This window comes from Ammospiza caudacuta, chromosome Z (assembly GCF_027887145.1).
Source record: "Ammospiza caudacuta isolate bAmmCau1 chromosome Z, bAmmCau1.pri, whole genome shotgun sequence".
Classification (NCBI taxonomy): domain Eukaryota; kingdom Metazoa; phylum Chordata; class Aves; order Passeriformes; family Passerellidae; genus Ammospiza; species Ammospiza caudacuta.
Window position 1 is genome coordinate 47,948,041 of NC_080632.1, and position 243,793 is coordinate 48,191,833.

Consider the following 243,793-nt stretch of genomic DNA (forward strand, 5'->3'; position numbering starts at 1 on the left):
ATTTCCCTCCATAATACAGTAGTGTCACTGAATATGTCAATATGGAAAATTTGTTATTTAAAATCTTTTAAATATAAGAAAAACTCATGTAAATACATTATCCTCAAGCTTATGCAAATGGGCAAATGGTTCTTAGAAGTTATTCTGTTGTTTACAGTTAAGTTAGGATACTTCATGTGATTTGAGTAATTAATTCTTTTCTACTGAAGACAGTGTTCATTAAGATTTCCTAACTGACAGGGGGCAACCATTTCTTGACATGGAAGGCAACCTCTCTGCCCCTCCTGCCTTCTGACCAGCCTGCAGCCTTTGATAGCCACACTCCTGTCATCAGACTCATCCCACCAACTTTCAGTAATGGTAACTGTCTTCAAGGTGTACTTCCAAATTAAAATAGCATATTTTCAAACATTAAGTGCAAACAAAATGCTTTTTTCTGATTTTGACCATTCAAAATTTCTATGAAATCCCTAGTATATTTTTGGCCTGATAATTGCTACCAATTATCAAGCAAAGAATGAAAGAAAGCCACAAGATCTCTTTTGTCTTTGGTCTGATAGTTGTGGACATCATTCTCTGCTCTGCATTTTTCCAATACTTCCTCTGTGCTTTAACAAGGATAAATTACTTGTCCTCATGTTCAAGGGCCCTCTTGGACAATCACAATCCTATTTCCATTCTGTGTTAAAAAGCTAACTTCTGTCACCAAAGGGCCGTATTGTTCTGCAAGTCATTAAATGTTTTATTCCTTCCTTTTTATTTCCTTGTACTTGATAGGAATTCACTAAATATGCTGCAGAAATGTCACTGCCATACTGATTCCTTCTTCCAACTTTAGCCTCTTCACCTGACTCTATCCATGCAGACCTGTGTTTATCTGTAGGCCACCTGGGATAGTCCTGTCTTTTTTTCTTTGCTTGGGCAATACAGAAGAGAATAAAGTGCAAATCCCTGTAGCGGACCTCATGTACGATTTGTAAAGTCAAAATGAAAGGAACTATAACTGTATTCCAGCAGCCTGCACTTTGTGGAGTATTTGAAGTCTCAGATATACTGCTTAATTACTCTGGTATGTCTATTAATTTTCTCTGGATTTCTAAAGGATTTTCCCTGATGCATTAGAAAGAAATGTGCTTGGATTGACAACAACTAACTGTTCATAATAATTTTTTTATTCTTTATTTTTGCCTGGTGGACATTGTAAACAATTTGTATCATGAAGGTTAAAATTTTGTAACTAAACAATTTGAAAGAGATACCTGCTTAACTATGAGATTTTTTAGCCAGGGAAACAAATTATATTCTAGTCCACATCCTCTTGTAAAATAGATGTCATTTAGGAGAAGCCCTTAAAAAGAGATTTCTTAATTGGAAAAACATCATTTTCAGTCACAAGTGGCTGATCTGAAGTGTGTCCTCGGAATATCAATATGAGCTGAAGCTATTAAAATGACATGGTTAACCTTTTTTTAAAAACCTAATTTAATTAGAAAAATAACAATTAGAGTATTCTTGACAGTTAGAAACATCTGCCACAAATGAGCAACATGTAAACTCTCAATTTCAATGGCAACACTCTACTGGAAAAGCAACACATGAACAATGAGATTGAGTTAGAAAATTCTGTGATTAACTTACTGGTTTTGCTATTGGGAGGATTTGCTGGTCTGTGCTGGAGGGCAGACACAATTTATTTCCTCATCACACCTAGTAAAATGTTTTTGCACATGTCAGCAGCTCTTATGCATAATACAAAAAAAAGAAAACAACAGACTTATCAATGTTCCTACACAGTGTAAGTTTCCTTGCTTTTTCTCAAATCATGAGAGCAGAGACCCCACAAACTGAGGGAAAGCAGCAGCATGGCATCCTACAGGGTATTTTTTCATTAAACCTGCATGAGTTAGAGCCTTGCTCTACCTAGTATTTTGCAGGTACACTTTCACTCAGACAAAAATAATTATATCTCATGTCAGACGTGGAGACAAGTTTCCTTTCAGTGCAGGGGCTGCTGGAATAAAAGCAGTCCTATTAAATGGAACTGGATTACCTGAGACAAACTGTGGCCCTAGGATCAAACTATGCAGGCATCCTAACATGAGAGATATGTGGAGGTCAGGGGATGAAATATCTTGGAAAGCTTGTTTGATGGCTTATACTTGGAAATTAATATCCAAATAATCTCCTACCAGATGTGGGACTGGAGAATCACTGTTCTTCAGACAACAGAGGAGTCTTGCAGCAGAATATTTAGGACCAACAATTTTAGGAAGACACTTTAATACTTTGGAAAACAATTCTGTTTACAGGCCAGTGGGATCGCCAAATTCAGTGTGCATGGGATGGTGCAGGCTACAGTAGCAGTTAATTTACTTGAAAAGTGTCCTTTGACATCATTCATGTTCTTTTAATTGGATTGATGTTACATTTTGGAGTTCTCCTGGCTGGATGTCATACATCTGGTCATGGGGCCCTCTACAGTAATGACTTTTTGGCGCCCCGTATTCCTGACAGAAGACCAGGCCTTTGTTGTGTTCTTCATACTCATGGGAAAATAAATCTCAACCCTTTTTCTCCACAATTACCATTTTCCAGTTCAAATGTTTAATGGGATTTCACCAGGAGGGGAATCACTGGAAGAACCAGCAAATTTACATTGAAGAGATTTGGATCCTTGTCTAAACCCTATGAAAACATCCACCCCAGCTCTGCTTGGGGGACAGTGTCACTCATTCAATTATAAAACAAGGAGGGGCATAGGCTGGGTTGGACTAATCTAGGTATAGCAGAGCTAAGAGTTTTTCTCAACCTCTGTGTCACTGACTTCCCTTCATACAACTCAGCTGGTGCAGGAATTTCTTCACTGTATTTCTGTGTACTGTAAAATCTCATAGGCATTGCCTGTTGCCTGTTCTTGTTGACCACCTCCTTCCTATTCTTTTTCACTTCAGCAGGCTCCAAACAATTACAAAATGCTGGCACCAGGTGAGTTAAAAAAATAAAATATGATGAGATTTTTATATCTCTGCACAGAGATATGTACTGTGCATTTTGTCTTCAGGTAGAGAAGGACTAATAAAAAGGACTAATAGAAAAGATATGCTAACCTACAGATTTGAGAGTGCACTCAGCCTTCCCTGAAGTCGAGATTTCAAGGAATAAATTTGACTCAAATCAGGCTATGGAGACATGTCAGGAAATCATAGCTCTTTCAAGGCATGATTGCATACTCACCTCTGTAACAATTGCTACAGATTGTGACTAATTTTTCAGCTATCTTTATACTGATTTATAAGTGTTATATGAAAGAAATTGGAGTAAAAGAGGCTTTTAATTCTAGCCTCCTGTTACATAGCAAAACAATATACTCAGGACTGCCAGCATTTCCTTCAATTCCAAGGCCTCTTTGGAAAAGCTTGAATAGCAGTGCTGCCGATTTCCCTGGTTCACACTGTGACTTTTTGAACAGGTCACTTTTGCAGGTCAGTGGCCATTTACAACCTGTCCAGGTGTGCAGGCACTACCCTGGCGTCTTCTGCTCTCTGCTGGCCTCCCAGCAGTGCCAGCAGGGCTCCCTCACCCAGCCAGCTTGTGGGAACAGTGGTTCCTCGTTGGATCAAGCTGGGTGGAGCCAAGGGTTGACTAGTGAACCTGACTGGCACTTGTTCATGTTGTTGCACATCTGAAGTAGCCTACAGGAACTATAAGCTGCTCTGTGCTGTTAATTGCTCCATATTGTTCATAAAATCATGGAATGGCTTGGGTTGGAAGCAAAATTGAAGATCATCTAGTTCCAAGGCCACCACCAACGTCAGGAATGTCACCCACCAGACCATGTTGCTCTGTCCTGAAATTCATTTTATAGTGGCATTTTTAATATCCTGACTTTTAAAGCAGATTCTGATCACACTTACATATATCTTTAGTGTTTCATAATCTTAATTCTGTTGCCTTGACAGCCGTTGCTATATCTAGCCCTAGTCCAGGCTGGATCTCATCACTGAGTTGTATGAAATGGTTGTGTAAAACACAAGCACATTAGAATCTTCCAAAATCAGCCACCACTCAACAGTAAAAAGAAAATGTGATTTCAAAATACAGCCTTTGCTAGGGGACATCTGTGCTAGGGATGACTGAAGGCAAGGAGCAAGTTTGAAAAGGAGCAGAGAAGAGTGGAGCTGAAAGGTGGGGAGAGAACACATGGAGGTGCAGCACACTTCTATCAGAATAACCCATGTAGCTGATCTTGCAGCCAAAAAATTGTGAGCAGCACTTGACTGCTCTAGGGCATCACATGTTCCCAAGGAGTAGCTGCAGCTAGAGAAGCGGAGCTCTCATGTCAGTGATAATTGCTGTAGCTCAGTGAAGATTTTTAGAAGGATTTCCTCTGTCTTCTCTCAGCTGACCTGCCGTTTCCAGTTATCACGCTCCTCCTGCTGGTTGTGTGCTGGGATGTGTGGTCAGACTGCTAAATAGTTCTCTCAAACAAGGGCAAAGCATGACATTATTAACCATAAACTGGCATAGCAGAGTGATATGAACTACACATCAATTCAAGACAAATGAAGTGTGGCTCTTGGAGCAGATAAATGCGTCAATGCCTTCTCAGAATACAAACTCAGCCTGAGAGGAGGAACAATTTCTCAGGTGCATCTGTTTAAAGAGATTCTCTAAGCAACACTATTTTGAATAACTCTACAGTTACTACCACATTGCTAGTTATATCTGAATCAGTTTTATAGCAGGTAATTCAGGTTCTATATCAGAGAGCTCAATGAAGGATTTCAAACCTATCCATGAAATCAGAGTACTTGTATGATTAACAATATTGCTAGCATTTCCCGAAGCCATTAATTTAAAGCTGTTTTGGTTATGTCTGTGTTGTATACAGTCACAGAAGCAATGATAGAACTTGCATCTGAATATGCAACGTCTGGTCCTGGTCTTGTGCAGATATGTAGTGGTTAAATCCTGCATCCTGTCCTTGCTAGATTACAAACACTGAGGTTGTATTCCCTGAAACACTTGTGCAATTTTACACGTTTATGCCTCTGCTTAAGAAAAGAGAATTCTGTACAATATTGTTTAATGCCCTGCTTTAACTTACTGGGACAAAACAAGGCTTCCAAATTCAGGAGCTGCGTCTGCCCTGCTCAATACTTGACAGCTGGGCACTGATTTAATAAATTTTCCCCATTGTCCTAGCACTTGACAATAACAGCCCTCAAAAGGTTTCTAGTTCTGTGGGAAATGCAATCCCAAAAACTTCATAACATTCAATGCTGAAATGGGGAGGTAGCAACTTGCTCTTCTGTCTATGGCCCTCTGCCTTGAGAATACGAAGGTGTTCTACCAAATTTATCTATGAAAACTTATTTTTCTTCCTTTGCATTCTGAAATTCACCTTCTCTCTGTATGCCTCTTTGGGCAAGTTGCAAAATGCAGTCCTTAGCTCTTCCTAAGTTTTTTTCTGAGATTGTGGTACTACCATAATATTTCCATATTTCCAGATACCATGGACTCTCTGGGGATTGCAATATTTTCAAGTCTGTCTGCATATTTTATTCAGTAAACAGGATAAAAGATATTCACTGTTGACTCAGTTATCAGTCTCGGAATCTCTTAGTCACCTCCAGATCTGGGTGCAGACATTCCATGATATTAATGTTGCAGAAGACAGATTTAGTAGAAAATGTACTAAGCCCTCCCCACGCAATTAATTTCAGCAATAGCAGTTCTTGTTGTCCCAGTTATGCATATGCTTAAACTCCTTTGTTCACCTGATGCCTCTGTGCAGCAGATCCCTCTCCATCTGATGTTGCTTCCCTAATCCTCTCAAGACTATACTTTCATCTTTCTTTATTGCAAAATGCAAGGCTTCAAAAGCCCTGTAGATCCCTTGAATACCTTGTGTCAGTGACTGCATATGGATAAAGGATACTGACAAATTACCAGAGTAGGAAATGTAGTTGTGAGACTATGGTACACAGCCTAAAGCAAGATGCAACGTGGCATTGTTCATAAAGGAAAGATCTATTTTACTTGGAGATAATGTCTCTTGTGCTTCTACCCTGGAGATAGCTTGCATCACTTGGCCAACATTTGCTTTGTTTAGTGGCGTTTACATTCCTTACTCCTGGGATTATGAAAATCTGTACATTGAAATCTGCTCTGAACACAAAATGCTGCTCACAGAAGTTGTGATGCACAAACACAGTTCATGAGCACTTCATGCAGTTATTTACACTGTACACTGATTCAGATAGAGAACAGGTTTTTGAACAGGAATATCCTGAAACAGGATCTATTTTTTTTCTTAGAAGAGTGTTAGATAGAGTGTTAGATAGCTAATTGCCAGGTGAATGATTTCTTTTCAATCATATGGGGAGAACGCAGGTATCTTGTTATCCTTGCCTAGTCATGGAAATGTGGCTGTAGCAAGTCTTGGCAAGAGCACAAAGCTCCACTCCTTGGAAAGGAAATATAGAATTGGAGTCAGTGGATTTGAAGAAGCAGCATAGACCTACAAAACTCCTACAACTGCTGCTTTGGTGTCACATTGGAAATTACTAAAATGGCAGCAGCACAGAGGAGCCCAAGAAGAGGACTAGACCCTACCATCAGGAGGGCCATGGAAATAGTGAACAAAAGCAGCTACTACTTTATTTCCACCCTTGTGAAAAGTAAAGATCACAGTAAAAACAGGGAATGCTGTGCAGAGAAATAACTTTTGCAGTGATAGGGTGTTTTTAAAATAGATCTGAGAGGCATGTGGATTCCTTTATTAAAAAGAACTAAATCCAAACAATTTTTTTTTAATGTTTCGTTGAAAATATATGAACACCTGCTTGTTACAATGGGTTGGGTTTTTCCACATTGTGAGTCATATACAAGATATTTTTTCTCCTTGTTACTTGATTTCCTACTTCAATCTACTTTTTAAATTAGCTAATATAACAAGCTGCAGGATAAGTACTTGAACACAAGGGGTTTTTTTTGCAGCTGAAGATTAATTCATAATAATACATATAGAATCTGCACCAGTTCACACTGCAGGGCCCTGGAAAATAGCATCTTCCAGAAATGCTAGCATAGTGCAGCTCTCAATATCTAGTAAATTTCATTGTGATTTTAAGTGGGAAATTCCCCATAGCTTTCTGAAAGAATATATATAATGAATACAACACATTATTTACATAAAAATTTATTCTGCTCCTAGACAACATGGGTTTCAAAATTAGATTTACCTATATAACTCCTTTCCTTCATTGATAATCAGAGAGTATCACAACCATTCCCTTCAATTTATTTAGCACAATGGTGGAGGAGGAAAGTTCTCTGCTCCACAGGATCAGTTAGGGAAATTCATTCAAAGGAAAGAAAGAAAGAAAAAGGGATTATGCCATATGCACATAAATTAGAGATAAGACAAATACTACTTACACTTGAGAATTTGCTAAACAGAATATGGACCCTGCTGATTTTTTTTTTTTTTTTTGAGATGTAAGCTAAGCATGACACTGAAAGAATCTTCTTAGTTCATTAAGTACAAGTACCCAAGAATTATAAAATATAATTTTATTTACTGCATTATTCATCTTGGGACCCATACAGTTTAATACCTTCATCAATGACATAATGCATCAAAAGAAACATGACCAGCAGGTAAAAGGGGGTGATTCTGTCCCCCTTTTCTTTTGTCCCCCTCTGCTCTGGTGAGACCACTCCCGGAGTTCTGAATCCAGCTCTGGGACTCCAGAACAGGAAACATGCGGAGCTGTTGTAGCAGGTCTGCTGAAGGGCTACAGAAATGATCAGAGGCCTGAAGCATCTTTCCTTTGAGGAGAGGCTGAGAGAGCTGGGCTTGTTCAGCCGGACGAAGAAAAGACTCTGGCAACACCTTCTGTGGCCTTCTGTATTTAGCAGGGTGCTTACAAGAAAGACGGGGACGGGTTTTTTAGTACAGCCTGTTGCAATAGGTCAAGGGGTAATGGTTTTAAATTTGAAGAGTACAGATTCAGACTAGATGTAAGAAAAAACATTTTTATGATGAGGACAATGAAACACTGGACCAGGTTGTCCAGTAAGATAGTGGATGCTCCATTCCTGGAAACATTCTAGGTTGCATTGGACAGGGCTGTGAGCAATCTGACCTAGTTGAAGACACGCCAGCTCCCTTCCAACCCAGCCCATTCTATGATTCTGTGGTTATGAATCTGGTTTTTTGAAGTCAAAGATGAGATTTTGCTTCAGGTACCAAAAGCAAAGATTTTGCTTCAGGTACTAAAATCAGCTGACCTGCGGTTCCATGGAGCTCAGCTGTAGTGCCATATGGAACATTAGCTGAGTCATCCCAATCCAAGTTATGCGGTCAAGGGTACCTCAGCTTCCACTTATGTAAATAATCTGCTTGCAGAAGCTCTTTTCAATAATTCAGTAATGAACTTCTAAGTTCAGAACCAATTCCATGCCTCTTCTACAAAGCACTTTGGCATCATTGGTACTCTATTAACTTCTGAAGGACCTGGGCACATGTGTTTATGTCTCCTGAGCTGTGTCCAGCCTTTCTGCTTTGATCACATGAAGTCACGAGAATATGACTCAGGGTTGTTAGCAGTGTGAATCCTCCGAAGGCAGAGTATGGCACAACAATGATAGCAAGCCCAGCCAGTGTTGCCTGTTTCTCTGAGCAAGTCTCAGTTGTGAGATACTGCAGTGAGGTCTGAGCCCACCAGACTGTCGGTCCCTGGAGGAGTGGCTCAGCAAGATAAATCTTTTCTAAGGTGGCAAATGTGGTATGCTTCACTCTTCCTAAAATAGGCAGTACACAGGAAGGATTTCAAATTATCAGCATTTCTGGTGCACTCATTTGGTCATGCAACATATGTAATCAAAATTCATGTTTTAAAACTAGACTGCAGGTTTACTGAAATTTTACAGAAATTTGATTTTTCCCCCCCTAGGTAGCAATTAGGAATTAATGACTGAAGCCTACCTGTTACATACTTTATGATGTTTTTCTAGTGTGTGTCTCTGAACTAATATTGCAGTGGTTTCTTATTACAAATATATTTACTCTCTTACCAAGTATCCTATGAAAGGTACATGAATGAGCTACAGCAGATCAAAAATACATTTTTGAATTTCCAGAGCAGGTGTAGAAGTTTAACAGAGTAATGTATTGTATAGTAGACATGGGGTTTTTTTTAAAAGCAAACACCCTAATATTTTTTATCTATTTAGGTAGTACTGCAAATTTCATTTAAGTTACATCAAAAGTTATGGAGAGAAAAGTGACCCTCTATGGATGTTTGCACTAAAAAATAATTATGATCTTCACAGAATGTAGAGCAAGTCATTCATCAGAGTCATCTGATTAATCTGATTCAAATTAAGACTGCTCTGGCTGGAGGAAAGTCAGGCAAAAATCTATGACCTCAGAGAATTAAGATGAAGACACTTGTTCATCTTCCACAAAAGAAGTCAAATTGTTCTGTACCATGAGATTTGCATTAGCTTAAGCATCACTCAGGTAACCATCACTGCATGCACACAAGGGACTTACTCATTCCCTGTCTTAGCTATTATTTCTGAGCAAGCTGTTGATTTAATACTACATGAAGAAGGCAAGACTAATATTCAGTAACTGTGATGTAAATTAGCTGAATCTTTCTGAAAGTCTAATGATTGCAGAATTTCTTTTGTTTTATTCAAGCAATTGAGGATAACCTGGCTGCATCACAAAGCTGTGTTTTCAGTGCATTTGTGTGTGTTAGCAGGAGGAGGCTGCAGGAACAAGCAGAACTGCAAATAATTGTGTCAGGGTGCTTCCTTGACAGTGTTTTTCTGAATTAATAACTAAGTACACTGAATAAAACTGTATCAATAGCAGTAATACATTAAGTAATACATGAAGGCTCCTTTACTTGTTTGCATTACCTTGTTTTCAGCTGTATTTGTTAAGATTCAAATATGCAATTTGTTAAGGCATGCAAATATGCAAAATTACAGAAGACACTGGCCACATCCACAGCAGTAATCCACAGGCAGCAATATGCCTACACATGTTAAATATTCCCTCTATTTTGTACGAGTGAAAGAGTCATTGAGCACAGAAATGTGCACAGGCTTAGTGCTGTTTTGAGATCACATCACTCTGAGCTGTGTGTTCTCTTTGCTGCTCTGCTGATGGCCTGTGAACTGCCACCCTCCTGAAGCAGGTCAGGATGCACAGCTGCAAATGTTGTTTAGGAAAAAAGCCCAAAGCATACACATTCTCATACAGTTAGCTGTTTTCAGCTGTCTGCTGGTAAACAATAGGAAGAACCAATTCTCAAATTCTGTCAGTACCTCACCAAGATGCTTGCAATTAAAATAATGAAATCATTATATTTGCAATTAAAATAACAAAATCATTATGTTCTTGCAAATAGCATCCTTCCACTTCCCTTTTTTTTGCAGTTACTTAACTCTTGCTTCTTTTTCTTCTACCAAATGCAACACAAGATAGTCTGTGAGGGCTGGGGTATTTACACAGAAAACATCTCCTTTTAGCAGAACAAATCAAGGGCAGACATTCCACTCTTTCACTGGTACACAGAAACCCTGTCCGTCCTGCAATATGCTGTGTTGCTCAGGAAGGTAGCATGTATGTGGGTAGCATGTATGCAGGAGAAAGAGGACAAACATCTGAGGCATAAAGAGGTAGAGGGACTTAAAGCAGAAAGAACACAATAATTTGCATTTCTTAGAATAAATTAAGATCTTAACATATATCTTACCTAGCCTTGGAATTTGCACAGTTCAGGCATACAGAAGTTTGATGGGCCAGGTCCTTTGTGCAGATGTGTCACCTGTCAGGAATGGAGTGCCACAGCAGACATCTTTGTTGTACAGCAGGAAGGTACCGTGTGATTCCCAAAAGGCATCAATGCTGATGTGGACTATTCCTCTGGATAAAGAAGGGATAAATCACACACAGAAGCAAAAACACGTGTCAGTCTGAGACAACTCCTCTGGTCACTGGGATGTGCTAACATCAATGGGAGAAGTTTCTCAGATGTTCTAACTGTGAAGCAGAAGGTCATATTTTGCTCTGAGGGCAACTTCAAAAGGAACAAAAATGCTGGTCTTTTTTTGTTCTTTCAGTAAAAGAAATGGGTTTAAACAGAAAAAAAGATGAGTTTTTCACTGGAGAAATAACAGTGACAGGCAAGTGAATCTTAGAAAGACAAAGAATTCTCTTGGACACCTGTGTTTCTCTGGGACACCTGTGTTTCTCTGGGTTTACAAAATACAACTCTGTATGTGGCTCTGCAAGCAGGAGCAGAGGCTGCTCCCTTCAAACTAAGTGGGGCAGGTAGTGGTAGACAGAGGGGAGTTATTCCTTCTGAAATAAATTCCACAGCTAGCAAGTCAGCTCAAGCTCTTTCTGTGACTGATTTTAGATTTAGCTTCAAAGTGTAAAACAATTTTTTTAGCATAATCCAACAGATGTATGCATCATTTAAGTAAAACAAACAGGCAATTATTTTTTTCAGTATCACACTGTTCTGGCCCCTTGCAACCTGTAAGACAGGATTAATCAAGCTGTAATTGATGGACTGGCATAGCCTACAAAGCATCACAAAGTTTTTAAATGAAAAGCAAAAAACTAAGAAGAAGCACATGTATTCCCATGTAGCAGGTATGGCTACATGCCTACTGCAAGTATAGTCAATGTTCAGCTCTCTCCCAGAATCTGAGGATTTCACTGTGGTTCACTCACCACTAAGTATTCAAAAGCAGTCTTCAATTTTCCCACCAAAATTTACAATTGACGGACAAAGGTATTTTCAAAGTTAATAATCTACAAAGCAAAAATATTGAAGACAACTAAAAGCTCACTTATCTTGCCTGAAAGGAAGGTGACATTTCAAGAGACCTATACAGTAACACAACAATCCTATTGGCTTGCACTTTTCACTGTAACACAGTTTGGTACCAACATGTGCGGACACATTACATTATATTTATATTTGTTCTCTCACTCTCTCCGCAGACCACCTAGCCTTTGTTGCAAACCACAGAAGAATAAATAGCATTTTACTCAAATTAATGCAAGTAAATACTCAAATCCTTTTGTAACCAAATAACAAAAATAAACCAATCATCTTGATTTACATTACGTTTCCCCTGTTTTTTTATTCACAAGTATAAATGTAAAATTATTTTAAGTAACATAATTTAAAAACTCTCTTTTGTGTCTTTATCTTAGGTTCTGGGGAAAATATAAAATTGTGAATCTGTTTATTTAATATATTTTTATATATGAGAGATAAAAATTAGAATATATATTTGGATAAGGATAAAAATCTTCACAAACATATTTGCCAATTTCACCACAGTAGGTAAAGATGAGCTTCATATTAAAGATTTGCCTCTTATCTGAAAGTCATCATTTTGGTGAGGCTGACCTTGTTATTCTTTTCTTTGTGAAATTTTGCTTCTTAAAACAATAGCCGTCCTTCTGAGATGTTTGTGTATTATTACCCTGGTAATCTTGCTTTGAGATTTCACACCATTCATTTGAATACTAATTCCAATCCACCTTTTGATATTCTTCTTTTCCACTATTCAAACCAGGTTTTGATTGCCCCAGCTCAACACTGAGGGGACTTTTGCTGAAGAGAAAACCAGCTGATCTCCCACCATGTCATGCAGCAAACCACATGCTCCTCTCTACCAGCAGCAGCTTCTACTGGGGAGGTTAGGAAATGGTCATAACAACTCATTGTTAAAATCTTCTAGCCGTTATCTACGTACTATTTTTAATCTGAACTTTGTGTCAAAGCACAGCTTTCACAGTTTTTAGAAAGGGAAGCTGCAAATCTGTTCAGATCTCAGCGCCCTGTGAACAAATACTGTTTGGAAACAGAAGATAATGCCTTTTTGTTTCCCTATTTGTAGCTTCTGGTTGCTGCCTTTATAATGCAAAATGTTCTTCTCCGAGCATGATTAGTTTTTTTTCTCTTTTAACAGCTGATTATATGTTTCATTGCTGTGTCTTTGATTTCACGAATTCTTTGTGATTTGGCTTAATAGGAGGTACTGTAGTTTCACAATGAACTTTCAATAAACCTGTCGGAATGCTGCTCAAAAATGTATTTTCTATTTTGCTTCTTGCCTATTGTCAAAAACTTTGTTGATAACAACACATGCTCAGGAGCTCCTTTGTAGTTTTTAAGGAAATTTTATTCTCTTTATAGAAGTGCTGCATACTGGGAACATGATATGCTTACGGTTGACTCCTTAAACCATAGAAAGGGAAGAGGTAGAAAGTAATCTAGCAGAGATTTAAGCAGTATCAGCTTCCTTGTGCTCTTCTTTTGTTCCGGTTAGGATTCAGTCTCAGCAGGAGCTTATATACAAAGAGATGATGCACTTGACACAAAAATTTTCCATACTAGTATTGCTGTGTAGGGGTGAACAGCTCCTTCACTCTCTCCTGTCCCATTGTAACTCCCTCTGCCATTAGAAATTCCTTCACAGACTTTCAACAGCATGTGAAAAGTCACTCACAATAAAAACAAGGAGTAAATTAATCTGCTTTCCACATTTCTTGATTACTTTCCCTTGCCAAAGGAGTGTCACGGTGAGAGCTTACTTTAGGCTGCACTATGCACAGGTTCTTGCTTCACACCTGTGAGCAGCGCTGCCACACAGCAGGATGGGCTGGCGTGGGCACGGCTGCTCACCACAACATCAAGTCCTCACCTTTTGTGCTGGAGGACATCGCGGACTTTTTGCAGCAATCTGTCCGTAGCAGTCATTCATGACACCCCAACATGTTATTTGTGGTATCCTTGTTTAAGTTAGCCTTCCCGAAAAAGAAAAATTGTTAGGCATCAGAACAAAGAGAAGAACCTGTTACAGAGTACTTGGTAATGAACCTGGTTGTAATGTAAGCTATTTATGGGGTTAGAATTTGCTTGTCTCTTTTTCTTTATGTAAAATGTTAAAATAATTTTCTTCCCCTTTTAAAAGATGCATTAAGGTACTACTTCTAGTCCATAGTGTAGGGCTCAAATCTGCAAGTGTTCCTTGCCATAGAAGCCCATTCCAGGTGCAGGGGATCTCATTCTATCAGTGCTTATGTGCAGGACAGGCCCACAAAGCTAACTAACACAGCATGTAACAAAAGTTAGGTAAAGGCAGTCAATCAGCATCCAAAGAGCTATTTTGCTTTTAGCATATCTGCTGAGAAAATTCCACATCAATCCTTACACAGATATTTGATTTGTAGCATCAAATCAGCACCTCAACCCTCATCAGCAAAGGAATGTGAAGGGGGAAAAAAAGCCAACAGAAACAAGAGAAAGAAAAATAAACATGTACATCCACAGAAATATAGAGGGTGTTTATATCCTTTACATGTAGGACTCAAGGAAGCAGAATTTCAGCACTTCCTTTCTATTACAGACTTTCGATTTAGAACACATTCCTGTGAATTTATCATTCAGAGTTGCTATGGAAAATCTTTGATGCTTATCCAGGGTAAGGAGCAGATGAAAATGAGAGTGTCACAACTCAAGTAATTTGATAGGAAGTTCACTGGGCCAGTGCTTTTTTTCCCCTGTCTACCTGAAGACTATCTGTAATGCTTATGAGCACTGTGAAAATATTAACAAATCAGCTGAGGATTTCTGAGCTGGCTGGAAAATGACGAACAATGCAAATAAGCAGCAGGAGAGGTGGAAAATGCATGCAAATCAACCTGTACTTTCTGGTCTATAGGTCCCAAGCCTCATTACCTTTGAAACTTCTGCTTGCACATAAGCAGCACTTCAGCTTCTTTCTCAAATACGGAAGCAGAGTCTGCCACCCACAGTTTAATGAGCCTCAAGGAGATCAAAAGAATCCAGTGAGAGAGATTTCAATTGTCATCTTAAAATAATTTATTTCTGTATTTGTTTATTTATAAAGCTTTATCTTATAATTATTTTTCTTCCTCTCATATACATATATTTTTATGGATGTCTAGGAAGGAATAGAACTGCTGTTTATTTGGGGGATGAGGAAAAGCACTAATGCACCTCTTATAGTCAAAGTAGAATGTACTACTGCTTAAAATATCCTGCTATTCGTCTTCTGGACACTCTTCAAAACATGTGTATTAAACCTTAAAATATTAAGTACATGAGATAAAGTCATTTTCCTTTTCTATGTGGAAAAAACTGTGGACAGAATTTTACTGCTCTGTGTAAGATAAGGCTACATTGAAGTTCAAAATTAATATGTCCAAGTGGGGATACGAAGCACAGTCAAACTAAATGATCAGAGCAATGAGAGGCTTACTCTCATTACTCCCTGTCAGAGAAAACTGTAATTATAAAATATGGGATTCTAGAGGGAGACTTTCTTCCTAAGAGGAGAAGAGGGGGAACTATGGAATATATATATATTTTTTTAATTACTCTTGGCAAAAGAAAAGCTCCGAAAATATTTCTATCATGTGACAAATAACAAAAAAATGAGCAGGTAATCTCAGTACAATTTCCTAGAATTGTAGAATTTAAGGATCAGTCATTACCGTAGACACAAACACTACTTTTTCTTCTGCAGAGCTTTTGTTCCTTCAGTAGAGGGAATGGTTATTCACTTTTCATTTTGTTATTTCCTTTTCCAGCACACACTTTCATCCTGCCTTTGGCACCAAATATTTGATTGAAGAAACACAAAAAACCTCAGAGTTTTCCCAGGAGATCAGCAGCACTGCCAGTTTAAGGAAGCTCTGCCTTACAGAGCTCTGCCCTGGGCCATGTGTCAGAACCCAGCATCAGCAGCTCCAGCAGAGATCCCTGTTACTGAGACACTTCACAGTTGCTAAAGACAGAGGTAGTTACATACTGTGTGCTGGTTAATCCTCTTTTCGGTTGCTCACAATTACATCCTGACTCCACATCCTTCCTTCCTGAAGGAAGACCAGACAATCGCTGATGTAGGGAACTGAGCAGAGTTGGCAGTAGGATGTTGCTGGAAGAGCTCTGGTACACCTCTCAAAATCAGTTAGGCCACTGTACTCAAAATCTGCTTTCTCTGTGTCCTCCCACACTGCTTAAGGAAATCACAACTCAATCTGAGAGGAAACTAGACTTTAAAAAATGTTGATTTCCCCCCTCATGTTTGCTGGTAAATTCACAGGATGGTAGGACAAAGCTGTGCTTGCAGCTTCATTGGCAGCCTTAGCTCTAACACTTCTGTATGTGTTGTATGTGCACATACAAAAGTATTCTAAAAGCAAATACTGCTGGGTTGGCTTTTCCTTTGACTGTGAGTTGTTGATGAGAATTCCACTGAGTACAACTTCTCTGAGTACAGATGGCAGGAAAACCAGATAAAACACCATCATTATTTCAATCCTGAGGCTAAAGTAGCTCCTCTCAAGTGTAAACATGTAGAATTTCAAAGCTTATACAGGACCAAGATTATTTCACCCATGCTGTACAAAAAAAAGTATATCCAATTAAAATTGGAAAATTGAAGGATTATTTGTTCAATTTGGAAGAGAGGTATTTCCCAAAACAAATGCAAATCTTGCTAAAAGCTAAAATGACCTCACACTGTGGTCGTTGCAAAAAGGCGTAGTAATAAAGCAGCGTATATATGAAATATGCACAGTGTTTTCCCTTTGATCTGAGTCTTGGGACCAGTACTGACAATCCCTGGCATTCAGTGACACCTAGTGGTGTTTTCTTGAGTGGGAGAAAGCCATTCATTCTTTGTTTAGTGTTACACAGCTACAGAAGAATAGCTTCTCTGAATGCCCAGTGGCAGATTTCCTCCCTACCTTCCTTTTGCTTTCGGAATCTCTCGGGAAGCTGAGACAGTACAGAAAGACTTCCAAGTGAGGATTATGCCTTTTATAAATGAAAGAACAGTTTCCTAAAATATGGGAATGGGGGAAAAAAAGATGTTCCATACATTTATTAAACTCCACGAGATGGAAGAGGGCTTCAGCATCCTAGGAAATCATTGTGCAAAGAAGCAGCACATTCCTCTGAAGTCTGCACTGGGAGTCAAATGGTGCTGGACCTTGGGTGAAAACTTCGGGTGGTCAGTTAGTACCTGTCTTCAGGAAATTGCAACAGGCTTCTTTAAAGATTCCAGTGTTCTCAGGAAGTTTTTTCACTTGTGCTAGTCTTTTCTGTGATCTTTGCCTCACATAATGTCCTGTTCCTGGCACCCAGGGAATGTTTAATTAATTCATAGCAAAAATAAATCTTTCTTGCCTGAATGAAGCTCCTTTTCCAGCAGGTGTCACTGTGAGGTAATAAACACAAAATCCAGGCCTCTCACGGAGATGTGGGGAGCTGGATGGGACGCAGGACACCCCTACCCGGGCTGGGTGGAGAATCCATGGCTCAGTGCCCTCAGAGCAAGGAACACTGGCACACACTCCACAGTGTTTGAAGATGCAGCCACGGGCCTTTTCCAGTGCCTGGCTGGGGGATGCTTGTTGGATTTGCCACATCTGGGCCCTGGCCTCGGCCCCCAGCAGCTCCATGAGGATCGTGGGTGGAGGGGGCTACTCAAAACACATGGTTTCTTTTGGCATCGTTGTATATACCTGGAGTTGTACGCAGGACGAATCCTTGCAGGCTTCAGTAGCCAAGCCTAATTTTTCAATCTTGGGCTTTTGCTGTGTCATGAAATCCTTAATTTGACAGCTGTGGGACTGATTTTCCAGAGCAATAAAGACACTCAAGCCATGACTGTGTAGCTGTCCCTCTAAGGACTGTGTGCCAGGCATCAGGAAGCCAGATTTGAAAATGTCAGCATAATTTAATGTTTTGTTGCAGCCAAATTGAAAAATTCCATTGGCTGCACAATTCCAGTTCAGGTTTGATAGCTTTATTAATCTCCATAGTGGTTTTATGTTTTTATTGTTGAAGAAATTCAGTATATATATGTCTGAGAAATTCAGTTATAAAAGCCTTTTTGAGCAATTCAATTATGTAAATTATTACATTCTTGTTATACAATATAAACCACAAGTAGACTTAGAGATAGAGACGGATGAGGAATTTTTGACAGCGCTCTTTCTCTGAATAATGTTAACACATAAGAACATTTTGCAGAAGTGTACCAGCCTTGCCTAACCTTCCTTAAAAGGGACATGAAGGAGGACAGGAGCACAAAAAACTAACAGTATCCAAAAGCTGAAGAGGAAGGCACCCTGCTGGCTCTCTATCACCTACCCTCTACTTTGACTCTTGGCTGTCACTTTTCAGAGTGCCAGGACTGTCAGCCTCCTCTGAGCTGGAGTGCTCTTTCATTTTAAGTTTTTCATAAGAACTTTCAAATATATCCTTTTTTTTCTGTATTGGTTTTGAAAAAACAGAGGACATTTCTGTGGATATAAATAATATTCTATTTGTGTCTACTTAGAGAATGAATATAGTTTTATCTAAGGAAATATGTAGTAGAAAAGTACAGGAGTTTGTATTTTTCTATTTCAAAATAATTGTTTTCTAGTAGATGTTATGGGAGGAGAAGTTAATGAAATAGTTTTTCATCAAAAAAGGAACTACTGTCAAGCTCTTCAACCCATAGTATATGGACACAGGGTTACATAAAATAGGCTGCTGCAGATAAGAAATTTCAGATCAGCACAAAGTATTTAAACTATAATTTGACTATAATATTCAAAACACTGCTGTTTCCTATAATTATAAGATAAGGAATCATAGCCTGCTACATGCAAGCATAGTCAAGTGCATTTATTTACCAGCAGCTATTGGAATCCTACAGCTTCATTGTGCAGTGGTGTCTGAAAAGCCATTCTCAAACAAAAAAAGTTCTGGCACTTGTAAGTAACTTAGAAATGTCTCATTATATTTTTCCCTTTTGAAATGGGTAAATAACAATCAGGAAAATGTTGTTGATTTGCACATTTGAACCTACAGCAAATATCAAATCTTCTGTCTTATACCTCTACTTTCACAAAGAAAACAATCCATCAAACTCCCTAGAGCCTCTGAAAGGATATTTCAACAAGAGTATGAGAATCTCCTTCAACTTTGAGATTTGCTCTTTAAAGCTTTGAAGGTGATGTGAGAGAAAATATTTCTGAGTCTTTTGATCTCTGAAGATAAACTTCCTTGAGGTAAACAGACTAACTAGTACAGGAGGCCCATTAATTGCTTCTGGGCTTCACTAAAATTTTCATTTTTTAAATTACTTAAATTGAAAAACCCCTCTCCTTTAAATAAGTTGTAAGAAAGTAATGTGAAGAAATGTGACCTTTCTTGGATTTTTTCCCTCTATTAACTGCTTCTTTTTTTGTGATAAGCTTATCCAGTACCATAAGTAAGAACTTGATGTACAAAGATCTACAAAGCCTACTCAACACTACTCAGAAGCTTATCAGAGTTTCAGATCTGTGATGTGTGTGTTATTTTTTTTCTTACTCTTCATGATTCAGAAACTCAGTTAAGCAAAAAGGCATTACTGGATTTGTGTCATCATGAGGCACAGCCAAGTTTAAGCAGCCTTCACAGAACTCAGGTTTTGAATGGAAAAATCAGTTAAGGGGAAGACAGAGGGACAAGATCTACTTTCCACCCAAAGTAGTATCACTAGAGAAGGGCTGATAACTGTAGAATTGCATGAACTTGGGCAACAACTGGCCCAGCTTCACTGCTAACTGGTGTGCAGTGCCAGGACCGTGGCATTTTAGACCAAGCTGACAACACTCCCTTCCATTCACTGTGTCTTACCTGGGCCTTCAACATGGACAGAGTCAGTTTACATTGGGCACTAGGGAGAAACTCTTCACTGTGAGGATGGTGAGGCACTTGAATAGGTTGCCCAGAGAAGATGTGGATGCTCCATTGCAGGAAGCATTTAAGGCTTTGAGAACCTGGACTAGTGGAAGGTGCCCATGGTAGAGGGGTTGGAACCAGATGGTCTTCAAGGTCCATTCGAATCCAAACCTCTCTATGATTCTATGACCATATGATTCTGATTCTATGACCATGGACATTACTTAAGTCATGTTTGCTGTCAATGCTGATGATTTCCTACTCAAGGAAAAATTCTAGATACCTCAATAACCACAGAATGGAAGGCACTGAGGAAAACAGTGGCAGAGAGCCATCAAGACCTGTTACAAAACATTGGACATATGTTGGATTTTGCATTTCACTACCTATCCATGCTTATTAAAAGATAGCATTAAAGGCCATTACACCCAGCAAAAATCATTGAGTTGTGCTTAGCACTTCTTGTGCTAAGCACTTGTGATGTCGCTTGTCATGCAGTATAATAAAAATAAAGAAATCCAAATTTTCTTTACTGAGCTGTGTGATGGAATGATTGCCTGAAAGGATGCTTCAAATTCTTTTTGTCATCTAGAGGGTCTGCTGTGTTTTAAGAGAACATTGCTGATCTCTGAGCTGTCATTAAACATGGAGCAAGGGCCATTGCCACAATGACTCCAAAGACAAGAGATTAAACATAAAGATGTCTTGCAAAATTGTTTCCCACTGTAATGAAAGGAACTTCCTTTTCTACTAGATAAGAAGAGCAAAAATTCCTTTGTGGGTATTCCTTTGAAATTCTGCCTCCAAATTATTACAAAATATAGACCAAACTAGACTCTCCAATACTTTCTCACAAATAGCTATCAGAGATGCACAGTTATGGAAAAAATATTTCCCTCAGGAGTACTGCCAATCAAAACCAATACATTTTAAGTTGGAGCCTGACCAGTTTACAAACAGGCTGACTGCAAATCCCTTCAGCAGTTCTGGAACTGGCAACTCAGAATCTCTCTTCCTTCATTTAAGAGCCTGAGGCAGAAGGGGTAAATGAAATAAAATTGTTCTCTGTTTATTGCAATATTGTTTCTTCCTGTATGAAAAATTCCTTCACTTTGTTTCACTTCTAGAAAACTGAATTTACACCGAACAATGGAATTAATTCTCCTATTGCTTTTACCACCAAGGTGATGCTCACAGTAAATTGGGTCAAATAAAGCAGCTTTTCTCTTCTGCATAGCTTCTGCAAAACAAAGTCTTGTCAAAACAAGCCATCTCTATCTTTCCTCCATTAAGAGTCAGTGTGTCTCCTTCCCACGGCAGAGCAAGCTCCTGTGGTAGGTGGGGCATGACACCACAAGGCTGTTTACATGACACAACACTTACAGACCGCCAGCTGCAGCTTTTCCCAGATGTCAGGAGCACTACCCTGTTCAAGGCCCTGCTTTGGTGAAAGACAGGGTGGGAGGCAGAGAGAGCAAACTGCATTCTCATTCCTCTAATAATCCCAAAGCCAAAGCAAACCTCTCAAATAAATGTATCTCAAATATGAATGGCCCTTGTCCTGAATCACTGCAAAGTATATGACCCAAGAGGCAGCATTTGCTTTGCCTTGCCTGTATATACACATGCTGTGTGTACAGCCATGTGTGACAGAGAATAAGATCCTTTAGGACTTGCATTATTTTACTGGGAAAAGGTGTCTCTTTTCTGTGCTTACTTTATGTTTTATATCAGTCTACCTCTAAGCATTCAGAGAGAATGAAAAGGTCAGACAAGACATGCACAGACAGCCCAGCTCACTGCTTGCTCTTGCTTTGCCAATAGCCCAAGTCTGGGAGTTCAAAATTAAACATTTTCTCTTGACTGCAGTAGCACACCATCTTGCAGCAATCCTTTCTGTAAACTGGAAGGTCTTTACATATTTCTGTCCTTTACATTTTCTGTTCTTTACATATTCTGTCCTTTACATATTTCTCAGATCCTCCTCACCTGAGTGCTGAAGTCAACATAATTGATCAGCGACTTTTCATTGCCAAGCGCCAGTGCCTGAGGAGGAAACTGAGCTCTAAACCATTGATCTCTATTCATTTTGTAAATGAGGAAAAGACCACAAAGATTAGATACAAACTTCCCAAATTTCAGAGTTGCTTATATCCTCCTCAGTTCAGAGTACTCTTTGGCATGTCATTTCATTCTAAATGTGATTCCTGTTTTTCTGCCATGCTCCCTCCACAAACTTTCTCTGTCTTCATGAAAGAAGGGAACTTACATTATGGTAATTATGCAGACTTTTGCTTTCGTGCAGCCACTTTTACCATGTCCTCTACCACATTGTTTTAAGTCTCTCATGTTGAGAACCCATTAGGTACATCTGTCACCAACAGATTTAAGTTAATTTCTTTTCCTCAGAAAACAGAAGAAAATGTTTTAATTAGACATTCTTAACTGGAGAGACCTAAGTAAGTTTCGCATTTTTCAAAACATGAGAGGAAAATGTGCAGAGATCATTTTGGCATTACAACATCATAAGGAATCATCAGTAGCTTTGCTTGAAATGTTTCCTTTTTCTGTCAAAGACATCCCTTAGGATCTTTATATTTTTTAAATCACAACTCGTAGTGGTTAAACAGCAGGGCCAGGCCTGCACCTCTTTTTTAGGGTTCTGCATCTGCACCACAGAGATGCATCGTGCTGCTGCATGCTACAGAATCCCCCACGCCAGCCCTCCTCCCTCTCCAAGTCTCTGTGGCACACCAGCAAATTTAGAATTCTCAGTGCCTCTCTACTCCTCAGCATCCAATTCAGCCTCTATGACAGGAAGTCCTAAAACTGTTAAAATTGAAAACATCTGCCATTTTGGACTCAGGCTTTCACACTCCATGGCTAACCACTGAAACACACTTCAACAACTCAGAAATAAAAGCATGACTATTTGTGGTCAGTGGGAGGGCTTCACCTTGGCAGCACCCTCGGCCGAAGAGACACAAAATAGGGGCAACAGGAGCAACAGCCTAAGCAGGTGTTTCTCTTTCCATTAGCAGCAAAATCTCAGAGAATCAAACTGTACAGAGAAAGACTAATGAGATAAGAGGGGAAATGGAACCTTTCCTGTGTAGTAATAGACTGGAAAATAATGATTTGTTTAAATCTAGCAAAATGCAGGCTGATAATCACTACAGGAGATGAAAGAAAATACTTTAGAGTAAAGAAGGAACTCTCAATAGTGATGGCTAAATTCAAGAGCAGGCTCTTGTATAAGATATGAAGTTAAAAAAAACTACTCTTAAGATGGAACGTATTCAGTTCACATAAGAAATTGCAAGAAGAATGCTAGCAGAGAAGAAACTTCAGGCAACCATGAAATTCCTGGCATTTCTGTGTTCCTAGCAGCAAACTTCAGCTGGGAGCTAAGAGTCAATGGGGATATTCACACTGCATTATGAATAAACTAGGAAATCTACAAGTTGACAGAGTTTATGGAGAGACGGGCCACAGTTAAAATAATCCATAATCACAGTTGTGCAAGTAATCCACAGGCAGGCAAATGAAAATTTGCAGCTGCAAAGATGTTTAGCTCAGATCTTATGCAGGCAAACCATAAATCAGAATTTCTCAGCTGTTAAAAGTGTACCTTCACTACTAGGATAGTTACATGTTTTGCCTAGGAGCGCTCTTTGGAGGCTCTTGCTGTGATGTGATACTTCAGATTAATAGTTAAAAAAGCTTAAACAAGATGTGGCTCACAAGATATAAATCCTCATTCAAGGGACTTTTGTATATCAATTGTTGTTGATATAAAGCAAGAATAATCTTAATGGGGGGTTCAAAACAGGCCATGCCAGGATGTCCTAAAGAACAGTGGTCAGTCTCATGAGCAAGGTCCCCCTTGTCAAACCAAGGTCCTCCTAATCAAACCAAGTTTAAGGCATCCCACATTCTGAGGAATCATTGGAATCACAGAACTCTAGGAGATACAGAGGTTAATGAGAATCATGACACTGTTATTTCAGCTTGGCAAATCTAGCCCCTCTCTGCCTTTCTATTCTACACATAAACAACTAATAGCTATTTGTGAATTATTTTAAGATGACTGAAACAATTTTTGATAGATAATGGAATGATGCCTCAAAAAAATTTTCCCCTGGGTTATCTAATGCATAATAATAGCTGAAGAAAAAAATAAAATGGTCAAGAGCAGTAAAGTCAAAAGTGGGTATACATGCAGACTCTCAGAACTCAGTTAACCATAATTACTATTTATAAATCACTTTTTTCTAAGCCAGGAAATATGCTTGAAAACATTTAAAATAAGACAAGCTAATGACTTGGCAGAACAGTTATGCTGGATAGAATTCTGAGACAAAATTTATAATGCAGAAAATCTGAAACTAGCAGTGCAAATACATTCATTGTTACTAAGGTGGAAATGGTAGGATAAAATACCATGAACACAGAACACTACCCTTAAAAAATCACATTTTGCCTTGTGCTAAGTGAGCTTCTCCATACTGCTTTCCTGGACTTTCTTCAAACATGCTTTTGACAATAGTTGTGTTTCACTGGCAAGCATTCCTTTGTCCAGGAGTAATCCCAGGGGGAAAATGAAAAAGAAAGATAACAAAGATATATATCTCCTTGCCTCAGAGATTAAAACACAGGCATCTTAAAAAAAAAAAAAAGCCAAACAAAACACATAAAAACAAACAATCCAGCCTTCCCTGTAGACTTCAAAAAGATAAAGACTGCTCCCAAAACTGTGTATAGGAAGAGCACAGACAAGCTTTTATGAAATTCCCTTTGGTTCCACATCACATATACCAAAGTAACTCCCTGTAGCAGTTGCAAGCCCACTAGGTAAACCAAACAGGATAGTAGAAAAGACTAGGAAAGATATTCTTTGTCATCCACTTGTGCACTTAAAGTACTTATAAAGCATTTAATAAAGTCATAAATGTGATGGAGACAGTAAAGGATGATCCTTGTTTCTCCTCTTGGCTGCCTAGGAAGAGATAATGAATGTAAATTGAAGCAGACTCTCACACTGTATTCTCACAGCAGTCAGAGACTGACTAAAACTGATGAATAAGATGTGCTCCAAGGTGGGCTAGCAGAAGCAAAGATCTTCCTTGCAAGTCAAACCCTTATACTTATGACTCTGGTTCCGCACACAGCTCAGCCACCATGCAAGTGAACTCTGTTTTCAAAGCACTAGTCTGAGCTACCACAGTGATAGTTTTGTCCATCCCACAAGCAAGCCTGTAGCACTGACTGTGATGCTGTAGTAAGGAGAAGTTGCCACTCTCATCCCAACACACCACCCTGACTCTCATAAATACTCTAGCTGATGCACTGGGCAAAACCCTGCACCACATCACTGTCAATGATGTGGTATTGGTGAGACTCCAGACCTAGTCTAGTACAAGCAGAATTTAGCTTACATTTGTCTTAATTTTTTTTTGTTTCTTCAAAGGAATCCTCACTCCAGTATATAATATATAATATCCCAAAGGAATCTTCACCCCAATATATATCTCTGTGATCTTTTTGCATTCTATGTTGGGTGTCTAGTCTATTCAGGCTATTTATACTTCATCTGTAATTGGAAGTTTTTAAATCTCCAAGGCAGATCTCTCATTGGCACTTTTTTATGGCCTCTGCCTAGCTGATGTGTTAGAGTAAAATAATGTGGTTTTCATTGAGATAATACATAATTGTTTGAAAGGTAAGCTGTTTCATACTGTAACTTGAACTCAGACAAGATGAAAATGTTCATGGTGGAGACTCTCCCTAATACAACAAATTTCCCCCAGGAGCTATAGCTGAGGGCTGAGTGGAATTTTTCTTTCCCCAAAGATATATGAGATTTGCTCACTGAATTCAGATATTTATGTATTTCTCTGGAAAACAAAGCTAATCTGTAAAAATCTGTCAGATATTTAGAGACATGAAGGTCTGCCTATTGGATGCAGGTATATGAGAAGTAACTTGTTAAAATTGTGTGACTCTAGATCCATTAAAGAAAGACACACAATCTCAGCATGTACTATTAAGCAGCAAAAACTGCATTTGAAATTGCTACAATATTGAATTTACTACAACATGCCTGAAAGAGATCATCTCTAATCAATTGGAGCTGCTTATCAAAGAAACAGCAAGCTACCAAAACCACATTCTGATTCAACCAGGAGACCTCACCAGTTTGTACTTCAGACAAGGTGAGAGTTCAAGTAGAAATGCAGTATGTCTTTCCTGGCGTGGTATCTCTGCAGTCTGCATTCTGCTTCGGCTGCCAACTAGGACCTGAATGCGCTTCAACGAGGTTGCGGCCTACACATAGCACAAACTGTCTTGGGACGTGCTTAAAACTCCCAACAAACAAGATTTCAGACTCTTTCTGGTTCATTAGCATCCCCGGGCACATGGCTGACCTGCAAAACAAGCACTCAGAAGTTCATGGCGTGACCAGTCCTGCCATGATGTGCTACAGGAGCTGTAGCTCCACGGGAGCAGAGCAGGAGGAAGGGGCCCGTGGCATTTTCCTGGCTGAGCCTACCTGTCTTCATAGATTGTTTTCCCTTTAAAGAGCAAGAGTTAACAGATCATGTTCAGGAAGGGAACAGAGAAGGACGTGGAGTTTGGATTAACTAACATGGTCTACTCCAGTCTAGATGGAAAGGTTCATTGATTTCAAGTCTACATTCTGGGGAGAACAAGAGCCTGCCCTGTCTTCTACTGCAGAACTTATATAAGGAAATGACAAGGGAAGTGCTCATGGAGAACCTCATCTAGAATGATGCACACACCTAGGTCTGAAAAAACAGTGAGGTGAAAGTGATGTAAAGCTGGAAGTATCCTACAGTCATTCTGCACTTCAAAACATATCACAGATGATGGTGTAATTTATCCTCATCTGAATTAACAGGAAAACTTCAGGCATTTACCATTCTGACAGAATTTCATAGTAGCGAAAAAGCTGATATATTAAACATTTCAAAAAGTGGTTCTATGCAAATTTTACCTCAAATAATATAATTTATCTTTTGCTATAATTTAGACATATAGTAACTCAATAGCTAAGCTACAGCAAAAAATTTGGCCTCACCCAAATGTGAAATTCCAGTTTTCAAGATTGTATCTCCTCTGCTATTTGGACAAGTAATGTAATTTCTGTGCTTGTCAGAATTAACTTTTTTCTTCAAATGAGAGTGGCATTTATACTGAGACCTAGACCTCCAGCAAAGATGATATGGATTTGTTTCATTTGGTTTATTTCTCTCCAATATGCTCTGTCCTAATTCCGCTCTTGCATTGAGTTAGTTACATGGTTTTCATTTAGGATAGGTTGTTTTGAATGTGATTATGCTGAGAACATCAAACCAATACAGATATCTGTTAAAGTTTTCTCAATCTCTTGACTTTTACACTATTCTGAGTCTCTAGATCTTCAATCCCACTGTCAAAATCTGTCACATATAACTTGCATTTTTACTTTATCAATTTCTCCTTATGATCATCAATTGATGCTCAAATGATGATTATCAGTAGGAAGTATTGCTAAGGCCAATTTTTGGATCTCTCAGATAACAGGGGCTGTGATCCTGCAGACATACATTGTATCTGCTACCCCTCAGCATTTTGGAGCTTACACTCAAGACCAATGAATTTGTGACAGGAAGCCCCCTGTAGCACTCAGAATTCCTTGATCACTTGCCTTTCATGACTGTGCCCTTCATAAAATCTGATAAGACATGATTGTTGCATTAGTCACCTGCTCCTACTGCAGACCATGCTGAGAAGCATGCCTCTCTCTTAGGAAAGTGATTAATTTTAAACTGCTACTTTTTTCTATTCAATACTCAACCTGAAATTTACCATGGTTGCCAAGATAAGTTAATAATTTGCCTATCTCCAGGTAAGTCTGGATCCAATCTCTGATAGCAGCTGTCTAAGCCCAGAAGGGAAATTTTCCACAGTAGAAAAATTTTCTGAGAATTTCCCTTTGCTGCTGTAAGAGTAACAGCTGTTGCGTCTCTGCTGGCTTCAGTGTTCAGAATGTTCTCTGAATTAATGGTGTGGAGCAAACATCTGATTTACAGCTATGGTGACTTTTGTCTGTATTAGGGCCCTGGTGTAGGTACCAGCAATGTAGATACAGCATCTTTGAGGCAGGGAAATTACATTGAAAGATAAGAGAAGTCAGAAAGTGAAGACAAGCTGAGGTCTTCTGCTGCTATTATTTCTACAGTATATAAGAATTCATATTAGACTCAGTCAAACACCTTGACTTCCTTTTTACTGATATGAATATCTCTAATTTGCAGTGACAGTTGGTGTTTTCAAAGAGTTAGAAGTACCTAAGCTTAATTCAGTTTGCTTTGCTGATACTGCAGACACCATCAAGAATCTTGCTGTGAGTGCTTACAAAAACCAGGGTGGAGAGTTCCTGTTTCCCAGAAGGATTTTTAGGCTCTTGTAAGTATAATTAATAACACAGAACTCAAGTGTTCTTCCCATTGTCATCGATAAACTTGCTACTTGTGTTTAGCCTGTAGCAGGATAGGTGTTAGAATGAATAGGAAGTTTGAAAAGGAAGTGTGAAAATAGACTAAAGACAGCGTAATGTTGATAGTAATCATTATGCTTCTTTACAGAGAAGATGAAGAACTCTCTGCTGGCAGCTATCTTTTTACTTGTTAGAGGTGAGTTTTCATATACCATACAGCTTACTGCCGCTTATGAACCGTAAAAATCCTTAATGCTACTCAAGGATGAGGACATACGAACAAAATCATGACCAAATTAAATTCTGTGAGTGGGAGAAGCAACCACCTCCAACATTTTTCCTATTTCTTTTGCGGTTGTCTTGACCAACTGTTTTTTTTTTTTTTTCTTTTTCTTTTTTCATTCTTCCCCCCGCAACCTGCTCCTTGCGCTCCCCAGGCTCCTGCCGCTGCTCAGCCCGGGACTCTCCGTTCTGCCGGCAGCTGCCAGGTGGGTGGAACGCCGCGGGCGCTCGGGAGCGGCGCCGCTGGAAGCATTCCCGCCTGTGCCAGGGAAAGCCCGGGCGCAGCAGCACGGGCAGACGCGTCTGTGAGCGCAGGGCGAGCCCGCAGGCTGAGGGCGAAAGCCCAGCCTGAGCATCACAGATAGCCGCCGTTCCGAAGTACCACGGATCCTCTAATGTTTGTGTGTGATGGATATCTCTGCTTTCCATTTAACTGGGGAATTACTGATGATGGCGGGAAGGAACAGTACAGCACATTTTGATAGAGAGTATTGCGGAGCAGTGGGTGGTCATCTGATGTACTTTGTGCTGGATTTATTGTGGGCAGGAGCATCCTACTTGCTAACAGACCCAGCAGAGATGACAGGTTCCTGAGTACGCAGTGACACTGGGCAAGACATCTGCAGGAGGACTATGTTCTTCTGAAATTAGCCATGGATAATTTTCCAGTCCTTGCAATTAACTTGCCAGATTAAGCTCTACTAAATCATTAGGGAGAAAACCAGATGTTCAGGAAGAAAAAACAGAAAGTTCTAGAGTGAAAAAAATTAAAGGTAGGTGGTTTGGCATTTGTTTGTTGGTTTGAGTTTTTTTTAAGTGGAGAAACTGAACTGCGTTTTCTTTAGAGCAAAGAAATTTTTTTCTTTCTTTGCATAGCTCTTGGAGCACAGTCATGATACATTTCTGGTACTATGGTAGATCTGGGAAGAATTAATAATATACCTATTAAGGTGGAGCATTACAGTGGAACAAAGAAAGCACTAGAATAAAAATTAATGTGCATGTGCATAATATTCACAAACAGGAAAAGTGAAAATAAAAGTGTGCATTCATTATATTCATCTGGACAAAGCAATGTAGAACTTCTGTATATTGGTAGTAGGAGGATGCTTTGGGGTGTTAGCCAAGCTAATACACTGTTTCCACACACGAAATCTACTGTTTTTCCTTTGTCTGCTTTAGTACCATAATCTCATGGAGAAAGACATGGGCGATTTCGCAAACATTAGCGCATGAGGAACAACCACTGTTCCTGTGTAAGCAGAGACAGGTCTGCAATATGGTAGACACCATGTGGATCTGAGTTAATAGAACTCTTATTTCAAATAGTGTCAGGAGCAGAATGTTACCAATGTATTGACATGAAGTATTACAGCAATTCCAAAAAGATTTTGTTTTAGGTGTTTCTTCAAAACACCAAGTAATTTTAAGGTTTAATTCAGAGTAAAACAGGAGAAGAATGTGAGAGCTGTTGCTGTTTCCCCTGCTGTTGACAGACACTATGTTCATGGGTGAGGAGGCCAAGATGTGGTTTGGTGGCCAGACTAGAAAAGCAAAGAATTCTGTAATGTTTCACATTGCTATGAAAATAAGGAAGATGTGATCTCCACCTTCCTGAAAGGCACCTCTACACACCTGAGCTGATGCAGCAAAGTTTATTAGAAGAGCATTATTCATTTAGTATGATAAGTGTCATAAGGTGAGGGTATTAAAGTCAGCACTATACTTATTTGACTCACTTCTTTTTCCAAAACACCTTTTAACTTCAATATGCATTTGTCATCTCAATGATTAAAAGAATACCAAGGATACTTTGTAACTCAGGTTGCAGGAAGAAATGAGGAAAAGAGAACTGATCTTTTAACTCACAACCTAGGTTGTGAGATACCATAACTATGCTACAACACCAGCTCCAGACATATTCATATTTACTTATCACATAGCAAAACATTTTTTATTCAAGATTGATAGGCCTATTGGCAACTTGTTAGACCTAACAGGTAGGAAGGACATGTGGCTCTACTCATCAGGAAAAACTTACCTTAAACATCCCATTCCTGTTGAGATTACTTTTCTTAACAACAACAACAACAACAACAAAATCTGAGTCCTTTTCCGTCCTTTTCCAAGGACTTTGAGACACCATGACTTATTCTGCTAAATTAATAGTTCAGACAGTAAGACACAGAGCAAAAGAAGAACAGCAGTCATATTTTGTCATTAGTATTTTTGTTAAGAGATTTTTGAAATACTGACATAAATTTAATTGCTAAAGACAAAAATTTAGTTCCTTTAATAATGCCATCAGTGCTTATTTTCACATCAACTGAAAAAGGGGTATGTTCAGTTGCAAAAAATCCCCATATAAAAAATTAATAACAGACAATTTTATACATAAACTTTTGCTCCTTCTGTTTTACAATGCATTCTTTATAATGCTGGCAGTTTAAAAGTAATATTGTTTTTATCCAGCAACAGTGTGTAGTTCTGAACGTCAGATAGAGATTGATGGTTTTGAAGCAATTCTGGGGTCTAGTCAACTAACTCTAGCCTGGTTTGTATTTGGTTTCATTACTCATAGTCCCTTTGAGTCAGTTAATGGTTGCCTGTGATGGGTCTTTTCCAGTGCACATGTTTTCATCTTTCAGATTGGGACAATGAATTGGTGTGTTACAAAGAGTTAAGTGAGGATCTAACCTGCACCTGGCTGCCAGTACCTAGTGCTGCAAATACAGTTAATTATACTGTATACCTAAAATGGTAAGTCTGAAAAGTTATCTCAGAAAACCAAAAGCTCTTATTGTTGTTAGATGTGGTTCCCATTTGCCAGAGTTTTGTTCCAGTGTATTTCATCACTTTAGAGGTTGTTACACAAGGCTGGTCAATACCATTCATCACTACTCATCAATACCTACTGATTTGTAAGGGCTTCGTAAAAGAGTGGTAGGTAGATTCTGGCTAGACATCGCAAAAACTGTTCTATTCCTCCCCTCCTCAGCCCAACAGGGCAGAGAAAATATGGTAAAGGATCATGGGCTGAGATAAGAACAGAGAGATCTCAGCAATTACTGTCATGGGCAAAACAGACCTGACCTGGAAAAATGAATTAAATTTATTAACATTCAAATCAGAGTAGAGTAATGAGAAATATAGCTAGAACTTGGAACACCCTCCCCTTCTCTGCCCCCCCCCCCCCCCCCCCATTCTTTTCTTCTTACTGGGCTTAATTGAATTTTCTGCCTCCTCCACTCCAGCATTGTGGGGGGATGGGAAATGGGATTGTGGACAGTCCATCACACGTTGTGTCCGTCACTTCTTTTCTCTTCTGACTCTTCCTCTGGTGCAGCATGGGAATCCTCCCTCAGGAGACATGAACTCCCACAGTCCATCATTAACTCCTCCAACACGAGTGCTTCCCATGGGGCTGCATTTCTGCATTAACTGCTCCAGTGAAGGTTCCTTCCATGGGGTGCCAGCCCTTCAAGAGCAGCCTGCTCCAAAGCAGCTCCCTCCCTCATGGGTTCACAAGCCCTGCAAACCTGCTGCAGTGTGGGCTGCTCTCTGCTGCTCCCACTTGCCCTCATTCCTCTCTGCCAGCTGCTGTTGTGCAGCCGTTTTTTCCCTCTTTTAAATGCGTTATCCCAGAGGCACTACCACCATGGATGATGGGCTCAGCCTTGGCCAGCAGCAGCTCTGTCCTGAAGTCAGCTAGAACTGGCTTCATTATTCATGGGAAAGGCTTATTGCAGCTACTCATGGAGGCCATCTCTGTAGCAATCTGCTCCCCTGCTCCCAAAACCTTGTCATGCAAACCCAATACAAAGTCATTATACATCTTACCATGCCTCCAACACACTCTTTAAATTATTATTGCCAAAGATCAGCTTACTTAATTACCTTTATTTGCAGCTATTGACTTTTACTGACTATTCAACCACAAATAGTGGTATTTCAGGTTAAAAAAAAAACAACAAAATATTTAAACATAAACACACACTAAACTTTTATTTTATGTATTACATATTTTGATATAGCATGTACCCAAGGAGATACTTTCTGGTGATTCTGAATTATCAAGTAGTTGTTTAACAGATGGAATGAACTTGTAGGGTTAATTTTGAACTGATTACCTCAAATACAGTATCTTCAGTTGCAGCTGCATTACAAAACTGAATTTCCTCATTTTATATCTAGATATTTGGAATCTCCCATGAGATTAGGGGTGTGTTTAGAAATAGAAATGTGAGATCAGAAGACATGATCTTTGCCATGAGACCATATCATGGGGTACATGGAGTACAACACTGTATGCCATAGGCAAATTATGATATTCATTGCTGATTGTTTGGCCGCATAACCACCCCTTGTCATTCAAAATGAGCTGTGGTTACAAACATCTCCTAAAGCTAAGAAAATGTCACCACACTGGGAAATTCCCCAGAATGATCATCTTCACATTGCACAGGAGCAAAGCAATCACCTCAAGGCTGAGATTACTCCCCCCATCACCTTCAATATTTTCTCACTGGAGGTAACTGCAGGCACCAATTTGCAATAAGCCCCTAATTCTACTGCATGGCTGTCTTGCCTCTTGTAACTTCAAGGAATACCAAATTTTTGGAAGGACAGAAACATTTATGAAACAGCTCTGTTTCTGAAGAGATGTTATCAGTTGAAATATTTTTACACTACTTGCTCTCAAAGTCATAAGCCAAAACCAGACTGTGCTGTTCCCAGACTGCAGGGTTGATGTCATGAACAGACAAGGCAGATAAAATAATGAAAGAAGATGTCAGTGGGGGAAGAGGGAAACAATTCCCTGGCAGAGGTGGTGATGTTTTCAAGTCAGAGTCAGGACTTTAACCTCAGTCTCCTAAGTTTCCACCTGGTGGTCTTGAAGACAAACTTACTATCTCCTCCTCTACTGGTTTAAAAGGAAAGAAAAAAAACCCCACATGTAAAAGGCTTTTACTTTGCCTAGAAGAGGGTATCACCTCTTCCTGCATGTAACATCAGTTTGATGCTGTAATAGTTCCTTGTCCTTACTCCTTGTGATTAAGTTGTCAGGAAGAAAAAGATTAAAGATAAACACTCCCACAGAAAAGTTCCAACCAAGAATTCAAAATCATGCTTTGAAATTTTAATGGCTGATTCACAACTAGCTTGAAGCAGAAGACAGGAAAACCTTCAAGTAGTTTTTCTCAGGTACTAAATATTCAATCATGATGTGTGTAATTTAATACTTGAAATGCATAGCTAGGCAATTAGTATGCTAGTCCCTCTCTTTAAGAACACTGAACTTGCACAATTTCAACCTTGGAAAAATCTTCCCTGTGTGTGGCAGAGACTAAATGAGAGAGACAAGAAAAATGTAAGCAGCAAAATTGTATGCAAGGCATTAAAACTCTTGGACTTCCTGTGCTGTGTATGTTAGGTATACTAGGAGGAATCTACAGGGCTGAGGACTCAGCGGACATTTAAATATCTCCATCAAACTCTGACAATTTGTAGGAACAGAAGTCAGAAGACAGGCACATAACTCATAAGAAGCTTTTCATAACTTTATGGCAATTTATATTCATGTAACTGGGAAATTTTGCTGTTCAAAAGGAATTTGAGTTTCCCTTTTATGAAGTGAGGCTTTACGAAGTCATTTCTAACCTAATTTTATACCTTCAAAATGCTCTCTATATCCCACTGTAAGTACAAAAGAAGGTCATACAGATCTGGTTGTATCATACTATGCCTTAAAAGATTAAGGGATTCAACAGTTCTCCACCACACAAGGATTTGCACATTTGAATTCGCTAGGGTTACTGAGGTGCATGAATTAATCTTGCTGTTTCAAGCTGCTCAATGTGAATATTTGAGATTTCCAGATACACAGAAGTATCTGGAAAGCTATCAATCACTATAATTTTGCTTTCTTGGGCATGGAGGAAATAATAACTGTAATCCAATAAAATGCTTTTCATTGTGCTTCCTTTTCTCTGAAGGAACAAAATACGAAAACTTTTTCAGCGAAACACATCATCACCTTCCATCACAATAGAACGAAAGAATCTCTACATTGAGAGATTTGCAACCATTTGGATAGCAGTGAATTACGACAATGACACCTGTGCCAAAGGAAAGAACATCTCAGTTTTACCAAGCAAAGCAGGTACAGTGTCTTCACAAGCTGTGTTACTGCAGTGCCCAGCTAAAGCTGTATTCTGTAAAGATTATTTCCAAAATTTCAGCTCCCAAAACACTCCTGTTATTTTTACTGACTCAGAGAGCTAAGATGCAGTTTGACTTCCTTGAATTAAGTTAGTAACAGAAGCCTATGATGTTTTAATGGAAGAGGGTTTTACTTTAAATATTTTGCTGGAATATTTAATATCCATATACAGAAAAATTTATAGTAGTATTTGTGTACCATACTTAACCAACTTTCTATATTCTCCTTGATGGTTTTCTGGATTTCTTTGTATTGGTTTACAAAGAGCAGATTGACTCAACGCTGTGTACCTAAGGAATCCTTGATATAGGGCATTAGAATTTTGAGAAACCTTTTCAAAATTCAACTCTTTTCTAAGGCCTCTTACCCATTACACAATGCTGAAAGATATGAAAAAAACCAGCCCTATTTATTAGGCTCTTTAAATGTTTATTTAAAGATTCCCTACCTATCTGGTCACTGAAGTGATGTTAAGAGCTTCTCAAAACTTCACATGCTCAGACTAATCATGGTCCAAGAAAAACCAATGCTTCTCTGCTGGGAGTTACTACCAGTACAACCCAAATTATCAATAGTGTAACCTTTACTGAAGACTTTTGGACACATTGTGTTTATTTGCACTTACTGAAATTTGAAGATATTCTGGATATTTTTTATACAACTCATGATTACAGGTACTCTTGACATGTTGATTTTGCCTTTCAGCCTCACTCAGAATAGTTACTGCTTAGAAAAAGAGTGTTCTTGAAATCAGTAGAAGCATTCACAAAAGAAAGGCAAGAAGAACAATTACATTTTGTTGATGTCATAGAGATTTAGTAATTCATTTCCATGGTGTTTTGAAGTCTCACAGCATTCACTATTGTGTGCCAAGTCTTTTAACTTTTATAGACCACACTCAACAGATGTAATTACCAAAGCTTTCCTGCTTCTCTTGTGTTTTAAACAATTGTATCTCCCCCATTTTAGGAAAGTGTTTGTCACCATCTAACATAAATGCTTATCAGATCACAAACCAATTGATAATGAAGTGGGACCTGCCCACAGCTCATACACCATATGAGCTGAGATACAGAGAGGCACTCACAGAATCTGATCCATGGACAGTGGTGAGTACTTCCAGATGACAATCTCATGAGAATATAGGGTGCTCCAATATCAGGTCAGCTGCACATATTATATGCAGCACAAGGATTGCAAGGTGGCATAGCAAGGAGTCATTTTGTAGGCAGACCCCACTAAGGCACCTTCATTTGATTCTAACAAATCATGAAATGTTTGGGAAAGAAGGAATAGTAGCTTTAACCAAAGTAAAATAGAATAGCATATTATCTGGTTCATTAACCTACCAGTGAGACACTACAACTTCCAGTGATGCAAAAGCTGAATATCAGAAATGCCATGTAAACACAGACCCAAATCACACTTTCAGTGATTTACAATATTGCTCTTTTAGCTGGTATCATTACCTTTTCAAACAGATTAGAGATCAGGTTGCTTTGTTTTTTAAGGTAATAATTCATACTTTACATACTTTTAGTTAGTTTAAGTATTCCAGATTTTCTTCTTTGAAAAGAAGTGAAATAATTTCCCTGTAATACAGCCATAGAATGGTTGGGGTTGGGAGGTTCCAACCAGCCCTGCCATGTGCACGGCCACACTCTAGTAGACCAGGATGCCCCATGCAAACTGGCCTTGAACACTTCCAGAGATGGAACATCCACAACTTCCCTGTTCCAGTGCCTCACCACCCTCACAGTGAAGAACTTCGTCCTAATAGCTAATCCAGACCTACTCTCTTTCTGTCTACACCCATTGCCCCTTGTCTTGTCACTACATGCTTGTGTGAATAGTCTTGTCCCATCTTTCCTGGAAGTTCTCTTGAGGTACTGGAAGGCAACAATACCATTGCCACAAAGCCTTCTCTTTTCTAGACTGAACAATCCCAATTCTCTCAGCCTTTCCTCACAGGAGAGGTACTCCATCCCACTGATTTGGTGGCCCTCCCCTGAATTCATTCCAACCGGTCCATGTCCTGCCTGTGCTGGGGACCCTGTCCCTGAAAATTGGGAAATAAACTCTCCATCCTATCTGTTAGACTTGGAAGCCAACATTATTTCATTAGCAGTGCTGAATGCATGGCTAATTCTCTTCAAAGCATACATGCCCAGTAACCTCAGAGACCAGGTTATATTCCTAAAACTATTGTATTTTCATGTTTCCTGAAAACATGCATTTATGCTGATTATTTCCATTTGTTTGGATACGGTTCCAGATCTTCTGACGAATCTTTTCTCCTTGGGATTATCTCAAATATGTCATCAGGTCATAATGTACTTCTCTTATGATTCTTTGCTCTGATAAACAATTCTTGTTATCAAAACTGAGATATTAGTTAGTACATATTAAATCACTGATAGAAGTAAACAAGAAAGAATTAACTGGAACAAGTTTATTAGTCACAGATGTAGGGAGCTAGCACAAGGCCACATTAATCTCTGGTATTTGTACTAAGCACTGTGTGTACAAAATTAAGCACTAACAATAAATATAGAGGTCATGCTCTATTGTGCTAAATTTAAAAGAATTTCCAGCACCTTCCTCCATTGCTGCATAGATGTCATCTTGCAGGACTGTTCAGTAACAGCCCCAGAGCTGACGCAGCCCTGCAGGTGGGGTCTCAGCAGAGCAGAGCAGAGGGGCAGAATCCCCTCCCTGCCCTGCTGCCCACCCTGCTCTGGATGCAGCCCAGGACACGTGTGGCTCTCTGGGCTGGCAGTGCCATGGCTGGGGCATGTCCAGCCTCTCAGCCACCACAGCCCCAAGCCCTTCTGGGCAGGGCTGCTGGGTTCTGCCCATCCCCACGCTGACCCTGGGTTGCTCTGACCCTGGTTCAGAGGTTCAGGTTGAGGTTCCTGTGGTCCACCTCTGGAGCCTGTCCAGGTCTCTCAGGATGGCCTTCCACCCTGCAGGCACTGCTCAGCCTGGGGTCATCTGCAAATTCACAGAGGATCCACTTGACACCTCTAAGTCATTACTGAAGATACTAAATAACATTGAACACACCCACTATGGACCCCTGATGGACACATCTTGTCACTGATGTCCACTGGAGTTCTGAACCGCTGTCTACTACTCTCTGGATGCAACCATGCAACCACTTCCCAGTCCACATCATGGTTTACCCACCAAATCCATCACTATCCTATTTGGAGAAAAGGATGTTGTGGGATACAACATCAATTGCAGTTGCATTTTAGGACATGCACTATGGTACACTAACAGGCAGAACAAAACGAAAGGGAATACGCAGGAGGTGGAAAATGAGTCATAATTTCAATAATGTCTGCGTGTAGCAGCAATGGCTGCTTATCCTGCCCCTTCCCATCAGACAGGCATGTATGCATGATATGTATCACTAAGTCCCTGAAATGGTCTGTTTTTCAAGCTCTGTTATTTTTAGATGTGTTAATCAGGTTATAAATATGCATTTATCAAGGAAAATAAGAAAACTGTTTAAATAGCAACAGTCTCCACTTCTTGGGAAATTCTGCTCACCCAGGAGCCTCTTTGCTTCCTTTTCACTACAAAAATCTCCCTTGTTCCTACTTTTGTCTCAGAAGACCACTCCCATTTCTCTTGTAGCTGACTGCTGGTTCATTTAGCTACTTCAGAAGAGGTACTTTGAGAGGCCCATGAAAGAAATGTTTCATCTCAGTACAAAGAACATTCAGGTCTTGGAAAGGTCCCCTCGTTCATTTGTGTACAAGTCCTAGACCATCCTAGGGCAGCCAGTTACCCATGCAGAGCCCACCCAGCAGCACAATAGGCAGACAACCAGGTGCAGACAGTCTGGCACATGGCACATGGAAGGGCAGAAGGTTCGGAGCAGTACAAATGCATGTCCTGCAGGTTTTGGAGACAGGGGAGATGGAAGATTCACAGGAGTACTGTGGGGGACTAGTACAGACATCCACACTGGGTGACACAAATGAGTCAAGACTACAGGTCATGAACACTCATGATGTCCCAGGTCCCAGCTGATGCTATGGATTTAGGCTGTAATCTCTTCCTAATAATATAAACATAGGCTAAGCTTGAAGATTAGTAAATGAGTATGACCACATACTGTATTCCCTTAGCTGGGAATTCCCCAACTAAGGCAGGAATAATGCATCTGACTCCACGTTCTCAGAAGGCTAATTTATTACTTTACAATACTACGTTATATTAAAGAGACTATACTAAACGATACTAAAGAATATAGAGAGAATACTTACTGAATGCTAAAAAGATAATAATGAAAAACTCGAGACTCTTTCCAGAGTTCCAACACAGCTTGGCACCAATTGGCCGAAGAGTCAAAACAACTCACCCCAGAATCGAATGAAACAATCACCTGTGGGTAAACAAACTCCAAACACATTCTACCCAGGAGAAGCAAATGAGATAATTATTGTTTTTCTTTCCTCTGAGGCTTCTCAGCTTCCCAGGAGAAAAATCCTGGACAAAGGGATTTTTTCAGAGAATGTGAATGCCACAGCCATGCATGCATAGAGGATGTAAAAAGCTAGTGCTTATCAAGAGTAGGATGTACATGTAATGTAATTTAACATTTGGGTTTTAAATCCATTCCTCTTCCCTCTTGTTTGGAGTCTTTCTGTAATATTGTGGGTAGTGGGATTCTTTTGCAACTAGCAAAAAATTATATCAAGTTGTCATGGACAACATTATTTAAAAGTAATATCCTTCACTCATAAGAAAGTAGTTATGTTTATTAACATAAAACAGAAATCTAGCAAAGTTTGATAATAAATGTGAAAGGGGTTTAACAGGAGTAGACGGCAATGAGCACTTGATTACTTCACAGAGAACAGAGTCAGACAGAACTGTGAGGAAGACATTTTAATTGGGTCATGATAGTTAAAAAAGGCTCCCCTTGCATTCTAAAATTATTCTCAGAGCCCCTGCAAGTCTAATTGCTTCTGGATTCAGACTTAGTCCCAGACCTGGTCAACAGTTTGTATCTAAAGGATTGTATGTGCACAATCAATCCTTTGTATCATTTAATTGAGATTTAAAATTTTCAGTGAATAATTTCCAATTCACTTATCAAGTATCTGGTGAGATGAATACTCTCTCATCCTTGAGGAGTAATCTTCAGAAGTTAAGATTACTGTCCTTACTCGAGAGATCCCATTGAATAGCCCATTGCTGTGCAGGAGAGCTCAACAGGCTGTGGGCTATCCACTATTTAAAGGGAAAGATGTGACACTTAAAGACATAAATGCATGCTCTCTTCAAATATTAGCTTCAACCAATGTTGACTTGAGTTGAATCTTAACCAGCACTATAAGTAGGTGGATGAACTGTTAAAATCAGTCTTTCATATTGTCTTGTCTTTCATGTTGTTATCTGTCTGCTCCGAATCGACCTTGAGTCAGATGCTGGTCAAGACACATCTAATATGACTGCTGATAGTGGTTATCACTTAATCAGGATTACAAGAAGTAAAGGTCAGGATGGAGGGGAAGTGGAGGAGAGGGAGGTGAGCACACTCCCACAGAAGTTAATTAATTAACTTATTAAAATATAAAGTACTGCAGAAATTCAAAAAGAAGAGCTGCTCACCTTACAGCGCGGCTCTGTTGGTTTTGGGGAGCTTTAGGGAAGAGTTTAAGTGATAACAACAGTTTCCTATCATATTTTCCCTTATTTTCTCTGTATTTTTCAGCTCAGGGTTTTCCTTAGACAGGGATGGTGTCTTTGTTTCAAGCAAAATTCCATTTCCTGAACAGTTACTGGGGCCCCAGTGCCATCATCAGTTGCAGATGCAAATCTCTTCTGCAGCACCAAGGCATACAGGCAGCCACACATTCACTCCAGTCATGCTGTTTAAGACAACAGCCATGTGGATCTATTCAGACACAATGACACTTCTAAAAATAAGGGCTTTTTTTTTTAATTGTTTAGTTTTCCCTTGACTTCTTGTTCTTGAGGATGCTAACAAGGCTGAGTTAAATAAATTTTTATTTTTCAGTATATGTAATGTCTAATTGATTTTAAAAGTAATATTTAGACCAGGTTACTTAGTGTCTTGAGTGAGCAGAACAAGCTCATGAAAAAGAGGGTGTTGCCTTGAAAGAATGAAAATAGCTTGACTAAAATGTGCAATAATTCCTATTTGATGACAGGAACCTCTACTTTTGAGTCAGAAGGCTGGTCTTAGGCTGAGAAGACAATTAATATAAGATAATGTTTTATTGTTGTTACATAAATGGTTTTTTTTTAGGTGCCTGTAGGAAGTAATGTGTCCAATGTCACCATTTCAAATTTAAATGCTATGTCTTCATACATTGTTCAGCTCAGATGCATGACCAAGGATGATCTCAACTGTGTTTGCATTTGGGGCAAGGAGATTTTGGTCCCTCACAGTAAGTGAAATATAGTTTCATCCTACTGCTTGTAAGTATGAATGTAAAGGCTTTTCCAAATTTTGTGTCATATGGAATAGGATATTCAGATACTCTTGAAAATATGAACATCAGAATTACTCATTTGAGTGCATGTCTCCATCTTTTTCCATATTTACCAGAACTCATGAACAAGCCAAGAATATCATATAATGTAACTACACAAGTCTCTCCAGGAAGAAGAAGTGTTCTCTTGAAGTGGGAGGTAAGGTTCACTTCCAGTCTGGGTACCTTCTGTTATGTATATGCTATTCTTGCATTGCAGGGAAAAACAGACTTTCTCATTGTATTGAGTCTACACTTGATAGGCAAAAGGCATTGGATATTGTATACTTGCTGCAGAATTCATTGCATCTGTATGCTGATGATTTACGAGCTAGAAACTAACAGGGGAAAATTATATCAATTTATATTCTTGAAAAATTACTAAAACTTCCCTTCTTTTTCAGGGAAAAAAACATGCTTTTATTTTAAGAGCTTCCATCTTCCTCTGAAATTCCTCATAAGATACGTGTACCTGCCTTTTAAAATAGTAAATGTCTTCCTGTCTCTCTTACTCCAAAAGTATCCAGTTATTTCATTCAGATAACCCAGCCTCACAGCTTCATGGTATCTACACACTATTAATTTTGTGCCAGAAATAACAGACAATCTTGATGTTAGAAATAATCCTTGAAGTATTCACAGGCTTTCATGTATTAAGTTTCTGTCTATATTGCAGTAATTTCCATTTCTGTGCACACATTTTCCAATCTCTTATTAAGATTAGTACAGTAAAATAATGAGTGAACCACCACCAAGAATTGCTACCAATGGATATTTAACACATTCCAAATTTGCAGCATAATTTCTAGCATTTGTCTTTAAAGATACTACATACCTAATCAAGCCCTAGAAGATGAGGATATCCAGAGGCATAAATCTGAATTAAACACCTCTCATTAACTTTCAAGTTCCTGAAAATGAGGGATATGTTCCACTGAAATGTAGAGAATGTTACAGCTGCTTCACTGCTGTTATTACTAATTGCATACACATAACTAGGATCTCAATTAAGGAAAATTCTTCATCATGTACTTAACCCCTCTCAATTTAAGCATGCTTTTAATTTTAAGGAAATGCTTTGCTTTATTGATTCCTAATGACTTAATTAAAACAGTATGATTTTATCCCCATCATTAAAGGCTACATTTTGTTTATAAAATTAAATTCCTCTTGATTTTCTGCACAGGACATAACAGCATTTATAGAATAATAATGTTTTTCCTCTTGCTAGGTAGCACAAAGTGAGAATATCCTTGGATATTTTGTTAATGTGGAAAGAATACCCAACAGTTGCAGCCAACCACCAAATCACATCTCTCTCAAAGACAGAAAAATTCTTGTTAATGTCTCCATGGCTTACTACAGACTTAATATTTCTGCCTATAATGAAGCAGGAGAATCTCCACGAGCTATCTACATTGTCCCAGAATTCCCTGTAACAGGTATTTACCTTATTCACCACAGTGGTGGGGAAGTTTTATGACCAATCTCTAAGGATACGTTTTCACAGACTTTGGGATAGGTGAAACTGTTCTCTTGAATATATGTTAAGGTAATATTTTTACATACTAGGAGTCAGAATTGTTTCTTAAGATACTTCAGTAGAAGTTAACAGACTAGCAATTTAATATTCAATTTAGCACTCTTTTGTTGGTCAAGCTAGAGTGTTGGATCTAAGGAAAATGGTGGATTTTACGTGGAAAAATGTATTATGGATTGTCCTCACTATCAAGTAGGTGCCAGTGGTTTAAAAAAGTTCACAGAACTATGTGCAAGTCTAAGTTCTTTAGCTAAATAACTATTAAGAGACCTGCTACTGTCCTTTATTTCAGTATTACTCTAACTGGCACATAGGAAAAGAATAGATAGAATGTACATGTCACATTGGGATGTACATGTCACATTCTAATGAAGATGTAAGTTTTATGAGGCCTTAATAGACAGTCTTTTCATTTAAAGAATAAAACTTACTGTATAATGTCTTCCTTATAATATAAACTAATTTCATATGTTACAGTCTTGAGGTGTATTTATTGCAGTATAAGAACCTCTCTTACGAAGTAAGATCTTTTAAATTCAGCTATAGCATTCACAATAAAGAAGTGTGCAAGTACCCTTATTGATCTTCTGATAGCTGCAAATGATTGCTTATCCAGAATTTTCTAACACTCTCCTCATGCTGTTCTCCTTTTCCTTGCAAAGAGGTAACAACTTGATTTTGCCCTTACATTTCAGTCCCTTAGCTCTCTTCTGATAAAATATATCCTATCAATTCGAGCCTGACAATTAGTTGTCTAGTGAACCTCTGAGCCTGTATTTCATGGCACTCTCCAGATGCCTGTTCTGTTTGCATGTTAGCGCAGCTTCTCTGTATCTATCACTAATTCCTGAGAGGATACTTGCATTAAGTGCATTCTTAAGATAAATTCCTTCTCAGCATACACAACTTTTTGTCAGCTAGTACAGTAATTTTCTTTACAGAATGACAGAATGAACTATTTTGGAAAAGGCCTCTGAAATCATTGAGTCCAACTTACAGCCTAACATTACCCTGTTGACTCTACTATGGCACTAAAGTGACACATCATCCACTCTTTCCTTAAACATCTCCAGGGACAGTGACTCTACCACGACCCTGCACAGCCCATTCCAGTGCCCAAACTCTCTTTCTGTGAAGAAAATCCTTCTAATGTTGAGCCTATACCTCCCCCAGCACAGCTTAAGACTATGTCTCTTGTCCCATGGCTTATTGCTTGGGAGAAGAGATTGACCCTGCTGGATTCTCCTTTCAGACAGTTGTAGAGAGTCGTAAGGTCGCCCCTGAGCCTCCTTTTCTCCAGGATAAACAATCCCAGCCATCTCAGACAGCCCTAGCTCCGTCAAACAACCACAGCTCCCTCACAATTAATGAAATTTGCCTTTCTTGTATTCATTTCCAGACAGGAGACAGAATGGAGAATGTTTATGTCTCTCACAAGGCCCACTTCTTACATCAAAATGGCAGGTTGCCCTTTTCCCTCCTTAGTGTCAGTCAGAAGGTCCTTCCTAGTTTCGTGGCCTGTCTTTAAAAATGTCAACATCTTCAAGACCCTTTCAGAAAATTCAAAACATATGAAATATGAAATCATTTAGCTATGATCTATCATTAGCCCCTTCTCCTCCACCCCTGCTCAGGCAAGCACTATCTCAGAGTTACTCCATGTGTAGCAGCTGCTAGTGGCTCACCGGAGGTTATTTAGCAGCACCTGACATCTTTCTCCTGAGCCTTGGAACAACCACTTAATTTCAAGCAATCAGAAATCAGGAAAACTCTCGTACAGCAATCCACACTGTAATTCCCAGCTACCACTGTAAAGTAGTAAATGCTAAGTTACTTCTATTGAAATACTATTGTAAACCTTACTGTGATAAGTGAGTCATTTGCTATGTTGCTATATTTGCTTAGTGAATAATCTTTAAAAAACAGAGAAAAAGGGAGAAAGAAAAAACAATAGGGGAGAAAACTGCTTTCCTGTTTATTGACCTTTAATTGTGTATTTGTTCACAGACTTGCCTGGTCAAATCCATGTCAAAAGCCAGGGAACAAATGCAGTTGTCACATGGACTCCAGAATACAAACCAAAATGTTTTGTGGTTGACTGGGGCACTAGTAAAGAGAATATGCACATGAAAATAATAACTACGGCTACTGGAAATTTCACATTAGGTAACAGCAACCACCACATCTCCTATGGAAGCACCCTTTCATTTCTTGGTTATTTTTGGTTGGGCAGAGTAGAATTTTTGTTCTGTTTTTAAGGGCAAACTAAAGTTTCATCCAGATAAGTACTGCTCTTAATAATTGTCCAGTACTAAGTCATCAGTTAATGCCTAGCAACATTAAGGCGGATAAAAAGATGTATTAATTAGTGTTCTTCTGGATACTGTTGGGCAAGAAATGCAGCTAAGCTACTGGTACAATGTCTCTCCTTGCCCACATTCCAGACAGACCTATACATTACTGGCTTTAAAAAAAACTTTCATCTTGTACCTAGGTAAGCTTATCTTTCAATATAAACTGCTCTGTTACAGACTCCGTAAGGTTAATTTCTGGTTTTATACCAGTGCCTATACTTGTCAAAGCCTAAATTCTCAACTCCAGTATTCTGCTTACCATGCTACACACGATGGGCGTCAGTCAGGGATTTCTATATGGAACAAACATTGAAAATGTTGATTGAAATCACGTAGGTAACTCTTGCAAAGGCCATTCAGCACTGTTTTTATGTGCAATGGAGAACATTTAGCTTTAGAGTTCTACAAAGTCTTCTAGAGAGCACTGTTTACCTTTGTCCTTCTGCAATATCAGTAGTGCCACATTACATCTGGGTTTTTTCTTTGGGTTTATGTATTCTAGCTGAGTGGGAAATACCTATCCCTGAAATAACTACAGCCATTTTAGTTCCTAATCTCTCCTTCAGCAGCTAAAGTCTCCTGTAGGGAGATTATAAACACAGCTGTGATCTTCTAAAAGAAAACCCAAGTTTTGTCTGTACTGGCTTTGAAATAGTTTACATAAAGCATCTAGAGGCACTGAAGAAGGATGTACATATTTTGTACTCAGTGGAAAGCGCTATATTCTTATGCTATGCTATGAGTCTCAGAAAGCAAGAAATATACAGAAAATCTATGAAGCTGTTGATTTTCCTCTTATTCTTTGTAATTTATAACTTTTCAGTAGACCTTGACATATCTTTATTTGTTTTCCAGACAATTTTCAGCCATATAAGTTGTACAAAATAATGGTACATGCATCTGATGTGTGTCAGTGTGAAAGTTTCATAAAACATGAAAAGACTTTTGGAGTGACTCACTTTTACTTCATTGAAGGAGGTATTCTTCCCCTTTGTGTAACCCACCCCTCTATATTTCTTCTTGTTTCCTATTTGTAGCAGTAAAAAAAGGACTACACAAGATTTCTTTTCCAGACGACTGAACAACTTTCTCCAGATAGCATTGCCTTTATTCTTAGCAGTCATGTCCTAGCAGTGAGCAACTTGAATGCTATTCCTTACTGACACATCCACAGAAATATTTTTATTATATGTGACATTACCAAAAATAACAGAAAGATGGTCTCAGACCCATGTGGCTCAAATACAATTTCAATCAGATTTTCCAATCCCAATTTCATAGTGTCTCATATTGCAAGTTGAAATGAAAGTTGTTGCTATTGGAGTAAAATATTCATAATGAGAGAGTCACAATTTCTACCTACTTTGGTATTGTTTAAGGTGAGAGGTTTTTACTATGTGGCACTTTGCCTTTCTCGTGGACCCTTTACATTGCATTTATAGCATCTAGAATTTGACAAGAACTCTCTTGGGAACAGCTGGGATTCAGTCTTGTATGTCCATTGCACAGGTATTGATGCAGAACTCAAATATCTGTTTTTTTCAAGTTCCTAGGACTGGTCCCGCTAATGTGACAATTCTGAATATCACAAAGCATTCTGCACTTGTGAAGTGGACTGAAATACCTGCAGAAGACCGTCTGGGCTTTCTCCAGGGATACAGGATCAGTTACACAGATTCATCAAGGAAGAAGTCTCCAGGTAAGTCACCACTGCCAGAACAAAGCAGCAGCTCAGGGTTATGAAAGAAGAGCTTCATTCAGACCATGTATTCTACTGAGTTATTTATGATTTCTGCACAAATTGAGTGCTCTGCTCTCAAAGGTCAGCTCCTGGTTAGACTCTTAATGCTCTAGATGCTCCCATGAACACTTAGAATTTTCTAATTTTTATCTCAAATTAAATATTGCTATTTCCATAAAAATTAAATTTCTGAGACTACAACAGAATTCTCTAGGAGCACTTAAAGGAAGACACACATTTTCACTATTACGATTTCAGTCACAAATTAATATTATGTTATGTAAGCATGACTTATGTTTCATAGCACCTCATCCAAGCTTGATTCAGAGCCTTTCTATAAGATGCAAGACATTCTGTATTTCATTTTTTAACTCACTTAGCAGTTTGCATTTCTTATGTTTCTAAATACACCGTTATAAATTTAATTTTGGAAACATTTTATTAAATTGGTAGTTTTTATTACTAAGTTTGGATAACCTTAGAGATCTTTTCCAACCTTAAACTACAAATGACGAAACTTCTACAAATAGGAATAAATTAATAGCTGTGAATTCAGACCACTTGAGTTTTCAATTTTAAAAAATCCCCATATTCTTTCGATAAACATTTTCTTTCTGGTCTAGAGTGGAAATCTCTTTGCCATAAGTAATTATACATTAACTTTGTATGTACTGGCTTTCAAATAAAATTGAAGACATTCTAAGGAAGTAAAATATCAAGTAAGACCTGACAAAGGGAGATAATAAAAGTTCTATAATGCATGTTGACCTATGCCTTTAGAGAATCATAAAAGGTCTTCTGGAGATTCTATTCCACTTCAAATACCTATCTGAAATCACAAGAGCAGGCAGAATGGGAACATCCAGGGCTGAACTTAATTTTTTTTTTCTCTATCTTAACCAGTTAAGACAGCAGTGACATGGCATCCAAGAGCCATTTTTTCCAGGCAGGAAGTATAATTTTACTGGAGAATTTGGGGGAAGGAAGTCCATAGGCTGCAGCATCACATCCCCTTCTGTGAAGATTTTAAATCCACAGTGGCAAACTTGAGGAGTAATTTCTGTCCCGAAGGCATCCTTACAACATGGCAGTTTGTACATTATTCTGGCCAAGGGAAAAGTCACTGCACTATCAGAAAAGGCAGGTTTAGCTGAAAGCTCCACAAAGCAGGTAAAGCGGAAAGCACAGCCCTGTTTCTGTACTGAATGATGAGTAATAGCACTGGCATAAATCAAGCTAAACCACTACTAACAACTGGATTGAGACTAAAGTATGTGAAGAGGGCTAGTCCTAACGTTAACTCCTACATTCAGCCTAAGAACAACTGTTCAGCATGTTAGATGTATTTTCCTCTCATGAAGTATAAGCAGCCTTCTGTGTTCATCACCTGCGATGGTTTGACCCTGGCTGGATGCCAGAGCCACTGGAAGCCAGAGCCACTCTGGCTCTGCAGGTGGACAGGGGAGAGAAAATGTAACAAAACATTCACGGGTTGAGATAATGACTAGGAGAGATCACACATTACCACATGAGAAAAACAAACTTGACTTGGGGAAATTGATGGAATTTATTGCTGACAAAATTCAGAGTAGGATAATGATAAGTAAAACAAATCTTTAAAACACCTTTCTCCACCACTCCCTCCTTCCCACCTCCAGCTCTTCCCCACCAGGGAGACACAGAGAGAGTTACAGTCAGTCCATCACAGATTGTTTCTGCCATTGCTCAGGGAGAAGAGTCCTTCTCCTGCTCTGGCATGGATTGCCTCCCATGGGAGACAGCTCTCCCATGAACTTCTCCAGCATGAGTACAGCCCATGGGTTACCATTCTTCACTAACTGCTCCAGCATCCACGCTATTTATTTCCTACAGGATTAAGTCCTTCAGGCCCAGCCTGCTCCAGTGTGGGTTCCCCACAGGGTCACGAGTCCTACCAGGACCTGCTCCAGCATGGGCTCCTCTCTCCATGGGTCTGGAGGTCCCTGTCAGGACCCTGCTCCAGCCCAGGCCTCCCACAGGGTGACAGCCTTGTCTCAGACATCCACCTGCTCTGGCCTGGGTCCCCTCCAGGGGCTGCACATGGATCTCTGCATCCCCTGGGGCCTCCATGGCTGCAGGGCCACAGCTGCCTCACCACGGTCCCACCACGGCTGCAGGGGAAGCTCAGCTCTGGTGCCTGGAGCACCTCCTGCCCCTCCTTCACCAGCCTTGGTGTCTGCAGGGCTGTGCCTCTCACATATTGTCACTCTGCTCTTCTCTGGCTGCAATTACATTTGCAGAGTAACTTTTTTTTCCTTCTTAGATCTGTTATCGCAGAGCCATTTCTAATGGGCTCAGCCCTGGCCAGGGGCACCTCCATCCTGAGCCAGCTGGGATTGGCTCTGCTGGACATGGGAAGCAGCTTCTCACAGAAGCCACTCCTGCAGCACCCCTGCCACCAAAACTTGGCCATACAAACCCAATACAGCCTTGGAGTGTCAAAAGCTCATGCTTTTAACCGCTGGATTTAAAATATACATAAATATTTTGGGGAAAAATGTATCCATCCAAAGAGCATCTGTACAGTCTGGTTTGCTCCAGATGAGGATCAGGGTACTGAAATTTTGCTGTTTGCCCAGTCAGCTGCACTGATACCTGCTCAGCCATGAGAGCTCATCTAATCATCTCCTCCTAAAACCTTTTGTGTTTCAGCTGTTACTCTCAACACTTCTATCACAAGTTACCATCTTACCGGACTGAAGGAAAAGACCACCTATCGTGTGCAGATTTCAGGATTCACTAGTGCTGGAGAAGGACCTCAGACTCTTTCACAGCCTTTCAGCACTCCAAAATATGGTACTGTGGAACCCCTATGCATCTTTATTATCCAGCATGAATCTTTGCTTTATGTCCTCTCAATAATAAACCTCACAAGGTTTATTAGTCAATCCTCAGTTACTGAGAACAAACACAAAAAATTGGTCCTCTGCAAGATGTAAACTTTGTATCACAGAACAAAGTATTTAATTATCTGTATATTACCTGTATTTTATTACCTAATATACAGGGAACTAGGGTTCTTCATCTCTGAAACTTTTTCTGACCTTTTTGTCCTAACTATGTGCACATATATTTATTTATTGACAATTACTCTTTAGATTTCATCAGATGAAATTTCTGTCTGTGACTAGTAATGTTCAATCATCTGCTTTTGGCAAAATCCTGAGCAGTTATGTAAAATTGGCTTCCTGAGCCATTAACTGCAAAAATAAAAGATTAAGTACCTTTCAATTGCTCCTAGTGTGGGTGAACACTAACTAAAATATATTTTGCTTTCTGATAATTTAAGTACATTCTAAGTAACAAGTCCTTTAGGTCACTGACAAAAGTTTACTTTTCTCAGAAGTGCCTGGATAGGCTAAGACCAATACAGTAACATTTTAAAAGTCTAAAAATCTTCAAATCATATAAGGTTGGCTAAACTTAGTCTTTGAAACATTTTTAACACCTTCTCAGTTAAACTAAAACTAACGCTGCAACAGACTTTTTTTGTTTGACCACAGCTTCCCTTAATGGAGATTTCTAAATAGAAAAATAAAAGAACATGCTAAGATGGTATCAGGAACCTGTGATATTCAGAAACAGAAGTATGCAAATGGTTTCTCCCCAGAGTAGATTTTTTGTGTTAAGTGAAAGAGATATAAAACCATACAAATAAATAGTCAAAAATGTAAAGAGATAAAAAGAAAGAAATTTAAAATCTTCCTTGAAATCAACAGGATTTGCACCCCTCCTCACCCCACTGAAAACTTCCTCCTGTCAACACAAAACATTAAAGCCTCTCCCTAGAACTTTCTTCAAGGCTCTATTTCATTCATCCTACCAAGTATGTATTTGAAAAGTATTCAATTTTTCAGTGAAGTAAAAAAATGCAGAGTGAAATTAACACAACATTTTTTAAAAATCAAGTAATTACACTGAATTTAAATATTACATTTACTATTTTTGCTCTTCCCAAACATTTCACAGGTTTAATCCATTAGAAGTATCTAAGGTTTCTTTGCTATAGAGAACAAATTTCAGCAACAGAGCAATTTGCAGTTTTCCAAATTAGTTTTGAATGTTAGGTAGCTGTTTGGTAAAAAAAAACCTACTATTGTTGGGGGATGGGTAGGAAAAGAAAAAGCAAGGGTTTTTTTTTTTTGCAAGTATGATTTGTCAATATCAGTAACACAATCATGAACTGGCCACACTATACACGCACTATTTTTAAACTTTTGATGTCTCCTATAATGAAGGAGACATCAAAAATCTATAACAAAGACATCTACACTGACTCCCTCTTAACATCACAGTCAGCTTTGGTCCTTGTGTTAGCCTGAGCATTTTATCAACATTCATTAACCTCTCAAACACTTTCTCCTCTGTAGGTAGGTGGGATCTTGATAGAAAATATCTCAAGCAAGTATTAAGAGGCAATAAGAGACATAGGTTTGCTTCAAGGCTTGACAAATGACTGATTACAGATAAAGTGGTCTTAATGATCTTAAAAGTTAAAGCACGGACACTATCTAAATACACAAGCTGTGTTATTGCTATCAGGACCAGGCATGACCTCTCAAAACAACCCTAAAACAAAATAAAGCCCAATCAAATAAAAAACCCACAAACAAACAAACAAACAAACAAGCAAAATCCCCAGAAAACAAAAACGAAAACCAACCAACCAAAAAAACCCCCAAACACTACCAGTAAATCCTGAAATCAATAAAAAGCTACTTTCATTTAAATAGTTTCTTATAATGTCAGATGTGCATGAGGGTCCTGACCTGTTAAAGAAGTTAGAGCTCACATAACAGCTTGGGGAGGAAATAAACCACTTGGCAGGTTGGAGATGGAAAAAGAACCATCTGAAGTTCAGCAAGGGCAAGTGCAGGGTCCTGCAGCTGGGGAGGAATAACCCCAGGCACCAGCACAGGCTGGGGCTGCCCTGCTGGGGAGCAGCTCTGTGGAGAAGGACCTGGGGGTCCTGGTGGACAAGAAGCTCTCCATGAGCCAGCAGTGTGTCCCGGTGGCCAAGAAGGCCAATGGTATCCTGGGGGCATTGGGAAGAGCATTGCCAGCAGGTGGAGGGAGGTGATCCTGCCCCTCTAGTCAGCCCTGCTGAGGCCTCACCTGGAGTGCTGTGTCCAGTTCTGGGCTCCTCAGGACAACAGAGACATGGAGCTGCTGGAGTGGGTCCAGTGGAGAGCTGCAAAGGTGTTTAGGGAGCTGGAGCACCTTACTAGCGAGGAAAGGCAGGGAGAGCTGGGCCTTTTTACCATGGAGAAGAGGCAACAAAGAAGGGACCTCAACAATATATACAAATACCCTAAGGGCAAGTGTCAGGAAAATGGGGCCAGACCCTTTTCTGGGGTGCCAAACGACACAAAAAGAGGCAATGAGCATAAACTGAGACACAGGAATTTCCACCTGAACACGATGAACTTCTTTACCGTGAGGGTGATATTGACCAGAGAGGCTGCAGAGTCTTCTTCCATACAGATACTCAAAACCTGCCTGGAAGCAATCCTGTCTCACCTGCTTTAGGTGAACCTGCTAGTAGGGGATTAGAATACATGAGCTTCAGAGATCCCTTCCAATCCCAACCATTCTGTGATTCTATGATACCCATATAGCTTAAAAATACAAACCTGAAAAGCCCACACTCCCCTGAGAACACCAGCTTTAGTTTTAACTAAATTTTACTTAAATTCCAGAACAATGTGTAAAGTTGGCTTTGACTTCTCTTTGAAATATTTCTCTCATGAAGTTAATAAGGTCTTTCTGTACTTAACACCATAAATCTGATTCAAGCTTTCTGTTTCCCATCAGATAAAGGAGAACTTGAAGGTTTTGTGATTGGTCTTTGTTTCAGCATGGTACTCATTCTGGTTTTTGCACCTCTCACTTGTTCTCTGGTGATTAAAAGGTAAGAACAGAATATTGGCTGGAGTTGCTAGCAGCACTCTTGTTTTGCTTAGCTCTGAGTTTCATGACCCCAGGCCTTTCTTGTCATTAAAGGCAACACAACTCAAAAAATGCGCAACACCAAAAGCACCACAGTAACCTCACAGTGAGAGCAATTACAAGCCACTATAAGCTAATTTAAATGGTAAAACAAATTTGTAAAAAATCTTACTCTTTAGATTTTGGTTCCTTTATGTGACTACCTCCTGTCACAAACACTCTTAGAAAGAGACAGGACCATTTCTCACACTGGGACATATGCAACATATATATAGATAAAGCATGCATTTGATAAATTTTATCTAAGATGTTTCTTGTAAACACATTTGGATATTAAATTTATAAAGTATGCATATAAGCACATAATGACAAGGAGCAATACATGCATAGGAACAAGAGAGAATAATAAGGGTGACTGTAAGTTCTGGCAATGGTCCTTTTATTTTATGAAAAATTGGTTTCTGCAATAATAAAGTATTCACCCCCACATAATAATCTGAAGTACAATATCAGGAGCATACACTATGACTAGACAGTTTGCATAGTAATGGGTTCCAATAATAATTTTCTGACAAACCTAATTGCATACAACCACTCATGTTACTATTTGGTGTCCTAGAACACTACCTTCCCTTTTACTCTTCTTCACAAAGCACCAGCCTCAGAAGATGAAAGCACAACTGCTGAAGGACAGTTGGCACAATCAGTGGCTTGAGAGCCACACAGCATGACACAGCCTGCTTTAGCTTTTAACACTTGTCCTTGCCACTGGGAAACAGACTCTGCCTTTTCAGATTGTATTCTAAGTTGCACTGTGTCTGATACAACAGTTTTGGCAGGAACTTCTGAGACTTACCTAGTTTTGACCTAGAGTAAACTTTATTGTGTTCAGTATAAGACTACACCTCTTTGTCTGGGCTCAGTAGGAAAGAAGAAAGGGGAAAAAAGTAAAACAAAACACAAAACAACCAGGCAGCACCCAGAAGCCCAGTGTAGCACTACAAAATAGTGCTTAAATTTGTACATTTGTAGTAATATTGAACATTTGAACTGAGATAAAGGGTCCCAGTGATACCCTCGTCTCAATTGCCTTCTTGATTTTTAAGAAAAGGGTCACCAGCCAGCCAAACACCCATCTTCACAGGATCAGCAGGAGATTCAGTAACTTTACAGCCACAGTTTTCACCTCCAACCACAGCCTAAGCAGAGGCAAAGTACCCTAAGTCTAGCTTTACTTTCAAAACAGGAAAATACTGAAACCAACACTAATGCAGAGTGTTGGACTACTTAAAGTCTCAGCCTCTCTTACAGCTTTGTTGAGGCTTTTTTTATGGAGGTGAGATACTGTATGTGATAGCTGCCAGAAAGAGCCAAACTCAAAACAATCAGGAAAGAGCAGGAGTTGTGTTGTCTCCTTAGAGCTTCTTCCAGGCTACCGGTGCCATTGCACAGGGGCTGAATGCAGAAGCATTTGTTTTCAGGGGAAAGGAAACTTTTAAATCAAAGCCCAGGAGCAAATACTTACTAAAACAAGCTTTGTTTTTTATATCCCAAAGACCTCAAGGAAGATGGAGGATTTGTGGAAATGATAACAAATTAGATGTATAGAAATATTAGATATATAGATTAAAAGTACAGAAAGAGACAACATTGCCGGTACTTTCACAGCTCCTTTGTCATTAAATAAGGATGTTAATCATCATTAACTCAGTATTTCAGTATAGACAACCAAGTTTGTTCTTCAGCTTTTAATTAGCATTATGCTTAAATGTCCCTGTAGAACACCTTTTTTATGGTTACAAAAATGTCAATATGTTATGTATGAACAATAATTAATTTAGATGCATAGGAAATGTCAGTCATCTAACCTGATGTTAAATGTAAAGTACTTCTTTACAGGCTGAAAATATCATATTGGCACAGTGTGCCCACCCCAGGAAACAGCACTGCACTCCAGGATGTGGTGAGTACTCTTCTGACAGCATGAAAAAAATACACAGGGGAGATCTTTGATTAAGCTATAGTGCTAGTTATCTGTCCTTTGACACTTTACTCAAGAGAATGTCTAACATCAACTGCTTGGAAGCCAGAGTAATATTCAAAATATAGGATGGGGATAGTTTCTATTTAGGCATAGGCTGTATACACTGTAAAATCTAATAAAGGTCTCAGACTGTTTTTGAGTACATTGTAAAGCATTTTTAAAGACATGATCCTTAAAAGAACAAATCAAAGCTGAATGGAGGTAGATGGAGTCTAAAGAGAGAAATTCAGAGGTTTTTTGTCCATCTGGACCAAATTTCATGGGACAAGCCAATTAAACCTGAAGCATCTTCATTATTTTCCTTACCATAAAATGAAGTGCCATGAAGTCTGACCATTAACCAGTCAGTTTTCACCAACTCAAACTGATTATTAAGTACAAGTTGTTCAAAATACAAAGTAGTGGATTGTGACCTAATTCCAGAGAAGTCTAATGAGAGAGGCCATGTAACATGGTATTTTCTGAAGACTGCTCCTCAGCTTGCCTCCAAAGCAATCCAGGGGTTCTGTCTGGCAGCTGGTGGCTGTCTGAGGAGCACCTACCTACCTATAGGCCCCAAGGTTCAGCAGCATGCTCACATCTTGCCCACAGCTTTCCCCTTTATTTTGCTAAGTATACCAGAATTTCAGTACTAAATAAGCAGGAAAATCAGCTGTTAGGAAAAAATACAGCTATTAGAATCAACTGCTGGAGACCACATTATCCACTTTTGCCTATTAGTGGACTTATTTGTATCTTCACCTCCTTGCCTTCCCACTTTTAGCAAGATTTCTGCTGCAGTTTTTGTGACATCTGATACTAAAAGTCCTCCTTTTAGAACACATAAATTCATCTCGTAAGTCTCAGACCACCTATGATTGTGGTTTTGTATCAGGAATTCCTACTGCTTTCCTTTATAAATCTCTTTTTCTGGAAGACTTGAACTTAAGTTGGCCCTTCACAATCTAGCAGTTCCTCTCACAAGCTTTAACAAGCAGACTTCTATCTCATCAAATTTTGGGCATTGGCTAGGTAGGTATCTAGTGTCCAGAACTGGGATACAGAGTGAACTAATCAGAAACAGTATTTCAGAAGACCCTGATAGTCTGCTGATAATCAGAAGTTTTGCTGAACATCAACATTGCTTCCTGCAACAGAGCAAGTAGGAATTTTCATATTCCAGATCAGGACTTTCTCACTTGCTTTCTTCCACCTAAATGCAGCTAAAGAAGTCATGAGTTCAGAGCTAGTCATTAGATAGCCATTTTGCAATGAAGAAATGCAAGTGAAACATGCTGAGACTGCATGCTACAGAAAGGATAAGTAGGTTTTACGAACCACAGTGCCATTTTGACATAAAATGCATAAAAGCAAAATATATGAATTAAAAATGCCTTTAACTTTTCTTGCAGAAGCAAAGAAACTGTCAAAGAAAATGAAGTTTGTATTAACCATGCCTGGTAGATAATATTGCAATGTTCATAACATGTTAGACACAGAAATACCAGACACCAGATAATCGTTTGGAAGAAAGCAGAAAAAGCACTATGTCAGGAGACAGTACAGTAAACAGTTTAGCAGATACATTGTCTAGAATTAATTTGGTAATCTGAACAATTAATGAACTGTGGAGAAAGGTATTCCCCAAATAGGTAAGGCAAAACAGAGGCAGGGAGCAAATCTTGCTATATTCTGTACATACATTTGATTTCTAGTTGTTCCAAGACTGAACTACATCAGTTTAGTTGAGCAACTTAGCAACTCATGACAAAAAATACAAAAATAATCCAAAAAAGACAGCAAGACAACTTGTTGTCCAGTAATCCAGGGGATTACTTAACAAAATATAAATCATACATCCCATGGTACAGAGCAGCAGGAGGAACTGAAGATATTGTCATTACCGAGATGAGGAAAATGAACTGTGGGGAACTAAAATGTCAGTCAGTCACTCAAACCAGTCTCCTGGTCTTCATATATAGCCAAAATTCTTCAAAGATGCTTCTTCTTCTTTGCCTATTGCCTCTTTCAGACAGAATCCTAGCATTGCTATGTTGTTTAGAAAAGACCTCCATGATCATCAAGTCTAACCATTAACCAGTTCACCAATGATCCATGTCTCCAACTGACACAGGAAGACCTTTCCCAAACACTTTCAGGGATGGTGAATCCACCACATCCCTGGACAGCCTGACCACACTTTTTGAGAAGAAATTCTTCCTAATATCCAATCTAAACCTTTCCTAGTACAACCTGAGGCCATTTCCTGTCATCCTGTCACTTGTTACCTAGGCAAAGAGGCCAACCCCCACCTGGCTACATCCTCCTTTCAGGCAATTGCAGGGAGTATAAGGTCCCCCCGGAGCCTCCTTTTTTCCAGGCTGAACACCTCCAGCTCCCCATTAGACTTGTGCTCCAGACCCTTCCACCTCTCTGTTGCCCTTCTCTGGACACACTCTAGCACCTCAAAGTCCTTCCTAAACTGAGAGCTCAGCACTGGACAGGATTCCAGGTGTGGCCTCAGCAGGGCCCAGCACAGGGGGACAATCCCTGCCCTGGCCCTGCTGGCCACAGCATTGCTGATCCAGGCCAGGATGCCATTGGCCTTCTTGGCCCCCTGGGCACAGCCTGGCTCATGTTCAGCTGCTGTCACCAGCACCCCCAGCTCCTTTCCAGCCACTCTGCCCCAGCCTGTGGAGCTGCCTGGGGTTGCTGTGACCCAAGGGCAGGACCCAGCACTGGGCCTTGTTGAACCTCTCACCATTGGCCTCAGCCATGATCCAGCCTGCCCAGATCCCTCTGCAGAGCCTCCCTGCCCTCCAGCAGATCAGCACTCCCACCCAGCTTGGTGTCACCTGTGAACTGATTGAGGGTGCCCTCCATGAGATCACTGGTGAAGATGTTAAACAGGACTGGCCCCAGTACTGAGCCCTGGGGAGCAGCACTGGTGGCTGAACACCAGCTGGATGTAACTCCACTCACCACCACTCTCTGGGCCTGGCCATCCAGGCAGTTTTTTACCCAGTGAAGAGTATAACTGCCTAAGCCAGGAGCAGCCCATTTATCCAGGAGAACTCCGTGGGAAATGGTATCATGTGCTTTACTAAAGTCCAGGTAGACATAAAACCTATTTCAGATTTGTTAGCTTTTGAATTTGGGCTGCTCAAAATTAAAAAAAATACGATAATGAACATACATATCATACAGATCTTTATTAAAAAAAGGAAGAAGTTAACCATGTAGTGATGTCTACTTATCCCATTACAAGTAAAAAAGAGAGAGATTTTATTTGGTATTCCTGAGGCTTCGAAGAACAACATTCTCATTTCTCAGTCAGATCACAACTTGTAAGAAGAAAGAAAATAAAAAACAATGCACACTTGCAAAAAAGCCCATTGTAAACAAGTTTAGAGCAGGTGGAGACAGGGAGGTAGGGGGGGAAGGAAAGAAGAATATCTAATAGCTATACCAGCCTGCTCATAATTTAAAAACCATTATGGCAAACACAGAAGAATCTAGAAGGAAAATAAGGAAGCTTAGTTTTACCAACAGTTCTCCATTTAACCATCCAGAATTTGCAAAAAAATTATTACCCCAGGTATACCCAGATCACAGCATGGCATGAAGTTTAATAACAAACTGTTCATAGCAGCTGACAGCTTAATGTTTTCTGGCTGCTGTTCAAATTTCTGCCTTTTCACAGTAATATATTTGCTAAATTTTTTGAAAGCTGTGTTCTCAGAACAGCACATTATGAGGCTTACATTTTATCATCACTAATTTTGGTGTAGAGTAAACACAAAAGCAAGGAAAACTGATTAAATACTATGGGACCAGAGATGATGGTCCTTTAAATTAGGTACTTTAAGTTATATTTCTAAAACCAAAGATGTGCTAAAATGGATTAATTAGCATGTTATTCTTTTTTCTTGCTTTCTCCCACAGGCTAATTGGAAATGCGTTTCAGGATCACTGCTTCAGGCCCTATCAGACAATGATACCACCAGCCTTTTTGTCATAGAGCATGAATCAAAGGTTCCTCTGACCCTAGATCTCTCCGTAGATGGTGGAGAAGACAACAAGCATAACACCTGCCAGTCAGAAAAACCTAGCAATAGCATAGACATGAGTCCAAGGCATGAAGAAATCCCTGCAGAAGCAGTGACAAGTGAAGAAGACACCATTTCCACGAAAGTACCACTCTTGAGTGACTATGCCAGCATGGAGTTTAGTCAGAAAGCCCTGATGGGTCTGGCAATGAGCACACCTGAAAGAACTGCTCATCCTCATCTGAAAATGGAACTAAGCAGTAAGCCAGCACAAACTGTGCAGAAGGTTTTGTTTGCTTCCCAGGACTACCTCAAACAAAGCCAGGTGGTACTTCTGCCATCTGGACCAAATTTCATGGGACAAGCCAATTAAACCTGAAGCATCTTCATTATTTTCTTTACCATAAAATGAAGTTCCAAATCTTGTTGTACTTCAGTGGAGCCACTAGGACCATATGGGACAGTGAGCTTGTGACAATAGCTATCTCCACTATAGTAACTTTCCTTGGTGAAATAGATTGATTGTATCATAAGATTAGCTATTTCAACACAGTCATCCAGTGGAAAAGTTCATCTTCACACAGCCAAAACCTTTAGGGACTTACATGAAAAATCTTTCAGTAAAGTACCTCTTGCTTGGTATTTTGTTCCAGGGCATTCAGGAGCCATTCAAGGTTTCCACTCTAAGCACAATGTCATTGTAGACATCAGAAAAATTTTCTACTCACTTTGACCAGCTTCAGATCTGATTTTCAGATCCAGTAAGTTCTTCACCAAAAAAAATTACAGCAAAAGTGTCCACCGCTTCAAAGAAGATCTCCAGTTGGTCAAAGCCAGTCACAGAAATTAGTGCAAATCTTTCAAATTAGGAATCTAAAGTTTGCTTATTGATCCATGAAAAACCCCATTAATGCTTTAATTCCAGAACTTTACACCTTTAGTCATTGTAGATAAATAGTGCTGTGTAAGGGAAGATGATAATAAGTTTCATTAACAGTATTGGAGTTGTTACTTGTATGAAATTAAGGCTATTTCCTCCTACAATTGCCCACACATTCAGAAAAACCCATCCAAAATTTGTGATGAGGTGTAACTGCAGATATATTTTCACACTGCAATGACAATAACTATTAAACAGACTTCAGGAGCTGAAACATGTATTTCAAGTACCCATACCTCCCAAGATTGCCTGGAAGAGGAGCCACTAGAATACAGGGGATAAAAGGGTCTTCCTCAATATGCTGTCTATGCAACTCCATCATGTATCTCCACAATGCAAGGAGTCTCGACCATTTTCAGGCTTACAAGAGTTTCTCAGTCATGAACTCTCCAAGCATTAACAGTCTGCACTTATTGTAGAAGACCCAGTTTATTGTTGTTGCCTCAAGTTTAAGGAGTATTTTATAAAAATTGCTTTGTGGAGAAAGAAATTGATCAACTGTATCATAAGCACCAGAGAATCCATAGAAGGATATTTTTAAAAAATTTCTCATTAAAAATGAAGGATGATTGGCATTCACACAAATATTTCCACTCATACCAGGCAGCATGAATGATAGAATTATAGAATAGCCATGGTCACAAAAACTCAGAGAAATTCCACATCCCCACTTCATTGATTCAGTGAGAATCCAAAACAAAACCTAGTTTATTCATTTTCCTTATTTATATTCACTGTCTCTTTACCTGTATCTCTCTATGTCTGTTAAGACCGCCAGGAACAAACCTGTGTTTCACTGTGGGTTATGCATGTACTTTTTCTTAGCACTTAAAATTCCTTCTTGTCCCACAAAGCAATGTGCATTCATAGCTGTTAAATCTTGCAATTGAAACAAGGGGTAAGAGAAGCGCACACTAGAGACTGCACAACTTTGGACAGTCTTTTAAATATCTTTCTTCTTTTTCTGAACTTTAATCTGGTGACTTTGCCTAATTGAATTTAAGAGAATGCAAATGATCCTGCTGTTAGTGGAGCTATTTTTACTGATAATATCAAGTAGTGCTATTGAAATGCTGTTACAGACAATGAAGTCCTGATATATAATCTTTATCAAGTAGTAATAATTTGCCCTTTTCCAGAATAAAATAATTATCCATGCTCATTACTTACAGTATTTCTTTCATTTCTGGCCAAAGAAACTTATTTTTCTGGTGCATACCTTCAATAGTTTTACTCATCCCTGTAAACACCAAATTCTTCTTTTTGTACTCTGAACCTAACAAACCAATACGTATTATTCTGTTATGGAAAAAATATGTATAAAGTAAGCAAGTAGAACCAAACCAAAACCTTGTAAGCAGTTCCAGTACATGAAACATGAAACTCAAGAGACAGATTGGGCTTTTAACCTGGTGATTATCAACTCCACTCTACTAGCCATTGTCTGATATCTTATTACAGACAATTCATATAGCAGAACAGGAGAGTTCTACCCATGGACATTAAATAGAAGGCATAGATGCATTCTACTTTCAGTTATAAAGTTCAAAATATATGTAATTCTTAATTGATCTCATTAGAGCAATATTTGCACAATGGCCATAAACAGTACATTTGGGAGAGTAAGAGATACATATAAAATCCTGGTGTGGAGATTGGAAACAAATTCAAACCTCATCCCATTATGATGTATACTTTGGGAGCAAAGAAAGAACCTTTTATGTGGAGAGAAATAGCAAAGCACATTTACTAAATAGTTTTATGGAGCCAAAAAAGGAGGTTTAGTTGGAATAATGTACCTACTCTGTGATACAAGAGACATACCATGTTCAGGTCTTCAGGTTAGGGAAATATAGATGTCTGTGGTATGTGGTTTTGGTTGGCTCTCCTGTGGAGATTTTTATTTCAGTTAGAATGGTCCTACAACAATTATCTAGCTGTACTCTCTGACCTCTTCAAGCAGTTTAAAAAACAGTGACTGCAGAAGCCTTCTTACACAAATAAACATGTAAGATACTTGATTCCATGTGTTATAGTACTGTTCAAGTGGTTAGTGTAGTGTTCTTAGCATCAATATTCTTAGCTTCAATATAGGTTATATGGAGTGAAATTGCAGATGTGAAAGCTCAGGACCACAAAAGACAAGGTATTTTATAATTAAATTTTTGCTGCTTTTTCACTGTCAGCATCGCTCTGGATGATCACTGTCAGCATTAGTGAGAATTTAGACATGGTGAAAGCTTAGACAACTGTAGACCTGGAAGCACGTCATCACCATGATTTATAGCATGGGATATTATACTGCAAGGTTACAGTACTTTATCATTCTATATTTACATAAAAAGGAAAGTAATACTCAGTCTCTAATACAGCACAAAGCTAGGTTAGTATACATGTATTTTTCTGGTATCCAGAGTAGATGTTTCTTCTTGCATGAGGAGTTTTTATTATTTTTAATTTTTCATATTTTTAATTTAGTGCTTAAAGTCAGACTACACTGCAGTAGTTAGCTCTGAAAATTAATACTGTATCAGACACAAAACAAACAAGGACTCACCCTGGAACAGGAGATTGCAGCAACAACAATACTGTAGAGGCTTATTCTGCATAAGTGAATAATAATGTCTACCAAATATCTACAAATTCCCCCAGAATCTAAGCCTTTAAGCTCAGAGCCTTAACCCTTTTAGCCACTTTTATGGCACAATAGTATCTGCATTTGAGCAGAACTGTCTGGAAAGCAGAGAACACAGGGGCATCCTGTCAACTCAAGTCAACTACAGTTATTGCTACAAAAATTGTCAAATAATGAAGCCCTTCATGAAAGACCTCTGGTTACAGAAGATACTCTTGGCCGAGTGTCACAGGTTCTTGGCTTGCCTGTTTCTCTCACTCAGTGGCACTATGTGTCTGCTGCCTGAATGAGGTTAAATGTGTTCTGGTACAATGTTGATGGAATTTGTATGAACCTGGATAATGAAAATAGTGACACCTTACACCACTCACTTTGAGCACTGTTAGTAGAAGACTGCTAAGACAAATCACTCCATGCCAGTGGTGTTGGGATGGGAATAATCTTATCCTCATACCTATTTCAATTCTACAGCAGAAGCACCAGCTTGATAATAAAACTAAAAACAACCTGCTGTGCTAGAAATGGTCATTTCCATCACCCATCCTCAGAGACCCCTCCAGTGCTTCACAGAATCACAGATCAGTGAGGCTGGAAACGACCTTTAGGATTGAGACCAACTGCAAACTTAATATCGCCAAGCCCACCACTAAACCACATCCTTAAGTGCCTCCTGGGATGGTGGCTTAACCAGTTCCCTGGGTAGTGTGTTCCAAGGCTTGACCACCCTTCCTGTGAAGAAATGTTTCCAGATATTCAATCTAAACCTCCCTTGGTGCAACTTGGGGCCAATCCTCTCATCCTGTCACTTGTTACCTGTGAGAATATGTAGCATCCCATGAACTCTCTCTCCTTAGTCAATCCCCAAGCCCTCAACCCTGGAAACATTAACTACTTACCATAGTCATCCCTCCCAAAGGGAAAAACAGACTCCCCCATGGTCTTGGCGTCACAACTTCCTCTGGTTTCTCATTCCCCTGCCACTGCCTTGGTACCCCTGGTGGCCACTCCCGTTCCCCTGGAGGCCAGGCCCCTCTGCCCAGCCCTCAGCTCTGCCCCCCACCCCTTCCCCTTTATAAACTAACTGCTCCACAGGGTTCATCCTCTTTCCCTGGGTTTGCCTTCAGATACTGTGTTATTCTGCTGGAATAAAACCTTGCAAAAGAGCCTTTCTTGCTTCTGTTGCTGAGCCAGATGCAGTGAGTGTTGAGTGGAGGTTAGACTGCATTGCCTGAATGTTAACTCAGCTTGCCTTTTGACAGGAGAGCCTTGCTGGGGACAAGAGATAGGCAGCAGCGCCTACCACTTTAACACCCAAATTTTAAAGAATATACTGACCCTCATCTCACAGCAACATCCTCTCAGACAGCTGTAGAGAGTGACAAGATCCCTTCTCTGAGCCTCCTTCTCTCCAGCTAAACATCCTCAGCTCCCTAAGCCACCTCTTGTAAGACCTATGCTCTAACTTCCTTCCACAAAGCTTTCCCCAAGCAAATTGGTGGGTTTATTATTTTACCAGAATGAGCCCACTAAGGAACTACTCTAGACTTGTTGAAGTGGCAGACACAGGAAGGACAAAGAAAACTTCTGAAGAATGACGGGCAAAGCTACAACCATCACTGTCAGGAAAACAGATTAAATGGGTCCAGGTCCTTACTGGAGACACTGGAGCCTAGGTAAGCTGGAGTAAACATGCTATTTTACCTGAAAATTTACAGGCTGCAGACAGTTTATCATAGATTTATAGTTTTTCATAGATTGCTAGCACAGAAGTGGATTAGAGAACAATAAAAAAAAACCAGAACAATATGTATTCTCTGGCCTTTCCCAAATAGTAATTTGGGGATGGGCCCAGAGAGTGGTGGCAAATGGTGCTGCATCCAGCTGGGATTCAGTCACCAGCGGTGTCCTCCAGGGATCTGTGTTGGGCTCAGTCCTGTTTACTTTCTTTTCTGATGATTCAAATGAAGGGATTGAGTCTACCACAGCAAATTAGCAGATGACACCAAGCTGGGTGTGAGTGTTGATCCGCTGGAGGGTAGGAGGGCTCTGCAGGGAGACCTGGACAGGCTGGATAGATGGGCTGAGCCCAACAATCTGAGGTTTAACAAGACCAAGTGCCAGGTCCTGCACTTTGGCCACAGCAATTCCCTGCAGAGTTACAGGCTGGGGACAGAGTGACTGGACAGGGGCCAGGCAGAAAGGGACCTGGGGGTGCTGATGACAGCAGCTGAACAGGAGCCAAGGTGTGCCCAGGTGGCCAAGAAGGCCAATGGCATCCTGGCCTGGATCAGCAATGCTGTGGCCAGCAGGGCCAGGGCAGGGATTGTCCCCTTGTGCTGGGCACTGGTGAGGCCACACCTGGAATCCTGTGTCCAGGGCTGGGACCCTCAGTTTAGAGAGGATGTTGAGATACTCAGACATGTCCAGAGAAGGGCAACAGAGCTGTGGAAGGGTGTGGAGCACAAGTCTGAGGAGGAGCAGCTGAGGGAGCTGGGGGTGTTTGGCCTGGAAAAAAAGGAGGCTTAGGGGAGACCTCAGCGCTCCCAACAACTGCCTGCAACGAGGGTGCCATCAGGTGGGGGGTTGGTATCATTCCCAGACAACCACAGCCAGGACACAGCCTCAAGCTCTGCCAGAGGAGTTTATGCCTAGAAAAAATTTCTTCACAGAGTGATTGGGCCATGGAATAGGCTGCTCAGCAAGGTGGTGAAGTCACTGTCCCTCAAGATGTTTAAAAAAAGGCTGGATGTGGCACTCAGTGCCACGGTTTATTTCATAAGATGATGTTAGGTCATAGGTTGATTTCCAAGGTCCTCTTCAACTTACTTGATTCTGCGATTCTGTAATTTTTACCGTTAAACTTTGCTGGTAGTGAGTGGTTCAAGCCAAGGTACTCAGCAATCATTGGCTTTCTTCCAAGTCCTAATTAAATAACCATTCTGGCATTCATTTCACATGTGTGGCTACTGGGTACCATCAGAATTAGAATCCATAGGATGCAATAATGCCTTTTGGCATTACAGCTGTGGTTGCATGTTTAGTATCCGGTGGTTTAGTGGGTTACAGAGTCTTGAAATTATCTTGGCTACTGTGACTTCTGTGTATTATTTTCAAGTGCTACCTACTCACTTTTAGAACGGAAGCTACATGTGTTTCTGCAACTTTTAATTATCACAGCTGTGTCAAAAAAGGTATAATTTCCAATGCCCACACATACTAGGCAAAGACTGCATTGTAGCTTTTCAATATAACAAGGGTGAGAACCTCATTGTTTAAAAAGAAATAGCATTTAGTCACATTGACATTCTAACTACTTGTGCTGGGTCATATGAATGTTCTTCCAATGCTGCAAAGCATTTATTAAAAAATTTAAATGAAATTTACATTGAATGCACTGGCTCAATGAAAACTAACATTACTTTTAAGGATCCCACTATGAAAAAGAATATAAATGTTTCCACTAATAACTAAGAGATTTTGTGAATGTTGAGGAAGTCTCTAGCTCCAAAACCAGTGAAAATAATCCAGTAGACAGATCAGGAATGAGGCTTGACTGCTTTTATGTAGCTCTTGAAAATTATGATCTGGAAGGCTGACACAGCTTCTAATAATTCTTGCCTTTATGATCTTCAGAGATCTCTAGTTGTCTTTCTTGATTACACTCTCCATTTGAAGTTATAAGCTGCTGTTGGAATAGTTACAGATCTGACAGAAGAAAACTATTTTAAAAAGTAGTAGGATTTATATGTTTTATTATCACCTACTGAATTACAACAGTTCTTACAACTATAAATAATTTCCCATGGTAAAAATGATCAAAGGAATCTGATTTACTAGAATGAATTAACTTACCCAATATTGGCTACATTTTTCATTCAGCCATCAAAGCACCACAAATGCCCATTTCTAACACACTCACTGCAATGCAATGACCCAGGTCTAACACTTTCCTCATCAAAAGATTCTGAAGTCCACTTCCAGGTAATTAATTCAGTATTGACACACTGACTGAACAGAGTAGAGTACTCCAAGTTCTGACATAAAATTAGTAGAGTGAATCTTAGGCATTGAGAAGTAAATTTTAGCAGGAAATCATCCAATAAACTGATAGGTAGTTAGTGTCAGAAGCTCTGCTTGAACTCCTGATTTCCACTTTGATATAGTCTTCTATAGATTCACATTTACTAACTTACTGTTTGCAAGTGAAACACTCTCTGGTGAAACTAGTAGTTTCTTGTTCAAAGAAAATCCCCTTGTTAAGAGACGGGATTCAGAAGGCTCTTCTGTAACTAAAGAGTGATGATATATTCAGTTATTTAACCCCTAATCACCTGTCCTGTAACACTCTTGTCAATATCAGTACAACAGACTTAGTTTCAAAGCACTTGACTCTGAAGAAGATAAAGCCTATTACAGAAAAGAAAAAAAAAATAGAGAAAAATTGTCCAGCTATGTGTTGTATCTCATCTAAATTTAGTGGAAGTGAGTTTATGACACCATTAGAACTTTGATTTATGAAAAGAACTATGTATTAGCATTTCACATTTCGTTATGTATACCACTTTCATAGTTGCTTCATTAATGCAAAAATATACTCTACCAACATAGCACAAGTTTGGTTACCTATCAATTAAACTTAGAATACCTACATTATTAACAGAAATATCAAGCTTCGAGAAGGGAAATAGTACCTTTTGCTGCTGTGGTGCTTAGGTTCCTCAGGTATACCTGAATCCAGAGGGTGACGGGTGTGATATGTGTAACAAATTAGACACAGCTGCCGTGTCAGTCCGGAAAATACCAGAAAGGACCTACGGATAGGCTACATAAACTGTGAATGTTAAATTCCTCCCTTGATCTTTCTGGGCCAAATCAATCATTCCTTTGATTGTTATGTAAATGACGGCTTTTCAAAGTAGCAATTTCTAAATGGCCCATGATTTACTCATCAGTGCAGCAGCGCTTCTAAATCGTTGCACTAAGGAAAAAGAACAGAGTAATGATTTCCAAGAAAGCCAGTTAACTGGAAGCCTCATTAAGGCTACCAAGAACTCCATGAAAGGGAGATGAAATTATTCTTTTACCATTGCTGACAAACCCTTCAGGCCAAAAAAGACATTTATAGCCTTTTCAATGGAAAAAGAATAATTCCATTAGCAACTACTACAGAATACACTTCATACACCAAAAATTTCTGATCTCACATCAGATTTAGCACTAGATGAACATAAAAAATGTAACAAAAAATTTTAAAAAGGTGTAAGCTAAAACTCTCCAGAATAGTACAAATAGCTAAAATCTAATTTTTGCTGTCCATGTTCTCCTGTATTAAGCCCGACAATCTTAAAACTGACTTGTCATGACAAAAAAAAAAAATTGCCCTCTTGGATAGTAAGAGTTCACATGTTCAGAAAACAAGTTTAAGGAGGGACATAGCTTCTCAACTGTAGTGTTTGAACCATACAGAATTGAAGTGTTAACAGTGCCATATCCTCAAACTAGAGGGAAAGTATCAGCCTCCACACATTGAGCAGTTTATTAACCTGCATTACATTGAAGACAATACAAAAGAAACCCTCATGCTAACATGCTCATACCTTGCAATAGGACTTACCTACAAATGAGGCAGTCTTGAATTAAAAAGTGTGGTTCTCTTACATTAAAAAAAATCCTTTTGTACAGTGCTTTTAGTTTTCAATATAATTTTAATTACACTTTTCAACATATAAAAATAAAGCTAAACTACAAGCAGAAAACTTGTTTATGTATTAGCAAACAAAATTAAATTTCAGATATTCTTTAGGCTCTAGCACTTAATGATATCTACATATACTCAATTCTCCATACTCCAGTCTCTGGTGAGAAAGCTGCATCTCTCTGAACTGTCTACTGATTTACATGATTTTAGCCATTTATAAATTTCAGCATTTGACACTAAGTCAAATTTTCACTTTCAAAATTATGGTAACATCAAGAGTGACATTTGATTGCTATAAAATGGAAATTACCAAGCAGCATATGTCACAGATAATGATTCAGAATTCACATCTTTAAGACTATTTTACCACTACAATGATATTATCACACTGACATTTACAAAATCCAAGATTATTGTGTCTGGATTTTTTTTTATCCCTCTAACAATACATGAACTCTGATCTTCTTTCACTAAAAGTGATTCAGAGATGCTTCAGACCTAGAAGTAGGCAATATACATACCATTATAGCATTACTATTTGCAAGGGTCACACTCATCAATGAAAAATAAGAACTGGCAATACATATACAATAATTTATAACACACGTAGCAGGACTTATTATCTTTTCCTCAGAACAACAATAAAACTTACTTCCCTAAATTAATAACTATTACAAGATAGCAGTACAAACTAAGAGCAAAAGAGATAAGCTACTACATAACACATCTGAAGAGTTTCAACATAATCTCAGGTTATTGCTTTAAACACTAGTACGCAATGCAAAGCATGCTACAGACTATGAATTTAACTTCCTCTAGGAGCAAACAGCACTGAAGTGTCCACAGTTCATTTCAGAATCCAAGCTGGACATAGGCTGCTGCCAGCCAGATAACATAAGGCTAGTTCAGATGTATCTATCTGAAACTCCCATAAAAACATTAGCAGGTGATTACCTAATAGTCAAAACCCACATCTCACATATTTCCCAAGTATTCTTCAGATACTTCTAGCTTCTAACCAAGTGGTTTTATAATCCCTTATCCCCAATTTCAACATATGAAAACTAAAAATCATTTATATACCATACTATTGGAGTTTGTAAACAAAATTCTATGCCTCATATCTCTAAATCCATTGACTTTGATGAAATCATCTAAATCACAAGCCACCTCTATTTTGAGCTTGACATCCTGTTTGATCCACCAAATTCTCTTCTGCTACCTTCTTTTTTCAGAATGCAATCCAGAACCCTCTTGGAATATAGCTATGGACACTAATGAATATTTATGCTTATGTGCTTTATGTGATCTTAGCAAAATGGCAATATGTAATTACTCACTCTTCTGAGCAATTCACATTTTCAAGTAAGTGCTGATTCAGATTAAACTACATGTAAAACAATATAGCTACCATAAACCACACTTCTCAAAACCTCTACCCAAGTTAATCCCATTTACAAAGTGCAAAACCAGATGATCTGACACAGCAGCTGAGCACACAAGCTTGTTAAAATAATGAATGCAATGGACTTCCCATGGAAGATGAACACATTCAGTGGATGATGCACTCAGTCCTGCAGGAGCAAGCTGAAACTTTATTACTGTGCTATGTTACCAGTTTGTAAGTGAGCTACCCTCCACAGAGATAAGCATTTTATAGACTTAAGAGTTCTCCAGGGGTGGCTTTTTAGGAACACCTGGTAAAATGGACAGATCATGGATAGATAAACTACCTCACAGATCTGCAGAGTATTTACAAAACAAAACCAGAAAATAAAAAGTATCTTGCAAAGTATTTGCAAAAAAATATGACTTGAGGAGGGGTAGAAATGTGTGTTTGGTGGCTGGTTGCTTTGGTTATTTTTTTTCCTCAACAAAAAAACCAACCAACAAAACCAGCTGAACAAAAACCTTAAAAACCCCAAGATACCTTTTGTAAGGGAACCATAATTAATATACAAATAACAATGTGCTGCATACAGCCTCACACAGGTGATAAGCTACTTAGTAAGTTAAGGCTGCCATCCATAAATATTAACTTCCAAAGGCATGTTTCTCAGCTAAGCGTACACAATCCTTTAAATATTTTATAACTGATACATCACAGAATTATGCTATTTCAGGATTAAAAAACTCAAGAAACCAAACTAATACCAGCTAAAACATGATACACTTAAAGAATTCTAGTTCTTCCCAACAGAGAAATTTAGCTTTTCAAAGAAAACATAAATAATACACATACGTTTTCACTAATATCCACATTTAAAATGAAAGAAGCTCTATGAGTAAATCCAGATGGTCTAAAAATAATCCTTTAATAAATATGTACCAGCAGAAACATCCCTCTAAAATACTTACTTTATTAGTGAAATGGTACCAAAGATAACAAGTATACAAACAATCTCTTTGCTCTATGCTACTTACACATCATAAATAAGACAGCTGTTGTTGCAAGACACAATCTTTCACAGTCTTCCTGTAAGCATACAATTTTTTATTCTTTTATCAGAATTAGCTGTTTACCAGCCAACAGCATGTGGCTTAAACATCACAAAAATGGCTGTTCTATACTTTACATGGTAAAGCATTTTCTGTTGTCTTAAATGTACACAGTGGCAAGAACATTAAATCTTATAGAAAATGAGTGATTAAGCAGCTTCACAATCAAACTGGATTTCATTACCTTAGGAGTTGGGCAAAGTTTTCATTCCTATAATATGCTTCCCTTCCACTGCAAAAACTAACTATGCAAAGGAAAAGTAAAATAAGTAGAAAGCAAATAGCCAATACACTTAGTTTTTTATTTTAACTGAATGAAATAACACTTCCTATGAGGTAAGGCAATTAATAATTTGATTGCATTAAGTTGTAGTAAAAATAATCTATGCAATTTTAGCTATAATTACATCTTTAAAGTGTAACTTATCAGAAATCTCATATAACCAATTAAATTACTTCAAAGAACAAAAGCTATGTTTTGCCAAGACAAAACCACTTGTTTTCTCATTCTCTTCTTGCATGCTTTCTCCACAAAAAATGATAAAAGAATATCTACTATGTAAGCCCTGTGAAATTAGAACCTTCTTCCTCAAAGTATTTATCCCCCATTTCTTAGCATGACATTCCTTTTACATTGCCCAACAGGTATCAGCGAAAATAACAGAGAGGTAACAATTAAGGCCATCCAAATGTATGTTATATGTCTTAAGAGCTTTCTTTGATGCAGGTGATCAGAGCACACTTTGTATTCAGCTACTACTTTTGTACAGTGGTGGTCCCCAAATTACATCTTTTCTCTTATTTATAAATCTCTTCTAAGAATAAAAAATAAAAGTAAAATGGAGCTTCACTATTTTAACAAGTGAATCAAACAACCATTCTGGCAAGTCACTTGCATTTTCGTCTACAGTATGGTGGTGGCAAAGTAGCAAGAGAGATCATATAAGATTTAACTAAAAATGTGTAACAGCACATATACATTTCTAGAAAATACCACATTTTAAGAAGGCACTAAAGCTTCTGCTTGTGCTCCCATATTTTTTCAACAAAAAGGAAAAATTAATTTTCTTAATGGCACCTGTACTATTTTCAGCTGAACAGACACACTGCAGTACATTGCAAAACAAAGCTATAAGTTCTGGTATAATCATAGAGATGTGCTCACTTCTCTAAGGACAAAGAAAACAACAAAACAACCCCAAAATAACCCTGTAAGCTAACCTAATATCTATAACATGGCAATGTTCCTTCTAGGAACAGAAAAAGCACATGCATTGCTCAAATACTTTAAAGAAATATTAATTTCAGGGATATTAGTAAGAAATTATTTCAAATAATAAACCCTAAGAATCTCAAGCAGTGAGCAAATGAAAAACATACTAATCTGTGAGTATTTAACATAAGAACAGTAAAACCATGTTTATGCTTAAACCCCCTTTCCCTACAGTTGTCATTTACAAGGAAAGGAAGTGCGTATATTTATGCACCATTTTCAAGCACATCAAACAGCACACATTGAAGTTTTTGTGGATTTTTTAACCTACAGGGCAAAACAATACAAAAGTCATCAACAAGCAGTATTTTAAACAACCTTCAATGCATATCTTCAGCTTTTTTTGGGAAGTACAGGTTTACACCTTTCAGTTTCTAGTTATTTGTAACAGCTTATAGCAAAACTTAACATAAATCATTTTACAAGTACAGCCATCATGGAAATGCATGGATTTTCAGAGATGAATAGTTCTGATGGCATCTGCCTTTTCATGGTATTAACTACTGGTCGGTGCCCTGTTGCTATACAGCAAGAAGACAACAAAGCTATCACATGAACTGGAGGAGCTACTAGTACTATCAACACGTTCAGGTTGATTGCTTTGACATTTTCTTCCTCGTTCTGGGAAATAAAATGCTTTGGATTTCATTCCTTAGTTGAATTACAAGTCCATTCTTTGCTTTAAACCTTTTCCATTTTAATTGAGAGATTTTCTTCGTTTGGTTGACAATTTCCGTTCTGTTGTAGCTTGACTTCATCTGTCCTTTGTGTATCTCTGTTGTCTACTTCCTTGTCAGTTTCTGAATTCTGATCTTCGTTATTGTTATCTTTGTCCTACCAAAGATAAAATTATTTGACAACAAAATAATATTCTTAGCATTACAGGCTATAACTTAAACCAACTCTCATTAATTTTATTGTTTAAATTTTTACATGTGTATCTTGTGTCTGCAAATTTTAAAATAGAGGTGTGAGCTTCTTTGCCCCACCACTTTTTTTTAAAATACACTTTCTTTTCATATGGCTGAAGTTCGGCACTTGTAACAACCCATCACCCAAGAAATTATGCCACAGAATGATCTGTCTTTATTAACTAAAATAAACTCATATATAAAGTTACAGAACAAGTAGCATCATGGAAAGTATGAGAAGCAGTTCCCGAAATTTCACTAACATTTTTTCAGTAGAACGGGACTGCATTTTTTCTCTCATTTTTTGTCAGGTATCTGATGCATTTTTAGAGTTCTTGGGTAAGATACTTCCTCAAGCATTTGAACAGTCACCTAAACCAGCTGTGTTGTAGTAGCTGAGTAACTCTGAGCACAACTAACTACTCTTTAAAGGTGTGCTGCTATTTAAATACTAAGAGTAAACAATCTGAAGATATTTCTATTTCTTTTCTTAATTGCAGTACTTTCTATTTTGTAGGGGAAATCCTATACCACTCTTCCGCAACTCTTCAACTTTACTGCTAGAGAATCCAATGCACAGACCAGGACCAATTCAATGAGTTTATTTTAGAAGTAATCTTTTCAGTTTCACAGTCAAGCCACCCCTGAATACTGCTTGTTAGTCAATAGTCTGCCTGCTCCTCAAAGTAGCAAGCCAAGCAAGTCCTAACATAGGGCACACAACACAAAAGAGAAACAAGGTGTTTCTGTAACCCAAGCAGATGAACTCCTACAGGTCAACTGAAGATCAGATATGTACACTTAAACTGGCTTATTAACGCCAACTAGCTAATAGTGAACTCAAGCAGCACTAATTTGGTAAGGAACAGAAGAAAGAGAAGAAATTAGTAAAATGAGAAAAAGCGGAGAGAGTATTTCAGTAATGGCTTCACTGCAGTACATTGCAATACCACTTCATTTTGTTGATCACTTGGTCACACAAACTTACCTTCAAAGTAGTGGTGCTTTTGTCAGATTTCTCCTTTCCGTCTTTTTCTTTACTACTTTTTTTCTTAGAAGTAGAGCGTTCTCTTTCTCTTCTTTCATTATTTGTATCTCTTTCTCTTTTTTTTTCTTTCTTGTTTCTGTTTCAGAAATTTTTTATTCAAATTAGGATTTGATCCAACTACAAGAAAAAGCATTTGACTGCAAACTAAACACCCAGCACGGACTTTCAAAAAACCTCCCAAAATTTAACCAAAAATCCCTTTGCAAAGAATACAGCATTTTTTTTGGCTGAGGAGAGCTAAACATGATATGACCACCACACACTGTATCTGCAAAGCAAAAAGCAATTTAATCTGTACCAGCTGAAAGAAATTTTATTGATTTGAAGAAATCTGCAATGCTGATTGATTTGAAATTATGCCACTGAAAGAACACAAGAGCTCAAATTGGTTAAAATTTTGACTTAGTTTTAAATTAAAACTGAATCATACTGACCAACTGAAATAATCTGAAATCATTAGTGCAGAGGCAGTAAAACAGTGAAATTAATACCAATTCTTCCATCTTTACTAATCATTAACTTCTGCGTTTACATCAAACTGACCTTCTTGGAGAAGGAGTTCGTGAAGACTTTCTTTTTGCTGTTTTTGATGTTTTAGGAGATTTGGAGGGACTTCTGCTCTTCCTCTTACGCCTTTCTCTATGGGACCAAGAAATTCAGTATCATCAAAACCCAAAGATAATAAATTCAAAGGAGATAAAAAGAGAAAGTTCTTACAATGATCTAAACATATCTACTGAATTTGTCAGTCTATATTACCAACAAAATATTAACTGTACAAACAAAAAAAAAAATTGTATGGTTCAGTTTAGTGGTAAAGGCAAGGCCAATGTAGGAAAAAAGATTCACCCTTTAATTTTTTTTTTTTAAATTCTTATATGCTTGATAACAATGAAAACACAGTGAAGTCAGTAACACTGTATCAGTTAAGAGTTTCTTCAGTCAGGAACGTAACTCAATTAAATGAGGAGCCATATTAAGACAAAACGTATAACTTGAGCAACATGAAATTCAGAAGGTAACATTACAATCTGAAGATCACTGCAACTTCAGTAAATGGATAAGCTAGAATTAGTTGGTTTGGAAGAAAACAGTGCAACGTGAAGCCCAAGCTGTTGTCAAAGTCAGAATAAATAAAATCTATTGTTTCTCTAGTAGTCCTTGCTTAGCAAACAGAATGTCATCATTCTGTAACACAGGGAAGAGCTTGAAGTGTTTTACAAAGCAACTGTTATACATAGATAAATGGAGTTTCTCAAGTTGCCATTATGGAGTCTGATCTTGAATACAACAAACCATTAAATAACTGGCCATTTATACTGAGGAACATGTTAAATTAAAGCAAAAAGACTGAATCAGTACAACTTCATTTAACATAAACACAGAGGCCAGTAAATAAGACTACTTTTTTCCTGTCAACTCTTTGTAAAGCAGGAAAAGCAGACTGGAAGAACAACTAAAGAAAAAAAGTAAAGTTTAAAACTTCTAGATACAGCACATTTATTTTTAAACAAAATAGCTTTTGCAATTTGTGAATATTTAAATCTTCAATATCTAGAAAAGGCAAGAAATCAACACTTATTAGATAAGTAACAAAAGGACACTTAAATTACAGTCAGTATCACAATATGGACTGATACTCTGACCTATCAGTACCAATCCATACAGTGATACTCCATATAGCATCTACTGTGACTGTCCTGATTTCAGCCAGGATAACTCTCCTTCTAGTAACTGAACAGTGCTGTGTTTTGGATTCAATATGAGAATGAAGTTGATAATACACTGATGTTTTAGTTGCTACTTATCCTAAAATAAAGGACATTGTTTCCCATGCTCTGCCAGCAAGACACTGTGAGGAAGCATGGCCAGGAGAGCCAACCCCATGGTCAAAGGTCAGTGAGGGGTGAGTGGTTGTGTAGTGCATCACTTGCTTCTCTTGGACTTTATCCCTCTCTGTCCTCTCCATTATAATTATTAGTTAGTATAATTTATTTTTTTTTTGCAATTACTAACATGTTCTTTCCTAAACTCTCAAAACAGAGCCTGGCAGAGCACGACAAAGTTGAACAAGGAAGAGACTGGTGAGGAAGCAAAAGAAGTCAAAAAAGAACTGTCATGGTTTAACCCCAGATGACAACTAAATCCTGAGTGGCATTTGCTCATTCTCTGCCTTCTTTTGCCCCCTTTGCCCATCAACCTCCATAGCTCCACCCCACCAGGGGAGGAGAATAAGCAGGAGAAAAAGGAAAACTCCAGCACTGTACCAGCTGCTAGAAGAAATTTAACTCTCTTTCAATCAAAACCAATAGAGTGACCTCCTGAAGCTGCACAGGACAAGATTTCCAAAGTATTTTGTTCAGCAAGCTTTTAACTTATCTTTAATAAACTAAAAATATAAAATAGCCTCAAATTAATGTAGTAAATCTCAGTCACTAATCAGCTGTTCACTAGTTAACATGCATTTTGAACATCTCCACATTGATCATCACCTTTATTTAATTGAGGACACCGAAAATTGATTATTCTCTCAGTGCTGTTACTTCAGCTATACTGAATATATTCTCACTTAATTTTGCTTTCTAGCATACGTACCTGCAAATCAAGTACTTCAGCAATTGTGTCAGAAGTAGAAACTGCTTATTCAATTAGTTTTGTTTGCAGTTTCTGCTCTTCTTATTTCAAGCTGAAGAATCATAACCGTCTCTCACTGCATCTGATCCCATCTCTATTACATTTGCACATAAAGATTTTTGTGCACCCATTTAATTAAATGCCTTACACAATACCAACAGCAAAATTTAAGAAAACCAAGTTCTGAATACTTTTATAGTGATCCTGTGTCTCTTAATTATAAATGGAAATAAAATTCTGCATGTCATCTGGTGCTACTGGCTCCGCTAGCCTGTAAGACAGCTCCTTTTCCAATTGATTTCACTTCCCCGGGTCTTTCTTTTTTCACAAATAACCATCTTATTTCCAGTACCTGTGACCACAGCAAGTCAGCAAAGCAAGGTCAGCTGTCATATAGTTCTTAGAAGGTCCTGTAAGTCCTATTCCACCTTCATCTCTTCTCCAAAAAGTTGACTATTTGCCCAATATTTTATGTTTACACTTATATTTCACATTTTGCATGATCAGCAGTCAACTGCTGTACTGAAATTCAGGCAACTGAAATACCTATCTGTTGAATGATCTTCACTGGAAAGGTCTGCAATCATTTCAACTATGCAATGTCCACCACCAAACACCCCTCATGTAACCCAACCTACTCAGAATTGCTTGTCAGAGAGCAATGACATTACTGAGGTTGGAAGAAGCCTCTGAAGATCACTAAGTCCAAACGATCCCTTCCCCACCTTACAAGAGGGTCAATCAGAGTACATTATTCAGGGCCATATCCAGTCAGATTTTTGGTTGGAATAGACAATCCCTTAAGGTAACTGGTTCCAGTCTGCCAAGCAAAACCATAATTTCAACACTAGAAAAAAAACCCCTTTATTTCCCATAGCTCAATATGTGCCTGTCACCTCTTAATTGTCACAGTCCTCTGCTGGCTGTCTTCATGCTCTTATCAGATATTCATATATATTGGTGAGATGCTCCTCAGCTTTCTCTTTTCCAGGCTAAATAATCCCAGATTCCTCAGTATTCCCCTGTATGAAGGAAGCTACAAGTCCTTTACCAGCTTCACAGCCCTTCACTGGACTCACTCCAGTACATCAGAACGTGTCTTGTAATGGGAAGCCCAGAAAAAGATTCTAAATCTGTCCTTACCAGAGGAGAGAGGGAAAGAATTACCTCTCTTTACCTACTCACAACATTGCAGGTTTCCTTGATTGCAAGGACCTGGCAGCCAGCAAGTCCCCATGCCATATTGGTGCAACGGCATTATTCCTGCCTGGGTGTAGGACTTGTCCTTTCTCTTTGTTCAAGTCCATGAGATGACTATTAGTCCATTTCTCCCATCTGCTAAAGTTTCTCTAATGGCAGATCAGCCTCCCCGCACAGCTGGTTCTTTGTTGTTTGCAAAGCTAGAGAGGATGCACTCTGTCCCACTGTCTAAGCTCCTGATAACAACATTCACCAGTATTGGCCTCTGCACTGATGCTCCAAGGACAGTTATATCTGAAAAAAAAAACTGTAAATCCATAATAAAAAGTGTCCAGCTTCAAAAAGACACTACCCTTGTTTAACAATATCTGTATTATATCAAAGAAAAGTTTTATACTTTGACTGCACTAGAAGAAACACATTAATTTTCTTAAGAATTCCTTACTCAAGTACATGACATTGGAGCCTTCCCACAGCACTTTCTTAACTAGTAAGATTCCTAAGGGGGAGCAAAATTATTGCAAACCAGAACATGAGTTTTTGGTAACACCCATCTAACTACACCTACTATTTGGCAGTGGAGCCTGGTTTTCCACCAAGGTTCCTATATAAGATACATATTGTGAAACTCTTACATATTTTTATGCATTCATCCAATTCAAAACTCTGAGGCCTATGGATTGAAACAAATGGTTTCAAAGCTGACAGAAGTATCTCTATGTGGGTCTTCCACTCATTTAAATAGGAAGCTGCATATGCTTAATGAAGAAACAATATTTTGCCATAAACCTCATGACACAAACACAATGTTCAGAAACCATTACACCCTTTTTTTGCCTTCCATGAACCCTGAACTAATGAATTTCGAGGACTAGAGGAGCTCTGCTTTTGTCTAGTGAAACTATTACAATAGGTAGAACTTGTCCAATTTGTTCAGCATTTCATTCTCTCAAGGTTACAGATATAGTTTGCTGTTTAAATCTGGTACAATACTACTGAACTCCCTAATTTCTGATGTAATAGTGGGGACTTAATCCACCAATGCTTCTAAACTTAACTTAGCTGCTTTTAGAATATGCCTGAGCTTGCTTACAGAGATTGTTTATAATCTCACAGCCTTCTTCTGCTGTAACAAATTTATCCAAGACTTCCCGCTAGTTAAGCTCCCCTCAGAGCCAAAACCAACCGCCACATCAACTTTGTTTTCCTGCTTATTGTCAGCAGTGTAAAGGAATGTTACTTTTAACTTACACCTGGCCATCAGATAAACAATGTATCTGTCTCTCCCAAGGCTAGCCAGCCAACCTACATGCTTGCTTCCTGCAGTTCAGCCATCCAGTCAAAGAGCGGCAGTATTAGAAAACAACTGTTTGCAAGATCTACAGACCAAAATGCTGTAGTAAGTAAGTAATGAAAGAACTATGTAACAGCGACTCAAACTTTCATCAGGGCAAAGACAATGCATGTGATGCTGGTCAGAACTTTTGGCTGTCTGTAACATACATACACATACAAAAATAATCTCATTACTGTCCACAAAGTTTATACAATATGGTTATGCAAAAGTCAAGCACCAGCAGCCCAACAAGAAACGCTGTTATATCAGGCATCATATAGAGCTTCTTATAACAGATGTTACTTGAAAGGAAAATCTACAAAACAGAAATAATACAAATTTATTTAGTAAGAGCTATGGTGACATCAATACATAAAAGTTAGGATGGTGTCTCACTGATCTGAAAAGTCAAAAAAAAAAAAAAAAACAAGCATGAAAAATTCTAAACAAACCTGCTGGAGCTACGAGATCTTCTTGAAGAGCTATAGCTTCTTGGGGGTGTTCTGGATCTCTTATCTTTCTTCTTTTTATCATCTCTCTCTTTTTCTCGCTCCTTCTCCTTATCCCCATCCTTTTCTTTGTCTCTGTCCTTTTCTTTGTCCCCTCCTTTGTCCTTATCTCCCTCCTTGTCCTTAATCTTCTCTCTGTCCTTCTCTCCTTCTTTCTCAGTATCTTCTTTTTCTTTGTTATGATCTACCTCTTCCTTGTCTTTTTCCTTCTCTTTATCTTTTTCCTTTTCCTTGTCCCTATCTTTATCCTTGTCCCTTTCCCTGTCTTTGTCTCGGGCTCTCTCTCTATCTTTGCTTCGCTCTTTATCTCTCTCCTTGTCCTTCTCCCTATTTCTCTCTTTATCTCGCTCTCTTTCCCTATCTTTGTCTCGATCCCTATCCTTCTCCTTGTCTCGGTCTCTGTCTTTCTCTTTTTCTTTGGCCTTTTCTTTTTCTTTGATCTTTTCTTTGTCTCTTTTCTTGTCCCTGTGAAAAGCCAAACACAAACCCATTAATTCATCTTTGAACTTTCCAATTAAAATTATAACTAACTTTTAAATATACATCAAGATAAAGTGCACATCTCTGTTAAAAAATAGTAATTCTTCAATATTTTAATTTTTCACCCCTGTTCACAGTAAGAGAAAGCTATATATAGCTAGGAAATAAACAGCTATATACAGCTAGGAAAAATTTGGAATCCAAACTGGAGGAGTGGAAGCCAAAACCAAACCAAACTACTATCTTCCAAGTGATGCTACTATCATCACTTTGGAGAGAATGTGTCCGTTCACCTCAGTTATGTATAATTATACATACATATATATATGTATGTATAATTATACATACATGTATTTTCTGTATTTTGTCAGGAGTGAGACAAACTCTACAATCTGTAAATCCACTCTTTACTAAAAATGTATCCACATAAAATGGCCTTCAGATTAATCATTGCCAAATGAATAATGACAGCTAAGTGACAGAAGTCTTCATATTCTACAGTTTTCTCTCACACAGATATCCTTTAACTGCTTGGCAATCCAACACCACTTAATACATAGAAATAAAAAGAAAACATGGACAAAATGTCACCAGATTACCTTACAAGGCAAATGTAAGATCAAAAATTAATCAAGACAATTCAACCATCTGTAATGTCACTAGGAATCTGAGAATTACTAAAAAACGCTAATACAGTAAAAACAGAAGAAAGGAAAATAGCTTCTTTGGGACAGGAAGTATGATAGATGTTCATTAAAAGGATAGTGAGGAAAATTCCATCTGATGTTCAAGTTATCAAGTCAAACAAAAACTAATTAGCTAACAACTTTGGTTGGTTAATAACAACATTTTAGTACAGGACTTTGAAAATGCAAGACTACATCTTTTCCCTCTAGTACAGAGACACATAATGAAAGAACAATTGTTCGGAGAGAGAAACAGGAGAAAGAGGTAGAGGAAAAATTGATTAGCATGCCTTATTGTGTCAAGAAGAACCAGACTGACAGAAGTTACCTGATATTGGTATCTATTCTAGATTTTTACAGACTCTAAAAGAGACTCCTTCACACATGAAAGATCCAGAGCACTCAAACTTTCCTCCAACTGAAGTGATGTTTGGCTGTATCTCCTCCTCAACTGCAAATTAACAGCAGATTGTTGTATGCTCTACAGACTGACAACTTTGATTCCCATCAGGTTCTGTCAAGTACTTCATTAGAAGTCTCAGAGATGGAATGTAACATCATAAAGATGAAACAGCACAGAGTCCCGATAATACCAGCATTACAGCCTCCCAAGAAATGTCTTCTAGTTAATTTATAAGAGATTTCACTGAACTCCACCCTTCCAGTGAGCAGACTCAAGAAGCTCCAGAAAGCAGAAACAGAGAATAAAAAGGATCCATAATAAAACTCAGTCAGCTATGCAATCTAGTTTTGTTTCCACACAGGCCCACACATTTGCAGCTCTCTTGCCCACAAAACTTACCTCCTACAACGAGAGGCAGCTGCACAACCTAAGTACAAATCTCCCTTTAAATAAATCAGGGGAATTACAGAAATGAAACCAAGAACACACCAAGACTTCTATTCATGAAGCTATTTACACAGGCACTTTTGGTTTGAGCTTAATTCACTACTTCATCCCTACAAAAATTACACTATGATCTTGTTTAAATGTCACAGTCTAATAATTAGATTATGAGACATAAAAACTAATAAACTAGATAAATACACACATACACACATCCTGAAACATATATATGTCATACAATCAACATATGCATTTGTTCCTGCTGTTAATATGAGAAAAGTCAAAGATGAAAATAAAAGGTTATGCACAAGAACTTTATACACGTTCTCACAATACAGGATCAAGGTCAGACTGAATTCAACCTTCTCAACAGATACATATCAAACAAGCCCTATCAATTTTTTAGTGGGTTCACAAGCTACACAGGATATTCCTTAATTATTGGTTGTAGTCTGACAAAATTTTCTTTTCAGTCAGCTTCAATGTCAGTACAAATGTAGATGAGACTATCGAAGTTCAAGTGCCTCAGCGTGATCATTTAACCCCTGGAGGCACCCTACAGGCTACAAGAAAGATAGTTAACTATCACAGTCAAGACCACTATACTCAGTATTAAAATTTACTTTCTGTCTTGTTGTCCCACAGATGAAGTTCCACTCTTTATGGTAACCTAAAAGGTTTGTTAATTTTTATTTTTTTTCAAAAACTGTATTTTGAGCTGACAATACCATGTTGTGGAACAGAACTCACCGAGAACGAGAACGGCTTCTTGATTTCCTTCTTTCTGTAGATCTAGACCGTTTTTTCAGAGGACTTCGGGATCTGCGTCTGTCCTTGTGTCTTGAGAGAGATCTATTGCCAGATCTACTTCTAAATGAAGAATACCAGAAGAAAAATAATTTAATATGGAAACTTCAAACAAATTAAGTCAACCAACAACACAACAGTATACATTTGTTGTGTCACCACAAATTCTTATCTGACACCTTCAAGAATGACACCGTAATAACATACTGTCAGCAAATGTTTTTGTAAACATGGATACTTTATGCTTCACCATATGTAACATGCTGCGCTTTGAAGCCATTTAAGTTATACCAGTGTTTCGTAATAATCTCCACGAATCCAGAAAACAGAAGTTACTACAATTTACAACAGCTGTCTTCACAAAATGACACTGCATAAAATCTGATTGGCAATTTGCAGCAGATTGTAATAATAAATTACATTTAATTTCCTTTCCAGGCCCAGGCACTTACTGAAGTCTGAGTCATCAAAGAAAGGACTTTGGCTGCAACAATCTCTTCTTGCTCTGTTATCCATCCTTGTAATTTAAATTCATAAAGTCAAGTAACCCTTCCACATAAAAGGATCTGTTAGCATGGATTTCAGTTGTAATTAAAGTGTAGATACTCTGATTTTTAAAAAAAGTCTTATGCAGATTTGATGAACAGCACTTGAAATTGTTTTCCCAAAATACTCCCTAATTTCTGGAAGACCCTTTTCCCCAGGGAAACAAAAATAAAAAGCTGTATTTGCATGTTAAGTTTCAGAAAACCACATCACTGGCTTCACTTCGCTTCACAAGGCACCACAAAGTTTAAATTACCAGAGAGAGAAGGATCACATATATTACTGAATAAAACCAGAAGAACTGTGAAGTACAAAAAGTAACAACCGCACCTTCCTTCCACAGCTCAAGACACAGAGTTGAATGATGCCTCAGGATTTTAGCTGTTATATTTTTCATACATTTGTAATCCTGCAATTCCTTAGTTAAATAACTCCATATAGAGTGTTAGCTACTGTTCTCCCATTTTGATCAGACAAAGCAACTACTCTCCAGGCCTGAGAGTCAAGGACACTTTACTTTCTCAGGCCCCGAGAAATGTAAACAAGAGTGAGTTAGGGGGAAAGCAAACTTGGGGTAAATTACTTCATTACTTGAAGCTGTAATTGAAAGATTAATCCCCAATATGCAAATAAACCAAACTTATAAAAGTGTGAAAACCAATGACCTGCTTTGGGTCCACTTTGGGTGTAGCCCCTAGGGAGGGCTTTGTCTGCCCTAAGTGTATGTCGAGGTCCTTCAATAAATGTAACTGCTTTTTATTCCCTTAAGTTTGTCTGGCCTCTGTTTTTAGGTAGTTCCAAATGGCATCAGTAAAATATACCAAGAAGAGAGAATACCATTTTTTAGCTACAGCTTTGTTCTCCTTATCAGCAGAGAAATACAAATCACCTGCAATTTATTGCACTGCAAATTATGTGAATCAAAGCATAACCTTCAATAAATTTTATGTCACGGAGATGAAAAGGATGTTATATAAAACAGTGAAACAGGGAAGCAGTAAGGATAGATTATTTTTATGGATGAAGCTGCTTCAACAAGTCAGATTGGCTTTTTTTCAGCATGTTCTCAAAAGTGGCAGTGGCAATATTACACAATTTAACATAACATAGTAAAATATAATAATTATCATTTGTTTAAGGAACAGGTTTTCCACATTTAAAGCAAGAAAAGCTTATCTTCTAGAATTTCATTTGGTTTGTGCCAATACAAGATAATACTGAAATGACTGCACTGTTGAACAAAAACCAGTTTGTTTTTCAGTTATGCCTTCAGTTATGGACATAGCAGAGAAGCAAGCAATAAGGAAGTGACCAAAGGGTCCTTCCTGCATTAAAAAGGCACCTGACATTTTGAAGTCACTAGAGAACACCTGCTGTGGTTCCCTACTGTTGCAAAATTGAAGACTGCACTTGTATCACATTTACTTGATAGTATAATTGATGATAACCCCCTCTCACCAGATTTTCTGAATTTAAAAGTATCCTAGCAGTCTTGTTTGAAGACATGAATGAAAGGATGTCTCAGAGCTGCTGCTGCAATATGGACAACATCCACCTTTTAAAAGTGAAAGCAATCAAATAACAATCCAAATTTTGGTATTTTTTTCATCCTTAACACAGCCAAATATCTTTAAATTTATTTACCTAGGTTCTCAGAATATACTCCTGACACTGAAAGAATCTGGACCGTTTTGGGAAGCCTTTATAATTCTCACAGAACAAGCCTGTTTCATTCACAGAGAAAAATCCTAATCTTCAAGAATTATCTGATAATTTTCTTTTTCAGAACTGAATAAATTTAGCAAAGCAAACAAAACCTGAAAAATGAGAAACTGCCCCTGAAGCCTTTTCCATATGCTTTTTAAAAACATTTAGAGGACAAAATTAACTCAATGCTTAGAAGTTGAGAACAATACCAAAACCAGTCAAAAAACCAGCCAACCCATCTGCTCAGGTGTTACCAGTAAGTTATATGCTTCATACACAAAATGCAGGTTTCTCTCTAAAATACAGGTCACAAAATGTTATTTGGCTACACAGTCTAATGCACAAAAACATAAAATGTACAAAAACCCACAGAACTCATTTTACATTACACAGGAAGTACCTTCTAGAATGTTTAAACTGAAAGTAATCCTATAAACATTCAGGGTTTAGAGGAAAACAGTATCTACTCAGAGAAAATTTCTGGTTATGCTGATCTTCTGGGTGCAAGTTAATTATCTTTACAGCAACACTTGTCTATAACTAAAAAATATCAGTAACCAGCACCTTGCAAAAAATCCCAACATGATCTTCCAAAAAATCCCAATATGTCTGAAACAAAAAGCATACCTACCTGTGTTTTGAGTGTGATCTTTTCCTTCTAGATCGGGATTTTGAGCTAGACCTGGATTCTGAACGAGAATGGGAACGAGATCGACCGCCTTTTCTTTCACTGCTCTTTCCAGACTCTGAGAGGAAAAAACCACTTTGCAGTGTAAGCTCAGAACATTTAAAGATCCCAGTTAACAATCTGGCACAAGTGGAATGTACCACATATATTGCAAGGGGCCTACTCTCTGCACATCTTCCTCCTTTGCAAATATCCTTCAGAAACATCCAAGAAAGTCATTGCATATACTCGTTGAGTGCAGCCATCCTGCAGCAGTACACATAAACCAGATAATTATAAACAGCTAGCTCTACTATGAGTATGGGATTTATGTTGCTGCCACAATGCACAAGATCATAACACGTCCTCCTTTTGCTCTATTTATTTAATATAATTACCTTCTTATTTTTTTAATAACTTGAGAAGAATAGAGTAAATTTAGAGGACATAATTTTGAAAACAAGCACAGAATATAAGTATTACTGTCTGTATTTTTAGATATTTCCAACACTGTACAAATACTGATGTTTTATTCCACATTGTTTCATAGGAGGAAAGGAAGAATAGAACAGGCTGAAAAGTCTGACTGAAGGCCAGAAAGTCAATAGAAACCTTAACAGTGATATCACCACAGTTAAGAGCCTAATTGCTATTCTGTTGCTTTACAGTGATAAAGTGCTGGAGTTTTTATTTTTAAACAAAAAACACAGTAGAAAATTTCCCCCAAACAACCCTCAAGACTCCACACTATCATACCAACACAAGACGATATCTGGGTTTGTTAATAAGAATGGCAAAAAGTTGCTGATGGGAAGAAGCAGAAAGTTTACAAAGTTGAGATTTTTTTTATGCTGTGGTTTTGCAATCAGTTTAAGCCAACATAAATCACCACTGCGATGATGTCTGACCTCTCAACACAACACCACATTCCTCCCTGAGTTGGCATGTCAGTGTTAACAGCGAAACAATCCCCATGAAAAGAAATCCTCTACAATATGTTAATATTTATTCCAGATTTATTCTCTGATCTCATTTGCTTTAAGGATGCATACAGCCTTTAGGAATCATGAAAAAGAAACCAAATTCACTTGCTGCTTATAGATGAGGAAAGCATAACATTACAGCTTTCAGAACCAAGCTAGCTCATGCTCATCATAAAACTATGGCACCAGTGAGTGCTAAAAGACAACAAAAAATAGAAAGCATATTCTTTTAAATGTTTTCAAGTGCTCTTAACTTAAGAAGTGCCATCATTAAGTATGGATTTAGTATTAAATTTGCAATGTTTGAAAACATTCAGTGAACATGCATCTGAAAACAACATATGATGACATAAAAAGCTTCCTGCCACTGCTTAGATGCATGAACAGAATTTTGATTATTTTGGTTTTTTCCCCAACATGTACTGACTGAATAGCTCTTGATACTCTTGTGTCTGCAAATGTTCTTGAAATGTGTACCAAGGTAAACACAGAATGCACCTGTTCAAGTAATTATTAATTAACACAATATACCTACCTGGCTCAATAGCAGCAGATATAAAAGACTGAGCTTCCCTTACTCTCTTCATCACTTCTTCTAGCTCCTTGGCAGCAGCTTGTGGTGTCATTTCAGGTGGCTTCACTATTGCATTATTGGAGTGATTTATCCTAAATTAAAGAAAAATAACAACCTTTCATTCTTAAATGTATGAACAGGGCAAATGAAAAACAAGTAAGGAAACAACTTTGTATAAAATTAAAAACTTAAAAGTCTAGCAAAACACCCATCTGTTCCAAGTATCCAAAGCATCTTTTATTACTTTGAAATCTTACCACTTTTAAAGAAAGGCAGCACAGCATTCTTATGTTACAATATTTTTAGAAGTCCAGGAAGTTACTTCTCTATTTCAGATCAAATCTTCACATTAATACCTACTAACTACATACACATCATACTGATAACTTAATTAGTACTATGGACTTTAAAGATCTTTTTCACTATTATAGCTTACACTACCTCAAGATTAATATAAATGTGTTTTACTCAATGCTATACATATTCTACTGAGAGAAATTTATGCCAAACTGTGAAACTGGAATTGATAAAAATGTTTTCGTTTGTTAACAACAGGTTCATATACTGAAAAAAAATTAGTCACAGCATTTTGCTACACATAATTTATAAATGTGTGTATAATGATAAAAAGAAATGTCTCATTCAACAGTAATATGGGTAATTAATTTCTTACTTCAGTGGCCGATCCCCAAACATAACTCCATTAAAGGCAAGAGCTCGAGGTACAGAATTTTGGTCAGCAAATTCCACGAAAGCAAATCGTGTTGGTTGTGTCTCATCACCTGCCATTCGCACAAATTTGACTTCTCCAACTTGCTTAAAGAATTCAAGCAGCTGATCTGCTGTCGTAGTCTGGGAAAAAGAGTTGAAGAGCTCAGTTTGAAGTAAACTACACAATGAAAATTATGTAATATATTGGGTAGTCTAAGAGCCACAGAATTTTGGAATGATATCTCAGCATCATTACAAAGCATCATTGGGAATGTTACATTTTAAGTCTTGAAGAAGTGAATACTTTCTTCCATTAATCGAAAGAATATTCTACACTTTTAAATAGTACAGTCACAAGCCCTTAGTCCTTCATCTAGGTGAAAAAAAAGAAAAGAAATTTACATGGGATTTTCCACTTTTTAGGTAACTAATCTGAAGTAACTGGTAAGAAATTTCCTTATACCCGTTTCAAAGGTACTAATTGTGACTTTTGATCAACTAAAGCAAAAAAATCCACACAATATTGAAGGATTTAGATTTTACTTTCTTCTAGCTACCTGTCTGTTTTATTTCATCACAATCAACAGTACTTTTACACTCAGTAGCTGTTTCAGAAGCCAAAAACTACGAAATGTAATACTTAATAATTAATCTGACCGTCGTTCAAAAAAACCAAGCTTCTGATTGAAAAACATTTATGCTAATTGTGCAGCTTCCAGCAGGACACATCATTCCATCTTACTGTACTTAAGCAACTACACAGTGCTGTGGAGGACAGCTACCATCATCTCATGACTTCTGAGGACTGCACATCTAACACAAGCAAACTGTACATTTAATCAGCACACAATTAGAAGTAGCTTTCTTTAAATGATCTACAGTGGATTCTCTGGTATTCTGACAACACCTGGTCTAATCTGACTGGCACATGAACCTTCAAAATTCAAAACATCATGAAAAAAAAAATTTAGGGGGTTTTGTTTTAATTCATGTTGCCATTAACTAACAGAAACTCTTTTAATACGTAAGATTAGAATTCACAGATAACATTTTCACACCTTCTGTTAGTATTTCCACAACATAGAAACAATAAAAAGCTACCTGAGAATTCAAGTTTCCAACATAGACTGTTCTCCTGATTTCATCAATTTTGGATGGATCCACATTTCCCATAATTGGTGGTTGTGGTATTTCTCCCAGTGCCGTAATGTTAGGATCCAATGCTGCTGCTGGTATAGCCCCTAAAGTACCAAGTGAAACACCAAGCTGGAAAACACAAGCACAGAATACAGTTTGCAGCCAAGCACTGGTGAAAGATATTCCATTTCTTAATACTTGGCAAAAGATATTCCATTTATTAATACTTGTTTAATACTTCTACAAAAACAGATCTAATGAGTACAAGCAATACTTTAAAGGTCACAGCACAACAGGTTTTTTTAAAGAAAAACCTACCCAAAAATAAGCTTCCATAGTTAAGATATTCTGTCGGTTATCAGTTAACATCTTACGAAAGAGATCTGGACAGGGATTTATATTAATCACAGAACATACAGGCTCTAATGCTTAGAGTCAAATAAATTGAGTAAGACTCAGACACTGCTAGTATACTTATTTTTTGGAAACAATTATTTGGACTGGATAAGGAATGGCTGAGATCTTGCTCAGCAAGGAAAGAAGGGAACTTCCAGTGCTCAGGATCAAAGGACACATAACCGTATTCTGGACAAATGAATCACCCAAGACAAAATTAATTACAGTTGAAATGCAAAGAATGTTTTAAGCTCTTCCACTCATACTTAGAGGATGTGAAAAGTATACAGCTCTCATGTTTGTAACTGGAAGTGGAAAACTCTCTTGTGAAATGTTATAAAAAGTCACTTAAAAATCACTACAAAATCGGTCCATTGAGTTCCTGGCTTGAATTTTCTCTACCCAGAAAGCAACTGCCTTTTCAAGAAATTGATTTCTAAGAAGTGTGGGGAATTCTTAATAACCCATCAGTACCTTCTTTTATGTAACAAAGGAAAATACTACTCTATTTTAATTTTAAATTTTCCTTCAATAAACCAGAGCAACTTGCTGAGGTCAAGAAAGGCTTACAGAGGCAAAAGGAAATGGAGGAAAAATAGCATAACCAACCTCCTCTACTTTTCATAGTGAAACCATTGTTAAGACAGTCTCACAGTCAAAAATCTTGCCACAGAGATATCAAGGAAAAGTCTCTACTGCAGCTTTTAATATTCTGAAGAACTGGTGTCAATGTGACTTAGGTTTTAATAATTTTTTTGTCAGTGCTAACTACCACTGAAGCAAATTAATGACCCTACAGGGTAGGACAGCAACTAAAAACGAACAAAAATCAAAACCAGTATTTACCCACTATTTTGGAAAACAGTTATCTGAAAGAAAAACCCTGGGAAGGTAGTACATGGATATCTTCTGATCAATCCTCAGGACAGTCAACACAGCTAAACCCTCAGTGCAACATCCACTGACTAGATAGTCCTCATTCCCTGTCCACAGAAAAGGCTACCGAGAACAAAGGAAACCGTAAAATATACAGACACTGAACTTCACTTACTGTAGTCAAGGGAGTTGGTGTAGGTATAGGAAGCAACCCTGCACCGGGCATCAGACTTGTCATAGTAGGAGCAGGCGCCAATAGAGACAGGGCTTTGGCTTCATCTGGGATTTTACCTGAAGAAGCAAATGAAAGCATTACACAGAGTTGGAACACTAGCCAGATGTTACTCTTTCTATGATTTTACAATTACCTTTGCATTTAAAAATGTAATAAATAACAATGAATCTATCTACCAGATCCTTACAAAGAAACAAATAACTTAAGTTTTTCCTTTTACCCTGCTCTACTAGGAAAAACAAAAGTGAGCAAAACTTCAAAGACTAGCAATCTCATTAATGGATTATTATTTTAAAAACTGAATAATGTATATAATTATTTAACACTTTGAGCTATGGGTCACCTGTACTGGAAACTTAACGTTCATGAACCAAACGATATCAAGCATGGACGCTTTCCCAGGGCGGTGTTTTCGCGGTGATCGAAAGTTGTTTTACACATGACAACCGTTCGTGTTGGCTGCATCACTAATAGCACACAGAACATCAGATACAGAAAAGAAGAACATTTTTTAAAGTTTAATCCCCAGAAATGGCAAATAACCAAATCAGCAAAAGAAAGAAAACAAAAAAAAAAAGAAAAGAAAAAAAAAAAAGGAAAAAAGAAAAAAGAAAAAAGAAAAAACCAAAGTATGTGCTGACTGAAATTTGTGCTTTTCTTTATTCCTTTGGTGTTACCTGCTTAGAATGTCAAAATAAATAAAACATAAAATAATAAACTATTGAACTACTGTGACTGCACAGAATACACACCACAAGTGAAGTTGAAGGTGGAGGAAGGAAGAGTAGAAAAAACTTATTTGTACTGTCATATTCTAGTCACCTCAGTTTATCTGAAACTGGTAAGTTAACTCTAAATTTACTGAGAATGAAGAAAACCATAATTTCAGCTTGACCAGGCTAAACTAGCTCTCTTTTCCCAACCTAAGTACTTCCTGCTATTTTGACCTGATTATAGTCCTCCTGTAATACCAAAAGTAAGTAATAACAAATCTGAATTAAATGTTGGTTTCATTGAATGTTAGCCATGATTAGACTACTAAATGAACCCCTAAAATATCTCCAAAACAAAAAACATTAAATATTAAACAATTGTGATTACAATTAAATGTACATTTTAAATTTGAAACGCAAAGGGACTAAAACTGGCACAAACATTAAACACAAAGCTAAAAAACTTGTGAAGGAAGTTCTAACTACACTGGTATTTACGATCTGTTCAAAATTAATGGCATAACTGTACATATGCTAACCAACTGAGTCTTCTGGTACTTCCCCATGGATCTTAATATAAGTAAATGCTCTTATTTCAACATTGTTTTAGTAGTCAAGTAATACAGAAAAAGTGTGCCAGCGGTTTCCTGCCTTGATTAAAACTGCATGTTTTAACAAATATGTCAGATGGATGTTTCCTTTACAAAACATCTAAATCCAAAATTTGAAGATTAATATTCTTATTGAAAAGGAAAATTCAAGGTAGGTTTCAAAACACCATGCAGGTTTAGCAATATGAGTTCCAACTGACACCACAGAAAACATACTAATTTAAAAAATTAAAAGAAACAAGTGCTGCAAACCTGCTCTACAGATCTGTGGGAAAGTTTGGGTTACAGCTGGATATGACTGAATGACAAAACAAATCTAAAGGAAACTTAATTTATATGTAGCATGAGTGGAACAAAACAGTTAAAATAACAGTACCCTTTTTTTCATGCTTCCTATTTATATTTATTTTTTTATATTAAATTTTGAGACACTTTGCAACTCAACAGGTAAGAAACCACTTAATTTTGCTAACTAAGAGAGAAAAACAGGAAAATTATTAGCACTTAGCAGTTAACTGTGCAATAATGACTTCCAGGACTTTTTAAAAAACATGCATGAATCTAAGCCACCACATCACAATGTTCAGCACTCTTAATAGATCTCATTTTGAAGTCAGGCATGCAATGAGAGGTGTACCCGATTTGCCTGATTGCTCAAAAGTATCAGGTACTCTGTGTACCCTGCCTAATATGTAGGCCTACTAACAGGCTTTTGAATATAGAGTTCCAGCAGATGTGCATGCAAATTAGGCACAGAATTATGTACCAGTTCTGAAAATCAAAGTATTAAAGTTTTTTCAAATGAGTAATGAACCAGAACTTATCCTTAACAGTTCACATCTTGCAATTAAACAGCTACCCATGCATGCTTCATGTTCCATGTTTCTATGGATCAAGAGACATGGCACAATTAAATCCAAAGGTAGAAATGGTTCTGATAGTGGTATGTCTGCATGCTAACGGAGATCCTTAGTCAGTACTGTACATAAGTATATGCCTAATTTAAGTATGCACTTACATACAGCCAATTCAATACACACTTAACCAAGTAAACTTATAAAACGCTTCAGCATTTAGCCCTTTTAAACAGGAGCTCAGTTAGGCATATATAACTAAGACTGACAATGATGACTCAAGTTCAAAAAGTGACTTCAGTAGAAGCATAAACTTTAAGTATATGGATCATAGCACTGAAATAATTAACTTGCTGAAACATTGTTCCAGAAATCCACTGAACATTTCATTTAAGTTCACCACTCTAGCAGCTCCCAGAATGAACAGCATGCATATGTAAATTGTAAAGTTTGCAGCATTATTTCCAGAATACTTTGGTCTTTCAACAATGTGAAGTTCTATTTTAAATACAAAAATCAAATTGGTCAGTTCCACATCACAAAGACAGATTCATTTGTTTTGTTTTCAAGAATGAGAAAGGGTCTATTTCTACAGACAGAACCCTGAAAATTTGCCTGTATATTCAACGACACTGTCTCTTCAGAAAAACTTTTCCAGTTTTTAAGTCCATGCCAAGTTTTAAAAGAATTCTAGAGAACACTATTGTGGAGGAACAAAAATAAATCTCCAGTATCTTGAGTATCTACCTCCATATTCTTTAAACAGTTTTGAAAAACAAATTAACATGCAGGTCCAAATAACTTCATGAGTTAAAAGCTTTAAATTTTGCAGTTTTACCTCTGTGGTTGTATTTGTAAAGGAAATACGAGCCCACTGAATACATCAAAACATGTGGGTTATGACACAACAGTTTAGGACAATTTAGTTTAAAAATAATACTTTCATTTTTAGAACATAGTATTTAAAATCTGAGTAAGAATGAGGTGAAGATATTTATTTTCTAATGAGGGAGCAGTCAAAATAATTATGCCACATCTATACCACATCCTTAGACAGATTTCTTAGAAGCTCTTCTGCTTAGTAAACTGCAGGTTCCATGACCATTTATTGATTCTCCCCTTTGCAAAAGAATCTGGAAGCAAATGTACATTGTCCCGGCATGGCTTAAAGGCACGGTTGTGATTGCTACTTTTGTGTACCATTAGTCTAAAGAGCCCTAGAAAACCTAGTCCATACTAGAACCCATTTTGTTGGGTTCCCATTTTGTTTTATTCCTCAAGCGCTCCAAAGAAATTAATTTCCAATTCTTTGTAGTGAACCTACAGTTAACTCTCACATCCAAAAGTGCTCCTGCAATGAGCTTGCTTGTTTTAAAAACAGTGAAGAGTTCATAGTCTACTTTAAACATTAAAAAGGTTATTATTTTCCTTCTATTTTACATCAATGGAACATGTATGATTAGAAATAAAATAATTTCTATTAGATCCAACTCATGAATCTTAGTGGAATTAGCAGAAGGGAATAAAGAGATTAGAGCTACTGGCAATTACAACTGTCACAGCCAAATCCAACAAAGATCACAACTCAAAGCTCTTCCCAGCTGCAGTGCAGAGTCGGGTGAACGGAGTGAAACCAAGAGATCCCAGTGCAGCTGGCAGGCAAGAGCAGTGTCTGAGGACTAAACACACCACTTTGTCCACCAAGACTTCTGTTTCACAAGAAGAACATCCTTTAGGGATCAGTCACTCCAGTATGAACTGCCAGGGCTTCTGGGACTCTGGGATGACTGCAAAAACCCTTTTCTTTTTTCTGTCTTTAATGTTTTTTTAAAAACATCTTCCTGAAATAATCACCACTAGAGCATGTCAAAAGTGCAACACACACACACACACACACACACACACAAAGATAACTGATTCAATCTTCCCACAAGTAACAGTGTTAAAAGACAAGGTGTCTCACATTACATACTCCAACCAAAACTTCAGGCTGCATTTGTACTTATGAGTGGTAAATAGTTTTTTTCTGAGAGCTACAGAAAGAAAAAATTATGAAATCTTACTACCAACTGACCTCACTGGAGAAAGGTTTCATCAGAAGTAAACGAATATTTCATGACAGTCAATATTCATAAAAGTTCAATTTCAGAAATAATTATTTTAAACTCATCATGTTAGACATAAATAGTAAACCTTCTTTTAAATAGCTGGTGCAACATAAAATAGAACATTCTGCTGAGGGAAAGTAGCAGAAAAATATTATAACTTTACTTTCTAAAGTCGCTTTCTCCAGAAGTAAGAGTTTTAACTGTCCTTTTCCAAGATAAACTCATAAAGCACAACATATGGAAGACTGCATCTCAAAACACTATTCCTGTCTTCTGACACAATGTACTCATCTACACAATTTAGATACTTAAACAAATTCCAAATCAAATTTATCCTTAATTCAGAGCACTAAAAACGAATCATATTCTAAACTCTCCGTATACCATCCACCATTCATAAGCAGCTTCAAGTCAACTTCAAAATCAAACACTGTGAATCCTTTACAAACATCATTTTACAGAACTGAAGTACCAGTTCACAAGTACAAGGGAAAGAGATTTAACAGAACAAAACAAAAAAGGGACAAAATAAAATAAAAATAAAAGAAACAAAGGAAAGAAAGCAAAATAAAACAAAAACAGAGACAGGGCGTCCATCTTCAGCAGGTCAGACTTCGATCTCATTTCCCCCATGAAGGTTTCACTTGGCGGCAGGTTTAGTGGCATGGCAAACAATGCCTAACTCAGGCAAGTGTAACAGGTCTGCCTTGGCCAGTCTAGTCATCTAATAATGCACAAATATCACACAGAGAAAACATACAAAACCAAATTAATAGTCAAAATCCATCTACCAGATAATGTGGACATAAAATTTAGAAAGATTAGGGTGGCATCTTTGTTTAGCTTTCATCTTTGCATTTTCAAAGGATATTTAAAGAAAAACCTACCAATACACACACACAAAAAGTTGTATTTTCACAGCTTAATGGTCTTCATTTACAGTAACATTTTTGTTAATTTGTTCATCAAATGTCACATACTTTACATTGATTTCATTCTGTAGTGATTTCCTCCTTGATTTACCACTCTTTAAATACACTCCAAATGTCAGGGTTTTTTTTTTTCTATTTTTTTGAATCATGTTTTTAGATTTCCATTTTACCTCTCCCCTATGTTTAACTTCACACATTAAATGTTTATTAGTGGGAATGTTGGTCAATGGTATAATTTTACCTCCTGGTAGGATAAAAAGCCATCTTTTAAAACCCATGATCCAGTTCACTGACTCCATTAACAGTGCATCGTATGATACATAGTGAAAAAACGTTTGTGCCATGGTCTCCAAAGCCATACTTATTCCACACAATAATAAATTCATCAGAAAGTTAAATTTGTATAAATTCACATCTTTTTATAAATGAGTGATTCTGATACAAAGTCACAGAGAACAGCATTCTGACATCAAAAAAGCAATCTCAAAACCTTGTTCACCTAATTATGCATACATTTTTGTGGAGTCCAGAATGATTCTGAACAGTGATCACATCTTCTCAGAAATGCCTGATCAGCCAGTTATCAATAGAGCTGGAACAAGATTTGTCAGAATTTTGACTTATTCTCCTTTCATTCACTGTCTACCACAAAAGACACAGGAAAATATAGCTTTACCTGCCTGTTGCCATATCATGTCAGGCAGTGAGCTCATCACAAGAAAAACACCAGGAAGTGTTGTTCCCTCATTAGGCAGCCATCTTCCCTCTCTGGTAATACTGAACCAGTGTTAAGATCTTACTGATGAAATATAAAACTAAGATTCAGAATAATCTTTAGCCTATTTATTATGGGGCAATTCTTCAATTGGAGACTCTGGTGCGCTTAGCCTCTACACACTTTCCAGTGCATACAGCAATATTCCCTTTGTGGTTTAAGAACAAGTTAAAAATATGAAAACAAAGAGTCCCCAAAACAAGACACAAAAGGAACTAAAAACCTAGGCTTTACAAAGGTAAACGTATGTGCTGTATGACCTGCCTAAGAAAGCTACAAGAATAGGCAGTACACTTTAGGTCAATATAGCCTCTAGTGAAAGCACTTTTATAGTTTGTGAAATTTTTGAGACCTATCAGCTTGTTAAGAACGTCCCAAATGAGTATTATAGCAGCACTCATCTCACACTATCTAGATCATGATGCAGCAAACACGCCAAAACATGGTACTCTGGGACCATTGTTAACAAACTGCAAGAAGTCAATAGTATTTTTTTTTGAACCAAAACCTGATTCTTGCAGCTAGAGATGTTATTAAGAGGTATTTCTTGATCTGTTGCAATTTACAGTTCAATCACTCTACATATTGTTGTTCATGGCAAAACAGCAACTAAGTTGAAAGTAAAGTCAGGTTCACTCCATCAGCTGGAATGATTCCATTCCAAGGAGGCAAAAGGTCCAGCTATCAGTCAGAGGCTAAATTCCACAGTGATCCCAGTGAAGTCAATGGGGCTCTGCCTAAATCCATTGATATGCCTGCCACAGGACCCTGCTTCATGTAACTGTATTCAAATCTCGGATGCTTCTACTAAGAACACAAATCGTCATGTACTCAACACATCTATAAAAGCGTGGCCTCAGAGCTAGGGGAAGGAACATCTGTCAATGTATTAATCAAGTATTTTATCTCATGAAGACTTTTAATGTAATTACATTACATCAGTAATGTTCTTAAGAACATTTAATGATGGGAGTATTCTGGACAAATCACTGTATATTTAACCAGATACCCAAAACAAAAAGGAGTACCAGTATACATAAGGAAATTGTTTTATGGCACATGAAGTAACATTTTCAACAGTAACAAGAAAGTAAAAAGTTTAAAAATTAAACTAGCAGATAAACATTTATATTCAACAGTATTTTGAGTGCTAAGTATCTTGGATTAGATGACTCTAAAATGGCCAAATGAGTATACCATGTCTGCAAGACAAAACTGGGATTCACTCTAAAACTGCAGAAATAATCAGTATCTTTAAAAAAGCACAAATCAGCAAAAAAGTCTCTACAGCAAAGGTGATACATTAAGATTCAAACTGCAATGTTAAGTGTCAGGGAATTGCCTGATCTTCCCAGAGCTCCATTGACTTCAGTGAGAACTCTGTGTGCAAATACACCTGCCTACACAAACCATAGTAGAAGGAATTATTCTTCTCTCTTTTCCTTCAAAATACGCAATAACTACAGAAACCTGAGTTATAACTTAAACCAACTGTCTTTTTGCCAATGCTGAATTTCAATTAAACATGTATAACTGGGGCTTTTTTCATTCAGTTTTCAATTTTGTTTCAAGGCCTTTTTTTTCCAAAAAGCAATCAAATAAAGTAAAACAACAACAGAGCATCACCTTACATAGAAAGCTTAAAACAATTAACAAATACAACAAAGACCAACATTACAGAAGAATTTCTAAAATACTAACCTTCTGCGCAGGGCACAACTATCAAAGCTCTGTCAATAAAAACCGTGTTAGTTAGATGCTGGGCCACACCAACACTTGATGCTTCACGAAACTTAATATAACATACTTTGGAGGAAAAAGCAAGAGGTGCGTTGCTGCAAGATAAAAGGAAAAAATAACAATTAGTCATAACTGTATGGATATATTTTTAACTATTACTCCTTAGGGATAAAAAGATTTTTTTTCATAGAAAAGGAAGCCTAAAGTATAGAAATCTACTAACTTGCCACTTGCTGTATCAGTGAAAAAAGATAGAGCACCTTTTTAAAGAAAACTTACGTATGCCAAAATCACTAATTAACAAGACTAATTTTCTTATATTATCGGGCTACACAACACTGAATAGTACATTTCAAATTACTATTTGAAGGAGCATACTTACTTGACAATTACAATTGCCAGTAAATATTTTATAGTTTATCTTTTTTTTCCTGAAAATATATATTTTTTTTAGGAAAGACAACAAGCCACTACAGATACTAGTCTGTAATAATCAATATTCTCTCTCTGGCTTTCACCAAAGTAGTTTTATTAATTCTTACAAAGATAAAAACAATTCTTGAGAGGGCTTTCAAATACTGGGTCTTAGCTGACTAAGGTAACAAAAACCACTTGCCAAAGTTCAGCACAATGTAGCATGGAGAAACATTGGAGGAAGTAGGAGCACCACACCATTTGGCTACAAAAGTGAAGAAAATCTGTAATTCACTTTTCCATTACACTGTATGCCAAAAGAAAACACGGAAACATTGCAATCTTGATCAAAACAACCTAAGTTCGCATTAAAAATGGATTCCCTAGTCAAGGTTTGTAACCTTTATATTAGCAGCTTACTTCTTCGCATGAAGGAAGTACAGGTAAATACTCAAAGACAGAATACTGTATTCCTGGAATATCAGCAAGTTTCATTTGAAATCATGGAAAAAACGTTGCACAGACTATTTCACCCTGGTCCTGTCTCAACCAAAATGGAAACATTTGCCAAATTTCTGGAATCACCAGCAGCAGTTCAAGTTTAACACAACCCATCCTGGAGTCCCCTCGAATTCCAAGGACGTTGTTTCCTCAGTTATTCTATGAAATTCTATTAGATTTCAGGATTTAAATACAAATCAGAAGTTTTAGACACATGATCTCATCATATTGATTATAAGAATAAACCAAAAATGTAAGCCTCAAGCAGGCAGAGTAGTATGTTTCTGGCTACCAGGACAGTAGCACAAATGTATAATATCTAGAGATGGCCAAATTCAGAATGGCATTCAGAAACATCTATGATGGAAAATTGTTTAAGAAAAGACAACATAGGGGAAAAACTACACAGAGAGTGGGAGACAGAAACGTCATACAATATAGAGAAACATTTTAAGATTGACTGCCCTTCTGCTCACTTTTACTTATTTGTGGCGGATAATGCTTTTACCAATTCAAGTTTCCACATTCAGGAAGGAACTAACTGCATAGAACAGCTTCGGAGCTAGCTGTAAGATCTCTGTTGAGACCAGTTTCTAGCATCAGAGGTGACAGCCAGCTGTGACTTCTTCAGTACTCTAGAGATACTTTGAGCACCACAAAGTATTTTTTTTATTTGCTTTGGTTTGGTGGGGGAGAGGACTCTAAGGGAAGGGAGGAACTCGTGTCTTGGAGTTTCTTGCCATCACTGTAGGGTGTTTGCTTGTCTCTTTTTAGATATATCCCTCAGTATTATAACCCAAATGGCTGAAGTCACCACTGAAGGTTCTATGGTCCACACTGCTAAAGACTTCTAGTATCTCCTGACTTTTTTTTCTTTTTTTGCTTTCATTGCCAACTCAAAAATATAATTCTGCTCCACACAGTTTCAGATCTCCCCAGTAATCCCTATAAATTTTAACATCTATAGAGCCTGCACTATCAAGTGTGTTTTTGTAAGATTTACTCTCCTGTATTCCTTGATTTAGAACACAAAAGCTATGTGGACAATATGTCAAAAAATATAAGCTGTCTGAACACTGGTGCAAATGAGGCCATACAAAGACTTCTTGATACCAAGCGCTTTCCAGAGGTCAGAAAGGAGAAATTCTCTACAAGGTGCCGCTCTCTACTAAAAACACATAAAAGTTGCCTCAAGAGAAACCATTAAGATCTAAGAGATCTAAAATTTTAGAAGGTTGAACAGTGATTGAGTTCTCTCTTTTTATAAAGGGGGCCTCAAAAGTCTTCCCATTACCCTTTTTAAGAGAACTTTTTGCTAAAACATTCAAGTCCTATTCTAAGTCCTTTTGTCACCTTTATTTTGCTAGCCTTTACTGAGGCTGAATTGAGGGAGACTCGTGATCTTTCTCTTAGGTAACACAGCCTTGACATCAAAAAGCAACTCTTATATCTCTGATTCAAAGTTACTAAAATTCAGTTAGTCTCTTCAGAAAAAAAAAATTAAGAGGAAATAAATATCTAAATAGTATTGGGACATTTCTACCATTTTTGTTTCACTTTGTAGAAAGACAGCAACATTCATCTCCTAACAGAATAAAAATCAACCAAAGTATTTCCTAAGAAGGACTTTTTCAGAAATCTACGGTAATAAGAAAAAAAAGGCTATAAAACATTTCTCCAACTGTCCAAATTTTCTCAAGTGGGGCAAGGAGGTGGGGTGGTAGGGCAGGGAGGTGGAGTGTGTGAGGTGTGGAAGACATGACAGAAATTAATAACTTAGTAAAATAGAATATTATGGATTAATTGGGCAGATCAGTTTAAATAAGGCTCTGTGTGTTTTGCCTCAAAAGTCTCACCTACATTGCTATCACTGCAGGATATAACAATTCTTTTTATTGGACTATACAGATGACAACCCTTTTTCTCAGACGACATGTCCCTTAAGTGAAGGTGGCCCATCCACCTGTGTCAAAATGGATAAGGGATACAAGTGAGATTGACTTGGGTGGCAGCCCTCAATGCTAAACTAGGATTTGTCCAAATACTCTGGTTCATGAAGAGAACACTTTTAGGCTCCAAACCAGAGGAGGCCCCAAACCCCACTGCCAAGGTCTGGTATGGCATGTGTCTCCATCTCTCAAGGCCTGCTGGGTTGCAACCAGAGCAGAACTTCCTGGTTGCAGAACACTGGAGGCCAATCCAGTCTCGCCCTTGACTAGGGAAGGGTTATGACAAACCAGTGCATCACTCAACTTTTTATTAAATCAAAAGTTTTTTTCCAACAGAGTTCTAGCTTTCAAGACCACTCCAGACTATTCAGTAGCAAGCAGTATTACACAGCAGGTCTTTCCACACCTAATAGAGACAGTTTACGACTCCCGGCTTTCAAACAACTCATTCTGCCAAAACCCAATTGTTGCTCAATAAGTTTTTCAACATTTAACTGTTCAAAAATCTTCCTAAGGTCACATTTGAATGCTCACTGCTACACATGTAATTTTGAGGCCTGCTCTGAAAGGCAAACTTTAACTGCGTTACAAGTGTATGGGACTGTCTGTGCATGTCTGGGACTAAGAATCCAATTACAGGTGTCACTGGTCTCCTGCTAAACTGAAAATACCACTAGGCTGGGGCAGTGGCTAGCATACTGGAGTACACATCAAGGCAAAAAGACCTGTCACATCCTGCAAACCAGCTTCAGTTTTTAACTGTATTGCAAACTGATAGTGATCTATGTTTTGTTTGGGATACCTTCGCTTCCCAGCCGCTTGTCAATCAAATACTATTTTATGAATTTATCACAACGTTATTTAAATACATTTTCAGAAAGTCAACAGGAGGCACTTTGTTTTTTGGTTCTAAGGAAAGGCATTAGAGGTTTTAGGCATACTTAGTTTTCTCCCAAGGTAGCAATTTGGATGTCAGTTCAAATGTCCAGAAGTATGCGGCAAGAGAAGTGCCTCACTTCTAACATATATGCATAAATAACAGTAAATAAAACTAAGAGTAAAGCAGGTAATCACAATCCTGCATCCTATCTCTGAAAACTGAATTAATCAGCATCATGACCTTGACATTCCCAAGTTATTCCCTATTATGGTACTGGATTTTAGTATTTTATGCGTATATATACCCTGGCAAAATTGTATATTGGCACAGACATTATCTGTATATGAATGTCAAGAACGTCCCCATTTCCCTTGAAACCTGTTATATAACCTAGTGAAAGACAAGAACAACAGCTGTAACAAAAAACCAGATTCAGTCACGAGAAAACTAAAAATATAAAGAACCAACTGTGGAACAAGTCCAGGACAAAGCCCTAGAAAACAGTATAAAAATCCACCATATAGATATCAGTAAGGCATACCTCATTTTAACCATACCTTTACACATTAAGTGGTTATTTTTTCTGAATGGTTGGTATTCAAATATAATCAGATGTTATGTAGCTATATCAAAACTAATAAACACCAACTTTTTTGGCTCTTCCCTTTTGCAAAACGAAGTTTTATTAGCCTGAGCATTCTTGTATCAAAGCTCACGTATTGGGATGCTAATAATGCCCTCTCCTTTCCACTAGTCCGATTTAATTTTTAAAGCGCATTTATTATTCGCTTCCCAGGACAACTGCTGCCTCGAGAGAAAAAAAAAATTCATCTCCTGCCCTTTACTGCTGATCATCACCTTCTCGAGAGAGGCAACCTCTCAAGGCTGCCACTTGAGCGCACCCCTCGCACGCCGCTGACACCACGAACCGCTGTAACTTAGCGAGCGATGTGACGCCCTGGGACTAATTTACTGCACAAGCCTTACTGGGGGCACCTCCGAGGCAGGGCAGGTTCCCTCCTCTGCCCGCTACAAAACCTCAGCTACTCTGGCTTCTGTTCGAACAGCTCCTCCTCGGAGCACAGCGCCCTTCCAACACAAGGGGAAAAAAGAAAAAGAATAAAGGCAGTCGGGCGAAGGCGGGCCTGGAACTCCCCGGTCTAGCTCGCCTGCAACCAGCGTGGGCGAGGAGACAGACAAGCTACAGAAAGCGGGTTTTAGGAAAGAGAGAAAAGGGCCGGCGCCGCCATCTTAAGTGCGGGCGCAGCTCCTTCTCCGCAGCTCCGACCATACAAAGGGGGGGAACCACGTGACGCCCCCCTGGTGCCCGCACTCAAAATGGCGCCCCTGGCCTCCTGCCCCTGCCCTTCCCGCTACCCCCCGGCCCCTCCGCGCCTCTCCCTCATCCCTAGGCTCCGTCGCTGCGGAGAGCGGCAGGGGCCCCACTTACTCCGGGGGATAGAGACGCAGCTCCTCGATATCTCCCAGGAAGCCGAAGAGCGTCCGCATCTGCTCGCTGGTCACGGCCGAGGAGAGGTTGGTGACCTGGATGACGGACGTAGGGCCCAGGGGGAAGCCCAACGGGACCCCGATGCCGCCGCTGTTCATCATGGCGGCGCCTGCCCAGCCTTACCGCGCGCACCCGAGGGCGCGGGCCCGCCCACCAAGAGGTCGATCGCTCCCAGAAGAGTTCTCGGAGGGACTGGCGGCCCCTGCCGGCGAGGCCTCCGGCCGCCCGCGGCGTGGAGATCGCTCGCTTCCCGGGGAGCCGCTTCCCCAGGAGCCGCCTCATATGGAGCCGGCTGGGCCGCCGTACGTAGGGCAGGACCGGCGCGGAGCCCGCGCTCCGCCCAGGAAGAGGCGTGGCCCGTGGGGGGCCGCCCCTGCCGCGCTCTTTGCGCGCGCACAGCGGCCGCTGCTGACGCGCGCTGTGTGCGCGCCGGGGCAGGGCCTGCCGCGGCGACCCCGTGGGCTGCTCGGGCCCCTGAGGGGCGAGGCCCGGAGGAAAATGGGACTTCCCTTTTAATTGGGCGCTTGGTGGCCACGTTTAGTAAGAGACAGTTTAATCACCCTAGGGAATAAACCTCTGAATACACCCTCTGTCTAAACAGGAAGGCCCGTAATAGAACGGATTGTAAATAGTTCTGTTATAAATTGACTGCAACGCTATCCCAATTAAATTTATCTTGCCTGCAGTTGTAATTCAAGTTCTCCTTAAAGACTACGTTGGCTGGAGAAAATGAGACTGAGCACTTCATGTGTGGGCTATCACTACTAAGGATCAAACTGCACTCTTTCCTAGTGGTACGGAGCTGTGCATCTTGGCACTTGAAAGGTTTAAGGCTTCTGGCAGTTTCTAAGACTTTCCATTCCCCAGCTGAGAAGAGATTGAAGTATGTTTGAAGCTATCTGGGTTGAAAAATACTGCAAATTTGTGACAGTTCCCTGAACAAGTAGGTCAGTTGTTACTGAATCTCCATAGATAAGTCTGGGTAGTGCTTTCTTTATCGATGCTCATTACATTACAGAAATGTAATTCTAAGCAATTGTCAGAGATGCATTTCGTATAAGTACGTTTATGCATATGTTTCAGATAGGGTTTATTTCAAAATCATTATCAGTGCACTCATATTCTCTTTCTAAATGGAATCCATATTCCAAAAATACAAAAATGCTTTTTAAATCCCTTTTTTTCAGCCATTCTGGTAGCTTCTAGTTGAGAGAAGTTTAACTGGAACTTCCAGACATTTTTTTATATGTTGTGGAAAATGAAACAGATACTATTATTCTATGAATAGGAACCTTACATAGAATTTTGTTATGCTTTCACTAGTACATCTTATCCAAAGATGGTTAGCAGAGATGTACAAGGTATTTCTGCTATGAATATTCTGATCCAGTCTCCTTGCAACTCTTAGTGGAGGGTTCAAAATAAAAATGAACAAATTTAAAATTCACAAAGAAGAGCCTTGTCATGTCAGAACTGACTGCGGTACCCTCCTTCAGATAAAGCCTGTAACAGTACATAAAAAATTCTGAGCTACCGATCTGCTCTCTGAAAACAAAGCAAGAAAAACAGTGTTTAAATTTTGTAATTATCAGTCCCTGCCACAGTACAAAATTAGCTTGGAAAAATAAATGAATTTGTATTTCAAGAAGAATAGGCAAAAAAAAAAAAATCACACCAATCCCAGACCCCCAAAAATCTAATGCTGAAAGCATGCTTGGATCACACATGCTGCCACTAAAAGGTTGGGAGCAAATAATGACTATTTTAGTAAAACCATTCAAAATTTAAAAGTGTTAAGGAGCCACTCCCTCTCCTGTAATAAAAACCCTCCGAGCTGCTGAGAAAGAAATGTTAAATAAAAAGAAAAGACATGCAGAAAGGGAATCATTGTACAAGCAGTGCCAAACATCATCTCTCTACTCAATGGCTAACAGACCTGGATCTTACAAGTTGCTGTAGGCCTAGAGAAAACTAGCTGTAATCAAAGCGAATTAATATGTGTACAAGTTACTATTCAATTTTGCTCAGCTGTTTTTACTTGTTCTTAACTGCTTTTGTGCATGTAAATAAAGCTTTGGTAAATAAATTCCTTCACTTCCACCTTGATTGTCAGGTTAATTAGCAAAACACGAGGCATTACGCAGGCTCGCAGGCTCTTTGGAGGTAAACTTAAATTTCAGGTTGTAAAATGTAAAATGGTGAAGCCGTTAAACAAGAGTGACTATTAACCATTTGTCTGACTGTGTTTTGTGATCTTCCAATAAGGATTAAAAAGCATTTACTGGGTAATGTTAATTGCAAGTACCAGTAGAAAAATACTGGTAATTCAGAGGGAAGTTACAGTAAAAGCTGTTTTAGAGGATCAGGAGAAAAGTCTTTTCATTACAAGAAGTCACCTTTTAAGCAGACCGTAGGTGGCCTGATAGAGGTGGACATCTCTGGCATTTGCTGCGCTTTGCAGGGGGAGGGAATCAAAATCACATGAGGTAAAAGAAGGAAGCATTAGAAGGTTTCATCAGCTTCCCTTAAATGGAACCTTAAAGACTTCAAAAATAACGTTAGCCACAGAGCTAACAATTATTTGATAAAAACAAAATAGTTCTAAGTTTTAAGCAATTTATGAGAAGTGAAATTTAACTTCAGATTCAACAACTCCTGCAGCACTGGTAAAACTTGCCTCTGGAAATCTAAAGCCCTGGAAACTAATGAGAAAGCTTGAGCAAAGAAGCTGTACCCATAGCTGAGGAGAACAGGTTCAAGGAATTGTTCACACACAAGGTCACAGGACATGATGGGATGTTTCTGTGAGCATTGAGGAATCTAGCCAGTGTACTGTGTGGCCATTTCTAATTATCTTTCAAAGTCACAGTGTTTGGGGAGGAGAATGTCACCCCTAGATTGCTGATGGGCAGGAAAGGAGCTTTGGTAAAATTAGAGGGATATCAGCCCCACTTCAGTCCCTGAGAAAGTCATGGAGCAAATTCCCCTGACAGCCGTTTTCAAGCTTGCTGATGACAAGAAGAAGACTAGGAGTTGTGAATATGGACTTACAAAGAGAAAACTGTGTCTGACCACCTGGTAGCCTCCTGCTGCTGTGAAATGACTGGCTCACGAGTATGGGGAAAGCAGCAAATACTGTTTATCTTGACTTTTTTCAAGGCTTTTATAACTTTGTTCAATAATATCCCTTAAAGTATTTTTCTTTGACTGCTCTTTGGAAAGCAGTACGAGAATGCCACTAAAAGCCAATATATTTGTATAGCCTGTGCTACCTAAATTTGTTCTCATACACAGTAACTTTCCTTATTGTATAACCAAGATATCAGTGTTTTGTGTAGATTAGTGATGCAGAACACAGGAAACCAATTTCTCTTCTACAGCATGAATGTTCCTTCTCTTGCTAATTAATCAAGAGGCATAATCTTCAAATGACAACTCCTACTACTCATGGTAGACTGCAGGTACAAACTACTGCTGATGATACTCCTATTTTCTGTTTGTGTTCAGACACATGTTCCAGTTTCACTGACATGTTTACACGTCAGATTAACTTGAACTAACTTTCAAATACAGACAAATCAGAAAATGTTAACTTCAGAACATTTCAAAGACAACAGACCTTATTCTAAACTCCAGCAGATCCACAGCGCTTCCCAAGTACAAGTGGCTTTTATTCCCTTTCTATTGTTATACCTTTAAGGTTTATCAGGTAACTGCTCTCATTTTTATGCATGCCTTAGTATAATTTATGTAGTTTTTTTTAAAAGACTCATGTAGAACAGAAAAACATCTTACAGAAAACAAACTCTTGGTTCTGTGTAGTACTCTCCAATCCACCACATCTCCAATCTCCAATCCACCACAATCTAATCCCAAAAGTTCTATAAAATCATTTAAAGCGAAAGTATAAGACCAATTTGTAGACCTACCCAGAAAAATTATGAAAATATTTTTCCCAGATAAAATTTCTAGTGTAGTAATTGTTTTCCCCAGGTTCAAGTTTACACATCAAGAAATCTTAGAATCCTGCCTATGATGAGACTAACAGATGAATGCTACATGGTCAGTGTAAGTCGCTGAAACCACTTTAAACTTGCTGCCTCTGGATGGCAGTCAGCTGTACAAGTTAACACTGGTAAACTGAAACAGCTGCGAGATTTCTGCATCTGCTTTTTATGTTTTACAGCAAACACATGAAAAAATTTAGGGTTGCTGTATTGAGCACAGCAGTTTCAATTAGAAGAGTCACGTTAGCAGCTCTAGAAATGTGTTTTACGATTACATTCTTCTCCCCATAAAATTGCTTGTATCAAAAATGGAGTAGCTCATCTTGACTTAAAATTATTTTTAAACTTCCTTCAAAATATGATGAGAGGGTTGGCTGACAACCTGAGATAATGTTGCTGTCTCTGAATCTCCAAACACATATTAACAAAGGAGGAGTATCTGCACCACTGAGAAACTGAGGGAAAATGCACAAAAGTTAAGATTTGAGAATCTTAATCTGAAAATAGAATCTCTATCCAGTTACCTTTCAGGGCAGCATTTCTACTTATGAAATTTAGTATCTGTTCTACAGACAACACTTCTTGGATTACAGAATCATTTTTTCTTCAAAAGGGAATTTCAAGAAATCCTTTTTAAAAGCTATATAAAAGTCTAAATGTCAATAGATAAACTAATAGTTTTATGATATACTTTTAATACCCATATGTGTGACTATGTTTGTGTCTAGGAAAATGTAGAAACTCAGCTTTTTTCCTTTTCTTTTTTTTTTTTTTTTAATTTAATTAAACTGGGTGTCTGCTAGGAGATTTGCTACTTGCTGTTTTTGTGGCAGTACATGCAATTGGAACTGTTTGGGTAGGTGCCCACTGGAGTGAAAAAAAGCATCTTGCTTCTTTGCTGTGAGGTTATCCTGCTGGGAATCACAGCATGTAATTCTACATAAGGGGATAATGTTTTTAAACCTCAAAAGACCATGTCTGAACAAGGTAATTCAAAGGTGTTAGATAGAAAATTCTGAATTCACTTGGATGAATTTCTTCTCCTTTTCAGTCACATTTTTTAGGAGTAGGGCAAGAAGTTTTCTTTGTGGCATAAAAATATAATAGAATCGTTATAAATGTGAAGTTTGAAAACTGGAGTTTAATTTTAAACTGGAATTTAAATTTTAAACAAAAGTTTAGAATTTGGTGCAGATAAACATTAATGTTTTCCTTCCACCTTTTTTTTTTGAAAGTGGCATAAAATAGGCAGTATTACAAAACAAAGTGAGTTTGGTAAGTAGTAACTCTAATAAAATTTTTTTGTGTGTGTATTATTGTGTGTCTTCGAATGTCTTAAAATATAAGCACATAATGATTCAATCTATAATACATTAACTACATTTGCAATTAAATAACACCATACATTGTATACTGCAGAGTCAGGAAATCATCCAGTGTGTTTTCATAAAATTAAAATGCAGCAGAAAAAAAATTTGTTTAGATGTTTTATCTGTTTGGAGGTTTTCAGCATGATTTCTAACCCTTGCATGCATCAAGTCCCGCCTCATCATTCATTGCTCATGCCAGATAGCAAATGAGACAATTTTACCTAATTCTTTCATTTTTCCAGGACTTAATATTATGTCAGCTAACCAGCTGTTACTATCTGTTTCAATATTTATTAGTAAACCTCAGTTTCTCTGTAGTGAAGCCATAGCTTTCAGCTGAAGTAGTTTTTGGCAGGAACATTATCAGCAAAAAATACCTTCTCCATATTCAAAACCAGTTGTTGATTATTCTGTTGTAAGTGGAAGTTTTTGCAGATGAAAATAAATAAAATATGATAAAACACTGATGTTAAGAGCCATAGCACAATACTTACAAATCCTGTATTTTGCCAGTGCATACTTAAAATTCAGTAGAAAGCTTTTACCCGTTTTTTGCTTTTCTTTTTTTTTTAATGTTGTTTTTTTCTCCAAAGTTTCCTTCATAAATTACCAACATTAGCAGTTAAATGAGAATTTCTCTGTGGAGCATCTGATTCATCTGCTACCACTTTCTCTATTAAAAGACAGTCCATGAAAGGTTTGTCCCAGTCAGTATTTCCACATCTGGCAAACAAAAGTGAATATTTTGCCAGTTTTTTTTTTTTTTCATTACTTTGAACAATACTTAAGTATAAACATTTCAGCCATTTGCAGCATCCAGCCATGCCTCATGAAATGGATGCAGTTCAGAGCCACACTCCCCCTTGTGTTACGCAGCTGCAAAAGTAGATGTTGCAGACTACTGTTATAAGAAATTTAATTCCTGATGATCTAATGATTGGGCCATGCAGAATACTTTGTTACTTCAGCAACACGACTTTTCATGAGGAACTCTTCTTGGCCATCTCAGGAACCTTTACCAGCCTTGTCATATGTTTTCTTGCACATTCCAAGTGCACCTCTAAAGTTTTTAATCAGATATTGATCTAAATATGAGGGGCTGAAGTGTCCTGACTCAAGTATTGCAAGCTATATGTTAATTGAATCTTTCACAGCTCAGTAATGCTTATCCACACTTGCAAATTACTTTCCATAGGCACAACGTCCTGAGCACAGTATTTCTGATGCAGTTTAAAACACTAGATTTAGTGCTCATTTCATGTTTTCCTTTAAGCCAAACAGCTGCTACTTTTTCCATACCTAATGCTTATCCCTAATACAAAGCAATAGTTCAAATAGTTAGATTGCAGAACTGAAATAGAAGTCACATTCTCACAGACAATATTCAGGTACAGAAAACAAAAGGGAGCAAAGAGCTGGAAATGAGGAAGTCCCACAGAGAAGAGGGCCTGAACTGCAAGGAAGGGTGATGCTGTTAGTACTTGAAATGAGGCTTTCAGACAGCAGTAGAAGAGACCAGATGCTCATAGGAACCCTCTGAGAAACTTGAGGGAAAATGAGGGACCTGCTGCTGCCAGGTACAAGGCAAGGGAGCGACTGGGGCCTGGGACACTGGTGGCTTGTATTAAGTGTGGTCAGTAGCCCTTGGTGCAGCATGCCTTGGTGCAGCATGCAGCATGTAGCCTTCATTGCAGCTGCCCTTGGTTGGAGAGGGTGATCCTCTCACCCTTCAGCTGGCGCTAGGAGGAGGCTTGTTGCATCGGAGGGAGCACCTAGGGCCCACCCATGACCTTTCCTGCAAGACCTGTGCTGCTAAGCAGAGGAATTTTGGAACTCGGCAACCTGGGAGGCCCTGGGGGGGGGAGAAAGGACCTCTTCAGACCCAAAAGCTTCAGGAGCCTTGGGCCCCACAGTGCAAACCTGGGTAGTCTGTCACTAGCAGAATTACAGGTGGAATAGCAGTGGAAGGTAATAGCTGGAAACTGGTGGCTTCCAGCACTGCATGTAAGGCTCCTACTTGTAGTGCAGTTTTAATGGTGTAGCAGAGCTCCAGTTTCAAGGCAATCTCATAGATATTGCAATAGAATCTTCCGTACACATTCCAAAATTGAATATAATGCATGGCAGTAGTGACAGCATACCAAAAAATACATTTTCTCTCTGAAAAAGTACCTTCAGGCAGAAAAACAGAAGTTAGACCTAGTATTCTCAGATGCTTGATGAAAAAGTAAACTGTTATGAAATCATGTCCAAATAGAGAGCAGATATAGAAAACCTAAATAACAAGGGGCCCAACACTCCAGCGTCATCAGAGCCATAACCTGTTAATAGTGAGAATCAGTTTTCTGTAAGAGGAAGTAGAACACAGTGTTACTGGTATATCAGAGGACAAAAAGATGAAAATTTGTGTTACCACATTGTTTTGTGATTTTCAAGAAAACTGGATGTAAAGCCAAATTTAGCTCTCCTGTGAAATGCCGTGCCTACCTCTTTAGTTTCTCTATCACATTACCCTTGTACACCACTTCAGAGTGCTTTCAGCATACTCTTAATTTTAACCCTACTCACTGACCTAGGCATTTCTCTCTGCTTATCAAAAGTAGTAAACTTGCAACTAAAGTCCTCTCTTTGTGACAGTAGCCACTCACTGCGCTAATATGATTTTATTGCAAGACTGGGATGCATTGGGTCCAGCTGAGATGAAGTAAATTTTCCCTACAGGAGCCCTCACAGAGCTGTGCTTTGCACTGGTAGCTACAGTATTGCTGTACAGTACTGGCACAGCACCACCACGGTGTTCCTTACATTCATCAGTAGGCTGGGGGTGAGCAAGATCTTGGAAGGGGACACAAAGCTAACCCAAACACACCAAAGGGTGGTCTGTTTCATGCCACATCATATCAGCTCAGATAAAAAAGCTAAGAAGAGGAGGACGAAGATGGGGCATTTGTTTTTTACAGTGTTTGCATTCCAGAGCAACCTCTGCCTGTGCTGATGCTTCCTAGAAGTGCTGGACATCACTTGCTGATAAGAAGTAGAAAATAAAATTATTTATTTTCTCTTTGCTTGTATGTGAGTAAACTTTCTCTTTTGCTTTAGTAAACTGCCTCATTTAAAAATGCAAGCTGTTTTCCATCTTATTTTCTCTCCTGTGCAGCTAGGGAAGGGGGAGTGATAGAGCAGTTTGGTGAGCACCTGGCATCAAGGCAAGATTTACCCACCACATGGGGTTATTCACAAACACATTTCTTTGTTGTGAAGAACCCAGTCTTGCAAGGAAATCACTTAGAACAGACCCGTGGGCACTGAGATGTACAGAGGCACGAACACAAATAAGACTTTGATAATGCACATTGATTGAGTACTGAGGTCTACAAAAACTGTAGATAATTAAATAATGTTATGGAGAATTTTTCCTAAAATTTAAATAAGTCAATTTCACACAGCTTTAAAGAGCATTAGTTTATTATCTATTCTCCATGTGTTACCTCAGAAACAGTCTTCTTATATACAAAAATTTGGAATGTTGAATAAATGCTGATCAATAGAAACATTACATAGCTGTTGACAAGGGAATATTTCTAAATAAAACCAAAATAATAATGAATGTTTGATTCTGTGTGTTGCTTATTGCTATGTCTGTGTTCATAGAATGATTTCAAGTATTTACACTTTTTCTTAATTCATTAAAAAAAGAAACTAAAAAAGTATTTACATAATAAATACATGGGAGACTTCATCTTTTCATTACATCAGTTGAACTGATTCTTCAATGAACTATTAAGAACAGAAAGAATTAACACAGTTTGCATCAATTCACTGCCATGCTGAGTAACTCAGGTTGCTGATGGATTTTATTCTATTCAAAATGTAGTTTACAATGCATTCAAACTGAAAAGTGCTGATATTGTCTCTGCTCCTTTGAATTCTGGCTGCACTAGTTAAGGAGTCCTCTTTCTCCCACTCCCCACAAAATCATTTAGTCTGACATGTTTACCTTCACATACTGACACTGACAAAACAAACACATTTCAATTCACTGAAAACTCAAACATTTAGTGAGTAAAATCAGCATAATCCATGTTTTATTAGACAATTAATTTGCTAACTGACGGAAGACAAGCTTTGGCCAAGTATTTCCACAAGAAGTACTAAACTTCTTGCTATAAATCTCTACTTATATAGTTCTACCAACCGAACAGTTTTTGGTAGAATTTTTCTGTGATACATAAATCTGAAAATTAAGTGACACAGCAACATTTAAAACTTCTGTTACCATTAAAGCAAAATACAATACAGTATAATTTCTCAGTGATATATTTAAATGTACTGCAAAATGTATACAAAGTCAGTCCAAGATCAGTAAAGAATCAGTTCTGCTTTTTGGACTTTTCCCTTCTTAAAGATACAGGTTTTATAGAAGACCAAGGTAATTTAGGACTTGTCTGTATGTATCCCCATTAAAAGGCAGTGTGTGATAAAAATAACATGATTAAAAGTAATGAACACGTGATGTGAACATTTTGCATTTTCAATAAAAAAATAGAAACTAAATAACAACTAAACACTGAAGCCTGCCATTATATAGCTATGTTTCTCATTCTTTAAGATTAACAGCACACAGAAAATAAGTGAATTTTATCAAAATACAGCACATTTCTGCTAATATATCAAAAAAATCATTTTCTATGCAAATATTACTGAAAATCAACTAAAAAGAATTAAAATATACAAAGAGTTGTTAAAGGGTTTCAATTAAAATTATTAGAACTATACACAGTACAATAAGCAATAGTTAACATCTCTGAAAGAAGTGCAACAATATTGGAGTTCACTTATTAAAAAAGTACTGCCTGTTTATTACTGCTAGCTATGTATAATTCCTTTCTTTTCCAGCTCATTCTTCCAAAACTAAAGGAAGCTGGTGTTTTTGCTAGCTTTATTAAAAGCATTTACTTTTTGGGTTGAAAAAAAGCGCTTATACCTGTCCCAAACTACCAACTTGTACATAATTAAAAATGAACTGCAATAATTGAATATTGCTCCAATGACAGGCTAATTATTAGCCCTGATTAAAAACAGTTATCGGTCTTCTATGGCACTTTTCCCTGGTCCATAACAACCGTGTATGAATTATCACTGCAGACTATGCAGTCTCTATTCAATTACAAAGGAGAAAGATAATGTTTCTGGTAAACAAAATTAATAGAAGCATAATTGAGCCTTTTATACAGTAATAAGGAACAAAGGCAGCCTGTGGTAAATCACTATTACATCAATGTAATCAGAAACCCTTTAATGACTCTGAAGTGTCTAGTTCACATTTAATGTTACCTGTAGGAACAGCCCTTTAAGAAACCTCATTACGAACTGGTGGGTTTTAAGTACACCCTCCCTTTACTCTCCATCTCACCACAGCAATTCTCCATCACTGCTCAAAGTTTCACAAACTTGCTTTGGTTACCTAGCTCCATGTGTATGGTTTCCTTTTTGATTAACAAGGCAATGCAGAGGCCAAAAAAATTGAGATGTCTTTCATAACCTTTCCTGCATCATTTGTGTATGTTTAAATTTATATTACAGGCAACAATCTTAAAAACTGGCCATTTCAGTTTCATTTTTAATATCTGTCAGCTTAAAATGGAGTATTTTTTATAAAGATAAAATTATCACCATTTCCACAAAATTGGGGATTTCCATAGCAGAGAAAAATCTCTGGGCACAATTCCACAGTACAGCTGAAAAAATTATGTATGCAAGAAAACAACTAAACATGAATGACATGTGGCAAATGAATATTCAATGACTACATTAAGAACAAATCCTGTATAATATCACAAATTTGTAGTTACAGTCTTCCTAAAAAAACACCGTAAGCTTTTATTGCATTTTCTATTGGTAGACGTACACTCCAGAACTAAACACTTTTTCCTCTCTCCTGATTCCAGATTTAGATAGCAGATAATTGTTTCACCTGACCTTTATTCCGTCCAACCAGCACCACCTTCCATCTACCCATTCATCTATACAATGTGCACATAGCAAAGCCAACACTTCATATCCCCGTTCGTATCTACAGAAGTGGTTCAGCGTAACACATTAATATCTGGTGAATAAAAATAAAGGCAATAAACAGCTACAGGACAGACAGCCCTGCCATCTGTCCATTGGCTACAACTGAGGCTTCACAAAGCCTTGCACAAAGTTTAGTAATGTGTATGAATTATCCAAAAATAAACCTACCATCTGTACAAAAAAACAACAGAGGTTTGTTCTTGGAGGAGTGATCCTTAAATTGCTATAATGCTTAAAAAGAAGTTGATTCACCATACACATTTCCAAAATTATTTCCTGTATGTTCTCTGCAGTGGTTTTTCCCCCTTTAACCACAAGTTCAGTATTTCCTGTACAAATTTTGATCATAATTCTGAGTTCTTTTAATGTATAAAAATATGCAAAATATTCAGTTTCCCCACAGTCCTTCAATGCATTCTGTTGGTTTATCCCCACAATCCACGGTACTTATGAAGAAACTTCTCGCACAATGATGAGTTCCACAGCATTCTGAAAAGTCTTTAGCAACGACACTGCTTGTCCATGATCAATGTTGATGAAGCTGTATCCATTAGCCTAAAAAGAAATATTTAAAATTGAAAATGACAGTCTTTATTCCATGTTAGTAAAAGATATTTCATTACTTCGTGTACGTTTCTTTAAGCCTTAAGGTTTCTACATGAATGCGGAGAATAAAACACTGCAGATGACTTGAATTTGTACCTGCATGCTACAAAAAAACTAAATTACCATATCAGCCTTGGAAGAATATTGCAAATAACCAAAAGAAAACTGCATATTAAGCTATTAACATCAGACATCTAATTCATCAGCTGTAATACAGCCACATGAAAAAATCCTAAATGGGCAACAAATGACACAAACCTATTTTAAGTATCAGAATATTAGAGATGGCATCTCTGATAAATTAAAACTATTGAGTCCTGTTTGAGACAAAAACATTAATGGCACTGGGAGCCATTTTTTGGTGTTAGACTCTGAGATAATCTCCAACTTGTATTTGTGTATGACTCTAAACAATATTGTTATTCTTGGACAAGTTTGTCTTGGCAAACACAGACAGGCCCAAGTGGTCTACAATAGACAGGGAAAACATGGCCACAGCTCAACTTCTCTGAGCGTACCAGAGCAAGATCATGCTCAACCTGGTCAGCAAAATGTTGCAAAAGGACAAATTTGTCCCTTTAAACTGTTACAGCTTCCAGCTGTGCATCCCATCTTTTTCCCTGAGCTGCTTGTGTGGTGACAGGGAACAGAGAACTGGATGTGCTCTCTGTGCCTTAGCAGTGACATTTTGAATGTTACAGTTCTTATCCCATCACTGTTTTACCAGCTGAATCCTTGGTTAGAAAACCAGGGGTTTTCACATCTTTCTAGATTTGCAGAGGAAGATTTATGTAGACTGCTCAGAGAGCAAAAGTGGCAACAATCCTTTCAAATCATAATTTGTACAGAATGTCCTAGCCTAGTCTTAAGTCTTACTTTCATTTATCTAGTCATTCATCAGATAGTGTACTTTTATTAAAAATATGTATTAGACATGCATTGTAATATGCATGCCTACTGAATGTTTTACAGAGAACATTGCAAAATCAAGCATAGCAAAGGCATTTTGGAAGAGATGGTATTCATTAAAAAAATGAAGTCTGAGTGGCTCAAGACAGAGTGGGACTGTCATTATATCATCACTGGGACTATCGCAGCTAAAAAGAATGTGCTGTTACATTAAAAAATACTCTTTGTTATGAGAAATAAAGCGGCTTCTGATTGTCTAAGCATGGAAGTGCAATTGTTCTTGAGCTCTTTTTCAAATTGAATCCCTTATTAAACAATAAGCAAAACCCAAGCAGTGGCAACATAAAAAAATCTGCATTAAGTAATTTGATTTGTCTGCATGGCATTTATAAAGACAGGAATAAACCACAAAACAGAAATTACCTTTCAGGTATGTTCCACTTTACAAATACATAACAAATGTGCTAGTAGTTTTTTCAAAGTTTTAACATGCTTCCTGTTCATGTATGTGCTGGTAACCCTGGGTGTTAGGTTATCACCATCCCTGTATCAGTAAGAGAACTAGGACCTCTCTAATCCAGTGAGGAGAGACAAGCAGAAATTATTTATTGTGCTTAAGAACAATCCATCTTTTAGCTGGAACAACTTAGTCTCAGTTCAGGTTTCTTGTGTGCCTTTTGGCTTTATCTTTCATTTGAAGAACTAGGCTGAGTTTTCAATTTGGCTTGGTTTTAGAATATGGTTCACAGGATGTTGTGGTTTAATCGAGACACTAGTAGAGGCTGGGGTGTTTGGTTTTGGGCTTTTTGTTTGTTCTGTTTTTAGAAAATTGAAATGCAGCACAGTTGATTCCATCAACATTTTCATGGTACGATAAATAACTATTTTTAATAAGTTATGGAATTTAAAGGTAGTTAGAACAATTTTCAAATGTCCCACTAGCTCATTTTGGTTAAGAAAGTAAGGCACTACAAACGTACTGTTAATTTCTCTGACCCCTCCCCTAATAGCTTACGAGCTCATTTATACAAGACAACTTCAAACAAATCTAATACAGAAAAGGTCTGATAGGTACAGACTTCCTAGAGAAGCAACAACACAGCTTGCAGTCCAGAAGCCATGGCTGCTGAAATGCGTGACTTGGCTGGCCAGCAGCAGATGGGCAGCCAGGAGGTGCGTGCTGTGACCAGCCAGACACCAGGCAGCAAAGGGGCAGCTTTGGCCAGGGCTCCTGCATGTCCGGCCTGCCAGTGGGGAAGAGAAGCAGAGGCTGGCAGGAGCTGCAGCATGGAGAGGGATGTAACAGGAGAGTGCAACTGTGGGGAGCAGCTGTCAGGGGCAGCTGTTGGTGTTCAGACAACCATTGTTCTCAACACTATGTGAACGAACACAAATGCAACAACTGAATGATAGTACAGCCTAATGAAATGTCTCAAATGACATCTTTTGTCACTTTTTTTTGTCTTCAGATGTGTGAAAAATGTTCAGACTTTGAAAAAATTATTCACTGTGCTTTAGTCTGAGTCACTTATTGGTGTGTTAGGTGGCAGAAAATGAAGTTTCATCCCAGAATGTATCAGGAATAGATACCAAAGAAAAAATCAAAATAGATGCCAAAGAAAAAAGTAAACATTCTGCTCTTAGGTGCGAACTGAAACCAAACCAGGATATTACATAGGCTACTAAAGTCATTACTGTCATTAATTACATTAAGTACATTACCTGAATTATTTTATCCCCTGGCTGTAACAGCTTAGATGCTGGTCCATCTGGCTGCACTCTGGTTACAAATATGCCCTTGAAAAACAGATGTGGGAATGTTTTTGACAACTTATTTATGAATAACAGGATAGCATCAAACAGATGTAATTAAAAATATTTTTTCAAGTTTCCATCCTAAGTAGAAGAGAACACAATGCTATTCTACAGGTCTCTGACTTTTACAACTGCTTCCCTTTCCTGATGTTAAAAATACAAAATTATCTTTGAAGATAATTGTGACCCACCTTGGTTTAAACTGGCAGATGTATATATCAACATGAATTATCTACTACTAGAAATAGAGCTGTAGGCTAAGTCACCATCTCTTTTATAAGAGGATTCCTAATTGTACACTCCACAATTCACTATCTCAAATCTGCTAACAGATAACTAGAACTGTTAACCACTGTAAAAACTACTCATCTGGAATAATCATATGTACTGTCATTCAACTGTGACCACCTAAAACCTTGATTTTCCACATAATTTTCCAATTTTCTCCCTTCCAGTCCTGGAGTGTAGTGGTTTGAGAAATATATATACTTTCTTTTCTCCCATTGCTGAACACGAGAAACATCACAGATCAGAAAGCTTTCAAGAAGCATTAGTATAGAATACTTACATCATCTTCTGGTCTGAATGGATTTCCTCTCCCTCCAACTCCTCCTGATATACTAAATCCAAGTTCTGGATCCTTGTCAACTCTCACTCGAATCTAAGTAATTACAATCAAAATAAGATTAATTGGCTGAAAAATCTATATTCAAAGCTACTGTAATGAAATTATTAGGAATTCAGGTGAATAAAACCTTTGAAATTAAAAAAAATTAAAAAGCAGGTCAGAGATTATTATACCTCATAATATTAATGCAGAACAAGATTGCAATATAACATGATGCAGATTGTACCTAAGTTTTATTCCAATAACACTATTATTATAATAATAAGTCACATGAGCTTTAAATTCAGAGATATTTCAATATTAAGTGGGTTACTTTCATGCCCCCAGCAAATATACATGCTTATGTGAAAGAATCTCTTCCTCCTATTTCTTTGCTACCTCTAGGTAAATTTTGAAAATCAAGCCTCATTCCTACTTTGACTGCAAGTGGTACATAGCCAAGACTGTCCTCTTTCTCTTGCTGGAAGAGATGAATAAAAAACTTATTTTACACAGGAAGTGGACATTCTCATTCTAGCACAGAATGAAAATGAAGTTATCAGGATTTTTAAAAAAAAAACCTCAAACAATATAGAAAGAGGGCTGTCACAAGGAAAGGGTCATTAAATGGTATAAGAATTTCTTATATACATATCTATCATAAACAAAACATAATTATCAGGTATGCATCAGATTGCTCCAACATTTTTATGCTCCAACATTTTTGCTTAGGGATACACATTTCTGCACTTGCAGGTTTAACCATTCCAGATGCAAAGTACTCTAAGTTGTACTGTGACTTTGTGTTTTCTTCAGTTACTAGCTAAATATTGAAGCAGATATAAATAAATTTAGTTGAGAAATTAATTTTTAGCTCAGTAAAAAGATGCAAGGTAAAGTTTCTGCTGCATTCAGTTAAAATTCTACCACATTTCTCTCAAAACTGGAAGGAATGTGTGATCTGAGGGATAGAATTTATCTGAGATCTTTTGCTGGAGGTAAATCCCTATATTGCTTCTGTCACCATCTACAGAGAAATGATAATAAATGAAAAGAATGTAACAATGTCTCTGATTGACAGATGTTGTATCTGTCAGATAGATTTTACTCTTACCTCTTGCTTTGCCAGCTCATGGCTTTGTCTGGGAGAGCACTGGGACTGGGTATAGGGGGGCTGGTGGGCAACTTTCAACATCAGATAATCAATTAATTGCTCTCTAGATGGATGTCTTGCGACTGATGATTGAGGAGGGAGATGATGGACTTGGCTGTAGTTTGCTGGAAGCCTCTGAGGCTGGCACATTTGTCCATTTGTTAAAGGCATCTGAAAAAAAAATTATCAAGGTCATGCGTTTTATAAGCAGCAATCCTCAATTCTTATTTCATTAATTCAATTCTTCTCATATGTCACTGCTCTTAATTTTCAGCAACATTATTAAAACTACTCTTCTGGATCATGTACAATTACATCCATTTTGTTTATAGCTATCAGCTCTGACCTACTGAACAATTTGAAAAAACAAAATCTTTATTTGAGTGCTAATTTATCAGCACAAAATATACAGCCTTTGCTTTTAGCACTTGTTTTTTCACTGAGTTTCCCCAAATATTATTTTCCAGCAGTGCAATTGATGGTATTGACACTTGATTCATGCCATTATAGTCTGTGCTTTTCTTACAAAAAATTCAGAGATTTTGTAACAATTTCCAACAGATCATAGAAAAATAAAAATTCCCACTCCCTATCCCAGGCGTGGCAGACTACATGCTCACCAAGTATATTATGGTGATCACTTTACAAGAAAACTCCTTGAGCAAGTTCCCATCCAAGCTCAAGATCTTAATATCAAAATTGTAGTATTTCCAAAAAATGTTACTCTTTTCTTAATGGATATGTAACTGATTGATAGGAATAATAATGACAAGCAGCAGTGAGGTACACAGCTGTCAAGACATACAGAACATTCCAATCATGTCACCAGGAATGATGCTGGAGCTGGCAATGTTTCCTCACTGAAGCTGTGTTGAGATACGCTGCCTTTTTACCCCCTTGCCATTACATCTCGTGCTGTTATCCACCTTAATTAGTCACTGATTCATCTGTATAATTCCAAAATTGCTATACACTTGAGTAACAGACTGGCCTGCCACCCGTATCATATTAGTTATGGGATACAAGGATGTTAAAATACTCACTCAGTATTACAAGTAACAAGTGTGCAAATTTCAACCTGTAACCATGCTATGTGAATGCACACATATCAGAATCTGCTCTGTTGAGTTTATGTCAGACTGATTCTGAGAAATGATAATGTGTGTCTTTAATACATTTTCAGATTATTTACAGATCATATATATTTAATATACATGCCTTTTCTGAAAACTTGAAGTATAACAGGAAAACTTTTTTGTTGCCAGAGGTAGAGTTTATATAGGTAAAATGTATCCACAGCTGTGCAAGTTCCCAATACCCATTGTCTGTAGAAATGCAACTGAAATTACTGAAGGTGTAAGAATAAAATCAGCTTCTGCTGATTAATTTACAAAAATCCATTTAGTTTCATGGTAGTAAGACCCACTTCCAGACGTAGTGCTTAGAGATGAATACAAAGTGTTTCCTACTAATTCTGGTTTATCATCACAATTTCATCACAACACATTTCAAGTTTGTTCTTTAGAAGGTTTAATCAGCTTCATATTACTTTTCAGAAATCATCTGCTATATTTCAATTTTCACTTGCAAGTACTTCTTTGGCTGCGGATTTCTTCTTCCAAATTACCTACTGAAGAAAAGTAAGAACCATCTTCCTTCATAGAGTCAACCATTTCACTGAGGATGCTGTTTCATTTTTGTCAGTTTTGAAGCTTGTGTATTACATTTTAAAGAAGCCCTAGCTCCAACTGCTATCCCAACCTAAGTTTCTACTGCTAATAAAATATACAGACTTAAGAATAAAAGCAAATAATGTCCTATCCATGTTGTCATGCAGACAACTACCTGCACAGCTGTTTTTTTGATGCTGTCTGGAGGAACATCTTTGAGACTAAGCGTGGCAGATGAGTAATTCTGCTGTCCCGAAATGAATACTTCATCCTGGCATTGGTCTCCTGGAGCAGAAGCCTGGGGATGCTTTAAACAGAATGAAGTGGTAAAGACAAAGTCTTTATATAATAAAAACTAAAAATTCTCAATAGAAACTCAGGATAAAATATTTTAAGGGCTTTATCTTTCTTTATCTTTTTGGATTAACTAGGACATTATTTGTGCAGAAAATCTCACTAACTAAGACATACACCCAATAAAATACTGATGGACATTTAAAAACCCCACAGCTGCAGAGGTGTCTTTTATCAGCAGTAAATTAATTAACAAATCCCAGCGATTAACTAGTCAAAGATTCAAGGAAGTCTCCTGATGACTTTATCCAGCTCACTAGGGATGCCATACACACCACTCAGAGTGTTTATCTAAAAGCTCATTTCCTCATATTTTCTGACTACAAATTTTCTTGAATGCCGACAGTATCTTACAGTACAGTTTATATCATCAGAATTTCTTTTGGGGGAGGAAGAAGAATAGTCAGATTTTGTTCAAACCTTATTGGGCTAGGTTAAATTCAGAATGGTAATCTTTTGATCACAAATGTACAATGAAATCAGACAGTTCTACACATATTCAACCATCTACAAAGCCAGTTAGACTACTCAACTTCATGACATTAAACTGAAAAGCCCTGCAATAAGTTTATAGCATATGAAGCGAAGGTAAAATATTTCATGCCTAAAAATAATTTCAGTATATAGATTATATTATTTTAATAAAGCATTGTGCATATGTAAAAGGATAACTGTATCAATTTAAGGACCCCCTTACAATTTATTCTTTCCCCCGCTATATATTGCAATAGCCTCCTGTAGGTACTCACTCGAACAATGTGCACACCAGAACCTCTTCCGTCTGCAACACTCAAGGCAACACTACCCTGGCTGCCATGCAGATCCCTAGAGCTGCCATAGTGAAAGCTGCTAACTGCAGCATAATTGGAATTAAAGGACCGAGACAGCATGCTCTGAATAAAGAGGGGACAGATTTAACACAGAGATTAGTGCAGCATGCATAAACCACAAGACATGTTATACATGTAATACAAACATATTCCATTGTCATGCAAGATAAAACCATGCAAGAACGGTACCACTGTGATGTATAAACACAACTCAGTGACCCTATTTACCTTTATTTACTGTAAATCAGCATGCAACCAGTTCACATGCAGAATTACATGTAAATAAAGTAATTGAAATATTCACGTGTCTGAAAAAACAACAAAGGTGCTTATCAAAATTTTCACGTTTTCATTATATTTGCAACATAACAAGTATGTTATAGGAAGATAAGCTGGCAGTCAAGAAAAATACCTGTGGAAATCTATCTAATTATTTTGTCTACTGTTTTGTCTTATCCCCCCACACCACTACTAGTAAAGTACAAATAAAAATTTACACAGAGATTTGACTGACTGAATTTTCTTGCTATAACCACACTGATAATATCCAGTGCATTACAGTAATACTTCACTCAGGAATGTAAACAAGCCGCATTTAAAGGAAGAGGCATGAATGAAACTGAGACTACCCCTGTGCTACTGTAGGCAATCAAAGAGGTAACGTGACCGCAAGGACAGATGCGACAGTGGTTTTGGTTTGAGCTTCATTCGCTTACAAACCTGACCCCTGCAGTATTAGCAAGGATAACAAAATGAAAGCAAGAGACATTACCATCTTGCCACCATGGTCTTTTGTAGCTGTAATAGCAAAACAAAATAAAAAGACAGTGCAAAGGAAGAAATAGAAAAACTTCCACGGGCTACCTGATAAATAAAACAAAGCTATCTTGAACATGTGACAATCCCATGAAAAAAATACTACTGTAGAAAAAAGATACACCACAAAGCATTAATAGCCAGCAAATTCAAAGCTGCTTTGTGTAAAGCTTTTAATTTTTCTGAGTTAAAGAAAGGAATTTTCAAAATAGTTATAATTTACTAAGATACTGTAACAATTCCTACATGAATAAACACATTTTGGCATTTGCCTGTTGACTATGTATACTAATATGATTCTGAAAATAATCACTAGTCTTTAGGCAAACATCTGGTCTTTTGTCCTAGCTTCATCTTGTGAAACTAAAACTAGTTTAATAATCAAAGCCATATGCTTCTATATACTCATATTCCCCAGATGATGCTCTGGTAGCACAGTCATTGGAAACTCCCTTGAAAAACAGTATTTACTGACAATACTGGTTTTATCTTGGCTGAAGTTCTTGGATAACCTCTGTCTCAGTGACATAGTAAGCATTCTTCATGTTTCTCTTTTACACCTTCCCTGTTCTCTAGCCAATGGATTTTTCAAGCATCCAAAGAAGTCTGCAGATGTTTTCCTTTTCTTGGGAGAGGAAGACTGTTCTTAGCATTTAAATTTACATTCACTAAACATTAAATCTGAGCTTACTGCTCCTCTAAGCTTTAGGCTAAATACCCAGGCAAAAATGCCAAAACCAATTTTCCTCAGCTTCTTAGTGCCTCAAACCATCTTCTTATTACTCTTTTCATAACAGTGTCTGTAATTAACAAGGTGATCTTCTTGCCCCACCACTAAAGGCAATTCCTTGAAGTATCCTTACAGAAAGCTCTCAAGAGGCTTCTATATCTCTCCATCCTCTGTAAGTGGCAAAAAGACTGATAAAAATAGAAGGAATGCATGGTGGGACTAAAAAATTCTCTCTTCAAAGTGTCTATAGCAGACTATCGTACTCTAAAGTCCCCTAGATGAACTGGGTTCACTCTCAGAGCCAAACAGATGGCAAATAAATAGCAATGATCTATGTGACAAAAGAGATATGTAACAATGCAAAATTGGATTTAAAATCTAAGATAGATGTGCAACAGAGAGGGAGAACTTTCCTAAAATTTACAGAGGTATGAACTTGTACATCAGAAACTGAGATTTCAGTTAAGTGACTTTCAAGGTGACTACATAATCTGAGAACTATGAACTCTAAAAGGTTTATAGTATTTTTTTCTTGAAAGAGACTTCTTCCACAAGTACAAGAAATGATTGTGCAGTTGATGTAGGGAAGAGTTGAGAACACTGCAAACACTGTTACTCTCCTGTTCTACATGAGCACAGCGCCTCAACACTAAGTTAGAAGAAACTCAGAAGCTGTACTAACAGTACAAAACAAATACTATTTAAAATGGTCATGTAAGAAAGTTTAAGTTTTACACAATAAGAGATTCCTAGGGACAAAACAAGAGTATTTGTCCTCCACCTATTTCTAGCTGGGAAGAGAGAAATTGATGCATTTGGAGTGTGAACAGCATTCCTGTTAATTTTGTTTCTCAATGTGAGAATGATGAAGGTGTACGTTTCTGAGAAAAATTCCTGAAGACTGCTGCACCAGAGAACACACCTTCTGAAATCTAAATATCAAATGTCATTAACCACCCTGATTTTCACTACGAATTATTAAAAATTGAATATGGAATAAATACATGATCTAAACTTCACACTAAGTATGACTGTTAATTCTAAGTACCAGCTCCATTAGTCCTGGTTTGCTACCATGTCTTAAGGCATAATGGCCTGCAAAATAATAATTCAAATATTTGAGGCCTGAGAAGAATTACTTCAGTTATTCTGAACTGATGCACACTAAGAAATATACATGTCATCTTTCAGTATATTTTTACTGTACATTTAATGATATATATTAGATATATATAATTTAACAGATTTAAATTACATTTATATTCATATAATATTTCATTTAATATATTTTTACTAGAAATCAGTTATTTAGCCATCAATAGTCTATACTGGGAACTACAATACATCAAGAAAAAATGGCTATGTACAAAGTAATAATCAGTGCGTTCATCATAATAATTCCAAATTGTAGTCAAATTTGCCTCCAATGGAATCAGTTTAGATACAGGCAAGTAGATAGTCGCATAATTCTGGGGTTTACTTGTATTTTTTTAGATGATACAAACTGGAATGTGTTCTGTCTTTTGCAGCTTACAAAAGAATTAACATTTCAGACTCCAAAAGGGTGTGATTTGGGAATTGAAATGCCTTAATGCATTTACTTAGGTGCAAGAAAATAAGTAGTGGAATTTATTTAGGAGAATTTATAGGAGAATAATATTGTAATTTTTGTAGGAGAATAATATTGTAATATTGTAATTATTAGGAGAATAATATTGTAATTATTAGGAGAATAATATTGTTATGTTAAGACTGTTTGGAGTCTGAAATGGCAAGCCATGAAATTTGGGCATAAAAGAGGAACTAATAATTTCAATATCTGCAGGGAACAAGACTCTACATTCTACTTATCTTGAAACAGCCTAAACTGGAGACTTAACTGCTAAGCCTAAGTATTAGTCTTTTTTATTTATTGATTTATTTAACATTACCTAGAATCAGCTGCAGGGTAAAGGTGGACATAAGTAATCCCTTGAGACAATATTAAGTGTCTAGAAATCCCTTCAGTTTTCATTCCCATTATCCACATAACAGACTCTTCCTATTGAAGAGTTACATATGGAAAAACTGCATATAATTTAAATTCCACTGACAGAAAATGTTTGCAGATTGAGAACTTTTGCTGTTTACATAACAAATGCACAAGAATTTTATTCCTTTTAAAGCATGTTGGTTTGACTTCTGAACTCCACAAATATATTATAATATTATATGGTTCAGATGTCCATTCAAAAAAGAAAAAAATAACAAATATAACTAAAATCAAAATGTAAAACTAACAAGTACTAAAGAGATAATACTTCTGGTAATTTATCAGGATATGAAACTATGTAAAAATATTCTTCAGGTTGCGATCTTGTGAACACTTAAGTGTTTTATTTTATGTACGCACAGAACGACTGAAGTCACTGTCCTTGACACACTAAAGCAAGTTTAATTAGGGAGAAGATCTGAGGTAACATAAATGAAAACATTTTTGCATATTAAGTATGTGGCATAAAAAAATGTGTTGAAGAAAAAGTTTCAAACTTTAATTAAAACTGCAATTCCATATCAGTACTGAAACTATTAGACATTTTTCTTTTAATAAGGCACTGTAGACTGACAACTCTAAAAAAAAAAAAAGTAGGTATTAAACTATTATCATCTCCTCTGAATGCATTTTAGACAATCTGTATATTAGATAAGTAGTAGATAAAGTAGATAAAAAACAGAGGACTTAATTTCAGATTAAATTAGAATTGAAAGCAAACACACATCTAATGAACTCCCACGTGTTTTGCAACAGAAAATGGAAAATATACATATGTAAGGGAAGGACAATCAGACTCAGTAACTAATTTTGTATGCTCAGCAAAGTCATGTAACATATTAGCAGGTAACTGTTGCAGATACTTCTTACTGCAATTTATGGATAAGAAATTTCTCCATCATAAATGTGTGACCCTAGTCTTTTTACACAGGTGGAATTTTCGTTTCAATTCCTAAATAAAAGCCAACAGAGTACTATAAGAGTCTAGTGCAACACACTAAGTAGTAAAATGGGTATGTCACACCCTAACCCTAACCTGAAAAATATTACTGTTTCTAAAACTCTGTACTAAGTTTATGAAGGTGGAGGTAAGGCCAAATTGACTACATGCTTTCCAACATCTTACATATGCAACCACTAGAGAGCAGTTTGACATTTAAATAAGCTCCTGTCTCCCCCAATAAAATATGCTTTGCATCAGTTAAGCCAATTGTTTCTTCTAATATATGCAGAATTTCTATTTACAAATGGTCTCATGAACTATTTTCACCTTCATTCACTCTGATAATTTTAGTTATTCTCTACATTTCACAGGAACACGCAATATTCTGAGTTTGAAGGGACCCATCATGATCATCAAGTCCAACTCCTAAATGAATGGCCCATACCATGACCTTTACAGCTTATTAAAGGTATTACAAATGCTAGCTATTTGGCTGGAACCCATTGTTAATCATTTTTGCTAGACGTAAAACTAGTTTGTATCTTTGCTTAAGCAAATTAAACTCCTAAAATTTTTTCCCACAAATTTCAGGTAAAAAGAGCTAATAAATAAGGAACTAGTTTCTCCAATTTGTCCAATAAGCAGACACCGTTGGATAAATTTAAGTGGGTTCACTTCTCCCTCTCTTTTCAGATACTAAATGTTATAAAAACACAATTAACAAGTTTTTCAGGAGCTTAGGAAAAGAAAACAACCAAACAAAACAACAACAAACAAAACCAACCCCCAAAAGCCCACCACCACACCCTCCTTTCTAATATGCATTTCTATCTGTAAGGACACAAATTATAAACATGATTAAAATCAATAACAGTAGAGTCACAGCAAAAGTAATACTATTAATCCATACTGGTCAAGAAAAGAGGTATGAAATATTCATCACAATGCTTAATTTTGTATTTGTAATTTTTTTGTGTTGCATCTTATGTTTAAAAAAAAAAGTGCCATTTTGAATCCATGAAAGCTTTGTCAAAGTAGTTTCCAATAATGTTCCTTAAACAAGCTCTGTAACTGAGCTTGTTCCTTAGATGAGTTAAAACTGGATTGTTAATTACTGGATTTTTTTTTTCAGATTTCAAACCATTTCAGAAATCTGCTTTATAGATAAAGCACCCTCACCACTCGGCTAATTTTTAATTACAAACAGAAATACCAAAGCTGCTATTTAAAAAGAACTAAGAAATATTCAGTTGATTGCTAGAATTTCCACATTATCATATCTGCCAGCTGCCATACAGGATCATATCTACATTTTCCACAATTCAGATTTTTCTTTTTAAGTTGGTTATATCCTAAAGAATATAAAGTAGACAATTCAATATATACATTTACTTTAAACCCATAAAAAAGTCTCAGATTGCTAAGACTGCTTTAAAAAACTTCAAGGCCAAAACAAAAGAACATAAAAAACAGACTTAAAAGTTCTGTTAAATTAAATGCACAGCTAAAATCTTAATAGCAGTTATTCCAGTCTAGTAGAAAAAATTAAAGTTTACATATAAAGCACAATGAAAAGTATTGTCAGAAATTAAGGGAATCAAGTCAGGCAGTCAATGGCATTTAAGTAAAGGTGACAACGCTGCTGCAGACCCAAACAGATATCACTGCTGCATTAAACGCTCTTCCTAACATGCCAATGAACAAGCTATAAACAACTGCAGTAGCAGGGCACTGAAGCTCTGCTTCCCTTTGTACTCAAAGATTGCTGGTATTTTTGTTTCTCTTGTCACTTCATGTAATATTTGATACATCCATCCAGGAGAATGGAAAATGAGGGAATGCACATTTTATTAGAGTTGGAACATGGTGAGATTAGTGACCCTCATGTGGGACAAGGGGTCCTCACATGACAGCACAGTACTACCCTAAGACACTTCCTGTTGTGGGTGACCAGCTGGATCAGAAGAATACGTACAGATTTAGTGCAGGTGTCTATAAAAAACGAAACCCATCCCCTTCTGTCACCAGAATTTATCCAATTTGAAACAAAAATCCAACCAAAAAACCCCCCCAAAACACAAAAAGCAAACCCTTCCCCCCAAATACTGGGATTTCTGAAGAAAAATCATAGTTAAAAGTAATTTCTCCAACCATCTCCAATTAAATTTCTCTAGCCATCATAGATATTCAAGTAGTTACCATAATAATTACAAAGCAAACTATGTTCTTAGAGAAGAAACTAAAAAAAAAATCCATCTAACTGGCACAATCAAAATGCCATTTGGATACTTAATTCCCTTCCAAAGAAACATGATCTGGCTAAATGACATTCAAGCCATTTTAGTGATATTTTCAACTGGGTTAGCAGGACAGATTACACTCTTCCAGGCTCTACTCAAATTCTTTGAAGATACATAATTGTTCAGCTCTACTTATCAGCTCAAATTCTTGATGGCATTTACAGTACATAAAGAATCCTGTTCATCATCTCTACTTATATCAAAACCTACTGTGATTTTTCTGAAATGAACAAGATTTTTAAGTGTTCTCATCTCACAGCAAGCAATAAACATTCATTCAACAATCTGTCAGATACCCAACTTCAAAAGATAACTGGCTTGGAGGCAAATACATGATAATTATGGCTTTTGAATTCCTCAGCAACTAAAGCTGCAGACCTATACTTCTAAATAGATTTTACTGATTTTCTTTTTCCATGTTCTTAAAGAGAAGAAATAGGGTGAAAAAAAGGCAGAACAGAAAGATCAAGAAGTGTAAGGGAATATTTTAGTAAATTGTGAATACAAAGCTACAATAAAATTTACCTTAATTACCTTTTTTGAGCTGGCCTTGCAGTCCAGCAGGTCTGTATGACATTATTTAATGTATTCAAAAGTAGTCTGGCTAAGCTGGCAAGTATGATGTCAAAAAAACCAGCAACTTTATTTCTTTGGGGAAAAAGATCTTTTTTTCCTTTGGGGGAAAAGTTCATTTAGTTCAGTCTACCATCTGAGTGTGTTTCTCATATATTCGTTACAAACACATTTATCCTTTTTAAAGCAGGATCAAAATTAGATTTTCACTAGTAATTAAAAGCTGTTCAAAACAGAGTGTTTACCTTATTCCACATCTAGGTAACAGAAAAGTAGAAAAAAAATATAGAATGATTGTTTTTACCTTTTCTAGCTTTTTAGCCTCAATATGTCGCAGCACCTGCTCCCTCCAGTCATGAGGGACTTTAGTTTTTCCTGCAGGGTCTAATAGGGAGTGCTCGGAGTTAACCCTTGGGTTTGATCTCTTGGAGGGGCTAGTCCGCGAGTAGTTGAAGTCACTGACTGACATAGTTCTTTCTGGGATCTCGCTGACCGAGGGCCGCGCGCTCTGCGGCCGGGCCGCGCTGGGACCATCGATGCTGTATGTCCGGGCAGAGAGAGGCCTCTGCTGCCCCGACATCACCGCTGCAGCTCTGCCCATCGAATGCAAATCTCTGTATGTTAAGTAGTCCCCTTCAGGAACCTGGGCTCGTCTTGAAGGTCCACTATCCCCAATATTTATGGAAGCTGTAGAAGATACACTGCTCTGCCTCTGAAGCGTGTGCCTGGTTGCTCCTGGGAGCAGTCTGTCACCGGGAGGAACAGCCCACAGATCTGCGTGTCTCCCAGCCATCCGCTGGTGAGTGTTGTACACAGCGCTGGCCCGGACATTGTTATGATTGGAAAAATTCATGTTGCCAGAATGCTTTACATAACTGGGAGTTTCTGTACTGTCAGACCTAAGCAGACGTGAAGGAGGTAAAGTGCCCTGTTCTACTTGGGTGTTTTGTTTCTGGGGCCATAAGGCATCTTTTGCTGCTGCACTGCTGCTGTACTGAATATTATACTGGGGAGCACAGAGCATCTGTGCACCGCCTGTCACTGATCCCCTCACTACATTAGCACCTTCAGGATTGTGATTCGAGTCAAACTTGAACACCGTTTTTGTAGAAGATACTAAATCAGATGATGATGATGACCCAGGAAAAACCTGTAAAGGCTGATCATAGAGAAAAGTAGCAGATTTACTTCGGACTATGTTTTTTCCATCTGCAGTATCTGATCCTGATTTTACTGCTGAGTTCGGTTGTTGAGATCCATTCTCATTTACAGTATCATAGATTTTCAGCCCACCACTGTCCATACTTGTGATGCTGTGAGATTTCATCACAGGACCGCTTCTCTGTGGGGACAAATCTTCAGTGCTTCTAGAAACAGATAGCTCAGCAGAATCCCCATCAACTGTAGTGCTTTTTGCTAGTTTTTCTTTACTAGGAGAATGTACTGTTTCCTCAGCAAGTCCGTTTACTTTATTTACACGGTATTTATTTCCATTTTCCAAGTGCTCACTTTCTTCTTTTGCATTGTTATTCAAAAAGCCCATTACTGAAACCATTTTCTGTGTTTCTAACTTTTCTACCGGAACTGGCACTGCCTCTTCACTAACAAGTTTATTGATATTCATGTTTATTTGGTCTAATTTCTGTGACTCCTCCATAGGAGTACTTAGATCAACACCTTTTCCTAGGAGGCCTAATCTTTCTTCAATGTTTAATTCATATTCAGACAAATTTGAAACCTTCTCTTGCACATTTAGTTTTTCTTCAACTGTAATACTCAATTCTCCTCCATTTTGCAAGAGATTGTTCAAATTTTCATCTTCTCGCCTGGAAGAAATAAAAATGGTTCTTAAAGAAATTCTCCTAAGAATGAATGTATTTCTTTAAGTATCATTTTAGAAAAAAATTACTATTAATATGTAACCATGCTGTGCATACAAAACAGGACAAAGAAACAGATTTATGATATGCTATCTTCTATTGAAGAAATGTGTTATATAAAGAGCTCATTTGTGCAATGGTTTTACGTCCCATGGTTTCAGAAGTTTGTTTAAAGTCAACAAGAATAATTAAAAACACTTCAAAAGTGTCAAGAAGTACAAAGTGATAATAGCTTACTTTTTTATTAATTTATTTTAGTTTCCATTTTGGACAATTTTCCTGTTTGTATTAGCAGTTTTTATGAAAAATGGCACTTTTAAACTAAAACTCCTAGAAGAGTAACAGCCTGTAATTCCAATCTTTGTAAGTTTTTAAGAACCTTTAATGGTCATGTTAGCAATCAAATTGATTTTCAAAATTAAGCAAATAAAAACACAGAGCTTTTAAAATGGGATACTGATGTATTTTGTAGGGATAAAAACTTTAAAAAGATAAAATTATTATACCCTATTATTAAGAGAAATGAGAACCTTGTATTGTATACTAAAGCTAGTCTCTGAAAGATTTCCTTTTTTTTTTTTTTTGAGAACTCTATTAACGTTAAGAGAATATTATTAACCCTATTATAAAACACTGAAATTTTAAAAATTTAATTAATGATAAATGAATGAATTACAGGAAGGAACACCATATAAAATATTAAGTAACATTTTTCTAATGTATCTTCTTATTGGTCTACAGTATCTTACAAACCTGATTTTGGACAGAAGAGCACCATGTGTTTCTTTGTCAGGAGAACAGAGAGAAATATCTTGGCTACTGTCAGTATTTAAGGAAACAGAATCTGACATTCGAGAAGGAGAGGAACAGTTGCTGTTATTCTGATTACTATTGTGGGTAGCTTCATCTGATAAGGAATCAGTATCTTTTGAATCATCTGAAATAAAAATTTGCCAATTTAATTAGACACACAGATCTTATTAATAGCCATTTCATATGTGTATGTAAAGTATTTAGAAACTGTCTGTTGTTCTTCAGTAATCCTTACTACCAGAAACTAAAATGTAAGCTAACACCCTTGCAAAATTCATTTAAACTTACAAAATACTGTTGGAAATAGTTCCTATATTTTAAAATATTTTGCCTAATGTAAACAGCCCTTATCTGCTAATTAAAACTAAATTTTTGCTTCATTCCCATTTCCCTTGTCATACACAAGTGCTATATTACTGAATACTTCCTTAAAATATCTGTCAAATCATACTTCTGTTACTATAATGATTTCAGAATTGCCCATTATATGAGTCTATGGGCCTCTAAGAAAATGAAGCACACTGCTTCAAGTGCAGTATTTTGAAAGGGTACACTGTTCCTGGTTTTGAATATTCTATCATTATTAAAGCAATTAACTAAACCAAGTACTCTGGAACTATCTAGATCACTGGATAAGCTCTGTATAGCTTTCTAGTAAAGTAAAAAATTAGCAATGAAAAATGCTCTCCTGCAGATTTTGAATTCAATGCATCCCCATGCTTTGCAGATCCCTTAGGACAACATTTTCAGAGTAATTTACCCCTGTGCACATTGATTCTTGCATAGTGTATGCATACTTACATACTACATCCGTATAAAAATAATTTCTCTGGGGGAATTCAAGGCAGCCGTGATTCTGACATGAGTGTAGAAACAAATACATTTAAATTTTTGCTTCAAGCCAGTTACATATGCCAAACGCATACATTTTGTGGAACTAATGTCTGTCTTCAGAGACAAGAAAGAAGTTTTGACCTAGGTACTTTAGTCAGACAAGAAAGTCCAAGGACAGCATTGCTAAACATCCACCTGTTCATCTGTATGTGATCCTCAGCAGACTTCCTGCTTCCACCATGGGGTTCTCCTCATCAAATCTCACCTTTTTACATCTAATGTCCAGAAAAGCTTTTTGTCCTGGAAGTACAGGACTTGGATATCATATGAAGCAAAATATTATTTGCTATCCTCTTTCTATATCATGTGTTCCCTAAATCCTAGGCCATTTCTTAGTCTTAAGGAAATGATTACTCAGAAGAAATTTATATTTCAGGGAATATAAAACTTAGTTAATAAAAAAACAGATGCAGAATTTTGATGCTAGAGGAGCAAAGAAAAATAAGAGTAAAATAACTCTGGAGAAAGAGTTTTCACAAGAAAGGATTATTCTTAAACCTTAGGAAGAGAGCACAGCTTCTGTAGAGAAATTTTAAAAAGTGATATGCTGCCTATAGCAGCAGTTATAGCAGCTGCCTATCACAGCAAGAATTCAGAAAATCTGGGTGAAGGGGGAGTTACAGACAATTTCTAAAATAAATACCACTCTCTGCAATCCTTTTCTTAAGCACATCAAGAGTTGTTCAAGCTCCAAATGCCCCAAAACATATGCCACTTCTCTTCCTGTCTGATTTAAACTGACAAAAATCAAGAAAACTAAGATATTAACACAAATTTCTCTAGCATGGACTCCAGTATATGCAGTTTTTTCCCCACTTTCATTGCTTAACTAGGAAAATCTTTCTTTTAAAACTTACAAAACATACTTTTACTTAATTTAATTTGAAAAACTAGTCACTTTGAGTCAAGAAATTATCGAAATCACAAAACACTTCCAATGCTTTTTATGGTATCTTACCTTTTTTGGTGTTGCTTAGGGCTACCACTTTTGGTTGGTTTATGGAGGTTTCTATCAGCGGTGGTCTCATTTCTGCCATTTTCATCTCTTCATCAGAGGAGATTTCTTCTGACTCCTGCTAAAGGGAAAACAGCTTTATCCTGTCCATTTTGAAGAGGAATTCAAATGTAAGTAAATGCTGTGTAAACTATCACCCACTAAACAATAAAGGGGTAAAAAGACAAATGAGCCACATGACATAGGCAAAGCAAAACAACTTTGTAGTGCATCTGCAGTGTAAGTCAAATGAATTATCTTTAAGAAGCATCACTTGCAGACTTGCATTGTCACTGCTGAACTCTGTGGGATGACACTCAGACAGGTAACTTTAACTGCAAAAACTTATTGGAGCAAGCAGATGAAGCCTTCATTCCACCACTGGAGAGAGCATCCAGTGGAGTCCAAGACACAAAGTGATCACTGAAGCAGCAAGCAGCACAGTGTGACCAGCTGGGTACTGGTTTTGAAGAAAACAGCTCAAACTGAAACAGTTATAAAGTAGCCATGACCAAGACAATTCTAGGAATGGAGAGGTATGCTGTGAGAAAAAATGGAAGGAGCTTGGCCTGCCTAGTCTATCTAACAGAAACAGAGTAAAGGTGGCTTGCTAGGGGTAAATTCCAAAAGGAAGAGAAGTCATTTAAGTTCAAGAGCAATGGCAGAGAAAAAGCAATACTGAATACATTTAAGCTAGTAATCACTAGTTCTGAACCAAAAGATGGAAGTCAATGCACTTCTGACAGAGATTAATAGACAAAGCTGCTGCAAGAGCAGCCATGCAACTGATTCTGCTCCTACTGTAGCCCTCTTTCTGAAGATAAATATTCATTTATCTTCAAAACTCAATTGTTTTCAGTAATATTTTGACAAAACAAATCCACACCAAACCTTTCCTCAAAGCAGAAATTTTTTTCTAGTAAACATTTTCCTGCTACAAAATCCATGTTGCAAATTGCAAACAAAGCCTGCCAATATTCACTTTTTCTTATTGTTTTGAAACATTTAACACATGGAACCTATTGGAGCACCACCTTCCCATGATACCAATTACCTGGCCAGTTGTTAGGTCTGCAGAAAGGACATACTTGACTGAGACGTAACAAACAAGCTATGACAGTCCTAATTAAAAATAAAAAGTAAGAATCCATCGGCATTTCTCTACAATCCAAACAACCAACCTGTTCACTTCATCTACCACATGCCCTTCCTCTTGGATGTGACATATAAGTGTAATCGATGCTGACTGAAAAGCTTACACACAGGCAAAGTTTAGCTATCTGGATTCTGCAACATCATTACCGGTAGGAAATAAGGGAATACACTGAAACAAGGATGTCACTGTACCTGACTTGTGTACTTACTACAGCTACAAAGAATTAATGTCATGATGATTAGACAACTATCATGATCTTCCAAAACCACATTTTTAAATTAAAAAAGTCAATACCAGTATTTTCAAAAAGAATGTAGAAGCAGGAACGTACTAGTGGGGAAGTAGCCAGTGACAGCCAAAACTGCTTGTCATTCAAGTCTTTTCACTGTACGATATAGGCACATTCCACAGCTTACACAATACAGGCAAAAAAAATGCACTGCTGAAATTATGAAAAAAGTATTTTACAGGCTGTAACTGGGAACTGATTGAATGTCAGCTTCCATTTGACAGCTTTCAATTTGTCATAAATCTCAAGCTTTCTAAATAAATAAATACATGGTGTTTGATGCACAGTTCAGAAGTTTAAAATCCTTCACTGGAAGAGGTAAGTATATTCCAGGTAATATTCCCGACAGTTTACTAGTAAATACAGAGGAATAAATATTTTTTAAATCACTTTTCACTTGAAATGCATTTGTATAATCACTTGGATATAGAAACATTTTATTGCTACTACTGATCTGATATTTTCTCATTTCAGCAACAATTAAAAGTGATTATTTAATGAAGTAATGACAGTCAAACACCTGGAGAATTCCACAGAAGTATGTGCCTTTTCACAGGGTATATCAATCTTTAACTGAGTTCACATTATTTTTCTTTAAATGCCTGCATCTTTTATTATGAACTTTATTATCTGTTTCAACTTTTACTTAACAAAATCTGAAGCAAAAACTGTACTGTATTGAAAACCATCTGAATTTACATTATGGAAGGCAATTTTCTTCTATTGTCAACAGAAATTTTCATCTCTCAGAAGAACAAATTTAATACAACACCAGCACAATTTCTGACTGCTATAATGCTCATTGCAATGCCATACCTCAAGCACGTCCTCATGGTTGACAGTTGTTTTCGTGTTCTGCAAGGTTTTAACAAGTGCAGTCATCTGTGAATTTGCAGTGCTGTGCTCAGCTTCTGGTTCACTAGGCTTCTGCACAGAGCTTCCTGCTGAATATTGCTTTCTCTCATCGGCTTTGTTCTTTATTGAACCAATTTCTGAGGTCTACAAAATGAAGAGTATTAGCAGAGAAAGCATCCTGAAATGTTTTTAACAACATATAGATCCAGCATTATATATTCTGTATGGAATGGAAACATGGAATGGAAAAATCTGAGCTCTGAAATTATAAAGCACAGAATGCACCATGTACGAAATGCTAAGAAAACTAGATAACTAAGCTACAGTCTCTACCCTACGTCAGTCAGTCTGACTTTCATCGTATTGGTGTCAATATGTACCATTATATTTCCAAGCATATGAAAAAAAATCAAACAGGCCAGTACCTGCAATGATTCTATGTGAGCACCAAAAATTATTCCTGTCTTCTATCACACTGCATCAAGCTCATAGAGACTTGGGACACTTTTGCCAGTCTGCTATTACTGCTTGTTACCACACAAAGCTATCAGTCAAGAGCAGTAAAAACCTTTGAGATGATCCAAATTTCATTGTGAAAATTGGCAGATAAAAGAGGATCAGACAAAGATGCCATCCTCCAGGAACCAAAGAAGGCAGCTCCCTAACACATCCACAGTTTGTATGTGCCTAAGAATTAGGTCACTTTTCTTGTTCCTAGTGCAGGAGGAAGACTGCTACTGCAAACCAGACATTTGTTACAGACCTCCTTAGGTGGGGAAGAGGTGGGACCTCCTTAGGTGGGTAAACTGGTTCTGTAATCTAACAATTTTTCTTGCTAAAGACTCAGAGGGGAGGGAAAAGAGAATTAAAAGGAATCAATGAGAAGTTAGTCTTTGGAATTTCTTGCAAAACCAGAAGATAACATTATCTCTAACCTTTACCCCCACATCTTTTACAGAAACTGTCTGGACTTCTCGTTTTGACTCCTTGGCATTTTCTTCAGTTGATTCTTCGTCCTTTAGTCTATGTACAATTGTCTGGACTGTTTTGACCATATTCTTCAGTTCATCAGGATATGGAGTTGGGTATCTCTTCAGATTGCCCTCCTGTGTAACAAAAGGCAATAAGGTTCTACACTTATTTAAATGTCAGAACTAAAACATAAGCTTTAAAACAAATAATTAATTAGGCCACACCACTGAATACTCTAGAATCTCCACCTTAATACTCAAATCTGCTGGCAGTGAGGCAGACATAAGCTTATACAACCAGGCAAGATTACAAATCACTTTCACTCCTTTTCCCCCAAAATGTCCAATGATTCCAAGCAAGGATTAAGCCAAGTGTAATTCACTCAAAATAAAATCAGGATTTATCATACTTTCCCTGCTTGTTATCCATTGGTGAGGTAGCATCCTAGGTAGGCCCTACACTGCCAAGTATAAGCCTGAGCTCTTCCCTTGTGCCATACTGAAAATGACTTGGCCAAATAACGCCCAAACTAAAAGGAAACACAACAAAAATATCCAAACCATAGTGTTTCATCCTGCTAGATACTCTAAACTGATGACTTGATTTATTCAGCAGAGTGAAACCCATTACTAAAGTAGGGAAAAGGCTGAGATTAAGGGTGAAAGTAAGAGGGAAGGAAGCACCATGTATGCAAAAATAAATTCAATACCAACCCGAGGTGGTGCCTCTCTCTCATCTTTGTCTTCATCACATTCAAATGCCACCTGAGCACGCTGTTTCCTCTGTTCTTCCCACAGAGATGGATTGAAACTTTCATTATCAGATATGAACATAACTGGAAAAAAAACCCAAAGAACCTTGTGTAAGAATGGGCTACACTACGTAAAACAAAATACACACTTTTTCTTTCTCTTGAGTGGGACTGATGTGCTTTTGTATTCGTTCTTTTTAAAAGATGAAAGACTAACAGTATCATTAATTGAAGATTAGATGCAATGCCACTGCTTTATGAATTTGGCTGTACTTTTATATTAGAAGAATCCTTATCTTTAAAAAGAAAATCATATGCTCAGTTGTACACCACTCCTAACATTCACATTCAAAAATTTTCAGCAGATCTCTGCTGAATGGTTTTATTCTATACATAAATATGAAATAATGTATTTGTGTGTGTGTATATAAAGACAAATTATACTTGCATAGATTTATATAGCATATTATCAGTGCTTATCATCATTAAGCACAGGTAAGAACATTCATCTGATTTAATTTAGTGCAAATTTAAAAATTAAAACTAAGAATGACTTAGTGAGAAAAACCTGCATTCTTACTAATCCTAAAGCAATGTAAGCATCTAAAACTGGAGGTTAAGTTAATCTGCATGATTTTGCAGCACTTATGCAGTTGACAGGGGCTTTAGATACAAGTATTTCTTGCTTAATTTTACAAGAGATTAAAAAAATCTTGCAGGTACCCGATGTCTCTTATTTTAGCATGTCTTGGTGTTACACCAGCAGATTTTACTTTTAGCTTGACAAACAGTCTAATAAATTTGCCACTACCACCCAGAAAGTGTATATCCTTCACTAGCAATATGAAGACTGTTCATATTAACCACTTCTATACCTGACATAGAAAAATATTTAATTTTAGGGCTTAGTAAGTGCAATGAAATATTTGTTACTCTGCATTTAACAGGTGAACTTACATTTTAACACATCTGAAGATATTACAATAAACTTCACTATCATTATGAGTTCCTGACCAAAAGCCAGGAACCTGACCTTTTATAAAACCAGTTCAAACTACATGTGAACAATATGCTTTTTCTGGACTGATTTTTTTTTTTTTAATTTCAAAATATACCAGAGAATACTATGTACTTTTCAAAAAACACATAATTGGTAATGAAGGAAATATTTTGCTAAAATAGTCAGTGTGAAGCTAATGCTTGCTTAAGAGAATTTCACCCCAAACCATTAGGCTCTTTTGGAAGTAATGAGGGTGTCATGCTGGGACTGTCAACCACCACAGAACATGCTCCTATCAGTCCATTTCTCGCCTTACTCACTGAAATAGTTTCATCTAAAATTTACTAACATCTAAATCTCATTAAGTTAGTGTTCTCATTCATCAGACACAACTTATCCTCTCCTGCAAGCATACTCCAAACTTTAAGCATTTAGGTATTTAAGCATTATTTAGTGAAAATCATAATTAGCGGGAAGCCTTCCCATTATTATTTTCAACAGTGATCACTGTGACAGGTAATTTCAGAAATTCCTTACCCTCCTCAGTCCTTGGTTGCTGAGGGAACATGTAATTAGTAAGTACTGTTTTCTGTGTGTCAGGGTCAGCTTCTTTTTGAAGAGGGATAAGTGGTTTAGACTAGAAAGTAAATGAAAGAAGGCTATGTTATGAGAACATATATATATATATATATAAAGAGTAAATATGACCTACATATCACAGAGCATGCTTGTGCCATGACTTTGAAGACTACTTTCCCTTGAATTAAACCATTTCTCCTCTGAGTAATTTTCATCAAATGATGAAATTAATATGTCTGTACTTGATTGATGACAGTCTTTTTGACTGAGGACAAACTCAGCAACAGCTTTTGTGAAAAGAAATCACTAGATAGTAAAAAAATAACTCGGTTTCTTTTTAGTACTTACTACTATCCCAAAGCACACTGATCAGAAATGCATGGATATATTTAGCTATTTAAAACTGCAGACAATCATATAAAGATAAAAACTCAGCATCCTTGTTTTTTCATTTTGAGACTAGATTGAACATCCTCCACCCCTTATAGGGAAAGGCAGAAGATTCTTGAAATTACTGTTTCACTAAAAGTGTACATCTGAGGCTACTAGATTTCTGGCAGCCCTGCACACTTTAATGCCCTTCAGAAAATCAGCATAATATCAAGGAATTTAATAAAAAGGAAAAATACAAGCATAGGAGTTATTGCTTAACAGCTTCAAATAGTTCAAAGGTGTGGCAAAAACGTAACTGAAAACCAGGCATGCTGAGTTTCCCCGCTGGTACAGCTGTGAAAGCAACAGCGGGCTACATGTTCAAGTCCAAGCTTATCAAGCACTAAACTCACTTGAGTAAAATAGCCTGAACAAACAAAAACAGCAACAAAACCCCAAAAAACTACAAAACCCACCAAAAACAAAACAACCCCCCCCCAAAGAACAACCAAAACCAAACAAAGAAAAAACAAAAAAGAAAAACAAAACCCCCAAACAAACAGACAAAACAAACCCTAAAAAATCCCCAACCAAACCCACAGAAAACACAACAAAACCAAAAAACTTTCCAATATCTGTTAAACTGCATTTCCTCACAGCACAGAATTTCTCCAGGATTATGAGCCTCCAGAGACAGGTAAGCTCAGTATTGGTTACTTAAGGAGAACTGACATAGTAATGTCCCGAAAGTATTGATTTGCAGAGTACTAGGTCTCTTTATTTAACAGATGGCTCTGTTCTTGTCAACCCCATTAGGAATCAAGTCCACAATCATTTATTTTCAATATTAAAAAATCTCACCTGATTGTCTGATAGCCACATAGCAGTGAGTTGTTGCAGTTTTGTAAAAGTAAATGGTAAATTCTTCAGTCTGTAAATTACAAGAATTTATATAAGTACATTTAGCCATACTGTTAAGACTTTACACAATCCTGTATTAGTCTATAAAATATTTTAAAAGGATATTTTCATATGAAGTTCCCTTAATAAATAGTGAGAGCTGAAAGGCTACAACATGTAATTTAAATTCAATTAAAAAAAACCCAACCAAACAAGAAAAACTTGTCTGCCCAGTATAGCAAGTAGCTTAAAATAAAGAAGTGACATTGTGACCTGAATTTAACTCAACTGGGAACTGGGTGACTTGAATACAAAGACAATTAAGGTTAATTAATAAATCTGAATCCTCACCATTTTATCTGTCAATATACATGCCAATTAAGGGAAAATGTACTACACCTGAAAATCATTTCTTTTCTAAAATATACAGGTATGGGGAATACGCTGTCATGGATAATGGGTGCTCTGGCACTAAGGGATAAATCAAGCTACAGACAGAGTACAGAGAAGCTGGATTGACAGAATAGGAGGGAGAGCTCTGCTAGTTCTCTCTCCCAGTACTTGATTCTATAAACTAGTAATTCCCCAAAGATAAACATTTTGTCTATTTTTAATGACCATCTCTAATAAAAGGCAACTTTTCCCCCCTTGCACAGAACACCAAGGTCTTTTACACTATCCTATGATACCGTTGGGCACTCCATATGCAATTCAAGAATATGTTAATTTTAAATAAGAATCAAAAAGCTTTATGGAAATAACCAAAATAATTCCCTAGAAAAACAGATGGTAACAATCACAAATGTAGTGAAGCTGCACTTCAATGCACCTGCTAGGTCATTAAAAAAAAAAAGACAGCTTAATATAATGAAGCTGCAATATCCAGAATATGACAATAATACATTAAATACATCTCAGTCACCTTCTGAGCTATGTGAGATAAAGATAGCCATAATGTACTTACAACAATCCCTCTACTTTATTGTTGCATTTTATACAACTTCTACTTGATTAAAAGCATTCACAAACCTATTGTCACTCAGATTGATGACTTTTAATTTCTGCATATCACCCATTTCTTCAGGGAGAAATTCAAGCTTATTAGAATGCAGAAACAACACTGTTACATGCTTCCAGTTTCCAATCTAAAAAAAAACCACACAAAGAATTCATCTTCACAACATAAATATGAAGGTTTTAAAAACAATTAATACTGAGGCTATTTTGCCTTGAAAGTTTATTCTTACATATTAAACCTTTTACTTTCAATTCACATCAACAAATTCCTACTCGTTGCTTAAAAAAAAATCAAATTTCGTTATTTATCAACTTGTATATTTGTATGCATCTTTCTTTAAAAACATATACAAAGAAAATCCTCTCAAAAAATAGTAACTTGTTATTCACAAGTTGTAAAGACTATATAAACACATTAAAATACTCATTTTACAGACTTGGAATTAAATACATACCTCTGATGGCAGCTGATTTAAAAAGTTATGATCTGCAGCAAATGTTCTTATATTTGAGAGCTGCCCAACAGATGAAGGCAATGTTTCAATTTCATTGAAACTACAATCCAGTTCTTCCACTGATATTAACCTGCAAAAAAATTATTACCTCCATACAGATTAATTAACCCAACATTAATTGGATACTTGCAGTTTTAATGAAGTTAACATTACTATTAATTATTAATCACAAATGTAGTTCAAAATAAACCCTAAGGAATTAAAATCCAAGAAGAATCCTTTACTGATGGCCTAAAATGTGTCTTAGGGTGGGTGTTTTTTCCTCTTACTTGATTGCAGGCTTTTTGATTCTGTTTAGAGCTTGCTTAATTTTTAAAAATCTCCTTTACACTGTCCTCACAAAGAAAAAAAGTGAGGCCAGCAACATCAAATGCTTGTGTACAACATTACAACATGCCAGTGTAAGGCATTAAAAACATTCAGAATGAGATAGATCACAGTCAAATTAGAGCTGAATGCAGCTTCTGAACAAGCAAAGAATTTCAGGAGTTACAGACCATGAACCTAAGAATCTGGCAATGAAGAAGTACTTTGTAAACTCTGACAACAAAAGATAAGCTATCATAATTAAACCATATGAAATTAAATTGGAAATCACTGTACATTTGTACAGTGCATAACTGTGAGCGAATTATTTTTGCTATTACTTGGAAGTTTTAAATTAAATTGCTGAACACCAAAATATATGTTAAAAAACTTGCTGATGGACAGCTGAAAGTTCTCCATATATATATAAAAAAGATAAATACATGTTCATATTTACTTTTTACAAGATTTTTGAGATTGGGCAATCATTTGCAATATTTACCACAGCAATGTTACTGTCAAAAAAATACAGTTTTAGAAAGCTAACTGACTCTATAAGCATCTGTCACACTCAATTTTTGTTTTATAGATTGGTGGTTACATTAAGTACGGAACACATGTCCTTTGGTATTAAGTGATAGGAATCTACATGCTGCAAAGCAGAACTAAGATGAAAACTCTTGCTTTAAATTGTATTAGAGCATTAAGATGTAGAAAAAATTACATCAAGTAGTTATAAAAAAACTCAGAGAGAGGAGCCACTGTTACAGAAGAGTGTTCAGAAAAGAAATTCAACTGCTTATTTTGGTGAAATACTCACCCTCCTATGGAGTCTGGCAAATAAATTAACTGGTTTTCATCAATTTTAAGTGTTGTCACCTTTTTCAGAGAACCTATAACAATAGGGACAAGTAAATCAAAATGGACATTTGAGTTAATTAAGCTGAGTTTTAACTTCAAATTAAGAGGGGAAAAAACCCAACATTATGGGCCAGCCACCATATCTTCTCTATTCCCTGCTGTGCCTATAGTGCTGTATTGCTAAGGAAACAAGGAGATGAGCTTACAGAACTTGTTCGCCAGTTTACAACGTAAACTGCGACTAGGGCCAGGGAGAAAAAGAAATTGGTTTTGTTTTCTGATAGAGACAGCAGTTTGTCATACATTTACAAACTACTGTATAAAGTAAAAGTGCTCCAAACTAATTTTAAGTTATTATTCAGCCATGCATTACAGCTTTATCAAGAACTGGCACTTCTATTGAATTGAAACAGATCTAGAATATAATTTTTGTACTTTCAAGTTCTCTGTGTCTGAACTACAGGCTTCTAACAACATGAATTAACTTAAAATACAAACCAATAGACTCTGGCAGTTGCTGAAGTGAATTACTGGATAACAGTAGGTCTTGCAGGCTTTCACAACCTGAAATACCTTCTTCGACTACTTCAATGTTGTTTTTAGAAACATCCAAGTAAGTCAGTTGTTTCAAAGTGCCTATGAACTAAAAGCAAGAGAAAATAATGCATTCTAGAAAAGTGCAAGTTCAAAACAAAAAATCCAGCAGATTTGACCTCTCAAGTGTAATGCCAGAGGAAAAGACTTGGAGTACTGAAACACAATTTTATGCAAAATATACAAACTTTCAAATTATGTATTTTGTGCAGATAAGGAAAGCTGATATTTTTACACAAAGAGACACCCCACAGCAGTTCTGCATGTCCCTAATGTCAGTCTTCTGCATTCAATGGTTTGATTAGTTACCATGAATCAAGTAATTGAAACTTTAGAACAGACTTCAGAAAGAGACACAATGTGAGGACATCATTATGCTCCAGTAGACTTTTAATGCTCATTTTTGCCTTTTGTGTAAAACTTCATCCTCAAAAACAAAACTTAATCCCTAATTGTACTAAACTGAAAGAAACAAGCCAAAATATAAGCTTGCATTACCATTCCACATGAACCAAGCATAAGCCTGAAAATTTATGCACATTAGTCTACGGAAATCTTTACTCTCAGAAATACAGTTTTATTTTGCTGCAAAACACTGTTCAGCTTGTATTTTACAATGCAAACATTCAACTCTCTAATAGTTAGCTGATGGAAAGACAGTAGAAAAGACTACTGATCAGACAGGAAGGCCACATTTCACATGACCGCTAGTGATTTTAAGGTTGAAAACAAGCCAGATGCTTCCCAAATTTCAAATACTCATCTATTAGTTTGCTAAAATTTAAGCACAGACTCTCAAGTACTCTAATAATAGGTCAGCCTGGATCACATGTAATGAAAGATGTCAGGAACCCATACAAAGTAAACAGACTGTTTTCTCAGGAACTGTCTATGCTCCCTGTTTACACAGCACTGGAACTGGCACTTCTCTTTTACAACTGTAACCAATAAAAAGCCATACAACATACTTATCCTACATATTTCTGCTATATTCTAACATAGAATGATCCCTTTTTGGAAGGGCTATTCGAACCTAAATTTGATTTAAGACTTTTACTCATTTTCCTGAATTGCAACATAATTTTTAGATGAGAAATATATAACTTTCAATGAAAAAAAAGCACCAAAAAGCTATGAATGCAACTCTTGTGATCAGTCATAATTTCTAAGTGGGCTAGTTAAGCACTCATCTGCCATTTATCCTTTTGGCTTTAAGTAACACTAAAATTAGAACTTCAATGTACATGATCACTGACAAAGTAAGTGCCTGTGTAATTTAAAATACTGTATGTTTAATACAACAAAAGAACTTACCCCAGGAATAAGTGTTAGTCTATTACCATCCATCCAAAATTCCTTTAATGCACTCAGTTGTTCAAGTACTTCAGGCTGTAATAGGAAGCCATTTAAAAAAATCTTATGAAACATCCCCAGTGAATGGCAAAACCAACTCCAGTGATTTGTCTATTGCAACTTTAGTAATATGTTACTGTAGCTGTTGTACCCACTTTTTTCACTGGGTCATCAAAGAAAACCCAGATAACTCACTTTTGAAATGAAAATATATTACCAGATATATAAAGACTTTGAAGAACTTGACCACAGCACTAAATAATTTTTAAAGAAAGGCTTTCTGTTTGTTTGGTGTCTTTTACAGAAAGTATTCTTTTTCAACAGGCACACACTAAGTACATGTTACATGTACAGTTTTGATGGAGGACATCTAAAAACCTTTAAATTTCATCAACTCAGAGGACTTGTTTTTCAAAAACCGCAGTGATTTTTTTGTTTGGGGGAAAATCAAAACAAACTTCATTTTTTCTATCAACAAAGGGTGCATCTCCATGATACAATCTAACCACTCCATCCATAAAATGAAGTGCAGGATTATGTTTTCAATATAACTTCTTGTAAACTTGTTTATCAGGGAAAGACCTCTTCTTCGTAAACATTCATGTCACATATGCTTTCCCTATTTAAACTTCCCTCCAGAGGAAGCAATACAAAAGAGGTACTACTGCACCTTAATAAGTACAGCCAAGTTCAGATAAATGCTAAGTAAATTTTGTTATACAGTGGACAGGATTTCTGCTGAAGTTGCGGTCTTGACTCCCAATAACTTTCTTTCCCAGTAACTAACTCATTTTCCAAGAAGAAGATGTAATTTAAAATTAGTTTAAGGCTCCCACACAAATATATACCCTGTGATGAGAATACGGCAGTCCTAGATGTTTTACCATAATAAAGAAAAATTCCTTAAACACACTCCCCTATTTTCCAAACCATATCACTAAGCAAGTGTTCAGCTTTGCATGTTCTACTAGTGGCACACAAATGCTTGACTCTACTGTGTTGCAGGTCAGCAAGTTTCATTATACTTCTATTTAAATTCCTTTACCCCGGAAAGTATTTGTAAAAGCAGAGAAATGTTATGTGACCCTTAAATACAAAATATATTTGCCTGTGAGAATACAAACAGGAAACAAGTCAATGCATCCTGAAGGAAAAATCAGAGCACTTCAACTGTAAATACTGCTTTGAACAACATTCAAATTTAATATATTTTCCCTTGGATCTAATAGTGCACAATAATAAAAGCAGGTTAAGCAAAAAACTGTAATATTCAATACATGATAATCAATAAATGTTTAGAATTTATTCTAAGCCTAACAATTATGTTTATAATTCAAACATGTGTTACTCTTAATTATTTACCAGTACAGTAACCACACTATACAACAGAGTGTTATTTTTAAATGGAGTAAAAACATACTCTCATTCGTAAGATCACACACGTGATTTTTATAATAGGCTCCATAAAGTAGTGTAGGGTATAAATAATGCTTGGAGGCAGAACTCTTAAGATGATGTTCATGTTTTCATATTTGTTAAAAACAGATCAAAGGATAAAAATATTTATAAAAGATGCTGAGCTCTTTAACTAAGTCTAAACTCACCACTTCTGTGAATTCATTACTTCCTAAGTCCAGTCTCTCCAGCTGAGTCAGTCTGGACATAGTTCTGCACAGGAAGGAGATTAATAAAAAATTAGGTCTAAGAAAATACTAGCAACATCAAATCTTCCAGATTTACAAAAATCTAGTAATCAGTATTAAGCAGGGATGCTATTCTGTAACTGGAATGATACCTAATTAAGGATAAAGTATTCACACACTGGTCAACCAGGTAGATATTACTGATCCTGCAGACTGCTGAGCATCATACAAAGCATACACTGCAACACACCCGAGGCTGCATGATGATCATGCAAAAACTAAAGACCAGTAAAGAAATCTTCATGATAATGAGTAATGAATGCAGTGGCGCATCTCTTCTTCTGAGTGGTTCAGCTTTTCATCTCCAGTCACAATATGTCCCTTCAGCAGTCAAAGGCTGGTTAACTACATGTTTTCTTCTCAAAGGAAGACTAGTGACCAGGAGAAGAGCACTGTTGAATCACAGTATGCAACACCACCTTTGTACCTCTCCAGGCTGCTATGCTGCTTCCATGTGATCTGGTTTGGAACTCTAGTTATTTCTCTAGTCACACATTAAATGAGATTACTAAATTGGACTCTGTGACACATAAATACTCTTTAACCTAACTTATGGCAAATGCTAAATCAATGTCTGAAATAAAAGTAAAATCCATTACTTCAAGCTGTGTTTTGGAAAAATTTTTTCTCTATTTAAGTGCACTTTGGGGACCCAATAGAGATTATCTACCACTGCACATGTGGTCACAATGGGTACTTCACAGTCAACAGCAGTTCTACCTGGAAGTATTTTTTAAGAGAGTGTGAATCCCTCATATGAAAACATTAATATATTTAGTTAACAAGAGATTTTCACAGAACAATTAGTAGTATATAAAAATCACAATTAGTAGTATATAAAAATGTCATATATAAACTGCAACTATGTTCATACTATAAAATTCTGGAAAAATTAAATGTAAGAGCTTTGAAATGGCAGAGTCTTGTATATTGTCAGAATATCACACACACACAATTTCTTCAAGAAACAATTCCATGAGCATAAGATGCTCTATGCAGCTATTCAAAGCTTCAGTTTTCCCTCAAGTACAGTACAATCTATGGTTGCTCTGAACATACGGTTCAAAAATAATATGCTGGAAAATGTCATATTTACTGAAAGTAATTTAATGTGATTATTAATATTATTCATGGAATAATCTCCAAGGAGGAGACTTCACATCTGTTTAGAAATTTGGTTTTCATGACATTGGAGTAATTAAGCTAGGGACAAACAAGGAATTTAGCATAAGCAGGTAAAGACAAAAGCAGCAGAAGCCTTTTTTGCACTCTACAAATAGCATACACAGGCTTTGAAGGAAAGCCTCTAGCTAACTGTGCTAGAGAAGGAAAAAAAACCCAATAAAACATGAAAATACTATTTTCAGAAGACGCTAAGAAACAAACTCCCTCATTTCTTGAAGGTAATGAATTGGATGACTATCAGAAAGCTAATATTATTTTTCAATTTCTGACAAAACTTATATGAGTCCCTCTGAAATCCTGCAGAAGATTGAGCTCTCAAAGCTTTGTGAGATTATGCCAATATCAATTTTAGCGCTGCATGTTCCTAATAAATTTGCCCCAAAGAGTCTCCCAGGAGCACTGCTGAAGAACTCCTTTCAAAGAATCTAACATAGTATTCTGTAGCTTTTGCAACTCCATAGACCACACTATGCAAACCAATGTTATGTAACAATGACAGGATGACAAGTTAACTTTATTGACTTGGGGCCCTTTTTTCCCTTGCCCAAATGACTCTGATCTAGCAATCAGATCTGCTCAATGACAAAACATACACAAATGTGTTTGCAAGATGAGGGTGTCCAAAATATTCCCTCCTCTCCCTGCTGTTTACATAATAGCACTATCATATATTCTAGGATTAATATCTTCTTGCTTTTCTGTCAAGACAAAATGCAAGCAAGGCTTCCAATAATGTTACTGTTAGCAAGAAAATTCAATGCCAAATGATGTTGAAACAAACATTAACTAGATCAGAGAGTAACACCTATTTTCATCTTTGACAAGGTGCTGCATAATCCCTCCCATAAACTGAAAGCCTCTTTCATAATTCATATTATTGAACTTGGCATCAATTAAACTCAATTCTAAGGGATCAGATAGCCTAAATTATGTCTCAAATTCTGTTGTTGTATACAGACAGCTTCACTAAGGTTAACAGTAGAGCTTATATCAAGCTGCATACAATTCAAAGGGAGTGTGCATCATGGCAAGATTGGGCCCTGCATCACTGTAATTATACTCTCAAATAACCTGCTTCTTTCTAAAATGCTAACTCTCTTTATTAAAAATTAGGCCACAGAAGCTTAAAAAAAAAAAAAAGAAGTACCATATTTTTACTGGACCATCTTTCCAATTTACCCATCAGAAAAATGCCTCTAAAATAGTCCCTGTGTTTTTGCTTTCCTTTCAGTGGAAACAGTTTCATCCAGCTGTTCTGCATTACAATGCTGCCACTTGCAGTCTCTGTCTGTGGATAAGCTCCAAAAAAAATGATACATATTTGGCATAAAGTTTGGCATAAAGTAAGGTTGATGTAGTGTGTTGGCATTGATTACTCATTTTGATTAACATTCTTTCAAGCACTTCATACTTCAGTGTCCAAAATTATGTGCATGTTTTACTCAGAAAGAGGGCTAGTTTGATGCTGCACAATTTATCCAAATATATTTCCTATTACAAATAGGAAAGAATTTGCTGTAAGAACATTAGAAAGATGAGAATCACAGGAAAACCAGAAATATATTGGCATTCTATAGCAAAAATATTAGGACCTACTGCTGTATCTTATTAACTGCTTTGAATTTCCTACACTTTTTAAACCTGTATTACATCTTCTATAAGAGTACCAGAATAGAATAATAAAGCTGGCAGCTCAGCAGGTACCATAGATTATTATGGGACAGAAGATCTCTTCATGAGAGTCACTGTTTAGTTTTCAATCAAGAACAGAACTCTGAAAACACTGAAGTCAGCAAAAAGTTTGCCAGCACCTTCGACAGAGTTTGACTTAAACACATGAAAGCATATATTACTGTCTAATTACTGAAGAACAAACTACATTTTTAGAAATATTTCATGTAATTTATGCTCTTAGTGTTAATTATGGCAGGTAAGGTCAGAGTGATCTTATAAACAAAATATCTATTAGCTGTAAGTTTTAATTATAGCTACTGTTACTCAGTTGGGAGGAACTTAATTTAGAGAGCTACCACTCTAAATTATATGTCCTGTAATTTTTTCTGCTAAAAACTAATGATAGCAGAGAGAGCTGAATAGAATTGAGAGTATTTATACCACAGAATGCTTCACATTTTGAAGATGTAAATTCACACTTTCTGATGCTGTACATGTCATTCTAGATAGGAGTTCTGGCTTGTTTATACTGCAGACTCCACAGTACAGTATCTAGGCACTTAAAAAGGGAATCCCAATAGAACATAACCCTTGATCATGTCTTACGCATATAATTAGCTACAGTCACTAAAAATCTGGCTGTTGTATTTGAAGAGCTGGCAGTTTCCACTTCAGCCTACAGCATTCAAGTGCTTCCTAGCATGAACTAGACAGAGCAACTATTCAGTTGTTAGCGCCTCCTGTTCTCCACCGAAACTACTTACATCCACCAAAAACAGCAACTCTACCAATTTCTGTTGCCAGAGAAAGATCACTTTTACAGTACACCACAATGTATTCGTGATTCTGTGGGTGGCTATTCACATCCCATCTTTGGGATCTGTTTCTTTCTTCATTGACCTCTTGTATATTTGTTAAGCTGCTTGGAGCTCCAGAGTCCTAGTTGGAAAATACTGAGCATTGCTCTTGCTCATAGAAACAGCAGGAACTGCATCACCATCAGCCTAGGCTTGTTTGATGAAGTAAGTGAGAAGTGCCTATGCTTGTTTGATGAAGTAAGTGAGAATTGCAAGGCAGGGACTAGAAAAATGCTAGATTTTAGGAGAGAGGTAGAATGGATTAATGTTAAAACAAATGCTGTAGAATTCCTAGAACTATATAATACTTACTTTGGCAATATTTTTAACTGGTTTTCTCTAAGTTCCAATATCTGGAGTTTAGTTAATCTGTAACAGAAAGGCATAACAAATTACTACAATATTCTGTATTTAGTGACAAAAGCAATCTCTGACCTTACTTATATGATAGAAATAAAAGAAAAAAAAATCTGTAAGTTTGAAATTTTTTTCCTGTAACATTGAGGTGAAATTTTGTGCAAAATTTGCATGTTATTTTAAATTCATTGGCTGGAGCTTGATTTTGACAAAGCAACAAACAAAATAGATTTTGTCTGCTTTTCTGCACCTGTTTGGACACAATTTTTTCCTTCATCCCAAAAATTTTGAAACACTACATTGGATTAATTATGGGTACATGTTACCATCATAATGAAAAGTACACAGGAAGTAAGAGAAAGGATCATTTTGCACAACTAAAGATGTTCAATTTCTACTACTGGCAAGGTATCAAAGAGTTTAATACAAAAAGTCTTATCGAAGGAATACCTGGAGTCTTCCACCTGATAGCTTTAAATTAATCTTGGATTTCCTTTCATATTCTCTTTCTAGTCAGCTTCTGAATCCATTTTGACATTTCTGTCAAAAAGGTCAAGGTAGTTTGACCTTTTTTTCAGTAAATCCTTGGTTGCAAGACAAATAACCTCTAAATCCCAACTCAACTGCTTAGCCAAGTTAAGTTCCAAGCAGTCTTGACATACATGACTGTCCTTCCCAGTGAATTTTTTTGTATTGGGACAGAAGTGACAAAGCTCTATTTGTTAAAAAAAAATTAAGAAACTGATTTAGTTTAAATACAGATAGGATTGTAACGACAAGAGTTCTACATGTGACCCACTGACAGCCCTCACACAACACAGATTCAGGTCCCTGAATCAGAAAGGAGCTTGGTGAGTAGACCAGTCTTTCCTGAAGGTGCTTAACTTAGTGCATTGTAAGAACAGAGACAAAAACCTTAATTCTACTTAAGTGGTACGAACTATATTTTGTGTAGAAATAGAAAGCAGAAAACAGTATTTATTTTTCCTCTAGATATTCACTCATTTTGGATTGCTCACTTTGAAAGCAGCGATCTGCCGTGCCCACAAATAACCTAAGAATGTAAGAGTCACCTTGAAAGAGAAGAGAGGTCAGTGCAGCCCAGCACTGCAAGCAGCCCTCACCATCTGGTAGCAACTGCTGGAGGGGAACCTCCTCCCTCCAGCTTTAAAAAAAACCCACAAAAACCCAATACCCTAACAGTGGTGAAAGAATACCCTAATAAAAACCCCATTCCTGGTAATAGCCCTGCTGTTCACCTAGAACATAAGTGGGAAAGACCTCCTAGGCCTACCATACCAGCACCCTAAGATACCAATCTAGTGCAAAACAGAACTTTAAGAACCCTCAGACATGAATGAACAATTTGGGCTTCGATTTCTAAACCAAGCACTGCATCAAGCTTCAGCTGTTGTTTTGCTTTGATGACAGGGAAGATAGCTACACAGTTTGTAGTTTTTTCTTCACAACTCATGTATGCAGTCAAATTTCCACAGAATGCAATGGCAGCAAATCTCCCTTCATATGCTAAACTATAAATATGCACACCCACACTTCACTGACTTTAGCCAGAATTGACTGTGTGACGCTGGCAATAAGCTAACTCTGTGAACTTAAAGATTGACTTTGGTGACAGAAATGTTTATAGCTTTGTCACCTTGTTCCTGTTCTAATCTTTCTTCAGCTATTCCTAAGAGACCAAAGATATAAATATTGAATTTCTTATGCGTAGAGCTTCACAGAAGCTACTAGGAAAACATTCTCAACCTTTCCTAGGTGGGAGATACAGGCTGTGTCTCAACATGTAATTTTCTTCCAGTAATTGATGAGAAATACTTGACTGAAGCAGTTGTCACCTCTTCCACTATTGAATCTTGAAAAGCTAATTGAAGATTAAAATAATAACGAACATCAAATACTAGGTCTAGCTGTTTTTTCAGTTGCTGGTGCTAAGCATCCAGCATCCATCCAGGCTGAGCATCAAGAAATGCAATAAGGCACCTGAAGAAGTGGCATTTAATTTGGAAAAGAAATAAAGAACTAATTCACCTATACTAAAGGAAAAATGGAATTCATAGTAGCAGATTGTCTATTATCTGGGCCATTCTGAGGAAAAGATCTGTTCTACTTCTACAGAAATATTGAATTTTTGAACTTGAAAAACCCATCAACACAGACCTATCTGCACATCACCAATGCACAAAGCTGTAACAGGTATTATTCAACTGGATGTACTCATTCTAAGTATAATAGCCTAAAAATTGTTTTTTTTCAGTAACGTTCTTTAATCATAACCATCTTAGCCTGCACTTTAAATGCAACAAAACTTTTCAATAAAATAAAATCTCTACATGAACAATTTCCCAGGAGAAGATCAATATCCTTCTTAAATCTAATTTCATAAACTATACTACCTGTAAAAAATGTAGAAGAAACATACAGCAGGCACACTTGACACTTGCTGTGTGACAGGCAGTAATTCCTTGGAAATATAAAAATATTGCATTGAGAGATGTTCTTTACTTTACACCTCCTCTGCAGTTTTCCTAAAGCAGAATCTTTTTATTTTAAATTGTTACTAAAATGCAAAGGAAAGCAGAATAAAAACTATGCATGTTAAAGGCTGCATTTATGAAAGTTTCTACAAAACACATATATACATATGTATATATGTAACTAAATACACACACATATATATACATACATGTAACTAAATTTTATTATCACTGTACATTTACATAAAAAAATATCCCGCAGTAGATACTACTAAAACTATCTACTACTGGCAAATTGTTGAGAAAGTAGAAATAAAGTAAATTAATTGCAACATCCAGTAAAGAAGCAATATCCCATTATAGACAATATCCCATTAATGCCAGATTTTTAGAATTACACTGAAGATAAATCCTTGTTTATCTTACACACCCATTAGTAAAAAATGTTTAAAAAAATGTTTAAAACCCTGTCTCAAAATGAGCAAGAAGTGAGTTTCAAGCATTTTCTGCTTATATATTTGCATATTTGAATGTAAATATACATTATGTATTCAGATACAACATGTGCGATTTTCTTAGGCAAGGATAATAGTTCTCAAATATTTGTGCATTGGCATGAAGGCTAATGCCACGATCTGTGCCAATATGAATGCATTCAAATTTCCATTTGGGAATGGAGGAAAAGGCCCTACTTCGTCACCTGAGAATTCCAAAGGACCGGGCACATCATATGAAAAGTCTGGTGACTTATTAAACCTAACAGGCTGGACAAAAATAACATCATTGAAAGACAGCCAATATACAATTCTTAAAAAAAGGGGGGAAAGATGGCATAATCTTGACCTCACAATTATGAAAATCTTTAGCAAAAATTCTGAAGATGAGAATAAAGCATGGAGATAAATCCAACAAAATACTGCATGGATATACTAAAAGTGCTTCCATTATAAAAATTTTTTTCCTAACCAGGCTGAGTGTTAGGTTAGTAGTAATAGAGGTGCTCAAAGACCTTTTCTAGGACTATCCCGTTCAATATTTTTTAATAGAAATCTTCTAAGATCAGAAAAATATTTAACTTGGCTTATGTCACAGACAATACAGTGATTTAGTAAGACACTGCAGGGGGGAAAAACCTGTACAGCCTTAAGGACTAAACAAAAATTTAAAAAAGGACATGATACCATTGCACCAAGCCAAGTACTTAGGATTTCCTTGTAGGCATCAGCCATTTCTAACTGAACTGTCCAACACATCATTTAATCATGTAGGAAATTACACTAGGCAGCTGCAAAAAGGATAATTGGAACACTGAAGCACAACCACAGACATTTCCAAGAGAAACAAGAAGATAATCATGACACTGTACAAGCCATGAAGAAATCTCAATTCAAATTCTAAATATAGCTATAGATGTCATCATCCTCTGTCAAAAAGAAGATGAATTAAAACTGAAACCTGTTCCAAGATATATTAATATACTCAGACACAAAGGAAAACCTACCACACCAGAAGAAAGCAGAATTTTATTTAGTCTAATAGACTGAGGGATGTGAGAACACTACAAATACAGCAGGTGAGAGAATGGGAGACAACATTTGTGAGAAATGGCAGCAATTAAACTGTAGAAATGATGAACACTCAAGAGAGAAAGAGATGTAAGAAACCAGGTTTCTAACTTGACACACAGAGCATAAAAACCTTGTTAGCTGTAATATGTGTTGGCTTAGCTTTTAGGAGGCAGTATTATTGACAATAGTTGCCAGTAACAGCAGGCAACAGAACTCAGTTACTTCACCTATTCCTAAACAATTAAAAGTACTAGCTATATGGTTGTATACAAAAAAATTAATGCACCAAACTGGAAGAAACTGAAGGCTTGTCATTTATGAGATTAAACATTTCAACAGCTTCTAGGAGAGTTTTTTTTGTTTGTTTGTTTATAAAAGAAGTATTTCCATATTCTGAAGCAGAAGTTAAAAGACTTTGCACTAGAATGTATTTTTACCTAGATGGAAAATAGTGGGATGGCAGAGCAGTCTTATTACTTATGGAAATAGTGAATGTCAGAGGGGTCTGAACCTTACTTTGAAATGGTATTTTAATGTTTCATTGCTTTCCATTTTATTTGATCCAAACATTGTCTTCCTGTAGAACACTATGTTTCCTATGCAACACTATTTCAGCAGGTAAACTTACATATCATGAATACTTCAAATTCATTCTCCTAGGTATACAAAAGGATGCTGCAAATCACTACATTTTAACAAACAAGGCAGAATTCTTCATAACTATGAAGAGAAACATTACAATGAAGAAATGGCTTTGAAGTTGTCTTCAGTAACTGACTTATTCTTATGATATTAGTAATTAATGACTTTACCATTTCACTAAACATTAAGCATTATAAAAGCTGACAGTGACAAAAAAATATGACAATTTTTGATGCTTATTATGTGTAGGATTTACTACTTAAACGATCAGCCGTGTCAACCTCAACCCTTCAAGTTTATCTGTAGTGCATGTTTTAATTATGAAAATCTTGCCATTTGGTCAGACTATTAAAAAACAGAAGAGAAAAAAGCATAGACAATCATTAGAATTCCAACAAGATTATGCATATTCCAGATATTCTTCAACCTTAATGAAGTCTTCTGAAAAGCAAACTGTGTGCTTCAGGAAAAAAAAAGCATGACACTAATGCATCTGCATCATAAGCAGATGTTTTGATAGCTGAATATGTAGCAGATCTGGTGCTCTTAGACATTCATTAACTAGTAACAGAGAAGAGCAAGCCAACAGCTCTGATCACAGATGACTAATAAATTAATGGTCACTAGTGGAGAGCACCTGTGCCTATGTTCCATTGCTCATCTCCTCATCCGCCCAACTGCTGCAGCACTATCTGGGGGCTGTGCTAATCTCTTGCAAACTGTGCTGACACAAATAAAATTATATGGCCTAAGGCATATAATAATAATTTTCACTCAGCAACACAATTGCTTAACTAATTGCTGGATTTTCTAAAAGAGATTCTTGCTGGACATGGGATGGGTCAGGAAAGTAACAATCTAGGAGAAAAGGGTATAAAATAAAAATGGAGAGGGGAAAACTGCAGAGATGGCTAAAGTGGTGTGATATGGACAGCTTAACCTATGCTCATCTAGAAGTTTTCCTTTTATGAGTATTACCCTTTCACTTTTGCTCACAAGATTTAATCTATTTTACAGAGGTATTTATCTTGTACTAAAACTATGACATGTAACAGTTTTGCATGGTCAGAATGCACCATAAATACGCCAGGTTTTTCAGAAATATTCCTAACAAAAAAGGACTTGAGACTTATAGTTGTGCATGAAGTAATTTGTGCAGCCAGGACAGGCAGGACAAGTGGAATTACAGTAGTCGTTATTTGCTTCACTCCAATTACTACATGACAAGCAACATAAATTTCAAAAAGAATTCCTTACTTACCATACTAGTGTTGGAAAAGAAACAAGAATGTAAATGAGTTTTACACCCTTCATAAGCATTCTGTCTGTCCTTCAGAATTCAAAATTAAAAGCTGCTGATACAGATTCAAGGCTTTTTTTCCCTGTAACTATTGCAAATTCCTAATGTACACTTCCCATTCTTCGGTACCCACTTTTCTTCAGAAACAGAAGAAACTGCTCTGCAGAAACTTAAAACTAATGTAGATGTGAAGTTTCACGTTCAACATACCTTCCAAAATTGGCTGGCAAAAACTCAAGGAAAGCATCATTCAGGTACAGCTGTGTTAGGTTTAACAGTTGAGAAAATCCATCTGGCAGCCTATATAGAAGTAAAATAACATGGTACCTTAGTTTCAATTATTTTCAGGGCATTAAGTCATATTTTCTTAAGCAGCAGTATAGTACTGACATCCTACATATTGATAAAATTAAAATTGAGGGGGTGATTTCTTTAAAGTCACACTAGACAGTTGTTCTCTATAAGATGAGTTTCAAAATTATTTTAAGTATTGAGAACAATATCTACAAGCAATAAGAACTACAAATAGATGCAGTCATGCAACAAACTGGTGATCTCCTGACACGTAATGAGAAGAAGGCATTAATTAGAAACAACAGGATAAATTTAAAAATACACAATTCCCTTTTCCCCCAGAAGAGATATGTTTTATCTCTGGCAGTAGAGATTTCTGGTAAATTAATTTTGTCACTATAGCAGAAATGCATATTAAACCAGAATTCATTTTTGTTATTAAGAAAACTCTTCACACACTTCTCTACAGTCACAGAGAAGTGATGGATTTTAACAAGCTGGAAAGCTACATGGTATAATGAAGGATAGTTCACAAAGCCTATTAACTTTGGGAAAGTACTTTAATGAGATAGCTATACCAGATCGCTGTGCAACAAGGTTAATGAAGGTATTTCTCAGGGAACTCTGCTCTCGCCTCCAAGGGCTGGCACACATCTTGGGGCAAATTCAAGACTCAGTAGTATTTGCACAAAATATAAAACATCAAAATATGTACAAACTTACTTTGAAATTGGATTTACGCTTGCCTCGACAACTGTCAAGACTTTACAGTTTTTTATATTTTCTGGAAACTCCTGTATGCCTGCAAGATGCAGAAAGGGGTAGAAAAACAGCCTTTAATTACTAGATTCCACAACATCCATTAAAATTATGCACATGAAACCACTAGCTGTAAAAACTTTGATTCATTTAGCAACTAGTGAACTGTTTTTCTGATGTCTCATTTTACATACAGTTTTCATTAAAGAAATACTCCTACACAATATAATTTTTTACTACACTATTCCTAAAGCTTTTCATGTTTCAGGTTTGCAAACACACAGTACACTAAATTCCCATTGCTTATTGCCAAATATTGAAGTATTTGTAGTTTAGAATGTACTTAAGAACCTCTGTCCCAATATAATTTATTTTTAAAAAGGCAATCACTTGTTAGCATGAATTTTCCAATGGAATCTGCTTATCAAATCAATGGCTTGTATAACATCCAGGTGAAATGGTAAGGATTCAAATCTTTAAGTATTCTTACAGCTTCACAGTTCTGAACAGATATCCATCCCAAAATGTGATGTATGCTTGCTGTTAACTTCTAGATCATTTAAGAGGAGGACAAAAAATGCTCCAGGCACACTTATGTTTGAAAATTAAAACAATAAGCAACCTCCTTTTTTTCCAAGATTGTCTGTGAAAATGCCAGAGTGGAGCAGCATTCCACATATCTGACACATCTCTATTTGTCAGAAACTGATAAAGCAGGCCTTGAATATGACGTGTATCCATCACATTCTACCGAACCATTCTACCATGCAAAACCTTCACCTCTATCTTTACTCTATATGCCATTTTAAAAAAATTAAAGTAAACCCACTGCTATCACAACTGCAGTTGCTTTTGCAACATGTTCTTATACCCTGGGACAGGTGCTTTTATTTTAAATATATTTGTCCTAAATACAATAACCATTCATACTGGTATCATTCTACCTGGATTAAGCACTTTGCACGGCAGCGCACCAGCAACGTGTCCAAAAACACCAACACAAACCCACTGGCAAAGGTAAAAAAGTCCTTGCCATGAACATTTTGGGGACAGTGAAATGGTTCAATGTAAAAAACAAATACGGTTTCATAACCCGGAATGATAACACAGAACATATGTTTGTTCATCAGACTGCTATAAAAATGAATAATCCCCAGAAATACCTCCACAGTCTAGGAGATGGAGAAATTGTGGAATTTAATGTAATACAAGGAAGAAAAGGCCCCCAAGCAGCTGATGTGACAGGACGTGGTGGAGTTCCAGTGCAAGGTAGTAAACATGCACCAAACTGCAAACATGCAAAATATTATCCACATCACAGAAGTCCTCTGCACACCTGCCAAGAACATAGAACCCAAAACAAACAACCACCAAGCCCAAGCAATAGCCTAAAAGCAAGAAGAGCACAGAACACAGGCAAGCTGTCCTGCATCCAAAAGCCCATGTCAATAATGAAAGAACCTTCCAGTCCAGTAAGTTCCACTTCTTCTCATACCCCAATTCCTGTGGCCTTCCTGCCTCCCTCCCACTTTCCTCTTTTCCTTTCCATTGTCCTATTACCCCTTTTTTATGTTCCCACAAATTCCTACCACTCCTTCCCCTCTTCCATGGTCTCCCTCCACTAATCCCTTTCCCCAGAGTTCCTTCATAATACCACAGCAAGTGCGATTAGGAGGGAAAGAAAGGAAAGTTTCCCTAAAGTAACCATCTTTTTCTTAAAGTAATGATTTCTATTTGGAGTTTCTAACAGGCACACCATCACCTACACTATCTTGCACAGAGTCTATCACATCCAACCACTTTACCACAGGAGACAGAGAAACAGCCCCTGCTGAAGAAATCTCCTGACTCTGTTTCCTGATAAATTGTCCTAAGAAAACCCCACATCCCTCCTGCCAGCTCTAAGATATTCCAGAAAGTCTGTTTGAACATTGAGGACTCAGAATTGTTTGCATTTTGAAAATTGTCTTATGGGTGCTTTTGATTGTTTTGGTCATTTTGTGTTGATTCAGTGAATCCTTCAGAAAAGCTTTCTTAATAACATAAACAATGGGGAATTGTTGAGGCCCTGGGGGGGCATCTCCTAAGTTACACTCCATTGGCTCCTGCCCCTGTTCCTATGTCTGAACATAGGTGCTTCTGAGCCACTCCCTCACTTTTCCCTGATTGGGCCTCACCTTTGTACTGCCTGAGACCAAGGTCAGCCCCGAGGGCCCCTAGGGGGAGAAAGTGGGACCCTCAGGGGGGTGTGTCTGTCTGGAACCTGAACATCTCACTGCACGGCTGAATTAAACATCTATGGATATTATGCAAAGGCCCTTTTCGCTTCTTTACCTGGGACTTTACTAGCGGCAATTCAGGCTGCAACACATCAGGACTTAAGAGATGGCAGAAGACAAGTAAAGCAGTGACAAAACACAAACTTTAACCAATTGGTGATAATGACTGGCAAAGCTACTGTGCTGACTTCTCCATAAATTCAACTAAAGCAGTGACACCATTTCTTTAAAAATAGACTTTTAGGTCTTTATTGACAGGAACCTGTTTGTCATACTACCATTGAAATTATTACTTTTATTATTGTTATAATAAGTAATAATATTACTTATTATTATTATATTGTAATAATAATTATTATTATTACAAAGCAGAGCATTGTACTCTGTTACTCAAATGTGAAAGGCAAGAAAAAAACCATGACATTCAGTTAATCCAGGAGTTCAAATACACCTAAGTATCACGGACACTTTTGGGAAATAACTTGCTAAACTCAGAAGCAGATGAGACCAGGAAGAACAGAACCATCAGCGGTAAAACATGCCAACATTTCTGACGCTTCCTGAGTAGCATGCATGTTTATGCACAGGCACAGGTGTAAACAAAAATACAGCTTTATATACACACACACACATATATACACACATGTGTGAGTGCATGTCCATGTGTGTGAGTTCAGCCATGTGAAGTTTACTGGGTCTGAGGAGTCAAAGCAGAAGATGGCAATGGGATACTAATTTAATTAATTTCCATTAGTCAGTACAAAATCAAAATTAAAAAGGTAATATTTATCATGTTATAAAGTTCTGTTTCTGTAAAGCAATAGTGTTATTTTTGAGTCCAAGAAAGATTAGGAAACTACCATAGACAAAAGAGAACCATATCTTATTTACTGCTGTCATATACTCTTTAATAAAAAGAGAAACACACTTCCAAGAAACTCAAATATACATGATCTTAATTCCAGTTGTAGCAATAAATCTCATTCAGCAAAAGAAATATCCATACATGGAAAGCATCTAACATGACAATACCCTGCACCTGTAGAAATGAAGTTACAGATGATTTGTACGAAATGGCCTTCTGGTGTCTGAAAAATAAATCAAAACCTCTTTATTGCTGAGGATACAAATTTACCTTCTTAAAATAAGCATTTACACTAATCAAAGTAAACCACTGCTAAGCTCTTCCTTGGAGGCCAAGCTGTGTCTCAGACTCACCCTGTGCCCTTAGTTTAGCTGTTTGAATCATACTGAGAGATTCTCTAAGCTTAGTTTTTCTGAGAGATGGTCTCACTACTGGCCTTGGCTTGGTCCTTGGATAAAAAATTGCTCTTGTCCAACACATTAAACCTTGTGTTTATAATATTAGTTTCCACTGTCTGTGTCATGAACTCATGGAAGCACAGAAAGCTTAAATTTGTGGTAACTACCTAAAAACCAAAACACATAGCACATCTACTAGAGGGGAGAATGTCAATTTAAGCTTACTCTCAAAACAACAGCCAAATAAAATATTAGCTATCCAAATACAGACATGTTAAATCAGCATGCTTTTATACATAATCAGAGGACACTACAGTAGTCCCCTATTTGACTATGCCTTGGGCAAGAGACAGCAACAGTTTTAACAACAAATTAATAACAGAAATTCAGCTGATATGAGAAACCTAACAATGAGGGAGCCTGGGAACTTAATTTTGCATTTTCTTCAAGCCAGAATCATCATGGTACATACCATCTGAAGCAACCTCACTGAGTACTTCAGTACAGATAAATGGCCATCATTCAATATTGAGAATGACAGTATGAAATATACCTAATATTTGTAATATACATTCAGAAACTAGGGGAAAAAATCCAGAGACTGCTACTCTCTACAATGTGATAGGAAGTTGCATTTACTGACTGGCTATGTAACAATGTTCTGACCACTCCCTTTTCCTCAGCTATACTCCTCCTGCATGCTACAAACATGCAGTTATTGTTGGATTAGTATTGTTTCATTTCTCCCACCAAGAAAAATTCAAAAACCAAGTAGAAAGCAGAATAAATAAGAAGACAGAGAGACATGAGAAAAAGATATGAGGAAAATGGGGTTGTAAAGAGTGCTATTGTAAGAGGAATTGTTGCTTGCTTTTCTGCTTTACATCTGTCCTCAAAGCTCAGCAAATCTCAAGGGATTCTGTGACCACATACACCTTTACTCATTTTTAACATTGTGCTAATTAATCCACTTGATAGATAACTCAATCCTTCCATAAGCCTCTCATTAGTTGAGTACTGCAAATTGAGATCCACATTCCTTCTAAATCCTGTTTTTCTTTTGGGGTTTTTACTGCTTTCTCTGTACACTGATACCCAAGGATTACAGAATACAGTGCAACAGTTCACCTGGTCAGTTGCAGCCTTATTCTACTTCCACTGAAAAGCATTATATGAACAGATTCTTCAACATATCATTAATTTTGTATTTTACATGGTAACAATCACTATGCCAAACACATTTCAGTGCTCAATTTGTTTATAGATCACGCTCACTGTTTTTCAAAAAAATACAAACCATTGTGCCTGTAGACATGAACATTTGCGGAGCACAGTATCACAACCAACAATTTGCTGATAATCTTTAACCACCAGATCCAAACTGATTTGGGAGCAAAGTTCTTTTTGTAGTGTAGTTTGCCACAGAAGTTAGATTTATGTAATAGCTTTTAGCATTCACTTGACTGTTCTTTTCTCCTCGTTTTCAAGCCCTTTTAAACTCGCTGCCAGTTTTTATCAAAAACAACATTATGCCCCCTCAACAACAACAACACCCCACCCCTCCAAAACAACAACAAAAAAATCAACAAGGAAAAAACAAAGAAACAAAAAACCCCCCACCCACCCCCAAAAAAACAACACAACCCCCCCCAAAAAAATCCCAAAACAAAACACAAAAACAAACCCCAAAGCAACAAACAAAAAGACCAAACAAAAGTTTAAACAAACAAACAAATACAACAAACAAACCAAACCAAACAAAAAAAAAATTCTCTGAAAGAATGTTTAAGAACATTTGGCAATAAGGTAAGAAGGAGGAATTTAAAATTCTTGTCTGAATTAAGCCAAAAGCAGAAAGCATTCATCATTCAGAACTCTACTTGGCAAAACCTCACTATCTAACCTTGTGGTATTCAATTACGATCCAAGACCAGCTGTAGCACATGCCCAAAGGACATACCAAAAAGGTCATACAGGGATTTTGGGTCAACAAACACAAATCTGGAGGCAATCAACTCAGTTCTTGATCACATAACATGACTGAAATACAGCATTTCACCTCATTTCTAACTCCTTGGAGAGCGATGATTTTTATTTTTTTTCCATAGCCTGTCACAGCAAGTGTGCACAAATGTCCTTCCTCTTGGATTAAGGACGGTAACTATAACAGGGTCCCCCTCACCATCTGGAGTTACACTCATCTCCTCCCCTACATGGCACAATCTTCTCCTATCACTAGGATCAGTGTAACTTGCAGAGCAAGAGAAAAAACTGAGACAATTTTTTTCTCTCCATCAGGAAAGATTTTTTTCACTCAAATACTGGCAATTCCATCTCTATAGAAAAGATGGGCAAGATCCACTGTTAGCAGAATCCTTTACTGCAATGGATCAGTACTGATAATCCTGTATGCTCCTGCTTCAGCCCTAATGCAGACGGGGGCTTCCTCTGCAGCTCATACTGTGGTCATACCTTAATTCAGAAACAAATGCTAAAGTTAGGCATGTCCATTATAGAAACTACCACTGCTATACAGAAGTGGCAGTATCTACTGATTTGTAGTATTCAGAGAGAGTTACACCTCTTCTTAAACAGAAAAATTTAAAATAAGCTTAAATTGAACCAAGAAAAAAATTTTGGTTCAATACATAAAATGCACAGAGCAAGAAAATCACTAACACACGTGAGACCTCTAGAAGCTGTACAGGTGATGTTCCCAAAGGAGTCTGCAGCTAGATCTCTCAGTTTGTAGAAAATGTGAGGGGAAAAATCTCTCTCCAAAAACCAGGGACACGAAAAAGCTCTCTTGGAGCAAAATACATTAAACCACAGCCTGCTGTGCACTTACTCCACTCTGCATCTTTCCAAGTATAGAGAACACACAGGCAAACATACAGTTTCAGTTTGCATGAATACAAATTACCTACTTTCTTCCCTCACCTAGTCTGTTTATCCTGGTCTAACTTCTGGGCAAGCAGCTCCACCACAAAAAGAGAAGCTATTGTTTTGTTCTTCCCCTCAGGCCCCTGCTACAACTGTCTTTCAAGCCCATATGGATGTAACACAGTAAAATATATGAAAGACCTGTTTGCAAAACCTGAAATTTTGAACTGAAAACTTAAAATATAAGTCACAGCCTATATTCTTAGATAATTATGCATTTACATATTTATGTATTTTTCTTTAATGCTGCATACCTTCTGAATGCAAATGAGTGCTTTTCATTATTTGAAGTAAGCAGTGTATTAGAACCCAAACAATTCAATGCACAGTACTGACCCACCTACGCTTACTTTTTGAACATTCATTCCCCTTTTCATACTCTTTCCTTGCTGCAGCTGGTTTCAGACCCAGCAGCATCTCAGGCTTACATGAGATGCAAGTCTCATCTGTAGGACAGCAGTAACACCTTTCCATTACAGTTTTGGGATTTGTGGATTTGGATTTTTATTGCACACATCCTAGCACAGCTAAGACAGTGCAGCAAACATTTAGGGGTCTTCCAAGCATTCCTCCTCAAACCATTTGTAAGATCTTCAGTTTTTAGAGTAAGGTCTCTCTAGGCCTTTTCTAGCCGTGTCTCTTACATAATGTAAATGAGAAGGAATGTGAGTAGCAAGACAGGTTTCTCAATACCTGCTCTGTGGAAAAATAGAATAGCCAGTAATTTTTGAGTCATTCAGCCAGGCTTCTTAAAGACATGCCTGACACAATAATTTACCTAAACTAAAACATGCCAGGGAAGGGTAAAATTGCAAGATGTGGACACTAGCAGAGCTGTTGACAATAGTTGTGGTGATAATGCTGGTTTGGACAATTTCCAAGGTTACATGGTTTTCAATCATGTTTAATTCATGGATGGAATTATGTCAAGTACCCAGAGAAGCACAAAACGTAACCATAGGAAGCTGTTTTGCTTTCCCTGCCCTATCCTCTATTACCCTAGACTGCAAAATCAGTGCTGCATATCCAGTCACTTTTTGCTGTTACATGACAACTGTCACTCAAAGCATACCCTGTTACAAAAATAAAGATACAAGTTTCTCCTTTGCTGAACTGGCAAGGTGCATAGTGACAGTGGTGACACCACCAGTGGCTCCAGTAAGTTCTGGGTGGACTAAACACTAGGTTTGAGCTGGACAGGAGCTTCCTGGGGTCAGGGAAAACTGAGTAACAGCTGAGACGCCTTTCAGGATTGCCAGGAAAGAGCCAAGTCCCAGCAGTTCTTGCAAATGAGAGAGAGCAGTTCTGGAGTGGAGAAAGGAGTAGCTAGGGGAAAAAAATCATGAGAGACTTAAATGGGTCCAGTGAGTGTGAGGAACAGGACATGTGGCTTTAGAAGGAAATGGCACAGGGGTCTCCATAGCAGTCCATGACGAATTGCACAGAGGAGGAGCCACTTCATGCTATGGAGTCATCAACATGCACCTTTTTTGGCAACAAAATTGGGGTCTACCCATTGCAACTGCTGTACTGAGCATGAAACCCCAACAGAGAGGCCACAGCTTCCACACTTGAACAGACCTCCTGAAGTCTCAGAGAGCCATCCAAGCCCTCAGCTGCAGGGAATGCCAGAATGTGGAAGCACTGCTAGAACCCAAAAGCAGAGTTGAGTGCCATGGGTGCAAGTGCGCCCAGACAGACAAGCTTCACTGCATAAAGCGCTCACTAGCCAGGGTACCATCTGGGAATCTGAGCAGGCCATTGATGCCAGCAAGGTGACGACCCTCCCTTAAATCCTTGGAAGCTGAAGGTAAGTTAACATCCAACCCAAGCAAGTAGGATCAGCTAATTCACAAGGCAAGGGAGAACAGACTCTTGTCTCAACTCAGAGCAGGAGAAAGAATGTTTCCTGTGCTACCTATCCACCCCTAGAAACAGATATGATGTTCTGGAGTTAGAAGAAGAATCAAGGACAGGTCGTTAAGATGCAGAAGAAGATTATTCTACTAAATTTTTATGGTCATCTTCAGGGCAGCCTAATTACAGCATTCCAGTCCCTGAAGGGCTGTACAAGAAAGGTGGAGAGGGATGTTTTACAAGAGCAAGTAGTGACAGGACATGGGATGGATGGGACTACGTTTAGATTTGTGTATAGGAAGAAAGTCTTTACTGTGAGGTTGGAGAAAAATGGCTGCCCAGAGAAGCTGTGGATGCTTCCTCCCCTGGAAGTATTCACGGTCGGGTTGGATGGGACTCTGAGCAACCTGGTCTAGCAAAAAATGTCCCTGCCTCTTTCAAGGGAGTTGAAATGAGACGATCTCTGAAGTCCCTTCCAACACAAATCACTCTAGTCTGCAATGCTATTCTATGCTGTCTTTACATGTAAATCCATATCTACAAACCCTGTAATTACTTTTACAATACCTTTTCTTGTGTTACAAACATTTCTTTTGAGTCCAAGAAGACATTTTAATGAACTTATTTCAGAATTTCAGATACATACACTCAATTTTCACATTCAAAACCTTATCTGCATTGAAATTTCATTCAATTCACATCCTCTCTTACACACAGAAATAATTTTACTGTGAATAGACAGATTCTTTTCAGTACCTTCAATATGACAATGTATTTAAGAAAGTACTACAAACACTTGAAAAAAGACTTTAAATAGAAGGGCTGCCTACATTTAGTGCACATTTATAGGATCTACACAGTGATACACTATCACAGAGCTACAGACTCAGAACTCTGCAGGAAATCAATGATCTTCTATTTCACTACCATGAATGATTTAAAAAACCTGGTCCTGTGCTCCTCTCTGTCAGTATAAGCAGAGAAATAGCAAATTTACAGCAAGTTATTTTGTATTCAGGATCTTCCTGTCTTACTTCTTCAGCAGAAAATGAAACTTGGATCTATCTCCCTCTATTACTATGAACAATTCTCAATCCCTTGGAAAAGCCAAATTCTTAAACGTACCAGATGGGCAACGCAAAACTGGGTAATTTCTTGATTTCTCATTCTCCAATTCCACAACTTCTGGCACAGAGCATATCAAAGACAGTTTGCCAAATCAACAGATTACTTTAGAACATTGAAGAAAACATATTTGATCTAAATTTGTATCTGTTAAAATAATTCTTTAAAATTACTGGAATAACTTTATAGGCAGATATGCCTGGAGGCAGGGGGAGTGAGGGGAGGGGAGTGTTTTCTTAGGTTTAGGTTGTCTATTTTTCCATGAAGATTCCTTGTAATACAGATTAACAAATTGACATGAGTAAATTTGTTGTAACATCACTGTGAAAGAAATATCTAAGAGACTACTGAAGGGACAATTATTTCCAAAGCCCCAGGTTACTCTTGGTCTTGCTAGTAATTTTCTCATCTTGCTGTTTAATCCTTCAAAGGCCTGAATGATATGGAATTTAAGAAATCAATCTTTTTCTTTCACCATCTGCATGTAGGGAAAAGTAGATCATCTCACTATTTCCCTCTAGACTAACTCACAGACACAGGCAATTTCAAGTGCATTTCCCAAGCTTCCAGGAAAGCCTGATTTTCCTGGCAGTCACCTCATCCTATGTTTCAGCCTTTCAAACCACTTGATTTGAGTAACCTGTAAAGCTGATTCTTCTGTATGTACATTTAGATATGCCATCAGACGTTGCATATAAATTCCTTCCCCTTCTTCAAAGAAGAGTAAAAAATATTTCCTTGACAGCCTTCCACATTGCCCTAGATGCATGCTAAGGCTGGCATGCCAGAGTCACAAGGAAATTATTGTTCTCTAAAGTTTAACCCCAAAAGACACCAATTTGGGGGTGAAGAGTGGAGTTGTGAGTTGTGGAGTTTTTTGGAAGTTGGAGGTTTTTTCCTGTACAGCTGTCAATACATAAATAAATTTGCCATACAGGATTAAATATGTTTTGATTTCCTTTAGCCTCATAAATAAAACATTAATTAAAATTAATTTTTCTACACTGGCCTCACATTCTGTATGCTGCAACTTCTCTTTAAGATGTAACCTGTCAGGTGGGGTGGGAAAAAAGGCATCTCTCAATGCTTTGTATCGTGCAGGATGTAATTTCTGATATAGAAATGCAGTTTATTTATTGAACCATTTATTCAAGTATGATTTCATCCTTGTGACTAGGCCATCACAAGGCTTCAGGTTGAAATTTCAAAGCTGAGGTGTATCTGGAAAGAAGCAACAAAATACTTCTGATATTAAGGGTTCACAGTAGCCTTGGGAATCAAGTTAAAATGCCACAAAAGAACAGCAGATATCCTCATTACCAAAAGACTACAGAATTTATTGACTACTACCAATAATTAAAGCAGAGTTAAGACTAACTCTAGTCTATGCTTGCTGCACATATAGCAGCAATTTGGTCTTTCTGGGCTACACTTGTGCCACAACCACTTCAGCAGCCAAGGATAATACACTCTTGTACAAAGACTTCTCTATGCTCTTCGACCCACAATCCTTAAAGGCTTGCATTCTAACTCAGCACATCTCAAAACATACATCACTTCCAACAGTAGATAAACTGACAGAAGAGAAGTAGTCAAATGAAAATCTGTAAATCAAAAAAATACCCTGTCTGCCTCAAGGAGACCCAATAAGAGAAGGGGCTGCATGCTGAGAGCATACAGGGAAATATGCATGTCTCCTGACTTCCTGTATTTTACTAAATTTTCCCTGTGCTTCTACTTTTGGTCACTGCTGGAGGATGCTAGCTTAGATGAATCCTTGTTCTGATAAAATGTTATTAAATATTCTTAAGTATCAGCATTTGCACATCTGCTGTGTCTCTGCTACAGAGTTTTATATATTGCACCCATGAAACCAAACACATTTAAGCCAGAAATGGAAAGAGTAAGAGTTTTCCCATGCTATTGAAGCATTGCTATCTTGGACTAAAACCTTTCATGTAATGAATCTGCTAACTTGAAAAATTTCTGTGATTTTGACCCTTCATCTAAACATCAAATATTAAGCACACACATATATATGCATATAATTCTACTTGGACAACTGGATGGTCTCCCATATGACTGGTCTCACTCTGTAAGCCAGACTGCAATTCATTAAGTAACTTGGAAACATTTTAAATTTGAAGCTTAGGTTTCATTTTCCTATCAGCTCTTTAGAAAATTAAATACTCTGGTAAATCCATTTGATTATGTCTATGCCAGAAACAGCTCAAATATTTTATGTGAAAGTCCTATCATATGTCATGTATATTGGGTATTTGAGAACTAAAGTATAACTATCCTTCTAAAAATACAACCTTTAAAAATAAATGCATATTTGATGTCAAGGCATCTGCACTTCATGATTTAGCCCAATCCATCTCAGAAGGAAACAATAGTACATCAATAATTCAAGAAAAATAGAGGAACTATCACCATTCACTTGCCACAACCACATGAATCTGAAAACCACTGAATTATTTTAGAATTCGGCATCTCTCATGATCCTGCACTTTTTGGGGCTATTCCACTAGTTTTTTTCATAAACTAAAGGAAAGCAATTATTTCCACAGAAGTCCACTGCTTCCACATTCTATTATTTTGAGATATAACAGAAAAAGGAAGAATTGCAGATTTTGATAAATTTTGCTCTTCTTAGAAAAGTAATAAATTACCTCTCCTATTTGGCTCTATTATAGACACCCATCAGAACAATGAGAAAGTGAGCAGTAAATTCTTACAAAAAGAAAAACACAGGGGAGGAGAGTAGGCTTGCAGTTGTCAAGAGAAAAATTTTCCATGGTTGAAACAGTGGAGAGCTGAAGAGAAAGGGAACAGCACTTATGCCAACAAATGAGGTCTCAAATAATACCAAATTTATTACAGAATAAAGACCACTATTTCTTACTTCACCCAGCAGGAACAAACAGGGACTCTGATTTGGTTATTTTAATTTTACAGAGGTTTTAAAACTACGGAAGACAAGATGACACCAGCAAACAAGTTCGTGACCTCAGAACTATTTTTTATGTGCAACACTAGTCAGAGAAGCTATCCAAATTGTGATAAGTCTGACACCAGGCACATGATAATAGTTTAAATAAGCTTGTACTCCCATTGTACAATGTACTGCCATTTCTCTGCAGGATGTTAAAAAAAACTCCAACCTCTAAAAAACAGAGATTGATAGTTTACTGGGACAGTGTATCTCATGCCTTAGAGGAACAAGTGTTCTTTCAGTACTGAACTCTGTAGGCTTAGTTCAGGGCCATGACATTTTAGACAGACAAGTAGGTCCCTGGCTTCAGCTGCCTATTTATGTACATGAGCTATGGAATTTGCCAACAGCAGCACTCAAATTCCCTTTTGCTCTTCTAAGTCTTCTGCATTGAGAACTTGTGTTGCAAACAGTTAATACTTTCAACTGTTCAGTGCAGGACAAAAAGATTATTCTTTCTCTTTTCTGTGCTACTGTGACAGTTTTAAGGCTAGCATTCTTTAAGAAAGACTATCAATCCACTTGTACCAGGAACAGATCAGTAACAACCAGGTCAATTTATTGCACTAAATGCTGTGTTCATTAAGCAGAGATAATAGAGTAAGAGTTTAAGTACAGAGTGGGCTAAAACAAATGACTGAGGAAAATACCAACATCTCAACAACTGGAATGCTTTCTTAATAAAGCAGAACTTCGTGGAGTCATAATTACTTAGCAGCCCACATAAAACAATAAATTGAATGACAAAATCTTTGGAATATTTATGTAATTCTTATATTCAAGTATTATTTCAATGAGGTATCCTCTTAACTTTAAATTAGTAAGACAAAACTATTCTATTCTCCTCAATTAGCATGACTTAACTTCCCTCTCAAGTAAGTCACACAACCAAGTTTGATGACAATATTATTTCAATTTCCTCACAGTTGCACCCATCTGCCAACTTACCAAAGCACCATCATCAGTAAAACCCCATGAATACAATACTTGGCTGACAAAATTTCATAACTTATAAAAGTCTGACTCTCACAGAATGATAGATTTTTAACAAGTCAGGCAAGTGAACCAAGTCACGTCTATGGACACGTAAGTACACTCCTCCATGCAACAGAAGTTACCATCCCCAAAGCAGGACAGCAAAGCCAAGTCCTACTATACTACATAATTCCAAGAGCTTATTAAAATAAACCAAAACAAATTTTCATATTAAATAAATAATACTAATAAAATCCAGCAAAATTTACAAACTGTCTTCAGTATAGTGACAGATGACAAAAGTTACTAAAACTAACATTTGAGCTCATGTATTTTGAGAGAATATAAAATGCCAGATAGCGTTGTCTACAAACCCATCAATGTAAGACATACAATAAAATATCACAATCAGATCATAAAAGAGCATCTTTTTATTGTAAGCAGGGATTTAGAGTAGTAATTTTAAAATTATTAGCTGTGCAGCTTCTAGAAATTATAGTTTCGCCATTGTCTTTGTACAGTCAATGGTGATTTGCCTTTTAGTTACCTCAATACAATAAGCAAAGTGACTTACCATTCTTGCTGACATCCAGTTCCCTGAGATTAATGAGATTTGCAATGGATGCTGGCAATGTGGTTAGATCATTGTCTGGCAAACTCAGCTTGTGTAGGGACTGACAGTTAAAAAGTTGCTATTGAAACAAAGGAAAAAGTGAATGTGATTTTCTCTCAGTTTTCTCTATACAGCTTTTGTTTTTAACCCCTTGAAACTTCTGACCTCAGGGCCTGAAGACCAAGCTATTTAGAGTTTTTGTCTATCAAAAATTTTTAAATAGTTTCATTGAAAATTTACTCATTACAACACATCAGAAAGCAAAAAACTGTAGATAGGTACAAGGCAGCAGTTATGCTTAATCCTTCCTACAAATGCCTTCCAGGATCTCAAAAACTGTAACCTGTAGTTACATATAGACCTGCAAAACACTGCAAAACATTTTCTATAATAGACTTGCCATGTGACAACCCAGAGGTAAATAGAGTTTATTCAAGAAGAAAAAAATTGACAGACATCTTTTGAAGTAAAATCGTTCTGGAACACAGAATTTCAGTAGGTATTCACCTCCTCTAAAAGTATAAATTTCCTTTTGTTTTGTCTCCCAATATTTTTCCTGTTCATGCTTCCTACCTTAAGTACAAAAAAAAAAAAAAAAACCCAAAAAAAAGTTTAAAAAAACCCTGAAAACTAGTGAAAAATATTGAACCAGTGAAAAAATTGAAACTAGTCAAAGTTCAAGCTAGGAGTACAGAAAACTGTCTAATCCCTTCTGTACACACGCATTACCATCTTTAACAAATAGCTCAGAGCCAGATCTCTTCTTAAATGTAGGGTACCTAGAGATTCTTCCTCAAAAGTTTAACAAATTGACAAAGCAGGGAAAATAATCTTTAGAAGAAGAAAAAAGAGAAAAACTCAGAAGATATGCAGAAAACTTACACATAACATAAAATAAATATCTCTGAGTAAGCAATTGAGAAGTTTAATCTGAAAAGTTTATGATGAGTATTTCTTTCATTACAGCTTTGGATAAGATCATTCGTTGACTTAGTGAATTTCTCTTTTGGAATTCTGAGAAAATATAATAAAATACCAGGAAGGGTTCATTGACTAAAAAAATTTATCCCAATTACTATCATACCACAAGCTCAGTTTGACCAAAATTTTTGTGTCTCTCTCAACTACTAGGCCACTATTTGAACCAGAGACTGAAAGTGCCCCATTCCTGTAAAATTTGTACATACTGCCCCAGAACAAAAGCAGACATGAATTAGCACAATGGACAGTTAAAGGAATGAGCTTTAAGCTGTCTACTGCTGTTTCCAATTCTCCAGAAATATGCCTGTTATTTATCATTCATTAAGGCTTTGAAGAGTTTCAAGTCACTTAGGATATGGTGATGAGCTCAGGTGTTTTGGAGCCATTCCCTTATTTCAAGAATATATACTTAGACTCTTTCCCTGGAAAGCAATAATCTAAACTCTTGGAATCATTAGAAATTTCTGTGATAACTCAGGTCAAGGCATACACAGCAGGAATTGCAAGATCCCCTAAAGGAAGATGGAAGGGGAAGGGAGGATGATGTTGACTTTGCAGTTACTCCTTTTGTTGCTCTTTTTCAGTGTTTACATATTCATAATTACTAGTAGTAAATGCAGGAAGCCACATAATTAGAGGCTATTTTACTAAAGAATTCTTATTTCTTCCAAACATCAGAGTGAGAGAAAAGTAAAATTGTTACAGTTTGAGCTTTTCAGATCAAATGCACACTGTAGCTCCTGGAGTAAAAAAGCGTACTTTTTCAGATGTGATTTAGCATATAGGATGAAGGAGGGTGAAACAATTTCAAGTGTTAAGTCAATTTTGAAGCTAAGACTACGTACCAATATTTCATGTAAAGTCAATTCCTTCCCTACCACAACCTTTCTCCCCTCCAGGTTGCTCATACTGTTGCTCATACTGTGTTGCTCATAATTTGCTCATACAGCTAAATTAAGGAGCTACACTGTAAGAAGTGACTTTTGAAATAAGCTGGAATTCTGAAAAGATTCAAAGCAATTAAAAAAATCCAACAGCCACACTGATGGGTCATAAGGTTGACAAGCAGCCTCAAAACAGTTGTGTTGTGGCATACAAAGGTGAGAGCACAAAACAGTACTGGGGCAAGGAGAAAAGGCGAGAGTGGGAATGTCTTAACAGAGTTTCTGAAAACTAGAGAGGGCCTGATAAGTATCACACCCTTCATATTTGAAATGTCTTAATAAAAAGCCTTTTTCAGAGTTGGATAATAAAAAATAAAAAAATAAAATGGAAAAGGAACACACAGCTTGAAACTCTGGGTCATATTGGCTAGGATAATTTCAAATATTACAGGCTTTCCCCCTATAGTTCTGCTTGGAAGTTTAATTATAAAAATTTTGGTCAAATGAATAAAAATCACTTTGACTACATCTTCACCACCTCTAATCTCTCTGCTTGTGTCCTTTGCCATATTTGAATTTATATGTGGGGGTGTTTTCTTCTGAAAATTGAAAGGGTAGCAAAAAATAATGACCAAAATTACTTAAAAGCTGGAAAAAAATCTTTAGTTTCTCAGAAATATGCCTTTAAGTATGACTTATCCTAACATAAAAACACATTAACTTGAAGAAAGTGTAGGCTATTACATGTCCCTGCAGTTAAGAAAATAAAACCAAAACCCAGAAAGGAACAAAAGACAAATGTGCAATCTTTCTACTCACAATTCTTTCAACTCACATTAAACTGTAGACTAGACCAAGGCAAGTGGTAGCCTACCTACTTCACAATGCACAGAAACAGATTTATTAGCCAGTCTTTTCTGCTTTGTAACTCTCTTGAGCCAGACCTGTTGCTTGAGCAATTTCATTCCAATTCATGCAATAAAGTACTCCAGCTGGAATGCATAAACTTCCAGTTTACCAAGGCTGCTTCATGGCAAGCTATGGCCCAAAAGCTAAAGCTGGACACTATTAGCTTCTGCAATGCTGGTAAAGTAAAGACATAAGTGTACCTAAAAGCAAAATCATCCAACATACCTTTGGAAGCTCTTCAATCTGATTAGCATCTAAATACAGTTCTTCCAAGGTCTTTTCAAAAGTAAAAATCTCCTTAGGCACCTGTTCCAGGCTGCAGTGAGAATAATCAAGTGTAGTCACAGTTTCCTCCTCTCCACGCAGACAGCGGCATGGCACCAGCCGCAAAAACAAATTCCGCTTCGTTGTCATTTTCAGGCACTGTAAAAGGGAAATTGATCAATTTAAAAACCAAGACAACCTCAGAAATACTCACGTGAAGTTTCTCAAACTTCCACTGACCACTAAATACTGAAAAGAAGTAGCATATATATGTTCCTGCATATTTATTTCTATACACAAGACACAGTGAGAAGCACGAACTTATTTTCTTTTAAATACAACAGAACTCTAATGACATTAAATGGGGTTAACACACCTGCAGATACCAGAAGATTAAGCCAAAGTTTAGCCTATGACTTGTCACCAACTAACACAATCCTACACTGCAGAGAATCAGAGAACTTTGAAATGGGCATTTCTGAACTGTCAATTGTGCCTTTATAATACAGCTTATCCCACCTCTGCAAAGATTAGTGGGATATTTTTGTTTAACACAATAAAATTCACCCTCTGCAGAGAATTAAAGTGTAGCTACAGGAAATCTAATCAGATTTTTTTTCTTCTGTACATGTAAATTCACATACCTTAATTTCAAATCCCTCCTTTAATGACAGAATACAATAAAAAACCCCAGTTTCTACCAACTGTTCTATCTGCAGTTTAAATGGACGGAACACGACCTCTTCTTGCAACTTCACTCCCTTCGGAAAACTTCAACACATCTTGCTGTGCACACTGGAACAAGGAAACTTCATGGGAATGTACCTTTCTTCTTTTGGGAATGTACCTTTCTTCCTTTAAACTCGCTGCTACAACAGTTTCCTCTATTCTCCATGACTACATTATTCTGCATTATCCCTATTCATCCTGAGAAAGCAAACCTAAATGGTGCTGATTCACTAATCACTTACAGCATACACCAGCAATGTTCCTGCCTCTTTTCTCATCAGCAACAGCACACGTTTAGGTCTCTTTCTCTAATAAGCAATGGATTCTCACAAAATCTTCAGAATGTCACCTCAGGTTTTAAGTTTGGCTGAAATTAGATGACAGACTTAATTTTTCAAGAAGGACCAACATATGCAGATGAACAACATGATCATGTCAGCTTCATTTCCTCAGGAAATTAGCCTAAAAATACATACTTCTCCAAAACAGCACTGAGTATTTATTTTCTCAATCAAACTGCCAACACTCCAAATGAAAATATGCCTTTTTTATCTCCTTTTTTTTTGAACTGCTGAAATTATATTTCAACTTCTGGACTAGTGACAGGAAAGTTTCTCCTCCAAATGCCAAAAAAGTCTTTCAGACCCATTTAGCAGACTGCAGCAGTTCAGCTTTCAGACAGTATGTTAGTAATCCAGGGAGAACATAAAATACCATGCCCATGGCACTATGTGAAGTCACAAGCAAGACCCCTTTTCTAACTAAGACACAGAAACAAGTAATGCACTTGGATTTTCCTCTATGTGCAGCTTAGCTTTCCAAATACTTCACAGTATGTATAATTCATATGGCAACAGATCAAGGGACTGCTATATTTTAGTGTTTTCATTAACCAGTAGTAGAATTTATCACACAGGCTGTGAACAGTCAGATTCTACATACATCCATTTAAAAAATGGAAGAAAACTTTTCATTAGAATAATGGAATGTCAAAACCTCTTTTTTAAACAATGGTTCCACGTTGCTAGAATTTTGTTACAACGTTGATTATCAGAACACAGCATTTCATATAAAACTGCAGTCACATTTAAACAAAAATTGATCTAATAATTTTTAAAAAATATTTAACTGTACTGCAATACAAAGACATTGGAGATTGCAGATTTCACACTGGGGATCTTCACAAAATGGAAAAGTCAGCAAAACAGATAGCATAACCTCCTCCTGCCTCTTTCACAGGAACAGACTCAAGAATGACATCCTCTAGCCACCCACAGACAGATGCCAAGGCTGCTATGGAAGCTGATGTGCTCACTAGATCAAAGTTATCCATGCCTTCTCGAAGCCTCTGATGCTGCACATGAAAGCACAAGTTGAATTCCCTGACCAACATCTAAAAACAAAAAGCCTTTGACAAAAAAGAAATTTTGTCTCATTTTGCTAGTAGTTCAGAGAACGGCAAAGCTGTGGAAAAACACAATACTTCCAAAAGAAGCATCAACAGCAGTCTCTTTAAGCAGGAGTATAAACAGAAGAACATATGTCACGGAAACAAGCATTGGAAGCAGAGATTGTACATGTGAATTGATTACCAGAAGTCTGGCAGGGAAAGGCACACCTATATCCCACCAGCTGCAGTCGTCAATAAGTTCACTTTGTCCAGCCATTTCAACTTCTGAGAACTATATTTTGAAAGCAGAATATTAAGAAGTTTACTACATGCTTCATATGATGAACAAAAAAAAGATACTACTCGCCATTCAAATCCCTTAAAAACACATTCATTACACTGCCCCCTCTTCTTCAGTGACTGCTCTCTTCACATGGAATCCTACTTGTCTCTACCAAAACTCATAAAGCCTAGCAATGCAAAACCCACACACAACTAGTTTTCCTTACTTATTCCTTTATTTTGTAAGAGAGATTTTGAGCTTTTGGAAGGTGTGGGGGAAGAAAGATCTGGTAAAAAATCACATGCATCCACAGCACCATAAACAGATTAGTAAACAAATGCTTGGACAATATCTCCTTCAGTTACCATGTCCCTTTAAGTATCTAAACTCACAGCACATCTTAAGCCAAAACAGTCAAAACTCCTATATTAAATACCAAATAAACAACCAAAGCACTGCTTTGACCAACCTGGGTATATATTTAATATATATATTAACTGGTAACTCTTCAAAACCTAGAATGAACCAAGAAAGCTTCCTTTTAAGTGAAGGCAGGAAACTACAATGTGATTTATTTCAAAATTATTTTATGTTTGTTCAAATTTTACTTATCTACACATACAGGAAGAACTGTTTAACACTCATGTTCTACAACAGAGATGGCTGCCAATACTAGGAAATGGGTCAGGATAGTGGCAGGAAGCATTCCCCACTGTCACTTCTCTACAATATATGTTTTATAAACCAACAGTCAGACATACACACTTCTTATCTGTCTCTGTCTACTCATCTTGTGGTCAGTTGCCCAAGCAGAAAAGTTGTAATGAATGAAAGGAATGAGAAAATACAGAAGAGAATCCACTGTTAGAACTATCAAAGACAGGAAAACGTAATTTCACACACATGTGCTTTTCTAATGTTGCTCAGATAGGAACTTCTCCATGTTTAGTTTGAGTAAATACACAGAATGTAAAAAGGGACACAAAGGACAGTGATTTTTTCCTGCCCATAAAACAGGCAAGTCTAGCAGGCAGAAAAATCTTGATTTCCTAATATACCACAATATCAGACTACCTAAAGCACCAAATGCAACAATGTAAAATTGTCTTGCAGACCTACAAGATTGTGATGGCTTATTTTACTCCACCACTTAACAACTCCAGTTCTTTATGAAGCACCTTGAAGGGAAAAAAAAAGGAAAAACCCGAAACACAAATAAAACCCTCTTGTTCCCTAAATCATTAGAGGTTAGGTTAAACACAAGTTTACCTGAGGTTCAGTGTTCACAGCCAACAGGAAAATTATGACCCTTATATAGTTCTTGGGTTGCTTTGCATTTTTTTTCACTTCTTGAAGGAATAGGAAGGGAAAAACCACTCTGCAAAGGCTGCAGGTGATCTGCTCCACCTTGGACAATGGTCTGCAGGGGAATCTCTGTTCTAGTGCCTGGAGCACCTTTGTCCCATCCTTCACTGGTTCTGGTGTCTACAGGGTGATCTCACATATTCCCACTTTTCTTGCCTGGCTATTGTACAGTTGTTTTTAATGCTTCCTTAAACATGTTATCACAGAGGTGCTACCAAGATTGCTGACTGACTTAGCTCTGGCCAGTAGTGGGTCCATCTTGGAAACAGCTGGAATTAGTTCCACCCAGCATGGGGGCAGCTTCTGCATGTGGTGAAGTCATACCTGCAGACGCTCTGTAGGATCCCAGAAGATAAGGGGCTAAATGTGTTTGTCTCAGACACCAACAGCAGGGTGGCTGTGCCGCCAACCAAGGACTTCAGGTAACAACAGCCAAGGACTGCTGGCAATAACATGCTGTGAGAAAGAACAAGATGTGACTGGACAAGGGGGGGCCACATGGAGGTAGGACAGCACTCCTCTGGGACAAAGGTCTCTGATCTACCTCCTGGAGATAAGCACAGCTCAGCACAGCACAAACAGAGAAATGGGGTGGAGAAGCAGGCACAGACTCTGGGGGGAACAAGACCACCAAAGACCCAAAGCCCTCTGACTCATTTCCACAAGGACCTGGAAAAACAGACAGCACATGATAACTAATTAACATTCAAAATTCAAAACTTTTCTCTGGGTCAGGGAAAGCTTACCAATTAAAAAGGCACCCAAAACCAAGCCCAAGTGCATGGGTGTCCCCTGAACATCCTATTGGCTGGATCAATACTGGAGCCAGTATTGTCTGTCTCTCACTTCCTCTCTATCCATCTTTAATTTGTCTCTGTCTCCTTCTTTTCATCCTACCCCTTTATCCAAAATCTACTTCTATGTATTTACATTAGGAGGCGTAGGACTAACATACCAGCTTGCACGCCATATTTAACTAACTAACAAAACTTCATAAGCTTTTATGGATTCTCTAATTTTAGTTATTCCTTTTGAAAAGCATCTACAAATCTTGGGTTCTCCCCCTTTCAGGTGGGACATCATACGCCAACTACTAAATCCTTGCCACCTACACCCAATACAAACTATAAATAGTAAAACTGAATAGAATTCAATCATGTAAATTACTGTAAAATGAAGCTGAAAAGAAAAGCATTGGTTTGAAGACAACAGAAGAAAACAAGATAAACAGCAAGCTTGAGTACACACTAAATTCTAATTCAGAAGAAACTAGCATCACTCAGTGAACCATCACTCTTCCCTTTAACTCTGATGATTCTCTGCATACTGCCCTCATCTAAGTACCTGGCAGTCCAACAGTATATGGAGACCTGCCAGAATCCCACAGGACATTTGCAATTTAACCTCAAGTAGAGCTTAGGATCACAGTAATTTTGTCCTCAGTCTATGTTAATTTATTTTGAAATTAGTCCCTTAGATCTCCTATCTGATGCTAACAGGATGGGATCGCTCATGGTCAAGAAAGCACTGCTTCCCCCTCCCAGGCCTTGTAAAAGGATGTTATATCAGCAGCAATTGAAAATGAAACCAGGTATCAGATGTCTATACAGAAAGGCAAGTTAAACTAGGCCCCCAAAATACACAGTGAAGTACTTTTTAGTCCACCTCACTGTCTACAAACTAGTGCAGAATTATGGAGCTGACCACATGTCAACACAGAAAAGGGCAAGATTGTGTTGGGGAGCATGTAACCTAACATGCTGCCTGACAGACAGAGAGGTTTAACTGACCAACTGACAGAAGTCCCAATATTTTCATGTCAAAACAAAGAATTATGAAAAAGCTTACAAGGGTTTTCCTCTGCCTAAAGCAGCAACAAGCACCACAGAAGACACCAAAACACAGACTTTGTGGCTTCTCAATGAGAGATGCTATACTGTGAAAAGTAACAGCACAATTTAATTAATGTCTTCCAGTTAAAAACAGCACTAATTCTCATGAATTTGGGGAAACTATAAACAACATAGCTGTTTCTAGAAGGAACAAAAAACATCCCACGTTTTCACAGTAAACAGAGCACAGAATTATTCACTCTTTAAACCCAAAGTACTTGGCACCTCTTACTCATCAGGAAATCATGGGGATGGGAGGGGAAAAGTGTGTAGGGGTGGCATTAAGGCTTGGTACAGACTTCCCCTAAGATCAATCCAGTCCTCTTGGGCAGGAAAGGTGAAGTCTTAAAATAACAAACTGCAACCACTATTTTGCACACCCAAGCTTCAAAGTGTGTTTCTCTTCAATCCTTTTGCGTGTCATCTTCGGGAAACAAAAGGATAGCTCAGACCTGATGGCCACTGAAAAGGACCTGAAACATGCAAAGACAGCGTGCATTGTGAAGAAGCTTTCCCTTTTTAAGGATCACTGGCATTCTCTGGTCAGGGGTGAAGCCTTATTTGGTGGCAATGCCAGCTTCAGGTATTTTCACTCTTTCATCCCTTTTCATCCCAGCTATTTCTTTGTCTCTTCTAGAAAAAAAAAAAAAAAGAATCCCCAAACTGCTCTGGTTATGTCATACATTTCACTGAATGAGACTGGCAAACATACCAGTACAAACAAATGAACCAAAGTACTGCACTCTGGAGAAAGAACAAGTGGGTGGAAATAAAATGGACACCATTTTAATATGAAGCTATAATCTGAGGCTGCCCAGTTCTGGCATAAAATCAACGCTCAACTGCATCCATGGCTATGTGTTCTCATGCAGGCAAGGAACATCAAAAAACACACTGTGCTTGCTCATAGACAGCATTCAGAAAAAAAGAAATAAAAGCCACTACCCTTGAAACAACAATAGTGAATGGTAACAACAGGAGGAAGAACATGTTAGTAAATACAGTGAATGGCCAATTGTTAAATAAAAACATATTAAGGATGCTTGTTAAATTTTTTTGAGAAAACTAAGGGAACAGAGAACACAGAAATCAGTTTTCTTTTTGATGATCCAGCATACCAGAATGCAACCAAACCCAGCCATTCTCCACTCCTAACTTAATAAATACCAAGTTCAAAATTTTTCTTGGGGTTAACTACTTTGCAAGTTCTCAGTGCCTCTATACATTAAAATAACCAAAATAAACCACCCAAAACCATTCACCCATCTCCAAGGGCCAGGGCAGCAAGACAATATCAGTTAATTGGCAAGAAAAGCAATGTCAGACATGAATTCTGGAGAAATTTGCTTAAATTATCTCTTTTTTGCATTCTATAAATAAATTCTAAACAAATTTCAATTTGCCATTTCTATTTTGCTTTGATTTAAAATAGTCGGAAATCCTTTACACAATTAGAATGTGAAGCTTCTCATCAAAACATAGTATAAAATCTTACTTGTTACAGTTACAATGCTGTTACCTGGATCAGTAACATTTTCTTTATGCAACAATAGCATTTTCCTGTTTTACTGGAATAAAGGATATCTAACTAACTATGTGTTCTAGCAGATAGATACTTGTGACGGTGTTCACAGGGGTTTTCAGGTGAGGGAAGAGACAAGAATGTTGACTCCATGTTTCAGAAGGCATGATTTATTATTTATATATATATATATGTATATATATATATATATATATATATATATATAAAATATTGTAACTATACTCAAAAGAATAGAAGGAAAAGTTTCATCTCAGAAGGCTAGCTAAGCTAAGAATAGAATGGAATGAATAACAAGGGTCTGTGTCTCGGACAGAGTCCAAGCTAACTGGGCTGTGATTGGCCATTAATTGTAAACATCCAAGATGGGCCAATCACAGATGCACCTGTTGCATTCCACAGCAGCAGATAACCATTGTTTATAATTTGTTCCTGAAGCCTCTCAGCTTCTCAGGAAGAAAAATCTTAAGAAAGATTTTTAAAGAAAAGATGTCTGCAACAGATACTTTTTAGCTGAAAAGTTAATCTGAACTGCTTACACTAAAACAAACCTCATGAGTTAATTTTGACAAGTAAAATCCACCCTAAGCACATCAAAAGAACTCTTTAGAATAATTAGTTATATTTATTTTCTGCAATAAAGCAGTCAGCAGTACTTAACAGCCTTATCATGGCAAAAGCTTAACAATGACAAAACCAGAATGACTCTGTCAAAATAGAACAAAAGTATTATTTTTAAACTGAAAAGAAGAAAATCTCTGGCAAATAACCTATGTAATAAAATATTCTATTTCAAGTGCAGCCTCTAACTGAAATGCAGTAATAGTCAATATCCTTATGAGCCCAGACCAAGACATCAGTAAATCAGATGTATATGGGAGTACAGATCTGCAATTCAATAACCCTAGTATTTTTGGGGGAGAGACAACATGACCCAGCACACATGCAAGAAGTTCCTGCAGGTCATTGATGGTAACTTTTTGACCTAAGTCAAAAGAGAGCCAACAAGGAAAGGTGTGTTGTTGGACCTTGTAAAACAAGCCAAGAAGGACTGAGAATGTGAAAGTTGGGGGCTGCCTTCTTGTAGCAACCATGAGATGGTGGAACTCAAGATCCTGTGTACAGGAGGTAAAACAGCAATCAGGACCAGAACCCTGAACATTCAGAAAGGTAACTTCAGCCTCTTCAAAGACCTGCTTAGCAGAATCTCATGGGTTAGGGCTCTAGAGAAGAAGGAGGTCTAAGAAAGCTGGTCAATATTCAAGCATCATTTATTTCCTCCACGCTCAAGACCAGTGCATTCCCATGAACCAGAAATTAAGCAAAGGGGGCAGGAACCCCTTATGGATGAGCAGGGAGTTTCTGACAAATCTTGAATAGAAAAATGAAAGTTATGGAATGTGGAAAAAGGGACAGGCCACACGTTAGGATGACGGAAACATTGTCACAGAATGCAAGGAGGTGACAAGGAAGGCCAAAACCCACTTCCACTTGAGTCTGTAAAAGAATATCCAGGACAACAAGCAAGGCTTCTACAAGTAGATCATCAGCAAAAGGAATACTAGGGAAACTGCTGAATCAGGTAGTTGTCTCAGTGAAGGAAGACAGAGAGAAGGCAGAATTACTGAATGCCTTCTTTCCTTCAGTGTTAACTGCTGAGGCCAGCCCTCAGGAATCCCAGACCTTGGGGGAAGGAGAGGAAGGCTGGAGAACGGAGGATCTACCCCTGGTAATTGAGGCTTTAACTAGATAAGCTTAACATTCATAAATCCATGGGCCTTGATGGGATGTACACACAGGTGCTGAGGGAGCAAGTAGATGATGTTGCTAAGCCACTCTCCATCATCTTTGAAGTGCCCAGTGATTAGACAAAGGACAAAGTTAGTCTCGTCTTCAGAAATAGGATGAAGGACCCTGGAAACTACTGGCCAGTCAACCTCACCTCCAGCCCTGGAAAGGTGACGGAACAGAACATTCTGGAGGTCAGCACCAAGCGTGCAGCAGAAAAGAAGGTCATCAGGAGCAGTCAGCAGGAATTTCCTAGGGGGAAATCATGCTTGACCAGTCTGACAGCCTCCTGTGATGGCAGGGCAGGATGGCTAGGTGAGGGGAGAGCAGTGGTTGTTGTCTGCCTCCACTTCAGCAAGGCTTTGGACACCATCTCCCATAACATCCTCATAGGTAAGCACAGGAATCATGGTTTAGATAAATGGCAGTGGGGTGGACCAAGGACTGGCTGAATGGCAGAGCTCACAGGGTCAGGATCAGGGCAGCAGAATCCAGTTGGAGGCCTGTAGTCAGTGGTGTTCCCCAGGCATCAATACTGGGCCCAGTCTCACTCAGCTTGTTTATCACTGGCCTGGGTGAAGGGATCCAAGGTACCCTCAGCAGGTTTGCTGCTGATCCAAACTGGGGATGGCTGATACACCTGAAGGCTCTGCTGCCTTTGGGCTGGGCCTGGCTGGGCTGGAGAGTTGGACAGGGAGAACCTAACGAGGTTCAACAAGGGCAAGTGCAGGGTCCTGCAGCTGGGGAGGAATAACCCCAAGGAGCAGCACAGGCTGGGGCTGCCCCACTGAAGAGCAGCTCTGCAGAGAAGGACCTGGGAGTCTTGGTGGACCACAAGGTGACAATGAGCCAGCAGTGTGTCCCTGTGGCCAGGAGGCCCAGTGGGATCCTGGGCTGCACTGGGAAGAGCCTGGCCAGCAGGTCAAGGGAGCTGATCCTCCCTGTCTACTGGGCCCTGGTGAGGCCACATCTGGAGTGCTGTGTCCAGCTCTGGGCTCCTCAGTACCAGAGAGACAAGGAGCTCCTGGAGAGGGTCCATTGAAGGGGCACAAAGATGATGAGGGGTCTGGAGCACCTCTCTTAACGAGGAGAGACTGAGAGAGCTGGGCCTGTTTAGTCTAGAGAGGAGAAGACTCAGAGGGGATCTCATCAATGCATATAAATATCTCACAGGTGAGTGCCAAGAGGATGGTGCCAGACTTCTCAGTGGTGCCCAGATACTGGACAAGAAGTAATGGCAATAAACTAAAACATAAGAAATTTCCGCTCAAGATGAGGAAGAAATTCTTTATGTTGAGGGTGGCAGAGCACTAAAACAGGCTGCCCAAGGAGGTCATGGAGTCTCCCTCTGTGAAGACATTCAAAACTCAGACAGACCTGTTCCTTTTTAAACTACTCTAGGTGACCCTGCCTTGGTTGAGATGATCTCCAGGGGTTTCTTGTAACTGTAACCCTTCTGCAATTCTGTGAATTTAAGGCAAGATCTTTCATAGCAATATCCTCACAAAAAAGGGAGAGAGAAAAACTACAGATTAAGTTTACTGGAAAAAACTAAATTTTAAAATGTTCAGATAACCAAGCAGCTGTACTTGTTACTTTTTTTAAAAAGTATTTATACTGACTTTTCATAATAACACTACTTAACAATACACAGCAACACACACACTGTCATAACACAATTGCAGCACAGTAGCTGCAAGTATGTTCTCACACATTTTCTTTTGCTATTTTTCTGAGACAGCCCTAGAAAATAACTTCCATCTGGACAGTAAATCTATCCAAATAAGTGCCAATGTAACACTTCCTCTAAAGAATGGTTTCTAATTGGATACCATTAACAACACTGCTGAGATTAGCATTAGATCTGAGCTTCATTTCTGATGTTTCACTTGATTGCATATTCTTTGGGTGTGTATTTGTCGTGTTACGAAGAAAACCTTAAGAGGGAGGAATAAATTGATTTTTAAAACTACTGCATTTGAATCTCATCCACTTCTCTTCCTTAGATAAAAAAAAAAAAAAAACACCATATAAAAGCAGTGATTTTTACAACAGCAAACTGAAGCCTGAAGGAAACTGCAGCGGTTCCACAAATCTTCACGGAATACGCAACAACCCAAGCTTCTTTAAAAGCATGACACTGATGTTTTCAGATGGCTAAAAAATTCCTTTACATTACTGAACTGACACAGTTTGGATTTAATTTCTCTCATTTTTAAGTTAATATATAGCCAGAAATATGAAATATTTATCCCAACAGGATATTGAAGTGCACTCCATCCCCCACCAGCCACGTCTTTTTTTAAAATATGCAGTTGAAATAATCATAGCTACCATGTAGCTAGTAATCACAGCTATTTGGTACAGCTAACTGGAACTAAGCTACTTCAGAACTGCTTTGCTTTCCGAACCCACTAATTTCTACATCAAATAACCTCATTTTCTTTCACTGCTATTATGAAAAAGATCCATGGAAACAAATTCCTGACTTTCTATACAAAGAAAACAATGAAAATTAAATAAACAAAGCAACCAGACTAAAGGATGGGAAGCTTCTGGCACAGCTAAAAAACCATAATAAACAGCTTATGCTTCAGGTTTAGTTTTTTGAGGGATTACTACTGTATGAGAAAATATTTTTTCGTATACAGGCAACATCTATTCCAGCAGAAAGGAAGAGATACTGTCTTAATTCCTCTAGTTATACCACCACAGTCAAAAGAGACAAACGAGCACAGCGGAAGTGAAGGCAGGAGGCAGTGCTAGTCATTTGCCCATAAGAAGCAGCAAACCTTAGGGTGCCGCAAGCACAGCTGAGGCACTGCAGCAACAGCACGGATTATTAGCTCAGCCGAGAATGCCAAAGCACACAAAACTTACAGCATTGTAGGCTACACAAAAGGTTAGAAAACACAAGCATGTGCACATGCTTCTCTCTACTAAAGCATATGCTGTTTATAGAAATGCCAGATAAAATATGCAGAAGATTTTCTATCCTTTGAACCAGTATTTTATAGCCTCAAAACTAAAGTAATTGGGGAATCAATATTTATTAGCATTTCCACAATCTGAGAAATGCTATTAATAAAATCAGAGCAGATGGAAGCTGCTGTCATATGTTGTTGGGGTTTTTTTTCTGGGGCAGAAGGGGGACTAGTCAGTAACAGTTCCTCTACAGAAATTCATACAGACCTTCTGACAAATAAATACTCTACTGGGCACTCTTTTTATTAATAGAAAATACTTGCCTCTACAAACCCTTACACTATGAGGCAAAAGCAAGTTAGTGCCATCTGCATTGGCATCATTTAATAAAGAAAAAAGCTGATTCTGAACATGTGTTGCTTTTCCATAGATCTTTGAAAGCAAATCAAACTTTGCCTTGTTAACACTTTTCCCATTTTTATATATGCTCTCTAGCTAAAAAATGTCAACACACCAGTAAGAGACAAAGTGTATGATGTGATGTATGTCTAGGCTTTAGAGCAGCAAACCAAAAATGATGGTAGGAGGCACAACAAAAATTTCTAGCATTTTTTCAAGTACCTTTTGTCCAAGTTTTCCAAATAAATATACTTATCATTTCTAAGAACTGAAAAAGAAAATTACAAAACTCAGTATTCTAAAGTTCTCAAGCCAAAAGCTTGTGTCCACTTAATGGACACTAAGCTTTAAAACAGAATTATTTTCCTTTTTCATATATTTCCCTTTCATGTAAATAAATATAATTTACTTGGGTCTTCAACAGATATTCAGAGCTTAAAAACCAGCTTTCATAGTAACATGAGATGTGATGCAGAATAAAACTCAAGTGCTTTGAAGGCATTTATAACAAAATATGAATAAATAAGAGGATTTCTATTTTAACACATTAGGCAGTTGGTCCAGAGGAAAGAAAAATAATGTACTTACCACTGTGTTACTTTCTTCTCCCTGCTGCTTCTTCCCTGAGCTTCCAAAGTCAACATTCTGTTTAAGACAAAGGGACAAATTTTAGTAAACCCTATCACTACTAGATAAGAACAAACTAGTATTTTATTGTATTGTATTAGATATATTTTTGGCTTTCAGAGTTTTGGTTTTGTTAAAAGAAAAGCTTTACATGTGTATGAACAACAGCTTGAATATTTCAGAGTACTTGAAAGACTTCCAAGACAGGAAAACTGCATGTATTCTTTTAATGGGGATCATTCTTGTGTGTACAAAACATTGGTTTTTACCCTGTTTTTATTTTAATGCACTCTGTCTACAAAGTCGTTTCATTTTTACTCCTTTTATAGTTACTATATTAAAATATTATGTTTCATACAGATTTCTCTTGCACACAGTTCTGAAGAATTCAATTTAAAAATACATCAAAAATTAACCAAAGATGAAGAGTACATTTTCGCATGTTAACTTCAGGAATTTTTAGAAAGTTGCAACATAAGGCATAACAGATCTGATGCTAACTTCACTGGCATAGAACAATTGAAAACAAATGAAAGCATGGAGTGTTTTTGACTGAACACACACAAAATTAGTTGGCTGGAGTGATGGGAAGGATTAATTTTGCTTCCAACAAAGGCAGAAGTAGAACATATCTTCAGAGACATTAAATGTCAACTCTGGTCAGACAGATCATCTAACCAAACACAAAATCATGTAGAGCAGATAAGAAGCTAAGTCAAGCAGAGTATAATCTGTCAAATTCTCAGTATCTAGAAAAGAATTTAAGTTGTGAGGATCCCAGTTAGTAGCTTCAAATTCAAAGGATTTGCCTATAAATGGAACCATATTTCATTTCTTTCCAGTAAAAGCAGAATAATGCCACCATGAAATAAATAGATCCTGAAAGAGATTTAAAATTAACTTTTTCCAGGAAAAAAGCAAGTTCCTTGTTTTGGGGTAAGAAACAGATCAATGAACTCCCACAGAAGTCAGGACTTCCACAAAAAGACTGTACTACAGTCAAATTTTGCATATCACATGTCCTATTCCTCCTTTGGGAGTCACTGGTGTCAGCTTCTGCATTCATACCAAACGAACTCCAATACACTACACTGCACACATCTATACATTTATTTTCAATAGAAGGGCATCCAAGACATGCAAATAGCAAAGGATAAAAGTAATATTAAAGCCACAAGCCTTTCAAGCCTCCTACTGAAAAAAAATTTCTATTAGTTTAACCAGTTTCAGAAATGCAAAGCAGAACCACTCAAGACAATTAAAAAGATCAAGAAAGACATCAATGATCAAACCAGATTCTGAAATTTGGGCTCTTAGAAGAGTCAGTTAAATTGCCATGGCTGCATGCTTCTTTCCTTTCCCACACCACTTTGCTCCTACTGTGATCTTTACAAAAGCTATTTCAGAGGCACTGTACACAAGTTCCCGACCAGAAGAAATGCAGGTCTGCAACAGTTGTGCTAGAATAAGCAGAATTCATCCAGAGAACACAATAGTGCAGAGCTGGATCTGACAAAGAGACAGTCAGCTGATTACGCCTCTGACAGATAAAGACTTAAGGTCAAGAGTCTGCAGGCAAAGTATTCACAGTAGAATAATTATCAAAGAAATAGCAAGCCCTATAATCATCACAAAAACAATAAACAAAAAGAGATTACTCTTGCATCATTTCCTGACACCTGTTTGGCTGCATCTATTGAAATGTCTACAAGAATAAAATCCAGTGGTAGGCAGTCATTACAGTTTAAACTGTTTGCAGGCTTCCAACCCAAGCAGAAGGAACTCATCCGATCCCAAACATCCAGAGGCAATAATAGAGCAAGTGTGTGTGTATGAGGGGAAGAATACATGAGGCTACCCGGATATTTCACGTCATGCTGCTTTATAATGATTTAGAAGCTGCACAAGTCTCTGAACAAGAGACATCAGTTACAAAATCAAACAAAAGCAATGAACTTAGTGCAAACGTAATGTCACTTGAAACTGTGACACTGAGTCACATAACCTTAAGCCTCAATCAAAAGATGACAGCTCAGGATGTGCTGTAGCTACAGCTGTAAGCATCAATGAGTTTCCAATAGCAGAAACCCTCCTATCACCACACAGTTTGCACTAAACAACTTCTCTAAGAAAATAAAGTGGGATATTAGGAGGAGCTCAAAGTAGCCATGCACCAGAACAGCAGAAATCTAGAGACAAGGGGCTAATGTGTTTGTCACAAACACCAATAGCAGAGTGGCTGTGGCACCAGCCAAGGACTGCTGGCAATAACATGCTGTGAGAAAGAACAAGATGTGACTGGACATGGAGGTAGAACAGCACTCCTCTGGGACAAAAGTCTCTGATCTACCTCCTGGAGATAAGCACAGCTCAGCACAGCACAAACAGAGAAATGGGGTGGAGAAGCAGGCATGAACTCTATGGGGGGAACAAGACCATCTCTGACCCAAAGCCCTCTGACCCATTTCCACAAGGATCTGGAAGAATGGACTGTGAGTCGTAAGTAATTTGCATAGAAAGTGTGACATATCCCCAGGGCAGGGAAAGCTTATCTACTAATAGGTACTCTGATCTAAACCGAGGAAGTGGCCCTCATCAGCTGAATTGATGCTGCAGGCAGGACTGGTAATCTCTTTCCTTCTTTCCTTCCTTTCTCCCCCTCTTAAATTCATCTCTCTCTCTTCCCTTACACCCTACCCCTTTATCCAAAATCCAGGGTCATGTTAGAGGCCATTGTACTAAAATACCAATTTCCAAGCCAAGTGTGTAATTTACTAATAAAACTTTATAAGCTTTTGTGGATCATCTGACTTCTCATTCCTTTCAACCAATGAGTATCTACAAATCTTGGGTGCTCCCTTCCCCCTAAGGGTGCAACATCACAAAGACCTCAGCTAGTTCAGTTCATCACTTTTTTAGTTGTTTTGCAGAAGTGGTAACAGACGCTTCAGATGACTAGCAGTTACTTACTCTCAAGGTAAAAATATCTAATGAAATCTTATTTAACCATACTCTAGGAAACTATATCAATCACATCAGACTGAGTCTCAATACGTTTCCCTAACCAAAAAACTCTAGCACTCTGTTTTATGAAGAGAGTACTTGGAGGAACTATTTAATGTATATGCCCTGTTTGTACTCTTCCTTGATTAAAACCCAAATGCTACTAGAAATGCTTGCCAGCTGGTCTGACCCAGAGCAGCCATTCCAATCACTGCACTCCAGGGGTTGCTCACAACTAAGTGGACAAGTATTTCTAATTTCACCAAGTATTTCATTTCCAACTTACCACTGGCTTTAGCCTACATAGGGCGAGAACAAGGTCAGATAGCCAAAATAAAATAGTGAAAGACTGTCTGAGCAGTCAGGGATCAGGTTAGGAAAACTAAAGCACTGGTAAAATTAAATCTCACCAGGGGCATCAAGGGCAGCTAGAAAAGCTTCCACAAGATATCTTCTTTGCCATACAGAAGGAATCATATAAACTTCAGAGGCAGATCCATGAGAACCTCCAAGTTCAACAAGCCAAATGCAAGCTGCTGCACTTGGGTAGGGGCAATCCCAGACATAAACACAGACTGCGAGGCAAATTCAGTGAGAGCAGCCCTGTCAAGAAGGACTTTACGGTTCTCCTGGATAAAAATCTGGACAACAGTGTGTGCTCACAGTGTGTCCAGATGTGCTCACAGCCCAGAAAGTGTGTGCTCACAGCCCAGAAAGCCAACTGTATTCTGGTCTGTATCAAAACAGCAGCGGAAGGAGGTGATTCCACCCCTATCTTCTGCCCTTGTAACACCCCACAGAAGTACTGTGTCCAGTACAAGAAACTCTTTACCATGAGGGTGAGGAAGCACTAGAACAGACCGCACAGAGAAGTTGTGGATGCCCCATCCTTGGAAGTGTCCAGAGAAGGAAGGTGTGAACTCAATGATCTTTACAGTTTCTTCCTTAGAGAAGAAAGGTGATTTCTATTATTTCTATAGGCATGCTAGGATTTCTATTAATTTTATTTTTTCCTTCTATGGGTGATAGAAGGAAGACTATGAAAATGTGGCTCCCCTCCAAAGGAAATGGGAGAACTGGTTACCAATGACATGGAGAAGGTCAAAGCACTCAATTACATTTTTTTTGTCTCAGCCTTCACCAGCAAGTTCTCCAGGCACTTCACCAGAGCTGCAGAAAACAAAGGCAGGGACTGGAAGAATGAAGAACTAGCTATCTGCTAGTTCTTATAGAAGAAGATCTGGTTTTTGACCATCTAAGTGAACATGACGGTTCACAAGTCCATGGGACCTGATGAGGTGCATCCACAGATCCTGAAGGAATTGAGAAAGGAAGTAGGTAAGCCACTAGCTATCCTACTTGAGAAGCTGTGGAGGTTCTAATGACTGGGAAAAGGACATAAAACCACATTTTTTTTAAAGGAAAATAAAACCCCATAGAATTTACAAGTCAGTCAAGTCTCACCTCACTGCTCATAAAGATCATTGAGCAGACCCTCCTGAAAACTCTGTTAAGGCACACTGAAAACAAGGAGGTGATTTGTGACATCCACCATGTCTTCACTAAGGGGAAGTCATGTCTGACAAATGTGGCTGCCGTCTACAATGGGGCTACAGTTCATTTCAGACCCTCAATTCTTTCAATTGGTTTTGGAGGTCAACTTGGAAAGAATACTGATGTACCCAGAACATGTAGCAAACTTTCATACAATAGATGAGGATATAGGGTTATACTTCAGTGCAATGAATGAGGCCCAAGCAGTTTTTACTTTCCCCAAACTGTTTAAGGAAACAAAAATAAAAACAAAACCAAACCAAGAAACAAATGCCCAAAATAAAAACCAAACAACAACAATAACAACAAAAGAAAAAAAAGAAAAAAAAAGAAAAAAAAGAAAAAAAAATTTAAAAAAAGAAAAAAGGAAAAAAGAAAAAAAAGGAAAAAGGAAAAAAAAGAAGAAAAAATTTTAAAAAAGAAAAAAAAATTTAAAAAAATAAAAAAGAGAGAGAGCGCAAGAGACAGAGAGAGAGAGTAGATAAACCACAACACCCTCCTCATTTCAGCAAGGATTGGAAATAAGTGTGCCAGTGAAGGCTTCCTCAAGATAAGGAAAGCCTAGTATCTCTCTCAAGAAAAGTACCAAGGCTATCACCATGACAATGTGAAGAAAGAGAGAAAGTCAAAAGACATGGACTTCAGTTGGCTCACAGAGTGACATGGCTCCTTTTCACCTATTGAGAGAGTTTTGTTTCTTTTTCATGACCAATGGGCAGTTTATGTGTTTGTTAAGCAAATGTAATCATCTTGTAAAATTATAAAGGCAGTATGTTGCTTTAATAAATAGATCTATACAGCCTTCTGATGGAGTCCTGGTGCTTTGCGTCATGTGACAAATAAGTATCTTAAAAACTGCTTGCTTCAGAGGCATTTCAGGCAGTCTTTACCCCTTAATTACCATCCTCTATTTTAAATACTGAAAACAGTAAAACCAGCAAAATATTTCTTTAAATAATTCCAGGAGAGTATTGCAGAATCCAGATTATCTGTGCTTGTCCTTAACCATCCATTCATATTCAGCAGGAAAGTATATTTAGCTAAAGAGACTTTAGAGTGATCAAAATCATCCATACTAGAGACTCATATTAAGCAGAAAGAGATCCCATAGTGATCCACTAAAATCAGTCTAGTAAACCAAAAATAACTTTAGGGCAAGGAGATCAGTTGGTTTTTTGCTCTTTGAAATGGGGATGAGGAAGATGAAGCATTCCAAAGACTGAGAAAGAGCAACTGTATTCACCATTGGTATCACTGAAGACACCAAGATACCAGGTACAAGAAGACTTTGCCTGCCAAAGGATACCCATAACCAGATTTATTTTTTTTTAAGTGTCAGGGGAGTACATGAAGATGAGTATAATCATTTCATATGCAATGATAATAAATAAGTTTTACTGTCAGTGTTTACTTGCAAGATTCTAATTCACAATCTGCCACATTGGAGGGAAATGTGTGCCTTACAGTGAGCTAGCTTGAACAAACAAAACAACATACGATTTTGATTGAGGCAACAAAAGATAAACACAGCTGAGAAAATATTGATCTCTAGACAGTATATCTTTTGAAATTAAACATATTTTGCACAAAGTAGAAAGGCCTGTAGACCACAGACAGTGTAGTCCATCTCAGATTCCCAGACAGGGGAACAAGGATGGATAAGAGAGAAGAACCAAGGAGACACAAAGGACCCAGAGAACACTCTCAAAAAACAAATTCATCTTGCTTTTCCTGGAAGCAGATGCTGTCATCCTATCCCACTGTTTCTTGCTGTTTCAGTATCTGAAACAAAGACAGAGTGAAGCAACTATCTATTGATTTGGGGTGGTCAAGTCTAAGACTTTAATAACAAAACATTACCTCAAGCAGCATGAGACTGACCTGCTTGAGGATTTGTTACCTCCTAGTACTAATGCTGTCAGAGCTGCTGACAACCAGAATCCTTTAATGCAGGAAGAGGACAGCTGGTAGCACATTCTAAGCAGGCACACAAAGGTTCACATTTGCTTCCAGAATGCCCCAAAATAACCTGCTGGTGTACTGCAGGGGACATGCAGTTCAAAAGTGTTCTGCCAAGGGCTAAGGGTATGCTTATCAACATATGGATTGCAAAAGCATGACAGGTTCCTGGACTGGCTAACTTGCTGTATTACTTATATCTTAATTTAAAGAGTTTCACTGATCTGCCAGATCATCTACAGTTCTAATAGAGGTCTTTTTAATTATCTTAAAACTTAATGGACTGCCTAGAGTGCAATAAAGTGAAATTTTGTTATTTTCCGTATCACAATGGCACTTTTGCACAAGACAGTTAAGGAAACACATTCATATCTGTGCACACACAAATAAATCAGAGCTGATGGATTTTGTGGTTGACTACTTTTCCTTGGGAAAGCTAGTCAAAGAGAGTGTCCAAGTCATAAATGAAGACTACACCTGTGGCCTCAATTTTTTTAAAGGCAGCATTTCCACCTCTGTGGATATAGCTACAAAAACCTTATCTAAGTATTCTGAGTGCAAATTGTGTTTTTGCAATAAAACAAACATACCTAGACCTGCGAAAATTGTCTGGTGTTCAAAACTCCCTTTTATAGCAGAGCAGATAGTGCAGAAATGACCAATATGTCAGCATTTGATCTCATCACCGGAAAAATGCTACAACGCATATGCACCAGATTGGAGGAGTTTTGGATCTCATCAAACTGAAAGAAATAATTTATTAATCAAGACACCTGTTTCCCAAAGCATAAGCCTCAGCTCATATGCTCTGAAAAGTTATTCAATAACGTAAAGAACAAAATACCATGTTGTTATTAAACATAAACAGTTAGATCTACAACACCCTCAGGAGGCATAGCTGTTACAGGTAAGAATTATATTGTGACTTGTAATTGCCTTTAAACCCCATTATTCTCAAGAGAAGCAGTAAAATATAGCACTATTTTACTTTGTTTCCCAAGCACTGAGAACTGCAGAATGATGGAGGTTCTTAGGCACCTCTCCAGATCACGTGGTCCAACCTACCACCCAGTCTACCACATCAGAGCAAGCCAACATTAGATGCTGCAAAGTCAAACTACTTTTGAGTTAAGGTCAATATCAGTTTGTAAAAAAGGAAGCAGATCAGCTGGATTATTTGCAAGCATTTCCAAGGGAGAAAGCTGAGACTTAGTGGCTTTTGTTAACTGTGGTGGTACATGTGTCTACACCTCGACTCCAGCAAAATTGTCTAGTCAATGTAATTACTATCTTAGGTAGTCATTTTCCAAGTCTTGTAAAAGCAACGGAATAATCACATAATGATTCAATCATACATGAATGCATAATATAAAATGTTCCAGCCTGCATTAAAAAAGGTATGAAGTAAATCTCCTTGCAGAACCAATACAGCTTATACCAATATATTCTGCTTTACAGGAAAGTAGGGTTGGTTTTCAGACTTACAATTTATTAAAATCTATAATGAAGGTTGCTTTCCAGAATGGTAAATGTGAGGGGGATTAAACTGTTACTGTATCCTGTTCCTAATCATTCTGCTTAAGGCATTACTAATGTCTACTGTTTCTGTTACTTGATGCCATCACATTAGCTCAAGTAACAAGAAACCAAGACAGAAATGAAAACACAGAAACAACACTGGTTTTCAACTCCCAACCTAATGCTAAAAAGTAAGAATTTTAGGAAGGCTTTAAAACATTACTATTCACAGTGTCCTTAAACACTGTACTCATTTAACATAGACCTGTCTTAACACAAAATGAACAAGTATAGTGATCTCTTCATAACAACTTGATTCTTCTTTTTGAAGTATACAATATAGCAGTAGCCGACCTTAATAAAAAACTAACAAAAAAACCCCCACGCACAACAGAAAACTACCAGAGGTGTTTTTGTAGATCACTTATCTTGTCCTCACAGATCATTCTTAGGGACAAAACCAACATATTTTAGAATAGCAACAACCTGTACCCTGTGCAGCATTACAATTCTTTACCAAACCATTTTTCTGAAAGTGACAGTTGTGCTAGCTCAGTGACTAAAAGTGAGCAGGTGTGCCAAGCTACAGACTGAGGTCCAGTTAACCCTGAAGAAGCTTTGTTGTGAGTGGTAACAGAAAGAATCCAACTGGTTTAATATAGGAATTAAAAAGAAAAAACAATTTTTTTTTTCAAGCTACAACTTTCACACAAGCTTCAGCCATTTCAAAGATTTCCACTGCTACTATAGAATTGACATTAATTTTTGAGAGAACTGAACATATCTCTGTGACATCAGAAAGCCAATTAGCACCACAATGTGACACAAGCACTCAGTATAACAAGACAGACTGCAAATCCAAGAGGAAACTATTTAGATCTGGTGCCCTCACCCTATGTTCCTATGTGGCCCTGTTCCTTTTCACCCTGCACCCCTTCATTCTTTAGTTTTCCATCAGCACATGGATCCCAGACAGCGAGCACTCCAAAAGGTCAAAGTTTTTTCAGTCCTATTGTTGTTAGCCACAGCAAATGTGGACAAAACTCAGCCTTTTTTCACTGTAGAACAAGAGAGACTGATGAGGGGAAAGATGTGGAATGTGGAAAATTTGGAAAACAAGTGACTAAGAGAATAAGAATACATAAAACAGAATATCCCAATTGAAACAGTAGTAATATTTATAACTAAAACCACAAAACTCAGTCATATACACACACTAAACAACACCCAAATGTATACCACTGTTTCTATAAAGACACACTTGATCAAAATTAAGTAGGTGGTTCACTTGTATTATGCTATTATCATGATCCTAATTTCTTTTTGCCTACTGCCATTCATAAGATAAACCCTTTTTCCTCCCTCACTTCATCACACCCATATCTTTTATTAGATATTGAAATACTTTAGGAAGGGACATAGCTAATTTTATTGTGCAGTACTTCAGAAGTATGGCACCAAGTCTTACAGAGACCATGGGCATGTACAAAATGCTGGTGGCAGCCAACACCCACACATCTGTGTGCAAACAGCACTTGTCTAAATATTGCCTCAAGAGGATGGCTCACTAACAGATAACACATTTGCTACTTAATATGAGGAAAAAAGAAGTGATCTGGATACTAAAGCAACTGTGTGCAAGCATGAGAGAAAGCGCAGGGAATAAAAACCTGTATACACAATTCTCCAAAAACATGTCAAACTTAATCAAACAATTCCTAGGATAAGTCCTCCATCTGAATGAACCCAAGATTGTCCCAGACAGTGTATTCTTGTCCTGAACGACAATCAACCTAAGGTTCAAATCCTCTTGGACAACACTTTCAGGTTTCAGCCCTGTAGATGAACCACTACTGCTTACACCCCAAGAGTAAGACCAATGAAGATGGTATATTTCTCTCCATCTAAGACCTAGGCAGTCAGATAGACATTTGATACACAGGCAGATACTCTGCCAGTTATGACAACTTATGCACAAATAAGTGCTATCCCTAGAGCTGTTTCAAGCCAATAAAATATAGATGGTCATGACAGAATTCAGACAACAAATTTTACCAATTCTGAGAATGTTTGTGGCATCAAATGTTTGAATTCATCTTGTGCCTGTAGCCTTTCATGGCTACTGGCTGGTCCAGGAGATAGTACAACACAGTTTAAAAAATTTAAACAGCTGAGGCTTTATACTAGAAATTATCAAATTGTGCATAAAATACTGAATTCTTAGAAGTAATAAAACCTAATTTGTCTTAATAGTTATGAAATTGATATTAGGAATTGGATTAATCTTTTACATTTCACATCCTTCAGAAACATAATTTTATATCATAATGCAGATTTCATATTTAAATTGTCTCAAAAAGAGAAGAAACTAACAGCAAACAGTTGCTGTTGTATATAATTATATACTTAATTATAGATCTCACACTACCAGCCAAGTCATTATTAGGGTATGTTAATTCCTGAGTTCTCTTTCCTTTCAGGGCAGAGGTGAGCATGAGCAGGCTAGTCAAGCAACACTTAAAGCTATTTTTAGATGCCATTTCCCCCCCACATGTGTAGAGGCATAACTTTCCAATTAACAATTGCTATTATGAACCTTTTACTTCCTTCTGCATTTATTTTGTTCCTCACTGCTTTACAAAATTGAATTAGGTGACATCACTGGCCAGTTGGATTACAAATACAATTAGCAATCCGACAATATGCTTGCAAAGCTGCTAAATATTCATAGCCACAAAGGAAATTAACTTCAGCTGTGCTCTTAACATGTGAAGTGAAACAAAAATATTTTTGTGTTATTGCTTGTCTGAGTGGGTTTAAATAGAAAAAAAGAACCATCAGATACTTATTACAGCTTCAACTGTCAATTATTGCACATGCCAACTTGAAAGTTGGTGTTGTCTATAAACAATAACAAAGATACGAGGAGGAATAATACATTTCCATATTGAAAACAACAATAAATAGTTTAGCAGCAACAATGAAGAATCAGAGATGAATTTTTAAAACCACACTGATCTGAAGTAGGGATATACCCTGAAGGCAAATGTCCAGTATCAAAACTTTTTTGTAAACTCTGGACAATTGAACAGGTGTCTTCCGGGAAGCTGGTGTTTTCTGTTTGAATTGATTTTAAATTTTTAACTACCTACAACAGCTACTGACTAAATATAAACATAAACATATAAAACATCAAATCAGTAAGTATTTTTACCCTACTACACTTCACATAGGCACGCATCATCTGTCACCGAGGTATGATCTGTAACTCTGTGACATTATCATATTACTCTCTAAAAGACTAATGCTACTGCCTAATCTCATGGTTTGAGCCAATTTCTAAACACTAAGCCCTGGCTTGCTGTCAGATCTCACTACCTGCCCGAGAACCAATGATGGAGCACAATTGTAACTTTTTATCATATAATTTAAAGCTCCCCAACCCCTTTGTTGCATCTAATTTATAATCTGAAATACTGTTACGGATTATTTGTTTCACAGATGAAAAGAAGCTACAGAATTCCCCCAGATTTTTGCTACGTAACAGGATAACAATCCTCCTCTAACACACAAAAAAATCCAGGCCCATAAGCTACCTGAACTAAAAGGCAAACAGCTTATTAAGGTAATGAAAAAAATCTGTTATTTGAAATTGCAGAGCTGCAAGGTAATTAATCCCCAGCTCACAATATAATTTAAGGAAATTAATATGCTGAATTTAATTGATTGGAAAATAGTCCTAGTTGTTCCTGTCTAAAAAAAAAAAAAAAAAACAAACCATGCAGACTGAATTTGATGTAACCAATGCAGACATAGCTTCTCAATCTGAAAAAACAAATCCATAATTTTTACTTAAAAAAAAAAATCATGTGTGGATGGCAGTCTCTGGAAAGGAGCAGGATATGAGTTTGTTATATTTCCTCCAATAATAAGATTGCAGTGAGGGTTATTTTGTCACAGTTCTTAACCTTTTTTATTAAGTTTAATTTAAACCAACACAGCATCACAAACAGAAATGGCTGTTTGTGTTCAGTCTTCAGTATCATCTACTGATAGAAGCACTAACAAAATGCATGCCCTAAAATGCATTTGAAGATTATATCCATACATCTTCCAAAATCCTTTTTGCTGTAGTTGCCCATTCCAGTTCAAAAGGTCTTCCAGTAATAAGTGAAATGCTTATTAGATCTGATAGCCAAACAATGGAGGTTCTTGGGGGTTTCTGGCTTCTAGATACCAGTCCATTCTCAGTGCTGAGTAAAGACAAAAACAATCAGATATGAGCTTTCAAAACAACCTAACATTTGTTTAATCTAAAATTAATATTTTTCTGGATCTGCCAGATCTTCAACGAGCTAGTACAAGATCTGGGCAAATCAATTAAGTCTGTATTTAAAGATTTCCTAGCAATAAAGCAAGTCACCTGTTTATGTACAGATTATTGGATTCTAATTTGTAGGAGAAAAACTGTATTAGATTACACCTCTATGCAATATTCTGTCTAGCAATAAGACACAGTAACTAAAAAAGAGAATAAAATCAACCCTTTCCAACAGGTTGATTCCTAACATGCCAGTCAGCTCCGTTAAAAGTTGAAAAAGCACTAGCACATTCTCTAGTACGGAAAAAACCTCAGTACTGAGGATCAACAGTGAGATTAATGGACTTATTTCAATTTAGATACCAGCTTTCCTTTTAATACCATTAAGAGTTTACAAGTTAGACTTAAAATGATGGACAAAATTACTCAACAGTTTTAATGTATATGCTCTATGACCATGCATATAGTCCACTTTTCCCATAAAATTACAGAAATCCAAAAAATAATGCACATGAAATTTATCTTTTCTGGTGTTAACAATAGTAAGAGACTGGGCAGAGAATAAACATTAACAATATGGCACATAAAAACAGAGACCAGAATGAGCATCAGCAGTTAGATAGCAGTAGTGTTTTTAGCACCTAATTTAAAAAGAAACAAACACTTTCAACAGCTTTGATTAGACTAGCAGGCCAGCATCTAAGTCTAGAATAGCAAATACTGAGAGACAGAGCTTAACCAATTTATCTAACACCTACTCACTAGTTCAAGACTAATGAGCCTTAAACTTAAATCTTGCTGGATGTAAAAATGCCTGGGTCATCGCACCCTACAGATACCAAATCTTTATCTCCTATGGTTACTGTTTGCTTTCAATGCATGTGAAGAAAACTACAGTTCACATGCTTGAAAATGAGGAGCCTAAGTCAAAATTTGACTGTTTCAGAGGTATGGGAATAAAAAGGAAAATAAGGAAAAGAGAAATATCAAAATATAAAAAAGGGAAAAGAAAAGCTGGGTTGGCTTGCTAATATCTATCAGTCCAAGACTTCTCAGAGACCTAGTACAGGTCTACAGGTGACCCTTCCAGTGACAAAGTCCTCAATAATGGTGAGAGCCCCTAAAGAGTCACCTCTCTTGCTTCCTTATCTTTCCATTGTGATTACTTCTGCTGTAGGACAGCACATTCCTCTCCAGTCTTCTGCTGTTTCTTCTGTTTCAATATCCTATTTTTCATACCCCAAGTTGCTTCCCCTGCCTTTCTAATACTAGTGTCCCTGACATGATTCCATCTTAAAGAATTTTCCAGATGATAAGCACAGCTGGGGATTGTCTACTTACATTCAATGCATATAAAACCAAACATAAACTCAACCAACAGCAACAATGTTTTTATCACGTCCTTTGCTTACTTCTGGAAATCACCAGTACCATATCCATTACTCTGACCCACAATTCTCCTTGCTTCTTCATCCTTTGAATCTCTGTAGTCACATCTGTCCCCAGCCCCAAACACCCAAAACAAAACCTTAATCTCCCAAAAATTGTACTTACTGCAAAAAATAATTTCTGGGACACTGCTTAACTATATTTTGGTTTAAGTACTCCTACTTTGCCACTTTTCCTTTGAAGATATAAGCAGCTTATTTATCTTATTTTTCAAACTATTTTCTCATTCAAAATCAAAAGGGAAACTCCTCAATCAATAAAATTAGCTTCTACTACCATCTATCCAGTCTCCTGTGTTGTAAAGTATGGTCTGAGGGTATTCTATTTCCCATCTGTTAGAGGTTGGGCAGTGATCCTCTGTTAATTTGGCACGGTTTTTTATCTCTCCCACAACCAATCCTCCCTCTGGGGAGATACCTTCTGTTAATGAGCCATTGAGTGTCACTGCAAGACTGATAAAATTACATCATCCCCTTGTGAGATGCTCTGCCCAGGGGAGGAGCCAAGCATTCCTAACTGGATATAATCTGAGATTTGGAACACCACAGGCAGCGTTTTCCCAGTGGATTCCCAGAGGAGCAGCTTTCTTCTCCACTGCATTCCCAGAGGAAGATCAAACCCACCTACACCACCACAGCACCTTCAGAGGAAAACTCCACCCTTCTACAGGATTGCTGCTCCAACAGAACTGCACCTGGCACTGCAGGAGGACTGCAGCCACCATTGAATGGGAGTGCTACCAACTGTCTAGAGGCTGTCAGGCCATACTCTAGCTCTGTCAGTAGTTTTTTTTTTTTGTTTGTACTATTACATTTGTATTTTTTAGTTTTCCTCATAAAGAACTGTTATTCCTATTCCCATATCTTTGTCTGAGAGCCCCTTAATTTCAAAATTATAATAATTTGGAGGGAGGGGGTTCACATTTTCCACTTCAAAGAAAACTCCTGCCTTCCTTAGCAGACACCTGTCTTTTCAAACAAGACACCTAGCTTCACCAATTTTTCAAAGCAACTCTTGACAACATTCCCACATAGATATATAAAATGTATTCACTGTGTATTCCTTCGTATTTTCCTCATTTCTTGCCTTCACAACAATGCTTATAAATAAAATCCCAACACCTACCAGACTGCTGTTGTGCAAATACTACTGCTCATCAAACTAAATAGTGTTTACCATCACCATCCCCCATATCATGTGCTCCTCTATCAAGCTAAGTCACCCTAACCTGTTCTGAAGGACAACAACCTGTTGTCTATGCTACACTTGTGTTGAATCATGAGAGGCAATTCCAGTTTGTTTACTGAAACTCCTTTATATTACATAAAGGGTAATCACAGTGCTTTGGGAAATAATTGATTTTACCCATCGTGAATGAAAATGCATAACTACATATGTTACACCTATAAAAATACATGCATAAAAACCAAATAGTACAGCTATGCTGGTACAAACATCTAGGCTTTCCAAAAAGAAAATTTAAAGCAGACATCTACCTGGTCTGTTTCTTTGCTGTTCCATAGTAAGCAAAAAAAAACCAAATAAAGTTTAATAAAAACATAAAATCAAGAAAATAAATACTTTGAGTCCTTATTGTTTTATTCAGGGAGAAGAATAAGTCCACAATTCTACCATGAGAGGCAAGAGTCAACCGATTTTCTTGATATCTGCAAGAAGGTAGGTTTTTTCCCCTTGTGCTCCAATTAAGTCAGCTACACAGTCATAGGACGGCTGGTGCTGGAAGGGACTTTAAAGATCATTAGTTCCAACCATTTTGCTACAGGAAAAGGCAATTTCCACTAGATCAGGTTGCTCAAAGCCTGATCTAGTCTGGGATGGGTCCTTCCCAGCTCCTCTGGGCAACCTGTTTCAGTGCCTCACAATCCTCACAGGAAAGAATTTCTATCTAATATCCAATTTAAACCTACCCTCTTTCAGTTTAAAGCCACTCCCCCTTGTCCTATCACCACACACTCTTTCAAAAAGTCCCTTTCCATCTTTCTTGTAGGCACCCTCCAGATCCTTACAGTCCTGTAAGGTTTCTCTGGAGCCTTCTCTTTTCCAGGATGAAGAACCCCAGCTCTCTCAGCCTGTCTTCACAGAAGAGGTACCTTAGCCCTCCCAACATTTTCATGGCCCTACATGAAACAGACCTACTACAAAAGGTCCAAACTTTCAGAAAGTTTTACCTGTGGATTCAAGGGGAGGTATTACTCCAAAATAAGTTACAATATTTGTAATTGTGAATAGAGATTCAGAATAACACTGGAATATTTTTTGCTTTTCAGCATAAAAAGTAAGGAAGGATTGAAGCAAAAGCCATATAAACATGTAAACTGAGCAAGAACATTCTCTTGGTTGAATTTTACATGGCTTGGTATTAGCAAAAAAGACCAGAGGGGCTTCTCCACCTAGCCTCAGAGAGTCAAATCAGGCAGATTTTATCCTCAAACAGCAGCAGTTAAATGCAAAAGATAAGCAGTGCTCCTTTCTCACTTAAACAACTAGTTCAAGGGGTAGAGAAAGGGAACTACAAGAGTAAACAAGAGTTTGACATGATACTCTAGGGAAAATAATAATCCTCTACCATAAAACCAGAATTAACCTACCTTATTACAGGATTGCAGTCAAACTATTTCCAGCTGATCAAAAAATTTATAATGTGAACCATTTGTCTGTTGATCATCAAGTTTTTCTCAACTTTCATAATAAAAGTCTCCTATTCTGCCAAGCAAGTTAAACATACCTGTTAAATTTATTCAAAATAAGTATATTTTGGTATATTTTATCTCATTCTCATTCACTTTAGTGGTCCTAATATTAGCCTCCTAGACATCTTGGGTAGACCCCCTTCATCCTTTGCTTTCTGAAGCTTCTGACCCACAATTCACTGGTATGGCTTTTTTCCCCCCTCCATTTAATTAACAGATGCACACTTATCACTACCATATTAGCCTGTTTTAGATTCAATGTTTTCTAAGCATCTAGTAAAACATCCTTTAACTGATTTCCCTTCAAAACTGAGTAGAAAAGGAATTTCTATACAGATGATTTCACTGAATGGCTTCCAAGTGATCATTATAAAAAGGAACAAATAAATACTGCTGATTAAACTTCATAGTTATTATGTACAATCAAAGTCAATTCACAGTCATTTATACTTGATCAAAAACAAGGTTTTAAATACACTACTGGTTATTTGGCTCCTTTCAATAATAGGTGTGACTCCAAATCCTTTTATAATTACTTCTAAAAATACTGCATCCATCATCTTTTAAATGAATATTTAGTATTAGTAGTAGAAGACCACCTGCGCATAAAATTAAGCTTCCTGTACTTAGGGAGTTAGTCATCCTGTATGTGACTGCAATATTATAGTCCATAGCAAGCTATTTCTGCTGTGGCCACAGAAAACCAATTGATAAATGTTATTTTTTCAGTTCTCATCAAAATAGAATTGTCCTTTTTCTTCACTTTGCCCTTCCTAAACTGCCAGCAGCTATTTTAACTATCAAACACATCACTTTTTCTACCATGGGTCAGTGACACTATGCAGATCAACCATTAAGCATTTTCTTCTCTCCTTCAAACTGAGTACCCAACACTTTTTTCTTAATAAATGTTCTTAGAATTATTCATCAGTCTTTCATGAGCAGTATTTCCAGTCTCTTGCATTTGTATTGGGTATTTTTACTTCTGCACATGCTTTAATAGATATTCTACTTGCCTCTTCTCTGTAACTGATGTTTACTTCAAGTCATTTTTATTTGAGAAAAATCTCTCATCTCTTTTCACCCTAAAATGAAGCTGCTGATTCATAACAGGAAAACCCACTCCTTTACATCACTTACCTAGTCAGCTAGCTCACTCTTATCATCGTTGTCCTCATTTACTTATCAACAGAAGTGTCAGAAGACCACGTGGACCTGCAGAAACACTATGCTATTTCTACAAAAATGACTGTCTGCCTGTCTTGGATGACTATAAGTCTTCACAGATATGTAATCTGTAGTATAATATCGTCATGGCAGTATAGCATTCCAAAACACATAGCACGTCCCATGCTACTCCTTCCCTATAATTTAAAGAAACTCATTCTTTTTGCTTTCTGCGTACAAGGCTTCTTTGGACTCAATTTGATGCAGATTAGCTAGCTTCAAATTTACATGGTCTTATTTAGTGACATCCAGTATTTCTCATCCTGATGTGGAATTCTGTAAAACATCAATCTGTACATTGTTGTATGATCCCCCTGACATAGCAATGATACAAGAAGAAAATTGTAATTTTTATATAAGCTTGTGCAATTAAATTTGTAAATTCATACCATTCTTCATATTAAGATAGTTATTTTGGCAGAAAAACAAACTATGGCAGATCCATTACAACTACCCTCAGCTGCTTATGACATCACTGAAACTAAGCTATTCTATCAGGCATTTCTGTTTCACCATCACTTCTTCCCACTAGGAGGACAATATACTTCCATATTATAATGTATTCAACTGGACCATTAAGAAAAAAACATCCTGGGGTTAGTGGGGAAAAGAAGAAACAAAAGGAAAGGAGGAAATTGTCAGAGAGGTCTGTGAATGACACAAAAGCAACATCTTTTGAAGAAATAGGCACTGGGATTCAAAGACAACTGTTGAAAGCAAGTTAACTTGCCTACATTAGCTAGCACTTGATTCTGTCTCCATGGAATAATGCAGATGGAAAAGCATAGGAGAGAAGGAAAACAAAGTCAGATATGCTATTTAAATACTTCAGAAGAATTCTCCATGCACTTGCCCTCTGATACCACCACACATTTATGACACTGTTTAAGAAGTTTTTTATTTGCTAGCTACTAAATGACAAACAAGATTCAAGAACTGCTTACGTAATGCAAGCATTAGTACCCCAACATCTAGCCTTTGCATAGAATTAAACAAAGTTGCTTCTATGGAGACAGGATGTTTTCCTTACAATACCCAATTCTGACCATGCGACAGCCAGCAAGCTTGTTCACACAAGTCAACCCTATGATAACCTAATCTTGTTTAGACTCTCTTAGCAGTGCACGCATTTTAAGGGACAAAATAACTACTACTCTTTTGGTGTCCTAAATGAAAAAAACATTCAACAAAGCAGGCCAGAATATGTTAACAGAAGTGCCTATGGGTCTGAAAATCATTTCAGTTATTGAGACAGCTTGTCCATAACCTCACCTACACTACAGGGAACACCAGGCTCACAGAACAATGAGTTCCCCTAGTGCATTGCCAAGATAAAATATCTCATGCAGACTAGTTTAACCTTCACAGCTGGAACACCTGAGATATGTTTGAGCAGGCATTTCACGCCAGAACTTGTCAAATATAACTAGGAAGGGGGAGAATTAAGGCAACATTTATTGCTACAAGGAGAAATGAATCAGCAAGTCAAGAGGACTCACAGATTAAATATGCAAACCAGAGCTTATGTAAGAATCTTGGAACACATCCAAAATAAAGAAGTCACAAGAATACTGAAGGGATAGGATACAGAGAATCCTTTTTAGTCAACGCAGCTTTCTTTATTCAGGTGGAAGTCTTGATAGCAAGACAATGAAATAGGAATTTCCTTAACTAACTGTAATTACACCGCTTCAAAATTGCATCCTTAAATGAAGCATTGTCAGAAGACCAGATACACTCCAAATACATCAATAAACAAGCTGCAATACACTGTAAGAGTGAAGATTTCAGAGCATTGTCAAATTCACCTATCAGACGATTACAAATAGTTAAAAAGTAAAAAAACTCTGACAACTTTTAGGCTTATGTTTCTTTCATGTACTTTGACTATTCTCAAGTAAAAACTTGTCTATGGTTTCTATTTCCATGTCATATTTCAGTACCTGTTAATACATGTTGATACATTATGTTCACATTGGACCTAAGCATTTAAAATTGTGCTATGAATTCAGCAGCCTGACAAATACAGCAACTTTTCCAGAAACCTACTCGTTACAAAAAGCTTTTGAGAAGCTGGAGAACACCTATCAAATTGGCATTAAGAGGCCTCTAGCCAAGATGATCACAAAACATGAAGAACACTTACTAGATCTTTTGTAATGCCTACAGCAAATTTTTCATTACAACATGCTTTACAATTCTATTAAAGATATGTATGCAACCATAAGCTTATCAAAAAGCATTTGCTTCACAATCCTGTTCTTTTTAGCAGGTAGATATTCTCTTACCCCAGTAAAGACTCATTAATCAAAGCTGCTAGTGAATCAACTGTTAGGAGTGAAAAGGGGACTAAACTTAAGAGCAAACTATTGCAAAGCAAGAAACAAACTTCACATTTAAGCATACCATTTGAATTACCCCAGTAATACTGAAGTGTTTCCAAGTTAAAACAAGCAGATTCACAATGAAACTAGGATTATAAAACAATGTTCTAATTTAACATAAAATTATTAGCAACATTTAAATATGTGTATTTGCCTATTATCTTACACATATTCAAAGTTACTGAACAATATTAGTAGCATAAAAAAAGAAAGAACCTCCTCTAAATCCAAGCTGTGCACTGCTGCCTGAACTTTTCCACTTTGGGGTTAGCTTGGCAGTAGCAGCTTATTAGAAGTCCCAGCCTATGAAAATGATAAAATTGTTTCTCTTTTGTGACAATTTTTTCCACAATATCACTCTCTAGTCAGAGAATTATGAAACAAATCTCCCAAGTTTAACAGAGAAAAATTGCACTTCTTAAAATTCTGTAAACAAGGATGTACAGAAACAATTTTGAAGCCATCACACAGAACATCATTATATATATATATACACATATTTAGGGTTTTCCTCTCAAAAACAGAATATGCTCCTCAAAATCTAACTTTTTTTCATTAAAACCCACTCTATCCCCATGAACTCATTTTCAAGTAAAAAGTTCCTACACCTGGTAATGTCTTTTCACAATTTTACCTAATTAAAGTATCGTGACTTCTCTACTTTCAAGCACATAATTTCAGCAATTATTAAGCATTTAAAACATTATTTTTGCCATAAAAATATTTTCTCTCTCAAAAGTCAAACATTTTGTGTGGCTAGTTACACATCTTTGTGGTGTGTTCTAACTATAATCTCGAATCAGAGCAAAAGATGGTGAGAGCAGAATAAAAAAAATGCATTTGCTCAATGCTCCTTATGAGGACTAAGACAGTATATTATCCTATTCCAGTACATACTGTAATCTATCAAAGACTTTTGTGGCACTTCAATTAGGGACAAAAATTGGAAAATAAAAAAAAAACCCATATCATTCTAGGCAGTTTTTCCCTATTGTGCTATGACCCCTTTCTGAGCATCTATATGCATCTGCTATTAAATAATGCAATGAAAAATAAGTTTAAAAAAATCCTTTCAGTCTTAGCCCATCCTAAACATACCACTAACAAGCATACAGAACCAGAACAGTATATGCATGCAAATGAAAAAAAAAATAGCTGACTCCCCCAAAACAACACAAAAACCAAAACAAAAAACCCCCAAACAAACAAAAAAGCCAAGCCAACCCAAATCACTCTAACCTTTCTCTAGATAGAACCACAGCATCTCGTTAGCTTATGCAGGGCAGAAATACTTTGAAATTAATTTTATTTTTTGCACAAAGCTACCTGAATACATTACCATAAAATGGGTTATAAATTCAAAGTAAGCAAATAATGCAGAAAAAATAGACCAGATGCAATGGCAGTCTACAGAAGTGCTCACACAGAGCTGTACCGACTTTAAAGTACAGACCATGCTCTGTGACCCAAGTGCAAGAGACAGTACCAATACAGCAAATACCTCCAGCACCCCTTGAGAGAAAAACAATTCACATTTCTTATGCATCATTCCTACAAGCTACTGTAATACAAATTTAAAAGTTAAAAATTTGTCATTCTTACACGTGAGGGGGAGAAGATATTAATAAAACATTTAAGAGTGTAACTGAAACAAAAACTGTGTCAAAACATTCAGCTCCCCTTATCTCCTTTAACGTACGTGGACAGTCACCTACCCAAATCACTCCACCACTGCCAATTTACACCCCAGGAGCCTGAATCAGCTTCTCAGCTAGGACCACAGATTCACCAGGACGCCGAACAGTTTATTAAACCATCCACATGGATCTGTGAAAGACAATTAAGAAGTGTTTTCAAAATGATGGGTGTAAGTGGCCTTGCACAAAACTACGGCAGTAAATCCACACATTTACTTTGTTCTACACCAGAATCAAACATTGACAACACAGAAGCAGCAATATATAACTTACCACAACAACCACCATTCCATCAACATTAATTTTTGTTCTTTGTCAAATCTGAACATAATGAAATCAGAAAAAGCAGTGTGTCAAAACACAGAAAACGTAAAACTGATTATGGTCTCCTCCTTCTACGGCAGCCAAAACTGAAACATATACACTACTAGCAAGCTAGACTTCATAACAGCTCCCTGTTATTTGTATGAATGGAGTTAATTATCAGATTAATAAAATGTAACCAAAACCAACAAGCACTTATGTGCAGGACCTGGGCTGAATGACTTCCTCTTTAAAGTTCTGGTGAACCTCCATCATGTTCTCTGAAAGAGAATCTATACCACCCACACAGACACAAAAGTTTCCACAGCCCTCATGGCGAAATAAAATTCACTGCAACAAACGAATCTTTTAAAAAGTTTCAATTATTTTAACTGGACCTGCTAGCTGCCTTTCTTTTAGCTTAATGTCATGTTTTACTGAAGGTCTGCAGCCACAGCTACTGGCAAGAGTGGAGACAGTTGCTTACAAGTAGTTGGGTCTCTTTCTCAGAAGCTTACTCTGCCTGGTGAGCTTGTGTGGAATATTGCCATACACTCTGAATGTTGAGAATACCAAGTTTTAATATGTAGTCCTGGCTAGTAAGCCAGAATAAAGCAGTAAATCTAAGATGCACGTGTAACACACCCATGGTGTGTTACACATGCATCTTGGTCACATTTGTTGAAGATAGTTCAAATACAGCGTCAAAATAGAGAAGAATGGTTTTTCATCTGTTTTATGAACAGCTAACACATCTCATCCAAAAGAAAAACTTCTAATAAATCTAGGTTTCTATGTTGATAAATGAAATCTTTCCTGAAAGAAGTTATTCTTCAGGAGATCAGATCCTGATTAGTTCTTAATACACAGTCACAAAACCGAGTTTCATGATTCCTCGAGTTTTGTGATTCCTAAAGCTTTTACGACAAACAGCAGCAACAGAATTGCCAAGAAAATAAGAGTTTCTGCCACTGCCAGAACACTGTGAGATTTAACAAACATGAAGCATCCATAGAAATACAGCTGTTCAACACATCTTAGCTACCTTTTCCAAAACATAGGTTTTATCAGCTCCCCAGGACACCCCAACTAGAAACTGAAAAATGCCACAGTTCATGACTGCACTGCTACTTTCCCGGTTTTCTCAGGAATAAAAAAATTGAGCTGCTGTCCCTTAAAGCAGTGGCTCTGAATTTTCCTTCTAAATTTTTCCTACTGCATTCCTATCTATAATCTATAAAATTCTTGCATGGCTGAAAATACAAACATAAGTATCACATTATATCAAGTTCATATCTAGCCAGCAACTCCCTTCATACACACCCTGTTTAGGAACTGATGGTCTGTGATATAAAGCCTGGAATAGCTTTCTTAGCTTCTAACTAAGGAGAGCTGATTAACTTCCCTCTGTCTTGTCTTGTGATCTTCCAGAGAAGATTCAGTTCAATTTGAGATGTAAATGGCACCTTTATAGATACAGAATGGATTGTTGAATATGCCATCTCTTCCAGTTTACCTATTCAAGCTTATGACTACCTGCAATCCATGATACAAGCGCTTGGTGCTGATGTAGACTCCAAAAGTTAATAGCTGAGGAGGAGTAAGAACTTCACATATCATTAGAAGAAAGACCTTTGACACTTCTCCTAATGCCAGTATTCCACATAACATGGTAACTTAGAAAGTAGAACTAAGGCTACGGTCTACTTCTGGCTTTTTCATTACCAGAGACTTGTAATTTTTAATTAAAACACGCTACCTAATTAGTATCAACAAGCCAATCCAACTCAATGCAGCCAATATGTTGGAGTTTTTGTGGCTGCAAAGACAATTAGGAGAAGAATCAACTTGGATTTTATTCCACTATCACACTTGTGAAAAACATGCTGCATTTCAAAAAAAAAAAAAAAAAACCACTTAATAAACAGAGTAATTTTTCCCATTTTACTGTTTACTGTACCTAGTCACCTGTTACCGTTACTCTATTTTTTTTCAATATATGACATGAATGATCAGGGTCTGCTTATCTACATGAAATTTCATTGAAGTCCTGTGAAAATGTAGATGTGGTTAGTACTGCTATCAAGTATGTCAGAGTTTGCAAGAACATATCCTAGAGCCTATGCTAAAAATAACTGGTAATATTACATTATAAACCAAGGGTATCTATCACTTTGGCTAAGCTTATTGGAAAAAAGTTCCAGATGGAACACCACAATGGACACTACTTTCATTTTCAGACAGAGCAAAGAAGCATCATCACACCACTATATCTGCAATATAAGAGAAACCAATGATAGCAGTGAGCAATGGAAAAGATAGCTTAAAGCAGCAAAATTAATTTAGAAATATTCTACTAATAGATCTTTAATACTGTAAAAAAGATTAGTTGAGATATTTATTAAGTCACTTCTACTGCAGATCAGTAGATCTATGCATAAAATCTAACATTTTGATTTCACAATGATCAGAAAAAAAAATCATTTAGTATCACAAGATTCTTCCCCTACATTTTCTTCATCTACCATGACAAACTGAAAAATTATATTCAGATTTTTTTCAAGCTGAAAATAAGTTTAGGTGAATCCAAAGTGCCAAATAAGAAAAATAGGAACTTATGAATATATGGGCATAATTACTAGCAGTGCACATATAAAATCAATACTTTAGCAATTACATTAATGCAGTTGGTCATGAACTGAAAAAAAAGTCTCCTCAGTTGCCTTCTGAAAGGAAGCAAATAATTTGTATTTTTTTTTCCATTAAGTTGAACAAACAGAGGATGCATATAATTACAGGTAACATAAAAATTAGCCTATATTAGAAGAGTTGTTTTGAAGAAGTTGTAAGTAATAATTTGCTGTAAAAGAAATTGTTTTGATATGTATTTATTCTACTTTTAAAAAAAACAGAAGTAAGTGCTTAAACACACTTGACTACTATTGTTAAAAGTGCTAAAAGATAATCTGGTTATTAGAAGTCAGGTGATTAGCAGGACAGGGCATCAACTAACAGATACTTTGTGAGCTGAAGTACTTCATGTTGAGTAGCTGACTGATTTGTATGCAACCTTAACACTTAAATTCGACATTGGATCCTAAGGTCTTCTCTAGATCAACGACTCAAGAAGTGTAGGAAGAAACCCACTCCAGCAGTACATAATAACCTCACTAAGCTCAGCTTCACTACTGGCTATTATTCCAGCATGCAAGACTCACAGTTCAATATTCGAGTGTCAGGACGGATATCAGAAAACAGATGATCACAGAGAGAGAATGAGTAATTTTTATGGATCTTTAAATATTCTCCCTCACAATCCTGCCTAATTCCAAGATACAGAGATATAAATACAGGCACATACACCCAAAAAGCAGTGTTCAACTTGCTTTCTAACCACACAGCAGAACAAATGTAAAAATACATAGTTATCTTTCACAGACCTTTTCTGCCCAGCATTTCATCATATGCCAGATACACTGAAACTAAATGCTGGTCCCTCAAAATCTGGCTCTCCCCCAAAATCCCAAAACTGCAGCATCAAAAAAAGGAAAAAAAAGTCTCTGTGTTTCAAGTGGAAAAAATGCAGGAGAAAGGTAACTCTAAAAACAGTAAAAGTGAATGCAGTTGATAATATTTCAATCACGCATTGACTTAGAGGGGGAGGGATTAATGCAAACATGAAACTGTACAAAAAAAAGAATTTACTTGCCTTCACATTAAATTTCAATTTACCACACTCTAGATTCTTATTGCAGATAGAGTCTCAAAAAGTAAACACGTGAAGGAAACATAAAAACAGGTGCAATTTTTTCCCATTTTAATTTGCAAGGTCAACAGACACTTCAGTATCTTAATAACTAACTAAACTATGAAAGCATTTAAAAAAAATCCTAGTATATTTTCAATCTCGAGGTGTGGGAAGGAAATTAAACTACCAACCTCTGCATCACATTTTCAAAATTCCAGTCCCAGAGAAATTAATATCATTATACTAGCAACTCTCAAGTATGCAGAAGATTATCATTCAGAAACTACCTTCAGGAAGAACTCTCCAAATCCTGCACAGCTTAATCTTGTACTAGATAATTTGAAAGCAAAAGCCTAATATATAAGTTATCTTCCCAATTATAAGGTTCAAGAAAATTTGGGACTTAATATAGTCTGAGCTTTTTTTCCACCTTTGAACCCCAGAAAAATAAATTATCTTATAGCAAACACTATTTCCCCTGAAATGCTACATCAAATATTTATCAATCAACCAGAAGATAAGGTGCTGTTTTACAGATTAAAGAGCAGGACAAACAAATAGACAACTGCTGTCATGAGAAATAGCTTGACTGCTTAAGGATGTGTTGAGAACTATCCGTTTGATGCCTTAGGATTCCAGTAAGCAGGCAGGGTACAGCCAAGATATCAGAAGTAATTGCTACGAACACTGGTGGGCCTGGAGAAGGAAAAAGTCCTCACAATTCAGTTTAAACATTTTTCATGTGATGACTCTAAGAAGTGCATTACTAAGGGAGCAATTTAAACTCAGATAACAAGAAATAAGTTTTAAACTCACTAGTGCTTTAACAAACCACTGCACTCTAGTCTCTCCAGAGAAGCAGACATAAGCAAAGTATCAGTCTTAAAAAGTGGGTAACAGCACAAATACCAGCTCTTTCTGTTCACTTCATGCCCATGAGTGCCACCTCCTCTCTAATATAGGGGCTTGGCCCTCCTAGAAACAGGAGGGAAGACAGAAGTCGCCTGCATTTCATGAGTGCAGTACAGTCAAGTAAGGCCACTATACATGGCTCCTCATTACAGACATGCAGCACCTCCACACCCAGCTAGCAATCTTCCTAGAAGATTTGAGAATGATGAAGCTAAATGTCCTCTCTTCTTCCATCCTCTGCCCCCTAAATTATCTTGCACTTTCAATTTCTCAATAAAGGTGTTTCTATCCTGCCCATCTGAAATTGAAAGAGTAAAACATCATAAAGGCATTACATACTCTAAGTGACAGACATTCCTAAGGCCATCATTTTGTCATAATATATAACATATGAACTTGTTTACTAATCATACCAACTGCCCATCACCTGTCCATTCTCCACTCACACTAGCCTTGAGGTCTAATCTGAAGGAATAGCATGCCACATTCAAATATAGTTGACCTATAAATTTCTATCAAGAGATTCCTCTAGATAATGAAAAACACAATGCCACAGAAATCCCAACTAACTACAGAGGCAAGATACACAAGTCTCAAAAGCAAGTGCTCTGAAACATAGCTTTCAGGAGGAAAGGTCTTCACCATTTCTTCTCCTTTTCCATGGACCATTCCTGCAGCAATTAAAAACCATTTTACAGAGAAACATTTAATTTTCAGCCTACTGTCTCAAGTCTAGAAGTCAATCTGCCTATGGCAAGAAAAAGTAGGAGAGATGGGAGGTGGTAGACTATAAATCTGCTGAAAAGAAGGTGTAACTGGGCGAGTATCTCAAGTTTTTAACTGCACTTTTGACTTTCATGTATTATCAAGGATCAAATCACTGATGATGAATAGCAACATTTATATTTATTGTGGGTAAGTGGAAGACTATTCCAAATTAGCAACTGGAACTCAAAAGGCAAGTCAATCTCCATCATGCAAAATTCAAACTACAACCTGCTGAAACAAGAGTAATCCCTGCTTTTCCCTCACACCTGCTTTTTATTAAAGCTAGTGTTTTCTCAATCACACTGTAAGTCTAATCAGTAACTGATCCAAAAAGCCTAAATCTGCAATACACTGAGAAGATTTTTTTTCATTTAGATCAATTTGCTCAACAACTCACTGAACTTCGGTACTATGTCTCCACCTTCAATACCTTGTCTTCCTTCTGATGCAAAGAACTACACTGGAAACAAAGAGGAAGTGTGCAAAGCAGATGCAGCAGAATGCAAGACTAGATATTTAGCCACAGACATTTTAAATTAAAACTCCTTTAAAGTAAAGGTAATAACTTCATTATTACTGGTAATTTTTTTTAGTACAAAAAAGATGTACCAAAAAATATATGCAAGTATATTTTAATGCTCACAATAGCATATGTTGATGGCAAAATTCATTAATGTGTGTCACATTTATAATTTAGTCCACCTTGGATTCATACTTTTAGTGGAGGGGGCAGGAGGGAAGAATTAAAAAAAAAAATTAACCATTATAAATATCTACAGGCAACCAAGAAGCACGGATACTCAGTGAATCCACTGAACAGTTTGGTCCAGACACTGACTGTACCAGTACTTTTTTACTCTACAAAACTGAAAGAAATATTCACAGGATGTGGTCAGAACTTCAAGACACTTGCTCAGCAAGTGCTGTGCATGTTTTTGCAACAAAAAGTCAAATACTTGCCCACAAAGCAATGCTTTAAATTTAAAAGAGACTTGAGGGAATGAGAGTAAAGCACACAAAAGTATTTAGACCATTATCCCCAACATGGTAAGATCAAAATTTACATACACTTACTTTCTTTTAACCAAAACAAAAACTATTTATAAATTCCAAAGCAACCAGTACAAGGAGGTGTTTTGCAAAGAAGCACTATTGAGAGAAAGTATTGGTTGTTCACTTTGGCTGAATATTAAGGTTAAAAAAACATTTAGAAAAATCTTCAATTAATATCAACCTGCAACTCAAACAATAAATAGATACACGGAAAAGATTTACAAAAATTGATATTTATATACACAACAGTGCCACTGATCTAGATGTATCTTTTATGTGTCTTACTGTTCTTAAAATGTAGTGAAGATAGATAAAATGCAGTTCAAGCTTCCTAGAGCATCAGAAAGCTGCCATTTTCTAGTGGCATGATGGTATGGCCATGAGGACCATCACTTAGAGCAGAATGAAACCTATTTCCAATCTTGGCAGTAAAGGTGATTTGTCCTAAATCATGTCCATAAAATAAGACATTTTCTAATAGCTTTCAGATGCTTGGATGTAAAGCAAGGCTAGTAACTGCTATGAATAAAACCAGTCTCTACACTGCACGCAAGTTTCTCATCTAAATTCCTCTTCTACAGCCCCTCCTACCAACTGATTAACTCAGAGCCACCCATACCACCCACCTCAAAAACAGACTTAACAGTAAATCTTGATAAGAAGAAACAAACAGGTTTTTGTCATTAAACAGAATTCTTCCATGGTGCTGTCTGCTGGCTTGCTCGCAAATCAACATTAACAAGGTCTTAGAGAGCCTCAGGAGAATGGACATATTCAGGAAGAAACCACAAGAAAGAATGAAACAAAAGTGTAACAGTCAACATGCTTTTAAAAGTTACAACAGTTATAAATACAGGTTAATTAAATCACAGACTAAAATTAAGTTACAAAGTACCTCAAAAAGAAACAAAACAACCAAAGATAAAATAATTGTTTACCGGAGAGGTATAAAACAGGTATTTATAATGAACAGCGCAGGAAAATCTTGGGAAAAAAATAGGAATAAATGCCAAGGAGGGGGAAAAAACCCTGTAGATTCCATAGCATTATTCATCAATTAAAACCAGAAATGGCAAGTGCTTTGGTAACAGTTACAGTTGGTTGAAAAAATGAGAAAACACTATGATAGTAGCAAGTCCAACTTGAACCCAAGTCTGTGAATTAATTTCCAAGTCTGTTTGAAAATCAATTCCTGCTACTTGCACTCTAGTAAGATTCAGCTTGGTAGTTCACACTGAAAATGTCAGCACACCAGGTCAGACTCAATAGAATTAACACATAGTTCTAAGGTGCAGGGCACGAGGAACACCCACAGATACTCACGATAAACCTGAAGTACATTTCAGATGCACTGAAAAGAACAAAAGGAAAATATACATGGGAAAACATTTCTTTCTGCTACTACTTCTGGTACTTCCTACACTTCAATAGCTACAGACTACTCCTGTAGCCACTGATAGCTGGGAGACAAGCAGAAACACTGGAATTAACTGTGCTTGAACAGGTATGGCCTCTCTGTCGCTAACAGGACCACTACTTCAAGAAACACAAAATTTGGTGACTAGAATGAAGATAAACACCAAACTTCAAAGAAGAACAAAGGCTGAGGAGGAGGAAAGCCCATGTGTGCCTGAAAACACATCTATAAACTTCTCATACCTATACCAAAGAAGGCTGAGACCAATCAGACTAACACACATCACAATCAGGGAAGGCAGATAGACTGCCAGAATAAATGCAAAAGCAAACAGTAACCCAGCTGGCTTGAACCAAGCAATAAACCCAGCTGGCTTGAACCAAGATACAAACAGGCAACTCCAGAATTTGTCTCATCTCTCAGTATACAAGCAAATCTTTAAATAGTGGCACCATTACCACTGGACAGCTAAAAATCTCAGAGACTAGAATTTAAACCAGAAAACAAACACAGCAGCACCTCCTTTTTCAACTCAAGAGACATGAATGTATCATGCTTCCAGCCCGACAGCAGTTATGGCCTCTGCTACAAACACTGCTTCATATTAAGCTACTTTATTATTAAATGCTTGTTTCAAATAAATCTGTGCCTTCCACAGCTATGGAAGTAAAATATTTGCCCTCTCTTCTCTTTCAAGGACCTCTCATTTCTTACACAAGACTGAACAGCAATTAGGATGTTATGTAAGGTAATTTACTGAAGTTAATTTTTAACTCCATTTCTAATCATAGGGATTGAACAAAAAACAGGGGAAAAATGACATTCAGAAAGAACAAGCAACATTACTTTAAAAATATACATACTTCATTCCTCTGACTTAAAGAAGCTTTTAAATTATTTCAGATCTGTAAAAAATGTGCAATGTACTAGCTAGAAACCAATCACCTGAAATTACAGCTTTTTGATATACATGTATTTTTCTGTCTATGCACTTTTTAATACTTTTGCCTTCTAACTAGGAGAAATTAAAATGAAATCCCACCTACTTTGCCAACACGGAATAAAAAGCAACAAAATGCTTGGCCTTGGGCTTGTGTCTTTATAATAATAAAACCCTGCAATATTTGGAGCTATTAGTTGTAAATGTTCTTACTCCTTGTCTTGAGAACTTGTTGGAATTAAGACACTGAACAGCAGCAAAATCCTTCACTGGTTATTTTTATCAACCATGGTTTTCTGCCTGCATTATCAAGCAATTACATACTTCTCTCAGTGCTGTAAAGAACACATACACCACTAGCCTTAGAAAAACCAACTAACCAAACAAACAAAAAACCCCCAAAAAATAAAACCAAAACATCAAATGAACCCAAAAAACAAATCACCCACCAAAAACCTGCATACAGTACACAGACCTAGATATACAGGAGGAAAATATAATTATTGTTTTCCTATTCCTTCACTCTTATTGATAGACTCCTGGTTTCAAATTCCAGCTATGGCATATGCAAAACACAGAAAAAAAAGGGGATGGGGAAAACAAACAGTAGTGAAAATGCTAACAGTGTAAGTCAGCAATTGGTAGTTAATACCATCCCCGATACAAAAAGCTCTTTTTAAGCTCTTAACTCAGGATATAAAATAGGTTTGAAAAACATAATTACCACATTCTGTTTCACATGACTATGGTATTTTTATTCGTTTGACATATGCTGCTTCCTGAATGGATTTAATGTATTTTGGCATTCCAGAACAAAACTGCTCTCAATGTTTGGCACTTCATGTACAATGCAGCCAGGAAGCCACTCCTTAAGACTATGCAGCCATCTGCAGCAGACACCAAAGGTTTTTGACAAGCAAGCTGCACTGCTGTAAATATGCAGTATTTCAATATAAAAGAAAAGTTCTCATCTATTAATCAGACTCCGCACGTAATTGCCTGCAGATAAATTCAGGTGATCTGCAACATAAAACATGTCAGCACAGAAACCAAAAAGGGAAAAATAAATTTTAAAAAGATACTATTTCTTATCAGAAGGTTACTGATTATTTAAATGCTTACTAAATTGTAGGGTCTACACATAAAAAATCCAGTCCCTGATGCCCTGCTTTACATGCACTCTCCCTCAAAAACGTAATTCCCAGAATTCCTACCAAAAGCTAGGAAGGATCAAACAACAGAGGTCAGAATAGCACAGCAGGCGCAAAACACTTGAGATACAAAGTAAGCAGATGTTGGGTACACAGGAGGGGAAGGAAGAACCACACTCAAAACCCTCTAGCTAGTAACTGCTCAGAAAAACAAATCCCGACATGTTACATAATTCAATCTATGGTAAAGGGAAGATAGATGGAAACACATTCATAGATCAGAGTTCAAAGGAAGTACATGGGAGTACGTATATTCATTTCCCATTTTTAATTTGGCAGATTTCAAAAAAAAAATCATACCAAAAACTACAAATAAAAATGCAACCCAACATCTATAAGACTATACAGTGCACTAATGCAAGTTACTACTTGAAGAGAAATTGTATATAGAACTGGACTTCCATTTTACTTTATAATTCCTCCTCCTTTAAAGAACACTTCTGTCTGTCTTCTAAGTGTTATCCACTTCATCAAGCCAGTTTGGTTTTTGTTCTTACATGTTTAGTATAAAATGGTAGTAAAAGCAGAAGCCTTTATTCATAATGCAGCTTTAAAAACAGTTTTACTTTATCACACCTTTTTCACTAAAATAAGGAGTGGCTAGAATAAGAAGTAGCCACTATTTTAAAAAAAGCAAAGGTTCAAAAACCAAAACAGAGAAAAGTTGTATTTTCCAGACTCTAAGCATCTTGTCCCTCTAGTTTATACAATAATTATGCTACATATTATGTCAATATTACACTCAGCAGTTTTACAACTTACTGTCCTGGACATACAAGGGAACCCCTGAAGCTACTTACCTCTGTCTGTTGTTTTTCTTTACATTAATTTTAACTGATACACAGATCCCAACACAGGCCACTTTGTTGTCACTGTCTTTTGCAGTGATGCAGAAGAACTACTCCTGTCTGCATTGGCTGGAGTTCTTTCTAACTACAACACTCTTCACATCTTCCATATGGGTAAGCACCATTACTCTTGTCCTCTATTTACTCAGCTTTTCTCTCACAGTGCATGTTTGATTTTTGCCAATTCATAATCTTGCTTCACTCCCAACACAGTATTGAAACATTTAAGTCAGCATTTTTGTACTATTTTTTTTTCTTTAGTTAGTGTTGTGTTCCTCCAGGTGAATGGATGATGATTAAAGAAAAGAGAGCTGTTATGTTCTTTTTATTTTACTCTATCAGACATTTTGCAGATCACATAAGCAACTGAAACAAAAAAAAAGGAGCAGGCTATTCTTGAATAGCCTTCAAAGTAATTTTGCCTCTTTAGATAAAGAAGAACAAGAGTGCCTACAATAACACTTTTACTAATAACTTAGAATTTAGACAATTAAAATATAAAAGTACACTTTTTCTTAAAAGTGTTGTTTTCAATATGGATAATAAATTCACTATTGGAAGTCAAAAACAAGCCTTTCACCTCACAAGAGATTTAAGATATATAAAAAGAGCCTTCTTTCTCATCAAAATGCTAATTATAGCCTCAAAACTGAATTCAAAGTTGATTTAATATAACCCAACTTACAGTGTTACTTAACTTCTGACACCCAGGGCTTTTTTCACCCAGGGAAAAAGTGACTAAACAGTACAATGCAGAAATTTCAGAGAATTTCATAGCTGTGACTTCAATTAATTTGAACAGTCCAATGCGTCCTTCAGACTTGTCAAAGATTAAAACCAAATTAACACAAAACTGATGAAAATTAGTAACATTCTGATTTTGAGGGAAAGTTAATCCTCAGCAAATATCTCATGCTCTGAAGCTGAAATTTAAAATCTGGAAATTTAACATCTGTGGAAGGATGTGTGAGCTACAAATCTAAACTGAGCAAACATATATTTAAATTCAGTGGAAATAAGCAGGGATTCGCTCCACAGACAAGAGAGTTTTTGTAAAAGGGTAAGGAACAATCTGTTGGTTCTTCATTGGTTAGTTTATGTAACAGGAGAAGCAAAGTAAGAAAAATAATGATTAACAACACATTTCTCTCCCACTCTGTAACACTTTCTTCTAACCTGCTCCATTGACAATGCCATAATCTTTCCCTTGACACACCACCACCCGCTGCTGCAAAACCAATTCAGTAACTGATATCATGAAAGACTACAGGATATTTGATATGTTGACAATACATCTCCAACAGATCCCACAACTTCCCACAGAAAAATCCCACAGAAATTTTTGCCTGCTTCACTGTCTTCTCGTAAGAACAGCACTGCAAAACCACAGAATAATGCCAGGATCCTCAGCATTTTTTCTGCTTTGTTTCAGTAAGGGAAAACAAAATAAATGCTCCCTGAAAAATTGATAAACTCACTCAGATAAATAAAAAGGAAGAGTAAATTAACCTCAAGTCTATTAAAATCAATTTTAAGTATATCTTGCTTTTCTAGTACTTTTATTACTTAAATTTTCATTTAGTTAGATGAAATACCTGGTACCAGACCAAAAGCCTCAACATATAAATCAATAGTAACACGCTGGAAGAACAGGATTTTCTAATAGCCACAGAAATCCCATGCTCAGGAAAACAAAACTCTCCTAAAAAACACAAGTAAGATGCACTATAGAGATACAATATTATATTAAAATAGTAAAGCTCTGAAGATTTTTTTTCCCCTCATATCAATGTTTCCCATCTTATCCATCAGGATCAGAGACAGATGGATTGAGAAATTCTGAATTCCAACTGATTCTCCCTCCTTGTCACATTCTGAGAAGATGGTTAAAGAGTAATTTAATTACATCCTTTTTTGTCTCTTCTTACTTAGTGTCCTTAATATTTGTTACTTTGTTTTTAACAGTTTCCCAGCACCCATATGTGAACCAACAACAGTGATCTGACAGAAGTCCTAAGTAAAATTGTAGGCTTGTTCCAAACACTGTTTTCTACAGCGTTGCACACTCAATTCCCTTGGCCTATAACTCCTCCAAGATGTTTAAAGAACTCATTAATTACTCGGAATAAATCACCCTGTATGAGCTTACTACAGCAAAGCAGACCTAGCAAAAAGACTGAATAGGTATGAACCAGGAAGAAGTGAACTTTAGAATTTTCCCCCTCAGTGATGAATTTTACTACCGATCCCCTAAAAACATAGAGCAGTTCGGAAATTAAATAACCAACAAAGCTCCAGGGTTAGCGCCACATATGATTTTGTAACCAGAAGTAGCCCAAAATGAGTATGTTCTCCTAAAAGGAGCTAACTACCAACCTCACATTCCAGGCCACCACAGACTAACATGCCACAGCAAGCTAACATACCAGCAACAGGAGACCAGTGAACATTATCTGCTGTCTGCACGTTCACTGATCCTCCTTCAAGTAGACCCATCTCAAAGGCCAAAGTGGAACCTAAGTAAATTAAACATCTATCATACTCAGTAGCATAAGCAGAGAAAGCAAGCATTTACAAAGCATTTAAGTCACTAATGATTTAGACTGCTATGCTGACACACTTTTTCAGTCTAATTTTACTGAAAATATAGGCCTCAGTCTTGTAAATACCACTGCAGCCAAGCTTTTTTGTTGTTTCATTGCACCATGAGAGTGCATAAGCACATGCAGATTTTTAAGCAACATCTTTCCACAGACAAAAAAACCCTATAATTCCCATTAATAAATGTTCTCAGATACCCAGTTTCAAATACAAAAACTCATGTTATCTTCAGGGTTACCTGCAAGACAAAAGACCTGCAGAAACTTGATGAAATTGACGAATCGATTGATCTTCTAAATTATTACTTCTCCCCTCTGATAAAGTAATGGCGAGAAGACAACAGCCACATGGGGAAAAAGCAGCAGCTCTCAAACCTTCGCAGTCTATCAGAAGTCTTCTAGACAAGCCTGGAAACAGTTTCCACCATTCAAACACTTACAATGATTTCTGCAGTCATTCTAGATAATGAAGCCTGTGAATGACATTCGATCATTTGGCACTGTATTTCAGATGTTTCTGTAGGTGCACTGATATAGCTCAAAGCACCTATGCCCTCTCCTCTGCTTCTTAAAACTTGGAAATTTTAGAAGGTATGTACTGAAAAACGACAAGGAGGGCAAAGAATGCAGAAGAAATAATTTCTGCAAATGTACTAATCACATACCCCATATCACGGGACAAAGGAAGAACATGAAACTTCCCTTCCATAATTGTCTAAGGAGATGGAACCCCTTATGCAGTTGCTACAGGAACTACTCATGCCAACTGAAAGCTGAAAACTGGTGAGAAGACTCTAAACACAGCAGTAAAACTCAAAGCACATTACTTCAAACAAACAATACTGTCCTTCTGCATCTATCTTTAATGCAACATCAGAACTGCAAATATTTTGAATTTATTTATTTATTGGGATTGGAGCAAGGAGAATAGAGCCCTGGCCACTTTGCAGGAAAATATCACCCACTCTAAATTAATACCTAAATTATAAATGTTTCACTTCAAGTATTTGTGACTTTTACTAATACTTCAAACCATCTCTGAGCTTTTTTTCATTCCTAAAGCTGGCTGCAGACAACTGACACAAGAAGTAGCCCTTGAGCATTACAAGTTCACAGCAAGACAATTACATTCCAACCTATACAAACCATCCTATCTAATAAAATTCAGCTTATGAGGCTCAGTTACCTTATAACATTATTACAACTGCCAGGATCTCCACAGCAGCCAAGATTGTTCAGATTGCCCTCAGACTCTGCTTAATCATCACTGTTTGTTCCTACGTGATCACTTAGTGACAAGTATCTACAAATTCCTTCCAAGAACAGGAAAAAAAGCTAATCTACTTTTTAACTTAAACTTGCACTTTTAAACTTTTAACTTTAACTTTTTACCCTAGGCAGGACAGCTGCAATGCTGGTGTTCTCCAACATAAGTACACTTCAGTTTATCTCATTTAGACCAAAGGAAGAGGTTTGTTCAGTTTTATTTCTCAATTATGAGAAGTTACAATGTATTTTTGAAGGTGGAATTGCAGCCCAGTGTTGAAATATCATGCTTCTGAATCCCCTATACAGAAAGTACAAAGAGTAATAACTCAAACACTTGTACTGAAATTCAAGCATCAGAGAAACAAGTATCTTTAAAAAAGCTGACTTTGATGATGTTCCTTTGTATCCACTGAAATTCAAGACTAGGTCCCATCTGGATCATCAAAACTATTACCAAAAATCAGTAAAAATAAGGAACTCCTTACCACCAAGGCAGTGTTAAGAAGCAGGCATTCTTTATGTGGCTGGATGCACAAGAGGGTATCTCCTCCAAAATACCATGCATGCTGAGAAAAACCTCCTGCTTATATACTATATTTTACATACATATTCATTGATTTCCTGGAATAAACATACATATGATAACCATTTCCCCAAAATCATTAACATATTTTCTCTCCCCTTTCCACATGTGTCTTTCTGTCCTGGGAATCTCTTTGGTGGTCCCTGGTGGTCAGCAATGCCAAAGTCATAGCTGACTGCTTGAGAATTGGTAAAAGTTGGCACAACTGGGTTGGTTGCTTTCCAGTTCTTCCTAAAGAATATGTGTTGTGCAGTTCCATAGGCCAGTGGTTTTTGAAGAATAAGCATTGCATTAGCCCACCAGGTGCAAACAATTTTTCATCTGGCAACAATGAAGGCAAGCCAGCAGAAAAAGCCTAAGTATCCTGAGATTACTATAAAAGAAAAAATCTATTGATTCCAGCATAACAATTCTTTCCATTTTAATTAGATGAGATACAATAAATCTCTCCTAATCAGCATCCTTATTTTGAAACCTTACATTTCTAAGATTTAACTCAACATCCAAACACTGTATTTTTAGTTTAATGTGAAAGCTGTATTTCAGTGAAGTAACCTTTCCACAGCTAAAAAAATAGTTTAAAAAGTCCCACTACCAATGGTTAAATACAGACTATTTACTACTCAAACTATCTTCAAATGTTTTCATTCTGATACAAAAAGTGTCTTTTGACAAATTGTTGAACTTACTCAAAAACTGACAAGGTAAAAGAGCAATGTTTAGAAATCTTCATTTTCTAGATGATTATCTTAACTATTCTATTTCAAATGTCACCACAAACATTTGCATGCTCACATAGGAATACTGTCTACTATTCTGATGTCCGTATGAGTAACTCTTCCGCCAACTTCACTAGTAACTCATTTGGAAAAGGTTAGACTTCTAATTCCTCTATGTGGATTAAATGTCAGGCACTTCTTCAGTAGATCAGGTTATTCTATAGGGAGAATCTGTGGAAGATATGACATACCAACTATTTGATCTTTACATAACATTTTCCCAAAAGGGTTTTCCTTTTTGCTTAGGAGCAGGAAGGACAAAAAGAAAACAAGAACGCAGAGCAGACAGACAGTGATTCATTACAGCCCTACCGGAAAGCCCAGTTGACGAATTTACTCCCATCCCCTTCTATTTCTAGGACCTACTGCTAACATGTGAGGTATAATGTATGTTACACATGTGCAAGCCTTTCCTTAGCTTTGATCTTCCAAGCATGGCTCTTAATGACTGGGACTAAAGACTCTCAACAAATTCCACCAAGAACAAATCATAACAGTTTTCTGAGACCACCAACTCAATACACTAAGAAACCATCCTTAGTATTTTCTCCACAGAGACCCTTTATCCATTCTATATGAACATGACGTGCAAATTGATACCCTACAGAGCTTTGTGTTTACACTAAGCATTGTCTACTATGCAGCTTATGCATAAGACAGATATATTAATATTTTACTAATATAATAATCATCTTAATGATAATCACATTCCATAGTATGCTATATACTGCAACTTCTCCCTCTTTGATTGCAAGCATACCTTCTTAAAATTAGCGATGTTTACTCAAGCTTAATTCAATTCATGAATAAGAACCAGTCAGGTAAAAAGAACGTTTCCCCAAGCCATCAACCCACAGCTATAAAAGTGCTGTTTCAAGCATGTGAGCTACCATGTGTAATGTTAAATAATTTTGTTCATAATAAAAATACCTATGTCAGACTGATTTTTAGTTGTGATTGTTGATCTGAAGAAAAAACACATCCCTTCATGTTACTCCCAAACTATGTTAATGACATAATGGCATTCAATGATATAACCATGAGCTGTAAGCAATACTGAATTACACTTTCATCATTAAAAAAGGACCTTATCCATAGCTACCATGGTGACAAAAAAATAGCGTAAAAAGTTGTGCCTCCACTACAAGGAACTATTCTTCTACATGGCATTGAAAAATATCAAGTGCATCATGAGAGACACAAAAGGCCTGAAAAGAAACAAAATTGCCTTGATTATGAACATACTGGTTTACAACTAAATTTGTCATGCACGGCTACAACTCCTCACCCTCCCCTCAAGAATCTCAAGTCATTATTGGGACTGAAACACTGCTCTGGAAAGGGATGGTTCTTTGTATAAGGATTACTCTATTCAGACTTTCTGCCAAGCATCAGCCACATAAGGAAAGCAAAGTTCACTGCCATTTATTTTGTCCAGATCTTTCTGATGCCTAAGAATAACCCTTACTGCTGCCTGGAAAGGTAAGTCTATAAATTGCAATTTATTTGTTATTAGCCACTGAACCTGTTTTAGGCATTTATATGTTAACATTTTCCTTACAGTATATCAAACAGATCGAGTTGGATTATTTTTTCTTAAATCACTAAATTACTCCACGATGTTAAAGATCTACCTATGTAGGAGTGTTAAACATTTTGCACAGAAATTACTTAGTCCAAGACTCCCAAATACCAATACATGTCACACATTGGCAAGACTGAAGCATACACATCCTATATGACCAACATGTTGCTTGTGAGTTTCACAAACAGGAATAAACATTCCAGAGCTATGGTTTCTACCTCGTTCTAAACATTCACAACATGAGAAACTCCTTGCCTTCACAAAAGAACTAACCTATAATTGTCTCTTTGATGCATGAGAAGTAAACTTCCATCTAGTTAGTTGGTGTAACAAGCACTAGAGGTACAAAATCCTACGCTAAAACTTCGCATTTAATTTGCCCTTCAGCAGCTTCGAAAAGGAGTTCTTCCAAAAATTAGAAAGGGGAAAGTGGTCACCAAAACCAAACAAGGCTACATTAACAGCTTCAATTGCATGCATTTAAAAAGTCAAATAACTACCTATCTGCTTTGGTTTTGCTCTGTATTTTGTTTTAAATTAAGGTTCTTAAGATGAACTTCGCCAGGATCAAAATGCAGGACAGACTTCTGCTATACAAGCTGAAAAACAAGCAGTCTACTTCGTCGCTTTGAGAACAGAGAGGGTAAAGGGGAAGAAGACGGGTGACTGCAGCAATCGAAGGTGGAAAAACTGCGACATTTACAGATGACCAGGAGGACTTATTTTTATAAAGAAACTTAAGAGCAATCCTGAAGAAGTCCGGCCAGACACTAACTGATATTCCAGAAAACAAGGCAGACATAAGCACGAAGCCTCAAGAGCTTGCGATTAAATAAAATATATTACCTCCTTTATGACTTTCTCATTTCTCGATAAGTTAATTGTACTTGCAGGGTTACCAAACGTTTTGGAAGGGAGGGAGCTGAAGAAGCAGTTACGCAGTCGAGCAGCTTCAGCTCAGTGCCTTCTCGGACCGAACAAAGAAACTTCTGTGTCCGATGAGATTAAAAACTTTCGGTCTCACAGACTCTTTCCCTGCCTCCATGAAACCAGCGCCTCGGTTCACAGGGGAGACGGGGAGAAATACAATGAGCAGTTAAACTGTGCAGGCCAAGGCGGAAAACAGAGACAAAATATAAAGGCCAAAAACAGGATATAAAACGAAGCCTGAACTCCTTGCTTTTTCTCCACCCCCTTCCCAGAGGAAGGGTTTTTCTGTTGTTTTTGCTGCTGCTGATCCCAAGCCTTCCCTATTTACCTTAGCTGTCGGGGCGTCTAAACCAGATCCAGCAGGCAGGAGTTTCTTCCGACCCCAAGTTAAATCCAATCGAGTTTTCTTCTTCAGGGAGGGAGAGGCCAGAGAACGGGGAGAGGAGGAGAAGGAATGTTAGCAGCTTTAGCCGAGGACGAGGGAGTTCGTGTGCACGGGGAGAGGGCACCAGAGCAGCCGGGCTCCTCCCGGCCCCCGCCGAGCTCTGCCCCGCGGCCGGCCCCACGTCGCGCCGGCCCCGCCCGGCGGCGGCACCGCAGCGCCCCCCGACACCCAGCGCGGCCCGGCCTGGCCTGGGCCCGCCCGCCGCCGCCCCTCGCCCGCCTGCCCGCCCCCCCGGCGCGATGGGCACCGCCGATGCCCCCCGGCTGCGCAACCGGGGTCGCGCCGCCCGAGCGCGGCCGCCACCGCGGAGGGCTGAAGGGAAGCGGGATGGCCGCCTGCCTCACCTGCCCGCCGCCGCCGCCGCCCTCGCTCCCCGCCTCCTCTCGCACACTTCCCCCTTCTCCCGCGGCTTCAGCCTCCCGCCCCCCTCCCCGGCCTCGGCAGCGGGGGGCCGGGGGAGGCGGCGGAGCTGTGGGAAGGGGGAATGAACGTCGCGGGCAAACACGCGGCGGGGGGAAGGGGAGGTGGCCGCAGGCGAAGCCGCCGCGCCCCTGCTGCTGCTGGCGCCGCGCACCGCTGGCCAGACGGGGGAGGCACTGCAGCGGCACGGGGGGCGGAGCGGGAGCAGAGCCCGGGCCGAGACCTCGCGGAGGCGGAGGTGGAGGCAGGCGGGCGGGAGCGGGAGCAGCAGCGGCAGGAGCAGGCAGGCGCGGCGGGCGCGCCCACACTGGCTGTGCCGGGTGGGAGGAGGGACGGGCGGACAGCGCCGGGCGGGGGGCCGAGCTGGGGGAAAGCCGTGAGGGACGGGCGAGGCGGCCAATGGGGCCCGGCGGGGGCGGGCTGTGCAGGGGCAGGGCGAGGCGGGGCGGGGGGCGCCAGCGCGGGGCTGTGGCGGGCGCGGGCCGGCGGGAGGCGGGAGCGGCGCCGGGCGTAGGCTGTGTCTCGCTGCCACGGAATGGCTCCTCCCGCTGCTGCCCGGCGTGGGGCCTGTCCTAGTTTGTCTTCTGCAGGCAAGGTACGGGCAAATTCAGTCCTGAATGACAGAAGTTTCCTCGTTAACAGCTCAGCTTCGTTATTCAATGGTTGCGCACCCTCTGTGGAAAGCGCTGAGACGCCGGCTCACGCCGTCAGGCGCTGCCTTTGCGCCTTCGTGGCCATCCCACCCCTGCTCCCGCACCTTGTGCTGCCTGACTCGCAGCTACCAAGGGTCTGAGGGAACGAGCATACCCAAGGGAAAAACTGACAGCCTCCACCCACGCTTTGGGGTTTGGGTGTGCTACGGTAAACTTGGATGCAAACAACAACAATTAAAATACTGCCGCACATATTGTCACAATATTTCACGTAAACCCTGGAACACTGCTGTACTTTCCCTTCCAAGTATTTCAACACTGTCAGTACAATACAATGGTACTGAAAATGCGTGTTGACTGACAGAGTCATGTACAAATACATGCTTGAAAAACCGGCAGTGCGTAGGTCACACGGCTTTGGTATCGGTTGGGTTTGGATTGCAGTAGTACAGTTGTGATCCAAACAGAAACAGTGAATTTCTGTTTAATTTCCTGGATTGTTTGAAATGGGTATTTGATAACCTATTGTGTATGCAATATGCCATTTTAACAGTCCTGGAGCCTGGAGCTCTGCTCAGCCATAACACAGCACATGAAGCTGACAGCAGGGTGGAATTGTACATGCTGCTCACCTTATGCTCCTTAATTGTGCTCAGCAGAGACCATATCTAAGGACAGAGGTAGTTTTGCTTTCACACTAATTTAATCCCTGGCTACTCTACTGGGACTGCCACCAACTAAGATGGAACAGTGTTTTATGATGATAATCTGTTTACTGAGAAATTGGCAAAATGCTAAGAAGTGCCATTGAACAGTAAGGTAAAATGGTGTCATGTTACTATTGACCTGTCCCTGATTTTAATGTACAACTAGATGGAAAAAGTCCTTGAAACCCCTACCAGTCCTTGACAGTAACTCACATTGATACTTCCTATTGAGGATCATTACTTGCTTTATTTTTTTTCTTAGAGGGTTTTGCATGAAGGGTTTAATCTTTCTCAACAAAACATAGAGATGATCAAATTTTTATAAAAGTCCACTGTGTTTAACAATAGTGTTATTAATTTTAAACCTCTTGCCTCTATATGGGAATTGTATGTTCAAATATCCAGCTTGTATCCAGATACACAAAAGAAGCATGTGTTTCTACTAGGATAATAATATTCACTTACTGTTTCTTTACTTACTTTTCTCTGTCTTTGCAGAGCATTCAGCCCTACTTCGAGGACTACATCTCTGCCTAAATTTAAATAATTGAACTACATCAAATGTAGCCATCAGAGTTTATAAAAAAGAGAATTGTATGTGTATATATAGATATTGCCCAAAACATTAAAATGCTTCTATTTCTTCTTGTTCGGAAAAGCCATTTTCTTCAAGTGAGTCAGCTTTGGACTAAGGCCAAGCAAGAGAACTTTACCCCCACTGACAACAGCTTTAGAATTTCTCACTACAGTGCCCTGCATCGGTGCCCTACACTGTGTCTATAATAAAATTACTAATTTTTTTTTTAATCTCTTGCAAATGATTGATCATTCATGTCATAAACCACATAACATATCATAATTAATGTGATTAGCTCTCTACAACTGATGCCCTCCATCATCAAATCTTCACGGCACTTTCCTATGTGAATTATCACAACTTTTTAATGTGAAAATATTTTTTGGAAATGTATACTGCAAATTTCCCAATGCATTTATTAATGCAGCAAAGTAATAGATGGGTGTGAGAAGTAGTATATAGTATATATATTATAGCAACTGTTGCTCAGATGGTGAATCTCCCATAGTTGTTAACATTAGTTGCAATGTAAGATGCTGTTTCAGTTACAATTTTAGCTATCACAGTAAAAGCCTATCCAAAGTCTGCTGAAACTACAGCTAGTTGGAGCATAACTACTGAAGACATTGTGCACAGACAAGATATAACTATCTGTACAAATTAAGAAAATACGAGGAGTTATCCTAGGGATCTAAATGTGCTATAAATATCAAGACAGTATTTAGATTACAGCTCCAACTGAGTCCCCAGCAATATTAATTCCCAGAGATGGTATCCCAGTTACCAAATAATTACAGATTAGGTGCACAAAGGACAAAATACAGAGTTACATAATGAGTCTTTCAAGTAAGACTATGCATCTGATCCCACTGAACATTTAAACAAATCCTTTATACACATTTTAATGCTGGACATCAAGCCAAAACTCCTCTCATTTTAATTTCTATTTTCATATTTGAACAGGAACACTAGTAAATACTGCAACAATATGCACCTAAATCAAAAGAACATTTGGTGAAACAGTCACCTGTGTGTTTGTCTCTCAGGAGTTAAGTGGTCTGGACAATTACTACATAGTTTATTCTGTGTGACAGGGTTTAATTGCTGCTTTTCCCTATTCTTACTGCTCTTGTTCATTATGATTGCATGTTTCCACTTTTCCAGGAAATAGATTGAAAGGCCTCTGGGGTAAGCACTTCTGTTTATTAAATGCTCAGGTAGAGACTTGAATGGTGGATTTCAAATTGATTTGAAGTGGAACTGCTGGGCGTGATTGCAATACAAATATTAAATAATAATTAGTGGAAGTAATAACCACATGAAAGACACAAAGAGGCAATAATTAATTTTTTCTCTAACAAGTACATATTGAAGTTTATTTTAAGTATCCCATAATTTAAATTTGTAGCATTTTCTGAATTTATGTGGTTGACATCTGGATGAATTTATACTGGTGAAATTTACACAAAACTGTCATAATTCAGTGGCAATTAAGTTTTAGAAGTGTGTTGCTATAACTTCTAAATGCATCATAAGTATCTACCATATTTGAAGATAAACTCAATAAACAACTTCTATTCAGTACAACCCCAAATATACACTGGCTAAATACACCATACAAATAAATTTTCTCTGCATTTGGTTTCTTTGTTTCTCAAACAGTAAAATGAAAGTGATGAATTATTATGCAAGTACCAAGAGAAAACCTTGGTAACACCAGAACCTATTTTTTATATTCTGTGTTCTAGACATGGTTAGGAATGTTTTAGAGTTATTTTTAACCATTATATTGTAACTTTTTGCTTGTATTTATCTTCTTGGTTATCATGGGAGAGCTGGTGAATTCTGAAGAACACTTGGGACATGGAGGAGCATTTCATATGGAGGAGGAAAGACAAAAAGGTGGTGTCAAGGTTCTTTAACCCTTTCCTGATTTGGAGTGCTTTGCTCCTGGACAGTCTCCTTAACACTGATTTTAAGCTATACTGCAGCGTCTTAGCCTAAGGGTCTGTTTTGACAGCTGATATCACCACATGAATCTTGTTCTGGTGAAAACAAAGAGAAAAGAATGAAAATGAAGCCAGACTATGTGAGGACACTGACATCTGTAGATCACAACCAAAAATCCTTTGCTGACTAGTTTAAGACAAAGAGTTACACACAAAGTTGGCAGAAAAAGCCAACTGCGAAGTTGCCTAAAATAAGCCATGTGCTCAGTACATTGCCTATGCCCCAATGGTAGTTTTGGACTGCCTTTGCCAAGTTCTTATATCCTAGAAGGGTAGCAATTTATGCTGTTAAGATTGTTTGTGTCCAAATAGAAATCCTAAAAGAATGCTGTACCAACGTCTAATCAGATCTGGGAATACTCTTATATGGAAAATCAATTATGCTAGTTCTGTAGGACCCATCATCACACAAACGTTAAATAAAACCAGATTTCTCTAATTGTAGGATGAATTGCACTCATTTTACATTTTATGGCTTACCTCTATTTTGACAATTAATTTTTCTTAGAAGGTGCTAATGCTGACAATACAAATCTCTTAGTCTTTAGCACAATGTTGTGTGTATGCACACGTAAATTTTTTACGTTTCCCATGTGTTTTTCTGTGAATAATGTCAGTAATGTAAAAGAAAATGCTAACAATGTGTGAATTCTTGGCTTCAGTATTGGTTCAATGATATTTCAAACTGAATTTCTTATGGACTACCATATTTGGAATCACAAGGTAAATCCTTTTGAAAGAAGGACATGCAAACAGTCCGATGAGATGAACTATTCTATCTCTAAACTGACAGAATGTACTTTAGGAAAAGAGTTTTTGATTTCTAGAAAAGCCACCATGGACCATTTTTAGGAGAGTTTAAAAAATTCTTTTGTCTTCCATCTGCAAAATATTGTCCATGACAAAATATTTTTCACTTTGGGAAAAAGAATTACTTTTTTCAGAATCTGTTAGAGCAAATGCAGATTTCTTTCATTACATATGAAATTCAATTCTAAGTTCAATTAAAAAAGAATAATTTTGTCTTCCCCATTTTTCTTCTTTATGAAGTCTTCAGTTCCCCTTTTCTACATTTGTTTTGCCTTTTTCCTCCTCACACAATCAATAGAAATTATATAGTTCTAAGTGCTAAAATGTTCTCCTTTTACAAATATTATATCCCTTTCCCTTTGAACAAACAAAATATTAAAAATTGCACTTTAATATTACTAGTATCACTGAAAACCTTATATAATATTACTAGTATCACTGAAAACCTTATAGAAAATTATAGATATTTTTTAATTTTCCTTTGACAAAAATGGTTTCAGAGTATTTTTTAAAATCTCAAATAGGTATTTTTTTCAGTTATATCTGTCCTATGTTCTAAGACCTGGTAGACGTAAACAATACATTTTTTATGTTTTAACTCAGAGGTTTCATCTACTGTTTTCCTCCATCAAAGGATATTTTTATACATTTTTACATGGCAGGTATATTCTAGAGCATTATTCCCCATCAGTAAGGAAATAGTCACTTTCCAGGCCACAAAAGTGAAAACATTCTCTATTAACTCATTTCCATTCCTACAAGCAAGCAAAAGTGCTCAACAGAGTGCTTGGCTTTACCAAGTACTTTGAGAAATGCACTTTAGTCTAGAGGTGTAATTATTTCTATTTTTAGAAAAAATATTTAAAATATTTTACTTTCTTAAACTAAAGTGAAAATGCATAGCTTCTGATTAAGTATGCTATCAGCAATGTGGCAGAATATACATCTGAGTATCATGACAGCATCGACTCAACCCATTTCCAAGAGCATATCTCCAACTGCTGTGATAAAACAGCACACATTCAGATTAAACTCGCACTCAGCTCAGGTGAGACAGACCTTCAATGAATTTTGACACTGTGGGATCTAAATTTAGACAAAGTTTGTAGAAAAGGTGATACCTTTAATTAGATCAACTGTTAGGAATGGAGAAAAATGTTTTGACTTGAGTGACATTATTAATGAGAACTAAGAAGGAGAAAAACCCAAACTAAATACAAGTGGGATGAATTGATTTTAGGATATAAAATTATTTTAATCAATTAAACCACTGGGGAGAAAACAGCTGCTAACATTAATGTACAGAGGATGAATCAGCAAGAACTGTCAGCTTTAAAAATAAGGTTGCTACTGTCTCCATGAAGAATGTAGTTCCCAGGATTATTTTTTAAACATGACTTGGAGGGCCCTTGTCAGTACCTGATCTGTGCAAGAGATGGATTATTTTTTTAATGAAATAATTATTCTTCTACCCTTTGCTGTGTTTTATCTGTGGCAGTTCAGTGTTATTCAGTGAATAACAATTGATGAGTTCTATGCATGTAATTCTCATGAGAATGTGTCATACTTGTGTAATATATCCCATTTTCAAGAGTACGAAGAAAACCCAAAAAAATTAATTTCCATTAATTCTTTTGATCACTGATATCAATCATGTTAAATTTGTCAGTATTCATGAAATTTATTTAGGCTATGTCAGCAAGGTTTCATTCTAATGAGTGTTTGTTAGTACAGGGGAGGTCTGCTTTGGATTGTAAGTTTAACTCTGGACCTGTTGTTTAAAAACAGATATGGGAAAAAAGTCTTCAAGGAAGTGTTAATGCTGTAATTATCTAAAGGATTTTTGTACATATATATCAGCATTGAGTATTATGCAATAGACAGGAATATTTTATCAATGAGGTCTTCCATTTTGCATTATTAGATTGGTAGGTGTTATTTGGGAGGTTAATTCAAATGCAAGGCCTGCTCCTTGCAAGGCAGTTCTGAGACTTTTTTCCTAGTGCATCTCGTATAGTGGCTAATTTTCTGAAGTTTGTTGACTTGCGGATTCCTCTGCAAGGTATTTTATATTGTCACTTTTTGCCAGCCATTTAATATAGAAAGGTGATGGTCATTTCTACTACACAAAAGGCAATGAATTCTTAATTTAGCAATGAAAACCTGTGGAGAAGTTTAGGTAAGGTTTAGTGGCACAGTCTTTTAAAATACTTTCTCATGAGTAGTTAATGACATGATGCCATTACCCGTATGAGGGATACATTTTAAAATATTTTCAAGCTTTGGTTGCTCTCTCCTATGATTTCCACAGTTCTTTATGAGTAGTAGGCACCTTCATCTGAAAACCACCCATTTAGGTGAGTCAAAATTGTATTAAATGAGAAAAACAATTGTTCCGGTTTCAAGTTCTTTCTTTATCTTTGACAGAAACCATCTTGAATTAAGCCCCTGCACAACCAAGAGACCTTTGGGAGAGAAATCCTCTAAGATGTGAATATTCATAAACTGCTTTTTATGACATTCAAATATTAATGGCACTGTTCTTGTCAGGCTGTACAGCATTTTAGAACTATGCAGATATCTTCTTGTCATACTTTGAAGAAATGGGAAATTGCCAGGGTGTGGTTGTGTTCTTTTCCATCACATATCTATTTTTACTATATAAACTATTTTGCCTCTAGTTCAGCCATGTCTTTATGTGTTAATACAATCATAAAACAAGTAAGAGTTTTGTGTATACCCATACATACACACACACACAATTGACCCAGGAAAGCCTAAATCTGAAATATTATATGAAACATATATGTATATAAATCAATGTCTCAGGTACATATATACACATATGTATATGCATACATATGTGCACAAATATCAAAGTGCAATCATTCATCCTTACAGTGTGAAATGCTTATGACATAGATTTAATTCCTCTTTCATTTTAAGGTGATAAATGTCAATGAAAATATATAGACACAAAAGCTATGTGAATCACACATATGTCCAAGAAAAGTAAGTAATGTTCCAGAAAGTCAGGTAATTTAACATACATGCTACTGTCACAGAGATTTTAAATATAAGGATCTGCTTTTTCAAATGCAGAGATATTTTTCATAGAAACAAGCTTATTGCCTTCACTAATACTGCTAATCGAAATAAGATCCTACATCTGTCTCCAGCTCCATTACCTAAGGGCTTGTTTACACTGAATCAGAAAAGTACACTAACGCTGTGTACATTGAAACACCTTAATTCCATGTGATACAGTTTTAGTATGTACTCACTGTTGAGATAAGGTAAAGTCTACCTACCCATCCGGAGCTTATTAAATGAGGCATGCATAATGTTTTCCTGAGCTACTGCCTTCCTGCCTTTCCTAAGCTGAGAATATGCTGGAATGATTAGGAAACTTAAGAAAGGCCCTACTTGCCCCCGAACTTCACTCCCTCATTATGACCTTACAGGCTCATAATACAGCACAGCAAGCCATTTTCATCTCCTTGTTCAGCAGAAATCACATCAAGAGTTTCAGAGGGCACTTACAGACCGTCACAATGAACAGCCTCCTCATACAGTGGAAGGACCTTAGACCTTGAAGACCACAATGTCTGGCTGCCATAGGCAGCTCCCAGCACTTGCCTGCTCTTCTATTGCCATGCCAAACAAAATCATAATCTACTTCCAAGAGCAAAAATAGATTACCAGCAATCCTTCATTTAGCTGCATACATTAGGAGAAGCCTGGCTGGTTTTGTCATGGAAAGACGTCCCAAAGTCAGTTTGCTGTAGGCAGTGCTGATGCCAGTGTACACAGTGAGGACTCCAAGGGTGATACGTGATGTGACATGTCAACAAGGCTCAGATAAAATCCAGGACCATTTTGTCTGAGTGCCTAAATGTCTTGGCTGGATACATGCAAAGAGCAACAGAGCAAGTGTTCAATTTGCCCATTTTATGGACTACTTGTGCTGGCAATACTGAGAAGGGAACATCAGCCAGTAAATCTCCTTGTTTTGCCTGGTTAATATGCCATTAATGTGAAAAGCTATGGAAGAGGCAGCAGCTGAGGGAGTATGACTTTCAGTGTTACTTGTAGGCATTTAAAACTCCTCTGCTCCTAACAACCAGCTGCAGTCTGCAGATATCCTTTCCCTAACTGCTCAGTTTCCTTCATTTGTGCGTTCCAAACAGTGACCATCCTAGAAGTTTCAAGAGCTAGTTAAAAATAATGATGTCTCAGCAAATGCAATAGTCGCTCTCAGATGTTCAGTGGAAAACACTCCTTTCTTCCCCTTGCTCTCCTCCCCCACAATACACATTTTCTCCTTCCACCCCTCTTTCTCAACTGCTTGATTTTAGAAGGGAAAAGTCCTGGAAATCTCAGTAGTGCAGCAAGCATCTCAGAGATCTCTGCCATCATTCCTCACCAATGAAAGAAGAGGCATGAGCCTCTTCTTCACTGTTAGCTACTGAAATTATAAATAACCAAGCTTCACTGCAAAAAGAGCATTTCTTAGGGGAATAAAAACTGAATTTAAGATGCCAAAATTATTATTGTATAGCTGTCTTGTCCCTTATTCCAACATTAAAAGCAGTGACTGTGCTTCTAGAGATTAGACTGCTTCTGTTCAACTACATCTAGAAAATGTCCTATGAATCCTTTCTTTCCACAATGATTGCATGAAGAGGGAAATCACCCAGAGCCAGTGCTGCATCAGTGCTGCATTCTCTTTCCTATTTAGGGGACTGCAGTAAAAAGGAGATTGATTAGCTGCTAATGAATACTGAAGACCTTCCTGGAGCAGAATGAAGTAGTTTAGCTGTCATTCAGGGAACGACCAGCCTTTGAACGGTGAAAAGCAGAGTGATAAATAGAGGTGTTGTGGTCTCCCGTGAAGAAGAGTGCTATCTTGGGAACAGATCACTCAGTCCCAGCAGACCGCTGTGGAATGAGTGGAGAAGAGGCCAGTTTTACCACATCCAAGTATCATGCAGGTGTCCCAATAGTTGTTTTATTTTCTTGTGTGTGAAGCAGATTAAAGTCCTGGCAAATTTCAGTTATGCTGCCTGTGCATATAGGCTTCTAGAGATGTCGATGTTAGGGGTTGTAATGGAAGAATCAGCACTCTGAAAACTGTGGGAATGGTCCTTTAGGAAACAAATGTAAGTACAGATTCTACCAAGAAGGCTACAGTGTAGGGAGAAGCTGCTGACATTGAGAAACATGAGGAATAATAGTTAAAAAGTAATACCTGTTGGTCACTACAGAGGAAATGGATTTGAGCAGTTAGTATGTACTCTCAAGTAAATGTACAACTGTGAAGAAATGAAGGATATAAATGAAAATAAATATTATCAAGTAGAACAGAAGGATATTCAGTGCTCTTAGTCTTGGGAAAACAGGTAAGCTGAAAAAGGAAATGAAACAACATGAACTAATTTTCAAAACTAGTATAGTCATATAAGTCTGGAAAAGCATGGGCATTCTCATTCTGCAGAATAAGCAGGGATATGCAATTGGGATGGAAAATGAGGTAAGGACAACCAAAGGAGTGGGAAAAGTTATTATGTCTATGGTGAAGGTGACTATGAAGAAGAGGGAGACTAGTAAGTGGAAGGACAAAGAGAAGGGAAGGATAAGGAGAGGATAGAAGAGGTAGGTAATAAAATAACCACTTTTGGCCCAGCACACCATTCCAAAAAGAAAACTGCAGACCTACACAGATATCATACTCCACTTAATGAAATCAATAAATACATAACATCAGGTCTCTGGAACTTCTGGCAAAGGACTTAAATTTTATTTCAGTACTTTTCTGTTTTCGGCCTTACAATGCTCTACTAGAGCCTTGTGGTTGTTTACAGCCACTTGAGGATTAAAGGCTGAAATGAATTACAGACTTTTGAACAAAAAGCTAGAACCTAGAGCCAGTAAATGTATTTTGGTATTTAATTCCATTTATTTTAGGGGAAGTAAGATTCCTAAATGCTTCCTCTGGCATGAGCTGGATGTGTTACAGAAAGTACAGTTACAAAGGAGGCCCTAAGGCTCTGCTAATTTATGCCACTTGACAATTCTCATCACAGAGGTAGGAAAAATCCACTGTGTCGGTACAACAGGACAGTAAATGCGGTTCATCTAAATAAAGGATATTTTGCTTGTACTTAATGAGATATACTCAGATATACTATTCACCCAGTGGTCAGGTTAAAAAATTAAACTGGGATATATTTTAGTTGTTTTCTAATGCTTGAAATTAATTAGTCAGGTGTTAAATATGTTGAGGCAGCCAGATGAATCATATTGCACACAAATTTTTTTTCCATGTAATTGGCAGCCTTTTATATAACTGAAGTATTAGACATTTTGTAAGTATATGTCTATGTTTGTAATTTTGAATGTTTTGTACAATTCTTTAATTTTCCTTTACTGACTTCTGAATCATAAAAGATTGAGTTTCAGTTCATGTGATCTTTGCTGACTAAATCACATCAATTTTACAGAGAAAGTGTTTTACATATAGAGAGAGATCTATTCACTAGATGTTTTAAGAAAAAAATACTGTGCAAATACAGTATTTTTGTTGGGTTTTGTTTGTTTGTGGTTTCTTTTGTCTGTTTTGTTTTTAGGGAATGTTTTCATATATATTGAACCTGACAATTTTTAAAGAACAATATATTTTTGAAGAAGGCTGCTATATAGAAAACATCACTGCAAAATCCATCTTTTATGAATTCTCTGCTTTGACATTCACCACTACTTGTTAAACTTTGCTGATAAAAATATTAAAAGAGTGGACAAGTCACACTGCAGTTAAAAATTACATGGAACAGTTTACAGTTGTCTTCTAAGCTTCCCATTTCCATTGATGGCAATTTATATAACAGAAAGCTAGGTTAAAATTAATTCCTCATGCTGTTTGGGGAGTAATAACTCACAGAAATTCTTTGCTGTTTCTCTCTTCCACACCCAGATATTTTTGTGTAGATTTCAGTAGCATAACATAACATAACATAACATAACATAACATAACATAACATATAACATAACATAACCACAGCAGTGATAAAATGAGCTTGATTTAACCCCACTTAAAAATAACCTGTCCTCATCCTTTTATTTTCTGCAATACATACCATTATTTTCCAGATGGGATATCCCATAGCGAAGAACACAAGACAGACAAAAGATACTGATACAGAATGAAAACTAGTTTGAGTACAAATTCAGCATTTCTAAAGACACTGTTGTGTGACGTCAATGCTTTGTTCATCTACAGTACAAGATGTTGCTTTACAAAAAGGGAAAGACAGTTTTACACATGTCAAGTGATCATAGAAAATTGTGAGGGCTCTGCAGCAGTTTGACAGTGCAGGGGAAGAGAGGCAAAGGCAGAAGTTTAAAAGCTACCAGTGCAGCAAATACAACAGAACAAAGATTGAAGGCAGACTTTAAATGTAAGTCTAGATTTCTTTCTCTTAAAAATGTTCTTGAAAGAAGTTCTAAAAATAGCAGATTCATTAAGAAATAACTAACTCTCTAATGTAGATAGCTTCATATGGGAAAAGTGATAGAGTAGCCCATTCTCTTGCCAATGTAAAATCATTAGAAGATGCTCATATTTTCCAAAATCTCAGTCAAAAATGTTTTCAGTTGCAAAATAAAAGCCCTGGTATGAACATCACATTAGTCTTCAACCAGAAAACTCAAAATCAACATGCCTTAAAATAACATTAACTTAAATTTTATACATGCAGTGTGAAATTTAAATTATTTTATCTTGTATTTTCCAGAATAAAGATTTTTTTTTTTTTCAGAAAAGGTATGTTGGGTTTTCTCATTTAAACAGTGCTTCTGAGGATCCTGAGACTCTGAGCAGCACCTGTTAGTGCTGGGAATTTTCTGCTGACTTGCACCTCAAACTAAGTTAAGAATTACTGTAATAGGTGTCTATGCAATAAAGAATAAGAATCTCTAAATTCTATTACCAGTTGAAAAAAGAGTCTTGCTTAGATCTCTTATTGAAAATTGATCAGATCACAAGACACTGCTTTAGATCACAAGGCACTGATTTTGTTTAGACTGCAACAGCGAAGGAATGGGCTTTTTCAGTGTATTAAAGCTAAGCACAATATGGTGAAAGTATAATTACATTTGCTAAGAGATCTTCTGTGCCATGCATTTTGACTGTAAAATACAGGCTAATCATTCAGATGTTATTAATTAATACTAATAATTAATATTTATAATTAATACTAATAATTAATAATTAATTAATACTAATTGATATACAAAAGAAGT

The 243,793-nt window shown here is 37.5% G+C and overlaps 3 protein-coding genes across 5 annotated transcripts; 1 reads left to right on the forward strand and 2 right to left on the reverse strand.

Annotated features, from left to right (window-relative positions):
* The first annotated feature begins 28,461 nt into the window (after nt 1-28,461).
* On the forward strand, nt 28,462-59,399 carry LOC131571531 (interleukin-6 receptor subunit beta-like). Its single transcript, XM_058824278.1, has 15 exons — nt 28,462-28,504; nt 28,746-28,796; nt 31,239-31,350; nt 34,587-34,753; nt 35,783-35,922; nt 41,106-41,247; nt 41,409-41,491; nt 42,563-42,773; nt 44,879-45,037; nt 46,081-46,203; nt 46,772-46,924; nt 49,658-49,801; nt 52,820-52,916; nt 54,854-54,917; nt 58,923-59,399. The coding sequence occupies exons 1-15, from the start codon at nt 28,462-28,464 to the stop codon at nt 59,397-59,399; spliced, it is 2,166 nt and encodes a 721-aa protein (XP_058680261.1).
* Nucleotides 59,400-68,474: 9,075 nt separating this feature from the next.
* Nucleotides 68,475-103,625, reverse strand: SREK1 (splicing regulatory glutamic acid and lysine rich protein 1). Of its 2 annotated transcripts, none has more exons than XM_058823244.1 (12): nt 103,289-103,625; nt 98,056-98,189; nt 90,302-90,417; nt 88,819-88,983; nt 87,680-87,858; nt 86,968-87,098; nt 85,414-85,528; nt 82,473-82,592; nt 79,653-80,174; nt 74,574-74,669; nt 73,971-74,106; nt 68,475-72,905 (listed from the first exon to the last, which is right to left on the reverse strand). In XM_058823244.1, the coding sequence occupies exons 1-12, from the start codon at nt 103,447-103,449 to the stop codon at nt 72,753-72,755; spliced, it is 2,028 nt and encodes a 675-aa protein (XP_058679227.1). In that variant the 5' UTR covers nt 103,450-103,625; the 3' UTR covers nt 68,475-72,752. The 2 variants fall into 2 exon arrangements, with proteins under 2 accessions (XP_058679227.1, XP_058679228.1); XM_058823245.1 differs by lacking the exon at nt 103,289-103,625 and adding an exon at nt 90,705-90,828 and having other exon boundaries at nt 68,476-72,905; nt 98,056-98,089.
* A 9,163-nt stretch (nt 103,626-112,788) lies between these two features.
* Nucleotides 112,789-230,892, reverse strand: ERBIN (erbb2 interacting protein). 2 transcript variants are annotated; one of them, XM_058824351.1, is made up of 28 exons: nt 230,661-230,892; nt 230,200-230,280; nt 189,064-189,120; nt 176,126-176,323; nt 173,088-173,205; nt 159,038-159,116; nt 158,231-158,320; nt 151,971-152,027; nt 147,844-147,907; nt 146,201-146,275; nt 144,791-144,935; nt 144,252-144,324; nt 143,066-143,195; nt 142,623-142,738; nt 141,555-141,624; nt 140,280-140,379; nt 138,705-138,826; nt 137,955-138,125; nt 136,981-137,163; nt 134,684-134,801; nt 132,772-132,955; nt 130,443-131,964; nt 122,664-122,807; nt 121,736-121,867; nt 119,852-120,061; nt 118,699-118,791; nt 118,038-118,112; nt 112,789-115,355 (listed from the first exon to the last, which is right to left on the reverse strand). In XM_058824351.1, exons 4-28 carry the CDS (start codon nt 176,312-176,314, stop codon nt 115,248-115,250), a joined length of 4,368 nt encoding a protein of 1,455 aa, XP_058680334.1. In that variant the 5' UTR covers nt 176,315-176,323; nt 189,064-189,120; nt 230,200-230,280; nt 230,661-230,892; the 3' UTR covers nt 112,789-115,247. The 2 variants fall into 2 exon arrangements, with proteins under 2 accessions (XP_058680334.1, XP_058680333.1); XM_058824350.1 differs by lacking the exon at nt 230,661-230,892 and adding an exon at nt 206,758-206,832 and having other exon boundaries at nt 230,200-230,222.
* Between the last annotated feature and the right edge of the window lie 12,901 nt (nt 230,893-243,793).

Coding starts and splice junctions, on each gene's coding strand:
- SREK1 (XM_058823244.1), bottom strand. CDS start 103,449: ATGATGAACAGCGGCGGCATCGGGGTCCCGTTGGGCTTCCCCCTGGGC. Junction 74,107..74,573: donor CGAACTCCTTCTCCAAGAAG/GTCAGTTTGATG, acceptor TTTCTGAAACAG/AAACAAGAAAGAAAAAAAAA. Junction 72,906..73,970: donor AAAGCACCACTACTTTGAAG/GTAAGTTTGTGT, acceptor TATCTTTGGTAG/GACAAAGATAACAATAACGA.
- LOC131571531 (XM_058824278.1), top strand. CDS start 28,462: ATGAAGAACTCTCTGCTGGCAGCTATCTTTTTACTTGTTAGAG. Junction 42,774..44,878: donor CCCAGAATTCCCTGTAACAG/GTATTTACCTTA, acceptor ATTTGTTCACAG/ACTTGCCTGGTCAAATCCAT. Junction 45,038..46,080: donor TACTGGAAATTTCACATTAG/GTAACAGCAACC, acceptor TTTGTTTTCCAG/ACAATTTTCAGCCATATAAG.
- ERBIN (XM_058824351.1), bottom strand. CDS start 176,314: ATGACAACGAAGCGGAATTTGTTTTTGCGGCTGGTGCCATGCCGCTGT. Junction 138,827..140,279: donor GCAACCAAGGACTGAGGAGG/GTAAGGAATTTC, acceptor TTTTTTTTCCAG/TTATGTTCATATCTGATAAT. Junction 118,113..118,698: donor CATTCAGACCAGAAGATGAT/GTAAGTATTCTA, acceptor CTGTTTTTCAAG/GGCATATTTGTAACCAGAGT.